Here is a 244450-nt window from a genome sequence, read left to right as displayed (position 1 = left end):
CCCTGGGCTGGGGGTCCTGGGTTCTATAAGAAAGCAGGCTGAGCAAGCCATGGAGAGCAAGACAGTAGCAGCACCTTCCTTGGCCTCTGCATCAGCTCCTGCCTCCTGGTTGCTGTCCAGTCCGAGTTCCTTCAATGACTACACTGTGAAAGTGTAAGCCAAACACCTGTTCCTCCACCTCTGGTAACGGTGTTTCATCACAGCGATACCCAACTAATGAGGACAATTAGATCGCTCCACACCATACAGTCTGATGGACATCAGTGAGGTGGAGCTGTCTCTACACACAGTCTGATGGACATCAGTGAGGTGGAGCTGTCTCCACACCATACAGTCTGATGGACATCAGTGAGGTGGAGCTGTCTCTCTCTACACCACACAGTCTGATGGACATCAGTGAGGTGGAGCTGTCTCTCTTTACACCACACAGTCTGATGGACATCAGTGAGGTGGAGCTGTCTCCACACCATACAGTCTGATGGACATCAGTGAGGTGGAGCTGTCTCCACACCATACAGTCTGATGGACATCAGTGAGGTGGAGCTGTCTCCACACCATACAGTCTGATGGACATCAGTGAGGTGGAGCTGTCTCTCTCTACACCACACAGTCTGATGGACATCAGTGAGGTGGAGCTGTCTCTCTTTACACCACACAGTCTGATGGACATCAGTGAGGTGGAGCTGTCTCCACACCATACAGTCTGATGGACATCAGTGAGGTGGAGCTGTCTCCACACCACACAGTCTGATGGACATCAGTGAGGTGGAGCTGTCTCCACACCACACAGTCTGATGGACATCAGTGAGGTGGAGCTGTCTCTACACCACACAGTCTGATGGACATCAGTGAGGTGGAGCTGTCTCCACACCATACAGTCTGATGGACATCAGTGAGGTGGAGCTGTCTCTACACCACACAGTCTGATGGACATCAGTGAGGTGGAGCTGTCTCCACACCATACAGTCTGATGGACATCAGTGAGGTGGAGCTGTCTCTACATCATACAGTCTGATGGACATCAGTGAGGTGGGTGCTGAGGGAAGATGGGGATCAGTTGGGAAGCGCGGCCTACCCGGGAGCTTGGCTCCTGTCATCTCTGAGGACTGCTCTCGCATGGCTGCCACAGTTTGCTGTGCTCAGTGTTATAAATGTCGCTGATCTTTCCATTGTTTCCATCTGATGAAGTAGAGCTGGGTGTGGTACAGGCCTGTCCTCCCACTGGGAAATGGAGGCCAGGGGATTCCTGTTCAAGACTAGTCTGGGGCCTGGGTAGATGGCTCAGCCATTAAGAGCACTGACTGCTCCTCCAGGGGACCCAGGTTCAATTACCAACACCCATATGGCAGCTCACAACTGTCTGCGACTCCAGAATCCAGAACCCTCACATAGACATACAGACAGACAAAACAAATAAAATAAAATTAATTAAAGATAAAGCCTAGTATGGAGTACACAGATATACCCCATCCATGATGGTGGAGGGAGAAGATGAACAAGAGAAGGAGGAGGGTGAAGAGGCCTCAGGACACTGAGAGGTCTCTTAGCACTTGAATTGCTAAGACAGGAGGATTGCCAGGAGTTTAAGACTCATGTGGCCGACAGAAGAAGTCTAAAAATAGAAAACCAGAAAAAACTTTAAGCATAGATGGATGGGGTAGGAGAGATGGCTCAAAAGATCCCGGTCCAGTTCCCAGCTCCCAAATATTGTCTCAAAAACCAACTGGTGCCAGGCGGTGGTGGCACACGGCTTTAATCCCAGCACTCAGGAGGCAGAGGCAGGTGGATCTCTGTGAGTTTGAGGCCAACCTGTTCCACAAGAGTTAGTTACAGGACAGGCCAAAGCTTGTCTCGAAAAAAAAAAAAATTTGGCAGGCACCAGGCACACAAGTGGTACAGACAGACAGGCAGACAAAGCACTCATACACACAAAGTAAAAACCTCACAGTAATTTTTAAAGCAGAAAGGAGCTGGGCAGTGGTGTCACACGTCTTCAATCTGAGCACTTGGGAGGCGGAGGCAGGAGGATCTCTGTGAGTTCGAGGCCAGCCTGGTCTTCAGAGTAAGTTCCAGGACAGGATCCAAAAGCTACAGAGAAACCCTGTCTTCAAAAACCAAATAAATAGCCGGGCGGTGGTGGCGTACGCCTTTAATCCCAGCACTCAGGAGGCAGAGGCAGGCGGATATCTGGGAGTTCGAGGCCAGCCTGGTCTACAAGAGCTAGTTCCAGGACAGGCTCCAAAACCACAGAGAAACCCTGTCTCGAAAAAACAAAAAAAAACAAATAAATGAATGAATGAAAAACAAACCTGCCCCTTTCCTATCCCAGTTTGCTCTGCTTTGGCACAGTCACTTCTAGTGCTGACAGAGCAGGGAGGAACGGTTTGACCTGGAAGGAACTGCCCAGTCATTATTCTCAGGAAGACTCCTTAACAAAGCAAACTCTTCCCCTCCTGGGTCCCCAGTCCTCTCCTCTCTGCTCTGGGACAGCAAGTTCAGCCAGACTGCACATTTAACACCAGCGGATTCTGTGTGCTGGGTGCCAGCTATGCCTGGGTCACAGCGCTGCCTTTCCCTTCCCGATCCTGGCAGAGGTGGAAGTGGGTCAGACTGGAGTTTAGGGGCAGAGCCATCATCTGGTTGGTGGGCAGGAGGGAAGTTCCTGGGTGGTCGCTTGGCCGACCTGCATTGAGAGCTCACAGAGTGACCTTCACACCGCTGCCCTCCTAGTCTAAGTGGTCAGTGAGTGGAGAGGCTGACTCGGGGAAGGTTGGTGTCAAGAAGGCAGGAGTTGGAAGAAATGTGCCCTGGCCTTTCAGCTCCTGCCTTCTTCTCCCTCATCCTAATCTCTGACGTGTTCTTAAAAAAAAGATGTGAGGGACAGGCTCCAAAGCCACAGAGAAACCCTGTCTCGAAAAAACCAAAAAAAAAAAAAAAAAAAAAAAAAAAAGATGTGAGAAGCTGTGTGGGTCCCTGACAGGCGGGTGCTGCAGTTACCCGGGATTATAAATAGTTTCTGGCACAATGCGGGGAATATGCGTCTTATCTTGGTTGTGCAGGTGGGGACCAGGGCAGTTTGTGGCAGTCACTCCTCTTTGAAAAGTCCAGGCCCGTGTTTTAGGTGTGCCTCACTTTACTCCCAAGGTCCTCTCTGTCTTAACCCTTTCCCTCAAAACCTGTGTCTGACTAGGGGCTGGAGAGATGATGGCTCCCTGGTAAGAGCTGGAAGTGCTGTCCTAGGGGACTTGCGTTTGGTTCCCAGGACCCAAGTTTAGAAACTTACAACCGCCTGGAACTCCAGCTCCAGGGGATCCAGTGCCCTTTTCTGTCCTCCAGGCTCCTGCACTGATGTACACATACACTTCATTAAATATAAATCTGAAAAACTCCTCAACTTTGCATCATAATGAAATGACTTCTGTCTTCTCTTTGTGGTCCTAGACAAAGCCTACGCCTTTCTCCCACTAGACAAGCATGCCAGAGGGGAAGCTGTCCAGTGCTTTGGTTCTGGAGCAGGGTCTCACTGCCTAGCCCTGGCTGGCCTAGAACTTGTTTTATAGACCAGGCTGCTTCAAACCTGTGGCAGTGTGACAATCCCTCCGTCCCTCCGTGCTGGGATTACAGATATAAACCACAGCACCTGCCTTATCCCAGTTTTAACTAATTTAATTACTTCCATGGTGCCTGAAATGGTCCCCAGCTTTGTGGGGCCCTCACCAAGAATGCGTGAGTAGCTGAACCTGAGTGTGTGGACCTACCAATCAAAGAGGGAAAACTGCAGAGCACACACTGTGACAGCTATTGGGGCATTAGCCAGCCAGTCTTGAGGCCACCACACTGTGAAACAGATTTCTGTTTGGTCTGAGTTTTGGGGGTGTTTATTTCCTGAGACAGGGTGTAGTGTATTCTAGCTGTCTTCAGGTTCACTGTCTCCACGGATAAACTCAACCTTCTGGTCCTTCTGCCTCTCCCTCCCCACTGATGGTATCACAGTTGTGTGATGCTGGCCCTGGTTTCCATGGTAGCAGATTTAACCCTGGGCTTTGTGCACAATGAGAAGCACAGAGCTGAACTCAGCCCAGCACCCACCCGTGCATTTGCTGTTTCGAGGCAGGGTTTCTTCAGATGGCCCAGGTCATGGTCTCAGAGCATCCTTCTCCTCGGCCTGTCCCACTCTGGAGTTACAGAGCTCCATCACACAGCCTGAAGTAGATACTGTTAACTCTCTTTTAGAGGTGGTCATATAGAGACCTGGGTGATTTAATAGAATACAAGCACTTCATTGTTAAAACAAACAAGGAAACAAAACAAACAAAAATTAAAATGAAACCAAAAAGCACCCTTGACCAAGAGGTAGACTCCAGACCAAACTGAGGTCTTTCCCTGTCCAGAGTGTTCTTCCACTTGCTGGAACTCTGCAGAGGTTTACAGCCACCAAGGCCTTTGCAATCCCCCTAAGAATGGCTGCCTCAGCAGGATGGTGTCTGTCACAGGGCCTCTGAGAAGCTGAGGCAGGAGGACCCCTGTGAGCTCCAGCCAGCTGGGACTAAGTGGTGAGACTCTCAGCAATACAGCAAAAGGAGCAGAAGAAAGGCACCTGGGGGTTCACGACCCTTGCTCTGACGGCTTCCTCGCTTCCTCTGACGGCTTCCTGGCTTCCTCGCTTCCTCTGACGGCTTCCTGGCTTCCTCGCTTCCTCGCATCTGCTCAAAACCATAGCATCTGATAAAAATGAGGACAGGGCCGCTCTGAGAAACTGTTAGGAGAAGAGAGGAAGAAAGATGCTGGAGTCTCCTGCTGAGGAAGGTTCTCCCCTCTCCAGTGTCCTCGGTGTCCTCTCCTACCCCTGGTGCTCCCCACCCCTTAAAAGTCCTTTATAGCCTCCCAGCCTCAGAACCCTGAACTCTGTTATTTCCAAATATGGACCTCAATAAAAACCCAATTCCAGAATGAACCAAGGTCCTCTCGGAGTGTGTGTGTGTGTGTGTGTGTGTGTGTGTGTGTGGCAGGGGAGGCGGGTGGGGGTAAGAGATGCTAATAATTAGATCCAGATGTCTTGGATTCTAAGCATGGATTCTACCAGCAGCTTGGGGTTCTTGGGGTTCTCCTGCCCAGCAATTAAACCTATCACTGTACTCCTGCCTCTGAAGCCAGGCTAAAAGGACAGACAAAATGTCAAACATGTTCGTGTGGAGAAATAGATGTGGCCCGGGTGTGGTGGCCATTCGGGTTAGTCCTAGCACTGTGTGGGTGAGACAGGGGACCATTCTGAGCTCAAGGTTATCGTTGCAGGCCTCTGGGGTGTGGGGAATAGCAAGGTCTCTGGGAGCTATGAGGCAGCTAGCAGGGACTCCTAGAGGAATCCCCAGCCAGAGCTGCAGAGTAGTGGAAAAACCCTGAAAGTTTAACTGGTTTAACCAGATCGGGGTAGTGATTCACTAGAACTGAATTTATTTCATTAGCCCTGACTGGAACAAGCTGCAGTCTGCCAAGGACAAAGGGGATCTATGCATCTTCAAAACATCGGCTGAGATCAGCAAACTACAGCACAAACAATTAGATGCCCTTGGATTCCAGGAAGAGATGTCTTGATATGGACTTGTGTGCACACACACGCTAGCACACACAAAGATGCCAGTGGAGCTGTGTTCCAAAGCAGGGCTCCCTCCAGAAACTGGAGCCTGCAATTTACACTCAGGAACCTATGGGGGGCCTGGAATTCCAGTACTTGGGGGTCAAAACTGGAGGATGGATGCTTAAGGCCAGGCTTGACTACTACACAGGAATCCAAGAACATGCTGGGCTACATAGACCTTATCAAAAAAGAAAATTAAAAAGAGGAAAGAAGCCCAAAAAAAATATATATAGTCACTCCCTGCCATAGACTGTTACCTCAGAACTGAGGCTCAATGAATCCTCTTTTTTTCTTTTTTTTTTTTTTTGAGACAGGTTCTAATGTGGCCCTGGCTGGCTGCGAACTATCGATCCTCCGGCCCAAGCATGGGCCACCATACCCAGCAGCCTCATACTGTAGTTTCTGGTCTCTAACTGGGGGTCTTTACCCCTTACGCGAGAGGAGGAACTGGGAAGGGAGCAGAGAAGATGATCATTGACGACTAAATGTTTTTGTACTCAAAACAGGACATAGATGAGGCACTGAACCTTGCGGTCCAGGACAAAAAGCTCAGAGGTCAATCAGTAGGCGGGTCCCAACACCTCTGCCTTAGGGTCTCACCCAGTACGTGGGTTTAAATGCACTGTGAGGTGCGACGCTGTCACAGGACAGAACACCCCATCTCTCCATCTAAACACAGGACTGGAGAGAGGCAGCAGGCACAGACAGGAGAACCAAAGAACTCTAAGTTAACCCTGACCTTACTATTGCCATCAGAGCCAGAAACTGAGCAGAAAGAAAGGTGCCTGGCAAAGAGATACGCGAAGGAGAAGCCAAGCTGGCACTCTCTGCTTTCCTTAAAATGTTTTCAGACAGGGTCTCCCTCTACAACCTAGACTGGCATTAGACTCCCTGCTGTCCTCCTGCCTCAGCCTCTCAAGTGAGGAGATGACTGGTGTGAGCCACCACACCCTGCCAATTTCGATGGAAAGTTTTATTTCTTACTAATGCCAGGCTCCAGCTTGAGGCAAAGGGAGTGGCTGCGTCCTGGCAGGGTCCACACTGCCCTGCCCTCCCGCTGGGACACTTTCCTTATTCGGGTCACAGATCCTCTTAACGTGAGAACCAAAGGTTTACACACAGACATCCCTTTGTAAACACTGAAGAATCCCTATGGCGATCTACTGCTGACTTGTACGTTAACCGTGATGTAAACACAGAAAGAAAAAAAAAAACCCTATAGTTCGTGACCTCTTCTCTTTCCCCTTTTAAACCTAAGATGGGAAAAAACAGAGGAACGATCATTTCTCAGGACGCCCGCAGGCTGTCACTCGAGCCTGGACCCAATCACAATCATTTTGGCTAAGCGTTATCCCGCCTCCTTTGAGAAACTTTCTGTGCCCCCGTCCTGTAGAAATGGTTTGCAGACCTTAAACCACCTCGATGATCTGAGTCTCATACGCCTCTCACCGCCCAGCACCTCCAGAGGTTGACCCTTGTCTGCTTCACTTGCCCACAGGGACCGCTACCGTGCGTCCCCATGGCAACAGGGGCACCAAGCACCTCCCGCCGCCCTACCCAGGAATCCGGCCTCTCCAGCGAACCCCAGAAGGGTCTGGAGAGTTCTGGACAGGGGCGGCACCCTCCTCAGCGATTACTCAGAGGAGGCGGGGAGGCTCCACCAGACGCGAAACTGCTGGAAGATTCCGGTCCCCACGGCAGCTTCCGGCTCGCTGATTGGCCCAGGGGACAGCGGGCGGGGCCGGAGGACGCCGCATAAAGGCGCAGGGCGGCGCGCAGGGCTCCAGACGCCGCCTGCGGTGCAGAAGGAATCTCAGTTTCCCTCGCAGCAGCCGAGAGAAGCGAAAGTGCGCGTTCCCGACCTTCCGGACCCCCGGCCAGGACCAGCCTTTCCCGGAGCTTCCCCGCCGCAGAGCAGAGCAGAGCAGAGCGCAGCCTCGCAGGAGCTGAGCGCAGAGCCCCGGCAGCAGAGAGAGCGAGCGGGAGCGAGCGAGCGAGAGAGCCATGGCCAAGAACACGGCGATCGGCATCGACCTGGGCACCACCTACTCGTGCGTGGGCGTGTTCCAGCACGGCAAGGTGGAGATCATCGCCAACGACCAGGGCAACCGCACGACCCCCAGCTACGTGGCCTTCACCGACACCGAGCGGCTCATCGGCGACGCGGCCAAGAACCAGGTGGCGCTGAACCCGCAGAACACCGTGTTCGACGCGAAGCGGCTGATCGGCCGCAAGTTCGGCGACGCGGTGGTGCAGTCGGACATGAAGCACTGGCCCTTCCAGGTGGTGAACGACGGCGGCAAGCCCAAGGTGCAGGTGAGCTACAAGGGCGAGAGCCGGGCCTTCTACCCCGAGGAGATCTCGTCGATGGTGCTGACGAAGATGAAGGAGATCGCCGAGGCGTACCTGGGCCACCCGGTGACCAACGCGGTGATCACGGTGCCCGCCTACTTCAACGACTCGCAGCGGCAGGCCACCAAGGACGCGGGCGTGATCGCGGGTCTGAACGTGCTGCGCATCATCAACGAGCCCACGGCGGCCGCCATCGCCTACGGGCTGGACCGGTCGGGCAAGGGCGAGCGCAACGTGCTCATCTTCGACCTGGGGGGCGGCACGTTCGACGTGTCCATCCTGACGATCGACGACGGCATCTTCGAGGTGAAGGCCACGGCGGGCGACACGCACCTGGGCGGGGAGGACTTCGACAACCGGCTGGTGAGCCACTTCGTGGAGGAGTTCAAGAGGAAGCACAAGAAGGACATCAGCCAGAACAAGCGCGCCGTGCGGCGGCTGCGCACGGCCTGCGAGCGCGCCAAGAGGACCCTGTCGTCCAGCACGCAGGCCAGCCTGGAGATCGACTCGCTGTTCGAGGGCATCGACTTCTACACGTCCATCACGCGGGCGCGCTTCGAGGAGCTGTGCTCGGACCTGTTCCGCGGCACGCTGGAGCCCGTGGAGAAGGCCCTGCGCGACGCCAAGCTGGACAAGGCGCAGATCCACGACCTGGTGCTGGTGGGCGGCTCGACGCGCATCCCCAAGGTGCAGAAGCTGCTGCAGGACTTCTTCAACGGGCGCGACCTGAACAAGAGCATCAACCCGGACGAGGCGGTGGCCTACGGGGCGGCGGTGCAGGCGGCCATCCTGATGGGGGACAAGTCTGAGAACGTGCAGGACCTGCTGCTGCTGGACGTGGCGCCGCTGTCGCTGGGCCTGGAGACGGCGGGCGGCGTGATGACGGCGCTCATCAAGCGCAACTCCACCATCCCCACCAAGCAGACGCAGACCTTCACCACCTACTCAGACAACCAGCCCGGGGTGCTGATCCAGGTGTACGAGGGCGAGAGGGCCATGACGCGCGACAACAACCTGCTGGGGCGCTTCGAGCTCAGCGGCATCCCGCCGGCGCCCCGGGGCGTGCCGCAGATCGAGGTGACCTTCGACATCGACGCCAACGGCATCCTGAACGTCACGGCCACCGACAAGAGCACGGGCAAGGCCAACAAGATCACCATCACCAACGACAAGGGCCGGCTGAGCAAGGAGGAGATCGAGCGCATGGTGCAGGAGGCCGAGAGGTACAAGGCCGAGGACGACGTGCAGCGCGAGCGGGTGGCGGCCAAGAACGCGCTCGAGTCCTACGCCTTCAACATGAAGAGCGCCGTGGAGGACGAGGGCCTCAAGGGCAAGCTCAGCGAGGCGGACAAGAGGAAGGTGCTGGACAAGTGCCAGGAGGTCATCTCCTGGCTGGACGCCAACACGCTGGCCGACAAGGAGGAGTTCGTGCACAAGCGGGAGGAGCTGGAGAGGGTGTGCAGCCCCATCATCAGCGGGCTGTACCAGGGCGCGGGGGCTCCCGGGGCTGGGGGCTTCGGGGCCCAGGCGCCCAAGGGAGGCTCCGGGTCGGGGCCCACCATCGAGGAGGTGGATTAGAGGCCCCTCCTTGCTCTCTCCGGAGTCCTCTGGGAAGTGGACTGATCGCGCTAGAGGACTGCCATTGCACTGTCTGTCGGGGTTGGTCCTTCCCTCCTGGGTTCGTTCTAAAGTTCCAGCCTTTTAGAGGGTAATTGAGTTGACTGTTAAACTTTATACGTTTATGTTCTTTATATCCACAGTAACATTGCCAGTTTGTCTGTCTACAGTATTTTTTTTTTAAACAGAGTAAAGGGATTTTGTGTTCTTAGACCTAATGATGTGTGAAATTTAAAGTATTAGTTGCTGCCCAGGTACCCATGACAGTCTCAGTGTCTGGTCCCAGTCCAGAGCAGCTAAAGTTGACAGTGTCTTCTATTTCCCTCAGTCATCCCCGAGACAGACTGGCTTTCATCACCTTTTTTGCACTGTGTATTTCTAACTTTAGTCTTCCACGCTAAAACTTTAATTATCTGCTTGTCCTTATTATCGTTTTGTGGTATAATCCATAGTTCTTTGTATTTAATCCACGTACTGTATGGATGGCATTTTCCTGCCACCGGAGAATCAACACTGCCCCCCCTGTGGAGAGTCTTTTCTTTCCAACACTACAAAGAAAAAAAAAACTTACAATGTAAATATTCTAAATAAACTGTTACAACTATGTTTTGTCCTTGTGTCTGTTGGGAGGGATGAGGACTTCTGGGTTTATGCAGGTTCCCTGGTTTTGCGTTGACCAGAGCAGGGACTGGGGAATTTTGTTCGAGTTTAAGTGTGGGCTTTCTATGTGTTAGGCAGAAGATCTTAGCGGCAGGTGCTCACTTTGATGACACTGTGGATCATTTACGGGAAAAGTAGGAGTGGGGCTGGATATAGTTTGGGGCTCCGTGGAGAGGGTATCAGGGGCTCTGATGGCTCTGAACTCTCCCCCACCTCCCCGGGACTGAATCTAGAGCTGTGTTTCTCAACAACCATGACCCCTTTGGGGGTCGTAGGTCCCTTTCACGGGGTCACTAAGACCGTTGGAAAGCAGATTCTTGCATGATGATTCATACCAGCAAAGTCACAGTTATGCATAGCAACCAAAATAATTTTACAGTTGGAGGGAGTCACCTAACATGAGAACTGTGTTAAAGGGTCACAGCGTCGGGAAGGGTGAGGACCCCTGCCCTAGAGCATCCTACGTGCTAGCCACGCCTTCCTCACCGAGCTCAGAGCCCCCTGTAACATCTCCTGTGTTCTTTGAGACAGAGTCTCACCATGCAGTCCTGCCCCGCTCAGACTCTGAGAGCCATCTTCTTTTTTCCCACCTGACTCTTTATTGCTTTTCAAGATCTTGCACAGAGCTGCCCCGGCAATGGCTACACTCAGACTTCCTCCAGCTCAGCCTGACCTTTTCAGTCCCCATCTCCAAACCCCTTCGCTGAGATTGGACACTTTTGCCACCAGGCACCAGGTCTGGCTATCTTTTTCTTTGTGGGCAGGAGGGGGTTCGTGTGTGTGTGTGTGTGTGTGTGTGTGTGTGTGTGTGCGTGCGTGAGAGAGAGAGAGAGAGAGAGAGAGAGAGAGAGAGAGAGAGAGAGAGAGATGGCCTTTCTATGTAGCCCTGGCTGTGCTGGAACGTGCTATGCTGGGATCACAACACACACTCTCACGCCCACTCTCCATCTGCCCTCTTCCTTCCAAGCAGTAAACCTGGTGAAATAATGGACCATTTACCTAGCTTGTCCAAGGCCTGAATAAACAGGCAGAAAATAGGGGGGAAATAGCAGAAAAAGCCCTTTTCTCCGTCCTGTTGGTGTAATGACATCCTCTTCGGATTGCTGGGGTCTAGCTCAATGACAGAATGCTGGCTTAGCGTGGAGGCCCTAAAACAATCCCCAGCTCCAGCGAGAATAAATCACTTAGCTGGGCCGGGGCCACCTTCATTTCCAGCATATTCTTACACAGCAGGTGTCAGGCCGCCCTGCGGTAAAGAAGCCAGCAGCAAGAGTTTAATGACCAGAAACTAATTCTTGAGTTCAGGCTGATTATGTTCATGAACTGCTCATTAGAGATCCAGTTTATTGCTAAGCCACACCAGACAGAAGTCATGTCTAGCCGGAACTTGTACTCAGTGTAGAACTGAAAGCAGCTTCTTCCTATAGCCTCCCCGGTGGAAACTGGGCCTCTAGGAACTGAGAAGCTTATCAAATAAATAATTACTGTAGGATTCTTAGATTTTAAAAGGTTTATATTATGTTACAAAACAGGATCTCTGCGTAGCCCTGACTGGCCTCGAATTCACAGAAATCTGCCTGCCTCTGTCTCCCAAGTGCTGGGATCAGAGGCCAGTGCCACCACCCCAACCTCACAAGAGAGTTTTGATGGAAGGTTACAGCTTCAAGGGAGGGAGGGCGGATGGAATAACTGAAAAAAGTACAGAGAAAATCCATTTCTTGTATGCCCAGTGACATTTCAAACTTCATTTATAATATTGTTTCTGAGTTAGCGTCTTAGACCACCCTTTAGCTCCATAAAGGGCACAGCCCGGCCCTCCAACTTGCATTTATTTATTTGTTTGTTTGTTTATCTATCAAGACAGGGTTTCTCTGTGTAGCCCTGGCTGTCCCGGAACCCCTATTGTAGACCAGGCTGGCCTTGAACTCAGAGATTTGCTGCCTCTGCCTCCTGAATGCTGGGATTAAAATTGTATACCGCTACCTCCCAGCTAAAATGTATTTTTAGAAACAAAGCCAGAGATGCTTAAAGTGGCTCACACATATGATTCCAGTATTAGGAAGTGAATGCAGAAGTGTTGAGTGCAGAACTGCAGTCTCAGAAAAATGACAAAGGGGGCTGGAGAGAGGCCTCGGAGGTTAGGAGCACTTACTGCTCTTCAGCAGGTCCTGGCTCAGTGCCCAGCACCCACAGCAAGTGCCTCCCAGCTTCCTGTAACTCCAGTTCCAAAGCATCCAAAGCACTGTGACTGGCCTCAGCAGGCACTTGCACACATGTGGTGTGCACATACATAAATAAAATTAATCTCTTTGTTTATGTTTTTCGAGACAGGGTTTCTCTGTGTAACAGCCCTGGCTGCCCTGGAACCTGCTTTGTAGACCAGGCTGACCTAGAATTCAGAGATCCATCTGCTTCTGCCTCAGAGTGCTGGAACTAAAGGCATGCACCACCAAGCCCGGCCATAATACTAATTTTTAAAATAATTTTTAAAACTGACAAAGATGTCTGAGTTGGTAGTGGGTCACGCCTGTAATTCTAAGCATGGTTGGACCCCATCTTGGACTGTCTAGTTAGGTACAAATGTGCCGGGGATACGGTGGGGGTGTAGGGGAGAAAAGTTTACTACCCAATAAAGCTTTATTTTATTTTATTTTTTTTATAAAAAAGATGGAGAGCAGAAGCTGAGATGCAAATTCAGATCGTTCTGGCTGGTGGAGGTGACCTGAGTCCCCTAGGTAGCCTGGATCAGAACAGAATCACCGCAGCCATACACACCTCCAGGCGGTCAGAGAGCGCACACACCCAGCCGGCTCTCCGGGGTCTTTACCCCACCTTGGGCGTCTAGGCCGCTCGCCTGCCTCCATTTTTGTTTTCCTTTTCTTTGGCAATTTAGCAGAAGTCACAAGTCATGCATGACTCTCCACCCAGAAGAGTGAGCGACATAATTCCGCTTCGTTCCCTCCGCATTAGTCAGCGCGCGCCCGGGTCAGGCATATCCGAAGACGACTACGAGCGTCAGGACCCCGGGCCGGCGCGGCTATAAAAGCGCGCGGGCGGGCGGCGGCGGGTCTCTTTGTGCTCGGCTTTGTGTGTGCATCGTTCTTTGTCCCTTGCTTTGCTACCTTTGCGGAGGTCGTACAGCAGGTACCCCCGGGTCCCGTGGGGAGGGCTCCGCGGCGTGGGGCTGGGCAGGATGACCCACATTTACAGACTAGAGTTTCTGATGTCTCCGTGACGCCACCCTTGGAACTGACCCAGCCCGGGAGGAGGGACGCGGGCCGCAGTCTCTCGGGCCTGTGCTCACACTGTTCTCTCTCCCCAGGTCTCCGATCCGCGCCGGCGGGACCCAGGGCCACGATGGTGAGCGGATGGTGCGATCGCTGGGCGGGATGTGGAGGGGCTGGTCCCGGGGGAGCGACGGTAATGATGACCTCTGGTGATTCTGAGTGTCCCGCTGACGCCATCACCGCAGCGCTCTGACCGCCCCTGGCCGGCGTCTGCTGTAGCTGGGGTTCGAACTTCCGTGGCCTGGAGTTCTTAACGGTTTGTTTCTGTCTTGCTTCCTGTTAGGGGATTGAGGACACCCGCTGGCCACTTTCTCCTGAGGGAAGGTTAGTATTGGGCGACAGAAGGACCTTAGGTTAAGGTTATCTCAGACGGTTTTCTTAGCAAGGCGTCATGACCATTAGCGTTTGTTTTCTAAAATTTGCTGTATCTCTGGCTTTGCTCCCTCTGCGGAGGTCGTGCAGCAGGTACCCCCTGGTCCCGTGGGCAGGGCTCCGTGCACGTTTGTCTATGAAGTGGTCAGGGTCCCTGTACTGGAGTTACAGCTGTAAGCTGCCATGTGGGTACTGGGAGTTTAATCCGGGTCCTGGAAGAGCAGCCCGTGCTCTTAACTGCTGACCCATAGGCGTGCCACCATTCCCAGCTTTAACCTAATTCCAAACCTATAGTGGCTGGAGTTGAAGCCATGAGCCACGACCCTCATTTTATTGAATTTTTTCTGCATATGGGTGCTTTGTTGCATTGTAGCTCAGACATTTCCTTAGACCATTCAGGTTGCAAGGAGTTCGTTTTTTGAGGGGTTTTTTTATGGTGTTTAGCTGTGGTTGTCCCACCTTTTTGTAGTTTTTAGCAGTTATGGTCCAGTAACTTGGTGGTTTTGGGTTTCTTCTATGGCCCCAAAGCCTGAGAATACGAACATGGCCAACCACAACCGGTCTTACTCTCAGACTAACAACCCTTGGGCTTCTGTTGTATTTTTACTGATTCAGGTCTCCCAAACTGGGAATGATGATTTCACAGACTAGAGTCTCTGACGCTGGTCCTGATGTCAACTATAAATCTGACTCTTGGGGAACCTGAATCCTTATTTTGGGTGCACTATTTCCCTTCCTTAGGATGGAATCCAGTGTCGTCCCAAATGCTCTGCTTGTCATTGACTGTCCTATTTTCGCCTCTAGACTGAGTTCTGAAGACTACACAGAGGCCTGGTTCCCTCATCTAGATTATGAACTGACCTGAGAACCAAGCCTAAAGTGGAATCTATAAGTGGTCCAGCATGGCGTGATTGTGCCTGCCCGGTCATGCTAGTGTCTGAGAGCGAGTCCTTTCTCCTTACTGTGGCGGTGAGTGTTCTAGTTAACCTTCTGTTGCTGTGATTAAGAACTGGGTCGTGACTAAGGGCAGCTTGGGGGAGCAGTTTAAAGGGTTTGACTTGGTCTGTGGAGGAATGCTGCCTGCTGCCTTTTCCATTACCTCATTTCCGTGAGACCTGGAACCACTGGGCTCCCAACAGACTTGCTGATCTGTCCCCGGGGCTTGTAAAGTTGCTGCTCGGTCCTTCCGCTTTCTGTGGTAGCCTTGTTGGACTAGCCTGAGCTTTCTGAGGATGTTTGAGTCCACGTGTTCCTTTTCTGAAATTTCAGGATTTGCTGCTACAGAGGCTGACATGCATGGATCCTGAGAATTGTTTACTGTGTCAGCAGCTGTCGGTGCTGAAACCACATCAGCTAAACATGGTGGCATCTGTCTGTTTACCCAGAGTGGAGCAGCGTTTCGCTTGAAGAGTTTGGGCAATGTAATGAAAGCTTGTCTCCCTGAAATGTTTACATGCTGTCTTATCTTGGCTTTCTCTGAAAGTCTAATAAAATACTTGAACACTGAAGTGATTGCTGTCTGTGTGGAAGGGATTGCTGGAAGGTCCCAGTAGTCACAGCTGTGGTGTGGTGGTATTTGTGTACCTGTCATAAGCATCAAACACACAAAGAGCTCAGGTCCTCCAGAACTGTCATTTTAGTGCTTGGGAGCCCTTGAGCTTATGATTTGGTTCTTACTGAGCCACATACTGGGTGCTGTGTACTCTTTGCAGCAGTCCAGAGATAACTCCAAAATGACTGATGGGGGGAGTTTATAAAGTTGTGATGGCAAGGGGCTGGAGAGATGGCTCAGTGGTTAAGAGCATTGCCTGCTCTTCCAAAGGTCCTGAGTTCAATTCCCGGCAACCACATGGTGGCTCACAACCATCTGTAATGAAGTCTGGTGCCCTCTTCTGGCCTGCAGACATACACACAGAATATTGTATACATAATAAATATTAAAAAAAAAGTTGTGATGGCAAGCATGGGGCCTGTATGATGGTTAATGGCTGAACTGCCATTAACAGTTTTAGCCCAAGGTCTGGTCTTGATCTCAACTGCCTGCTATAAACAAGGGTAGCTGTAAGTGCTAAAGCTTCTCCTAAGTGCAGGGATTACAGAATACAGCATCAAATCCTTTACATATGCTGGGCAGTGGTGCTCCACTCCATGCCTCTCTGTACTCAGGAGGGAGAGAGGCAGGTTGACCCCTAGTTGAGTACATAGTTGAGGCCAGCACAGGATACAAGTTAACCTTTTTAAAAATATATTCTATGTGCATTGGTGCTCTACGTGTTCTTATGTGAAGGGTCTTGCGGTTAGAGACAACTCTGAGCAGCTATGCGGGTGCTGGCAATGGAACCCCACATCCTCTAGAAGAGAGCAGCCAGTGCTCTACCACTGAGCCATCGGGCCGTGTACTTCTGACCCAGAGAGGATTCTTGGGAGGTCTCATTCTTCCCTGAATTATAGGCAATTAGTGGTCTCTGGGGAAACCAGACCAGACCTTTTTTTTTTTTTTTTTTTTGGTTTTTCGAGACAGGGTTTCTCTGTGGTTCTGGAGCCTGTCCTGGAACTAGCTCTTGTAGACCAGGCTGGTCTCTCGAACTCACAGAGATCCACCTGCCTCTGCCTCCCAAGTGCTGGGATTAAAGGCGTGCGCCACCACCTCCCGGCCAGACCAGTCTTTAATTTTAAATAAATTTCAAATTTATGTCTGGATGTTTTGTGTCGTTAATGTCCTCCATTCTGACTTCTGAGGGGGCCAGGTACACACGTGCATGTGCCTGCAGACAAAACACTTAAATTTTAAGCAGGCTCCTTAGGCACAGGTGATTGTAGAGAAGGGAAGCTGAGTTCCCTCCCTAACAGGAAAGTTGTTTTTTCCAACCTCCATTTTCCCTAATCAATTGATTGGCTTTTTCCCTTTGAAGTTGCCCCATCTCTAACTGGCAAGATGAGGGAGCAGGAGAAGGAATGGTTTGAACATAAGCATAGCACAGTGACCCAGTTCAGCTGGGAAGGCAGTTCATGGCCAGCACCCTCCACAAGTGCGCACACACAAAAACTTAAAACCATTCAACTTTAAAAGACTCTTACAGCACTCGGGAGGCAGAGACAGGTGGATCTCTGAGTTTGAGGCACAGTCTGAGGTACAGTCTGAGGTTTTTGTCTTGAAAAACAAAAGCAAATATTTTTAGGTGTTTAGACGATTTGCAGGCCCTGTGGGTCACATGCATGCAATTCCCACAGTGGTCAGCAGAGGGAGTCAGATCACTTGTTCCTGTAATTATAGACTGCAGTAGTGGGTATTAAACCTGGGTCATCTGGAAGAACAGTGCTTTCTTGCTAGCTTGGTTTGTTTGTTGAAACAGAGCCTCACTCTGTGGTCTGACTGGCCTGGAATGCATTATGAGTTCAGGACTGTTCTTGAATTCACAGAGATGGGCCTGTCTTTGCCTCTAAAGGTGTCAAACTGGACTCTGCCAAAACTTTGAACGTTTTACTCTGACGGGTCTGTATTTCACATAATCTCTCATAGTACTTGATTGGAGTTACAATATCTTGGGAACAGGATGACTAAGATTCTGGAGGTAAACTGGGCACGGTGGCACACGCCTTTAATCCCAACACTCAAGAGTGGAGGCAAAGTGGATCTCTGAGTTGGAGACCAGCCTGGTCTACAGAGTGAGGTTCAGATCAGCCAGGAACACTGTTACACAGAGAAATCCTGTCTCAAAAAAACAAAACAAAACAAAAAGATTCTGGAGGTAGAGGCTGGCCAGATGGTTCATCTGGTTAAGAGCATTGGCTGCTCTTTTTTTGTTGTTGTTTTGTTTTTCAAGACAGGGTTTATCTGGAGCTTTGGAGCCTGTCCTGGAACTACCTCTTGTAGTCCAGGCTGGCCTTGAACTCACAGGGCTGCATTGGCTGCCCAGGTTTGGGTCCCAGCACACCGGATGACTTGGTCATCTTTAACTCCAGTTCCAAGGGATCCAGCACCTTCTAACCTCTGTGGCACCAAACACACGATGCACAGACACACGTGCAGGCAAAACACTCATACAAATAAAATAAACTGTAAGCGAGTGGTTGTGCTCACGCCTTTACTCCCAGCACTCGGGAGGCAGAGGCAGGCGGGTCTCTGTGAGTTCACGGCCAGTCTGGTCTACAGAGCGAGTTTCAGGACAGCCAGAACTACACAGAGAAACTCTGTCTCCAAAAGGCAAAAATAAACAAACAAATTTTAAAAGTAGAAAAAGGAATGATTCTAAAGGCATTCAGAATACTTTTAAGATTTTATTTATTTACTAAGTATACAGTATTCTGCCAGAAGAGGGCACCAGATCCCATTATAGATGGTTGTGAATCACCATGTGATTGCTGGGAATTGAACTCAGGACCTCTGGAAGAGCAGCCAGTGCTCTTAACCTCTGAGCCATCTCTCCAGCCCCCAGAATACTTTTCCAGCAAATGCAAGGTTTGATCCTCAGCTCCAGGGGTTTGGGGAGGCGTGGGTAGGAAAGACAGAATACCTTTGAATACTTTTCTTTTTTTTGAGACAGTGTTTCTCTGTGTAATAGTCCTGACTGTTCTGGAAATTGCTCTGTATACCAGAGTGGCCTCAAACTCACAGAGATCCACCTGCCTCTGTGCCCCGAGTGCTGGGATTAAAGGCGTGCGCTACCACAGCTCTCCCAGAAGTTAAGTAAAGTTAACTTTGACCGCTTAGTCACTCTTACAGTCCCCTATGTGGGGGAAGGAGAGCGCCTCTCATTCTCACAGAGAAGTTAACAATATGTAACGTTCCTTTTATATACAATGCTCCTCAAAAGGCTTAGCACATGACTGTACTCGGTGTGAATGACCACAGTCTTCCCAGACAGTCACAAAGCCTATTCAGTTCCTCACCCGCCCTTCCCTAACCCTTGGCATCTCTTCCTAAATGGCCAACCATCCTTGTAAATGAGCAACCATTCATTTATCCAAAGGTCTCTTCTGCGTTCCTGTCCCTTCCTTCCACGATCTAAACTGTCCCCACCCTGGGGTGTCAGACCTCCTTTCTGGTGCCAGTCAGGCTCGAGGCGTAAGATTGAAACACTGTCAGGGTGACAGCAGCCACGTGGGGCTTGGGATGTAGCTCAGGTGGAACTGAGCTTGCCTTGGCTGTTCGCAGGGCATGCCTCTCACCTCAACACTAGGGAGGTGCAGGTGGGAAGGTCAGAAACTCAAGGTCACCTTCATCTGTACAACTAGTTCTGAGCTCTAAGATCTTGTCAATAAACAAACAGCCTGGCGTAGTGGTGCCCACCTTTGATCCCTCGCTGGGAGGCAGAGGCAGGCAGCTCTATAAATTCAAGGTCACCCTGATCTATGTAGTGAGTCCCTACACACGGCTGGAGCTACATAGTGACATCCTATCTCAAAACACAAATAACTGTAGTGATATTTTATTTGTATTTTAATAAATAAAGCTTTCCTGAAGATCAGAGAGTGAAACAGTCCTACTGGTCAGCCTTGCAGACCAGGCAGTGGCGACACACACCTTTAATCCCCGTAGCCACACTAGTTTGCCATAGAAACCGGTGGTGGTGATACACACCTTTAATCCCAAAACTAGAGAGGGTTATAAAACGGGAGGAGACAGATTTCAATCTCAGTCTCATTCTGAGATTCCTGGAGGTAGGATCGCCATTCCAGTGGGCGTCTGCTCTGCTTCTCTGACCTTCAAGTTGAACCCCAATATCTATCTCTGGGTTTTTATTAATCATGCTACAGACAAGTCTCCAAAGCCTTAAAAATGCAGACCACTTCTGCTAAATTGAGATAATCATCCAATCATGTCCATTCTCAAAACCCACAACTTCCTGTTATGAGGAAGAGATTTAAAAAGACGTCCGTGCCAAAACACTATCTTCATCTCCCCGGGAGCCTTTATCCACACACCGGAAGTGGGGCAATCACAGAAACTACCATGCTTCCATACCGCCATCCCTCAAAGGCAATCTGCGGGAACCCAGGCAGACACAGAGCCTTCCCAGGCCTCCACTCCGGAGGTCTCACACGGTTGTGAGCCACCATGCCTGGCCTGGGTGTTAATTGCCCTTACATACAGCTAAAATCTTAGACGTTATTAATGATACTGTTTTTTACATGCTGACCTCAAGCGTGCCCGATGCTCATTCTCCTGTAATAGAAGCTGGTGTAGGACAGGCTGACTCCCTAAGCACAGATATGGGACTCTGGCTGCCTGGAGCAAAAGAACCGTCAGCCAGCTCTCAGCCAGATCACCCTCTGCCAGCACCACAGGGCTTTTAGAGACCCTGAAGGCATGTCCCCAGCCAGGGCTGTTTGAAGTAGTTTGTACCATGATTTTAAAGTGATTTTGTGTGTGTGGGTGTTTTGGCTGTATCATGTCTGGCACTGTGTTTGTCTCTAGGGCCTGAAGAAGCGAGAGGAGGGTATAGATCCTCTGGACCTGGAGTTCCAGATGGCTGTGAACTGCCTGGGTGCTGGGAATCCAAGCGAGGACCCTTGGAAGAGCAGTCTGTGTTCTTACCCACTAAGCCTGACAACCTGAGTTTGTTTCCTGGGACCCTTGTGGTGGAAGGAGAGAACTGACTCCCAAAAGTTGTTCTCTGACCATCACATGTTCACATGAGCGCACACACATATACACAGACTAGATACATAGGGTTAAAAATAAAAAGAAGGCCGGGCGGTGGTGGCGCACGCCTTTAATCCCAGCACTCGGGAGGCGGAGGCAGGCGGATCTCTGTGAGTTCGAGGCCAGCCTGGTCTACAAGAGCTAGTTCCAGGACAGGAACCAAAAAGCTACGGAGAAACCCTGTCTCGAAAAATCAAAAAAAAATAATAATAATAAAATAAAATAAAAAGAAGACAGCAGAGAGACAGTAGAGACACCATGGAGGGAAGAAGTAGCTGGAGGAGTAAGACAGTAGAGAAGCTGTGGAGGGAAGAAGTAGCTGGAGGAGGAAGACGATAGGATGTGGAGAACTGAGACTGGAGCCAGCAAAGAGACACTCCAGACCTGGTGGCCGTAGAGTTCCAAAGCACTGTCAAGTGCTCCGACACCCCAGGACAAGGGCTGAACCACGGACTCCAGTCGGGCTCTGAGGATAACTAGCCCTGCTGAGAACTGAGGAATCTGTGACAAGACTCACGGTTTCTACAGAGGCTCAAGGACTGTGGCACTAGAGGGCGCCGCCCACTGCTCCTCCTGCCGTTGGTCTAGCCCCTGGAGAGCTTGACCAGTCAGGATTTCCATCTGTGTGGAGCAGAAGGGCCGGATCCAGCTGCTCCGTAGCAGCACCGGGGAACAAGCCTTCTGTAATCATCAGCGACCCCTAGATAAAGTGCGTGAGAACAGACATCGCAGCAGAGCCCAGAGAAGCTGAGGTGGAGCTCAAGAAGACCCCCAGGGCGGGCGGTGGTGGAGCACACCTTTAATCCCAGCACTCGGGAGGCAGAGTCAGGTGGATCTCTGTGAGTTCGAGGCCAGCCTGGTCTACAAGAGCTAGTTCCAGGACAGGAACCAAAAGCTACGGAGAAACCCTGTCTCGAAAAATAAAAAAATAAAATAAAATATATAAAAAAAAAGAAGACCCCCCAATAAGAATTCCCTTTAGAGGCCCATGTAGTTTTAGTCTGAACCTGATTTAAAATTCCCAAAAAGATGAACAGCATAAAACTGATTAGAAGGGGCTATACGATGCCGGGTCCCACAGGGAGGATGATCGCAAGATCTAAAGAGCGTGGTCGCCAACTTGACTGCATCCGGAAGTAGCGGAAATGCAAGTGCCTTTCCAGTTTCCAACACCTACTACAGTCGCTGACCGGAAGCGTGCGTGGACTAGTCCTCACTCTCAGGAGGCAGATGCATTGGATTATCCTGATCACGGATTGTGAGAGGGAGTGGATTTGGCGGCTGCATATAATGATATAACTTTTTTTTTCCAGGCAGTGATGGCTACTCCTTTAATCCCAGCTCTCAGGAGGCAGAGGCAGGTGGATCTCTGAGTTCAAGGTCAGCCTGGTGTACTGAGTGAGTTCCAAGACAGTCAAGGACTGTACAGAGAAATCCTGTCTCAAAAAAGGAAAAAAAAATTGGCAATTTGTGGGACGTGATGATGCTGGTTGGTCGCTCCTGACACCTCCGGGTAGACTGACACAGGAGAAGAAGGGGCCAGATGGAGTTAGCCAGCTGACAGACACCCGTGTTTTCTTTCCCGCATCCTTTATCGGGTTATGTAAAGTCAACTAAGAGAATACCAGTGGCCATCGCATTTAAGTTGTCCCTGAAGGGACATTGCTCCCTATTCTAAAATTTGTAATGTATTTGTGGTTGTACAATGGATAGCTATGCTAGGTATAACTGTGACCTGCTTAAATATATAATGCAGGGGGCTGGAGAGATGACTCAGCGGTTAAGAGCATTGCGTGCTCTTCCAGAGGACCCGAGTTTGATTCCCAGCAACCACATGGTGGCTCACAACCATCTGCAATGAGGTCTGGTGCCCTCTTCTAGCCTGCAGGCATACATGCAAACAAGATATTGTATCCATAATAAATAAATAATTTTTTTAAAAAAAATATATATAATGTATTTGCAATCGTACCTGGGACAGTTATTATGTTAGGCTAGGCTGGTTACTGTTTTCATTTGGAAATTAAGCATGACATAAGGACTTATGGTTTTGTGCCAATTTAACGAGGGATGGACTTGTGATGGCTATTCTTGGTTGCCAACTTGACTACATTTGGAATTAACTAACACCCAAGTAGCTAGGTACACCTTTGAGGGATTCTTTCTTTCTTTCTTTCTTTCTTTCTTTCTTTCTTTCTTTCTTTCTTCTTTCTTTCTTTGTTGGTTTTTCAAGACAGGGTTTCTCTGTGTAACGGTCCTAGCTGTCCTAGAACTCACTTTGTAGACCAGGTTGTCCTTGAACTTCCAAGTGCTGGGGTTAAAGGCATGCACCATCACCACCTGGCTATAGTAATATGATATTAACTGCCTCAGACTCTTTTGGGGGACTCGCCACCAAGCTCCCCAAAGAATAACGCACAGAGTCTTATTCTTGTTTAAGAACATCCAGTCTTAGCCGGGCGGTGGTGGCGCACGCCTTTAATCCCAGCACTTGGGAGGCAGAGGCAGGCAGATCTCTGTGAGTTCGAGACCAGCCTGGTCTACAAGAGCTAGTTCCAGGACAGGCTCCAAAACCACAGAGAAACCCTGTCTCGAAAAACCAAAAAAAAAAAAAAAAAAAAAGAAATCCAGTCTTGCCGGGTGGTGGTGGCACACGCCTTTAATCCCAGCACTCAGGAGGAAGAGGCAGGCGGATCTCTGTGAGTTCTAGGCCAGCCTGTTCTACAAGAGCTAGTTCCAGGACAGGCTCCAAAAAAGCTACAGAGAGGGGCTGGAGAGATGGCTCAGAGGTTAAGAGCACTGACTGCTCTTCCAGAGGTCCTGAGTTCAATTCCCAGCAACCACATGGTGGCTCAGAGCCATCTATAATGAGATCTGGTGCCCTATTCTGACCTGCAGACATACATGGAAGGAATGTTGTATACATAATAAATAAATAAATCTTAAAAAAAAAAAGAACATCCAGTCTTAGCTTGGCTTGTTTCTTGTCCTTTTCTTAATTTATATAATCCTGTCTACCCTTGACCTCTGTGTTTTTCCCGTTCTCTTATTTCTTTAAATCTTACTCTAACTCGATAGATTGTTGTATAACTGGATGACTGGCCCCTGCCCCTGATGTCCTCCTCCTTCTCGGGCTACTGCTCCTCCGAACACCTTCTCCCACTTTTCTCCTTCTATCCATTCTCTCTGCCTGCCAGCCCCGCCTCTCCTTTCTCCTGCCTCACTACTGGCCATTCAGATCTTTATTAGACCATCAGGTGTTCGAGGCAGGCAAAGAATCACAGCTTCACAGAGTTAAACAAATGCAGAATAAACAGTCACACACCTTAACATAATAGCTCCAACACCTGTCACTTGTTTGTTTTGGCCTGGACTTCCATCTGGGAGGACTGCTGGCCTCAAGTTCTTGATCTGCTTCCACAGTGCTGGGATTCCAGGCATTTGCACCGTGCCCTGCTTAGAAACACAGCTTTGGTTGGTGATTCTCAAAGGGCTGAGCGAAAGCAAAAGCTAAGACGCCCACAGGGATGCCTCACTTGGAGCTCCAGTGGGCTGCTCTCTTGGCGAACCACTGTTCTTAGCTGAACAGAGCGCAGCACACAGGGGAGCCCTGTCTCTTCATCTACCTCAAAAACTGCTGGCCCTGTAGGATTTTCCATGGTTCAGCGATGGCCCCCACAAACATGGGTGTATGGGCAGCACTGACTGGACTCACTGGTTTATAGAAATGGGGGGCATGGGGGTGCTGAAGAGTTGGTAACTAAGAGCACTGGCTGCTCTTCCAGAGGACCCAGATTTGATGCCCAGCACCCACGTGGTGGCTCACCACTGTCTGCGACTTAAAAAGGAAAAGTGGCAGGGAGATGTGGGGGGATGGTTGGGTCAGGGAGTAGATATGATCAAAATATATTGTATACATGCATGAAATTCTCAAAGAATAAATGCAAAATATTATTGTTCGGTTGGAACCTCCAGCTCGACCTTGCACAATCTGGAGAGCCCCATTCCTGTCTCTCTCTCCAAATCCTGCCTACTCAGACTCTCCAGACAAAGGGAAGGCACCAAAAGCCCAGTTCCGATTCTGGGTGGCTACTGCGCTTCCTCCCCTGAAGTTGTCAACTGCCCAAGTCCCGCCTGAACGCCCAGCTTTTGATCACACTTGGGCACAAACCCAGCTTGTGACAGACACATCATCACCCCGTGCCTACAAGCTCTATAACCTCCCTGGTTTAGTTTGGGCGTGTGACTTTTCCAGCCTCTATCTCTGAGACTGGAGAACCCACCCGGGAGTTGTTTTACTCAAGTAAACCTGTTGTTATAATTTTTCAGTTTAGCTTGGCTGAGAAACTATAATGGGGGGAAGGAACAGAAAACCTATTAATTATATTTAAAATAAATATACAGCCGGGCGGTGGTGGCGCACGCCTTTAATCCCAGCACTCGGGAGGCAGAGGCAGGCGGATCTCTGTGAGTTCGAGACCAGCCTGGTCTACAAGAGCTAGTTCCAGGACAGGCTCCAAAACCACAGAGAAACCCTGTCTCGAAAAACCAAAAACCAAAAAAAAAAATAAAATAAAATAAATATACAATGAACAGGTAACTGGAAGGCCACAATAGTGACCTGAAAAGGAAATCACCCTTAAAAAGCAAAAGAAGTTTCTCAACCTGAAGGACCTTAGGGCCGTGCCAACTGCCAACAACAAGGCTTGCTGGGAGCTATTCCAGCCTCTCAGGTCTAATACTGTCATCCTAACAGGCACCGGCTGTGTCTTAGCGCTGCCCAAGGACACGGGCAGCGTCTCTCAGGACAAGGACACGGGCAGCGTCTCTCGTCTCTCAGGACTATCTTTAGCCATTGTTGTGGTTTTCAGTTTTGAGGAAAGTTCTCGTGTGGCCCAGGCTCATCTCCAACTGGCCAGTGAGGTGTCCCCTGCCTCCCACAGGGCTGTTTTCTTCATTGTTGTTTTATTTCCAAAGAACCAGGAAACAAGTTCTCCCAAGGGTAAAGTACCCGCTGACGCTTGATGTGTTAGGTGTCATTGTCCTTGGTCAGGTGACCTCAAGTGGAAATGATCACCTTCTAGAATCTCTATTGCCTCTCATTAAACCAATAAACTCTAAAAATACACCAAGGATGACGTCTGCCAACACTCTCCAGTTAACCCCTAGCAGGTAAACAGACCCGTCAGGGTCAGGGACCTCCTAAGGGCCTTGTGATGGTAGGACGTCTTCCAGGACCATACAGGGAGCCCCTGTGGCTCCCCTGGTTTGGCTTTTTCTGAGAGAACTGAACAACTTCTATTAAAAGGTTTTAAACGTGTTTTGCATGTTGAGGTTGGAACGCAGGGCCTGGAGCAGGGGTGTGCTCCTGACTACACTCCGCAGCCTAGCCTTTTTTAGGACGAGCAGCACGAAGAGCCAGGCCTGCAGGCACGTGACTGTCCACCCCGCTGCCGCATGCAACTGTCCACCCAGCTGTTCAAGAGGCCTGCAGTGTTGCAAGGCCAGCCTGGGCTACCGAGTGTGATCAAAGTCCTGGCTCAAGAAAAGAAACAGGGACTGGAGATAAAGCACACGCGGTAATACAGTGCTCACCTTGCAGGAGGGCCCGATCTAATCTTCAGAACAGGGTGGGGGTTCCCTGGGGGTGGGGGGATCGAACCAGGAATTTTGGGCCAGACTCTGCTCTATAGGGAGTTTGAGGTCTGAGGACAGGTTTTAGATTTAGATCTTATCTCAAGGAGGGAGTGAGGGAGAGAGAGAGACAGAGAGAGAGAGAGACAGAGAGAGACAGAGAGAGAGAGACAGAGAGAGAGAGAGACAGAGAGAGAGACAGAGAGAGAAACTGAGAGACAGAGAGAAAACCACTGACCCCTCCCCAGACCAATCTCTACCACCTCCGGCTCTTGGCTCTCTTCCCTGCTGAGCCTTCTATCCAGCCATGGCCCCTCCTTTTTTGCCCATCCCACTTTGGCATACCAGGCCCAGGACATTTCTCTTCATCCCTATGACCAGACACCGTGCTGGAACCCAGAAGTGCTGAGCTGCCCGCTCCGAGTCTCCTTCAGCAGTGTCAGGGGAGCTGGTGCGGTAGCCATGGCACCATGCCCTCAGAGACCAGTGTTTGCTCCTGGAGAGTCCCTGCTGCCCACTGCTTTCCACGGGGCCTCCAATTGCTCGGGCTGCTCCATCTCCAGCGGCATCTGCCTGCCTGCTTCCTGGAGGCCAAACTGCCGCAGAGCGACCTGTCCAGGCCGCACGTTTGCGCAGAGTTCTTGCAGTCGACCCAGCCGACCGAACTAAGGCTGGAGCTCTGTCGCACCACGGAGTCTTGACGCACAGATCCCGGAAATGTGATTTCTAGCCTCACAGAAGCACGTTTAGCCTTTTCCGTTACACCCAGAACAAAGACGGAGACCAGTTCACCCACTGAAGATCAGTGGCAGAGGGCCTGACGAGCCTGTCTGCTGCCTCCAGTTCCTTTCCCAGCACATCAAAGAAAAGGAAATGAAAAACCCAGACGCGCGGCGTGCCAACCACGTGTGCTTGGTTGCCCGTGTTTTCTGTTCTTTTCTTTTTTTAAATTTACTCCTTTGTGTCTGTGACTGTTTTACCTGCTTGTCTGTAGGTGTGCCAATGAATGCCTGGTACCTGCGGAGGCCAGAAGAGGGTGTTGACTCCCTTCTGGAGTTGGGGGTTGAGAGCCATCATGTGGTTGCTGGGAACCTGGGTCCTCTGCAGGAGCAGTAGGTACTCTTAACGGGGCTGAGTCATTTCTCCAGGCCCTTTGGAATCACTGCGTTAAAACACTGTCTGGGGGCTGGAGGTTTGTAGGCACCAGAGGCCAGAGTTCACCTTCCAGGACCCTTGGTGGCGTGGAAACCAGTGAAACCGTGTGAAAAGGGGTGCTGGATCCGAATCCAGGGTTTTAGGTGTGTATGATAAACATTTTACCTGCAGGGACTGTCCCCGCTAAGAAATGTATTTAAAATGTTTTTTTAGATTTATTTATGCATGTGACTGCTTTGCCTAATGTATGTATGTATACCACATGCGTGCGTGGGACCTGAGGAAGTCAGAAGGCATCGGATCCCCTGGACCTGGAGTTACAGCCAGGTAAACTGAAGGCGCTGGCACTCAAACCTTGGTGCTCTGGAAGAGCAGCGAGTGCCCTTAGCTGCTGAGCCACCTCTCCAGGATACACAGTCTGATACTGTTGCGGCATCCGCCCCTAATCCCAGTATTCTAGAGGCAGAGGCAGGAGGTTCACCACAAGTTCAAGGCCTGACTCATCTCCATAGTGACGCTGTCCCCTAAAATAAACAATCCTGGGCTAGGTGTGCTGTGTGGCTCAGTGAGTGGGTACAGTGCTCACCCAGCCTGCCTGAGACCCCAGGTTCCCTTCTAAGCACCGGTGGTGGGCATGGGAGGGGCCTGGTACTGCCGAGGTGTATGGTGGGGAAGGGTTTGGTGTATGCCGGCTCCAGAGCCTGTCCCAGGGAGGAGGGGGAGGGGTCTTCAAGCGCCATCTACTGGAGCTCAGGCAGGGCAGGGTCTCTGGCTCTGCAGGAGGTAGGGGACAGGTCCACTGCCCATGACTGCTTGTCACTTCTACTTCACCAGGTGCTCTCTCTCTCTCCTCTCTCTCTCTCTCTCTCTCTCTCTCTCTCTCTCTCTCTCTCTCTCTCTCTCTCTCTCTCTCTCTCGTGTGTGTTTTAAGTTTGACCATTCTGCCTGCCTATCTTTCTATTAAGGGTCTTGTTAGGTATCTCACTGTCAATCATTTTTCCTCAGACCCTCCCCCTCGCTTCTGCAGGCCAGCGGATGGGCCTGTCTGCCCCATGGGGCAACAGTGTGGTTTACTGACTGGGGCAATGAACGAGTTCCATCAATGGACTCTGGGAACTGCTCATTCCAGGGAGAGAGCCCTCACCCTGGAGTTCCTGCACCAACCACGCACCAGGGAACAAACAGCACAGAGGAGGGCAGCCTCTCCCTGTTTTTCTTAAAGTCTTATTATTTTTAGCTTTTAGTTTTATGTGTGTGAGTGTTTTGCCTGCATGTATGCTTATGTCTGGTGCCCACAGAGGTCAGAAGAGGGCATGAGATCCCTGGAACTGAAGCCACAGATGGCTGTGGCCCCCATGTGGGTGCTGGGGGTTAAACCCAGATCCTCTGCAACAGCAACAAGGGCTGTTACCTGCTGAGCCATCTTTGCAGCCCGGGAAAGCTCTTTTTCACTGAAGAACTGCAGGTAATAAATGAGGAAAAAAACGTAAAAAAATAAACAGCCGGGCGGTGGTGGCGCACGCCTTTAATCCCAGCACTTGGGAGGAAGAGGCAGGTGGATCTCTGTGAGTTCGAGGCCAGCCTGGTCTACAAGAGCTAGTTCCAGGACAGAAACCAAAAGCTACGGAGAAACCCTGTCTCGAAAATCCAAATAAATAAATAAATAAATAAAATAAACAAATAAATATCACACACTGGGTGGTGGTGGTGCATGCCTTTAATCTGCGTGGATCTTTCTGAGTTCAAGGCCAGCTCTGGTCTACAGAGCAAGTTCCAGAACAGGCTCCAAAGCTACAGAGAAACCCTGTCTCAACCACTCCCTCCGCCAAAAAAAAAAAAAAAGAAAGAAAGAAAAAATAAATGTAAATCAGAAAATAATAAATAAATAAATAGCAGTCAGGAATAGGTTTTCCTGGGTCCTGAGTTTTGCTTGTTTTAAGTTATTTTTATGTGTATGAGTTTTTCTCCTGCATGAATGTCTCTGTATCATGTTTGTGCCCGAAGCCTGTGGAGGCCAGAGGGTGTCAGGTGCCTGGACCTGGAATTACAGGTGGCTGTGAGCTACTCCGTGGGTGCTGGGAGTTAGGCCAGCATCCTCTGCAAGAGTAGCCTGCGCTCATAACCGTAAGCCATCTCTTCGCCTGTTTGTGCTTTGAGAAAGGGTCTTGCTTATATAGACTGGACGAACCTTGCTATGAGACCAGGCTGCTCTTGGACTTGCAGCCATCCTCCTGCCTCTGCCTCCAGAGTGCTGAGATTATACTACCATTCCTGGCTTACAGTTCTGATTTGATCAGACCTAAGATATTTTTTTTTGTTTTGTTTTTTCGAGACAGGGTTTCTCTGTGGTTTTGGAGCCTGTCCTGGAACTAGCTCTTGTAGACCAGGCTGGTCTCGAACTCACAGAGATCTGCCTGCCTCTGCCTCCCAAGTGCTGGGATTAAAGGCGTGCGCCACCACCGCCCGGCGACCTAAGATATTTTTGAGATATTTGATTAAACTTGAATATTGGTTAGATAGTAGATACCACTGTTAGTACTTCTCTGACCAATGACATCAAAATATTAATTTTTTTGTTTTAAAGATTCCTTTAAAAGGAACTGAGGCAGGCTGGAAGATGGCTCAGAGGTTAAGACCATTGCCTGCTCTTCCAGAGGTCCTGAGTAATTCCCAGCAACCACGTGGTGGCTCACAACCATCTGTGATGAGATCTGGTGCTCTCTACTAACACGTACGCATACAAGCAAACAGAACACTGTATATACAATAAACAAATCTTTTTTTTTTAATATTTATTTATTTATTATGAATACAATATTCTGTCTGTGTGCATGTCTGCAGGCCAGAAGAGGGCACCAGACCTCCTTACAGATGGTTGTGAGCCACCATGTGGTTGCCGGGAATTGAACTCAGGACCTTTGGAAGAGCAGGCAATGCTCTTAACCACTGAGCCATCTCTCCAGCCCCTAAACAAATCTTTGAAAAACAAAAAAAGGAACAGAGGATGGACCTGAAGTGTTTGAGACATCGCGCATTCCAAGTCAGCCTGGGTTACAGTGTGAGGCCTTGATTTAAAACACACGCCTTTAATCCCAGCACTCGGGAAGCAGAGGCAGGCAGATCTCTGTGAATTCGAAGCCAGCTTGGTCTACAAATCAAGTTCCAGGATAGCCGGGGCTACACAGAGGAACCCTGTTTAAAAACTCAAAACAAAACAAACCAACAAACCAGGAAAAAAACAAAAAACAAAACTGGATGTCGGCCTGTCTTGGTGGGGTGTACCAACAGTCCTAGTTCTGGAGCAGGAGGATTTCAGGGACTGGAGATTGGCTGGGCAATAGTGAGACCCACCCTAAAACAACCAAAACTAACCTAAACTGAATGTTGAACACAGGCTAACCATTTTTCTTTCTTTTTTTTTTTTTTTTTTTGGATTTTTCAAGACAGGGTTTCTTCATAGCTTTTGGTTCCCGTCCTGGAACTAGCTCTGTAGACCAGGCTGGTCTCGAACTCACAGAGATCCGCCTGCCTCTGCCTCCCGAGTGCTGGGATTAAAGGCGTGCGCCACCACCGCCCGGCTCCATTTTTCTTTTTGTGTTTTGGAAATGTCTGTTAGGCAGCTGTGGCGGCACACTTCTGGTATCCCGGTCCTTGGGGGACCTAGCAGGAGGGTGTTGAGTTGGAGGCCAGCCTGGGCTTTGTAGTGAGTTCAATCCACTTTGAGATTCATAACAGGATTTTGCTAAAAACAAAGTGATTAAAAGATGACTTGTCTACAGCTTTTAGACAATGCGAGCATGTGTTTGTGTGTGCGCCAGTGTGTGTGAGCACGCGCTCACATGTGTGCTCACTGAAGTGTGTGTGAGCACGCGCTCATATGTGTGCTCACTGAAGTGTGTGTGTGAGCACGTGCTCACATGTGCACAACTGAGGCCTCCTGCGTGCTTTAGTGCTTACCCCTGGGCTGTGTCAGAAGCCCTGGACACACATCTGGATAAAACACACAGAACTGTGCCCTTGTGCAGTGGGCTACACTTTACCACACAGAACTGTTATCTTAACGTTTCTCAGAGCAGCTACCGACAGAGAAACGACCCTCTAACTGCAAATGACCAGCATTCCTCTGTCCCTAATATGTTTAAATTCTTTTTTTTTTTGGTTTTTCGAGACAGGGTTTCTCTGTGGTTTTGGAGCCTGTCCCGGAACTAGCTCTTGTAGACCAGGCTGGTCTCGAACTCACAGAGATCCGCCTGCCTCTGCCTCCCAAGTGCTGGGATTAAAGGCATGTGCCACCACCACCCGGCTTATGTCTAAATTCTTTTTTTTTTTTTTAAATATTTATTTATTTATTACGTATACAATATTCTGTCTGTGTATATGCCTGCAGGCCAGAAGAGGGCACCAGACCCCATTACAGATGGTTGTGAGCCACCATGTGGTTGCTGGGAATTGAACTCAGGACCTTTGGAAGAACAGGCAATGCTCTTAACCTCTGAGCCATCTCTCCAGCCCATGTCTAAATTCTTAAAAGCAGAGATTGCGAGGTGGCTCAGCTGGCAAGGCTCTTGCTGCCAACCCTAACAAGCTGAGTTTAATCCCTGGGACCCACAGGAGAGAACCATTTCCAGCTAGCTGTTCTCTTACCTCTGCGGTACAGCGGAACACGCACTCCTTCCTCTCGACAAACAGGGCACCCCTCACCTTCCTCTCGACAAACACGGGCGCCCCTCACCCATTGAACCCAGGGTCCTAAGCATTCTAAGCATAGGCAGTAGCTTTACCACTGAGCTACGCATCCAGCCCAGAAGTGCGGGGTTACACCTGGTATCTGCGTGAGGGTGACGGCGCTAATTTCTCACAGGCTGGGCTGACACGGCCTTCCACCCGGCTTCACACACCTGTTCCCTATTTCATATCCCTCCCTATTTTAGAAATATAAAATATTCTAAGCTGGGTGGAGGTGGTGCAGGCCTTTAATCCCAGCTCTTGGGAGGCAGAGGTAAGAGAATCTCAGAGTTCCAGAACAGCCAGGGCTATACTGAGAAAAAAAGACAAATATAAATAAAAGTACATAAAAACAAAATAAATAAGTGAAACTCATAGTCGTTTCATGGGAAACATGGGATTTGATTGACGGGTCCCTGTCCTAACCTCACTCCGGTTTCACCAGTGTCCGTGAGGCAGTCCAGAAGGTGCGACAGACAGAACCATAGACTCCAGAAACGCTTTATCTCCTTCATTAAAAATTTTAAGTTACAAATATTTTGATTTATAAATAATCAAGGTTGTGTGTGTGCGCCTACCCCTTACTCTGAAAGGCCATTTTCCCCGGGTTCTTCCTGGAATCCTCTTTAAGTCCAAACCCCAGGAGGACGCTGGCCTTCCCAGTTCCCGGGGTTCATATTCGGTCATCACTCCAGGGACACCCCCGCGCCCATGCTGTCCCTGCCTTGTCCTGAGAGAGCGCATGGGGCTGTCCCTAGCACTCTGGAAAGTGCTCCTGGTGCTGGAGGGACTTCCTGCCTGGGGGAGAGGAAGCTGAGCCGTTATGTCATAACCCGGTGACTTCCCTGTCAAAGAGAAGTTGCTTCTGCAAAAGGCTCGAGTTCGGTGGAAGAGCTGTGTTTCAGGCCCCCTCTGCAGAGCCCGGGAGGGAGAGCCAGCCGTGAGGTCGGAGTCCAGGACTTCGCTCCCTGAGGCGCAGGGATCAGAGCGTCCCGTAGATGCTGACTTTGACCATGGAGATGCTCTCCGTGTACCGGTTCAGGCCTTTCTCGTACAGAACGAACAGCTGCGGGGGCTGCTGCTCTCTGTCCGTGCTGTTTTCCAGCGTTGTCAGGGAGGAGTAGCCGCTGGGCCCTGGCCACACCTGGACTCTCTCCTTCTGCCAGGACGTACCATTGCTGAAGCTCCAGCGCAGGGTCAGGTTCACTCCTAGGCGCGCGATAGGCAGAGGAGGGGGTTGGGTCTGCCCTGTCCAGGCCCTGGCTAGGCATGGTGCCCCCACCCACCCCACCCCCAGGTACTCACGGAACTCGGGATGGGCTGGATTGGAGAAGAAGACAATGCCTGAGCTGGTGGCTACTGCTCCTGCTGCCACCACTGGGTCCACCAGCTCGGGGTCGAAGGTCACATCCCGGGGCCGGAGGGTATCACAGGCATCATAGCTGCGGAGCACAATCCTGCAGCGGCAGTGGTAGTTGTTCTGGTTCCGGGCATTGATGATGACGGAGCCGTCTGGAAGCTCGTAGGGCTAAGGGGAGAGGACAGGGTCGCTAAGCCGGGGAGGCTGAGGAAGCCAGAGCTGGGTCTTTGGGTGCAACAGCATTCTGGGTGAAGGTGTGGGCAAGCGAGTTCCCACCGACTCCTGACCTGGCATTCGTCGGGGTTGAAATCGTGCTCGTGTTTGGGCTGGCCGAAGGGGATGCCGCTCACTCCTGTCCCGTAGTGCCAGGAGGCACCGTGATCATCACTGAGGAGGCAGAAGACGCCATCTCGCTCCAGTGTCCCATGTCCACACACGATGAGCCGGCCCTTGTGGGGCTCCCGCTGTTTCTGTGAGAGAGGATGGCGTTGTGGGGCGCAGGCGGGCAGAGAGGGCACCTCTCAAGCCGAGGACACTCCTGGGTCCTTGCTGTTCTCCCAGACACTGCCCGCATGAAGAAGCTTTTGTGTGTGTGTGTGCGTGTGTGTGTGTGTGCCAGGCCTGTAATCCCCGCTACTCAGGAGGTACAGTGACTTTAAGGCCAGCCTGGGGAACTTGGTGAGGTCCTCTCTCAAAAATAAAAACTATAATAAGGCTGGGGGCTCAGCTCAGTCAGTGGTAAAGTTCTTGCCTAGCCTGAGCAAGGCCCTAGGTTAATAACACCCATTAGAAAAAGAAAGGAAGAAATGAAAAAGAAAATTAGTCACCATCTCAGCCCAGGCTGGCCTCCCTCCCACTCACTAGGTAGCCAAGGCTGACCCTCAACTGGGTTTCTCTGTGTAGCCACAACTGTATTAGAATTCCCTCCACAGACCAGGCTGGCCTTGAACTCAGAGATCTGCCAGCATTCAGTACTCTTATTATTCCTTTTTTTTTTTTTTTTTTTTTTTTTTTGGAGACTGTCTCTCTATACAAAGCAATGGGTTTCACAGTGGCATTCTGTACATATATACTGTGGGGGCCAGCCATGATAAGCTAAGTATGGGCAGATCACCCAAAGGAAGTTCTTAACTTCCAACCATTATCACCTGCCAGAGGAGCTTTAATGGAGGCCTGAGACTCAGTAGTTTACCCGAAGCAATACCTGGTTGCAGAAAGAACCACAAACTAAGATTACCTAGCACCACCCAAAAACAGGCCATCCAAAAGAAATGCCTAACGTTTGTTCCAACCACTGTAGATAGGACCTTCTGCCAGCACACTCACCAGGACACCCCTAGACAAATGTCAGCCAATCAAGGGTCCTAAACCTCAGAGACCCCTCACCCCCACCTTTACTACTATAAAACCCTATCCTAATTGAGCTCGGGGCTCTCCATTTATTCCAATACATTGGACATGCGGAGAGACCGAGTTTGCAAATTTGATTAAAATAAAGGCTCTTTGCTTTTGCATATGGGACTTGGTCTCCTTGTTGGCTTTTGCGGGGACTTAAAGGATTTGGGCTTAACACATACATACTGCTTGGTACTTCCCACTCAAGAAAGAAAAAAATCTAATTTACAGGATCTTGTCCTCTTCACCTATCCCCAGGATAGAAACCTGAATGCCAGAGCCTGGTCCAGGGGCAAACATCTCGGTGCCAATATCCTCGGAGAGGTTCCGGGGTGGGCTCCATGAAATGCCGTCATCCTTACTCCATACCAGCATGGTGGAGGCCACCTGGCAGTTGACCTTGTGGGCGCAGAGGGTGTAGATAAGGAACACCACTCCTGTGTGCACATCGTTGACCACGGCCCCCAGGTTCAGCCCATCCGAGGTCTCCCCGTCGTCTACAATGAAGGCTGTAGAGGACCATGTGCTACCTGCGGGAAGACAAGAGCAGACTGAAATTGTACCCTTTCCCGGGACCGTACGGTGGCACCGGGACCCTGTTTCTTCTTCCTCTGACATTTCCTGCTCATTCCACCTAGCGACATAATTCTCATTCCCAGTGAGAATTAGGAGACCACCCTTAGGTGGTCTCAGTTAGTTCCCCGGACACTTTCCCCCTCGGGATTCCCTAACTCCTTAGGGAACTCAGGCCTCAAAGTTCTACTCTGGGCGGTTGGATTGGTGAAGGGAACCCCCTACTCTCTATGTCGGTCACCCACCCAACCCCCTCACCCCCGGGCACCTTTGTACCCTGGTCCGTGGACCTCCTCATGGCGATGAACTTGGCCCCCTCGTCGGACGCAGACTTTTTCCTGGCTTCGGCGAAGGCGAGCAGCGTGCCCCGAGGGGTGGCTGTGATTAGCGGTATGCGGAAAGTGTCCACCGAGCCGATCTGCTTCCCGCTCACCCACAGCAGCTGCTCCATGGTCACCAGCGGCTGCACCTGTGTGGAAGGAAGGACACCTTAATGCAGACGAGCTAGACGAGGCTTCAAGACCGGTAAGGAGCGCCTCCAGCTAGGGTAATGGGGAGCCTGGGCAGGGCTGAGGGGTGTCCCGCAACCAGAGAAGGCAGTCGGGAGGAGGGTATGGGCGGAAGCCGAAGGTCCCTGAGCGGGGAGAAGGAGCCCTCGGGGATGGGCGAGGATGGGGGCGGGAGTGCCGCTCGGAGAGGTGGCCGAGCCGGGGGACAGCGGCCACCTCTGCAGGTGCAGCAGGGCTCACCAGACTGAAGTCATCTTCCACCCTGGCCTCGGACCCCGCCACCGCCACCAGCAGCAGGAAGATCGCTGCGAGCACCTGACCCCGACGGCGCGCCCAGCAGCTCGGCGGTGCCCGGGGTCTGCTCGGCTGTGCCCCCACCATTGCTTCCCGATGCCTGTCCCCGAACTGGTCACCGGCGGCGAGCCGTCAGCTGACCCCGACCCTTTAAATGCGCACACGTCACTCCGGCCCCGCCCCTCGTGGCCGCGGCCCGCGCTGCCGCGACTCCCGTTGGTCCTTCCAGCTGTCCGACATCAGCATGTGACCCAGGAGGCGGGCTCAGTCTGCGTGAGCTTTTTGATTGGCTCTGATACCCGGAACGCGACGAAGGGGCGAGGCTTGTTGTGCAGAAACCGGCGGGGAGGAAGGCTCTAACCCCTTGTAGAAGGACTAGAAAGCACATGGGGACAGTGTGACTCCGTTGGTAGAGTTCCTTCCTAGTCTAGGAAGCCGTCGGTTTAATCCCTGCCACCACCTAAATCAGGTATGGTGGTGCACACCTTATATATAAAATTTAAGAGTCACGTGGGGTTGCAGAGTTGGTTCAGTGTAAAAAGCATTTGCTGTACGCTTTTCAGAACCCATTCTGAAACCCGTGCTCTGGAGGCAGAGACGGAAGATCACGTAGGCAAAAATGGTTAGCTGAATCTTTTTTTTTTTTAAAGACAGGGTTTCTTTGTGTAAGCCTGACTGTCCGGGAACTTGCTCTGTAGACCAGCCTGGCCCTGAACTCACTGAGATCCGCCTGCCTCTGCCTCCCCGGTGCTGAGATTAAAGGTGTGCGCCACCACGTCCAGTTCATTTTATTTATTCTAAGATTGCTTATGTGTGTCAGGCAGTGTTAGCACACACTTTTAAACCTAGCACTCGGGAGGTAGAGGCAGGTGGATCTACGCGGAGAAACCCTATCTCAAAAAAATCTGAAAATAAATAAATGAAAAACAAATAAAAAGAAGCAATCGCCTGGATTGTTGGTGACAGATCCCTTATTTGAACAGCCCCCTCCCCCACCTCTTCTTGTGAATCAAGGTCTTGCCCAGCTCCTCCTGGCCTTGAGTTCACTCTGGAGTCAAGAATAACCTGGAGGGGCTGGAGAGATGGCTCAGTGGTTAAGAGCATTGCCTGCTCTTCCAAAGGTCCTGAGTTCAATTCCCAGCAACCACATGGTGGCTCACAACCATCTGTAATAAGGTCTGGTGCCCTCTTCTGGCCTGCAGGAATACATGTAGACAAAATATTGTATACATAATAAATAAATAAATATAAAAAAAAAAAGAATAACCTGGAGCTCCTCCTGCCTCCACCTCCTGAGTACGGGATTCCACGCGTGATTCCAGGCCATGTTTATGCTGGAGACAGAATCTGGGGTGCTTACATGTTAGGCAGCCGCCCTATCCGAAGGACACCCCAGTCTCCTACCCTCGGGTCCTGAACACATTTTCTTTTACTTGCTATAGAACCATGTAACAGTAATTTGGACTTTAATAAAAGAGAAATGAGTTTGAACTAAAAATAAAACCATACTTATCAAGAATATAAAATATTAATCTTTAATAAAATTTGTTTACTATAAAATTGTGATTCTTAAGGCGTATCTGGCTGGGCTTCTGTACAGGAGGGTTGCTGTCCTGGGTTACGACGCCACCTCTCACTTCTTCCTCTTCTTGCCCCCAGCAGGGACCTCATTCTTCTTGCCCAGAATCTTCATAAGTGCCATGGGCATGTAGTAAGGCCGCTCCTGGGAACCATCGTTTCTTTCCAGATCCTCCACTGAGTAGCAGAGTAGATCAATTAGAACAGACCCTGATAAGTGGAACCCTGTTGCACCCCAGAAATAATCTGGGCTGCGTAGATCCAACAGCCTGGTCTCCTGTCCAAGCCACTTAGTTCTTTACTCGCTGAGATCCGCCTGCCTCTGCCTCCCGAGTGCTGGGATTAAAGCTGTGCACCGTCACTGCCCGGCTATATTGGCAGTTCTATATAACCTGTTTCCTCATGTAAAGAGTATAAATGATTGTATGTTTTATAGGATGACAACAGGATAAAGAAAAATTGCATGTCAGTTCGTCATGGTGGCTTTCATTTCATCCTAATATTTAGGAGGTGGATACAGGAGGACTTAGAACACAGGGCCAGCCTGAGCTACACAGCAGAACACAGGGCCAGCCTGAGCTACACAGCATAACTCTTGTCTGGGGAATGGTTGTGTATCTCCATGGTTCTAGCACTCAGGAGGCAGAGGCCAGAAGACTGGAGTTGATCCAGCCTGGTTTATAGAGCAAGCTGGAACCAACCAAGAATACATGTAAGTAAATAAGATTTAACCAAGAAACAAAAGCATAAAGCAACAACAAAATCCTGTTAATTGCTCAGTGCGTGGCTGGGGGAATAGCACCGTGGTGAGGCATTCCCGCTTTGCAGGCACAAGGCCTGGTGGCATCATCACTGGAACAAAAAGGTACCACAATGCCCAGCACTTGGGGGCTGAGGTAGAAGGCTCATGAGTTTGAGCCAGCCTTAGCTGTACAGTTAGTTCTGGGTCAACCTGTGCTACATAGTGTGATCCTGTCCCGCCTCCCTGCATGTCCCCCTCCCCCCCGCAAAAATAAACCCAACTAACTAACTAACTAAATAAATAAATAAATAAAAGAAAGAAAGAAGAACACCCCCCCCACACACACACACACTATGACTCCCTTCTGGGAAATGTTCTGCGGTTAACATCTTCCTATGTTTCCTAACCAGGCCTCTGTCTGAGAAGGGTCCCCTCTAAGAATGTCCAGGGTTTGTTCCCTTCTTCCCTCCCCAAACTTCTAGCCTCAGAATGTCTGAAGATGCTCCCTCCAGCTGCTTTAGTTTACAAAGCTACAGACAACCTGCAAGAGAAGCCTGCAGAGTCAGGAGTCAGGGTGGGGGTCACTCACGGAAGCAGAGGAAGAGCGTGTCTACACACATGCCAAACACGCTGAAGAAGCCACTGGCGATGACATAGGCTCCCATGATGGAGGTCTGCAGGAAACAAGACTCATTGGGACCCCACTAGGCGCATCTGGGGACTTGGGTGTAGCAGAGGGAGATGTCACTCACCATGATGGGCAGCCAATAATAGTTGAGGTGGGGGTTCTCAAAGTCTTTCCCCAGCCCCTTGATACGACCAGAGAAAAAGAAGAAAGACAGGACACCTGCGTGGACAAGGTTCCCAGGGTCAGGGCCGCTCCTCTGCAGACACCCCTTTCTGCACATATTCCAGGGGCCCCCAACTCTGCAGACCCCAATGGTAATGGTGGCCCTTACCGACACCTCCGACCACCAGCAGCTTCCCAAAGAAGAGCAGCAGATCTGTGACTTTATCCAGGACAACTACCCTGCAGTGGGAGGCAGGGCGGGGGTGAGGTCCTGGCGGGGCTGGGAACAGTGATGGGGATGGCAGAGCCCTGGACCAAGCGTGAGACCCTTCTAGGCAGCGTCTGCCCGTGAGGCCAGCTTAAGGATGGGCGATCTGGGTAAGGGACCCCATGGCGGCCTGACCTGACAACGTTCCTCATGAGCAGCTTGAAGGCGTTTTTGGCTGAGACACAGAAATTCTTCCCATAGATGGCGATCTGGGAGGAGCAGGAAAGGTCAGAGCCACACCCCTGGTGAGCCTGGCCCCCTCCCCCGCCCCCGTGTTGGTGGAGCCCGGGCAGGCAGAGGGGTACAGAGCAAGAGGCTCCTTGAGGCCGTGCTCACCATGATGTAGGCGTTGCGGTTGAGAAACTTAATAAACTTCTCCAGGCACCAGAGGCAGCACTTGAAGCAGCAGATGATGCACCGGGCCACAGGATTTTGGGATCCTAGGGACAAAGGAAGCCTAAGCTCAGCTGCTGGCTCTCCAGGAGCTAAACCCGCCCATCACTGGTCACCATTCACCTCTTAGCTTGTGGTCAATGTATTCCAGGATGACCCGGGCTATCTGCACAAGGGTCAGGATGAGGGCTCCAAACGCCAGCGACCCAGTGTGGTAACTGCAGAGATTGTGTAGGTGAGATGAGACACCCCGGTACCTCCCCGTATCCCTAGGGCTGATGCTTCCCTAGGGGGCTGCCGCTGGCTCACCGGAGGGTGCGGATGAAGGCTGAGCTCAAGGGGAAGGTAGGGATGTCTTTAGGCTTATGAAAGGCCCAGTAGAAGGAGGCAAAGGCCCCAGCAAGGACGCACTGGCCCAGGGCCAGTACCCAGTTAACCGTCCAGAAGAGCCCCAACACTCCATAGATTTGCAGGTTGAAGAGAGAGCGCTGGGCTAGGCCTGTCGTCGAGTAGCCCTGGAAGGCGCACGTGAGCCCCGGGCACGAGGAGAAATTCCCAGTTGAGGCCTGGAAGTGACAGGGAGGACACAGCAGGGTCAGACCCTGGAGTGGCAGGCAGATCCTTAACCTTCCCTCCAGGCTCAGAGCAGCTCAGACTTTCCCTGGCGTGACTAACCAGCTTCCTGGTTTCCAGGTCGACCCAGAAGCTGTCTAGAAGGCCTGGGGCAAGTGTGGGGGGGATTTTATGGTTTCCACCTGCTCTGCGGCTTTCCCAGAGACCTGTTTTAGAGAAGCCTCTGCAGCTGCCGTCAAGACACTGCGGGCATTTAACGGCATTAAGTAATTTTGTTGGCTATAACAACAAAACAGTGTCTGTGTGTGTGTGTGGTGTGTGTGTGTGCGTGCGTGTGCATGTTTTGCCGGGATTGAACACTGATCCTCACCCATTTTACAACTTCCCCCCAGTAGCTGAGCTTCACACCCAGCTTTATTAGACTTCCTTTTTCTTCTTTTTTCCTTTCTTCCTATTTTTAGCGTAGAAGCTGGAACTTCAGGAACAAACGACAGTTTTTTATCAGTGACCTAATCCTCAGGCTCTGCTTTTTAAGTCATCTGTTGAGGGACTGGAGACGCGTATCAGCTGGTAGCCAGCTTGCCTAGCGTGTGCAAAGACCGCAGAAGCCCCTGCACGGTTGGGCATGCTTGTCGTCACAGCCCGTGGGAGGTAGAGACTGGAGGATCAGTTTAAGGTCACCCTCTCCCACGTAGCAAGATCCAGACCAGCCTGGACTACTTAAGATCTTGTCTATAAACAGATAAACAAAGGAACAAATGCTCTTTGAGATCCACCTTAGCACACTTGTGTGTAAAGAGACATGATAGTCAGAATCTGTATTCAAACTACCTGAGCTGCATAATTTTAGTCCTGCAATCCCAACATTTAAGGAAGCTAGGGCAAGGAGATCGCGATGAATTTGAGGTCAGCATGGGCTACAGAGTAAATTTCAGTCTAGCTGAGAGAGAGAGAGAGAGAGAGAGAGAGAGAGAGAGAGAGAGAGAGAGAGAGAGGGAAAGAATGGGGTGGTGGTGGCAAATGCCTTTAATCCCAGCACTTGGAGGCAGAGACAGGTAGATCTCCGTTTTCGAGGCCAGCCTGGTCTACAAAGTGAATTCCAGAATAGCAGGGCTACATAGAGAAACCCCGTATCAAAAGAAAGAGATAGAAAGAGAGAGAGAGGAAGGAAGCTATGCCATGCCTCAGTGGCTGAGAGCCCTTGCTGTTCTGCAAGAGGACCAGGGTTCCATTCCCAGCACCTACATGGTGGCTCATGACTGTCTGCAACTCTGGTTCCAGGGGACCCAAGGCCTCTTCTGGTCTCTTTGGACAGCAAGTACAATGTGGTGAATAAACTATACATGCAGGCCAGACACTCATGTGCATGAAATAAGAAAGAAATAACAGAATAGGATAGAAAAATTATAAAGAGAGAGAGAGAGAAAACATTCCTTAACTACCTAAAAGTTGAGGGTGGGGGCAGCTTAGGGAATGTAGTTCATGCATGAGGCCCTGGGTTCAAACAGTAGCATTGCAAAAAGGAGGAGGAGGGTCCTCAGGAAGCAGGGTCTGGCCACACGATTCACCAACATCCTGTTACTTCTGCATATGTTTGGAAATATCCATAATAACAGATAAAAATGAATAATTAAAACTAAACAAATCCAGAAAATATGACTTTAAACGCTTCACGGTGTCTGAGTGTGAGTTTGAAATAAAGCTGGGCACAGTGGTGCACACCTTTAATGCCAACACTTGGGAGGCAGAGGCAGGTGGATCCGTTTGAGGCCAGTCTGGTTTATGCATTGAGTTCCAGGCCAGGCAGGGCTCTATGGTGAGACCCTGATTCAAAAAAAGAAAAAGAAAGAAAGCAAAACCCTTCTCTCAACAGTTCACTGTGGGCCTGTGGCTGCCTTCACTGTTGGAGGGTGAATGTTGCAAAGGAAAACTGGGTCCCTCTGGGCATGGAACATGGTAGGTCTTTTCTATATCCGAATGAGCCTCCTCTCACTTTTGTGTGTAGGGGTTGTTTTTGAGGAAGGGTCTCCTTCTGTCACCCAGGCTGGTCCTGAACTGGAAATCCCCACTCTTAACCTCCAGGAAGCTGGCATTAGAGGTGTGTTCCTGTGGGTGTTGTGTGGCTTTTTGTTATGCTTATTTTTGTTTTGTAGAGACCACCTAGCCTCGTGTAGCTCAGGCTGGCTGCAGACTAGCCGTGTAACAGAGACTGCTGTAGAACTCCTGATCCTGGGCCTCCACCTCTCAGGGGCTGGGAAGACAGGCCTCCCAAGGTCCTCCAGGCATCGCTCGCTTGGGTGGACCTGAGCCACTGTCTGGGGCTCTGTTCCCAGGACACGCAGCTGTGGTCTGTCAGTGGGCAGGCATTGTATGCAGCGCCAGACGTACCCAATGGCGTCAAAACTCTTAAGCCACCCACGAGATGGCAATTAGGATCAGCTCCCATTTACAGAGCAGTGGGTGGAGACCCAGGAGGAAGAAATATTTAACGGCTTCGGTGGCCGAGAAAGGTCCTGCTTGCTAGTCAGCCCCCCACCTTCACTCAGAGGTCCTGTCCGCACTTCACTTCCTACAAAGTGGGCAGCTCAGCTACAGAACCAAGGGAGGTTCCGTCCACGGACTGTCCTTGCCCTCTCAAGTACTTCTGCATCAGAGGAAATCTGGGCTGACTGACCCCCAAGATCCCTTCAGCACCCACCCTGCTCCCTCTCACCATGGGGTCACAGGACTTGTTCACAGGCACGTTCTGACAGTCAGATGCGTTGGAGTCGGACACCCGATAGACGTACTGGGGTTGCCCGGATGTGGCCAGGTACCCAGAGATGAGTCAAGGAGAGCATGATGCTGGCTGTCAATCACAGGCCACACCTACATAGCTCCCCCTGGGACTGGAGCAGTCCACACACAGGGACACACACAGCACACACACAGGCATTCAACCCCTGCTCACCCTTGCAGCTCAGTCCCCTCACACCGCACACGGGACTCGCCCCACCCCAGAGCTGGGGAGGGGGGGCGTACAAAGGATACAGAGCAATCAGGGCCCAGTAGCTGATGCAAATGACCAGGAGGACGAAGGTGACCAGGGGGTAGAACATAGTGGACACCATCTGGCCCACAGCCCTGTAGGAAGACAAGAGCAGCCCACTGGGGCCTCAGCCCTGCGCAGGCTCTCCCAGGCCTGACCCTGGCTGCACTCCTCTGGCCTATTTGTTTCTCCAGGCCAGAAACGGAGAACTATGGCTTTTGTGTCCGCATCCCCAGCACCCGGTTCTGGGCGGGGTACACAGTGGATTCTTGCTGGGTGAACCCAATAAGGCTCACGGGACCCTTAGAGGAACCCGGAGTCACAGAAGATGCCTGGAAAGCCCAGGGAGTATAAGAGAAGAGAACCACCAAAAGATGCTGGCCCCTGCAGTCTACTTGGCAATGTCTCCTTCTCCTACCTCGACTCCTGCCGCCTCACCCAGCAAGCACCTCAGCTCCCACCTAGGCACTTAGTCAACGCAGACGCATTCAGTCCTCACAATGCCCTTGCAAGGTTTAGTCCGCTGTGACAACCGTCTTACAAAGAGGGAGGCTGGGTGTGGTGGCGATTCTTCCAATCCCAGCGTCCAGGAGGCTGAGACAGCAGGGTGGCCAGGAGTTTGAAGCCAGTCTGCGCTATACTGCAAGACACAGCCTCAAAGGAGCAGCAGGGGTAGGGGTGACACAGGAGGGATGTGGCTTGCCTGACACAGGAGACCCTGAGTTAGACCCCCGCATAAAGGAGGCCTGGCGATCCATGCCCACCCATAACCCTAACGTTCTGGAGGTAGGTGCAGGAGGATGTGTTCAAGGTCATCTTCAACTATACAGTAAGCCTGTGCCACCCAAGATGAGCATGACCACCACCAGCACCGCATCGCAGGCAGGGAGATCAGGAGTTCAAGGACAGCCTCAGCTACATAGCTGATCAGACACTAGTCTGGGCTACATGAGCTCCCGTCTCAAAACAACCAACCAACAATGACAACAACAAAATCCTTTGGGCAGCAGAGATGGCTCTGAAGTTAAGAGCACTGGTTGCTCTCCCAGAGGACTTGGGCTCACAACTGTCTGTAACTCCTGTTCCAGAGGATCCAAAGCCTCTGGCCTCCCACAGCACCAGACATGCATGGTGCACAGACATGCATGCTGGCAAAACACCATACATAAAACAAAAATAAGCCAATCTTAATACCACCACCACCACCACCACCCTGCCGCCACCACCACCACCCCGCCATCAAACAGCAACAGAGCAGAGCAGACAGGGAAACTGAGGCCCTGAGAGTCTGAAACTCAGCAGTGCTGCTGCTCACTGAGCAACACTACCTTTCTCCTCCAGGGTTCCTATTACCCCATCCAGGCCGGCATCCCTGCCCGATGTCCCCTCTCCCCCGGGGCAGGCCCTGACCTGCTGGCCTCCTTCAGCAGAGCGCAGGCGATGCGGATCCGCTGGCGCAGGAAGATGAGCAGCAGCAGCAAGATGCCCTCAAGGACAGCCAGGATAATTACTGCGGGGACAGCAGGTGGTGGTCCCCCCAGTCAGGGCTAGGGTCACCCAACCAGGACAACCCTCGGCAGCCAGCGGAGGGAGGGGACTCACGAGCAGCCAGCCAGGTCTCCTGCACGCTCTGGTAGGCGCTGAGGTCGGTGGTGAAGCCCAGCTGGGAGATGGAGGCACCGTTGTCCCGCAGCACCCGGTACTGCTGCCAGCAGTGGTAGATGCCGTAGGCCAGCACCGCTAGCACCCCCACAATCAGCAGTAGCACCAGGGGCGCTGCCACCAGGCGCAGGAGCAGGATAAAGAGTAGACTAAGCACCAGCGCCACAGCCAGGGCCCTGCGGGGGAGGAGGATAAGTGAGGGTTGCCTCCCAAGCCCTTCAGAGTCCCCCAATTTCCTTTCCTTGTACCCTCAATCATACAATGAATGTATGATTCATTTTCGGATACAAGTCCTGCCTGGCTCACGGTCTATCCTGAGCTAGCTCCCCCTCTGATCACAGCCTTGGCCTCACACATAGACCTTGTAAGGAAAGAGGATCAGGGAAGGCAGCAGGAAGGAGAAAGGGGCTGGATCCCCGGGAAGCTATGGACTCACAAGAGAATCCATTTCCAGGACTGAGCAAAATCTTCAAAGATCTTCACAGAGATGTCCCGGGCATTGATGTGATCAAGGAGGCCACTGTTTGGAGAAGGGTGGAGTCAGGTGGGGCGAGGGTAAGAGGGGACAGGGGGCTGACGGAGAGGAAAATATCTACCTGATTCCATCAGAGACACTGGTGTTATTGATCCCTGGGTATTCGGGTAAGCTAACGTTGGGGAACGGAAAACAACGTCCCAGAGCTAGAAGAGAGAACAGGGGCTGCTGGGTGGGCGTCTGCCTGACCCTCCCATCCCAGAGCACTGTCATGAGAGGCAGCGGCGATGGACGGGCGGGATCTGCTGGTATTTCAGGGCCGGGGTGCTGCAGCCTGTATTCCCTCCCTGCCATCGGTCAGACGTCCTTGCGCCCCGTCACCTGGATCCCTGCGTGGGCCAGGACAGTCATGGCCTCCTCATTGCACAGCACCCATGATTGGTCCCTCAGCTGTCATGGCCCTGGGCCAGGCTTCCGGCCCGGGATTCTGCACACATTCCGCTTCAGAACCTCCCTGCTCTCTCTCAGCTCAGCCCCTGCCCCATCTCTGTCTCTGGATCTCCAGCCGGGCCTGTTAGTTTGGTTTATCACTTACATCCTGGTGCTGAGGAAACAAGGCCCAGAAAGGTCGAGTAACCCGCCCGAGTTCCATCTGCTGGAAGTGCTCAAGTTTAAATCCAGATCTGTCTGGTTTGGAGCAGCCCTTGGGTGCCCTTCCCACTGTGCTTGCCTGGACGTTTTGTCTTTTCTCAACTAAAGTTAAAAAACATTTTCTACTAAAATAGATAAAGAAATAAAAGAAAAGGCAGCTGGACACGGTGGTGTCTCCCTGTTATCTCAGCATGGGGACAGGCTGAGGCAGGAAGGCAGCCGGGAGCCTGTTGGACCACAAAATAAGATCCTGTCTCTAATAAACCAAACCAGTCACACATGTTGGGAAGAGGTGTACAGGGAAGAAAGGCCAATGTGATTGACCTTCCCAGCCCCATCCATTTGTAACATTTGGATAGATGTCTCAGGTTGTTTAATTCCCTTCAGATTTATTCATCCATGTACATTTAATTAAAAAAAAACTTTTTTCGATTTATCTGTTTTGCTTGATTTTTGAGGCAGGGTTCACTATGTAGCATTTGCTGTCCTGAAACTCACTGTGTGAATCAGGCTGGCATTGAATCCATGGCGATCCTCCTGCCTCTGCTTCCTGTGCCCTGGGACTACAGATATACACCACCAGACTGAGCATATTTTATTTTATGTGTATGAATGCTTTGCCTGTGTGTGTGTGTGTGTGTGTGTGTGTGCCTGCGAGGGCCAGAAGAGGGTGTCGGGGCCCCTGGATGGTGTCGGATAGTTTCCAGTCACTCACTATGTGGGTCCTGGGAACCCATATATAAGCAGCAGGCACACTTAACTGCTGAGCAATCTCTCCCGCCCACCATGGACGTTCTCACGAGACCCTCAAGCAGTTGTTTCTTGTTATTGCTGCTCTATCCTGTTTTTGCAGTGCCGAGAATCCAGGAATCCAGGGCATTGCACAAGCTAGGAAGTTGCTCTGCACACCGCTCATCCAAAACCACGATTACGTCTGTTTATTGTGTGCAAATGCGTTTGGGTTGTGCAAGGCCTGTGGTGGTCAGAGGTCTAGCTCAGGAGTCCAGTCTCGCCTTCTCCCACATGGGTCCTGGGGCTCGAACTCAGGTTGGCAGACTTGGGGCAAACACTTTGTGCGCCAAGTCATCTCATCGGCCCTGCTTTACTGTTGGTCTGAGAGGACCTTGCTATGTGCCCCAGGCTGGCCTTCAAGGTCTCCTGCCTCTGTGTCCCTGTTGGAAGCTTAGGCGTGCACCATCTAGTTGGCCTAGGGCTCCTCTGACCTCTGACCTCTCCACCTAGAATGCTGCTTGAGCAGGGAGTGGTTGGTGTCTATCATCCCTGAACATCTGTCCCGGCCTCTGGTACATAGTTGCACGGCGGACGCCAGCAATCTAACTACACGGTCCTGAGGCCGGGAATGGCGGCCTGCTGCTCACTCTTGAGCCCCCATGACGTGCTGAGGGCCTTTCTCCTGGGTCTGCTTCCTTCATTTGAGAAATGGAAATATTGGATGGGTGATGCCTGAGGGGTGATGTGCACGGTTCTCACCTGGAGTAGAAGGAAGAAGGAAGCGGGGACAGAGTTCCTCCTTCAGGCTGTCCTCCACTGTCTGGGGATAGATGGGGAGAACAGACAGATGCACAGATATTGAAGTTGCGGCTCCCACCATCACTACCACCTTCACCATTATTACCATCACCATCACCACCACCATTATCATCACCACCACCATCACCACCACCACCACCATCATCACCACCATCACCACCATCATCATCACCACCACCACCATTATCACCATCATCATCACCACCACCATCACCAACATCATCATCATTACCATCAACACCATCACCATCACCACCATCATCACCACCATCACCACCACCTCCACTACCACCACCATCACCACCATTGCTACCACCACCACCTCTGCCAACAACTTCTGCTACCTCAAGGCTCAGACTGACCCATCCCTCCTTGGAGCCCAACTTCCCCCCCACTCCTCCACTCCCCGTCCTCTCCAGCAACAGCGATGGCATAGGGACCAGCATTTACCATATTTGGGGGTACTCCTGGTAGACAAAAGTTCTTGTATTCCTTATAGACTTTATCGACTGTCTCTGAGTACTGGTTCACAGGCACAGTCCACGGGGTCTCCGGGCAGGAGGAGACGCACACCTGTGGGCAGAGAACAGGCTAAGAGGCTGGTACCCAGGGCCTGGGGCGCAGGTGGGGCTCATAGAGGGCCTGGCTTCTGACCTGGGGTGTGGGGCACTGGAGGCCGTTCTGGGAGATGGAGATGACATTGGCGCTTACAGCACAGCTGAGGATGTTGAAGTAAAACACGTAGGGCTTATCCCTGCAGGAAGAGAGGCCGTGCATGCGTAAGGGCCTGGACAGGCGTGGGGCGCCATTCTCTTAGCACTCGACACCCAGTTCCTGGCCCAGCTCCTCTGGGGACATAAGGAGACCCAGAAGACCACCCAGGTAATTGATTCACCGTACGATAGCCAATGTGTGGCTGAGAGTATCGATTCTGGAGCACAGCCCCTCGTAAGGCAGCTTTATGACCCTGAGCGAGGGCTCAAGTCTGCCTTAGATGAAATGACAGTATCACCCTCGGGAGGCTTAGCAGTTTGGATGTGAACCACCCGCCCGCCTGCCGGAGCGTTGTAATGGTGACAAGAGTGTTAGTTAGCAGCTTGTTATTTCCTGCATACCTTCTGGAAGGGTGCTGCTGGTCAGTGCAGGAAGTCAGAGCTCAGAGAGGCTGAGTAAGATGTTCAAGGCCACACGACCCAAACTTATCCCGGTTGGGGACTCGGACAGCGACATCTGAACTCTAAAATCCTGCACTGAAGCTGGCTCTGCATTGTCCCAGTCCTGGGGAGGCTGAGCAGAGAGAGCTTCCCGTGTGGGCTGGCGGGCTTGGGCTGGGGACGCAGAGCCGTCTAGTACGTGGTGTGTTCCGCCCCCCCATGCTGCTCCCGCCCCCACACGCCGCTGCCCTCCCCCTGGTACTCACTTGTTCTCCCCCACGCCGCAGTAGGCCCCCGTGGAGTTTCTGGGGTACAGCACTTGCCGAGGGTCTCCATACACCCAGGCTGGAGGCAGGAACACACAACACGGTCACAGAAAGACAGAGACTTGGGGGTAGGAGCTATGGGGGTGCTCTCTCCCTGGGTCAGTGTCCTTCGCCCTAGGTTCCTGGAAACTTACCCACAAGCCCGACCGCGATGTAACCCAGGATGAAGAGCAGGAAGAGCACACAGCAGATGATGTCTGTACAGCTCCTGGGGAAGGGACAGATGTCTGAGCTGGGGAGTGTAGGGGTGCCGGTGTGGGGCTCAGGTATGGGGCATAATCCGGGGGGTGATGGGTTAGAGGATTGGGGAATGCTAGAAAGAATGGCATCCCCCCCTTTTTTTTTTTCCAAGATGGTTTCTGTGTGTAGCCCTGGCTATCCTAGAACTCTCTCTGTAGACCAGGCTGGTCTCAAACTCAGAGAGATTCTCCAGCCTCCGACTCCTGATTTCTGGGATTAATGACATGTGCCACCACCACCTGGCAAGATTGGCATTCTTTATCTATTTTAAGAAAACTTTTCTTTTCTTGGTTTTTCGAGACAGGATTTTTCTGTAGCTTTGGAGCCTGTCCTGGAACTAGCTCTGTAGTCTAGGCTGCCTCGAACTCACAGAGATCCGCCTGCCTCTGCCTCCTGAGTGCTTGGATTAAAGGCGTGCGCCACCACCGCCTGACTAACAAAGCTTTTCTTAGGATAAGAACTCTTCTGCTGACGCTGGGCGGTGGTGGCACACGCCTTTAATCCCAGCACTTCGGAGGCAGAGGCAGGTGGATGATCTCTGTGAGTTTGAGGCCAGCCTGGTCTACAAAAGCTACTGCCAGGACAGGCTCCAAAGCCACAGAGAAACCCTGTCTCGAAAAACCAAATAATAATAATAATTCTGCTGAAATATAGCACAGCTAATTACAAGCTCATGCACACACACACACACATACGCGCTTGCACACAGAGAGAGACAAGAGATGGAAAGATAGCACACTCATAAATTTTATCTGGGTGAGTTTTCCCCAAATGCATACACACCTGAGTAGCTGGCACCTAAGTCAAGAAATCGAATGACCCCAGCACCCAGAGCCCCCTCAAATCCCTCCAAACACACAAATGCCTCAGTGGATCAGGCTCCTGCAGACAGAATCCTCCCTGCACCCCTGGGGGAAGGCGCCCACAGCTCACCTGTTTTTGATGGGGCCTCGAAAGGAGGGGTCATATTTGGCTGATTTCCCTGAGGGTGGGGAGAGTGAGAATGAGGCACTGGAGGGCTCTCTCCCCACATCCTGTCCCTTCCAGACATCCCTTAGTCCCAGGAGAGCCTGCCTGTTTGACTAGCATCGAGAGGACACTAGGGAGCTGGATTCCCAGCATCCTGGCCAGCGGCAGGATGGTTGCCTGCTGTGGCTCCTACCCTAGCAACAGGTGGGAAGTGGGGCCTTTATTTTAGACAGTACTGGATGTTGAATCTATTGCTCCCAACGTGCAAGGCAAGCAAAGCACCGTCACTGAGCTAAAACCACGGCCATTTGGTTTTTATCTTCACTCTGTATTTCAGACAGGACCTTGCTGAGTTCTCCAAGCTGACCTTGAACTTGCCATTCTACTGCTTTAGCCTCCTGATCAGTTGGGAGTGAGCTTCTGACTCTCTCAAGGCCCTCCTTCTGCTGACCCTCCCAGTGGCACTCAGGGCCCATCCTATCTCTGCTCTAACCCCTTCCCGGTCCTCTCTGGACCATCCAGGTTGGAGCCCCTGAGGGGACCAAGTCACTCATCTCTGCTCTCTCAGCCCTCTGGCCCAAGGATGTGACAGAGAAAAGCCTAGTCACAGGTGGGAAGCCCTGCAGGGCACAGGGAGGAAGCAGGAACTCTGCAGACCCTCCACTGGGCTACACAGCTCCGGGTAGGCAGCCAGGTTGACATCTGAGCCGGCCTTTGGGGTTGTGGCCACTTCTTGTTCCTGGTCCTCCCTGAGTACACAGGGGAGGGGGTGGGGCCGGGCTGCCAGGGTCCTGGTGGACACTGAAGAAGAGCCTGAGGACTGGGCTAGTCTGGGGCAGGGTGGAATCTGCTTTCTTGGGTGTTCTGGACTCTGCTCCACTCAGGCCTAGGGATCCAGGGTCAATGATTGACCCAAAGCTGCTCCAGGAAGTTTTCTGTGCAGTGCTCTGGCCTTTATGTGGTATCCCAGGGGACAAGCCCCACCTAGAGGAGGCCCAACCCTCAGAATGAGTTCCCCTGTAGGCGCTGAAAATCCTCTCAGGTAAGGAAACCCTCAGCCCTCCTTCCTCAGCTCTTGCTCCTCAGGACTTGGGGAAAGACTTCCAGCCCTTTTTTCCTTTGTTCTGGGAACAGGCCCCTGCTTCCTCTCTCCTCAGGCCTCACCTTCCACAGCACCCTGCCCCTATTCCTTAAAGTGCCCCAGACAGACCCCCTTCTTTTTCTTCGCAACAGAGACCTTAAGGCAGGCATCAGCCCTTTCTCCACCAGTCCGTAGACCCCCACTTTTCACAGGGCCTGTAGCAGGCAGACCCCAGCAGCTCAGGGTACCACTCCCTACTTCTCACAAGGACGCCTTTAGTCCACGGTACCAGCCCCTGCTCCTCAGAGCTCTAGCAGGCAGACTCCAGCAGCTGAGGGTACCAGTTCACAGGAATCCTAGTAGGCTGACCCCAGAATTTTGGGGTCCCAGCCCTCTAATCCTTACAAGAACTTTCAGAGGGCCTGGCTCCCTAACTGTTCACACAGACCCCAGCATGTCAGAGTCCCGGCCACCGACTCTTCACAGGGTGTGGGTTGAGAGACCCCAGCACCTTTGCTCTTCAGAGATACAAAATCTAAAGTGGAGTTCCCCAGCTCACAAGAGTCCTAGCTTGCCGGAGCCCCAGCCTCCACCCTTGTAGGCTCTGAGCACAGGACGCTGCTGGACCCTGAGTTCTGTCCTGAGCAGAAGCTTCAGAACCCCAACCTGCCTCCTAACCATGCGGGCTTTGTTTTCCAGGGCCCTGCCCTCAGGGACTTAGAGCTCATGCCAGAACCTCTAGCCTCTCCGCCCCCTGCAACCCCCACCCCTCACCCCCCAGAGCCAGGCCCAACACCTGCACACACAGACCTCACTTCAGTACGCAGGACCTTTGCTGTGGCCCAGGCAGAGACCATCCTCCCGGGCAGGGCTGTCTCTTTCCGTGAACAGACCCAGGTAGTTCCTCTGCTTAGAACCCACCTCGGCCACCTCTCTCCAGAGCCCGGACCTCTAGTCACAGCCTTACCGTAAGCCTCGTTCTCCCTCTGCTCTCCCCCCATGGCTCAGTCTCCGGAGTGATTGGAGCCAGGGAGACCTGGCCGTTCACCTGCCGCCTGCCCCGCCCTCCAGACGTCATAGCTCCACCCCCCGCCTTGTGGTCCCCGACACACTCGAGTTCCTTCTTCTGATTTCAGATCTGCCCAGCCACCGGGATACTGGGTCTCGGGAGCTGCCTGCCCGGCGCGCCTGGAAGAACCTGGCATGCTTTGATAAGAAAACACTGCACAGTTTCTCAAAGTGCTCCAGCTGCGGCGCACCCAGACCTCAGGGTTGTGATCTGCCTCGGTCCCCCACAGCCCTTCTCTCCCATCAGGTGGCAGCCAGCAACTTGTTTTCTACCCACCACAATCCTCTTCGTCCTGAAACAATCACCAGGCAATTTATTACCAAACCCAACATTTATTGAGAACACAGAAAATCAGTTGGCAGAGGCCCAACTTCAATTCAGCGAACTGAGGCCTGGCTCAGCGGAGTGTGGCCGGCCCTGACGTCACTCCCAGTGAGAAACCAGCTCTGGGAGGGGGGGTGTCGACCTTCCAGGCCTGACTGGGGTCTCTGATGGAGGAATGTCTGAAGGGCAGTGCCCCAGCCTGGATTGTAAGAGTCCTCAGGTGTTTATGGGGGGCAAGGAGCTGAGTTCAGGCAGCAGTTCCGGGTGGGGGTCCAGCCGAGCCAGGCGACTCTGTTCCAGGGCAATGGCCTCCGCCGAGTGCTTGCACTTCTCGGAGCCACACTGGCAGGTGAAATACTTGCTCTTGATGTCCCAGAACCGGTCGCCATAGTCAAACCTGGCGGAGGGATACAGGGCCTCTCAGCATCCAGACACCTCAGAACCCATCGCAAAGAATGCCGGGGGCGGGGGCCCTATCTCTAGGAAGGATCGATTTCCTTCTACCCAAAAACTCCTCCAGATGGACTCCAGGTCCGCCACGCTACCCCACAATATCATAAATGCAGGCTTCTGGCCTCCCAGCCCTCAACCACAATATCCTGAGGCTGTGTACGGGAGGCAAGATGGAGTCCAGGGCTCCCAAGTACTTGGCCTTTCAGCTAAACTCTGCAACTGCCCCCCCCCCCGACCCCCTTCTGGGTTTTTGAGCTAGAGTTTCTCTATACGGGCCTGGCTGTCCAGGAACTCTCTACATGGACCAGCTAGTCTTGAACTCAGATAGATCCCTCTACCCTTGCTTCCTAAGAAGTGGAATTAAAACCACATGCTACCATATCTAGCCCCTCTAAGATTTCTGAGACCAGGGTCTTACTAAATTACCTAGGCTGGCCTTGAACTGGAAGTTACCTCTGCTTCAACCTCTTGGTGCGGGCATGATAGATGTCACACCAAGACAGGCTGGGCCTTTTCCTTTCCTTTTCTTTTTTTTTTTTTTGGTTTTTCGAGACAGGGTTTCTCTGTGGTTTTGGAGCCTGTCCTGGAACTAGCTCTTGTAGACCAGGCTGGTCTCGAACTCACAGAGATCCGCCTGCCTCTGCCTCCCGAGTGCTGGGATTAAAGGCAGGGTCTGTAACCCAGACTCTGTAATCCTCCTGCCTCAGATGCCTGAGTGCTGTGATTAGGAGTGTATGCTACCACTCCTGTCTTGTACCGTTTTAACAAGCCCTCTGGTCTCTGAACGCCAGGTGCCCTCAACCCTCAGGCCCCAGGATTTCTGGGGGCACCTCACCCCAGCTCCTCCCCAGTCCGGATGTCTCTGGAACTGAAGAAGGCAATGCGTGGAAACCTCAAGTCTTGGTGCAGCATGAAGACCCGGACAGGGATGATGTTGGGGTCACACAGGTGGTTGATGAAGCGACTGATGTTGCCATAGTAACGGGCATCAATGCAGTAAACCTCTCCATCCTGGGGGTAGACAGTGCTCTTAATACCCATCTCTACTCACCTGCGTGGCAAGCCCTGCAGCGACACCCAGTCCCTCTACCCAGGTTTCTGCTGGCTGGCGCCCCAGCTGGCTCCGGAAGCCAACCTGTGGGAGCAGAGGACAGGACACGGGTGCTGCCTGCCCACCTTGTTGTCCAAATCGAAGAGGTAAGAGTCGTCTTCTCTCACGTCGGCCTCGGCATCAGAGATCAGCTCTCCAACATACCTATTGGACAGAAACTACGGTTCTGAATCTGAGCAGGGCTCCAGGCCCCCTCTCTCTCCAATCCCAACCCCTGTAATCCTCTTCCGCTTCTCAGCTGCCATCACGGAGAGCCACCAGGTCACTTAGAGCCTAGGGAGCAGACACTGGCTGGGCCAGCCTAAGAGGGATAAAGGACATAGTCCAGCCACCAGGGGTCCCAGTGTAGAGCTGGGACAGCAGGTGGGGCTCTGTGAGGAACAGACCCATGGCGGGAAGTGATGGGGTTGGCTGTGGTCTGGGGTTATCCATGCTGGCTGGGTGGAAAGGCGCCAGACTTGGACACAGGGAAGTGTGTGCGCCACAACCATCCCACAGGTGGTGGGCCGTACGCAGCTGACTCAGCCGTGAGGATGCCCCACGGGGTGGGGGGAGCAGGGTGACTGAGACACCCGGTGGGAGGCAGGAGCCAGGAGGGCAAGGGCAGTGAGCAGATGGTGGGAAAGCTGCTTGTTTGAGCAGTTGAGAGAATATGAAGAAAAGAAACTGGGTGGTCCTCAGATGGTGAAGACGCTTCTCTGCTGTGCCGACCACAGGAGGGAGACCTTGGTGAGTCTAACGGCCAAAGGGAGGAAGTGGACAGGAGGTAGCTAGTCTCCAGTTTACAGGTAAGAAAAATAAGGCTGGAGGAGGTTAAATCACACGGCCAAGGACACACCACGGAGCACAGCTCAGACCCAGGTCTGACTGCCGCTGGCAGAGAACAGGCAAAGTGTGTGAGTGACATGAAACGGTGACAAGGTCTGGGGTTCAGGACGCAGCTTTGTCCTCTGTTGGGCAGGAGTCAGCAGAGGTCCCCACAGTGAACTTACTCGCAGATGAAGGTGCCCTGGGGAATGGTCTGCAAGGCACGGACCCCCCAGCCCATCTTGGCTGTACGGTAGAGCTGCAGGCGCACCCTAGAGGTGGAGAGGGAGTCATTCTGAGTGTGGGACACCTGGAGGGGCCCCGGGGGATGGGAGGCGGAGGTGAGGCAGGGTGCCGGGGCGGGCGCCTCACTTGATGCCGCTCTGCACCACGCGGTTCTTGCAGCTTCTCCAGCAGGAGCATGCCTGGTTACACTCAAAGATCAGGGGGGGTTCGATCTTGTTAAACTCCTGAAGCAGCCGCCCGTCCTGGGGTGCGGAGGGAGGGGACAGTGGTTTCTCTGTGGGGCCCGTCTCAGCTGCCCGGGACCCAGAGGACTCCACAGGAAACTCCACTCTGACCCCAGCCCAGGGCAGGGGAGGAAGAGCACAGAAAGTATGCAGGCTAAGGTCAGAGACCAGGAAGTGTGCAGGCAGGCGGGCAGTAGTCACAGTCCATTTGCATTCCCGGAGCAGAGGCCCGCGTCGTTCCTGGCAGGTCTCAGAACTTCCTGCCACACCCTGTGTCTCTTCCCCAACAGAGCAGGGTCCTGGGTCCAGGCTCCTCTGTGGGAGCGGCCAGACTTGGCCAGGCGAGGGCCAGGCGAGGGCACTCACCTTGTCATACCAGCAGCGGATGCTGAGCTGGCCACACAGACAGTTGGAGCTCGAGCAATCGTCCACACACGTGCAGTGCTGGGTGGGGCAGAATCAGTGTGAGTGGGGTTTACCCTGCTCCCTGCGGCCAATGCTTTCTCCCCCTCAGCCATGGGTCCATGTTTCACGACAGTGGAGGGTGATGGTCCCAAGGTGAAATTGGGTGGTCCCTTTTAGTCCCTGCTCCCTCAGTCAGGGGGCCCCTGATGGACACCTGCCCCGTGCAATGCTGCTTAGTGTTACTGTAGGCACGCGGGGCGGGGCCCTGCCTCACCTGCAGGTGAGTGATGTTCCGGTCGATGTTCATGGTTGACGTCTCGCAGTTCTCGGAGATGTACTTATAGTCCTCGGGGCAGGGCTCCCCATCTACCCCATTGACGCAGGGGATGGGCACATTCTCGTAGCCTCTAGCTACATCCCTGCAGGCGGGGCAGATAAGGCTAAGAGACGGCCAGAGTATTTCTGAGGGGCAGTGCTGGGGTTCCTCAGACATAAAGAAGAAGGGTGCCCAACAGGATAGGCACCAGCTGGTGTGGTGGCACCTTTAATCCCAGCACTCTGGAGGCAGAGGCAGGCGGGTCTCTGTGAGTTCAAGGCCAGCCTGGTCTAGAGCAAGTTCTAGGACAGGCTGGAGCCTAGAGAAACTGTCTCAAAAAAATCAAACAAAAAACAAAACCAAAATGATAGGTCCCAAGGAAAACAGTAATTTTAGAATAATAAGCGATAACTTGACCAAGTGCTAGCACGCCGGCCTCAAACATGGAGTTAGCCTGCCTGAGCCTCCTGAGCACCATCCTGCTGTTATTAGGTGTGCACCACCACACTCAGCCTGCACACGGCACACCTGCTGTGAGTAGGTGTGCACCATCACACCCAGCCTGCATAGGGCACGCCTGCTGTGAGTAGGTGTGTCACCACACCCAGCCTGCACAGGGCACGCCTGTGTCACAAGCTTAAGCATCTGTTCATCTGGAAAAAAAGTTTCTTTAATTGTTAAAAAGCTTGTTTTATATGTATTAATATTGCACCTGCATATAAGTATGTGTACCGTGTGCAAGCCTGGTGACCACAAAGGTCAGAAGATGGCACGGATCCTCTGGAACTGGAGTTACAGATGGTTCCAGTCACCATATGGGTGCTGGAAACGGAACTCAGGTCCTCTACAAGAGCAGCCAGTGCTCTTAACCGCTTAGCTACCACTCTAGTCCTTCTTTTCTTTTTTTTTTTGGAGACAGGAGTCTCATATGTAGGTAGCCCTGGCTATCCTAGAACTCAGAGACCCATCTGCCTCTGTCTTCCAAGTACTGCCATTAAAGGTTACCAGTCCTTTCTGGGTGTAGTGGCTCACACCTTTTAGCCCCAGTGCTTTGAGGCAGAAGCAGACGGATCTCTGAGTTTGAGGCCATTCTGGTCTACAGAGCGAGTCCCAGCACAGCTACACAGGGCCACACAGTGAGTCTTAAAGGTTCCCACTGTAGCGTCCTTCCACCTACTTTTTTGGAGTTGGGGTCTCAGTATGCAGTTCTGGAACTCAGAGATCAGCTGCCTCTACCTCTCAAGTGGTGGGATTGAAGGCGTGCACCACACCTGGCTTGAAACTTTTAGTTTAAACCTTATTGTGTGTGTGCGTGGGGGTGGGTGGGCATACACGCGATACAGCTTACATGTGACGCTCAGAGCACAGCCTTCAGGAGGTGGTTCTCTCCCACAGTGGGTTCCGGGCTTGAACTCAGCTATCTACACAGCAAGCGCTGTCGGCAGCTGAGCCACCTCAGACTGGTCGTGGCTGGGGCTTTTTTTCTTTTCCTTTCTCTTAAGCATGAATCTCATGCTACAAAGGCTGCTCTCCAACCTCCAGGCTTAAAAGGTAGGATCTTCCTGCCTCGGTGTGAGAACAGGAGGGGCTACAGGTCATACCCTGCTACCCTATGAAAATCTTGGGTTTTTTTTGTTTGTCTGTCTTTTCCACGACAGGGTTTCTCTGTAGCCCTGGCTGTCCTAGAACTAACTCTACAGATCAGGCTGGCCTTCAACTCAAAGATCCAGTTGCCTCTGCCTCCTGAGTGCTGGGATTAAAGGTGTGTGCCACCACTGCCTGGTTTGAAATTCTTAACTTGGATGTCTGGCCTCAAACTCAATCCTCCTGCCTCAGCCACCTCCAGGGTTTGGAACACATGTCTTCTCTCTCGAATTTACCTTTTCCCTGTTTCTTTCTTTCTCTCTCTAAGTTAAGGTGGCCCTCACTGGCCTGGAACTCAGAATATAGACACAAACCAGGCTGGCCTCAGATTCACAAAGACCTGAGTGCTGGGATGAAAGGTGTGAGCTGTGTGAGTGCCATGCTGTAGGTCTCTAAGTCACGGGGTAACTTGGAGGAGCTGGTTTCCCCATCTATCACGTGGGTCCAGGGACTGAAGTCGGTTTGTTAGGGTTGGCAGCAGGCTCCCTCCTCCTGAGGGTCTCACTGACAGAGCCCTTTATTGCCATCTGCCCTCTGGCAAGAGAGTTCTAGCAATTCCTGGGACTTCCTGGGCCTTGGAAGGGTGCTGGGACTGGGACAATGAGAGGCGGTGGTCGGTGGAGGCTGGCGGTGGCCGTCACAGATGCCAGGGCCACACTCACCGGCAGATGATCTTCTCGGTGCGGACAGCTCGGTTCCCTACCCCGAGTCGAAGCTTGCGATTGAGCTGCAGTGCGAACCACACATCAGAGCGCTCCGGGGTCAGGTCCCACGCTGTGTCCCCTTCCTTGTTCCGGAGCTCGGGGTTGGCTCCACGAGATAGGAACAACCTGAGGAATGGCAGAAAGACCACGCCTGGGTCAGAAACTGGGCAGCGGGCGTGGGTGCCAGGGGCTGGGGAAGCTGGGCTTACAGAACACAGTCGTGGTAGCTCTCCCTGGCAGCAATGTGCAGGGGCGTGTCCCCATGGTAGTTGACAGCATGAAGGTCACACCGGGCGTTCAGGAGGACCTCGGCAATGGCGGCACTGCCCGTGAAGGAGGCCCAGTGTAAGCAGATGTTCTCCTCCTGTGGGGCAAGGGGCGGAGACAATGCTGCGCCATCCGAATCCCTGCACCTCGGTCCCACAGCACCCGCCACCAGCTCTCTCAGCGCCCCAGAGTCCCTCACATTGTCAGTGAGGGTGACATCGGCACCACGGGTCAGCAGCATCCGGATCACGTCGATGTGCTTGTGCTCGGCTGCCCAGATGATGGGCGTCCAGCCCCCACTGTCCTGAGGGAGGGGAGGAAGACAGGAATGAGGGCCTGGCCTTGCTGGCTAGAAGACATGAACTCAGGAGGGAGCACTTCCTTGGGGACAGCCAAAGGCAGGAGATGGGGTAGCGCAGAAGCGCGCTCTCCCACACATTCACAGGGACGCTCACTCAACACTTTCAGGGATAAGGGGGGAACTCAGAGTTTCATGAAGCAAAGACAGGAGAAGGAAACCAATACAGACAATGGGAGGCAGTAGGAGGGGGTCAGCAGTCAGATGGGGGAGGAGGGAGAGAGTCAGCAGTCAGATAAAGGAGGAAGAGGGAGAGGGTCAGCAGTCAGATGGAGGAAGAAGAGGGAGAGGGTCAGCAGTCAGATGGAGGAGGGAGGGGTCAGCAGTCAGATGGAGGAGGGAGGGGTCAGCAGTCAGATGGAGGAGGGAGGGGTCAGCAGTCAGATGGAGGAGGAGGGAGGTGGTCAGCATTCAGATGGAGGAGGAGGAGGAGGAGGAGGGAGGGGGTCAGCAGTCAGATGGAGGAGGAGGAGGGAAGGATCAGCAGTCAGAGGGAGGAGGACGAAGGAGGGATCAGCAGTCAGATGGAGGAGGGAGGGGTCAGCAGTCAGATGGAGGAAGAGGGAGGGGTCAGCAGTCAGATGGAGGAGTTAGCAGTCAGATGGAGGAGGAAAGAGGGGTCAGCATTCAGATGGAGGAGGAAGAGGAGGGAAGGGGTCAGCATTCAGATGGAGGAGGAGGAGGAGGGAGGGGGTCAGCATTCAGATGGAGGAGGAGGAGGGAGGGGTCAGCAGTCAGAGGGAGGAGGAGGAAGGAGGGATCAGCAGTCAGATGGAGGGCAGCCAGGCTGCTGACCTGGGCGTTGACGTCCACCTGCCCTGTGCTCAGCAGCAGGCTGACCATCTCCAAGTTCCCAATTTTGGCTGCGTGGTGGAGACAGGTGGAGCCATCCTCTTCCTGAGGGAGACAAGAGCCAGTGAGCCCTCAGGCGGGCACCCACACCAGTCTTCCCTCTCCCTCCACCGGCTGCCCTCCAGCCCTGCTACCTTGCTGTAGACGCAGCCCCCCAGCTGCACCATGTACCGCGCCACCTCCAGGTGGTTGTTCACCACGGCCTCCATCAGCGGGGTGCGCTGCTGCTTGTCCACGGCATTGATGTTGGCTCCTGCCTGCGGAGAGGGCATGAAGGCTGGCACCAGGGAGGGGTGCTGGGGAGGGGAAGATGGCTGGACAGGGCAGGGGGCACGATGACTCACCTGCAGCAGCACATGACAGATCTCCACGGACCCCTTCTGCGCAGCTGCATGCAGGGGCGTGCGCTTGCTCTGCTGGTCGCTCTGGAAGTTGGGGTCCAGGTTGTCAACTGCAGGGAGAGGGGACGATGGTAAGAGAAGGGGTGAGGTGGTACTGCCTCCAGGAGCCGATGGTAAGAGAAGGGGTGAGGCGGTGCTGCCTCCAGGAGATGAGGGTAAGAGGCAGCTTCCAGGATCAGGACTGCCCCCGCACTGGAGGAGGCACTCAGCCTCCCTACGGAAAAGCCTACGGGAGCTATGCACACAACCACCCAACAGTGCTCCGCACCACGTGGCTTCCCGAGGACTCACGCAGCATGAGGATGACCTTCTGCAGTTCTCCCTGCTTCACCGACAGGTACAGCTGCCGCGGGTGGAAACGAAGCTTCTTCCGCCTGCCGGGGGGTGGTGGGGGAGAAGGTGGGCTGTTCAGACATGAGCACCCGCTTCTCTGACCCCGTGCTGACTGACACCCTGGAACAGCACCGACTCACCTCTCTGACTCCTGGATGACCAAGGCCTTCTCCAGGGCTTCCCGGCCTGGCCCTGGGGGCAGACCCACAGCCGAGAGGCAGCCCCCGTTAGGCAGGGTTAGCGAAGGCCCCGAGCTGTCGATGGTGTCGGTCAGGGGGTCACAGGGTGGGCGCCGGGGCTCTCCGTGCCCTCGCATTCGGGCACTGTGGGAGAAGGTTCTAAGGTCTGGGGGCAGGGCAGATGGAATGGGAGACGGGGCAGGAGGGCGAGGGAGGGAGGCCAATACCTGGGTTGGGAGGTATCTGCTCGCCCTGGGGCATCCTGTGCCAGGGGCAGCGGGGCAGGAGCTGCAGTGCCGGCTGGAGGGGTTCCCCCATCGCCCCGGGGAATGGTCACCTCCTGGGCCTCTGAAGCATCCTCTCCACAGTGGGGGCAGAAGACCATTCCGTTGAGCTGGGACACACAGGCCTTATGGAAGCGGTGGGTTACTCGGAAGTCAGGGTGGCATTCCAGGAAGGTACCCTGGGGAACAGGGAGAAGGCAGTGAGTCTCTGAGCTCTCTTCCCATCAGGCCGCCCGCCCACCCCAGTGGTCACTCACTGCTGTGCAGAAGTAGCCACAGCCTGGGCAGCAATGGTGCTTGACCATTCGGGCTCGATGGGCCTCACAGAGTACCATCAGGGCCACTCGGCTAGACGGCCGCATAGTCTCCCGCTTGAGGATGGCAGCGTTGCAGCCCGACAGCTGCGGGGGAAGGGGGGGGAGGGCATCACAATGAGCCAGGGCCAGAGCTGGCTCTCCTCAGGCCTGCTGCCCCCCCAGCCAGCACCCCAGCCCACCTCTCCGTCCACACTTTCGGTGGCCATGCACTTGTGCCCTGCTCTCTCACTGATGCGGTCGATCTTGGGCGCCTCCATGCGGCAGCTGCAGAGGGGCAGCTCCTCGAACCCGCGCTCTGTCTCCAGGGAAGACGTGTCATTGGACACCCCTTGGACAGGAAGAAATGGAGGTGATGAAGGCCTGGCCCCTCACCCACCAGAAGGGTTCCCTCCTTCCCACCCAGCCGCCCCTTCACATTCTAGAACCCTAAAGCCTGGAATGGATACCCCAGCTCTGGAAGGATTTCCCTCCACCCCCGTGGGCACCCCTAGTGGCTCCCCGCCCCGGCAGTTGGCAATTAATTACCAGCGTGGTTGGGGGAGAGGGTCCCCTCGCTGGGCAGCTCCAGGGACCCCAGAGGGACCTCCATGTACTCACTGGGCCCTGAGGAGCTCACACCATTCACTCCTGACACAGAGACAGAGAGAGTGAGAGTGGGGGCTCATGGGGCCTGGGCACGTACGCACATGCGGTGGACACGGTGAGCATGCATGAGCATCCGGAGGAGAGAAAGAGCGGAGGAGCCCTCTCACCTCTTGGCTCCTTGGCCCTCGGAGGCTCTCGTTTCCGCCTTTTCCTCGACGGCTTCACCCAGGGGCTGTCTTTTCGCCATTTCTTCTTGGCCTTGCGCCGGCCACTAGAGCCACTCTGTGGAAGAGGAAGACTTGGGAGTCTACTCCAGCTCCCAACAGCTCTCTGCTCCTCCAGGGAGGCCAGTCTCCGCTCTCACCCTGTCTGACTGATTGCCTGATTCCTCATCTTCCTCCTCTTCCTCCTCCTCCTCCTCCTCTTCCTCCTCCTCTTCTTCCTCTTCTTCTTCCTCCTCCTCCTCTTCACTCAATTGTTCAGCTAGAGCTTCAACTTCAGACTGAAAAAGAGAGAAACCAGGCTGGGAGAACAGCAAACTGCAGCTATCTCCGTGGAGAGCAAGACACAGAGAATCCTAAGGCACCATCACCACCACCGCACGGCCGGGTAAGGTTGTTGGAGGTGGTGGATGTGGGCAGGAGGCAGATCGGGTTGGATAAAGACAGGTACATAACACTTCACGGCAGTGAAAAGGGCCGGTTTTGTGAAACACACAAATAGACATGACAACCCACGGCGACAAAACTGCGACCTAAAAAGCTAACGAGTTGTTCTCTAACAAAGGGGTCAGGCTGCCATCACCAGGAACCACAGGCCTATTGGCAATGTTTTCTTTTAGTTTCTTTGGAGACAGGGTCTCACTGGGTAGTCCTGATTGCCCTGGAACTCAGAGATCCAACCACCGTTGCCTCTGGAGTATGTCAACATTTAAGAGTAAGAGAAATGACCAAACGTCACATACATCGAATGACAAGTGATGGCAAAGAGCGCGCTGGCACCCACTTCTAAATTTTCTAGTCAAAAAAACCAAAAAAGCAAAAAAAAAAAAAAAAGAACAGAAGAAAGCTCCAGACACAGCAGCATATGCCTGTGGGAAACAGAGTCAGGAAGACCAGAAGCTCAGGGGCTCAGCAGTTAAGAGCACTGTTGCTCTGGCCAAGGACCTGGGTTCAGTTCCAGTACCCAACCGGTGGCTCACAACTGTGACTCTGGTCCCAGGGCATCCAAAGCTCTTCCAACTTCAAGGGCATCAGTCATGCACATGGCACAACATGCAGGGAAAACACTTGTATACGTTAAAACAACAAAACCCCCAGAGGCGAAGAATTATCCCTGGCTACACAGCAAGTTTGAGTCCAGCCTGGGGTACGCGAGATTGCACCCTGAGACAAACAGCGTTGAGGAACTTGAGGGAATCAGCGTCTAGAACTATGAACAGCTTAATCATTCACAAGCAGAAAGGTCAAAGGCATTCGGCCCCCACTGAGCCAGGTGAAGTCCTGTAAAACTGACTTGCTTCCACCAGGTAATTGCTGAGAAAAATGGTTTTATAAGTGTCAACAAGCTCCTGTCATCCTAGCACTGGGGATAGGGTGGGGCCGCAGACAGGAGAAACTAAGTTCAAGGCCAGCCTAAGACACAAACTGAAACCTTCTCAACTGCCCCCATGGGGGGGGGAGCACCCCTTTAATCCCAGCACTCCAAACAGAGGCAGAAAAAGACAGAAGGACCTCTGGTCATTTTGAGGCCAAATAGGGGTACATACTGGGACCCTGTCTCAAAATGAAGGATAGGAGGCTGAATTCAAGGCCAGTCCTGGTCTCCCTAGCAAAGAACCTGATATCCAATCACCTAAAAAGCAACCTAGAGCTTGCTCACCCTGTGAAGCCCCAAGATGAATCCCAAATTTGGCAAAACTAAAACATAGGCCTGTTTAGAGCTGCCAAGAGGGGTCTCGTCTACACGAGCGTGACACTGAGACTTGCTTGCCGAGTTGTGTGTACGAGGGGGCAGCGGCTGTGTGCTGGGGTCCACTGCAGCCGGGCTCACCACTCCCTTCCGTGTCAGTGGAAAGTTTCCACAGCAAAGTGGCAAATAAATAAAAAAACGAACACAAAGCCAGGAGGTAGCGGCAGATGCAGGGGAATCTTTGAGTTCAGGGCCAGCCTGGTCTATACAGTGAGTTCCAGGACAGCCAGGGCTACACAGAGAAACACGTCCTGAAAAACCAAAGAGCTAGAAAAAAAGTAAAAGAGGAAGCGGAGATACTTCAGTGGGTAAAGAGACTGCAGCTCTGGTGTCCGATCCGAGCTGGATCCCGAGACTTCAGAGAGAAAAGCCAAATGTTCCCACCTTGGCAACATAGACCCCTAACTTCAACCTCAAACACTGGGGACATAATCTAAAACCGGAGACCCACATACTAAGAGAGATAAAATCAAGCCGGGTGTGGTGGCGCACGCCTTTAATCCCAACACTCAAGGAGGCAGAGGCGAACAGATCTCCGAGAGTTCAAGGGCAGCCTGGTCTACAGAGTTGAGTTTCAGAGATACAGAGAAACCCTGTCTCTAAAAAAAAACCAAAGGGGGAAAAAAGAGAGAGAGAAAAAAAATCCCCAGGGCCTACATGGAGCAGAGAACCACGCCCCTCAGGATGTCCTCTTCCGTCCCAACACTGAGGAGGCAGAGGCAGGCAGACTGCTAGAGATGGACGGTAGCTGGGTTTCCAGGCCAGCAGGGGCTACATGGTGAGACCCTGTCAAACAAACAAAACCAACCAAAACAAAAAGCACCACCAAAAGGATAAATAAGTAAGCCGAAAGGAAACAAAAGAGAGCCTCCACGGTACAGGGAGGTCGTGATGGACAGAGGGGTAGAGCTGGGATGGGGGGGGGGATGCAAGAAATGGCTGCAGACCGGACGGACAGGAGGCGGAGGAAGCCGCAGAGCCAGCCGGGCCAGCACACCTTGCTGTCTGAATCCACTCGCTCATCCACGGAGTAGGAGTCATAGAAGAGGGTGAAGTCGTCACCCACCACTGTCTCCCACTCCTCCAGTGGCCTGGGCTCTCCTTTCTCCAGGGTTACATCTCCTGAGCCCCGGGCAAAGTCCTCTGACTAGAAAAAGATTACAAAGTCTGAGGCTGCTGGCCCTGGTCCCCCCGACGCCCACCCCACCCCCAGGTCTTCCTCTCTAGCTTACCAGGCTGCCAGAGTTCAGTTTCCTTCTTTTGGCCACATCTGGAAAGATAGAAAAGCGAGGACAGAACTTGTAATCCCTGGGACAGAATACTGCAAGCCACAGGGAGTGTGTACAGAGAGGTGTAGGGGTGACTAACCTGGGGTCACCTTCCCCAGAGAGTGCATGTCGTCACTCATGCGGAAATGTTGTACTTCAGGGGGCCGCTTCTCAGGGACGGGGGGCTGGAGCAGGAAGGACAACTTTCAGTCAGATTATTACTCACCCTTAAAAAGGAAACCTGGGGCCGGGTGGTGGTGGTGCACGCCTTTAATCCCAGCACTTGGGAGACAGAGGCAGCGGATCTCTGTGAGTTCGAGGCCAGCCTGGTCTACAAGAGCTAGTTCCAGGACAGGCTCCAAAAAAGAACACCTGAGGGCCTGGTGTGGTGGTTTGCGGTTGCACCTTCAGCCCCAGCACTTTGGGAGGCAGAGGCACTCTGGGAATTCCAGGCCAACATGGCCTACCTTGCAAGTTCCAGGCCAGTCAGAGCCTCAAGAACAAACAAAACACCAAACTACAACAAAATGGAAAGAAATGTGGACACACACAAACTGGAGAAAACTTGAGGACACTATGCTAATACAATAAGCGCTGCACACCGTTCTGCCTCCATCTGCCTGGAGCTCAGGGAGAGTCGCCCGTGTGGCGGGCCTACCTCAACTATGCCACCTGAAGCCAGCAAGACTGTTCAGCAGCTAGTGGTGCCGACCGCCAAGCCTGGTGGACTGAATCCAATCCTTGAGACCCCAGATGGTGAGAAGGGAGAAATGACTCCCAAAGTTTCCTTTTTTTCTTTGTTGTTTGATTTTTTTTTTTTTTTAAAAAGACAGGGCGTCACATGTCACTGGGTAGCTGGCCCTAGCTGCCCTGGACCTCACTGTGTGGATCAGATTGTCCAAAAACTCACTGAGATCCTCCTGATTCTACCTCCCAAATGCTGGGATTAAAAGTATGTATGACCGCTGCCTGCTAAAATTATTAATGAAAAAAATCAGTAGGTTGATATAGGAAGAAAATGTGAACAGAAACCCAGAGGTCTCCAACGTGGAGCCAAAATATTATTTTTTATTTATTTTCACGTTTCTGTGAGTTTCAGCGCTCCCAGTGTGCAGGAGCCTTTGAAGGCTAGAAGGCAGCATTCGAGCCCCTGATGCTGAAGTTACAAGTGGCTGTGCGCTGCCAGGTGACGCTGGGATCTGAGCCAGAGTCCTCGGCAAGAACAGTTCTGGTGCTCTCAACCACTGGGCAGCTCTCCAGCGGCAGAGCAACAACACCAAAAACAAAAAGAAATAAGTAAAGACGACACTATGGCTCAGTGGGCAGGGGGGCTTGATGAGCAAACCCTATAGCTTCAGGCTGATTCCTGGGTCCCATGGAAAAGTCAAGAGACCAGGCTCCACAGAGATGCCCTCTGTCCCCCACCCCCCCTACCACGCACATACGTGAAAGCTGTGTCTACACCTAAACAATCTTAAGGACTACTGACGTAGTACTCACGTTAACTAATCACCTACAGTGGACCTAAACTACAAAGAAGATGCGTGTACGTCATATGCAAATATCGAGATCAACTTGGCCTCTTCCCCGACTGCGCTCATAATTTTATATGAGGGGCCCCGAGCAAACATGGACTTCCCGTACCAGAGAACAATGACACCCTGATGAGGTCATTGCTTTCTCAGAAACAGAAGACTGGGTGGGAGAGGTGGCTCAGGGGTTAAGCGCACTTGCTGTTCTTGTGGAAGACCTGGGTTCAGTTCCTAGCAACCACACGTGGCTCACAATGGCTTCAGACTCCAGCTCCAGGGAATCCACTGCCCTTTTCTAGCCTTGGAGGGCACCAGGCACACAAGGCAGGTAAAATACCCACATACATAAAAATAACGTAGTTTAAAAAAAATTACAACAAAACACCTGGGTGGGGTGGTTCGGGGCTAAACCTTGCTATCACAGCAAGTCCAGGCAGCCTATGTTACATGAGACCACCTCAAAGGCAAAAATAAAATAAAATAATAAATAAAAGCAGGTTGGGGGCATACACCCGCAGCCCCAGACTTGGGAGGCAGAGCAAGCTGGGTATGTGAGTTAAAGGCCAGTTTGATCTCTACAGTAAGTGCAAGGCCAGCCAGGGCAATACAGTTGAGATCCTGTTATACTTTTACACTTAAATACACACACATATATATAAAAATAAACAACCACCTCCAACAACAAAAAAAAACTTCCAAAACAACAACAAAGCAAGACCCAACCTAGGGTACACAAACCACACCTAGACAGGAGGAGCCCTTTAAACCTTGGTAGTTCGATTCTGGGCTCTGGCCACTCCCACTGTCAGACGTGTGGCCTACCCAGGGGAGGGGTCCCAGTAAAAACTTCAGGCCGTGTAAGAGTGGTCTCAAAGACTGGGAAAAGCTCCCCAAGGACTTATCAGAGGTAGAAGGGAGGGAAGGCTGAGCCTGCAGAGTTTTGGCAAGAGTAATTAGGACAATAACTATATAATTAACTGTACATCTGTCAGTCTCCTCTCCGGCCGCCCCTCCCCCAAGAACACAAACTCCAGGAAGCCAGCAATTACTCCGGTCACAGATGAAGCCCAGCCCAACATCTGACACTTGGTAGCCTATTGGTAAATTCGAAAAAAAAATCTGAATACAGGAGGCCCAAGGCTAAATCCCGGAAGGAGACGGAAAAAAAAAAGCCCAACAACAAAAACAAAGCCAAAAAAAGCCCATCCAGAGATTCCCCATTCTCTCCACCCAACCTCCAAAATCTCACCTGTCCGTTGCCAGGCTTGGACATGGTTTTCCGGGCTCGGTGCACTTTGGGCTGCCCCTCCTGGCCGGCGGTTGTTGCCGGAGGGGGTTCAGGCCCAGCAGCTGCAGTTCCCTGTGCCCCGGGCATGCTCAACAGCCTCATGGCCAAACTCTGGACCGAGGGGGGCGACTTTCCGGCCCCAGTCATTGACATTTTAGCCCGACTGGGACAGGCACCCCCCTTGCTGGGGGAAGAGGGGAATGACTTTGTGGCGTGGCCTAGAAGAGAGGCAGGCAGGCAGGGGGTGCAGGGTAAGCAAGCGGGCAGAAGGTCCTTTTCCACCCCCCTTTCCCTCTCGCCCCAGCCGCTCACCCAGCAGGACACGGCCCCCATCTCCCTCCAGGCTCTCGGGTTCATCCCCGATGAGTGGCGTGGCCCCCACTGGGGTGTCAACCCCCTCATCGCCGACGGTGACAGTGACAGAGGCCGGAGAGGGGGGGCCTGCAGGCTCCAGGGAGTCGGGGTCGGCCTTGGGAAGGGTCTCCTCGCTATGAGGGGTGTCCCCCAAAGAGCCATGCACTGTCGGGGGGTAGGTGGGGAGAAAAGGAAAAGTTCAGGGCCCGAGGCTCCAGGATCCCGTGTTGGGGGTGGGGAGGGTGGCGGTCCGGCTGGGCCTGCTCCGGCTGCACTCACCTCTCTCGGACGTCCCTCTGGGCTCCTTCTCCAGCAGCAGCGCCCCCATCTCAGCGGGGGCCTCCCCCTGGGAGGGGAGACAAGGAACCGGAGGGCCCGTCAGCCCGGCAGGCAGCTGCGGGGCCCAGGACGCCTGGGCCCGGGGCAGCGAGAGCAGGCTCCGGGGCCTACCTCGCCCTCGGTGGGCGCCCCCCCGACCGCGGCCGCGGCCGCCCGTGGGGGTCGCACGCCCCCGGCCCCGGGCCCGCATCAGCCCCCTCCCTCTCGGCAGACCCCGCATCTCTGGGGCCGGCAGCAGAGGAGGGGGAGGGGGCGGGGCCTCCGCGCCCCGGCCCCGCCCCCTCCTCCCGGCTGCACGCGCCGCTCCCCCTTTGTCCCCCAGGCCGCGGGGACCCCGGCCACCAACCCCTGCAACGCCCGCTGCGCCCCAGCCTGGCGGACGGCCCCTCGCGCCCCTCGCGCGTGCTCCCGGGGTCGCGGCGCCCACCGCCCACGCAGGGGCCGCGGACGGCGGCACGCGCGACTCGGCGCCCACTCCCCCCACCTCCCACCCCCTGGTCCCCTCATCCGCCCCCGGTGTTGGGCCCCCTGTCTGCTGCAAGTTCGGCTCGGGCCCCCCGGCCCCGTTGCACCCCCGGAGCATTGCACGAGTGCGCGCTTCCCCCGGGCGCGCGCGCGGGCATGCACCCGCCTCTCCCCCTCCCCTTCCGCACCTCGGCGGCCGCCGCCGCAGCAGCTCCCGCCGCCGCCGCCATCGCCGCTTGCGCGGGGGGCCGAGCCGGCGCGCGGCCGCCCCGGGTCACGTGGACAAGGAGGGAGGGCGACAAGACGCCTTAAAGGAGCCGCTGCGGGCCTTTTGGCCATTTTTGCCCCCCGGAGTGGCCTCGGAGGTCCAGAACTAGGGGCTGCAGGGCAGAGGGCCTTCATTCCTAGGCTCAGCTCTGCGGGGAAGAAGGGCGAGGCGCGTCTGGGCTGTGGCTTCCCTGTCCCCGCCCGGTTTTGCTAACACGTGAAGCCTGAGCCTCTGCAGCTGCTGCGTGTGTAGCTTTCTGGTTCTGAGCCACCCGACTGGAGGCTGCGCCTAGTGCACGAGAAGGGGCGACAGACTCGTGGAAGGCACCCTTCCTTCTGGATCAGCGTCCTGAAAGGCGAGGGCCAAATGTCGTGTGTGTGCCAGGCGAGTTACGCCACGACGTGCACGAGATGCCAACTGAAGGCAGCTGCCTCAAGGGTGACTATGGTCTGTGGACAGTAACCATTTCTGCCAAACGTTTTGCAGCCGGGGGTCATGGTCCAGCCGACAGTTTAGGAGAGAACGGTACACACATTAAAGTGCACGCCCCTGACAACACTGATCAGGGCAGCATCCCCTCAGGCATTACGTCCTGGCCAAAGCCTGAAAATACCTGTCCGGCTTCACAGACATTACTGGACAGGTAGGTAGTTGTTATTGGGCCCGAGGCCAATTCAAAGTCTTATGGGAACTGTAGTTCTCTTTGGAGAAGAACTTTTCAGAGCTTTCTGGGAATTGTAGTCTTCTAGGCATTCGAAGCTAAGTTTAGCCGATTTTTCAGCTTTCCTTAAAACACGAACTTTCTGCCACAGACAGACGTGTTCAGACACTGATGTCTGCCTGCCATCTCAGTGGGTACACTGGCACCTGTGGTTCATGCCTGGCACTGGTACCAAACCACACAGAGGTTATGCCCTCACTAGGTGTTAAGGCTGCCCAACTGGAGGAGGGCGTGTTCCTGACCAGAGCTCACTGGCATGTCCCTACTCCCCGCCTGAGGCTGGTCTCCTTTTGGCACGGGGCTGCAGTCGTTAGCTCTGGGAGAGGCTGTCTATGGTGGGTAGTCATACACATGCAGTTGCCAGAACATAAAGAAAAAAAGTTTTGTTTTTTATTTTATGGAAAAACAAAGAAAAACTAAAACCCCGAACTCCAGAAAAAATCCTAAAAAATACGTTTTCTTAAAAAATACTGTATGTCTCTACTCCTCTCCCTCCCCCCATCAGCCTTCCTCCTGTCCTTTTTCCTAAGTGCCCTGCCCCCCCGCCCCTCCACTAGTCACTGTCCTTGCTATTGTATCCCCTCATCTCATTTCCTACCCAGGTTGCCCACCCTCTTCTCTTACCTGGCACATAGATTTTCTTTCATTTCCGGAGTCCCACTTCCCCAGCATGCAAGAACCGCTTCCCCGTCCTTTTCTGGGACTTCATACCTGTTTCCCCTACCAATCCCGTCTCCCTGTGCTCTATTCTAATCAGGAGCAAGAAAAGTGCATCCTGCCAATCCCCCCACAATTCCCGCCCCCACCCCACCTCAAGAAACGTTAGAATCTCCCCCCTGGGCAGCTTTAGCCAGGAAAGAGCTGTTCTCCAAACTTTCCACCTTTGCTTTTTTTTTCTCCCTCCACACTGTGCACCTCTACCAATGAGAAATCTTTCTTTGGGACCCCATATTCCCTCAGCCTTGTCAACCCTGTCTCCGGCTCCATCTGTTTCTTCTGCTCTTTGAGGCAAGGTCTTCTCTCCAATCCTTCTCTCTCAAGATGTATGCCTGCCCCAGAACCCCGCCCCCCAATTCTCCTGAGCCCAGGAACCCCCAGCCTCCTGGCCCTTCAGCGGATGAGGACGTTGATCTCCGCCACGCCAGCCTCCAGCACGTTCTCGGCTGTGGTTTTGCCATGTTGCTCCTTGAGATGCCGCCGGATGGCTGGCTTGTGGGCGAAGCGCACGTCACAGTAGGAGCATCGATAGGGCCGCGCTCCCGAGTGCAGGTTGAGGTGATCGTGCAGCGTGGACTTCTGTGTGAAGCACTTGCCGCAGATGCCACACGAGTGTGACTTGACACCGCGGTGCACGTTCATGTGGCGGTTGAGGTTGCTGCTGTGGTTGAACTGCTTGCCGCACCGCGGGCACATGAAAATGAAATGTTGCGCACGCATGTGGAAGACCAGCTTCTCCACGCCCTGGAACACTTCCGGGCACTTGGTGCATTTGATGTTCTTTAAGGGGTTTCCACTTGAGAAGCCCCCAGGCAGGGGTCCCCGGCTGCCCCCTGCCCCCAGACTGCCCCCCGCCCCCCGGGCAGCCATGGCCACTGCTGCTGCTTCCACTAGGCCCGAGGTGGCCCCCACACTGGCCCGGCCTCCTGGGATCAACAACAGGCCTTCCCCTTCGGCGTCCTCTGACAGGCTATAGCAGGCCTTCACCACACCTTGCGGTGGGGCTACAGTGTTGGGGGCCACGCTACTCTGGGCCAGCTCCCCGAGGTGGCTGCTCACAGAGGCCCCGATGCCCAGACCCGCTGCTAGGCCTCCAGGGGGTTTGAGCCGGTGTGCCACTTCGAGGGCGGACTCCACCTTGACAATGCAGATGTCAGAAACATCCTCATCCTCGTCCTCGTCCTCGTCTTCCGCCTTCAGCTCTAGGTCCTCATCCAGCGGAAACTCCAGCTTCACGGGTCTTAGGAGCGGAGGGGGTAGAGGAGGTGGGGGCGGGGGTTTCGGGGCTGGCTTTGGGGTCCTGGCTGGAGGGAGGAGGGACTTGGTGGCACTGACGGTGCTTACGAGGCTAGCCTCGCTGACCCCATCCTCTTTGAGGCCTATTTTGGGCTCAATGAACTGGCTGAGAGCGTTCCGGCATTTCTCCACCACGTGCTCCATCTGCAGGTAGGAGGCAGCCGTCAGGTAGTTGACGATGTCCCTGACTGCGAACTCCAGGGCGCCCGTGTAGCAAGAGAGGAGCAGGTCCGCCACAATGCGTGCACTGTGCATCAGCGAGACCTGCAGCTCCGAGCTGGGGTTCAGCAAGAACTGGTCCCGGAGGAACGGTGAGCAGGCGGCCAAGATGACCTTGTGGCCACGGAATTTGAGGCTGTCGGCCACGATGGTCACATCGCAGAACCGCTCCTCCGCACGGAGTTGGTTCATGTTCCGCAACGTAGCGGCCTCGTGGCCAGGCAGCTGGAAACGCAAGACTTCCACCCCAGAGGCCATTGTGGCGGGAGTGGACTGCCCTGGGTGGGAAGGAAACCGGTCAGAGACAAAGGTCTCTGGCTGTCGGAAGCCGAGGCTCCAGACCCCTCATCCCCACCTCCCCAGGCTTGGCGCGCCTCCCTCAGTTTCCCTAATTCCGAGGAGGCGCGGTCCCTCCGAGGAGGGAGGCGTGGTTCCCGGGGGCGGGGCAGCGGCGTCCACACCCCCCAGTCCCGCGGCCCGCGCGCCCATGGGAGAATGGAGAAAGGGGTGGGTGGGGGTAAGGAACCCGAGGATTGCCACTCTGGGGTGGCCCCCAGTTGTAGGCTCTCCTCACCGGCCTCGCCTCTAGCCCGGGCCGCGCGCTGCTGTGAGTCCCCCCTTTTCACGTCCTCCCGCCGTCCGGACAGGTCGTGCACGCCCCCCTCCCACGCGCAGATTCTCCGTGGCACGCCCCCCCCTCCAGACTCACGACCCTGGGTGCACGCGCCTCTCACCTGGCCCGGTTCCGCGTGCTGATTTTCCCCCCTGGTCCCCCACCCCCCCGGGGCCGGCGGCGCCCCCCACACTCGGGCAGGGCCTGGGCAGCGCGCAGGCGCGGGGGTGCACGGGGCGCGCGCGCGGGCCGGCTCCGCGTGGGCGGGAGGGGGAGGGGCGGGGGCAGCTCGTGCCGAGTGTTCCAAGGCCCCGCGCAGCGCAGCGTCCGCGAGGACTCGGGGAGGAGGAAGAGGGGAGGGAATTAAAGGAGCAGGATTCCCTCTCCCCGACCCCCCTTTCCTCCCCGGCACCCCCACGCGGTTAAAGGGCTGGACAGTCGTGCCTCCCCTTTGGCCAGGATTATTTGTCCGCCAGAGCGGAAATACGCTCCACACCACCCCCCTTCCACGCTCCCCCTCCTCTCTGCCTTTGGGGCCCGCGGCCCATCTGCGCGTGCGTGCCAGGGCCCGCGCGCTCGGGCCCGCCCCGGCTCCCGGAGCACCCCCCGCGCCCCTGCGCGCCCCCGCTCGCCCCGCCCGCCCCGCGTCCCCCCAGCGCGCGCGCTCCCCTGGAGCTGCGCAATCTGCGCGGCCACCTGCTCTAGAGCAAGGCGTTGCTGCCGCCCAGCTGTGCCGAGTCGGCACCTCCCAGGGCCTCGGACCTGCTAGTGGCCTACGGATCCATGGATCGCGGCTGCCCACGGGTGCATCCTCCGCTGAATGTGGGCACAGTTCCTAGGCCGCGCTTCCAGACATTTCCAAGTCTTTTGAAGCTAGTGTCTGCCGCAGTCCTCCTGATCTAGAAGCTAATTTCGCTTTCCACACAGCCAGATGAACCAGCCATCCCTGCTTGCCCCGCTTCAGAACAGTTACTTAAACGCACACTCAACCTCCCTTCTGTTTCATCCACTCTAACTTCTTGCCAAGGCCAAGCTCTCACTCGTGCTGTGGGAGATTGGTGCACTTCACCTCCACTGTGTAATTAACCCTGTACTAATTCTGCAAATGACGCTGTTATTTATACTGGTGCCGGTGTGCCATTTTTACGGTTTCCCTGCACCACCCCTTCTGATCCACAGCCTCTCCTCCAGAGAGGGGCTCCCCGGACCTCAACTACTTCTCTACTCTGCACCTGGCTTTCCTTGTCACTTCCATAACTTCAGTGTGAGTACGACTTTACTGATACCTGTCTTAAAAGCTAACCACCCCGTGAGGGCTGGGGCTTCTGGGCACCCCAAATACCCACAGTGGCTTTCCAAACTACCAAGGTTCCTCCAGGAAGACGCCGCTGCTTGTTTATTACACCACCCAGGAAACTTCTCGACTCCGAGGACGCTAAACTGCTTGAAACTTAAAGTGTCCAGTATCTGCCCCCTTCCCAAGACTAACTTCTTGATTACAGGAATTACATTATGGACTGTGTTTTGCAAATAAAAGTCAGGCAATAAATGACTGGCTGTTGAAGTCATTCTCTGTCAGCTGGACCAGCATCCGCCCATACAAAGTTCATTCAGAGACTTAACTGAATACCCAAACCCAAGGGATGCTGTTTCCCGAGAAGGGTGGAGAGTAGTGAGCCGTGCGTTAGCCTCTGGTTCTCCTTTTAAATTTCTCCGACTTTTGCGCCCTCACCCAACTCACTCTGTAGTTGGGTCGGGTGGATTTAAGGGACAGCGTCTGCTTTTGTGTATGGTACTCCTTGTTTAAGGCCATAGTCACTGTCTACCGCACAAGAGAGCGCTTTCAGGCAAATTATTTAATTCTCTGAATCCTGGTGTCTCTCTTTGACCTAAAGGCCCTGAAGCTCACCAGGCTGGTAGAAGGTTCTAGGGAGCCTGACACACACTGGATACAATAGATCTAAGGCGACACCCTTTCTCTTTGCTGTCATGGGAAATAGACTGTGCAGATTTCTTTTTTCTTTTTTTCTTTGTTTGTTTTTTCATGTTTGTTTCTCTGTGCAGCCCTGGCTGTCCTGGAACTCACTCTGTACCAGGCTGGCCTCAAACTCACAGATCCGCCTGCCTCTGCCTCCCAAGTGCTGGGATTAAAGGCGTGCACCACCACCACCTGGCAAGATGATACTTTTAAAAGAATTTTAATTTAAAATTTCTGTTTTTCTATCTCATCTTTTCTTTTTCTCCTTACCAAACTGGAGAGATGGTTCAGCTGTCAAGAGCACTTGTTCTTGCAGAGGCCCCTAGTGCAGTTCCCAGAACCCACATGGCGGCTCACAACCATTAGTAACTCCAGTTCCAGAGGATCTAACACCCTCTTCTGACCTCTGCAGGCTTCAGGCACTCGCGTGTGGATGGAAACACACACACACACAGAGAACACTCATACACGTAAAATAAATCTTAAGATTAAAAAGGAAGCCGGGCGGTGGTGGCGCACGCCTTTAATCCCAGCACTTGGGAGGCAGAGGCAGGCGGATCTCTGTGAGTTCGAGACCAGCCTGGTCTACAAGAGCTAGTTCCAGGACAGGCTCCAAAACCACAGAGAAACCCTGTCTCGAAAAACCAAAAAAAAAAAAAAAAAAAAAAAAAAAAAAAAAAAAAAAAAAAGATTAAAAAGGAAGAGTTCATTCCAGGACAGGCCCCACAAAGCTACAGAGAAACCCTGTCTCGAAAAATCCAAAAAATAAAATAAAATAAAATAAAATAAAAAGGAAGAGTTCATATTTCACTGAGCAGTAATAGGAAAAACTGTCAAATTAAGAAGGGTGTTCATGACACCTGCCTTTAATCCCAGCACTCAGAAGGCAAAGGCAGGCAAATCTCTGAGTTCAAGTCCAGTCTGGTCTACAGAGCGAGTTCAAGGGTAGCCAGGAATACACAGAGAAACCCTGTCTTGAAATTGCCCCCCCCCTAAAAAAAAATAGAACGAGAGTTTAGAGGTGGGCACGATGGCATACGCCTTTAATTCCAGTGCTTGGGAGAGGCAGATCTCTGTGAGTTCAAGATCAGCTGGTCTACTAGTGAGTTCTGGAGCAGGCAGGGCTCTGTCCCAAAACAAACATACAAAAAGAAGGAAAGTCTAGGGACTGGAATAGCTCAGTGATGGGAAGGGTTGGTATTCCTTTCTTAGCGCCCGGGTCCAGCGCCCTCTTCTGGCCTCTTTGGGTACCTGTACTCACATGCACATTCTGAGAGTCTGTAAAGTTTGTTTTCCGAGTCAGGTTTTCTCCACGTGGTCCTGGCTGTCCTGGAATAAACTATGTAGACCAGATCCTCCCGCCTCTGCCTCCTGAGTGCTGGGATCAAAAGCGAGAGGATACTGAGGATACTAGAAGATGGCTCGGGGAGGAAGAGCGATTGCTGAGAACCAACCTCCTGAAAGTCGACTTCCACTCTCCTGCCATGATGCGGGTAGCCCCCCAAAACACACACACAGTAGCAATGACAAGTGTTTTGACTGGCTAGATGGATCAACAGTTAAACAGTCAAATGTTAAGGACACTTGCTATTCTTTGTTAGGTGGCATACCAAAGTGGATGGGGAAAGCCCACGAGGCCTCAACCCTACACAAAGAACGAGCAACCAAGGAATGCTGGGAGCAGGAGAACCAGCAGGAGAAACCAGGTCATCCAGGGCGATATAGAGAGACCTCGTCTCAAAAACAAAAACAAAGCAACAAAAAGTTTACATCGGACCGAGGATGCAGCTCAGTTGATAGAGCACTGGCCTAGCGCTAGGAAGTCCTGGGTCCTGTCCCAACGTCACATACCTCAGGCGTGATGGTGCATGCCTGTAACCCCAGCACTCAAGGCTACATAGAGAATCTGAAGCCATCCTGGGCTATGAGAAACCTCATATCATTCAAACACCAGAGGCAGAAAACCTGGAGATTTACGCAACTCTCCCCCCTCAGCCTGTTTTCCAGCCCCGGTTCTCCCCGAGGTTTCCAGAGAAATTCTGCTCATATACAGGGCATATGTGAGGCTGGGGTAGAACTCAGACATACACACTGCCCAGCATGTACAAAGTCTGTGCCAGATCCCCAGCATCACGACACCATTGCCAACGACAGCCGATACCCACAGCAAACTAAGGAAGAGTGAGGAGCAGGTCCGGCTTCTGTCTCCCACACGGTCCCTTTTCTCCGTTTACAAATGGCAGCAGCCACTTGTGCTATGACGTCATCTGTTGTCCGTATTCTGTCTGTCTGCACAGATGAGCCTCAGGGGCTGAGAAGCCATGTGATAGTCCATTGTCCACATGCTTGTGTGTTGGTCCTCTGAAATTGGACCCAGACTCGGTACAGTACCCTTCACATCTATAGGAGAACGCGTGGGTCTTCACCCTCTCACGTCTATAGGATAACGCGTGGGTGCTCACCCTCTCACGTCTATAGGAGAACGTGTGGGTCTTCACCCTCTCACGTCTATAGGAGAACGTGTGGGTCTTCACCCTCTCGCGTCTATAGGAGAACACGTGGGTCTTCACCCTTTCACGTCTATAGAATAACATGTGGGTCTTCTCCTTTTCTGGACTGAAGTACTAAGTGTTAAGTGTTTTTCTTTGGCTGACAAACCTCTCCACCAATGCAATAATCCAAATCAAACCAGATCAAACCAAATTAGAAAAAAACCCAGGTTTAATTCATGACAGCACTCCCGGGTGACCCCCTCCCCCCAGGGAAAACACGGAGAGGGAAACAGAGAACCACGGAAAACTGGGAGACCATGTGTTCATTCTGCAGGGGCAGTTTAAATAGCCCATGGGAGTTGTCTTGACCCGCCCTGGGGAGGGGTCACCATTTGGTAGGCTTTCTCGGAGGTGGAGTTTGAACTGAGGCAACTCCCAGGGGAGGGGGCTTATGCCAGGAGCTGGGGGGAAGCCCCCAGCCAAACACTAAGTAGCTTAAGCTGCTCTTAAATCTGCAATTCTCTCACCTCAGCCTCCTGAACGCTGGGATTCTAGGCGTGTGCCCCCATAGCTGGCTGACTCTCTCCCTCTGGGTGCTAATTGTGTTCTCAATGCGTTTCCCACAGGCCCCAGGCGTGACACTGACGAACTGTTAACTAATGTGCCAAGCCAAGCCTGCACATCCTGGCCATCTTAAGCCAAAAATTCCCTCCACCGCGCTGCCCCACGGGGCTGGAGCAGACCCTTATATGTGCCCTGAAGGAAAGCAAGCGTGGATGTCTGTCCCCTCTTTCTGGAGACTCTACCTTCTCAGCCCTGGCAGGGGTGAAGCGGTGGGGGAGCAAGGACAGGAGCTCCAGAGCAGTTTCTGGGGAGAGGGGAGGAGAGTAGTCCATGTTTGGGACAGTATGCCATTGAAAACGTAGAGCAGATGCCGGGTCCCCCTCACCGAAGCAAAATCCAGAGCAGAGCTTGTGGTAAGGCAGGGTGTGGGGCAGCTGCAACATTTAACCTTTCCCAGCCGGTGCCTGGTCACCACCCTGTCACCATGTCCCTCTCCATGCGGAGAAGAGCCCCTCCAGCCCTCGGCACGTGGAGCTCCCTGGGAGAACGGATGTGGATGTGCAGGTGGGCACTCTCGGGCTTCACTGTTGTCTGACGTGGATGTGACTCCTCATAGCAGGTCAAGGACAGATGTGGGAGACCCAGGAGCCCCCTTCTCAGCTTCCTGTTTACCCCTTAAGAAGCCAGCACAGTGGACAATGTCAGAAGGCTCAGTGTGGAGCCTAGCATCTGGGTTTACAAGGCAGCCTCTGGGGAGGGTGCAAAGCTTCCTCAAGGCGGCAGTAGTCCTAGCACTGGGAAGGTGGGCAGGAGGGTCAGGAATTCAAGGCCATACTCAACTATGCAGCAAATTTAAGAGCAGCGCTAGAAAATGGGGGGCTGGGGGCTGGAGAGATGGCTCAGTGGTTAAGAGCATTGCCTGCTCTTCCAAAGGTCCTGAGTTCAATTCCCAGCAACCACATGGTGGCTCACAACCATCTGTAAAGAGGTCTGGCGCCCTCTTCTGGCCTTCAGGCGTACACACAGACAGAATATTGTATAAATAATAAATAAATATAAAAAAAAAAAGAAAATGGGGGGCTGGAGAGAGGACTAGGTTGGTAAAATGCTTGCAAGTGTAGGACGCCTTAGAATCCACGTTAAGAATAATCTCACTGCCGTCCGAAGCAGAGACGGGAAGGTCCCTTGTGAGCTAGTCCAGTTTATTTGGCAAAGTTCTGGGCTAGTGAGAGACCACATCTCAAACAAAAGGTGGAAGGGGCCTGAGGAGTCACATTTACGATTGTCCTCTGACCTGCAGAGATACAAACACATGTGCACATGCTATACACACACATACTCCCATATGCACACACTCACACATGCACACACACTCACACATGCACACACTCACACATGCACACACACATGCACAGCTCACGCATGCACACACTCACACATGTACACACACGTGCACACACACATACACGAAACAGAAAAAATAGAAAGCAATGATCCTTTTGTTGCTGATTTGACAGATTTCTTGGGAGGTGGGAGGGTGCTCATCTTGACTTTGTGTAATTGCAGAAACAGTAACTATAAGCTTATGACGGACAGGAGGCTAATACGTTGCCTTAAATTCTCCATGTCTGGGCAGGGCATAATGGCACACATCTTTAATCTTGGGAGGCGGAGATGGGGGATCTCTGTGAGTTCAATACCAGCCTGGTCTACAGAGCGAGTTCCAAGACAGCCAGAGCTACATAGTAAAACTCTGCCTTGAAAGGAATAAACTAATTTCCCATGACTGGATGTCCTGCGTTTGTAGCTTTCACCCTTAGGAGACAGAGGCAAGAGGACCAGAAGTTCACGGCCAGTTTCAGTTACTCAGCAAATTCTAAGTCAGTCTGGATTCTCAGAGGGGAAAATATATCTAAATATATTGTATGAAGAAAGTTTTTTTCCCAGTAAAAAGGTGTATCTCAAATTAGAAAATACTATCATTCTTTTGACTACCTAACCCCCAATTTTTTTTTTAACAAGTTGGGAATTTTATCTGTTGGATGTTCAAAAAAATCTTCTAAGCATTCTTCTCAATTTTGCAAGTAACTGCTTGTTTTTTTTTTTCAACCCTGTTTTCAGGGAAAGACCCATATGCCATATTCCAAGAATCTCCCCATATGCCAAGAAGCTCTGAAAAGATTAGTTTCGATTCCTCAGAAGCCGTCTTAGCAGGACCCACCCGACCAGGGAAGCAGATCCCTGGGGCCAACTCCAAAGGAAGTGAGGCAGCATAAATAAAATGTTTTGTACAGGGTTTGTGGGTTTGTGTGCTTAACACGATCCACACAAGACTAGGTGTGCTTTAGTGTGTGTGTGTGTGTGTGTATGTGTGTGTGTGTGGTGTGTGTGGTGTGTGTGTGTGGTATGTGTGTGGTATGGTTTGTGTGTGGTGTATGTGTGTGTGCGGTGTGTGTGGTATGTGTATGTGTGTGTGTGGTGTGTGTGTATGTGTGTGTGTGGTGTGTGTGTATGTATGTGTGTATGTGTGTGTGGTGTGTGTGTGTATGTGTGTGTGGTGTGTGTGTATGTATGTGTGTGTGGTGTGTGTGTGTATGTGTGTGTATGTGTGTGTGGTGTGTGTGTGGTGTGTGTGGTGTGTGTGTATGTATGTGTGTGTGTGGTATCGTGTGTGTGGTATGGTGTGTGTGGTTTGTGTGTGTGTGGTGTATTTGTGTGTGTATGTATGTATGTGTGTGGTATGGTGTGTGTGTATGTGTGTGTGTGGTTTGTGTGTGTGTGGTGTATTTGTGTGTGTGTGGTGTGTGTATGGTATGTGTGTGGTGTGTGTGTGTATGTATGTGTGTGTGTGGTGTGTGTATGGTATGTGTGTGTGGTGTGTGTGTGTGTGTATTAGGTGTGTACCCACTTAGGAGCAATGTCCACAATCTATTGACTGTGATGTCCTGGAATGAAGGAGCAAGGCAAAGGTTCTGCCCCCAAAGCTGAATCCCTAGTCTCTGTTGTGGCCTCTCCTTTTCTTTTTCTCCCCTTGACCATGCCCTCGCCACTCCCTGCCTTTTGATTCTCTGGCAGCCTGCTCAGCCAGTGGTGGTTTCGGGGAAGTCAGATGACCTTTTCTCTCCCCTGGCTCTCGGTTCTCCTGTCCCGACAGCATGGCCTCTCTGCTGACTCTTCTTTGCCTGCTGTGGCTGTGCCCAGGTAGGAGGCAGGGAACGAGGTTACTGGGGCCCTGTGGGCGTGGCAGGTGCTGCTGGGTCCAGAGACAGCCACTTCTTGCCCCTCTTTCATCTGGGCTGCTTTTCCTTTTCCACACCCACAGGCCTGGCCGCTGTCTCCTGTCCTCAGAATGTCAATATCTCTGGTGGTACTTTCACCCTCAGCCATGGCTGGGCCCCTGGGAGCCTCCTCACCTACTCCTGTCCGCTGGGCAGCTACCCAGTCCCAGCCTGGAGAAGATGCCAGAGCAACGGGCAGTGGCAGACCCCAAGATCGGGCACGCCGCCCTTCACCCAGCGATCCTCTCGGTTTGTTAGAGCAGTCTGCAAACGTGAGTCTGTCTGGGGTTCCTGGGGACTGGCGAGAGAGAGGGGGGCTTTCAAAATACCGGAAAACACGGGTTGTTGAGACTCTCATCTTTAATTTGAGCCCTCGGGAGGCAGAGGGAGGACGGGAGGCAGAGGCAGGTGGATCTCTGTGAGTCTGAGGCCAACCTGGTCTACATGGTGTGTTCTAGGCCAGCCAGGGTTGTGAAATGAGACCCTGTCTCCAAAAAACAAACAGTTCACCCAAACAAAGACCCCCCAGAAAACCACAGAAACCAACCAAACGAGCAAACCCAGAAAAAGCCCACTGTCCTTAGTAAGGACAAACTTTTTCGGGTAAAATCAACTGTAGGATTACTGGCCATTATAAATGAATGCTGAGTGTCTTAGTCCTTGGTGAGAGACTGGGGGACCAAAGACCTTGAGGGGGGCATTTATTTATCAGTCAGTTAGAATGAACTGTTTTAAGTCGACAGTAGTCAAACAACTGCCTAAAACTGCAATCTATTTTTTGGGTTTTCTTTGGTGTTGCAAACGGTAATGAGGGATTTACTATGCTTGATCAGCACGCCTATTGAGTTAATTTCCCCAGCTGTTTTTTGATTAGTCAATTTTGTGTTGAGCCTGCCAACTCTGTCTGCTTTGGTTTCAAAGGTGAGCTTTGAACTCACTGAGGCTGAACTTAAGCTCTTGCTTCCCAAGCCCACCTCTCCATGCTGGCTGGACAGGCGTGAGCTACCATGTTTGGCTTTGGGGGTTTTTTGAGACAGAATGTCATTTTGTAGCCCAGGCTAGACCCAACCTTGAAGTAATTGATTTACCAGCCTCTGCCTTCCAAGTGCTGGCATTATAGGTATGCACCCCCAACTTTCTGATTTTGGGGGGGGCGGTGGTTCTGAGACGCAGTTTCTCGATGTAGCTGGCCTCGAACTCAGAACTCAGAGATTTACCTGCCTCTGCCTCAAACTCACCATATATAGCCTAGTGGGACCTGAGCTTCAGTGGCCCAAGTCCTGAGATTTATGGGCTGCACTGCCCCAAATTCTTCCCATGTTTTCAGGACAGTTGCCAGTCTCGGGTTCTAACAGAAGACCCCTCCCCAACACCTAGCTTCCAGCTCTTCTCTCTCCCTCCAGCGGTTCGCTGTCCAGCGCCGACTTCCTTTGAGAATGGCATATACACCCCTCGGCTGGGGTCCCACCCTGTGGGTGGCAACCTGAGCTTCCAGTGTGAGGATGGCTTCACATTGCGGGGCTCACCTGTGCGGTACTGTCGCCCCAATGGCATGTGGGATGGAGAGACAGCTGTATGTGATGATGGGGGTAAGTGCTCTTACTGTTGGACTGCATGGGGGTGGGGTGGGGTCGGGCTGCAGCCTCAGAAGCTTTGTATTAAAAGGATGCAATTGGTGTGTGAGACTGGGGATGGGATCCAGGATTTCGGGAATGCCAGGCAAGCCCTCTACCAGAGAGCTGTATTCCAAACTCCATAGTAGGAAAATTTAAAAATATGTATTTATTCAGCAGCACATGCCTTTAATCCAAGCACTCTGGAGGCAGAGGCAGGTGGATCTCTGAGTTTGAGACCAGCCTGGTCTACATAGAGCCACCATTACACACGGTTATGAGCCACCATGTGGTTGCTGGGTATTGAACTCACGTCCTCTGGAAGAACAGTCAGTGCTCTTAACCGCTGAGCCATCTCTCCAGACCCCATCACATTTTCCTTTGTTCAGTACTTTAGTTTTGAGAGTTATGAATGTTGTCACGAGAGTACATGCTTCTCTCTTTTTAAAATTGTACAGTATTCCGTTATATGACTGTATTGTAAAGTATTATTCATGCCCTGTTAAGTATTTGAGTGGTGTCTGTTTGGGGCTACGAAGACTGAGGTTTGGGAACTGTCTCTCACAGACTTCATCCTCTGGAGTGATAAGCTGGCAGACTCAGCTTTATGCAGGGTTCCCTCAGTGGACACTCCAGCTGTTTAAACAGAGTTCTGGTTGTTCCACATCCTCTCAGAGTTGAGGGTCAGGCCTGGAGGGCTCCAGGGGCGGCTGAGGGCTAGGTAAGGTCTCCACCACACTCTAGTCTGAAGCTTCTGGTGTCTAAAGGAGGACATGGTGTGAAGGACAAGGCGGTGAGCTGCAGACATTGCCAGATCCTTACCTGTTGTTCTATTGCAGCTGGCCACTGCCCCAACCCGGGCATCTCAGTGGGCACAGTGCGGACAGGCTCACGCTTTGACCTTGGGGACAAGGTCAGATACCGCTGTTCCTCCTTAAATCTGGTGCTGACTGGCTCTGCGGAGCGGGAGTGTCAGAGCGACGGGGTGTGGAGCGGGACAGAACCGATCTGCCGGCGTGAGTACCCTCCGTGTTCTCCGGTGTTCTCCTGGGACTCCGCACCCAGGTCTGGTCCTGGCTGACCTCCTGCGGCTCTTCCCACAGAGCTGTACTCTTATGACTTCCCCGAGGATGTGGTCTCTGCCCTAGGCACCTCCTTCACCAGCCTGCTTGGAGCCACCAATCCCATCCAAAAGAGGACAGGTGAGTGAGTACTGGAGAGGGGACCTGGATGGAGCAGGAGAGGGGTAGTTTACCTGGATGCTGGGAGCTGAGTGACCCTGTTGTCTCACAGTGTCGAGGTGGGCATCTGAGCCAGGGTCGGGTAGGGCTGGGCAACTGAGCCGGGGGTGAGGTGGACGACTGAGCTGGGGGTGGGCTGGGTGACTGAGCCAGGGGTGGAGTTGGTGTCTGAGCGCAGGGTGGGTGGGCATCTAAACACTTTGTTTCCTGTTTTATTTAGAAAATCTGGGCCGTAGAATCCAAATCCAGCGCTCAGGACACCTGAACCTTTATTTACTGCTTGATGCTTCTCAGAGTGTGTCCAAAGAAGACTTTGAGATCTTCAAGGAGAGTGCCTCCCTCATGGTGGACAGGGTGAGGAATCCAGACCTGTGGGCAGTCCTTCCTTCCCAGCCCTTGCTCAGAGTCCCAGAACCACGAGTTGAGTGTATATGATCATATCTTTATTCCATAAATGTGTTGGGACACCTACTATGTCTGAAGCACGGGGCTGGGTGCCCGGAGGCACCACACAGGAGCAAAGTTCAGCTCTGGCGTTTCAGGGATCCGTCATCCATAGCTCCGGTCTCCAGAGAGATAACCTACGGGGCACTTCTGTTAAATGATCATTATTTTTATTAAGTCAATAAATTTTCTTTCTTTCTTTCTTTCTTTCTTTCTTTCTTTCTTTCTTTCTTTCTTTCTTTCCCTTTTTCTTTCTTTCATTTCTCGAGACAGAGTTTCTCTGTGTAGCTGCCGTGGCTGTCCTGAAACTCACTCTGTGAGATCCTCCTGCCTCTGCTTCCCAAGAACTGGAATTAAAGGTGTGTGCCCCCACTGCCTGATTAAACCAATAATTTCAAAAATTGAAGTCATATTTATACTATTAAGCCAATAATTTCTTTTTTTAAAAAATTGTTTTTATTCAGCAATATCTTTTTCTCTACTCCCCTCCCTACCTCTCTCTCCCCTTCTACCCTCTCCCATGATCTCCATAGTCCCAATTTACTCAGGAGATCTTGTCTTTTTCTACTTCCCATGAAGATTAGATCAATGTATGTCTCTCTTAGATCTTCATTGTTGTCTAAGTTCTCTGGGATTGTGAATTATAGGCTGGTTTTTCCTTGCTTTATGTCTAAAAGCCATTTATGAGTGATTACATATGATATTTGTCTTTCTGGATCTGGGTTACCTCACTCAATATGATGTTTTCTAGATCCATCCATTTGCCTGCAAATTTCAAGATGTCATTATTTTTTTTCTGCTGTGTAGTACTCCATTGTGTAAATGTACAACTTTTTCCTTATTCATTCTTCGGTTGAGGGGCATTTAGGTTGTTTCCAGGTTCTGGCTATGACAACACTGCTATGAACATGGTTGAGCACATGTCCTTGTGGCACGATTGAGCATCCTTTGGATATATACCCAAAAGTGGTATTACTGGGTCATGAGGAAGGTTGTTTCCTAATTTTCTGAGAAATTGCCACACTGACATCCAAAGGGGCTGTACCAGTTTGCACTCCCACCAGCAATGCAGAAGTGTTCCCTTTTCCCCACAACCTCTCCAGCATAAGTTGTCATTAGTGTTTTTGGTTTTTTCGAGACAAGGTTTTTCTGTAGCTTTGGTGCCTGTCTTGGAACTAGCTCTTGTAGACCAGGCTGGCCTTGAACTCATGGAGATCCACATGCCTCTGCCTCCCGAGTGCTAGGATTAAAGGTGTGCACCACCACCACCACTGCCCAACTCATCAGTGTTTTTGATCTTGGCCATTCTTAACAGGTGTAAGATGGGATCTCTGAATTGCTTTGATTTGCATTTCTCTGATGGCTAAGGATGTTGAATATTTCCTCAGTATCTTTCAGCCATTTTAGATTCATCTGTTGAGAGTTCTCTGTTTAGGAAAGTACCCTATTTTTTTTATAGGATTATTTGTTCTTTTAATGAACAATTGAGTTCTTTGTATATTTTGGCGATCAGCCCTGTGTCCTATGTGGGATTTGTGAAGATCTTTTCCCATTCTGTAGACTGTCATTTTGTCTTATTGACTGTATCCTTTGCTTTCCAGAAGCTTTTCAGTTTCAGGAGGTCCCATTTATTGTTTCTCTCAGTGTCTGTGCTCCTGCAGTTATATTTAGAAAGTGGTCTCCTGTGCCAATGAGTTCAAGTGTACTTCCCACTTTCTCTTCTAAAGGTTCAGTGTGACTGGCTTTATGTTGAGGTCTTTGATCCATTTGGACTTGAGTTTTGTGCATGGTGATAGATATGGATCTATTTTCATTCTTCTACATGTTGATATCCAGTTATGCCAGCACCATTTGTTAAATATGCTTTCTTTTTTCCATTTGATTTTTTTTTTTGCTTCTTTCTTTGTCAAAAATCAGGTGTTCATAGTGTGTGGATTAATATCCAGTTTTCCATTTGGTTTCATTGGTATTCTTGTCTGATTTTATGCTAATATCAGTTTGTTTTCAGTACTATATAAGCCAATAATTTCATACCCCAAGACAGATATGGTAGAGACAGGATGTTAGGAGCTCAAGGCCAGCCTCGGACAGCATGGGACCAACAAACGACTAGGAAAATAGCTCATGGGTAAAGGCACCTGTTGCACAAATCTCATTGCAGATCTCTGGAATCCGAATAGAAAAAATTTGTCAGATGCCATAGAGGTATTTGTAATCCCAGGCGGATGGAGAGCAGGGCAGAACTGCTGGACACTGGTTGCTTCCCTGGAGTTCTCAGCACAGAGCAGACAGACTTGTCAGAGGCTGACTCCAACAAGATGTGTGGTGCGCGCGCGTGCACACACAAACACGCATGCACGTACACATGTATGCGTGTGTGCACACACATATACACACACGAGGAGGGCAGCACCAACAAGAACCATGTCCTGGAACAAACACACTATGTAGACGAGGCTGGCTTCAGACTCACAGAGATCAGCCTGCCTCTCCCCACCATACCCGGCCCAATACTTTTGTTTGTTTGTTTTTTGAGACAGGGTTTCTCTGTAGCTTTAGTGCCTGTCCTAGCACTTGCTCTGTAGACAAGCTGACCTCAAGTTCACAAAGATCTACCTCCTGCCTCTGCCTCTCGAGTGCTGGGATTAAGTGTGTGTGCCGCCACCACCACCTGGCTGACCTTGAATTTTGATCCTTTTGCCTTGCCGTGGATTTGTCTCTATTCCCAGCTCCATCTTATTTTATTTTTATTTATTTATTTTGATTTTTTTAAAAATATTTATTTATTATGTATACAATATTCTGTCTGTGTGCATGTCTGCAGGCCAGAAGAGGGCACCAGACCTCTTTACAGATGGTCCAGACCTCTTTACAGATGGTTGTGAGCCACCATGTGGTTGCCGGGAATTGAACTCAGGACCTTTGGAAGAGCAGGCAATGCTCTTAACCACTGAGCCATCTCTCCAGCCCTATTTATTTTGATTGTTTTCGAGACAGGGTTTCTCCATAGCTCTTTTGTTTCCTGTCCTGGAACTAGCTCTTCTAGACCAGGCTGGCCTCGAACTCACAGAGATCTGCCTGCCTCTGCCTCCCGAGTGCTGGGATTAAAGGCATGCACCACTACCGCCCAGCTTATTTTATTTTTATTATTTTTAATTTTTATTTACGTGTGTGTGTATTTGTGACTGTGTGAGTGAATGCCATGTGTGTGTATGTGTGCATGTGCGTGCATGTGTGTGTATGTGTGTATGTACGCACGTCCTGGGAGGACAGACACAGGCACTGGATACCTTAGAGCTGAAATTACAGGCATTTGTTAAATTACAGGCATCTGTGAGCCATCCAGCCGTGTTCTGGGATTGGAACTTAGGTAGAACAGCAAATGCTCTTAGCTCTGCCCCCATCTGCATTTAAACAGGATCTGTGTGTGTTCTGAGGACTGTTTTAGACCTTCAAATGAGTAACTCTGGTCCGCCCTACACTCTCCTCAGTGGTATGGTTCAGGCTGAAGCAGCACAGCTCAGTTTAACTGTGAGATGGGCATGCTCGTCACGGACCACCACTGGGCTGATGTGTGGGTGAAATGAGGAGGGGTCTGCTAGGAGCACATACTTGGTGTGCGCCGTCCCCTGAGTTTCTCACCAAGGGTCTCGCCGGTCAGCCGAGCGCAAGCTCTTGGTGTCTCTGGGACCTGCTCTTGTCTGGTTTCGCCTCACCTGCCCCATACCACTTCTCTCCTGCCCTCTACAGATCTTCAGCTTTGAGATCAAGGTCAGCGTTGCTATCATCACCTTTGCTTCCGAGCCCAAGACCATCATGTCCATCCTGAATGAGAAATCCCAGGATGGGGTAGAGGTGATCAGCAGTCTGGACAAAGTCTGCTATAAAGGTTTGGTCGTCATCTGCAGGAGGAGGTCATCTGGTGGGGGAGGTCATCTTGTGGGGGAGGTCATCTTGTGGGGAGGTCATCTGGTGGGGGAGGTCATCTGGTGGGGAGGTCATTTGCTGGGGGAGGTCATCTGGTGGGGAGGTCATCTGGTGGGGAGGTCATCTGGTGGGGGAGGTCATCTGGTGGGGAGGTCATCTGGTGGGGAGGTCATCTGGTGAGGAGGTGGGGTGGTAGAGGATGGACCGAGCAGAGCAACTGCTGAGACCCCAGAGGGGAGGGGCCTGAAGGTGTTGCTCATATCCCAGGTCATCCTTGGCTACCTATGGAAACTGAGGCCAGCCTGGGCTACATGAAACCCTTCATCAAGGAGAGAGGGACAGCAGGGAGGGAGGAAGGGGAGGAGACAGGGAGGGAGAGAAAGAGAAAGAGTGAGAGAGATATTAAGTACTCTTTTCTTCTTCTTCTTCTTCTTCTTCTTCTTCTTCTTCTTCTTCTTCTTCTTCTTCTTCTTCTTCTTCTTCTTCTTCTTCTTCTTCTTCTTCTTTCTTCCTTCTCCTCCTTCTTCCTTCTCCTTCTCCTCCTCCTCCTCTTCTTCTTCTTTTGAGACAGGGTTTCTCTATGTAACAGTTCTAGCTGTCCTGGAACTCACTTTGTAGACCAGGCTGGCCTCAAACTCGCAAATAACTGCCTGTCTCTGCCTCCCGAGTGCTGGGATTAAAGGCATGTGCCACCACCACCCAGCACATTTCTTCATTCTTCGGGCACTTGGGTCCAAGGGTAACGATAGGATTCCAGTTTCTACACCTCAGAGCTTTTATTACCCGCCCGCATACCGTGTAAAACTACGCATACCGTGTCGGGGTGCCGCCAGACAGCTGCACCACAAGCTCTTTCCGTTTGTATTTAATTAAGTAATTTTTGAGACAAAGTCTCAGTGTGTAGTGCTGGCTGACCTGGAACTTGTTCTGTAGACCAGGCTGGCCTCAAACTCACAGAGATCCTCTTGCCTCTGCCTTCTGAGTGCTAGGGTTACAGACTTGCACCATCATATCTGATTCTGCAGTGAACATTCTAAGGTGGATATACAAGGTATCCGAGCTTATCAGACACACTGACTCCTTGCATTTCTGGCTCTCTCACACACAGAGATGCCCAGTCCCAGTCAGGTAGAGGGTTTTTGTCGTTTTTGTTTTCAAGAGATTTTTTTTCTGGCACATTTCCAGATCATGAAAACGCCTCTGGGACTAACATTCTCAAGGCTCTGAACAGCGTCTACCTCATGATGAATAACATGATCGCCCGCTTCAACCTGGCGACCTCTGCCTGGCATGAGATCCGCCACGCCATTATCCTGCTGACAGACGGTGGGTGTCTCCCTCGCTGCTAGAGGTCGGCAACAATGGGCAGCATCAGGACAGGCTCTGAGGTCTTGTGTTCTGGTTATCTTTCTGCCACTGGGGGACTCACGTGGTCTTTTTGTTTGTTTAGCTTTGAGACAGGGTTCTCTGGGTAGCCCTAGCTGGTCTGGAACTCACTATGTAGACCTCACCAGCCTCAAACTCACAGAGATTCACCTGCCTCTGTCTTGTCTTCCAAGTTCTGGGATGAAAGATGTATACACCCATGCCTTACTTACTTAATTTTATTTTGTTTAAGACTCTGGCTCTTACTCTGTAGCCCAGGCTGACCTCGAAATCCTGGTCTTCTTGCTTCAGCCTGCCTGCAAGAGTGGCTGGAATTACAAGTATGTGCCACAACACCTATCCCATAAACACACACACACACACACACACACACACATTTTCATTATCCACTCACCTGTTGGTGAGCAACAAGGCTGATTCCAATTGTCTGCTCTAGTGAATTAGGCAGCAACAGTCATGAGGGCGCAGACATCCCTCCCGAAGGATGTGCAGTTCTCCGGGTACACATGCCCGGGAGTGAAACAGCTGGGGCATGCGGTAGCTCTGTTCTGAATGTTTCTGAAAAATGTCTGGCATGATGTCCACACCGCTGTACGTAACTTTGCATCTTGGCTGGCAGTTAGAGGGCTCCTCTCTCTATATCCTTTCCAGACTGGTTGTGAGGTTGGCTGGTGTCAGCCGTTCTGACTGGGTGGAATGGTTGTCTCAATGTAGTTTTAATTTGCATTTCCTTGATGAGTAAGGGCACCGAACACGTTTAAAAATAGTTATGGGCCTTTGTGTTTCTTTTTTTTGAAAACTGTCTATTCAGTTCTTTTGCTCATTTATTGATTGGGAGTTTTATTTTTATTTATTTATTTATTTTTGGTTTTTTGAGACAGGCTTTGTTCTGTAGCTTTGGAGCTTGTCCTGGAACTAGCTCTTGTAGACCAGGCTGGCCTCGAACTCACAGAGATCTGCCTGCCTCTGCCTTCTGAGTGCTGGGATTAAAGGCCTGCGCCACCACCACCCGGTGGGAGTTTTATTTTCTTAGCACCTAGTTTCTCCAATTCTTTCTAAAACTTGTCTGCAGTTCCTTTGGTAAAGGCTGCCCCCACTCACGTTCTGTTCTCTGCTGTTTCCTTTGCTTTACAGAAACGGTTTGTCTTCATGTGTTTATTTGGTTTTGCCTGCATGTATTATGTATGTATGTATGTACATTATATGTGAGTCTAGAGTTCTTGGAGGTCAGAATAGGGCACTGGATCCCCTGGAAATGGAGTTCTAGATGGTTGTGAGCCACCATGTGGGTGCTGGGAACTGAACCCAGGTCCTCTGCAAGAGCAACAAGTAGTCTGAGCCACCGAGCCATCTCTCCAGCCCCAAACGGTGTGTTTTAAAATGGCTGAATGTTCCCCGTGTTCCCAGAGCTGTGAGAAATTCTGCATTCAATCCCTTCTCTGTCTAGGAAAGTCCAACATGGGTGGCTCTCCCAAGCCAGCAGTTGATAACATCAGAAGTATCCTGGACATCGGCCAGAACAGGAACGACTATCTGGGTAAGGCTCTGCCCCATCCAAGCTACTAGTAGGGTGGGGTGGGCTCTTCTGCCGGGGGTTCCGGTGAGAATGAGCACTGGCTCTGAGCCATAAGGGTTTCCGGGTAGTTCTGTGTGGCAGTGGCTGAGTATCACATGGAGGACCTGGGTACCAAACTGGCTATGGTCCCTACTCCGGTTCCATCTCCAGAGGGCTGGACTGTGGGCTGCTGCTTCTTCTGTCCTGAGTGGTGCTGTCGGCACCGGAGCCGCTTCTGCGGGTGGGAAGGGGAAGAAGGTGCCGATGAAAGTGTGGTCTGGTGCAGAGAATGCTCAGCATTGTCCGCCGTAGTGCCATTACCATCTCATGTTTCAGGAAACTTTGCAGGAAGAAGGGCCTAGGTTCCCGGTAGGGACTGTCCCCTCCCATGCCCCTTCAGCAGGAGACACTTAGGTGAGGCGTTGGCAGGCTGCTAAGGAACAAATGACTTCTCAGGTTCAGGGTGACCACAAAGTACTGATCTATGACAGAAAACAATTGCATTTTTTTTGGGGGGACAGGGTCTTGCTATGTAGAGGCCCGGTGGCTGCAGGTGTCCTTGGCTTGTAGCCACAAGACCCCAACTTCCAACTCTGTCTTCACCCCGTTTTCTGTCCTGTTTTCACAGTGTCCAGCGAGCTATGTTTGGGTCCAAATTTCCTATGTATTTATTATCTTGTGCCTACAAAGCAAGCACTCTGCCACTGAACTATTCCCCAGCCCTCTGTCTACTCCTAGTATAAATATATTTATCTCTGTCTCTGTAGATGTGTGTCTGTGTGAACGGATGCCGCATGCGTGTGCGTGCCCTTGCTGCTCCTGGAGCTGGAGCTACAGGCCGTGGGTGCTGGGAACACACTCAGGCCTTCTGGAAGAGCAGCAAGCATTCTTGACGGCTGAGCCATCTCTCCAGCCCTCTTTTGTTTTATTTTTGGGACAAGCCTGGGCTGGCCTCTAACTCACTAAGTAACTGAGGCTGGTTTTGAACTCCTGATCTTCCTGCTTCCACCTCCTGAGTGCTGGTAATACCAGGCCTGTTTCCCCAGTGGTGGTACACACCTTTGATCCCAGCACTTGAGAGGCAGAGGCAGGAGGATCTATGAGTTTGAGGCCAGCCTGGTCTACAGAGCGAGTTCCGGGACAGCCAGGGCTATACAGAGAAACCCTGTCTCAACACCGCCCCCCCCACAAAAAAAAACCTTGTTTCTAATGCAGGTCACATTCACAATGGAACCTGAACACATTCTTCTAGGACACACAATTCTACCCCCTGTAGGCAATACACAGAGTAAACAAGGCAGTTGTTCAGCCTGCTAGTGATAGGTACCCAGTGCCATTAAGTGAAGCCGAATGGGTAGGGCGTGCCAGGGTCTGGGGCATCGCAAACTTAGAAGACCTCACTGAAGAGCCATGTGGACCGCTGGGGCAGAGGCCTGAGCAGGGTGTGCTTGTGGGTTTGAGGGCCTTCTCAGAGGCTGTGAGGGTTGGGGTCCAGGGATGGAGGCAGGAGGAGAGGAAGACAGGCAGGGATGGAGGAGGCAGAGTCTGTCTAATTCAGGTCTTTGTTGTCTCGGGGAGTTCAGGTACCTGCCTCACGTCTTGGGTGGGCTCTCGGCCACAGGCTCTCGTGACTTCCTTCCTTCCCCTCAGACATCTATGCTATTGGGGTGGGCAACCTGGACGTGGACTGGAAAGAACTGAACGAGCTGGCGTCCAAGAAGGATGGCGAGAGGCATGCCTTCATCCTGCAGGACGCAAAGGCCGTGCAGCAGGTCTTTGAGCACATGCTGGGTACGTGCTGGGTACATGCTGGCCGCAGAGAGCGGAGTGGGGAGTCAGCCGGGGGCTCGGGGTGCCAGCCTGGACCCGTACCCGTCAACCACCTCCTTCCCCGCCTTCGCCCACAGATGTCTCCAAGCTGACGGACACCATCTGTGGGGTGGGGAACATGTCTGTCAATGCCTCTAACCAGGAGAGGACACCTTGGCATGTCACCTTTAAGGTATCGGGAAGGAGGGGCAGGGCTTGGATCCCAGAGGTGAAAACAGCCAGAAACAGCCAACCCAGACTGTTGTCTATTCCCTGTAGCCCAAGAGCAAGGAGACTTGCCGGGGGTCCCTCATCTCTGACCAGTGGGTACTGACAGCAGCTCACTGCTTCCATGGTACCCAGATGGAGGACCGGCACCTGTGGAGGGTCACCGTGGGTAAGTCAGGGGCTGCAGCCGGCCCGTCACCACCTGTTCACGTCAATCTTTGGTCTCTTCTGGTTCACCCTAATCCACCGCTGTCCCCAGGGGATCCCACCTCTCCTTATGGCAAAGAATTCCTCGTGGAGAAGGCGCTGATTGCCCCAGGGTTTGACGTCCATGCAAAGCAGAGCCAGGGCATCTCTGAGTTCTACGCTGATGATATTGCCCTGCTGAAGCTGACCCAGAAAGTGAAAATGTCCACCCATGCCAGGTGCCTGAGCCCGGGTTGGGAGGGCAGCCTACAGAGGACAGCGTTCTGGAAAGTACCAGAGGGGATACTGAGGGTGGGCCTGTGTGACGGTCACCTTTCTCCCCAGGCCGATCTGCCTTCCTTGCACTGTGGAGGCCAACATGGCTCTTCGGAGATCCCAAGGGGGCACCTGCAGAGAGCATGGTGAGCTGGGGACAGAACTTGGCTGTGCTGGCAGGGCCTGGGCTGCAGTCCTTACCTCAGGCTGGATGCAGGGGCTCTGGGTAAGGAAGCCTGTGCTGACACTGCCTCCTCCCCGCCGTCAGAGACTGAACTTCTGCAGCAGCAGAAGGTTCCTGCACATTTTGTGGCTTTGAATGGGAACAAACTGAACATCAACCTCAGGACAGGACCAGAGGTGAGAGCTCAGAAGGGATCCTGCGGGGGCAACTCCAGAATGTCCAGCCCTGCCTGGAGTCTCCCCTTCTCCAGGGCCTTGCTGCTCTGCTTAAAGTCTCCTGGCATTCTTCTCTCCTACTCCTCATATTGCAGCGGACAAACTGTATCAAGGCCGTCTCCGAAAACAAAAACGCCTTCCCCAGCTTGACGGACGCCAGTGAGGTGGTGACAGACCAGTTCCTGTGCAGTGGGATGGAGCAGGATGACAGTCCCTGCAAAGGTGAGAAAGCCCTCCCTGCACTCCCAGGGAGATGTTACCGTCACATCTGCCCTGGGTGACACTGTCTCTTGTCCCTTCTTTCCCTGCAGGAGAATCTGGGGGCGCGGTTTTCCTTGAGCGGAGATACAGATTTTTCCAGGTGGGGAGTGGGGCTTGGAGGGGGCTGGCTGCCAGGCAGGGTGTGAGTCCTTGCAGGGTCGGGTGGGAGCCCTTTGAGGAACAGAAGGGTTGAGTCTTGGAGTAGGGCTGGCACTGTCCAACCCTGGGTCTCTTCCTCCAGGTGGGCCTGGTGAGCTGGGGTCTTTACGACCCTTGTCAAGGTTCCTCCAACAAAAACTCGCGCAGGAAGCCCCCCCAGGGTGTGAAGCCCAGAGACTTCCACATCAATCTCTTCCGCCTGCAGCCCTGGCTGCGTCAGCACCTGGATGGAGTCCTCAACTTTTTGCCCCTTTAACATAGTCCCCAAGTCCTTTACTGTTCTGACCCCTCTGCCACAACCTCTGAGTGTCCTCACTCCTGGGTACATAAACCCTGGGCCCCAGGAGCCCAGAGACAGTGGCAAAAGGTGGGGAATCCCCAGGGTTGTACTGGGACCCCTGTCCAGCGGCCTTGCCCTGCCTGTGTGCAAACCTTCCTTAGAGTGCATGGATTGCGCTTCTCACTCTCACACGGAATTTCCCAGTTATGAAATTAATAAAAACAGTGATTTCCACATCGACCTGTCGTATGTCTTGGGGGTGGGGAGGCCAGGGAGGTTCCAGGAAGGTCAGAGACCCTGCTGAACAAACAGCGGCTGGACTCTGCCCCATCACAGTCCCTGGGAAGCTGGCCTCTAAGGGGGTGGTCTGGGCCTGCTGGGAGGGTCTGGGGGCTAAGGGCTCAGCAAGGGAAGTCCTGGCACCTGGTCAATAAAGAAATGGGGCTGGGATAGTTTCTCTTTCCTCAGTTGGCAGCTCAGCAGGGGCCCTCCTTCTTGAATGTTCCAGGAAAGCAATGTCTGTGTGGGCAGGCTGGCCAAATGCAGGTGCCAGAGCAGATTGCATAAAAGGGCCAGCGGGAATGGGTGTAGCCAGGCTTAGCGCTGCAGTTTCAGTTTGGACAGCGAACCAAGTCGACACCCAGAGTGAACTGGAGAGGGCTTTTAGCCGCGGGCCTCTCTTTCGCTCTCCATGATGATGGGGTATAGCCTGAGTCCTCAGACCTGCCTGGTTCTCTTGGTCTTAGGCCTCTCCTCCGGAGGTAAGCAAAGGACACCCTTTCCTCATTCTGTCCCCAGCATCTGTCCTTGGTCTCCTGGGGCCAGGCTTCACCGCCTTTCTCCTCAGGTGTGAGCACAACTCCAGTGCTCGCAGGCCGGCCCCAGGTCCCCTGCTCTCTGGAAGGAGTAGAGATCAAAGGTGGCTCCTTCCAGCTTCTCCAAGGTGGCCAGGCCCTGGAGTACCTGTGTCCCGCGGGCTTCTACCCATATCCTGTACAGACCCGGACCTGCAGATCCTCAGGCTCCTGGAGCACCCTACAGACCCGAGACCAGAAGATTGTCAAGAGGGCAGAATGCAGAGGTTGGAGGTTTGGGAGTGTGAGCAGTGGGTGGCAGGGACAGAGCTGCGGGCTGAGCAGTGGGCACGCCTCGGGGGTGCATGTGTGTCAGGCAGCCCTGGCAGTGGAAACAGTACTTAGAAACCCGAGCCGGGATTCTAGGAATGCAGCTCACTCGGTAGAGAGCTGGCCTAGCCCGGACAAAGCAGCCCTACACGAAACGGTGACAGTGCAGGCCTGTAAGCCTAGCATTCAGGAGGCAGGGGCAGGAGAGTCAGAAGTTCCAAGTCATGTTCAGCTTCATAGTGAGTTTGAAGTCAGCCTGGGCTCCATGAGACCTTGTCTCAAAACAAAACAATCCCAAAACACAAGAGAGGGGCATCAGGTTGAGGGCACTGGGCAGTATGTTTCTCAGGGACATGAGGGACCCAGAAACAGCCCTTGGTGACGTTTACCTGTCTTCCCTAAAGCAATACGCTGCCCACGGCCACAGGACTTTGAAAATGGGGAGTACTGGCCCCGGGCCCCCTACTACAACCTGAGTGACCAGATTTCTTTTCAATGCTATGATGGTTACACTCTCCGGGGCTCTGCTAACCGCACCTGCCAAGTGAATGGCCGGTGGGATGGACAAACAGCAATCTGTGATGATGGAGGTGAGAAGCAGGTCGCCCCTGGCTTTACCCTCTCCCTGAGGTTTCACCCTGGGAACGTATGGGCACTCCAACTGTCCTCATGTCTCTGCAGCGGGATACTGTCCCAACCCGGGTATTCCCATTGGCACAAGGAAGGTGGGCAGCCAGTACCGCCTTGAAGACACTGTTACATATCACTGCAGCCGGGGACTTGTCCTGCGTGGCTCCCAGCAGCGAAAATGTCAGGAAGGTGGCTCGTGGAGTGGGACAGAGCCTTCCTGCCAAGGTGAATCTTGACCTGCTCCCTGGGTCAGCTCCTCCCTGGTGTCTCCACCTTAGGACACTGTTTTCTCACCGCCTTACCTTAGTTCCTTCTCGCTTTCCAAACCTTGGTCAGTCTTCTACACTCTAAGGCCCTCCGTTCTGAAATCCAGCACCCTGTCTGCGTGTCCTCCACACTTCAGACACTTGATCTACTCTTTGACCGTCCCTAGACTCTTTCATGTACGACACCCCTCAAGAGGTGGCCGAAGCCTTCCTAGCCTCCTTGACGGAGACCATAGAAGGAGTCGATGCCGAAGACGGGCATAGTCCAGGTTTGAGGACAAGGAGGGAGGTTGGGCGGGAACCTGGGGAAGGGTGGCTAACCTGCCAGGGACTGTGCATGCCGGAAGCTGAGTCTCTGATGGTGCCCAGGGGAACACCAGAAGAGGAAGATTGTCCTGGACCCCTCGGGCTCCATGAATATCTACCTGGTGCTGGATGGATCGGACAGCATCGGGGCCAGCAACTTCACAGGGGCCAAGCGGTGTCTCACGAACTTGATTGAGAAGGTAGAACAGTTTTCCCTCCCTTTGAAATGAGGGGGCCTTGTCTGGACCTCACTGCCCTTTCAAGACTGGTCCCTGGGTCTCAGGTCCTCAGGAACCGCAGCCCTTGGGCCCCACTCCTGTCCTCCTTGCCTCCACAGGAGTGCAGAGTCCTCCATGACACTGTTAACACAGTGACCTCTTGCTCACCCGCAGGTGGCCAGTTATGGGGTGAGGCCAAGGTATGGTCTAGTGACCTATGCCACAGTCCCCAAAGTCTTGGTCAGGGTGTCCGACGAAAGGAGCAGCGACGCTGACTGGGTCACGGAGAAGCTCAACCAAATCAGTTATGAAGGTCAGAGGTTAGGGAAGGGGAAACTGGGAGGTGCATAGTGGGGTTGCCGTGGTCTGAGGCTGGGGCTCTTCATTTAGAAGTTTACCAAGTGTTCTTGGGCAATGGAGATTGCTGGGAGGGTCTGGAGAGCCAAGGGCAAGTGGGTGAGGAACCAAAAGTTAAAGATTGGGTGGGCTTGGTGGTGCAGGCCTTTAATCCCAACATTCAAAAGGCAGGTGGGTCTTTGTGAGTTCAAGGCCAACATGGTCTACTTGGCAAAGCAAAAGTTAAAGTATGTGGGATCTCAGTTGTCACAGACTGGCGGGGCTCAAGGGCTGCTTGGGAGATCAGACAGGGGAATGACCCCTTTCCTCTCTAGACCACAAGCTGAAGTCAGGGACCAACACCAAGAGGGCTCTCCAGGCTGTCTACAGTATGATGAGCTGGGCGGAGGACGTCCCGCCGGAAGGCTGGAATCGAACCCGCCATGTCATCATCATTATGACTGATGGTGAGACCTCTCTCCTGCCCTCCCATCCTCTCATCTCCTGTGCCAGTGTCTCGTCCTCATGTCCACTCTCATGGGACCCATGTCTCCCACAGGCTTGTACAACATGGGCGGAGACCCTGTCACCGTCATCGAGGAAATCCGAAACCTGCTGGACATTGGCAGGGATCGCAAAAATCCCCGGGAAGACTATTTGGGTGAGTGACCCACCTGGGACGCAGCACTCTTGCCCGAGGGCTGGACCCCCATCCTTTTTCTCTCCTTAGATGTTTATGTGTTTGGGGTTGGGCCTCTGGTGGACTCCGTGAACATCAATGCCTTGGCTTCCAAGAAGAACAACGAGCAGCACGTGTTCAGAGTCAAGGATATGGAGGACCTGGAGGACGTTTTCTACAAGATGATTGGTAGGAAGACGCAAGGGAACGCAGGGGCAAGTTGTCTGCAGGCCAAGGTTGCCGACTTCCCTCTCCACCCTAGGGTCTATTCTGATTTCCTGACATTCTTCACTTCCTGATCTCACAATCACAGAACTCGGAGAGTTCATTTCATAGGTGTGGAAACTGAGAGGTCAAGACAGGCTCAGGGGACAGGATGTCAGCACCAAGGCTGGGCTAAAAGTGCCTAATCCTCCGATAGCCTGGTCTTAAGCTTCTCTCACTACATCACAGGGCTTCCTAGTCTAACACAGGGAACCCCTCCCCTCTTCCTCCTTGTGGGCCGTTGCTCTCTACAGACAGGCAGGGACCTGACAGAGACGGCTGCCATGACTTGAGCCTTCATCACTCTTTCTCTGCTAGATGAAACCAAATCCCTGGGTCTCTGTGGCATGGCATGGGAGCACAAGGACGGCACGGACCACCACAAGCAGCCGTGGCAGGCCAAGATCTCAGTCACTGTGAGTATTCCCGCAGAGGGGACTTGTGGGAGGGGAAATGAAATGTCCACACTAGCCAGGTCTGCAACCGCAGCTGTTCAGGAAGCTGAGGCAGGGCAGAGATTCACAGCCTGCTAGGGCTACAGCGAGTTCAAGGTCAGTGCCAAGAACTTATGAAACTGTCTGAAAATGGAAAGGAAGCTGGGTGAGGAGCGCGAGCGGGGTGGGGGGATCCCCAGCAGCTGGAAGCGGAAGCAGAACTACCTTGAGTTTGAGGTCAGCCAGGGCTATGCAGCAGGACCCTGTCTGAGAGAGAAGCAGGGCGACAGGGTGCTGACGCAGCACTGATGAAGCCAGCATCCGTACCATGCACCAAGGCTGTCACGGCATTGTTCTTCCCCAGCGTCCGCTGAAAGGCCATGAGAACTGCATGGGGGCTGTGGTGTCTGAGTACTTTGTGCTGACGGCAGCACACTGCTTCACGGTGGACGACCAGAAGCACTCCATCAAGGTCAATGTGGGTAAGGATGCAGTGGATTCTCATCTCCTGTCCCCTCCTGAGTACACCCTTCCCTTACACCCTAAGGTCGGGGAAAGCAGAACTCAAATAATATGGGGCAAGAGCCAGGAGGCTGCTTACGTAAACAATACCCATTTTCCTCCTCTCAGGAGGGAAGAGGCAGGACCTGGAGATCGAAGAGGTCCTATTTCACCCCAACTACAACATCAATGAGAAAAAGGCAAAAGGAATCCCTGAGTTCTATGACTACGATGTAGCCCTTGTCAAGCTCAAGACCAAGCTCAAGTATGGCCAGACTCTCAGGTGAGTGGGCCTGGGCCCTGAGGAACCAGGGAAGGTGGGCTGGAGGTACAGGGAACACGGCAGGCTGTCTGCTGCCCCTGACTGTCCCCGTCTCCTGAACAGGCCCATCTGTCTCCCTTGCACGGAGGGAGCCACCCGAGCCTTACGGCTTCCTCAGACGGCCACTTGCAAGCAGCACAGTAAGGCTTGGTCTGGGAGGGGACAAGGATGAGACCCAAGACAAAGGGGTCACAAGGGGGAGTTACAGCCGAATGGTGGTGGTGCACACCTTTAATCCCAGCACTTGGGAGGTAGAGGCAGGCAGAGCTCTGTGAGTTCGAGGCCAGCCTGGTCACAAGAGCTAGTTCCAGGACAGGCTCCAAAGCCACAGAGAAACTGTCTGACCCCCCCCCCCCCAAAAGAAAGAGAGTTCTGAGTAGCACTATGCTCAGCTGAAGGCCGAGCACCTAAGAGGGGCCCAAGGGACATCTGCTGGGCGAGAAGTGAGGGGGACGGGCATGACCCTATCGCTTGTCCAGAGGAGGAACTGCTCCCCGTGAAGGATGTCAAAGCTCTGTTCGTGTCTGAAGAGGGGAGGAGACTGTCTCGGAAGGAGGTCTACATCAAGAATGGGGACAAAGTGAGAAGGGGCCCCTGGGGAGGCCGCCTCAGCCTGCTCCTTCCCGAGCCAGCTCTGCCCATCACACCTTCTCCCTATAGAAAGACAGCTGTGAGAGAGATGCTCTGAAGGCCCCCGGCTATGGATCAGTCAAGGATGTGTCTGAGGTGGTCACCCCCAGGTTCCTCTGCACTGGAGGGGTGAATCCCTATGCTGACCCCAATACTTGCAAAGGTGAGGTGGCTCTCTGGCTGTGCTGCAAGCCCCCGAGGCCCGGCAGTCTCCCCTATAGCACCTCTCTTCCACAGGAGATTCTGGGGGTCCTCTCATTGTTCACAAGAGGAGCCGCTTCATTCAAGTGAGTGTCCGCTTTCTAGTCTGTGGGGGAGATGCCCGGGGCAGCACGAGCCGTGGAAAGGAAAGCGTGATGCACGCGGCTGGTCACGGTGGCAGAGCAGGGCTCGCTCCGACCTCATCTGACGCTGTGCTCTGAAGCGGCCAGGGCAAGCCAAGTGTGGTCTGTGTGCACCAAGGAGCCCAGTACAAGCCGGGCTCCTAGTGCCCTTCTTTAGGCCAGCTAGGATGCTCTCTGGGATTGTGAAGTGTCAAGTGACCCATGCACCCGTCATCTACACAGGTCGGTGTGATCAGCTGGGGAGTAGTGGATGTCTGCAAAGGCCAGCGGCGGCAACAGCTGGTACCTGCTCATGCCCGGGACTTCCACATCAATCTCTTCCAGGTGCTGCCCTGGCTCAAGGAGAAACTCAAAGATGAGGATTTGGGTTTTCTATGAAGGGCTCCCTGCGGGGCGGGGGGGACTAAATTAAAGCAGCTGCAATCAAGACTGTGTTCCACGTCTTTTTGGGGGTAAGGGAGCAGGGGATGTGCACTGGTCATCTTGCTACAAAGTAACATTAACACTGACAGCCACTTCTGAAGGTTTAACCCCATCCCAAGTACTGAAAAACTAGAGGCTGAAGGAGGTGAATGAGCTTCTGCCCCAGGATTTTACTGAGACCAGCTTGGGGGCATATGAGGCACAAGGAATCCAGCTTCGTGTCCTAGAAGCCATCCACAAAGGTTTCCTACAGATCGTCACTGTACACAATCTGGGTCCTCTTGTCCCGGTGGCAGCCCTTAGGGCTGTTCTGGACGGCTGGGGAGGGGGAAAGTGACAGTTAAGGTCTGAGGCAGCTCACAGGCTAGGCCTGAGGTTCCAGTCCTCCTGTCTCTGCCCGGCCTCGGCCTACAGTGTCTATGCTGCCCTCTGGTGGCCAGAGTCTCCCGCTGGCTTAGAAAATCCAGACCCTTATCACGGTGAGCCACGCGGATGATGAAATCATGAAGCCCACGGAAACTAAAGATGAGAGCATCTCTGCGGCCTTGCTGGTATACTGGCCGGTCTGCTCCTTCCTGGTGTCTACAGGGCTTTTACTCTGAAAATCTGCTCAGGCAGAGTGGGCAGTCCACTTTGAGGAAGCCCACAGGCCACGCCAGGCTTCGTAGGAGGCCTCAGAGCCCAAGTGCTCAGCTTCTCTCTCCACACTCTACCCAAGGACTTCACCCTACATCTGTGGGGCCAGAGGCAGCCCCCTCTCTGGTCCTGTACCCTGCCTCCTTCTCAGAGCCCGGGTCCATGGCCCAGGGCTTCTGGGGCTGCTCTCAGCATGGACCCTTTTCATGGTTCCTTTGCTGCAGCTGCCTATTCAGCCTGGCGAGCCAGGATTGCTGGAGATGTGCTCGGCACAAACAGAGCCCAGCTTCCTAATGTATCTGATTCCCCAAACCAGTCCTGGGTCACCTTTTTCTCCAAAATTCCATCTCTGATGGTTTCGGATACACATTTCTGAGCCTAGCCTTCTGCTTGAGGTCCAGTTCCACAGTCAAGTTCACACACTGCTCCAGCTCGGAGGGACAGCCTGACTCCTGCTCTCCTCCCTGAGCCAGTCACTGCTGGGGACCTTGTGCTGTTTCTCTCCTCCCGTCCCCTCTGACAGACAGCCTGGCAGCTCTCCATCAGTTGCCTACACACAAATCCTGATTTTGGGCCCTCTGTGGAGGGACCCACAGTGGTGTGCTGTAGGGAGAGGTGAGGGAAGAGCCCTGTCCTTACCAAGGGAACCCCAGACAGACTTGCCAGTAGCAGCGTCCAGCATGGGCTGTTTGCGGGCTATGTTGACTTTGAGCTGCACGGATTCCACCTGGGTTCCATTGAGCTGTGGGACGCAGGGAGGGGCAGAGGGTGGGTATTCCAGGGACCAGGGACGTAGGGGAGGGGCAGAGGGTGGGTATTCCAGGGAGGGAGGGCAGAGGGTGGGTATTCCAGGGAGCCAGGGACATAGGGGAGGGACAGAGGGTAGGTATTCCAGGGACCAGGGACGTAGGGGAGGGACAGAGGGTGGGTATTCCAGGGAGCCAGGGACATAGGGGAGGGACAGAGGGTGGGTATTCCAGGGAGCCAGGCGCTGCACCCCGGGGACCAGACAAGGGTCTGAGGATGAAGGTTCTCAATCAGGAGAGAAGGATGAGCCTGAGGGGGGCAGGAGGATAGGGGAGGGGTCTGACAAGTCCCCACCTCAGCCACGGCTTGATCCGCAGACTCCATCTTCTCATAGGTGACGAAGGCACAGCTGGGGTGAGAAAAGAGGGGTCAGTGGAGGTCCATGGACCCAGTGTCCCCATGCAGCACCCGCCCCCAGGATGCTCATCCTTACTTTCTGGGTGGATCCATGGAGAGATCGATGATGTTTCCAAAGGGAGAGAAGGCCCCTCGGAGGAGGGTGGGCGTCATGTCCTCTCCATACACATACAGAGTGTTCCCCTTCCGAGGGGCCCTCCTTTCGGGGAACGAGTCTGACCCTATGGGTCAGGAATCATGGTCACTACTGAGTCCCCATCACCCTCCATTTAGCAGGACCCCCTCACCCTGGCCAAGAGCACTCACTGCGGAAAGGGCCCTCTCGCTCCCTGTCTCGCTCCCGGTCTCTGTCTCGCTCCCGGTCTTTATCTTTGTCTCGATCTCTGTCGCGGTCTCTGTCTTTGTCTCTGTCACGGTCTCTGTCTCGATCCCGATCTCTGTCGCGGTCTTTGTCCCGGTCCCTATCTCGGCTCCTCTCATGACTTCGGTCCCGGCTGCGGCTTCGGGGAGGGGAGGCTGAGGAGCGGGCACCACTGTGTTCTTCATAGCTCCAGTCAAAGCCTCGAGGTGGGCCATCAGCAGCCCCGGGGCCCTCTGCTTCTTCTCCATCTGGTCCCAGCTCCCGCAGCCGATCACTAGAAGACACAAAGCTGGGGAGAGGCAGATGGTGAGGACCAAAGGAGCTCCATCCTCTTATGGACCTCCGTCTACAGCTGGCTCCTTCCAGTAACTCCACCCTCTGACCCCACACCAAATGGTGTTCTAACAACTCCGGCCACTGACCCCACACCAAATGGTGGTCTAACAACTCCAGCCACTGACCCCACACCAAATGGTGGTCTCTCTAACGACTCCACCCTCTGACCCCACACCAAATGGTGGTCTCTCTAACAACTCCACCCTCTGACCCCACATCAAATGGTGTTCTAACAACTCCGGCCACTGACCCCACACCAAATGGTGGTCTCTCTAACCTTTCATACAGAGATTTCCTCTGGGGACGTCTGGATGACTGAGGAAAAAAAGACAGAACAATTAAGAAGATTCCCAGGTGCTGGAAAACCTGTGCCTTCTGTAGTTAACCCTGGCCCCACAGAAACCATTACCTCCTGCAGGTCCTCGTCAGCGGATACGCTCCTCTGGAACGGCTGGAAAGTGGGGACAGGCCCCTTCTCAGGGTCCTGGGGAGGGGGAGACACGGCATTAGTGCAGACCAGGAGAGCTAGGTCCTCTTTTGCTCCCGTCACACTTCCTGCTGATGATGTGCTGGTCTCTATCTGTTTATCAAGACTGAGTTTCTGTGCGGCCCTGGCTGTCCTGGAACTCACTCTGTAAAGCAGGCTGGTCTCAAACTCAGAGCTCGGCTTGTTTCTTCCAAGTGCTGGGATTAAAGCGTGCATCACCATGCCTGGCTGATGTGCTGTTTTTAAGGAAGTGTTTGGTTTACCCAAACCTCCCCTCAACCCAGGAAGCACAAATGTGGAAAACAGAAAAGCAGGAGTCACCTTATGTGATAGATAAGAAACCTAATGCTCGGGGCTGGAGAGCTGGCTCAGTGGTTAAGAGCATTGCCTGCTCTTCCAAAGGTCCTAGTTCAATTCCCAGCAACCACATGGTGGCTCACAACCATCTGTAAAGAGGTCTGGCGCCCTCTTCTGGCCTTCAGTCATACAGACAGAATATTGTATACATAATCAATATTTAAAAAAAAAAAAAAAAAAAAAAGAAACCTAATGTTCCCGCAGTAAATGGTGGCGTGCCCCTCTAGCCCTGGCTACTTGTGAGGCTGAGGCCAGCGCATCACTGATTCTGGGGAACAGTAAGAAAGGAGTAAAAAAGACTAAAAGAGGCTGGAAGTAGGAAAACACCCTAAACCTCAGGACGGCACAACTTGCTCGTATCTAACATACATGACTTCCTGTAAAGCTATCTCCCTTCTAGCTTGGAGGGATCTCGCTGATGTCAAGGGTGCTCACCTTTAACTTGCCCTCGAGGGTCCGAGAACGTTTGAAGCCTGAGTTCTTGGTTTCAGCCTTGATGGCACTGATGGCTCCCGACTTCACCAGCTGCTTGGCCTGTTCTGTTGCTGTGGCAGTGTCCACCACAGGCTGCTCCGATAGCGCTGGGGGTCGGAGGGAGGGAGGGAGGCATTATGCCGGCTGTGGGGGGCAGCCCCACGCTGCCCCCCCCAACTCTCCATCTCCATCACTTACAGCGTTTGACGCCACCCTGGCTCGCCGTGCCGCTGCTACTTTGCTTCTTCAGGGCCAGCAAGGCTTTTTTCTGGGAAGGAGAAAGATTAATGCGGAGAGGCTTGTCAGCCAAGGTGCTGGCCTCGTGTGTGCATCATTCCGGGGAGAGCACATGTGGTGCCCTTGTCCTGGAGTGGCACTGGTCCCTACATCATCATGACGCCAGCAATATCTAACCTAACCAAACCACAGTGTCCAAAGCCCCTCTAGTTTCACGTTCTGGAAGTTGAAAAACAAAAACAAAACAAAAACCTAAGCCCTGTGTCTGGAGAGATGGCTCAACAGTTAAGAGCACTGACTGCTCTTCAAGAGGACCCAGGTTCAATTCCCAGCACCCATGTGACCGCTTCCAACTGTAACTCCAATTCCTATACCCTCACACAGACATACACGTGGGCAAAACACCAACATACGTAAAATAGAAACAAACCTAAGCCCTACGATATCAGCTGCAGAGAAGCCCTGAATGTCTTCCGTGAGGATTTGACCCACCTTTCTTCTGCATATTTCACGAAGCTGTACAAAACTGAAGTGCCTAGTTCCTACCCTTGAGAAACGCACAATCCAGGCAATATAACGACTAGACTCCCAGCGAAGAATAATCAATTACTAATCAAACGCAGCTGAACGCACACAAAGAGTCTCAGATGCTTACGCGGCTATCAAACTGGGACCTGGGTGGGATTTACCCAACACAGACAGAAGAGATTTTAGACAAAGAAAGCAAGGTGGTACAAATACAAAGAAAAGGTTGTGGGATGCAGGTTTTTAGAGTGAGTAATTCTGTCTTTTTCGAAAGGGATGCTGGGCTGAGATGTCAGGGCTTTGTTCTATACACGATGGGAAACCTTGAAAAGTTTTCAGGGGAACAATGGTGCCCCCAAGAGAGCCAAGCAAACCCTGTTCTGACGGGTCTCGTCGGAAGGAGTCACTAGAGAGATCACTAAGAAGGATGGACCAAGATAATCAGGGTGCCCCTGCAGTTCCAGCTCCTCAGAGAAGCTGAGGCAGGAAGACCACACGGACCCAGGAGTTCAAGACCAACCTAGGCCGTGTACTGAGATCCTGCTTCGAAGAAAAAAAATAGACAAAGTGGGAGGGTGGAAGGGACAGAACATGGGCAGACGCGACAGCACGGAAGCCAGAAGTGAGCTGGGTGCGGGGTGAACAGAGAATGGTGGTTCAGGCAGAGCTGTTCCCGCCTACCCAAAGCTACACAGTTTCAATCCAGTGAGGCCCTGTCTGAAGAGGGGATAAAAGGCCAGAGAGATTTTAAGGCCTATGACGCTTAGGAGGTCCTATCTAAAAGCAAGGAGAGGGGAGTAGATCAGACAGGATGGTGAATTTAGCTTGGCCGAATGATGGTTCAAAACGCACTGCATGGAACTGGGAATCCTAATGTGACCACCTCCAGCTCTTGGGTGGTACTCAAACCACAGGAAGGATGACCGGTCCATGGGGGACCGAACAGGAAAGGCTTGACAAAGCTGGAGAAGCTACACAGGCGTGTGCTCCAGGTATGAGCCAGGAGAAGGGGCGCCCCATCGCCTCTCACTCACCCAGGTGTCCGAGTCTGCAGAAGGCTGCGCCGCCGCCCTACTCCCTTACCTTCTTCTTGAGCTTGTTGAATTTCTTCTGCAGCGCCTCTTCCTCTTCGCTCAGCCCGGGAGGTATCACCAACATGTCGGCTCCTGGTGCAAGGGCAGAACCCAAGACATCATTCTCTACCGTCACCACTCAAAATGCACACGTCGTCCAACTTCTGTCCATCCTGTATTTACCCCGACCTCCAGGCCCGCCTACTCCAGCCTCTGGCCTTGCCCTAACCCCTTGTTTCCACGAGGCTGCTGTCCAACCTCCTGTCCAAGGTCCAGACACCAGAGCCTTGGGGTACCTCAGCCCGGAGAAGGGAAAGCACTCCCTGCGACGCCAAGGCGATGGCTCCCGACCCCCATGCCCAATGGGGTTAGGTCAGCCAACCTCGGGGTCCGGTGGGCAGAGAAGGCGGCTGGGCCCGCGCAGCGCTATCTGGTCGACCAGAGGAGGAGGAGGAAGAACCGGGGGCCGCGCAGGGAAGGCGCGAAGGATGTGAGACGAAGCCCTCACCTGAGGGGGCGGCGCCCGGGCCCGCGGTCTCCGGCGCCGCGCGCGGGCTCGCGGCGATGACGTAAAGGGGCGGGACACGCGGTAACCAAGGCGGCGAGGCGCAGCGACTTCCGCCCGGCCTTGCCCTGCTCCGAGCGGGGCTTCGGAGCCGCGCTCGCCCACGCTCCGGGCGGGGAGTGGTGGAGGGAGGGGGCGTGTCGGGAAAAAAACCCTCAATTTCCGCCCATCTCGGGGCGGGGCCAACTCCGTGGTTCCTCTGCGTTTCCGGGCTGCGAGGCAGCTGTCGCGGCTTCAGGATGCTGGACACAGAGAGACTCGGTGAGGGGAGGGTATGGGAGGGGAGGGGAGCGGAGTTGCAGCTGGGAATGACTTTTGACCTCTAACCTGTGACCTTTCCCCCGTAGTGCTGCCTCCCCCCGATCCCTTGAAGCTGCCCCTTGGAGCTCTGGAAGTGGGCTGCACTGGGCACTGGGAGCTGCTGAACGTGCCTGGGGCTCCACAGAGCACTGTGAGTGAGTTTTGACTCTCATCTTTGACCCGGGAGGCCAAAAGTGACTCCTCTCCAGGACCTCACCTTCCTGTGACTGGACACTGTCAGCTGGGCCCCTAGCCGATGCTGGACAGACCCCAGCCTCCAGGAGCTCCGGTGGGACACTAGCTCTGATTTTCCTCCTTGGAAGTTTCTTCTTTCAGCACGCTTCCAGGCACTTCAGCTTCTGAATATGAAGCCGGGTGTGGCTCACGCCTTTAATTCCAGCACTTGGGAGGCGGAGGCAGGCAGATCTCTTTAGTTGGAGGCCAGCTTGGTCTGTAAGAGCTAGTTCGAGGACAGGCTCCAAAGCTACAGAGAAACCTTGTTGGAGGCCAGTTTGGTCTACCTATCAAGTTCCAGGCCAGCCAGGGCCTCATAGTGAGACTTCATCTCCAAAAAAAAAAGAAGAAAAATGAAGACCTGGGGATGGCTTAGCCCAGAGGTTCTTAACCCCTTGGGTGGGCATATCATATGTCCTGAATCTCAAATATTTACAATTCATAACAGGGCTGGGCGGTGGTGGCGCATGCCTTCAATCCCAGCACTCCACTCGGGAAGCAGAGGCAGGTGGATCTCTGTTAGTTGGAGGCCAGCCTGGTCTATAAGAGCTAGGCTCCAAAGCTACAGAGAAACCTTGTCTTGAGAAAAACCAGAACAAACAATCCATAGCGGTAACAGAACCCCACTTAGGAAGCAGCAGCAGTAGTACTGCAGGGTTGGGAACCACCGGCTCGGTCGATAACGTGCTCGCCACGCGTGCCTGATGAGATGCGTGTAAAGGAGGGAGAGAGCCAGCCCCAGAGTCGTCCTCTGGCTGCCACGTGCTGTAGCGTGTGTGTGCCCATACCCACACGTTACACAGTCACATGCTATTACTACTACAGAGTCATTCTGAATGCAGATTCTCAGCTGAGTGGGTAGCCAAGTTGGTATAGTGTTTGCCTGGCGTACACAGACCTGGGTGACACTCATGTGTGGCATTGCATGCTTGTCACCCCCTAATTCTAGGTCATGTTTATATATATATGAAAATACATGATGTATGTGATATATCAAGTTGGATGCAAACCTGGGGTACACGAAACCCTATCTTAAGATAGGAATGCAAATGGCTGTGTCTGGCCTCCATGCGTCCGAAATCCATAGTTTGCTTTAGTCAGTGTCTCAGGTACCTCAGCTGCAGGTGGGTTTTGCTTAGCCTTCGGGCTTTGCTCATCCGATCGCCTCGGCTTCTGCTGGAGACATCCACCATGGGATCTAAACACAAACCCCCGTCTCCTCTTCTGTCTGTACTTTATCTGTTCCTAATAGTTCTCACCTCGCCCTTGTCCCAGCTACCCCACGGCCTCCCTCCCTGTGCCCCTGACCTCCAGCAGGAAGCGGAGCAGCTGTTCCTCTCGTCTCCCGCCTGGCTTCCTCTGCATGGTGTGGAACACTCAGCTAGGTGAGGAGTCTGCAGGGCCCAGCTAGGGGGTGGACCACCCAAAGGGAGCAGATACGGCAAGGAAGCTGACTCTCCAGTTCCTTTCCTTTCCTCCAGAAAATGGCAGAGGAAGAGGGATCCCTGGTCTCTTTTGGCTGCTCTGGGGGCTCCTGTCCCATCCGACCTCCAGGCCCAGAGACACCCAACCACAGGCCAGATACTGGGCTACAAGGAGGTGAGAGGTCAGAGACCACAAGAGACAGAGCTGGGAGAACAGGTCGGAGCAGACCGGGTCTCACCGGGACTCCAACCTCTTGTCTCAGGTCCTGCTGGAGAACACAAACCTGTCGGCCACAACCTCCTTGTCCCTTCGCCGGCCTCCAGGGCCAGCCCCCCAGTCACTATGGGGCAACCCAACACAGTACCCTTTCTGGCCTGGTAAGTTGTACATGGAGGGGGTAAAAGCGAGTGTCTTTGTGTCTAGGGAACGGGTCCCTGCTGATGCCGAACCCCATGTTTCCCCAGGTGGGATGGACGAGCCCACCATGACAGATTTAAGCACTCGGGAGGAAGCTGAGGAGGAGATAGACTTTGAGAAAGGTGAAGTGGTCGTGTCTGAGGAGGGCCCAGCACGCTGCTGCTAGCCGTCCTGTACATGCATGAACTATGGGAAAGGGGAAAAACTGTTCTCTCTAGTTCCCCTGAAAAAAGTGGCCACAGCTGCTGTGCACACGGCAGAGCGCTGTGACTGTCATGTGACAGAACAGTTGGGCGGCGGCCGATGCGTGGTGGCTGACACTGTCCCTCTGGTCCTCAGATCTTCTCACTGTCCCACCTGGCTTCAAGAAAGGCGTGGATTTTGCCCCCAAGGGTGAGTGTGAGGAGGATTTGTAGGGATGCCCTGCTCCCGCCGCCGGCGTGCAAATCTGACAGGTTGCTGTTGCTCCTCAGATCACCAAGCTCCTGTGCCAGGTTTGCTCAGCCTCAGCCGCTTGCTGGAGCCCCTAGATCTGAGTGGAGGCGATGAGGACGAGGGTGAGCCAGCAGGAGGCCCCGGAGGGGGCACTGCCTCCGCCTCTCCGTGCAGCGCTCCCCTGGGCCGAGCAAGCAGCTTGGAGGACCTCGTGTTGAAGGTTGGTGGTTACCGGTGATGGAGGCACGTGAGATGGGGCCTGACTGCAGCAGGGGTGGGTTCGAGGGTAAGAGTGAGCTATCTGGGGATGAGTGGTAGTCAGGAGCGCTCTGGCTGTATGTTTATCACTCCTGCCCGACATTTCCAGGAAGCATCCACAATTGCATCCCCCCTGGAACCTCCCAAACCTGCATCCCAGGAACAGTGGGCCATACCTGTGAATGTCACCTCCCCTGTAGGTGATTTTTACCGTCTCATTCCTCAGCCTGCCTTCCAGGTACTGCACTCAGGTCTTACTTCACCTCTTGGTAGCCCCGACCCTGGCCTTGTCCCTCAGCCCAGCCTTGTCCCCTCTTCACCAGCACCCATATACGGTCCCAGCCCTGCACTGGCCTTCTCTTTGCCCCGGATGCCTGTGGGCAGGTAGAGGGACCCTGTCATACAGCCCTGCCCGTTTTCTCTCACGCAGTGGGCGTTTGAGCCAGATGTGTTTCAGAAGCAGGCCATCCTGCACTTGGAGCAGCACGACTCTGTCTTTGTTGCGGCTCACACATCCGCCGGCAAGACAGTGGTGGCTGAATACGCCATTGCCCTGGCCCAGAAACACATGACCCGGTACACGTGGCTCCTCAGCCTGCCCTCCTTCTGCATCCTTTCCGAACCTCCCCTCTACCTTATCCCTTAGATAGGAGGTTCAGGAGAGGGGCCGGGATGGGGTTCAGAGAGAAATGAAAATGTCTAGGAGAGAAAGAGAAATGGGGCAGATGATGACCTGGGCTAGCTTAGGAAGGGCTGGTGTCATGAAGGAGGGCTGGAGGGCTGTCGGTGAGGGGGGCACTCCAGTGGGCAGGAGGGCTGTCAGTGTGAGGGGGGAGCTCCGGTAGGCAGGGGGGTGCCCTAGCTGTGGGTCTGTGAGGAAAGAGCCTCTGACTGCCTGCCCTGTCTCCAGTACCATTTACACGTCTCCTATCAAAGCCCTGAGCAACCAGAAGTTTCGGGATTTCCGGAACACATTTGGGGACGTGGGGCTGCTCACAGGGGACGTGCAACTGCACCCAGAGGCATCCTGCCTTATCATGACCACAGAGATCCTTCGGTGAGAGGGGTCTGCCAGGTGGGTTTGGGGGTGAGCACCCCTGCAGAAGCAGGGTAGACAGCTGCTGACGAGTCAGCCTGGCGCTGCTTCTCCCCAGCTCCATGCTGTACAGTGGCTCAGACGTCATCCGGGACTTGGAGTGGGTCATCTTTGATGAAGTCCACTATATCAACGATGCTGAGGTGCGTGGTGGGTGGGTCTCATCACAGAGCCTCATCCCACATACCCTGAGGACCTTTCTGTCTCTGCTCCCTGACTGACCTGTCTCCTCTGCTGACGTGTGCAGCGTGGGGTCGTGTGGGAGGAGGTGCTCATCATGCTCCCTGACCACGTCTCCATCATCCTTCTGAGTGCCACCGTCCCCAACGCCCTGGAGTTTGCCGACTGGATTGGGTGAGATGTGTGGCCTGGGTGCTTGACTGGAAAGTCTGCGCTCTATGCGCTAGACCTCAGTTTGCGAGCTTTGGGAAAGGGGCTGGAGGTTGAGGATACTCACGCAGAGACAGACCGACACACAGACCTTTTAACACTGATACCAAAGCCCCCCTTTATTAACGCCATGTAGACTTAAATACCCTGCCGTCAATGGCCAACAGGTGAAAATCCCATCCTCTCATCCTCTAAGCTAGGCACAGCTTCTAGTAACTTCAATTAGAAGGCTCTAGACAGGGAAGAGCAGCTGAAGGCCAGGACTCATTAGTCCCAACAGAAAAGGACCGCGGCGTTCCTTGGTTGGGGTGCTCAGGCCACTGCAGCGAGGAGGGGGTCAGACTATGGAGCCGGGAAATAGCTGCACCTGAGTGGCTGCCGAACCCCACCCCCAGCCTGAGGTTGGGGCCCCAGAACATTTTTGCATGCTGAGATGGGATGATGGGAGCCATCTGTCTGGACAGGCATACTCCATGGTCCTAAGAGGCTGGGACAGGGCAGAGGTTGACCTTGAAGCAGTGGAGTCAAAGTGGAGATGAAGTTGTGGGTTCCTCCCACGCCTCTCTGACCTGCCCTCTCCCCTCTCCAGGAGGCTAAAGCGGCGGCAGATCTATGTGATTAGCACGGTTGCCCGTCCTGTCCCCCTGGAACACTATCTCTTCACAGGAAACAGCCCCAAGACGCAGGGGGAGCTCTTCCTGCTGCTGGACTCCCGAGGGGCCTTCCACACCAAGGGGTAAGTCCAGGGCTGGGTGTCATGGCCGGGCCTGTGCTGGGCCTCACGCCCTCGCTCTGTGCTCAGGTACTATGCTGCAGTGGAGGCCAAGAAGGAGAGGATGAGCAAGCATGCCCAGACCTTTGGGGCCAAACAGCCCACGCACCAGGGGGGGCCTGCACAGGTGAGGGCTGGCAGCGGTCAGCCCCGGTCCCTGCTGGGAGGGGTGGACTTGGGGTCTGCATCCTGCTCTACATAAGCCTACTTAACCATGACTCTCACTCCTACCTCCACATAACCTCAGGTCCGAGGGGTGTACCTGTCCTTGCTGGCTTCCCTCCGGGCCCGGGCTCAGCTGCCTGTGGTCGTGTTCACCTTTTCCCGAGGCCGCTGTGACGAGCAGGCTTCAGGCCTCACCTCTCTGGATCTCACTACAAGCTCGGAGAAGAGCGAGATCCACCTCTTCCTGCAGCGCTGCCTTGCACGGCTCCGAGGCTCTGACCGACAGCTACCCCAGGTGCGTCCCTCTAGATACGGGTGGGGGTGTGGTGGTCCGAGACCTGCCCCTGCCAAGGGGGCCTCCTACACCTTCTCTGACCTGCTCCCCTCCCCGCTGCAGGTCCTGCACATGTCAGAGCTCCTTCGCCGGGGCCTGGGTGTGCACCACAGTGGCATCCTGCCCATCCTTAAGGAGATTGTGGAGATGCTGTTCAGCCGAGGGCTGGTCAAGGTGAGCAGGGGGTGAGAGGGCCAAGACCTAGGCAGGACAGTGCAGTGGTTAAGAACCTGGGCCCTGGGTTTGAATTCCAGCTTCAGAACCCTAGTGACCTCTAGGTTTCTCACCTTAACCCTAAATGGGAATGTACAGGAGGCAGCTCAGGTGGTCCTGGGAGACCTCTACAGCGGGGGAGCGTAGGAAAAGTCACCAGTTAGACGCAAACCGGAATGCTCTCAGGAAACACAGCTAACGGTACAGTCAGGACGGCTGCACTCAGGAAGTTCGCTAACTGCGTATGTGGCCAGAGATGTGGGCTCTTGCCAGTCTGCCAGTGTTTGGTATCCAAGCGCTGTCGGTTTTCTGCCTTGGCACTATTTAAGCAGATTTAATATAGTATACCTTTTGGCACTAAGGGCCATTCTTGGGTATTTATTACAGAGAAACTCGGCCTGGTCTGTGAGGGAACATATGCGTTGCTTTGTTCTCCTGTCCTGCTTATGATGACAGGGTCAGATCTCAAGCCTATATCCTGGGAGATCAGGGAGAATGCCTTCCATTGGGACAGTGGCTCGGTAAATGTAGGGGTGTTCCCCCAGAGAAGAATCACTACCTCAGTCACAAGCAGTGACTGCTAAGACAAGAACACGGATGGACGTGGAAAGTAGACAACACTCAGATGTATAGCTGTGTTTGTGTGAGCTATTATACAAGCACAAAGCCAAATAGTCTGCGATAGCGTTCACACAAAAAGATTCAGCTGGGGATGGAGGTGGGCTGTGGACGCTAAAGAACCAGGTAGCTGACTAAGCAGAGTGAGGGAAAATGCCTGCGCTGTGGGTCTCCTAAGACGAGGCTCCACGGTGGGGTGAGCTCTGCCTGAGCTGGGCATAGACAGGACCTTTGTGCTGACCCATTCTCCCCTTCTGCCCCAGGTTCTGTTTGCCACTGAGACCTTTGCCATGGGAGTAAACATGCCAGCGAGGACCGTGGTGTTTGACTCTATGCGCAAACACGATGGCTCCACCTTCCGGGACCTGCTGCCTGGGGAGTATGTACAGATGGCCGGCCGGGCGGGCCGGAGGGGCCTGGACCCCACGGGCACAGTCATCCTGCTCTGTAAGGACCGAGTGCCTGAGATGGCAGATCTCCACCGCATGATGATGGTGGGTAGAGCGGAGGAGGCCGGGCTGGGCGTAGCTGCGGCACCAGATCCCTTAGCCCAACTCTCCTCTCTTCTGATGAGTTCATTCTCCTGGGAGCAGTCAGAAGTGAGCAAGTCTAGCCTTAATCCCTGCACAGGGAGGCAGAGGCAGGCAGATCTCTGAGTTTGAGGCCAGCTTGGTCTACAGAGCGAGTTCCAGGACAGCCAGGGCTACACAGAGAAACTCTGTCTCGAAAAACCTAAAATAAAAAATTGAGCAAGTCCCAAGGGATGTCACTTCCTCTTGCTTTCCTGCGACTGTGGGTATGGCTCCCAGTGGGGGCCTTTGGGAGTCCAGGTCTTTCGTTTTGTTCCCTGAGGTGAGCAGGGGGTTGGTTTGAGGTCTCCTAGCTGCAGAGCTGGTACCAGAATATGGCCAGGGCACGCAGGTCCCACTTCTCACTGACTCTCTGGCTCCAGGGGAAGCCGTCCCAGCTTCAGTCCCAGTTCCGCCTCACGTACACTATGATCCTCAACCTGCTGCGGGTGGACGCCCTCAGGGTGGAGGACATGATGAAGAGGAGCTTCTCAGAGTTTCCATCCCGCAAGGACAGCAAGGTGAGGAGGTTAGGGTGGCCAGCACAGCAAGCAGGTCAGAGCCGGCCAGGAGAGGTGGGTGGGCCAGTGGGGTGGGGTAGAAGAGCAGGCTGGGCTTTCAGATTGGATACAGCCCCCCTCCCCTTTATACTCAGGCCCATGAGGAGGCTCTGGCTGAACTCACCAAGAGGCTGGGGGCCTTGGAGGAACCTGACGTGACTGGCCAACTGGCTGACCTGCCTGAGTATTACAGCTGGGGGGAGGAGCTGACAGAGACCCGCAACATGATCCAGGTGAGGAAGTGGAGGTGTTGGGGAGATGATAGGAGGGACAGTGGCTGACACTGCTTCTGGATTTAGCCCCAGAGCCCTGCTCTCACATCTCCCATGTCCCTTGTGCCTGTCTTGCTCTCCAGCGACGCATCATGGAGTCTGTGAACGGGCTGAAATCTCTCTCCACGGGAAGGGTGGTAGTTGTGAAGAACGAGGAGCATCACAATGCGTTAGGCGTGATCCTGCAGGTGAGGACAAGGGGGGGGTCCTCACCCCCATGGAGTGGGAGGCTCAGGCACGTTAGGACTCTGGTGTGCTCATTTCCGCTCATCATCATTTTATGCCTGTCCTTGTGCCTGGTCCCCAAGACCCCTGTCCAGGGTGGGCATACCATGTCCACATTTGTTGTGCCTGCCTCCTCTAGGTCTCCTCAAACACCAGCAGAGTGTTTACAACGTTGGTCTTGTGTGATAAGCCTGTTGTGTCTGAGAGCCCAGGGGACAAGGGGCCAATCACTCCAGATGTGCCCTACCCAGACGACCTTGTGGGCTTCAAGCTGTTCCTGCCTGAAGGTGAGCTCCTTGTGGTGGTGTGAACAGGATGCCTGGGCCATGGCGTAGTCTGACCTGACTCGCTTTCCAGGGCCCTGTGAGCACACCGTGGCCAAGCTCCAGCCAGGAGATGTGGCTGCCATCTCCACCAAAGTGCTCCGGGTGAACGGGGAGAAGATCTCTGAGGACTTCAGCAAGAGGCAGCAACCAAAATTCAGGTCAGAGACTTGGGGAACCTTTTCCAGGGAGGGGCACGCACCAGTGGGTGTGTACGTACAAAGGGACCGTGCAATGGGGAGCCGAGGGGTGTCCTCAGTAAGAGGGGCTCCTGTGGCAAAGACGCCTCTTGGTCCAGATCACAAACCTGCTCCCCCTTCAGGAAGGACCCTCCCCTTGCAGCTGTGACCACTGCAGTTCAGGAGCTGCTGCGTCTGGCTCAGGCCCATCCATCAGGGCCCCCGACCCTTGACCCTGTCAACGACCTGCAGCTCAAGGATGTGTCAGTGGTGGAAGGTGGGCTCCGGGCCCGGAAGCTGGAGGAGCTGATCCGGGGGGCTCAGTGTGTGCACAGCCCCCGGTTCCCTGCCCAGGTAGCAAGCCGAGGCAGCTTTTCCTCCCTGGTCCCTATGGTCTGGGTACTTCTCCCTCAACCCTGTGCATCCCCACTGAGGGCTGAGGAGCTAATGGTCTCTGCTGTGGCTTTCTTTAGTACCTGAAGCTGCGGGAGCGAAGGCAGATTCAGAAGGAAATGGAGAGGCTGAGCTTCCTACTGTCTGACCAGTCGCTGCTGCTGCTCCCCGAGTACCACCAGCGCGTAGAGGTGAAAGAGCAGGGCGGGGCGTGAGGTGGGGGAAGCCTGGAGGGCAGTCAGGCTCTGTAGCCCTCGCCTCTCCTGCAGGTGCTCCGGACCCTGGGCTATGTGGATGAGGTGGGCACAGTGAAGCTGGCAGGCCGAGTGGCCTGCGCCATGAGCAGCCATGAGCTGCTCCTCACAGAGCTCATGTTTGACAATGCGCTGAGCGCCCTGCGACCAGAGGAGATTGCAGCTCTGCTCTCCGGCCTGGTCTGCCAGAGCCCCGGTGACCCTGGGGATCAGCTCCCAAGCACCCTCAAACAGGTGGGGGCCATCACCCCCCTCTTGGCTTGTGCATCCCTAACCGCACTCCCCCTACCCAGTCCCCGTAGGTGTCTCCCAAGGTGGGCATAGCCTCTTCCAGATCAGGGGCCTTGACCTCTCCTTACTATCTGCAGGGGGTGGAGCGTGTCAAAGCTGTGGCTAAGCGGATTGGTGAGGTTCAGGTGGCCTGTGGCCTGAACCAGACAGTGGAAGAATTTGTGGGAGAGCTGAATTTTGGGCTGGTTGAAGTTGTGTATGAGTGGGCTCGGGGTATGGTAAGTACCTGGGTTTGGCAGGTGGCTGGCTAGGGAAGGTTGTCCAGGCCTGGCACATTTAGCCTTCACTCTGCTCTCCCCATAGCCCTTCTCCGAGTTGGCCGGGCTCTCAGGGACCCCAGAAGGCTTAGTGGTCCGCTGCATCCAGCGCCTGGCTGAGATGTGTCGCTCGCTTCGAGGAGCAGCCCGTTTGGTAGGGGAGCCCGTGCTGGGCGCCAAGATGGAGACGGCAGCCACCTTGCTGCGGCGGGACATTGTCTTCGCAGCCAGCCTCTACACCCAGTAAAGGGTGTGCTGGGCAAAAGCGAGTAATAAAACAGCAAACGAGAATGCCTGGAGTATTGGGCGGGGATGGCTGTACTCAGACACAGCAAGATACCTGCTTAGAAACCTGCTTTTATTATGTGCACGGAGTCCAGACTGGTGTGTCCCCTGAGGCATCAGTCCTTGGGGGAGGGAGTCTTTGAGAGTGCCGGGAGGTCTTGAGTCATGGCTTCCACATACCATGTGGGCAGGAAGGCATAGGGTGCATCCCGATGGACAGACACAGTGACTGGGCCACCAGGTTCCCAGGAGAAGAGGTGAACAAGCCTGGAGGAAGATGGAGGTGTGGGGTGAAGCCAGAGACCGAGCCGAGATCCAGAGGTGGTGCACAAACCTCAAGTCCTTACCTGGGGTCATCCTGGACAACTGTGCTCTGGGCAAAACTAAGGAAGGCGGCACAGAAGTTCATGCACACAGAGGGACTCCAGCCATCCCGGTCATTCTGGAGGAGGCACAAGAGGCAGAGGACAGTGGGGGTAGGAGAGGAAGGCAGATGGCAAGGGACACTGGACCTAAGGTGGCAGCCGTGACGCCCTGCCTTACCCTGACATTTTCAAACATCTCCATGGTAGGAAAGGTCTTTAAGGAACAGACGAAACCTTCTGGGTTCCTGAAGCCGGCGACAACATGTGGGACCCCTGGGAGGAACGACTGAGCCCACCACTTCAGAAGTTTGTGTCTGACAGGAGAGGCAAAGGGTCAGCAGGACCCTCCCCCTCACCCCTGGGCTCCCTCTCCATCCCAGGCCCTCCTGGCCACCGGCCTGAACCTGTAGAAGCTCCTCCACTGGCCAGGGCTGTGCATCTCCTTGGAGGTCTTGAGCTCCACATAGCAGGCGGGGGGCTGTGTGGATGGGGCTTGGGGGTTCATGCAGTCTACCTCCCCGGAGAAGAGCAGAGGGTGGCTTCCCAGGCGGCTGCGTAGCACAGAGCAGAAGGCCACGTTGGTGTTAACCTCCCCGGAGGGGTCTGGGGAGCCTCCAGGTTTGTCTGTGCAAGGAGAGAAGCAGCAGCAGCAGGGGAAGGGGCTCTCGACCTCTGAGGGAGGGGAGGGGCCGCACACCAGGGATAGCTCTCACCTGCACACATGTACTGCTCAAATTTGTAGCCCATGTACATGAGCTCTCGCAGGAGGGGCGGCCTGGCTAGCCTCTGAGCCCGAGCAGCCGGGGTCTCCACCTCACTTAGGTACAGTGTCCCTTGGAACCGCGAGGCTGCCAGCTGCCAGCCTTCCTGCCGCTCATACGGCGTGGTCAGCAATTTTGTCAGGTGTCCTCGCCATGTTACTGTGGCCCCTGCCAGCCAGCCCGGACCCCTGAGAGGGAAGAGTTTGGAGCTAGTGGTCTGACTGAAGCCTTGGCTCAGGTGAGCTACAGTCTCTGCTAAAGACCGTCTGGCTCTCCTCACTTCAGGAGCTAAAAGCGGGTCTGCAGATGAGCTTGCGCGCAGGGCTTCGCTCACCCCTCCAGCTGGTGTCGGTGTTCCAGAAGCCAGCGCAGCAAATGGTCCAGCCTCTCCTGGACTTCCTCATCCCGGGGCTGGTATCTATCAGGATACCCATCTCTGAGGTCAAAGTCGGGGCCTGGACCGTTGATAGGGGGCGGGCTGTAGTAGCGCAGGGCTCGGGCATCTCCATGGTACTGGCGCTGGGCGTCCAGGGAGAAGCAGCCCAGTTCGGAAGGGCGCCGGTAGAAGGGGAAGGGGCCAGAGTACAGAGCAGGCTCCGTGCGCAGTGAGGACAGTGGACGCGGGAGCTTGTTCCAAGGCTCCGCCACCTCTGTTTTCTCCGCTTTTCTCTTGGTTCCTCTGGGCTCCATGAGCTCCTGAGAGGACAGAGTTTGCACTTTAGAGCTGATGAGGACAGAGTGAGCCCAGCGCCGTGCAGCGCCTGCCCCTCCTTATTCCTGCCCCTCCTTATTACCTGTCCACGGCCACCCAGATGCGGCGAGCTTAAGAAGTCTAGGCTTAGTCGGGCAGTGGTGGTTTAATTCAGCACCCGGGAGGCAGAGGCAGGGGGATCTCTGTGAGTTCGAGGCCAGCCTGGTCTACAGAGCGAGTTCCAGGACAACCAGGGCTGCAGAGAGAAACCCTGTCTCGTAAAAAACAAAACAACAAAAAGTAGTTCGGGCTTAGAGCAAAGAGCTGGTTACCTCAAAGCTCCCAGCCCTGGCTTCCACTTTCTCTACGCTCTGCCGCCGGGGCAGCCCATCAGAAGCCCTCCGGAGAGGCTGCAAAAGTGTCGTGGCCGCGTCTGATGACGCAGTCATCACCCTCAGGCAGGGAAGGGCGACGGCGCGGCCGACGGCGACACCTGAAGCCGGTCCCAGGTGGACGCCCGCGCGCCCCAAGGGAGCGAGCGCTGCCGCCCGGAGCCAATCGGCAGCGGCGCGGGCGCCGGAAGTGAGGCTGGCTCTGCCCCTCCCGGACGCGTCCGAGGCGCTGTTGTCATCGCCCCGCGCCGGAAGACTCCGTTTCCGGTCGCGCTTTCCCGGAAGCGGCGAGTCCGGGCTATGAGTCGCAAGAGACAGCTCCTGGCTTCTGAGGCCTTTGGAGTGAAGCGGCGTCGGGCGCCGGGGCCCGGGAGAGCGGATCCTCTGAGGGCGGGCGCAGGTAACCATGGCAACCCGGGCGCGGCGGGCCCGAGGGTCCCGGCCCTCGGAGGAGGACCCAGGGTAGGTAACCGTGGCGACCCGGCGGCGGGGCGGCGGCCCGGCCCTCGGCGTCCGACCTGATCCCGCGCTCCCCGGCAGGGTCCGCGCGCGAGGCGGTGGAGGAGCTGGCGCGGCTGTTCCCCCGGGGGCTGTTCGAGGACGCGCTGCCGCCCATCGCGCTGAGGAGCCAGGTGTACAGCCTCGTGCCGGACCGGACGGTGGCCGACCTGCAGCTGGTGAGGAGCGCCCGGGAGACCGTCGGTGGCCCCCGCCCCGTCCCGCCCTGTCACTCCGACCCTCGCCAGCCCCTCAGGCAGACGTCAGCTCACACAGCCTCTCCGTGCTGTTTCGGGGTCACTAGCGAAGGCCTAGGTGGGAGAGCTGAGTCTCGTGTCAACTCCCCGATTTCCCAGGCGATGGACTTGGGAAGTGGGTTAGTGGATCGAGGAGGGGAGCGCTGAGCGGCCGGCTGAGCTGGAGGCGGTAGATCCGTGTACTTGACCGTTGGCTATGACGGCTGCAGATCCTTCTGGGCCTCTGAACACCAGGCAAAGTCATGAGGCGGAGTGAGACCCCTAAGGAGGCTAGACAGGTGCTGTATCCTGGTAACCAAGTTCAAGAAGGTGATGAAAGCCGGGCTGCCCCTCGTCAGACAGAAACAGGAGGTACGGGGTGCACAGCGTTTAAGGTTTGTGAAGGCCTGCTTCACAAGATCCTGGGGATAAGGCGTAAGGATCACAGTCACCTCCCGGTTAAATCCGGCGGGCAAGTCTCAGTGTCCGTGTTACCAGAACTCCTCACAGACCACCGAGTCAAAGGTCTTAGCACCGTGAAAGCCGCTCACAAAGAGGCAGCAGTGGGGCTGGAGAGATGGCTCAGAGGTTAAGAGCATTGCCTGCTCTTCCAAAGGTTCTGAGTTCAATTCCCAGCAACCACATGGTGGCTCACAACCATCTGTAATGGGGGTCCGGTGCCCTCTTCTGGCCTGCAGGCATACACACAGACAGAATATTGTATACTTAATAAATAAATAAATATTTAAAAACAAAACAAAACAAAACAAAAAACAAAGAGGCAGCAGTGCGGGGCAATGCATCCGCGCCTTCTGACCGGCACTTCTCAGCTTCTGTCACAGATTCCCCTGGTTTAGCTCTGCCCTTACATGGCTCTGGAGATTCTGACCCCTGAGAAAAGGTCATAGACTCAATCCAAGTATATTTAAGAGATGTTTTGATTACTGCTAGCAGGACAGCAATCTTGGGCCATTCGAAGGGGGAGCAAGGGAAGGGGTTTTTTATTTTTTAAGATTTTTTTTTAAATATAAGGAGTATCATTTTTTTTTAATTTATTTATTATGTGTACAACATTCTGCTTCCCACACACCAGAAGAGGGCGCCAGATCTCATTACAGATGGTTGTGAGCCATCATGTGGTTGCTGGGAATTGAACTCAGGACCTCTGGAAGAGCAGTCAGTGCTCTTAACCTCTGAGCCATCTCTCCAGCCCTTTTTTTTTTTTTTTTAAGATTTATTTATTTATTATGTATACAACATTCTGCCTCGATGTATGTCTGCACGCCAAAGGAGGGCTCCAGATCCCAGTACAGATGGTTGTGAGCCGCCATGTGGTTGCTGGGAATTGAACTCAGGACCTTTAGAAGAGCAGCCAGTGCTCTTAACCTCTGAGCCATCTCTCCAGCCCCGAGGGGAAGGGTTTTTACAAAGGTGAAACCACAAGGAGCTGTTCTGCCAAGATAGTCCTAGACTGTCTGCCTAAGTAGGGGACAGAAGCCAAAAAGCAGTCAGTCATAACAAGTAGGCGGTCCCGGCTGTACATTTCCTGAGTCAGGGCCACCGAGAATTTTTCCTCCAGGCATGCAGACAAACAGCTAGTAGATACTAATACAGAGGCCGAGCTTAAAATGGAGCTCCTTTATCCAGCACAACATTCATAAGTTATTTAGGGCCAGTGAGGTGGCCGGGTGGGTAAAGGGTGCGCCCAGCTGGACGCCAGGGTTCGATTTCTGGCACCCATGTGGTGGAGACCCGTTCCGACAGCTGTCCCCTGACTCCTCATGCAGGCCACAGCATTGGCGTCCTTCCCCATAACAAATAATTTTTTTTTATTTTTTGCAAAAAAAAAAAACTATAAGACTTGCACGAGAGAAATGCAAACATGTTCACACGTTTTGTTTTATAGCCTGACTGCCTTACACCCGAGACCTCCTGTTCCAGCCTCTCTAGTGGTGGGATGACAGGAGCCCACCATGACACTTAAAACTTTTGTTTTTGAGTTCTTTGGGGCCCGGTTTCCTGTAGTTCAGCTGGTCTGGAACTCACTGAGGTGACCTTGAACTCTGATCCTCTTACCTCTACCTCCTAAGTGCTGGGGTTACTGGTGTGCACCACCATCTGAGGCCTGGCGCCCATCCCTGATACAAAGATGTTACTCCTGTAGTCCCCAGCTGGACAGAGTAGAGAACACGGCCAGCTCCCTCCATCGTCTTTTTCCCACGTGACCACTACTTTGACTGTCCCTTTTGACTTTCCTCATACTATATGTGTGTGTATTCATCAAGAACAGCTGATTTCATGCCTTTTTTACCTTGACAGTGAGATCATACTGTGAGTCTTACGGTCTGGTCTATCATGTTGCTCTAAGAACACGCCAGAGGCCATTTAGTCTATGTTAGAAACGGCAGAATTAATTTCTTACAGCTGTGAAGGTGGAGGTCCAAGATGATGGCTTCAGCTGGCGCAGTCTCTGCTGGGGGTTGACTCTCCCTGTGTCTAAGATTGTGTCCTTGCTGTTCCTCAGTGGCAGAAGAGAGAAGAGCACTGGGCAACTCTTCAGAGCCTTTATCATAAGGGTTTTGGTTCTTGACAGTGTGGCTCTCTCTCCAGGCACAGTGACCTTACTGTCATTGGTGGTGCTGGGCATGGAGCTCAGAGCCTCACACAGCTGGGCGAGCGAGGATTCTGCCATGTGTTAATTACCCGGTCTCAGTGATCTGAAGAAGCCTACAACACTGTATTCATCCAATTCTTGTTGGTTAGCTGGGTATTTTTGAGATTATTCTAAGTTGTCTGTAACAATAGTTAATCTATTTTCATAAGTTTCCATGTTATGAACCTATTCCAGTTTGTGCATCCTTTTGAAACATGTGTTTTTGATGAGTTACAAATTTCATCTAAGATTCAAATTATATTTTCATCATTGATCCATTGGAAGTGTCTTCCTACCTCATTTGTAACGGTCTGGAGTTAGTAAGATCCGTGCCATATGCTCCAGGCTCATTACTGTGTTCTCACATGACATTGTGGCCAGAGAATTACACAAGATCACGGTGACCCCAGGTATGGCCTCTTCTGCTAAGTGTTATAGATGTGTATTTGGAAGAAAATATCGTTCAATCACTGATCTCTCTCGCTGAGGTTATAATTGAAATACTCTATTTCTTCACTGATGATCTATTTCCTTCTTCTATGAACTTAAGAGAACTGGATTCGTATAATCCTCTGATTTTTTTCATTTACTATTGACTTTTTATTTGTTTGTGTGTGTGTGTGTGTGCGCGCACGCATATATGGAAGTCGGAAGACAGCTAAAGGGACTCTGTTCTCCATGGGGAAGGGAGGGTTAAACTCAGGTCAGCAGGCCTGACAGCAGAGTCACCTCACCAGTCCTGTCACCAGCTCTTAAACATTTTCTCTGCGTCCTCTCTTTGCTTTCTTCTGGAACTCAAATTAAATAGACTTTGAACCCCTGAAGGCACTTCCGTGTTCAGTATTTTTGGCTCTCATATTATTGTATTGAATAGTTTATAATCTCCCTTGGATTAATAATTTGTTTAAAAGTATTTGTTGTCTTTGTTTGTGGTTATGTGCATGTGTGTGTATGTGTGTGTCCACATGAATGCATGTGTGTCCACGTATGTATGCATGTGTGTGTCCACGTATGTATGCATCCTCCGAGGCCAGAAGAGGGCACTGGACTCCTGGAGCCACCAGACATGGTGACTGAACTGGGTGCTCTGCAGCAAGTATTGCGCCAAGTTATATTTGCTCATGAGCTTTGCTCAGATCCACAAACACGCCTCAGCGTTTCCTTTCTGTCAGAGTCTTTGTTCTCACTTTAATATATCTGTCTGGCAGTTTCTACAATTTTCTGAACTTTTTAATGTTTAAGCAATAAAAAAAAATTGTTGTTTTAAGACAAAGTCTCACTTTGTAGCTCTGGCTGGCCTGGAACTTCACTCTGCAGACCAGGCTGACCTCAAACTCACAGATCTGCCTGCCTCTGTCTCCCGGTGCTGGGATTAAAGGTGTGCGCTGCACCCTCATCACTGTTTGATGCGGTGACTGGTAAGGGTGTGGTTTAGAGGATGTTTCTATGGATTGTTTGAGGGACTAGTTGGAAAGGGCTGCTTGATGGTCCACCTGAGTATCTCTCTGCGTGGTAGATGTCCCCATCCTGTCACAGCCCCTGCCCCAGTGCTCAGCTTGTCTTATGTCTTTCTTTCTACTCTCATCTCTGTGGAGACAGAAGGAGCTTCAAGAGCGGGGAGAGATCAAGATCATCCAGCTAGGCTTTGACTTGGATGCTCATGGAATTGTCTTCACTGAAGACTACAGGACTAGAGTACGTGTGCACGTGTACGTGTGTGTGTGTGTGAGTGAGGGGGGGAGACGGGGGGAGAATGTGTGTGTGTATGCGTGTATGTGTGTGAGAGAGACAGAGAGAGAGACAGAGTGTGACAAAGAGGGGGTGGGCAGGGGAGTTGGGCATAGAAACAACAAAAGAAACATTATCCCTAGCCCACAACTCATAAACAGTGTCCAGAGCTCTGGTAAGTAGTAAGATTGGGGGAAGAGACCAGGAGCTATGGGGGAGTAGGGAAAAGGGTCTGAGAAGTAGAAGGACCCCAGAGAGGGAGGAGTCAGGATGAGGTGGATAGAGAACCCTGCTCACAGACATCAATTCTGCTTCCAGGTCCTGAAGGCCTGTGATGGCCGACCGTGTGCTGCAGCAGTGCAGAAGTTCCTGGCCTCAGTACTCCCAGCCTGTGGGGACCTTAGTTTACAACAGGACCAGATGACGCAGACTTATGGCTTCAGGGACTCGGAAATCACGTGAGCCGTTATGGGGTCAATAGATCAGGAGAGTGAGAGGCTTGCCAGACACAGGAGGCCTAGCAGGAGCCATGCCTAACAGTGCTCTCTATGAGATCACAGGACGGTAGAGGCTGCAGTGTCCCTAAAGATCACGTTCACAGGGTCCCCATAGAGAAAAGGGAAAAGTACTAATCAAGGTCTTGGTATGGAAGGTGCCTAAACTCACTGTGTGTGAGGTCTCTGGTCTCCCCTGAGAAGTATCAGGCTGAGTGGGGGCGTTCTTATGTTATGTGTACCCTGAGACGACCCTCACTCAGGCGCATCTCAGGGCTGTGTCAGTGAAGCCTCCTAAGGGAGCTGTTCTACCAGCAGTCATCAGAGGGCCGGGCCTGCTGTGCAGGCTCCAGGGCCATACGCTGAGCACAGCAGGTGTCTGCACCCCGTGCTGAAAGGGACGGAGGCAAGTGGGTATCCTACAGCAAGGTGTGGCCATACCAGCGAGTCCCAGGTTCAGGGAGAGACCCTGTCTCAAAAAACAAGTCAGAAGCCGGGCGGTGGTGGCGCACGCCTTTAATCCCAGCACTCGGGAGGCAGAGGCAGGCGGATCTCTGTGAGTTCGAGGCCAGCCTGGTCTACAAGAGCTAGTTCCAGGACAGGAACCAAAAAGCTACAGAGAAACCCTGTCTCAAAAAATCCAAAAAAATAAAAAATAAAATTACTTTAGCCGGGCGGTGGTGGCGCACGCCTTTAATCCCAGCACTTGGGAGGCAGAGGCAGGCGGATCTCTGTGAGTTCAAGACCAGCCTGGTCTACAGAGCTAGTTCCAGGACAGGCTCCAAAACCACAGAGAAACCCTGTCTCGAAAAACCAAAAAAAAAAAAAAAAAAAAAAAAAAACAAAAAAACAAGTCAGTCCCAGCATTTAGTGGGCAGAAGCAGGTGGATGTCTGAGTTTGATGCCAGCCTGTCATGGTGAGTGCTAGGGGAGCCAGGGCGACAGAGAGAGAAAGACCCTGTCTCAAAAATAAAAGGTGGAATGGGGCTGGAGAGGTGACTCAGTGGTTAAAAGCACTGACTGCTCTCCCAGAGATCCAGAATTCGATTCCCAGCTCCCACAAAATGACTCCCAGCTGTCTGTAACTCCAGTCTCGGGATGCAGTGCCCTCTCTGGCCTCCACAAGCACTGCGTGCATGTGGTGTACAGATAGACATGTTGTCAAAACATCCATACACATACAATAGAAATGTCTTTTTAAGAAAGTTGAGAGTGATTGTACATACTTAATGTAAACCTGTGGCCTCTATATGCTTGTGTGTACTTGTGTACTTACATGCCTGCATGCACACACACATACATGTACACATACAAGCAAGGTTATAGAGGAAAAACAAACAGAAGGACACTCAGGCAGGGATGGTGGATCCTGCCTTGGGTTGTCTGTGTTTCTGGACACTTGGAGTCTGCACATCAACAGTTGGGGAACAGGGATGCCCTGGCTGCACTGACCTGGCCTCCCCCCACCTGCAGGCACCTGGTGAACGCTGGAGTCCTCACTGTCCGAGATGCTGGGAGCTGGTGGCTGGCTGTGCCTGGAGCGGGGAGATTCATCAAGTGCTTTGTGAAAGGTGTGCTGCCTAAAGACAAGTCCTCAGTGCCTCAAGAACACCTGGGGGTCTTTAGGTCTCCATGTCGGACTCACCTCCTTTTCCTGGGCCACCTCTCCTCCAGGGCGCCAGGCTGTACTCAGCATGGTGCGGAAGGCCAAATACCGGGAACTTCTCCTGTCGGAGCTGCTGGGCCGCAGGCCCCCTTCGGCAGTGCGGCTCGGCCTTGCCTACCATGTGCATGACGTCATTGGGGCCCAGCTAGTGGACTGGTGAGTCTAGTCCTGCATCTCAGGAAAAGCGCAGTGCTCGGGTGGGGTGTCCCAAGTTATGCGTCATTCACTAGTGAAGCTCAGTGTGCTTCTTTTCGGAGACGCAGGAGCACACTGTGGGCCAAGACAGATGACTCCAGTCTTGTCTTTCTCTTACACAGTGTCCCCACCAGTTCTGGAACCCTCCTTCGCCTTCCGGATACGTGAGGAGTCAACTCTTGGATTCTGTAACTCACTGAGTGACATTCCTGGCAGCGCTGCCCCGGGTGGCTGGATGGTGCCAGGCTCTGATGCGGCAGTGGTCCCACCTGACTGCACTGCACTGCACCTCTGTGCTTCTGTGGTGTGGAGCCAGGGCCCTACCAAGGGGACAGGAAGGTGGAGGGAGCAGAAAACTGGCCTCCGCTCCGGGTCAGCTAGAAATTGCCAAATAAAATACTTGTGCCTGTCTCCTTCCTGTCGGTTGTTTACTGTGATGTGCGCAGGTGTCTGTGGGTATGGTAAAGCCACGATTAGGGCTGAGAATTTTGTCGTAGTTCAGAGAGAGAACAAGGATTACTCAGGCCATTTTCCCTGTGTGGCTAGGTGTAGGCTATTTTCTGAACGGAAGCATTCGGTTAGAGCCTGCGCCAAGCAGAAGACTGCAGTTCAGTGTGCTGAATGTAGGAGGCAGGGGGCTCTGAAGCCATTCCTGATTTGTAGGAACTACAGCAGTCCTGTCCATGTGCCATGCTGGAGCTGTGCAAACACACATGGGCTAACACATGTGCATGAACACAGTTAAGGGCGGTGCCTGGTACTGGGAATAACAAGCACAAAATTCATTTCGGGGCCAAGATTTCTTCAGAGACCCTGATGTTTGGGCTGCTTCCCCAGCACTGGGCCTAGGGCCAGTTGCGTTTCTTGGCCATCACGTGGTTTCCCGGCTCATCTGGGCGAGAGGAGGAGCAAGGTCCAGAGTCAAACTGCCCCAAGCCTAGGTTGCCCAGAAGGGAGCAGACCTCTGACCAGACAGGTCTGACCTCCCTGGACCCTGCAGCCATGCGGCTCCTGTGGGGACTGCTCTGGGTGCTGAGCGTTGTTGCCTTGTCTTTGCAGAAGCCCAGGTCCTGGGGCCAGACACTGGGCTTGTGGGGGCGGGTTAGGGGGAGTGGGGTGGTGGGCTTAGGCCGGGTCTGAAGTACCTCTACTGTTCTCCCAGGTTGCTCCTCTTCTCCCCTTCCGTGGTGAATTTGGGGGTCCCTCTGTCAGTGGGCTTGCAGCTCCAGGATGCCCCTCCAGGACAGCAAGTAAAAGGATCAGTGTTCCTGAGAAACCAAAACGGTCGCATCTGCACCCCAAAGAAGGATTTTGTGCTCAGTTCAGGAAATGGTTTTGTGCTTCTCAGCCTCGAGGTAACCAGTGCCCACACCTCTGCCGTTATCTTAGGCCGCCCTGTGTACCCTATGCCTGTTTGCTTAGTCACAGACAGGAGCTTGCTATGTAACAGCCTGGCTTTGAACTCCCAGCAATCCTCCTGCCTCGGCCTCCCGAGTGCTGCGATCCACCAGGTTCTTCTGTTGCCTTTTATTTTTGGTTTGGAAACAGGCTTTCACAGTATAGCCTGGATTGCGAGTGGTCGCTCAGCAGTCCTCCTCTGGCCGCCCGAGTGCTGGGGTTACTGCCACACGCCATTATGGCTGGCCCGCCCACTGGTCTTAGTGTCCCTGTCTTGGGCTCTGAGTCCCTTTCATCTTGGACAGTCTCTCCCCCCTACTCCTGGCAGGTCCCACTGCCTGATGTGAGCAACTGTGGCCTCTTTGAGCTACGCAGAGCCCCCCACGTCCAGCTGGTGGCTCAGTCTTCGTGGCTAAAGAGCTCCCTGTCCAAAGCCACAGACACACAGGGCGTCAACCTACTGTTCTCTTCTCGCCGCGGGCACATCTTCGTGCAGACTGACCAGCCTGTTTATAACCCTGGCCAGCGGGGTGAGCCTCCTGCCTCAGGGCCTCTGCTTTCCTCTCCCAGGGTGCTCAGAGCCTGCGCTTGGTGTCCTCTGTGTGAGGTGACCCCACGGACGGCACCACCCCAGAGGACTGCTTAGGGTTTAGTCCCCAGCGTCTCCTGGGGTCCCTGTCCCTCTGCGCAGGGGCTCTTACCTCTCATCATCCACTCTTAGTTCGTTACCGGGTTTTTGCACTGGATCAAAAGATGCGCCCATCCACTGACACCCTCACAGTCATGGTGGAGGTGAGTGCCTGACCTCTGACCTTCCTCACCCTGTGCACTGGTGTGATCTCCCACCTGACCACACTGACCCCACCCCCCACTCCCCCGCAGAACTCTAATGGCCTCCGTGTTCGGAAGAAGGAGGTGTTTGCTCCTACGTCCATCTTCCAGGATGACTTTGTGATCCCAGACATCTCCGAGTGAGCTGCCCCACCTCAGGCCACCCACCCCTCTGTCGACACGTCCCTCTGACATAGGGGGTCATGTTCCAGATGCTCTGGCCCTGTGCCCCCCATGCCTCTTCTGGAGGATGAAGGCCATGGGCTGTCTGTGGGTAGCTGAAGTCTCTCCCTTGTCCACTGTCAGGCCGGGGACCTGGACGATCTCAGCGAGGTTCTCAGACAGCCTGCAGTCCAATAGCAGTGCCCGCTTTGAGGTGAAGAAATACAGTAAGTGCTGAAGTGTGGGTGGGGAGGGGAGGGGAGGGGAGGCAAGGCAGCCCTGTGGGGAGGGAGCTGTGGAGGACCCTTTGTCTAGTACCTGGTCACTCATCTCTTTACCCTCATTCAGTTCTTCCCAACTTTGAAGTGAAGATCACCCCACAGAAGCCGTATATCCTGTCAGTGCCCGGCTATATGGATGAAATACAATTAGACATCCAGGCCAGGTAACCGCCACCCTCTCGTCCCACACCCAGGAATCGTCCTACAGGGCCCAGCTCTCCTTCCTTCCTTCCTTCCTTCCTTCCTTCCTTCCTTCCTTCCTTCCTTCCTTCCTTCCTTCCTCCCTCCCTCCCTCCCTCCCTCCCTCCCTCCCTTCCTTCTTCTTTAGTTTTGTTTTTGAGACCTTATCTTTCCCTCCCTGTGTACCCACCTAATAGACCAGGCTGGCCTTGAACTCACAGCAGTCCATCTGACTCTGCCTCTGGAGTCCTGGGATTAAAGATGTGCATGTGTGTGTCTACGAGTGCAGGGGCATGTGTGTGTGTACATGTATGTGGAGGTAAGGGACAACCTCGGGGCATTGTTAGGATCTCTGTCCATCTCCTTCGAGAGACACAGTCTCTTATTGACATGGAACTCACTTAATTAGGCTAGATAGACTGTCCAGACAATCCCAAATCCCCCTGCCTCCACCTTCCCACTGCTGGATTTACAAGTGGATGCTGTCTCACCTGGTGATTTACATGGATTCAGGTGTTGAATTCAGGTCTTGGTGCTGGCGTGGTAATCACCTGGCCTGCTGAGGTATTTCCCCAGCTCTCAGCTCTCCAAATCTCCCATGGGAACAGGTATATCTACGGGAAGCCTGTGCAGGGTGTGGCATACACGCGCTTTGCACTCATGGATGAGGATGGGAAGAGGACTTTCCTTCGGGGCCTGGAGACCCAGGCCAAGGTAGGGGTGTGGTGAAGAGGGCACTGAACCTGGAGACCCACACCAGGAAGGGGGTGGGTGAGGAGGGACTGAACCTGTAGGCCCAGACCAAGGCAGGGGTGTGGTGAGGAGGGCACTGAACAGAAGAGGGATCCTCACTTACATGCTGTGGTCTTTGTTTAGTTGGTGGAAGGCCAGAGTCAAGTTTCCATCTCAAAGGACCAGCTCCAGGCTGCCCTGGGTAAAGTCAGTGTTGGAACTGCAGACCTGGAGGGGCTGCGCCTCTATGCCGCGGCAGCCGTCATCGAGTCTCCAGGTGGGTGGCTTTCTTCTGCTGCCACCCTAGACACGGAGGGCACAGTGATACTGTCGGTGCAGCCCGGCAGCCGTGGTGGTGCAACAGTGATACTGTCAGTGCAGCCCGGCAGCCGTGGTGGTGCAGCATTGATACTGTCGGTGCAGCCCTGCAGCCGTGGTGGTGCAGCAGTGATACTGTCGGTGCAGCCCTGCAGCCGTGGTGGTGCAGCATTGATACTGTCGGTGCAGCCCTGCAGCCGTGGTGGTGCAGCAGTGATATTGTCAGTGCAGCCCGGCAGCCGTGGTGGTGCAGCATTGATACTGTCAGTGCAGCCCGGCAGCAGTGGTGGTGCAGCATTGATACTGTCGGTGCAGCCCTGCAGCCGTGGTGGTGCAGCAGTGATACTGTCAGTGCAGCCCGGCAGCCGTGGTGGTGCAGGCCTTTGACCCCAGCACTTGGGAGGAAGAAAGGGGCAGGTGGATCTCTGAGTTCCAGCCCAGCCTGGTCTCCATAGGGAGTGCAGGACAGGCAGGGTTATACAGACACCCTATTTAAAAAACCTAACTAAATAAATAATATAAAATAAATGCCAGTTACACCATTGGCCCAGCTCCTCATCCTCAGTACAGCCCTGATGTCTGCCTGCTCATCTCAGACACACAGCCAAGAGCAACGACCCCAAAACTGCCTCTCTCTGGGCCTGTCTGTCCCCAGTTGTACCTTCCATCTGTCCACTCACGCACCCGACAGACATGTTACACACATGTAGGGAGGGAAGGATGCTTGAGCCATTTCCTGACTCCTGTCTCTTTCCTGGGTTCCTTCCTCCCCCTCTCTGCCCCCTCTCTGCCCTATAGGGGGGGAGATGGAGGAGGCAGAGCTCACATCCTGGCGCTTTGTGTCATCTGCCTTCTCCTTGGACCTCAGCAACACCAAGCAGCACCTTGTGCCGGGAGCCCACTTCGTGCTGCAGGTTCTTCTCTGAAGGGCGGGAGCGGAGGGGCGCACGCGTGGGCCGCACAGTCCTGAGGGTGGCCTTTTTCTCACCCATGTCCCTCCAGGCCGTGGTCCGAGAGATGTCAGGCTCCACAGCCTCTGATGTTCCTGTCAAAGTTTCTGCCACGTTGTCCTCTGGCTCTGGCTCAAGAGTCCTCGACTTAGAGCAGAGCACCAACGGGATCGGCCAAGTCAGCCTTCCCATCCCCGTCCCACCAGGCACCACAGAACTGCGGCTCTTGGTAGTGCTTCTCTGAGCCCTGGGGACGGGCACGCGGGAAGGGAGGGCTCAAGAGTCGTTTTCTGAGTGCTTCTGCTCGAGTCTGGGGGGAGCGGTGGCGTATCTGCGTCCTGTCATAGACCCCGGCCTTCCCTGCCCTTCTGTCCAGGTGTCTGCGGGCTCCGTCTATCCGGCCCTAGCCAGGCTCACAGTGAAAGGCCCGCCTCCAGGAAGCTCTGGCTTTCTGTCCATTGAGCCCCAAGACCTTCGACCCCCTCGTGTGGGGGACAACTTCATCCTGAACCTGCGAACTGTGGGCATTGAGGGGCCTACCTTCTCTCATTACTACTACATGGTGTGTGGGACTCGGGGTATAGGAGTGTTGGCTGTAGGGCAGAGGCCTCTGCAGGCCTGGGCACAGGTTCAGGACAGGGTAGGGTCTACACCAAGCAGAAGATCACTCACTGCTCCTCCTTGGCTCAGATCCTCTCCCGGGGCCAGATCGTGATCATGAACCGGGAGCCCAGGAGGACCCTGACCTCCGTCTCCGTGCTGGTGGACCATCGCCTGGCCCCTTCCTTCTACTTTGTGGCCTACTTCTACCACCAAGGACTCCCAGTGGCCAACTCCCTGCTCATTCATGTGCAGCCTGGGGACTGTGAGGGCCAGGTGACTGGGGCTGCACAGGCGGTCTCTGTCTCTGTCTGAGTGTGTGTGCTAGTGAGGGGGGCTCGTGCGGTGCGTGCGTATCTCTGTCTCTGAGTGTGTGTGTGTGTGTGTTAGTGAGGCGGGCTCGTGCGTGTGTATATCTCGTCTCTCTGAGTGTGTGTGTGTTAGTGAGGCGGGCTCGTGCGTGCGTATATCTCGTCTCTGTGTGTGTGTGTTAGTGAGGCGGGCTCGTGCGTGCGTATGTCTCGTCTCTGTGTGTGTGTGTTAGTGAGGCGGGCTCGTGCGTGTGTATTCTCGTCTCTCTGAGTGTGTGTGTGTGTGCGTGTGTTAGTGACGTGGGCTCGTACGTGTGTATATCTCGTCTCTCTGAGTGTGTGTGTGTTAGTGAGGCGGGCTCATGCGTGCGTATATCTCGTATGTTGCATGGGCACGCATGCACGAGTTTGCATGTGCTTGTGGAGATTGGGAGACATTTTGGATTGCTCTTCTGCCTTATTCATGGAGGCAGCTCCCGTCAATGTCTCCCGGTGCTCACTGAGAAGCCTTCTCTTGCTAACTGCCGTGCTCTGGGAATCCCCCCACTCCACCTTTCCAGGCTGGAGTTACAGGAGTTTAAGATTCCAGTCGTCATGACTGAATGGCACACACTTTTAGCCTCTGGTCCACGTCCCTAGCCTGCTCTGTCCCGCTGACTGCCCTGTACTTCCTATTTCGGCCAGCTGGAACTGAACGTGGATGGTGCCAAGGAGTATCGCACTGGAGACAGCATGAAGCTGCAGATTAAGACAGACCCCCAAGCCCTGGTGGCCCTGGGCGCCGTGGACACGGCTCTGTATGCTGTGGGTGGCAAGACTCACAAACCCCTCGACATGGGCAAGGTTTGTCAAGCTCTCTCCATTTCCTGTGAGCCTAAGCTCCACTCACCCAGACGCCACAGGCCCCTCTTGGCCCTGCCTTGGAGCCTGGAGGTTGGCCCCTTCCTCTCTTACCCTTGGTCTCCATTCTAACTCCATGGCTCATCTTTCTTCAAGCCCTGCCCTAATACCCTCAGTGGAGTGGCAGGCGTGCCCCTCAGCCACTCCTGTGTCCCAGCATCTCTTCCTTACCCTGCCAGGTCTTTGAAGTGATGAACAGCTACAACCTTGGCTGTGGTCCTGGAGGTGGGGACAATGCCCTTGAGGTGTTCCAGGCTGCTGGTCTGGCCTTTTCTGATGGAGATCAACTAAGTCAAGTCCGGGAGGGTAAGATTGGAGCCAGGGGGACCAGGCAAGGGAGGAAAGGCTGGGGTGGTGTAGGAATGGGGCAAGGGATCTCAACAGCCGGGAGGCAGAGGAAGGCGGATCTCTCTCTGTGAGTCCCTGGCCTGCCTGGTCTACAGAGTGAGTCCAGGACAGCCAGGACTACACAGAGAAACCCTGTCTCAAAAGGCTAAAACAAAAAGAGAGGGAATGGAAACAGAAAGCAGAGCTAATATTACTAAAAACCCAAAAGAATGGAGCATTGGGCCGGGCGGTGGTGGCACACGCCTTTAATCCCAGCACTCGGGAGGCAGAGGCAGGTGAATCTCTGTGAGTTCGAGACCAGCCTGGTCTACAAGAGCTAGTTCCAGGACAGGCTCCAAAACCACAGAGAAACCCTGTCTCGAAAAACCAAAAAAAAAAAAAGAATGGCGCACTGGGAGCAGCCACAGGAGGGAGGCCGACTGCAGGATTCATGGTGAAAAGGCCTGGCCGCGGACAGGGAAGGAGGCTGACCCAGCTCCTCACTGCTTGGCCGCTGTCCTCTTGCTCTCTGCCAGGCCTGAGCTGTCCCAAGGAGAAGAAAAGCCGGCAAAAGAGAAGCGTGGACTTCCAGAAGGCTGTCAGTGAAAAGTGTGAGTTGTGGGAGCCACCAGGGTGGGGTCTGCCTCTCTGTCCTCTGCAGCCTCGCAGCCAGCTGTGGCATTGAGGGCTGGGAAGCCAAGGGCTGCAGGTGGAGGCTGGATGGGACAGTCCATCGGCCTCCTGACGGTTCTCCGGGCACATCCTGGTGTCTCCAGGGGACGGTGGGGCTGAGGTTCAGGTCCTGCACCTGCCCAGCCTCCCCTGGCCTACCAGTGGGCCAGTATGCTTCCCCAGAGGCCAGGCGCTGCTGCCAGGACGGGCTGACAAGGTTGCCCATGGTGCGCACCTGTGAGCAGCGGGCAGCCCGGGTGCGGCCGGCCAGCTGCCGGGAGCCCTTCTTGTCCTGTTGCCTGTTTGCTGAGGTCCTGCGCAAGAACCAGACCAGAAGCCAGGCGGGCTTTGCCCGAGGTGAGCAGCCAGGTGAAGCTAGGGAACAGTAGTGGTGCCTGAGAGGGCCAAACCTGCCCTCACTCCTGTGCCCCTCCCCCAGCCCAGGAGGTGCTGCAGGAGGAAGACCTGATTGATGAAGATGACGTCCTGGTGCGCAGCTACTTCCCGGAGAACTGGCTCTGGAGAGTGGAGCCCGTGGATCGCTCCAAACTGTGAGGGCCTGGGCTGCTGACCTGGCCTCCGGGCTGGTTCTGGGGACAGTCCCGTGCGGTGACATGTCTTCTCTGAATTTCCACTACAGGCTGACACTGCTGCTCCCTGACTCTCTGACCACATGGGAGATTCATGGCGTGAGCCTGTCCAGAAGCAAAGGTGAGGTAACCCTGCCCACACCTCAGGCTGCTCCCTTCCCTTCCCCTTGACTCTGCTTCTTCCTCTGCTCCCACCAAGGGGTGGATCCCATGCACCTGGGAAGATCTCCCCCTGGTGTGCATCTATCCTGAGAGCTGTCAAAGCCGAGGGCAGAGCGGAGTCATTGCCAGACCCTGCCTTCCTGTGCCCTGAGGTCCTCATGTCCCTGCACCTCTGCCCCGCCTCCTTTCCCCATCCACAGGCCTGTGCGTAGCCACACCAACCCGTGTCCGCGTGTTCCAAGAATTCCACCTGCATCTGCGCCTGCCCACCTCTGTCCGCCGCTTTGAGCAGCTCGAGTTGCGGCCCGTTCTCTACAACTATCTGGATACTGACGTGACTGTGAGATCCATGGGAGCCTGTGCACTCGGGCTGGGGTGAAGGGCGGGTGCTACCAGGGACAGGGCAGGCGGCAGTGTTGACTGGATTAGGACTCTGGCCAGCCCTGTTTCCTGTCCTCAGGTGAGTGTCCATGTGTCCCCAGTCGAAGGACTGTGCATGGCTGGTGGTGGAGGGCTGGCTCAGCAGGTGTCGGTGCCCGCAGGCTCTGCCCGGCCTGTGGCCTTCTCTGTGGTACCCACGGCTGCTGCCTCTGTGTCCCTGAAAGTGGTGGCTCGAGGGTCTATTGAGGTTTTCGTGGGAGATGCTGTCTCTAAGATTCTGCAGATCGAAGTAAGTGACCGCCCCCAATCTAGGCCCTGGTTCCCGGCTGTGTTCTTTAGCATCCGCTGGCCAGACCAGAGCTCAGCGCCCAAACCTAGTGCACAGCTAACCCGCCCGCCACTGCGATTGTGACTCAGCTCTGTCTCTGAAATTTTATGTTTACTACTTTTCAGACAGAGACTAGATATGTAGCCCAGGCTAGCCTCAGACTCATTCTAGATATGATATGTAGCTCAAGCTGGCCTTGAACTTACAGTAATCCTCAGCCTTTGCCTTCCCGATTGCTGGGCTCGCAGGCAGGCACGGTCACAGCCAGCTGTTTCCCACGTTTTTCATCTACGTCATTTACTGTTTGCGGTGCTGGGACTTAAACCTAGGACTCTGCATGGTAGACCTGTGAGCCGGAGGACCAGGGTTCCCATCCATGAAGTTAGCTCTAAGTCCCAGGGTGTCTGCCCCAGGAGGGGCTCGTGTACCCCTGGCTGATCCCTGCCTCCATATTTTTGACTGAGACAGAAGGAAGGGGCCATCCACAGAGAAGAGATGGTCTACGAACTCAACCCCCTGGGTGAGTGGCTCCTACCCCAGCTGCCAGTTCCATGGGGCAGTTAAGGGGCACAGGGGCCGACCGCCAGCTCCTCTCATCTCCCTAGATAACCGAGCCCGGACTTTGGAAATTCCCGGCAGCTCTGATCCCAACATCATCCCTGATGGGGATTTCAGCAGCTTCGTCAGGGTTACAGGTCAGAGTCTGGTCCTCTCCCATGAGCACTTGCGTGTGCCTGAAACGTGTAGGCTGCTGTGTTTCCCTGTGAGGCTGGGTCCCCACAGTCTCATCCACACCTTCTCTTCCTTCAAAGCCTCTGAACCCTTGGACACTTTGGGCTCTGAAGGCGCCTTGTCCCCAGGAGGCGTGGCCTCCCTTCTGAGACTTCCCCGGGGCTGTGCAGAACAAACCATGATCTATTTGGCTCCTACTCTGACTGCTTCCCGCTACCTGGACAAGACAGAGCAGTGGAGCAAACTTCCCCCTGAGACCAAGGACCATGCTGTGGATCTCATCCAGAAAGGTTCTGTGTTCAGTAAAAGTCAGAGTCACAGGCAGGGAGGGCATGATGGGCAGCTGGGAGCCTAGAGAAAAAGCTAGGGGTGGTCGCTGGGTGCACAGCCTGGGCACAGACAGCGGGAGAGTGGGCATGTCACCTCACAGCCAGCTCTCCCTTCCAGGGCACATGCGTATCCAGCAGTTCCGGAAGAAAGATGGCTCCTTTGGGGCTTGGTTGCACAGGGACAGCAGCACCTGGTGAGGCTGGGCCTTGTGTTCAGGGCTTCAGGAGAACAAGAGACCACAAACCAGGTCACCAGAAGGTCTAGCCTTGTCTCCAGCCATCCCTTCCTTCCTTTAGGCTCACGGCCTTTGTGCTGAAGATCCTGAGTTTGGCGCAGGAGCAGGTGGGCGACGCCCCAGAGAAGCTGCAGGAGACAGCTGCCTGGCTGTTGTCCCAGCAGTTGGGTGATGGCTCCTTCCACGACCCATGTCCAGTCATTCACAGAGACATGCAGGTGTGAGCATGCAAGAGTCCCTGGGATAGCAGCAGTAAGACTGTCTGCGTCCCTCACCACTCTGGCCTGACACCCTCATTCTCTCCTTACCAGGGGGGCTTGGTGGGTCATGATGAGAATGTGGCCCTCACCGCCTTCGTGGTCATTGCCCTTCACCATGGACTGACCGTCTTCCAGGATGGGAGAGACCAGCAGCTGAAGGACAGAGTGGTAAGGAAGTCAACACGCTGTCCCTTCGTGGTCCCAGCTGTCCTGTCTGGGAGCCGGGCACACCGGCTCAGGCCTCTGCTTTCTTCTAGGAAGCCTCCATCTCCAAGGCAAATGAGTTCTTGGGGCAGAAGGCCAGTGCTGGGCTCCTGGGCGCCCACGCAGCGGCCATCACAGCCTATGCCCTGACACTGACCAAGGCCTCCGAGGACCTGAGGAATGTTGCCCACAACAGCCTGATGGCCATGGCTGAGGAAGCCAATGGTGAGGGCAAGGGCGGCCTGGCAGAATGCCTGGGACCCTTGGGACTGCCCTGCAGAGACAGACTGAAAATTAGTGGCCTATTAGGGCTGAGGCGTGGAACAGGGGCGACCAGCAGGGGGCGCGAGAGAGCCGGCTTGCTCAGCTGCAAATGCAGTTTCTCTGTTCAACATGCCCTTTCCTTGCCTTCCCTTGCCTTTTATTCCCTTCTAGGAAACCTCTACTGGGGCTTTGTCCCTGGCTCTCAGAACGATGTTGTGTTGCCCACCCCGGCTCCTCGTAGCCCATCGGAACCTGTGCCCCGGGCCCCAGCCCTGTGGATCGAAACCACAGCCTATGGCCTTTTACATCTGCTGCTGAGGGAGGGCAAGGGAGAAATGGCGGACAAGGCCGCATCCTGGCTCACCCACCAGGGCAGCTTCGAAGGGGGATTCCGCAGTACCCAGGTAGGGGCAGCCATAGGGCTCTGGGTAGGTGGTCCCGAGATCACGTGCCTGACTCCTAGCCTAATCTCCTTAGGACACAGTAGTCACTCTGGACGCCCTGTCTGCATACTGGATCACTTCCCACACCGCAGAGGAGAGGGTCCTCAATGTGACTCTCAGTTCCCTGGGCCGCAATGGGTTCAAGTCTCACGCGCTGCAACTGAACAACCACCAGGTCAAGGGCCTGGAGGAGGAGCTGAAGGTGAACCCACACCCTCCCTGACAGGGCTGCTGTGGGGTTTGGGCCAGGTCTGAAGCATGGTCCATCCACCCCCATGTGCGGTCATGATGGTCCAGCTCTCTCCTGAGGGTGTTGTGGGAAGACTGACTTTTCTCCTGGCTGCGTGATTAAACCTCAGGGATCTTCCCTCACCCATAAAACAGCATGTGTGCGGAGCCCACACAAGGGTCCAGGACAGCGTTCCTCCACCTTCCTAACACTGTGGCCTTTTAATACGGTTCCTCATGCCGTGACCTCCAACCATATGAAACCATATGATCCATTGCTACTTCCTAACTGTCATTTTGCTAGTGCTATCAATCCTACTGTAAATATGTATGGTGTCTGATGGTCTGAGGTGATCCCTGGGAAACGGTTGTTCAGCCCCCAAAGGGGTCGGGCCCCACAGGTTGAGAACCGCTGTCCTGGGAGGCTGGGGAGGGCTGCTTCAGCAAAGGAGGAGCCTTCTGGACAGGGAGTGGGGGGATGCGCTGCTTTGAGGGACCCATCCTGTGGCCTCTGACCTGCTTTTCTCTCCCTCCTGGAAGTTCTCCCTGGGCAGCAAGATCACCGTGGAGGTCAGAGGGAACAGCAAAGGCACCCTGAAGGTGAGGCCAGCAGGGCAGGGCGGCCTGGGCCTTAGGGAGACCTTGTGGGCGGAGCTCCATGCTGGCTGCTGTCCTTCCCTGAGCCTTCCTCTTGCCTCTGGACCATGTTTCTGGGTCTCTGCTGTTTCCTTCGCCTGCACATCCTGGCTCTCCTGTCCCTTGTCCTCAGCATCCAGACCCAGGTCCCATGCCCCTTTCCTTCCGTCTGTCTCATCTGCTGCTGGGACCCCTTTATTCTCTGAGGCTCGCTGTCCGCTAGAGCTGCCACAGCCTCCCTCCGCTGGCCCGGGTGACCCTTGCTGTGCTCTCAGGCTGCCCCTCTGGTCACTGCCCAGCACAGCAGGTAGACTGGCAGCCCGGGAACGTGTGCCACTTCCCAGAGTGAGTGGATACCCCTGATGGTGCAGAGGTTGGGGGCAGAGTCAGGAGGACCAGTAGCTCAAGGTCCTCTCTGCTTGATAATGAACTCGAGGCCAGCTTGTGTAAGGTCTGAGAATTGCAAAGGAAGACCCCAGACTCCAATAGTATGAAAGACAGAACCTTTATTCCAGCATGTGGGTCTCCATTGTTCAAAATTGTGACCCAAGAAGAAAGACACAACCCCTTTTAAGCTCCGCTAGGGGAAGTCTAGGAACAGTTAGGTCATCTCAGACACAATAGGTCAAGCAGGCTGCAGCCACGTTAGTACTTTTTATTTGAATGTGGTTATAGTTTTACCATTTTGGGGCGTACTTGGTCATGGCGGGGTATGCTTTAGGGAGAGTACAGGACCTGTCCTTTACTTTCTTTTTTTTTAGATTTATTTATTAAGCATACAATGTCCTGCTGGCATGGAAGGCACCAGGTCTTATTACAGATGGTTGTGAGCCACCATGTGGTTGCTGGGAATTGAACTCAGGACCTCTGGAAGAACAGCCAGTGCTCTTAACCTCTGAGCCATCTCTCCGCCCAGAGAGCACAGGACCTGTCCTGTTCTTTACTGCTCTGAGGTCCTGCGTGAGGTGGCTCAGGCTGCGACCTGCTACCTCCCCGTCCTTGTAGGACGCAAACTCAGGCAGTGATAAATCGGGAAAATTCAGACCTTTCTCTTAACCTCGTTAGACCCTTAAAAAACAATCCAGATTTGCCTTCCAGCCGTCTCCTTACAGAGCTGGGCTCTGCCCGCTGTCATCCCCACAGGCCTCCTCTGCATTCTGTCCTGTGTTGTCTTCAAGGGGCTTGGAGGAGCCACTGCAGGGCATCCTGTTGTGGCCTCTGCCCCCTTCTGCAGGCTGGGCTAGGGTGGCCTCCTCACTGCTCTGACATCTTGGCCAGGGCCTCATTTAGGTTCTTCATTGGGGTTGGGTGGGGGACGGGATATCTGGGGTTGGCTTGGGGAAAGGGAAAAGTGGGGGGGCTTAGGTCCCTCTGCCCAGGACCCTCTAAGTCTTTGTCGTGTGTGTCCCATGTTCTCTTCCCATCTCTGGCTGAGCCAGGTCCTCCGTACCTACAATGTCCTGAACCTGAAGAACACGACCTGTCAGGACCTGCAGATGGAAGTGACAGTCACAGGCTATGTGGAATATACCCGTGAGTGTGGGTCGGGGGTCCTAAGCCCTGCAGGGCAGTCACAGCTGTGTGGAATACACCTGTGTGTGGGTCGGAGGTCCTGAGCCCTGCAGGACAGTCACAGGCTATGGGAAATACACCCGTGTGTGGGTCAGGGTGTCCTGAGCCCTGCAGGGCAGTCACAGATGTGGGAAATACACCCGTGTGTGGGCTGGGGGTCCTGCGCCCTCAGGGCTGACACGCTGAGACCCCTCACCACGCACTGCACAGGGGAAGCCTACGAGGACTATGAAGACTACGAGGAGGAGATGCCAGCTGCGGACGATCCGAGTGCCCACTCTCAGCCTGTGACGCCCCTGCAGCTGTTTGAGGGTCGAAGGAGCCGCCGGAGAAGGGAGGCTCCCAAGGTGGCAGAGGAGCAGGAGTCCAGAGTGCAGTACACTGTGTGCATCTGGTGGGTGCTGCCTGCTTCCTGCATATGCAGTGGGGGTGGGGGGAGGACGGTGGCAGGTGTGCCCAGTGTGTGGTTCAGGTGGAGCCTGCACAGCTGCCCCTCCTCCCTGTAGGCGCAAGGGCAAGGTGGGGTTGTCTGGCATGGCGATCGCAGACATCACCCTCCTGAGTGGATTCCACGCACTGAGGGCCGACCTGGAGAAGGTACGGTCAGCCCCCACAGTTACCCTCTGTCCTGGGGAGCCCTGCTCCATCTCTGTAGTACCCCGGGTGCTGAGCCCCGTCAGTGCCATGCCCTGTGACTGTCCCCCTCCTCTGCAGCTGACGTCCCTCTCTGACCGGTACGTGAGTCACTTTGAGACCGATGGGCCCCATGTCCTGCTGTACTTCGACTCGGTGAGTGTGGAGAGGCACACAGGAAGCAGCTGGGTCTCCGTCCTGCCTTGCCAGGGTCGGATGGTGTGGGCACCTGGTGAGGAAAGAGGTGGGGACATGGTTTGGAGGCAGAGAGCCTTGGAGAGCTCACCTGTCCTGCCTCACCTCAATGCCAGGATGGGCCTGTGAGTTCAGCTTGGCAGTCATCAGCCTTCAAGGGTTTATGGGGAGCCAGGGAGAGATGGAGGCCACCGTGCACACTGGTGCGGGAGCAGGGCTCCCCACGCCTGTGTTCCTTGGGAAGTAGAGGTGCCAGGTGAGACAACGTGGGTTGGGAAGCTAACCCGCATGGAGGGTCTCACAGGGAATGTGTGCCTATAGTGAGACTCTGCAGAGGGTTCGGGCACCAAAGACTGGGACAAGGGCACCATGGTGGCAGTGAAGTCATCAGAGGCCTTGGGGACCGAGTTTTCGAGTCTAATGTCAGGAAGATGACAGAACATGAGGGATGGGTGCTGGGGATAAGGTCACGGTGACCAAGCAGAAGCAAGGCAGGCAGCGGCCTGGCCCTGAGCAGCCTTCTTCCTTGTGCCAGGTCCCGACCACCCGGGAGTGTGTGGGCTTTGGAGCCCTGCAGGAGGTGGCCGTGGGGCTGGTGCAGCCGGCCAGTGCTGTCCTGTATGACTACTACAGCCCCGGTGAGCACTTGGGATGCTCTGGCATGCAGGATCAGGGGCCCTGACCCCTCACAGGGGTACCACGGTGTGGGGAGACCCTGGCTCCTGAGATGCCGAGACAGAGAGGAGAGACCATCACTCCTGGCTGCTCTTCTCTAGACCACAAGTGCTCTGTGTTTTATGCTGCACCGAGTAAGAGCAAGCTCCTGTCCACCTTGTGCTCTGCCGATGTCTGCCAGTGTGCCGAGGGTGAGATGAGGCCTGGGGGCAGGGGCTGGGAAATGGGGGCGCCCAGCTGGTCTCACCTGACATTTGCCCTCAGGGAAGTGCCCTAAGCAGCGCCGCTCTCTGGAGCGAGGGGAGCAGGACAAGGATGGCTACAGGATGAAGTTTGCCTGCTATTACCCCCGAGTGGAGTATGGTTAGTGCCCCTCGGCCTCCATCCTGCTTGGCACCAGCACCTTGGTCTCCCCAGGTTGCCTGCTTTTCCCCAAGCCAACCTGTGGCCTCTTTGTGTCACCGCAACTTCCCTTCCTTTTCCCTTCTCGTCCCAGGCTTCCAGGTTAAGGTTCTCCGAGAAGATGGCAGAGCTGCCTTCCGCCTCTTTGAGACCCTGATCACCCAAGTCTTGCATTTCAGTAGGGAGGAGAGGCGGGTGGACTGGGGAGTCATGGAGGCTGAGATCTGGGTGTGGGACCTCTTAGAATTGGGAAAACCCCAAACTGGGAATAATTCGAATGCGAACCCCCATCCTCTCACTTCCCATCTCCTGGTCTCTGGGAACCTGGACTTCCATCAGGAGCAGAGAGGGTTAAATGGCAGGATCTCCACAGAGCCCTGCCCAGGGCTCCTGGCCTTCCTTTCTCTGATGTCTTCTGTCTGATTCCCGCAGGCAAGGATGCCAAGGCTTCTGTAGGTCAGACCCGCAACTTCCTGGTCCGGGCCTCTTGCCGCCTCCGCCTGGAGCCTAACAAAGAATACTTGATCATGGGTCTGGACGGGGCCACCAGTGACCTCAAGGGAGAGTGAGTCATCTGGCCCTGCCATCCCCTGCTCCCCATGTCTGGGACCTTCCTTTGGGCTCCTAGTTCTGCCCCTCCAAAGCCAGGTGTCTCCTGTGCCCGTCCTGAGCCTCCCTGTGTCCTCTGCAGCCCTCAGTACTTGCTGGACTCCAACAGCTGGATCGAGGAGATGCCCTCGGAGCGCCTGTGCCGGAGCACCCGCCAGCGGGCAGCCTGCGCGCAGCTCCATGACTTTCTGCGGGAGTACAGCACCCAGGGGTGCCAGGTGTGAGGTGCAGGCTCTGCACCCGAGCTCAGCCCGGGACTTAGCGTGAATAAAGGCTTTTGACCGCAAAGTGTCCCTGTGTGTCTGTCTGTAGGTGTGGCAGCCCACCCCCATCCAGGTTTTGTGGGCCTTGCTTAGTTTGTATAATTGTGGACTCTGAGTCTCGGGATCTTTTGTGCCTGATCCCTCCTTGAGGCCTCTCTAGAATTCAGTCCATCTTGGGGTCCACTAGCCAGTGCTCCAAGTGCCCTATGGCTGGGAGTCACAGTCACTGCCCCCTTAGCGACACCTCTCATCTTTAGATCACACACTGCATCCTCTTGCGTATATTTGGAGTTCTGAGGTTTGTTAGCTTGAACTGTGTTGTAGCTTGTTGACCTCGTTGAGGTCCTAAATGTAGGAGGCAGGGGGCTCTGAAGCCATTCCTGATTTGTAGGAACTACAGCAGTCCTGTCCATGTGCCATGCTGGAGCTGTGCAAACACACATGGGCTAACACATGTGCATGAACACAGTTAAGGGCGGTGCCTGGTACTGGGAATAACAAGCACAAAATTCATTTCGGGGCCAAGATTTCTTCAGAGACCCTGATGTTTGGGCTGCTTCCCCAGCACTGGGCCTAGGGCCAGTTGCGTTTCTTGGCCATCACGTGGTTTCCCGGCTCATCTGGGCGAGAGGAGGAGCAAGGTCCAGAGTCAAACTGCCCCAAGCCTAGGTTGCCCAGAAGGGAGCAGACCTCTGACCAGACAGGTCTGACCTCCCTGGACCCTGCAGCCATGCGGCTCCTGTGGGGACTGCTCTGGGTGCTGAGCGTTGTTGCCTTGTCTTTGCAGAAGCCCAGGTCCTGGGGCCAGACACTGGGCTTGTGGGGGCGGGTTAGGGGGAGTGGGGTGGTGGGCTTAGGCCGGGTCTGAAGTACCTCTACTGTTCTCCCAGGTTGCTCCTCTTCTCCCCTTCCGTGGTGAATTTGGGGGTCCCTCTGTCAGTGGGCTTGCAGCTCCAGGATGCCCCTCCAGGACAGCAAGTAAAAGGATCAGTGTTCCTGAGAAACCAAAACGGTCGCATCTGCACCCCAAAGAAGGATTTTGTGCTCAGTTCAGGAAATGGTTTTGTGCTTCTCAGCCTCGAGGTAACCAGTGCCCACACCTCTGCCGTTATCTTAGGCCGCCCTGTGTACCCTATGCCTGTTTGCTTAGTCACAGACAGGAGCTTGCTATGTAACAGCCTGGCTTTGAACTCCCAGCAATCCTCCTGCCTCGGCCTCCCGAGTGCTGCGATCCACCAGGTTCTTCTGTTGCCTTTTATTTTTGGTTTGGAAACAGGCTTTCACAGTATAGCCTGGATTGCGAGTGGTCGCTCAGCAGTCCTCCTCTGGCCGCCCGAGTGCTGGGGTTACTGCCACACGCCATTATGGCTGGCCCGCCCACTGGTCTTAGTGTCCCTGTCTTGGGCTCTGAGTCCCTTTCATCTTGGACAGTCTCTCCCCCCTACTCCTGGCAGGTCCCACTGCCTGATGTGAGCAACTGTGGCCTCTTTGAGCTACGCAGAGCCCCCCACGTCCAGCTGGTGGCTCAGTCTTCATGGCTAAAGAGCTCCCTGTCCAAAGCCACAGACACACAGGGCGTCAACCTACTGTTCTCTTCTCGCCGCGGGCACATCTTCGTGCAGACTGACCAGCCTGTTTATAACCCTGGCCAGCGGGGTGAGCCTCCTGCCTCAGGGCCTCTGCTTTCCTCTCCCAGGGTGCTCAGAGCCTGCGCTTGGTGTCCTCTGTGTGAGGTGACCCCACGGACGGCACCACCCCAGAGGACTGCTTAGGGTTTAGTCCCCAGCGTCTCCTGGGGTCCCTGTCCCTCTGCGCAGGGGCTCTTACCTCTCATCATCCACTCTTAGTTCGTTACCGGGTTTTTGCACTGGATCAAAAGATGCGCCCATCCACTGACACCCTCACAGTCATGGTGGAGGTGAGTGCCTGACCTCTGACCTTCCTCACCCTGTGCACTGGTGTGATCTCCCACCTGACCACACTGACCCCACCCCCCACTCCCCCGCAGAACTCTAATGGCCTCCGTGTTCGGAAGAAGGAGGTGTTTGCTCCTACGTCCATCTTCCAGGATGACTTTGTGATCCCAGACATCTCCGAGTGAGCTGCCCCACCTCAGGCCACCCACCCCTCTGTCGACACGTCCCTCTGACATAGGGGGTCATGTTCCAGATGCTCTGGCCCTGTGCCCCCCATGCCTCTTCTGGAGGATGCAGGCCATGGGCTGTCTGTGGGTAGCTGAAGTCTCTCCCTTGTCCACTGTCAGGCCGGGGACCTGGACGATCTCAGCGAGGTTCTCAGACAGCCTGCAGTCCAATAGCAGTGCCCGCTTTGAGGTGAAGAAATACAGTAAGTGCTGAAGTGTGGGTGGGGAGGGGAGGGGAGGGGAGGCAAGGCAGCCCTGTGGGGAGGGAGCTGTGGAGGACCCTTTGTCTAGTACCTGGTCACTCATCTCTTTACCCTCATTCAGTTCTTCCCAACTTTGAAGTGAAGATCACCCCACAGAAGCCGTATATCCTGTCAGTGCCCGGCTATATGGATGAAATACAATTAGACATCCAGGCCAGGTAACCGCCACCCTCTCGTCCCACACCCAGGAATCGCCCTACAGGGCCCAGCTCTCCTTCCTTCCTTCCTTCCTTCCTTCCTTCCTTCCTTCCTTCCTTCCTTCCTTCCTTCCTCCCTCCCTCCCTCCCTCCCTCCCTTCCTTCTTCTTTAGTTTTGTTTTTGAGACCTTATCTTTCCCTCCCTGTGTACCCACCTAATAGACCAGGCTGGCCTTGAACTCACAGCGGTCCATCTGACTCTGCCTCTGGAGTCCTGGGATTAAAGATGTGCATGTGTGTGTCTACGAGTGCAGGGGCATGTGTGTGTGTACATGTATGTGGAGGTAAGGGACAACCTCGGGGCATTGTTAGGATCTCTGTCCATCTCCTTCGAGAGACACAGTCTCTTATTGACATGGAACTCACTTAATTAGGCTAGATAGACTGTCCAGACAATCCCAAATCCCCCTGCCTCCACCTTCCCACTGCTGGATTTACAAGTGGATGCTGTCTCACCTGGTGATTTACATGGATTCAGGTGTTGAATTCAGGTCTTGGTGCTGGCGTGGTAATCACCTGGCCTGCTGAGGTATTTCCCCAGCTCTCAGCTCTCCAAATCTCCCATGGGAACAGGTATATCTACGGGAAGCCTGTGCAGGGTGTGGCATACACGCGCTTTGCACTCATGGATGAGGATGGGAAGAGGACTTTCCTTCGGGGCCTGGAGACCCAGGCCAAGGTAGGGGTGTGGTGAAGAGGGCACTGAACCTGGAGACCCACACCAGGAAGGGGGTGGGTGAGGAGGGACTGAACCTGTAGGCCCAGACCAAGGCAGGGGTGTGGTGAGGAGGGCACTGAACAGAAGAGGGATCCTCACTTACATGCTGTGGTCTTTGTTTAGTTGGTGGAAGGCCAGAGTCAAGTTTCCATCTCAAAGGACCAGCTCCAGGCTGCCCTGGGTAAAGTCAGTGTTGGAACTGCAGACCTGGAGGGGCTGCGCCTCTATGCCGCGGCAGCCGTCATCGAGTCTCCAGGTGGGTGGCTTTCTTCTGCTGCCACCCTAGACACGGAGGGCACAGTGATACTGTCAGTGCAGCCCGGCAGCCGTGGTGGTGCAACAGTGATACTGTCAGTGCAGCCCGGCAGCCGTGGTGGTGCAGCATTGATACTGTCGGTGCAGCCCTGCAGCCGTGGTGGTGCAGCAGTGATACTGTCGGTGCAGCCCTGCAGCCGTGGTGGTGCAGCATTGATACTGTCGGTGCAGCCCTGCAGCCGTGGTGGTGCAGCAGTGATATTGTCAGTGCAGCCCGGCAGCCGTGGTGGTGCAGCATTGATACTGTCAGTGCAGCCCGGCAGCAGTGGTGGTGCAGCATTGATACTGTCGGTGCAGCCCTGCAGCCGTGGTGGTGCAGCAGTGATACTGTCAGTGCAGCCCGGCAGCCGTGGTGGTGCAGGCCTTTGACCCCAGCACTTGGGAGGAAGAAAGGGGCAGGTGGATCTCTGAGTTCCAGCCCAGCCTGGTCTCCATAGGGAGTGCAGGACAGGCAGGGTTATACAGACACCCTATTTAAAAAACCTAACTAAATAAATAATATAAAATAAATGCCAGTTACACCATTGGCCCAGCTCCTCATCCTCAGTACAGCCCTGATGTCTGCCTGCTCATCTCAGACACACAGCCAAGAGCAACGACCCCAAAACTGCCTCTCTCTGGGCCTGTCTGTCCCCAGTTGTACCTTCCATCTGTCCACTCACGCACCCGACAGACATGTTACACACATGTAGGGAGGGAAGGATGCTTGAGCCATTTCCTGACTCCTGTCTCTTTCCTGGGTTCCTTCCTCCCCCTCTCTGCCCCCTCTCTGCCCTATAGGGGGGGAGATGGAGGAGGCAGAGCTCACATCCTGGCGCTTTGTGTCATCTGCCTTCTCCTTGGACCTCAGCAACACCAAGCAGCACCTTGTGCCGGGAGCCCACTTCGTGCTGCAGGTTCTTCTCTGAAGGGCGGGAGCGGAGGGGCGCACGCGTGGGCCGCACAGTCCTGAGGGTGGCCTTTTTCTCACCCATGTCCCTCCAGGCCGTGGTCCGAGAGATGTCAGGCTCCACAGCCTCTGATGTTCCTGTCAAAGTTTCTGCCACGTTGTCCTCTGGCTCTGGCTCAAGAGTCCTCGACTTAGAGCAGAGCACCAACGGGATCGGCCAAGTCAGCCTTCCCATCCCCGTCCCACCAGGCACCACAGAACTGCGGCTCTTGGTAGTGCTTCTCTGAGCCCTGGGGACGGGCACGCGGGAAGGGAGGGCTCAAGAGTCGTTTTCTGAGTGCTTCTGCTCGAGTCTGGGGGGAGCGGTGGCGTATCTGCGTCCTGTCATAGACCCCGGCCTTCCCTGCCCTTCTGTCCAGGTGTCTGCGGGCTCCGTCTATCCGGCCCTAGCCAGGCTCACAGTGAAAGGCCCGCCTCCAGGAAGCTCTGGCTTTCTGTCCATTGAGCCCCAAGACCTTCGACCCCCTCGTGTGGGGGACAACTTCATCCTGAACCTGCGAACTGTGGGCATTGAGGGGCCTACCTTCTCTCATTACTACTACATGGTGTGTGGGACTCGGGGTATAGGAGTGTTGGCTGTAGGGCAGAGGCCTCTGCAGGCCTGGGCACAGGTTCAGGACAGGGTAGGGTCTACACCAAGCAGAAGATCACTCACTGCTCCTCCTTGGCTCAGATCCTCTCCCGGGGCCAGATCGTGATCATGAACCGGGAGCCCAGGAGGACCCTGACCTCCGTCTCCGTGCTGGTGGACCATCGCCTGGCCCCTTCCTTCTACTTTGTGGCCTACTTCTACCACCAAGGACTCCCAGTGGCCAACTCCCTGCTCATTCATGTGCAGCCTGGGGACTGTGAGGGCCAGGTGACTGGGGCTGCACAGGCGGTCTCTGTCTCTGTCTGAGTGTGTGTGCTAGTGAGGGGGGCTCGTGCGGTGCGTGCGTATCTCTGTCTCTGAGTGTGTGTGTGTGTTAGTGAGGCGGGCTCGTGCGTGTGTATATCTCGTCTCTCTGAGTGTGTGTGTGTGTTAGTGAGGCGGGCTCGTGCGTGCGTATGTCTCGTCTCTGTGTGTGTGTGTTAGTGAGGCGGGCTCGTGCGTGTGTATTCTCGTCTCTCTGAGTGTGTGTGTGTGTGTGCGTGTGTTAGTGACGTGGGCTCGTACGTGTGTATATCTCGTCTCTCTGAGTGTGTGTGTGTTAGTGAGGCGGGCTCATGCGTGCGTATATCTCGTATGTTGCATGGGCACGCATGCACGAGTTTGCATGTGCTAGTGGAGATTGGGAGACATTTTGGATTGCTCTTCTGCCTTATTCATGGAGGCAGCTCCCGTCAATGTCTCCCGGTACTCACTGAGAAGCCTTCTCTTGCTAACTGCCGTGCTCTGGGAATCCCCCCACTCCACCTTTCCAGGCTGGAGTTACAGGAGTTTAAGATTCCAGTCGTCATGACTGAATGGCACACACTTTTAGCCTCTGGTCCACGTCCCTAGCCTGCTCTGTCCCGCTGACTGCCCTGTACTTCCTATTTCGGCCAGCTGGAACTGAACGTGGATGGTGCCAAGGAGTATCGCACTGGAGACAGCATGAAGCTGCAGATTAAGACAGACCCCCAAGCCCTGGTGGCCCTGGGCGCCGTGGACACGGCTCTGTATGCTGTGGGTGGCAAGACTCACAAACCCCTCGACATGGGCAAGGTTTGTCAAGCTCTCTCCATTTCCTGTGAGCCTAAGCTCCACTCACCCAGACGCCACAGGCCCCTCTTGGCCCTGCCTTGGAGCCTGGAGGTTGGCCCCTTCCTCTCTTACCCTTGGTCTCCATTCTAACTCCATGGCTCATCTTTCTTCAAGCCCTGCCCTAATACCCTCAGTGGAGTGGCAGGCGTGCCCCTCAGCCACTCCTGTGTCCCAGCATCTCTTCCTTACCCTGCCAGGTCTTTGAAGTGATGAACAGCTACAACCTTGGCTGTGGTCCTGGAGGTGGGGACAATGCCCTTGAGGTGTTCCAGGCTGCTGGTCTGGCCTTTTCTGATGGAGATCAACTAAGTCAAGTCCGGGAGGGTAAGATTGGAGCCAGGGGGACCAGGCAAGGGAGGAAAGGCTGGGGTGGTGTAGGAATGGGGCAAGGGATCTCAACAGCCGGGAGGCAGAGGAAGGCGGATCTCTCTCTGTGAGTCCCTGGCCTGCCTGGTCTACAGAGTGAGTCCAGGACAGCCAGGACTACACAGAGAAACCCTGTCTCAAAAGGCTAAAACAAAAAGAGAGGGAATGGAAACAGAAAGCAGAGCTAATATTACTAAAAACCCAAAAGAATGGAGCATTGGGCCGGGCGGTGGTGGCACACGCCTTTAATCCCAGCACTCGGGAGGCAGAGGCAGGTGAATCTCTGTGAGTTCGAGACCAGCCTGGTCTACAAGAGCTAGTTCCAGGACAGGCTCCAAAACCACAGAGAAACCCTGTCTCGAAAAACCAAAAAAAAAAAAAGAATGGCGCACTGGGAGCAGCCACAGGAGGGAGGCCGACTGCAGGATTCATGGTGAAAAGGCCTGGCCGCGGACAGGGAAGGAGGCTGACCCAGCTCCTCACTGCTTGGCCGCTGTCCTCTTGCTCTCTGCCAGGCCTGAGCTGTCCCAAGGAGAAGAAAAGCCGGCAAAAGAGAAGCGTGGACTTCCAGAAGGCTGTCAGTGAAAAGTGTGAGTTGTGGGAGCCACCAGGGTGGGGTCTGCCTCTCTGTCCTCTGCAGCCTCGCAGCCAGCTGTGGCATTGAGGGCTGGGAAGCCAAGGGCTGCAGGTGGAGGCTGGATGGGACAGTCCATCGGCCTCCTGACGGTTCTCCGGGCACATCCTGGTGTCTCCAGGGGACGGTGGGGCTGAGGTTCAGGTCCTGCACCTGCCCAGCCTCCCCTGGCCTACCAGTGGGCCAGTATGCTTCCCCAGAGGCCAGGCGCTGCTGCCAGGACGGGCTGACAAGGTTGCCCATGGTGCGCACCTGTGAGCAGCGGGCAGCCCGGGTGCGGCCGGCCAGCTGCCGGGAGCCCTTCTTGTCCTGTTGCCTGTTTGCTGAGGTCCTGCGCAAGAACCAGACCAGAAGCCAGGCGGGCTTTGCCCGAGGTGAGCAGCCAGGTGAAGCTAGGGAACAGTAGTGGTGCCTGAGAGGGCCAAACCTGCCCTCACTCCTGTGCCCCTCCCCCAGCCCAGGAGGTGCTGCAGGAGGAAGACCTGATTGATGAAGATGACGTCCTGGTGCGCAGCTACTTCCCGGAGAACTGGCTCTGGAGAGTGGAGCCCGTGGATCGCTCCAAACTGTGAGGGCCTGGGCTGCTGACCTGGCCTCCGGGCTGGTTCTGGGGACAGTCCCGTGCGGTGACATGTCTTCTCTGAATTTCCACTACAGGCTGACACTGCTGCTCCCTGACTCTCTGACCACATGGGAGATTCATGGCGTGAGCCTGTCCAGAAGCAAAGGTGAGGTAACCCTGCCCACACCTCAGGCTGCTCCCTTCCCTTCCCCTTGACTCTGCTTCTTCCTCTGCTCCCACCAAGGGGTGGATCCCATGCACCTGGGAAGATCTCCCCCTGGTGTGCATCTATCCTGAGAGCTGTCAAAGCCGAGGGCAGAGCGGAGTCATTGCCAGACCCTGCCTTCCTGTGCCCTGAGGTCCTCATGTCCCTGCACCTCTGCCCCGCCTCCTTTCCCCATCCACAGGCCTGTGCGTAGCCACACCAACCCGTGTCCGCGTGTTCCAAGAATTCCACCTGCATCTGCGCCTGCCCACCTCTGTCCGCCGCTTTGAGCAGCTCGAGTTGCGGCCCGTTCTCTACAACTATCTGGATACTGACGTGACTGTGAGATCCATGGGAGCCTGTGCACTCGGGCTGGGGTGAAGGGCGGGTGCTACCAGGGACAGGGCAGGCGGCAGTGTTGACTGGATTAGGACTCTGGCCAGCCCTGTTTCCTGTCCTCAGGTGAGTGTCCATGTGTCCCCAGTCGAAGGACTGTGCATGGCTGGTGGTGGAGGGCTGGCTCAGCAGGTGTCGGTGCCCGCAGGCTCTGCCCGGCCTGTGGCCTTCTCTGTGGTACCCACGGCTGCTGCCTCTGTGTCCCTGAAAGTGGTGGCTCGAGGGTCTATTGAGGATTTCGTGGGAGATGCTGTCTCTAAGATTCTGCAGATCGAAGTAAGTGACTGCCCCAATCTAGGCCCTGGTTCCCGGCTGTGTTCTTTAGCATCCGCTGGCCAGACCAGAGCTCAGCGCCCAAACCTAGTGCACAGCTAACCAGCCCGCCACTGCGATTGTGACTCAGCTCTATATCTGAAATTTTTTTTTTTTTTTTTTTTTTTTTTGGTTTTTTCGAGACAGGGTTTCTCTGTGGTTTTGGAGCCTGTCCTGGAACTAGCTCTTGTAGACCAGGCTGGTCTCGAACTCACAGAGATCCGCCTGCCTCTGCCTCCCAAGTGCTGGGATTAAAGGCGTGCGCCACCACCACCCGGCTGTCTCTGAAATTTTATGTTTACTACTTTTCAGACAGAGGCTAGATATGTAGCCCAGGCTAGCCTCAGACTCATTCTAGATATGATGTGTAGCCCAAGCTGGCCTTGAACTTACAGTAATCCTCAGCCTTTGCCTTCCCGATTGCTGGGCTCGCAGGCAGGCACGGTCACAGCCAGCTGTTTCCCACGTTTTTCCTCTATGTCATTTACTGTTTGCGGTGCTGGGACTTAAACCTAGGACTCTGCATGGTAAACCCATGAGCCGGAGGACCAGGGTTCCCATCCATGAAGTTAGCTCTAAGTCCCAGGGTGTCTGCCCCAGGAGGGGCTCGTGTACTCCTGGCTGATCCCTGCCTCCATATTTTTGACTGAGACAGAAGGAAGGGGCCATCCACAGAGAAGAGATGGTCTACGAACTCAACCCCCTGGGTGAGTGGCTCCTACCCCAGCTGCCAGTTCCATGGGGCAGTTAAGGGGCACAGGGGCCAACCGCCAGCTCCTCTCATCTCCCTAGATAACCGAGCCCGGACTTTGGAAATTCCCGGCAGCTCTGATCCCAACATCATCCCTGATGGGGATTTCAGCAGCTTCGTCAGGGTTACAGGTCAGAGTCTGGTCCTTTCCCATGAGCACTTGCGTGTGCCTGAAACATGTAGTCTGCTGTGTTTCCCTGTGAGGCTGGGTCCCCACAGTCTCATCCTCACCTTCTCTTCCTTCACAGCCTCTGAACCCTTGGACACTTTGGGCTCTGAAGGCGCCTTGTCCCCAGGAGGCGTGGCCTCCCTTCTGAAACTTCCTTCGGGCTGTGGGGAACAAACCATGACCCTTTTGGCCCCTACTCTGGCTGCTTCTCGCTACCTGGACAAGACAGAGCAGTGGAGCAAACTTCCCCCTGAGACCAAGGACCATGCTGTGGATCTCATCCAGAAAGGTTCTGTGTTCAGTAAAAGTCAGAGTCACAGGCAGGGAGGGCATGATGGGCAGCTGGGAGCCTAGAGAAAAAGCTAGGGGTAGTCGCTGGGTGCACAGCCTGGGCACAGACAGCGGGAGAGTGGGCATGTCACCTCACAGCCAGCTCTCCCTTCCAGGGCACATGCGTATCCAGCAGTTCCGGAAGAAAGATGGCTCCTTTGGGGCTTGGTTGCACAGGGACAGCAGCACCTGGTGAGGATGGGCCTGTGTTCAGGGCTTCAGGAGAACAAGAGACCACAAACCAGGTCACCAGAGGGTCTAGCCTTGTCTCCAGCCATCCCTTGCTTCCTTTAGGCTCACGGCCTTTGTGCTGAAGATCCTGAGTTTGGCGCAGGAGCAGGTGGGCGACGCCCCAGAGAAGCTGCAGGAGACAGCTGCCTGGCTGTTGTCCCAGCAGTTGGGTGATGGCTCCTTCCATGACCCATGTCCAGTTATGGATAGAAGCATGCAGGTGTGAGCATGCAAGAGTCCCTGGGATAGCAGCAGTAAGACTGTCTGCGTCCCTCACCACTCTGGCCTGACACCCTCATTCTCTCCTTACCAGGGGGGCTTGGTGGGTCATGATGAGAATGTGGCCCTCACCGCCTTCGTGGTCATTGCCCTTCACCATGGACTGACCGTCTTCCAGGATGGGAGAGACCAGCAGCTGAAGGACAGAGTGGTAAGGAAGTCAACACGCTGTCCCTTCGTGGTCCCAGCTGTCCTGTCTGGGAGCCGGGCACACCGGCTCAGGCCTCTGCTTTCTTCTAGGAAGCCTCCATCTCCAAGGCAAATGAGTTCTTGGGGCAGAAGGCCAGTGCTGGGCTCCTGGGCGCCCACGCAGCGGCCATCACAGCCTATGCCCTGACACTGACCAAGGCCTCCGAGGACCTGAGGAATGTTGCCCACAACAGCCTGATGGCCATGGCTGAGGAAGCCAATGGTGAGGGCAAGGGCGGCCTGGCAGAATGCCTGGGACCCTTGGGACTGCCCTGCAGAGACAGACTGAAAATTAGTGGCCTATTAGGGCTGAGGCGTGGAACAGGGGCGACCAGCAGGGGGCGCGAGAGAGCCGGCTTGCTCAGCTGCAAATGCAGTTTCTCTGTTCAACATGCCCTTTCCTTGCCTTCCCTTGCCTTTTATTCCCTTCTAGGAAACCTCTACTGGGGCTTTGTCCCTGGCTCTCAGAACGATGTTGTGTTGCCCACCCCGGCTCCTCGTAGCCCATCGGAACCTGTGCCCCGGGCCCCAGCCCTGTGGATCGAAACCACAGCCTATGGCCTTTTACATCTGCTGCTGAGGGAGGGCAAGGGAGAAATGGCGGACAAGGCCGCATCCTGGCTCACCCACCAGGGCAGCTTCGAAGGGGGATTCCGCAGTACCCAGGTAGGGGCAGCCATAGGGCTCTGGGTAGGTGGTCCCGAGATCACGTGCCTGACTCCTAGCCTAATCTCCTTAGGACACAGTAGTCACTCTGGACGCCCTGTCTGCATACTGGATCACTTCCCACACCGCAGAGGAGAGGGTCCTCAATGTGACTCTCAGTTCCCTGGGCCGCAATGGGTTCAAGTCTCACGCGCTGCAACTGAACAACCACCAGGTCAAGGGCCTGGAGGAGGAGCTGAAGGTGAACCCACACCCTCCCTGACAGGGCTGCTGTGGGGTTTGGGCCAGGTCTGAAGCATGGTCCATCCACCCCCATGTGCGGTCATGATGGTCCAGCTCTCTCCTGAGGGTGTTGTGGGAAGACTGACTTTTCTCCTGGCTGCGTGATTAAACCTCAGGGATCTTCCCTCACCCATAAAACAGCATGTGTGCGGAGCCCACACAAGGGTCCAGGACAGCGTTCCTCCACCTTCCTAACACTGTGGCCTTTTAATACGGTTCCTCATGCCGTGACCTCCAACCATATGAAACCATATGATCCATTGCTACTTCCTAACTGTCATTTTGCTAGTGCTATCAATCCTACTGTAAATATGTATGGTGTCTGATGGTCTGAGGTGATCCCTGGGAAACGGTTGTTCAGCCCCCAAAGGGGTCGGGCCCCACAGGTTGAGAACCGCTGTCCTGGGAGGCTGGGGAGGGCTGCTTCAGCAAAGGAGGAGCCTTCTGGACAGGGAGTGGGGGGATGCGCTGCTTTGAGGGACCCATCCTGTGGCCTCTGACCTGCTTTTCTCTCCCTCCTGGAAGTTCTCCCTGGGCAGCAAGATCACCGTGGAGGTCAGAGGGAACAGCAAAGGCACCCTGAAGGTGAGGCCAGCAGGGCAGGGCGGCCTGGGCCTTAGGGAGACCTTGTGGGCGGAGCTCCATGCTGGCTGCTGTCCTTCCCTGAGCCTTCCTCTTGCCTCTGGACCATGTTTCTGGGTCTCTGCTGTTTCCTTCGCCTGCACATCCTGGCTCTCCTGTCCCTTGTCCTCAGCATCCAGACCCAGGTCCCATGCCCCTTTCCTTCCGTCTGTCTCATCTGCTGCTGGGACCCCTTTATTCTCTGAGGCTCGCTGTCCGCTAGAGCTGCCACAGCCTCCCTCCGCTGGCCCGGGTGACCCTTGCTGTGCTCTCAGGCTGCCCCTCTGGTCACTGCCCAGCACAGCAGGTAGACTGGCAGCCCGGGAACGTGTGCCACTTCCCAGAGTGAGTGGATACCCCTGATGGTGCAGAGGTTGGGGGCAGAGTCAGGAGGACCAGTAGCTCAAGGTCCTCTCTGCTTGATAATGAACTCGAGGCCAGCTTGTGTAAGGTCTGAGAATTGCAAAGGAAGACCCCAGACTCCAATAGTATGAAAGACAGAACCTTTATTCCAGCATGTGGGTCTCCATTGTTCAAAATTGTGACCCAAGAAGAAAGACACAACCCCTTTTAAGCTCCGCTAGGGGAAGTCTAGGAACAGTTAGGTCATCTCAGACACAATAGGTCAAGCAGGCTGCAGCCACGTTAGTACTTTTTATTTGAATGTGGTTATAGTTTTACCATTTTGGGGCGTACTTGGTCATGGCGGGGTATGCTTTAGGGAGAGTACAGGACCTGTCCTTTACTTTCTTTTTTTTTAGATTTATTTATTAAGCATACAATGTCCTGCTGGCATGGAAGGCACCAGGTCTTATTACAGATGGTTGTGAGCCACCATGTGGTTGCTGGGAATTGAACTCAGGACCTCTGGAAGAACAGCCAGTGCTCTTAACCTCTGAGCCATCTCTCCGCCCAGAGAGCACAGGACCTGTCCTGTTCTTTACTGCTCTGAGGTCCTGCGTGAGGTGGCTCAGGCTGCGACCTGCTACCTCCCCGTCCTTGTAGGACGCAAACTCAGGCAGTGATAAATCGGGAAAATTCAGACCTTTCTCTTAACCTCGTTAGACCCTTAAAAAACAATCCAGATTTGCCTTCCAGCCGTCTCCTTACAGAGCTGGGCTCTGCCCGCTGTCATCCCCACAGGCCTCCTCTGCATTCTGTCCTGTGTTGTCTTCAAGGGGCTTGGAGGAGCCACTGCAGGGCATCCTGTTGTGGCCTCTGCCCCCTTCTGCAGGCTGGGCTAGGGTGGCCTCCTCACTGCTCTGACATCTTGGCCAGGGCCTCATTTAGTTCTTCATTGGGGTTGGGTGGGGGACGGGATATCTGGGGTTGGCTTGGGGAAAGGGAAAAGTGGGGGGGCTTAAGTCTCTCTGCCCAGGACCCTCTAGTCTGTGTCGTGTGTGTCCTATGTTCTCTTCCCATCTCTGACTGAGCCAGGTCCTCCGTACCTACAATGTCCTGAACCTGAAGAACACGACCTGTCAGGACCTGCAGATGGAAGTGACAGTCACAGGCTATGTGGAATACACCCGTGAGTGTGGGTCGGGGATCCTGAGCCCTCAGGGCAGTCACAGCTGTGTGGAATACACCTGTGTGTGGGTCGGGGGTTCTGAGCCCTCAGGGCAGTCACAGGCTGTGGGAAATACACCCGGGTGTGGGGTTTGGGGGGTTCTGCGCCCTCAGGGCAGTCACAGCTGTGGGAAATACACCCGTGTGTGGGCTGGGGGTCCTGCGCCCTCAGGGCTGACACGCTGAGACCCCTCACCACGCCCTGCACAGGGGAAGCCTACGAGGACTATGAAGACTACGAGGAGGAGACGCCAGCTGCGGACGATCCGAGTGCCCACTCTCAGCCTGTGACGCCCCTGCAGCTGTTTGAGGGTCGAAGGAGCCGCCGGAGAAGGGAGGCTCCCAAGGTGGCAGAGGAGCAGGAGTCCAGAGTGCAGTACACTGTGTGCATCTGGTGGGTGCTGCCTGCTTCCTGCATATGCAGTGGGGGTGGGGGAGGACGGTGGCGGGTGTGCCCAGTGTGTGGTTCAGGTGGAGCCTGCACAGCTGCCCCTCCTCCCTGTAGGCGCAAGGGCAAGGTGGGGTTGTCTGGCATGGCGATCGCAGACATCACCCTCCTGAGTGGATTCCACGCACTGAGGGCCGACCTGGAGAAGGTACGGTCAGCCCCCACAGTTACCCTCTGTCCTGGGGAGCCCTGCTCCATCTCTGTAGTACCCCGGGTGCTGAGCCCCGTCAGTGCCATGCCCTGTGACTGTCCCCCTCCTCTGCAGCTGACGTCCCTCTCTGACCGGTACGTGAGTCACTTTGAGACCGATGGGCCCCATGTCCTGCTGTACTTTGACTCGGTGAGTGTGGAGAGGCACACAGGAAGCAGCTGGGTCTCCGTCCTGCCTTGCCAGGGTCGGATGGTGTGGGCACCTGGTGAGGAAAGAGGTGGGGACATGGTTTGGAGGCAGAGAGCCTTGGAGAGCTCACCTGTCCTGCCTCACCTCAATGCCAGGATGGGCCTGTGAGTTCAGCTTGGCAGTCATCAGCCTTCAAGGGTTTATGGGGAGCCAGGGAGAGATGGAGGCCACCGTGCACACTGGTGCGGGAGCAGGGCTCCCCACGCCTGTGTTCCTTGGGAAGTAGAGGTGCCAGGTGAGACAACGTGGGTTGGGAAGCTAACCCGCATGGAGGGTCTCACAGGGAATGTGTGCCTATAGTGAGACTCCGCAGAGGGTTCGGGCACCAAAGACTGGGACAAGGGCACCATGGTGGCAGTGAAGTCATCAGAGGCCTTGGGGACCGAGTTTTCGAGTCTAATGTCAGGAAGATGACAGAACATGAGGGATGGGTGCTGGGGATAAGGTCACGGTGACCAAGCAGAAGCAAGGCAGGCAGCGGCCTGGCCCTGAGCAGCCTTCTTCCTTGTGCCAGGTCCCGACCACCCGGGAGTGTGTGGGCTTTGGAGCCCTGCAGGAGGTGGCCGTGGGGCTGGTGCAGCCGGCCAGTGCTGTCCTGTATGACTACTACAGCCCCGGTGAGCACTTGGGATGCTCTGGCATGCAGGATCAGGGGCCCTGACCCCTCACAGGGGTACCACGGTGTGGGGAGACCCTGGCTCCTGAGATGCCGAGACAGAGAGGAGAGACCCTCACTCCTGGCTGCTCTTCTCTAGACCACAAGTGCTCTGTGTTTTATGCTGCACCGAGTAAGAGCAAGCTCCTGTCCACCTTGTGCTCTGCCGATGTCTGCCAGTGTGCCGAGGGTGAGATGAGGCCTGGGGGCAGGGGCTGGGAAATGGGGGTGCCCAGCTGGTCTCACCTGACATTTGCCCTCAGGGAAGTGCCCTAAGCAGCGCCGCTCTCTGGAGCGAGGGGAGCAGGACAAGGATGGCTACAGGATGAAGTTTGCCTGCTATTACCCCCGAGTGGAATATGGTTAGTGCCCCTCGGCCTCCATCCTGCTTGGCACCAGCACCTTGGTCTCCCCGGGTTGCCTGCTTTTCCCCAAGCCAACCTGTGGCCTCTTTGTGTCACCGCAACTTCCCTTCCTTTTCCCTTCTCGTCCCAGGCTTCCAGGTTAAGGTTCTCCGAGAAGATGGCAGAGCTGCCTTCCGCCTCTTTGAGACCCAGATCACCCAAGTCCTGCATTTCAGTAGGGAGGAGAGGCGGGTGGACTGGGGAGTCATGGAGGCTGAGATCTGGGTGTGGGACCTCTTAGAATTGGGAAAACCCCAAACTGGGAATAATTCGAATGCGAACCCCCATCCTCTCACTTCCCATCTCCTGGTCTCTGGGAACCTGGACTTCCATCAGGAGCAGAGAGGGTTAAATGGCAGGATCTCCACAGAGCCCTGCCCAGGGCTCCTGGCCTTCCTTTCTCTGATGTCTTCTGTCTGATTCCCGCAGGCAAGGATGCCAAGGCTTCTGTAGGTCAGACCCGCAACTTCCTGGTCCGGGCCTCTTGCCGCCTCCGCCTGGAGCCTAACAAAGAATACTTGATCATGGGTCTGGACGGGGCCACCAGTGACCTCAAGGGAGAGTGAGTCATCCGGCCCTGCCATCCCCTGCTCCCCATGTCTGGGACCTTCCTTTGGGGACAGAGCCTAGGCTCCTAGTTCTGCCCCTCCAAAGCCAGGTGTCTCCTGTGCCCATCCTGAGCCTCCCTGTGTCCTCTGCAGCCCTCAGTACTTGCTGGACTCCAACAGCTGGATCGAGGAGATGCCCTCGGAGCGCCTGTGCCGGAGCACCCGCCAGCGGGCAGCCTGCGCGCAGCTCCATGACTTCCTGCGGGAGTACAGCACCCAGGGGTGCCAGGTGTGAGGTGCAGGCTCTGCACCCGCGCTCAGCCCGGGACTTAGGCGTGAATAAAGGATTTTGACTGCAATGTGTCCCTGTGTCTGTCTGTAGGTGTGGCAGCCCACCCCCATCCAGGTTTTGTGGGCCTTGCTTAGTTTGTATAATTGTGGACTCTGAGTCTCGGGATCTTTTGTGCCTGATCCCTCCTTGAGGCCTCTCTAGAATTCAGTCCATCTTGGGGTCCACTAGCCAGTGCTCCAAGTGCCCTATGGCTGGGAGTCACAGTCACTGCCCCCTTAGAGACACCTCTCATCTTTAGACCACACACCGCATAGTCTAGCGTATATTTGGAGTTCTGAGGTTTGTTGGCTTGAACTGTGTTGCAGCTTGTTGACCTCGTCAGATTGATTAGGCAATCTTCTGGAGTTGTGCAACAGTCAGGCCTGAAGGTGATCATCTGGGCCCAAGGTTGATTCGTTGTTCCTGGGATACTCAATGTCTCACGGGCGCCAACCCTCCTACCCTGTCTGCCTCACTTCTCCTTCCCAACCTTGGTGGCATCTTTGGTATACTTGGGTGAGCTGGAATCCTACCTTCTGGGCTCAGATGGACCTGTCATTGGATCATTCCACAGGGACCATGACCTGTCTGATGTTGTCTGCCCAGTGATTGGTGCCAGGTCCCCTAGGAGACAGAAATGAGAGCAGGTCATTCCTGTGCCCTGGGAGAGGCGACATCAGGCTTCACTCAATGAGAACAGTACTAGAGCGACGTGGAAGAAGTATTTTCTGTGCTTTTTTGTTTTGTTTTTGAGACAAGTTCTCAAACTTGCCATGAAGTGTGCACATTTGGATGCTGAGGTTATAACACATCATCACACCAGGGATTCTGCCATTGCTGGGAACGGAGCCCAGGACTTCATACGTACCAGGCGAGCACTCTGCCAGCTGAACCTGGATGTTTTCTGACTTTAGGAGACAAGCTTCACACAGCCAACACTGACCTTGAACTCCTGATCCTTGGCTTCCCCGGAATTACAGGAGCACCCCAGCATGCTTGTGGCTAGTCTGTGTTTAGAAGGTGGAGTTGGGCAACCACCAGCATTCCTGGTCACCCCATCAAGTAGAGCCCCTGACGGGGTTGGGGGAGGGAGGACTTTGGAGAAACTCCAGTCTTTCTGGGCATTTCAGAACATCGGATCTCCTACAGCTGTCTCAATTTCTCCCAAACCAGCCACCCTGGTCTGCCTGCCTCCAGGCAGCCTTGCTCTACCTGTGCCTCTAACACAGGAGGCTCAAGGGCAGACCGAGGGGAAGGGCAAACCTTCTTCTGTCTCCCATCCCTGATCTCTGGCTGCCAAGGCCAACAAGGGTCCCTCTTCTCCTTTCCTAGTGGTTCTCTGAGACTCCTTGCGCTTCTATGGTGAGTTTGGTGGTTTATTTACTTATTTAGGTTTTTCAAGATTGGATTTCTCTGTGTAGCTTTGAAGCCTGTCCTGGCACTTGCTCTGTAGACCCAGCTGGCCTCCAACTCACAGAGATCCGCCTGCCTCTGCCTCCTGAGTGCTGGAATTAAAGGCGTGTGCCACCACTGGCCGCCTTGCTTTTTTGGCTTTTTTTGTAAGTCAACTTGAGTTGGTCATTTCATTAGTGTTGTGGCCAGTGGAAGGCAGCAGCTTCCGGTAGTTAAGCTGGCTGAGCACCTGGTTGCCTGCTGGCGCCTGGTTCTGCTTCAGAAGCCTGCACGTGCACAAGTGCCTTGGCCTTGGCCCAAGCACCTTGATTAAAAAACAGGGATAATGGTGTAGCCTTTGAAGCAGGATTGGGAGGGGGCCGTTAGGACAGTGTTGGGTATGCTTTGTTCCAAAGTGGGCGGCCAGGGCCGTGGCTCCTTGTCTCCCAACACTTTTCCGTGTGATGGATAAGGAAAAAGCCTAGAGCCTCTCCGTGTGAGGCAAACACCAACAGAGCCTTGTTCCTTGAGATGGAGTCTTGCTATGTAGCCCAGGCCGACCTCAGGCTCAATCTGCTTGTTTCTGCTCCCTAAATTCAGGCACCGCCACGCCTCACTCTAGATATTTCTGGCAGCAAAAGAGGCCATAGAGTAACGTCACCAGGCAGGCATTGTGGTATATGCCTTCAATCCCAGCATTTGGACATTGGTTACATACTGACTTCAAGACTAGCCAGGGCTACATAGTGAAACCTATCTCAAAAAAAAAAAAAAAAAGTATGGTGTCGTGGTTCATAAGTTTCTCTTTTGGTTTGTTTAGTTTTACACATACACATTAACATAAAATATAATAAATAAATAAATAAATAAACAAGCAAACAAAAAAAAAACCTGTGTGCATGTATGTGCATGCAATTCCCTCTGGCGTCAGAAGAGGGCACTGGAACTCTGAGCTGGTGTTGTGAACAGCCATGTAGGCGCTGGGAACCGAACTCAGGTCTTCCATAAGGGCAACGAGTACTCTTAAACGCTGAACCACCTCTCCAGCCCTGTGGCACAAGTTCTCATTCCAGAGATGGTAGGCAGAAACAGGAGCATCCCTGGGGTTCAGCAGCCAGCCAGCCGAGTGGATTCGGGAGCCCCAGGAAAATGAAAACTCAGGGTCTTTCCATCTGGACACCTGAGGTTGACCTTTGGCCTCCACACACGCACCCCCCTCTGTCCCCACAAACAGCCTCAACCAAGCCAAGAACAGCAAAGAATTGCACAGGGGAGCAGGTGGGGTGGCATGTCTGTCGCCCCAGATGTTTAAGGGCCTGAGGGAGGGTTCAAAGTTTGAGGCCTGCCTGAGCTACATAGTGAATTCAAGGTTCCCTGGGCAACCTGATGAGATCCTGTCTCAAAGTTAATAATAATGGGGGCATAGGACTGTGAACACAGCTGGCAGGGGAGGGCTTACCCAGAATGTATAAGGTCCCGGGTTCAGTCACAAATAAAGTAGTAGCAATAATAACCAATAATAAAATACTTGTAGGGACTAGCGGCAGACCCAAAGGCACATTGGGCGGAGACTCCCACTTCTTTCTTTTCTCCAGGATAAGATAAATTCACACCACTCAGCCGACCCAAGGTGAGGCAGGGTGGACAGGGCCAGGCTCAGGGTGGACCCCTCGGCCCACAGGGCTGACACACAGAAAGGTCAGGGTCCTGCATCTCTTCCTTTCTTCTTGATGGATGGTCTCTTTGATCCGTGAGCTCCAAGGCCGGCGGGATGGTGCCAACTTGAAAACACACTGCTCTGCGCTTGGGACCGCGGCAGGGGACTGGAGGCTAATAACAGACGGCTGGGGCCAAGAGCTATAAAAAGCCTTGTCAGGGACCCTGCACAAGTGTCCCGCCATGGTGTTACCTGGGCTGCTGCTGCTGCTGCTGCTGCTGCTAGCTGGCACTCGCTGGCTGTGGGGCCGGTGGAAGCTCCGGAGCCTCCGCCAGCCTCCTCTCGCCCCGGGGTTCCTGCACTTTCTACAGCCTGACCTTCCCACCTACCTGTTTGACCTCACCCAGAAACTCGGGCCTGTCTACAGGATTCGCATGGGACTGCAAGGTGAGCCAATCTGCTCTCTTCCAGTGACCTTTCCCTCCCAGCTGACACCTGCTGTTTCCCCCAGATGTGGTCGTTCTGAATTCTAATAGGACCATTAAGGAGGCCCTGATCCAAAAATGGGCGGACTTTGCCGGACGACCCCAGATACCATATGGTAAGAGTTGGGGGCACGGGTTTTTTCTTCTTCTTCGCTATGTAGCCCTGGCTGCCCTGAAAATCTCTTTGTAGACTAGGCTAGCCTCAAACTCTCAGAGATACCTGCTGTGGCTGCTGCCCTGGCCTACTTCTTGGATGCGGGGGGGGGGGGGGGGGCAGGTCAGGCCTTTGGCTTCCTTGATTAGTTGGCATTCTCTCTTTCTGCCATCCCTCCTGCAGAAAATCTAGACTTGGACCTGTCGCTAGGGGACTACTCGCTAACGTGGAAGGCCCACAAGAAACTCTCTCGCTCAGCTCTGATGCTGGGCGTGCGAGACTCCATGGAGCCCCTGGTAGAGGAGCTGGCCCAGGAATTCTGCGAGGTGAGGCCGTGCTCCTGTGGCCTGGCCCTCCCGGGGTCAGAGTCCCTGTCCCCCAGTACCCCTCGGTCCCCACAGTCTGTGTAGCCTACCTCTTCTCCACAGCGCATGCGCGCGCAGGCTGGCGCCCCCGTGGCCATCCAGAAGGAGTTCTCTTTGCTCACGTGCAGTGTCATCTGCTACCTCACGTTTGGAGACAAGGTCAAGGCTGCCCTCTTGCCCCTCGAGCCCCTCCCTCAGGCCCTCCTGACCTTTGCTGGTCCCAAACTCAAAGTATGCTCTCCTCTTCCGGCAGGACGACATTTTGGTACGCAAGGTTCACAGCTGTGTGCAGGACTTGCTGCAAGCCTGGAGCCACTGGTCCGTCCAAATCTTGGAAATAATTCCCTTTCTCAGGGTGCGGAAGCGCATCCCAGACTCCCCTGGGTTGGGGCGGGATTAGGGGGTGGCTGGTCTCCATCCAGAAGCTGACTCCCCTGCCTGTCCCAGTTCCTCCCCAATCCGGGCCTCTGGAAGCTGAAGCGGTTCCAGGAGAACAGGGACGATATCGTAAGGGAGCAGCTGAAGCTGCACAAGGTGAGTGCCGGGATACCGCGCGAGCGCTAACCCCCCCCCCCCCAGCCTCAGCCAGTGATGTGCCTGCTACGCCTGCTGGGCAGGCTCCTCAAGCTGGACACTCAGCCTGCTCCTTTCCCTGCCCTCTGCAGGACAGCCTGGTAGCAGGCCAGTGGAAGGATATGATTGACTACATGCTTCAAGGCGTGGAGCAGCAAAGAGAGGGCACGGATGCAGGGCAGCTCCACGAAGGGCACGTGCACATGTCCGTGGTGGACCTCTTCATCGGGGGCACTGAGACCACAGCCACCACGCTCTCCTGGACTGTGGCTTTCCTGCTTCATCACCCTGAGGTGCATTATGGGAGAGAGTGAGGCTCCTTCCGGCCCCTTGGCCCAGTCCTCTGCCTGGCCTGGGCTCTGCTCACGGGGGGCGGGGGCGGGGCTCTAGGCTTAGCTGGGGGGCTGGATGGAGGGGCTGCAGGCTGGGCAGCCCTGAGCCACCCAGGGCAAAGCTTGGTCCCCATATCCAGCCTTATCCCTTCTTCTCAGATCCAGAAGCGACTGCAGGAAGAATTAGACCTCAAGTTGGGCCCCAGTGCGCCCAGCTCCCAGCTCCTGTACAAGAACCGAATGCAGCTGCCTTTGCTCATGGCTACCATAGCTGAGGTGCTGCGCCTGCGGCCCGTGGTGCCCCTGGCCCTGCCCCATCGCACCACTCGGGCTAGCAGGTGACTCCCTGGGCTAAGGGTTGAGTGAGAACCCCCCCCCCCCCCGCCACCCCAGGGTCCCGGACAGCTTCTGACTCTGCCTTCCCTCAGTATCTCTGGCTATGACATCCCCAAGGACACCATCATCATCCCCAACATCCAAGGCGCCAACCTGGACGAGATGGTCTGGGAACTGCCCAGCCAGTTCTGTCCTGGTACGAGGGAGGGGTCGGGCACGGGAGCGGAAGGGTCCCAGGCTCGGTTGGGACGCATTTCCCGAGCTATCTGTTCACGACCCACAGATCGCTTCCTGGAACCCGGCAAGGACCTCAGAACCCTATCCTTCGGCTGTGGGGCCCGTGTGTGCCTGGGAGAGCCGCTGGCGCGACTGGAGCTCTTAGTGGTCCTGGCGCGCCTGCTCCAGGCCTTCACGCTGCTGCCACCACCAGATGGCACCCTGCCCTCCCTGAAGCCCCAGAATTTCACTGGTGTCAATCTCTTGATTCGTCCTTTCCAGGTGCGGCTGCAGCCCAGGAACCTGGTGCCCCAAGACCAGGGCCAGAACCCTTGACAGGATAGGACCAGTACCAGCCTCGTGCCTCAGTTTCTCCTTTATTGCTCCGTTACTAACCTCTCCCCTCCCCCCTGTAAACATGGTGCTGTGAGATCGTGGTAGAGAAGGCCTCCTTGGTGAGCTAGGCAGTAGAGGCATACTGGCTCTTCTCTGGCACGGCCCCTCAGTGCTCAGCAGTCATACTGGGGTATGAGCGAGGTGGGAAAACAGGCTCAGCTGCCCCTGGCGGGGGCCTGGAAGTTTCTAGGTCTCAGCTTCATTTCCGTGAAGGGCACCGAAAACTCGAAGCCCTTCCAGTGGTACCAGCTCACTCCCTGAGGAGAAAGTTGTCGAGGGGCGAGAGTCAAAGCCAGCACTCACCAGTGGCAACTCCTTCATCCCCACCCGGCTCCTGCAGGTGACCCCCGGGGTCCATCCCTCTCCCTCACGTTCCCTGCCGAGCCCTCAGCTGCAAAGGGCTGAGGCTTCATTCTGAGCTGGCGCCTTGTATCCACTAATAAACAGACTTTTTAAGCTTCCTAGGCGAGACTGGTGTTACCGTCCCATTTCCCAGATGCGCCTCTGAGGTGCGAGAAGTTCAGTCATTCACGTGAGAGCCCTCCAACACGAGTGACCCAGAGCCCAGCCTGCGCCTCCACGGCCCCCACCTGGTGGTCCACTGTGCTCCCGTAGAGCCCGTTGAGGTTGGCATAGTGACAGTTCTTGTACCACCACGCCCCCCGATAAGAGACAGCGCAGGAGATGAGCAAGTTGTTGGGGTCCCGATCACGGGCGGAAAAGACGCTGCCGCTGTGGTAGCTCATAGAGTCCCCTGGCAAGGCATGGGAAGGTGTGGTGAGGACCGCCCCCGTGCCCGCCCTCACCCGGTCCCGGGCCCGCCCTCACCTCGTCCCGGGCCCGCCCTCACCTGCGGTGCCATGGTAACCCTCTAGGTGCAGGCGGTAGTTCTCCGTTGCCGAATCCACGCGGAAGAAGTCATACTGGGCGAACACAGCTTCCTTTCCAGCTCGCAGGTCCACACGCATGGAGTAGTCTCCAGCCTGCGTGAGGCTGTGTAGGACCTCATTGCCTGGGGTGGAGTATGCTCCATCAGGGTCCTGGGGTCCACAGGACAGCCATCCCTTCCCGGGTTCCCCAGCCCTATGAGGCACGGACCCAGCCAGAATTCCCTGGAGATGTTTCCAAAACCATGGGCATACTCCTCCCAGTCTCTCCAGAAGTCCGTCTGTCCATCCATGCGGCGCTGGAACACCTGGAGAACAGACAAGGGCAGCATTGGCCTTGGCTCCTGGGCATCGGCCCCTGTGCTACCCAGGTCCCCGGGGCTCTGAACGCAACCCACCAGCCAGCCGCCTCCATCCGTCTCCATGTCACAGAACACATCCAAAGGCCGCTCGCGGTTGCCGTTGAGGAAGATGGTGGTGGTCTTTGAGGTGCTGGGTCCGTTCTGCATTTCCTCCCCACAGTCCCGGGGGAAGGGGACCCGCAGCCCACCTGTGGAGTGGAGATGGGGAGTCTGTCTGTCCCCAAGTCTCAGACCCCAGCCGCCCGCCTACGCTCAGGCCCAGTGTCAGTACCTGTAGTAAAGGAAGTGGACACAGGGGGCGTGAGGCTCTCGCCCCAAACAGCCCGCAGCTGGGCTCTGTAGAAGGTGGAAGGGAAGAGGCGGAGAAGCCGGTGGGAGGTGGTTCCTGCTGGAAGCAGGATTTCCTGGAGACAGACAAGACACAGTCAGCAGAGGGTGAGATGGCCAGAGGGGCACCACCAAATCTAGCTATGGAAAGCAGATGGCCAATGAGGCAGGACTGGGGTACCTGAATCTGTCCTCCAGGGGTGTCAAAGCTGAGCAGGTAGCCTGTGGGTGGGACTTCGGGCTCAGTCCAAGTGAGCAGGGCCGTGCGAGGGGTCACTTCCTTGGCCTCCAAGTCCTGGGGGGGCTTCAGCCCTGGGGACGTAGGAAGAGATGGGTGAGGCCGTATCTGCTGCCTTGACCCTCCCATGACCCCTTCCCCATGCACCCCCGCTCTACCTGTGGTGAAGGTAATGCTGGCTGGCGAGGTGAAGTTCGGGCCTCGGAGACCACGCACGGTGGCCGTATAGTTGGTGTCAGCCGCCAGGTCTGTCAGCGGGTAGTCCACGGCACTGCCGGGTGCTGAGGCCTGCAGGGGTGGGGCTGGGAGTGCGGTGGGCATCAGCTCCTGCCCATCCATGCTGTACCTTGCTCTCCCCACCTCTTCAGAGGAGGTTCAGCCATGCTCACCCCCAGGGGATGCGACCTGGACGTTGTACTCGTCCACAGGTTTGTGGGGTGGTTTCCAGTGCAGAAGGGCGGATCCGTTAGTCAAGTTCAGTGCACGCAGCTGGGTGGGGCCATCGGGAACTGGCAGAAACAGGGGCTCAGAGGCTTCCCTGCCACTGTCCCCACTGTTGACTCTCCCAACTTCACTGCCTCCCCGGGGTTCCTCTGCCCCCTCTTCACCCTGCCAGCCCTCGCTCCTCTCTCTCTCTCTCTGCCTGTCATGGTGCCCCTCTTACCTGTCGTGAGGAAGCCTGTGAGAGGCTCACTCTCCTCGAAGCCACGGACGGAGACCACAGTCACCTCGTAGCGAGTGTCTGAGCTCAAGCCCTGGAGGACCTGGGTCTGGGTCCGGCCGTCCACTACCACACTTTGCGGCTCTCCTATGAACATGGGTGGAGCCCGGGGGTCACCCAGGAGGCCTGAGACCAGCTGGAGAATGGGCGGTGTGCAGGGGTGGGGGCGGGCAGGGGAGGAGGAGAGCTAAGGAGGACTTGACAGGACGGGATCACCTCCATCTGCGAGCTGGTAGGAAATTTTGAAGCTGTCCACCCTGGATGGTGGCGGCACCCAGTTGACTCTGGCTGATGTTTCCCCAATTTCACTGAATTGTAGGTCATGGGGGCTCTCCAGAACTGAAGACAGTAAGGGAGAGGTGTAGTGAGGAGGGCGTGGGTAAGAAGGTTCCTCCCCCTTCTCCCTGAGTGCTCTGGCTTCAGGGAGGTCCACCACGCCTCTCTGGAAGGTTCCCAGGACAGAAGTCTCTCTCTAATGCCTTCAAGTTCTCTGCCTACTCTCCAGTCCTGTCACCTGCTGGGTACTACTCTGCAAAGTCCAATGCCCCCTCTTCGGTGCCCAGCGTGGGTCCTCACCTGGGCTGAGGGTGCGGGCGGTGCCCTGAATGCTGTCCGCCTTGTGCGGCCCACGCAGCCCATACAGAGTGAGGCTGTACAGGGTCCCAGGATGCAGGTCCCGAAGCACAGCTGAGCGCTGCGTCCCCGGCACCATCAACTCTCGCTGCAGCAGAGGACGGAGATGCGGCTCCAGGGTGCTTGGTGAGGGGACCCCAAAGCGTATTAGGAAGGTGTCAAAGGAACCAAGCGGGGCCTCCCAGTTCAGCCGCAGAGAACTAGTGGTCATGTCCGTCACTGACAGCTGGGACAGGCGGGGCCCCGGGTCCCCTGGGGTCTGACCAGCAGGAACTGGACCTGTGGGAAGTGGGTAGGAGAAAAAGGTCTGGAGACACAGATATATGCCAGCCCTAAGGCTTGGAGCACTTCACGTCTGCACCCTTCCCTATTGGTCAGAAGAGTTGGGCTCTTGAGTCAGGTTGGTTCAGTGACCGACTGGGAAGAGAAGGGGCAGTGTAGGGTAGACCTCGACCCTTCCTGGGCGCCTTCCTCATGCCTTCCCTGTGGCAGCCGCTTCTGGATGCCACCTTCCACCCTTCCTAGCCCCCAGACTAGGAAGTTGCAGGCCGGCCCACCTGTGGTACCCTCTGCAGAGACAGGCCCATGGCGCATCTCTTCACGGAGGCCATAGAGGAAGAACTTGTAGGAGGTGCTGGGCTCCAGGCCTGAGATGAGGACCTTGTCCTGGTGTCCATCAACAAGCAGGGCATGGGGCTGTCCCTCTGTGTCCTGGTACTGGATCACAAAGGAGTCAAAGGGGCCACGGGCCACACCCCAGGAGAGGCGCAGGGAATCTGGGGTTGCCTCCGTCACTCTCAGCATCCCCAGGCGGGGAGCTTCAGGGGCTTCAGTGGGGCTTGGGGTTGACATGTCCTCTTCTGGGGCTGCATGGGAGAAACCAGGGTAGGATCTTCACAGGGTGCTGGGCGCCTGCCCTGCCCATTCTGTCCCCTTCAAAGGAAGGGTTTGAGGCTGGCCTGGGATGAAGACACTTCACAGTGCAGGCAGGTAGCCCAAGCGAGGAGAGGGAGGGAGCAGACATCTTCTAGAACCTTCCAGTTCTTGAATTTGTTTTACCCCTGCTTTGGCGGTACCTCCTGACACCCAGGAGGGCCTCTCTGAGCCCAGCCCCAGGATCTCCAGCCTGGGAAGCTACTGTGCCTGTTGGTCCCTCCTCAGCTGCTTGCTGTTTCGGGACCAGAGACTCCCTGCCCGTTTCCAGTGCCTGGCGCATCAACCCCCTCAGCAGTGGCCCCTCAGGCTCTGCCCTGGCCCTGCCCTTAGCGCCTGTGCTCAGTGCTTCTGAGAGCGGCTGAGGGTGGCACCACCGGCTGGGGTGGCTGGTGTACGTGCCTGGCAAGTCACACTCGTGCCCTTGGCCTGGCCAATCTGACGTGGGTGTCAGTGGCCTCTGCCCATTGGATTTCCCAGTGATTTTCCATTTGAGACACATCCCTGGCTCCCGAGAACGGGGCGGGGTGTGTGTGTGTGTGTGTGTGTGCACGCGCGCACACCTAGGCAGCACGGGGATAGAGCCGTTCTAACAGGGTAGTGGGGAGCAGCAGGTGGTAGGGATGACTGGGGTAGGGAGGGCAGGGAGCCCGCAAGGTCTTTTCTTGCTGCCTGACCCAGCTCCTGTTCTCTCAAATGACTGATCAGCCCCAGGGGTGGGCACAGGTTCTCCCTTCTCTGTCTCTGGACAGGCCCCTGCCCTTCCCACCCATCCTCTCTGGCCAATCTCTTTGTCGTCAGACTCCTCAGGCCTGTGGTCAGGCAGGGCAGCTCACCTGTCACTCCAAGGGTAGAGACAGGCCCCAGGCGCTTTCCTCCAGCCAGCCCATAGAGCAGAAACTTGTACTTCCGGCGTGGCTGCAGACCCTCTATGGTGACCTTGTTCTGGTCTGCAGCCACAACCACTGTCTGGGGCTGCCCATCCCTGTCTCTGTACTGGACCAGGAAGGAGTCAAATGGGCCCTGGGCCACTGTCCACGAGAGGTGCAGAGAGTCAGAGGTCTCTCCTGTCACTGTCAGTTCACCGAGGCGGGGCTGCGGTGTCTTCTCCAGGGGAGCTGAGGGAGAATGGGATGATTCAGGTTGGCATCTCCAGCCTTGGAGACTCTGGATGTGTGGCCTCAGGGACAGACACCTGAGGACGCCAGGCCTGCGTGGTCCTGCTGTGGCGGAGTGAGGGAGAGCCGCCTTGTCTCTGGAGGCACTGCCCAGCCCTTTCCTGCCTGGCGCCCGCTTGCTGTGGTCAGGTCACAGAGGGTCACAGTGAGAGAGGGCTAGCAGTGGGCACAGACTGGTCTTCATTTCCTCTGGGCAGGGCTGTGGCCAGAACTGAGGCCCCTGGGGGCATCTGAGTGCCAGAGAGATACTCTCGAGTGGGGAGAGCTCCCCTCAGCCTGGGGCTGCCCCCCATCTCCTACACAGTCCAGAATTAATATCCCGGGACCAGGTGGGGCAGAGAGACGACCTGCCCATGTGAGGGTGGCAGCTGACAAGCCTGTAGAATGAAGGTTTGGGGAAGAACTATGGTATCTGGGGCTCCAGCCCCTGATGTCTGCCTGGGGTGACTGACTCACGGACCTGGGAGTGGGGTAAGGGTCATGGACCCACTCCACCCCTTCCTTGGGGGCTGACTCATGGGCACAAAAACACCAGATTTTTCCATCATCTTCTGCAGCCTGGCCTTCCCGTCTCATAGCTCAGGGTTGGGAGGAAGAGGACATGGGTGTCAGCTACCGGTTGCCGGCACAGTGGGGAGTGGGCCACTGGTTGCCGGCACAGTGGGAAGGCCGTGGTGCAGATGAGGTGGCTCAACCATGTCGTGGCTGCCCAAGACTGGATTTGGGTTTGAACCCCGGTTAACCAAGCCTAAAAGCTCCTTCTCCTTGACAGTCATCAGGGAAGGAAGGAGACGGTGAGTATAAAAGGCTCAGACTGTGCCCAGTCCAAGGCAGGACTGGCCTGGCCTTTCTGTAAAGGCCTTTCCTCTTAGGCTGAGGACAGGACAAGTCTCTGGAAGGCCCTGGGGATGGGAGCTGTGCCAGAGTGGGAGGCAGGGCCCGGGCTCACCTGTGGTGCCCTCCCCTCCACAGAGGCGGGGTTGGGGTCGGGCTCACCTGTGGTGCCCTCCCCTCCGCAGAGGCGGGGCTGGGACTCACCTGTGGTGCCCTCCACAGAGGCGGGGCCCAGCCGTTTGCGGCCTGCTAGGCCATAGAGCAGAAACTTGTATTTCCTATTGGGCTCCAGGCCGGGGATAGTGACCTCATGCTGGTCTGCTGCCACCGGCACCACCTGGAGCTGCCCTCCCCTGTCCTTGTACTGGACTAGGAAGGAGTCGAACTCGCCCTCGGGGACAGTCCAGGAGAGACCCACGGAGTTCTGGGTCACGTCTGTCATCGTCAGCTCCCCAAGACGAGGAAGGAGCTTTGTGTCTGCGGATGGAGAGGAGAGGAAGCCACTTAGACTGTGTAGTGTACATACCGCAGCGCAGGGGACAGGGACTGGGGTGGGGGCAGCTGGGGCCCTGCTCTTGGTGGTCAGAGGGGGCGATCGGGCCGCGCTCGGGATAAAAGAGCCTCCAGGAAAGGAGGCAAGTGTGCCCGCCCAGTGATGAGGGAGAAGGACCGAGTGAAGGTCTGAATTTGGGTGGACCTCACAAAGAAATGGGTCACCAAACTCCAAGGTCTGGAATGTGGGGCACAGAAACATGAAATTCCAACAGTCGCCACAAGGGGGCAAAGGGTGCTGGGGGTTGCAGGGTCCGCAGTGTTGGGCCCTCACTCACCAGTTTTTGCATCTACGGAAACAGGGCCATGGCGCTTTCCACCCTGGAGTCCAAAGAGGAGAAACTTGTACTTGCGGGCTGGGTCCAAACCTGAGATGGTGACCTCACTCAGGTCTCTGCTCACGGGTACTGTCTGGGGCTGCCCCTGGGCATCCTTGTACTGGACGAGAAAGGAGTCGAAGGGGCCCTGGGCCACAGTCCAAGACAGGCGCACAGTACTGGAAGTCACATCTGCCACAGCCAGATCCCCCAGGCGGAGCTCTAGGGGGGGCTCTGTGGGCAGGGGCGCTGCAACAGAGCAGAGGAGGCTAAGGGGTACAGGCAGAACCCGCTGAGGGGACCAGGCTGCCCCCAGGCTGAAGAACAGCTTCTACCCCCTGACCCCAGCCATAGGCAACGGCAGCTGCAGGCAGCTCACACCCAGGAGCCCCTGAACCGCCTATGGCTGGCACAGTGGCTCTCAACCTGTAGGTCGCGATCCCTTTAGCAACCATTTATCTCTAAAAATATTTACATTATGACTCATAACAGTAGCAAAATTAGCTGGGTGGTGATGGCACACCTTTAATTGGGAGGACGCAGAGGAATGCAGATCTCTGTGAGTTTGAGGCCAGCCTGGTCTACAGAGAGAGTTTCAGGACAGCCAGGGTTACACAGTGAAACCCTGTCTTTTTTTTTTTTTTTTTTTTGGTTTTTCGAGGCAGGGTTTCTCTGTAGCTTTGGTGCCTGTCCCGGAACTAGCTCTTGTAGACCAGGCTGGCCTCGAACTCAGAGATCCGCCTGCCTCTGCCTCCCAAGTGCTGGGATTAAAGGCGTGCGCCACCACGCCCGGCTGAAACCCTGTCTTGAAAGGCCAAAATATAAAACAAAATAAGTAGCAAAATTACAGTTGTGAAGTAGTAATGAAAATAATTTCATGATTGGGGTCACCACAACATGAGGAACTGTATCGAAAGGTTGTAGTACAGACTGGAGAGATGGCTCAGTGGTTAAGAGCACTGGCTACTCTTCCAGAGGTCCTGAGTTCAATTCCCAACATCCACATGGTGGCTCATAGCCATCTGTAGTGGGATAGGTGGCCTCTTCTAGTGTGCAGGCATATATGTAAGCAAAGTACTTTTTTTTTTTTTTTTTTTTTGGTTTTCTTGAGATAGGGTTTCTCTGTAGTTTTGGAACCTGACCTAGAACTCGCTCTGTAGACCAGACTGGTCTCAAACTCACAGAGATCCACCTGCCTCTGCCTCCCGAGTGCTGGGATTAAAGGTGTGCGCCAATACGGCCTGGCCATAAATAAACGTTTAAAAAACAAATAAAAGGTCACAACACCAGGAAGGTTGAGAACCTCTGATTTAGCAGACGCCATTGTGATTGTTCCCCCCCTGCTGGAGCTGCCACTGTGTTAAAAAATGCTTGTAAAACCCCACAGTCCAAAGCTGGGCGGTGGTGGCACACGCCTTTAATCCCAGCACTCGGGAGGCAGAGGCAGGCGGATCTCTGTGAGTTCAAGGCCAGCCTGGTCTGCAAGAGCTAGTTCCAGGACAGGAACCAAAAAAGGTACGGAGAAACCCTGTCTCAAAAAATCAAAAAAACAAAACAAAACAAAATAAAACAAAACAAAACAAAAAAACCAAAAAAACCCACAGTCCAGCTGGAGGTGATTCAGACCCAAGTATCCCAGATCCGGAGCCTGTTGTGAAACACCAAATACCCAGAGAGGGAGCCAAGGTGGGAGGAATGAGTGGGGTTCTGGAGCCGGGGAAGGAGGGACCGCGAGGACAGCTCCGAGGACGGCTGCGCGACCCTCCCTGCATTCTAGGTGAGGGAGTCAGAAGCTCAGTGAAGCCCCAGAGACAGCTGGGAAGAAAGGGGGAGCAGAGGGCAGGGCGGAGAAGAGAGGAGCCGTGGAAGGCAAGAGCAAACACAGACCCCAGCCACACTCACCCGTCACGCCCACAGTGGACACGGGGCCCACACGCTGACCATCATGGAGTCCATACAGGTTCATCTTGTACTTGCGCCCAGGCTCCAGGTCTCTCACGATGGCCTCCCTCTCCTGGCCCCCAACACGCACCACCTGGGGCCGCCCATCACTGTCCTTGTACTGGACAGTGAAGGAGTCAAAGTCTCCCTGGGGGACGGTCCAGGAGAGGCTCAGGGAGTCTGGGGACGATGCTGTGATAGTCAGGTCTCCCAGGAGCGGCTCCTCAGGGGGCTCTGGGGCCTCTGTGCTGGGCTCTGTGGGGCTGGGGGTCTCTTCCTCTGCAGCTGAGAAGGAACAGACAGGTGAGCAGGGTCCCCACAGGTGCCCTCAAGTGAGGACAGAGTAGCCACAGTTACCAAGGTGGTTCTGAGGTCGGCTCAGAGAAGCCCACCTTGGGGCTTTGGGGTCCTGATCAGCTGACAGATGGACATCGTGCCCAAGCTCCTGGGTCAGCTGAGGGGACCTAGACACCAGCACAGCAAAGCTGTCTGTGACCCTGCTGCCCAGGGAGACTGGCCAGCCCAGAAGAAGGCACACAAAGGCAGACCTTAGCGTTAGCAACGCAGGTCTGTGGGGCTGAGCAGATCTGGGGTGCTAGCAGCACCCAGACACCGATCCCTACCCAGCTGTCACCAAATAGTTTGAGTGTCCCCCTCCCAGTGGGTCCCACCTTGAGTCTCCCATGTCCACTCACCTGTCACCCCGACAACAGACACGGGGCCCACACGCTGGCCACTGTGGATGCCATACAGGTTCATCTTGTACTTGTGGTCTGGCTCCAGGCCGGGGATGGTGACCTGGTCCTCGTGCCCTGGCACCCGCACCACCTTGGGCTGCCCATCCCCGTTCTTGTACTGGATCACGAATTGGTCAAACTGTCCTTCGGGGACTGCCCAGGAGAGGCTCAGGGAGTCAGGAGTGGCGTCTGTCACGGTCAGCTCTCCTAGACGTGGCTTCTTAGGAGGAGGCTCAGGAGTTGTGGTGGGCACCAGCTGTGTGGTCGTAACTTCCTCCTCTGGAGCTGAACACACAAACACACAAATTCAGGTCTTCTCTGTGCTCAGTTAAAATATAAAGAAACATTTATTAAAAACAAAGTTCTCAGCCACAGTTTGACCACCGCTTGCCTTTTCTGTTCTTTCTACACCGCCATTCCTAGCATCCCGCCCAGACACCTGCCAACACCCATGTGACTGCTCCCCTCTCTTTTGAACATGCTCCACAGAGCCACTGCCCTGGGCCTCCCTGCCCTGGCTCTCCTTGCTGTCTGCTTCCTCCCTCGCTGGACTCAGATCTTTACCCCAGCCAGGTCTGGAAACCTCCTCCCTGAGGCTGCGTCCCAGCTGCTACTGAGCTCAGTGCACTCCAGACTCTCGCTGTGTCCCTCTTGGGTGCCTCACACTCCCCCACCCACCTCTTCTATCATAGAACCTGGGCCACCATCTCCTCTCTCTTGGGTGTTGACCCCGGTCTGACCTCCCTGCCTTCAGGCTCACTTCACCTCTCCCCGCTAAGAAGTTGTGCTTCATGAGGAGGCCAGGCTTTGAACGAGGACTTCCAACGGCAGCAAGGAACTAGACGCCCAGTCCTGTGTGGAATCCCGGGCTTCTGAGCGGCCCCCGCCTCTCCATCAACCTTTCAAGACCACCCTGCATTCCAGAGGACATCTCACAAAATCTCTGTTCCTCGCGGACCAACCTCTTTCTAGCCTTCTGTTCTTTACACAGCGGGGACATTGACCTATAACTGTTCTCTCTGCCCTGTCACCAAGCCAACGCTTGTTTGACCTCAGGTTTCAGTGGCCTTATGAGAATTGGTTTAGATGTCCCCTCAGGTACTGTTCTGGCCCCTAGGGGTCCCATGTTCTGGGCCCTTGGCAGAACTTAGGCCTTCTGCCTGTCACCCTGACTGTGAAGTCCATGCTAACACTGCTGGTTTTTCAAAGCCTCAGCCTGACGGAGACCAGCAGCTCAGACTCCTGTGGTCTGTCAGGCTCTGTCAGCTCAGAGCAGTCCTAGAACAGCTCTGTCTTATGTAATCACACCAAACATAGACAGTGGCACAGAACACAGACACCAGACAAGGCCACCTGGTACCAGGATGGCAAGCTTGGAATCCTATGCCCACAAAGACACGCTCGACCATTTGCTACAAAACAACCAAACAGCCCTCGTCCAGGTAGTGAGTGATTTCTGCCTCTTCCTCTGGCTTCGTGGGCCCGCAAAACACCTTCCCCAGACAGAGCTCAGCAAACTCACGAGTGATGGAGGCTCTACGGGCAGCATCGATCAGAGCTGAACTCCCCTTGCTAAGGCTTCTGTACCCCCAACTAAATTTGCAGCTGCTCTCTAACCCCAGAGTCCCCCATAGCCCAGCACCCCCAAGTGTTGACCCATAGTTCATTCCAGGTGAGCCTTGGGGAGGTTGGCTCCCCAGCTGACAGCCCCACAGTCCCCAGATCAGGGAACGGAGGCATGTGAATGAGAGTTTACAATGGAAGGAAGGGAGGAAAGAAGGAAGAAGGAGGGAGGAAGGGGGGATTGAAGTTAGGAAGGAAGAGGGAAGAAAGAAGGAAGGAAGGAAGGAAGGAAGGAAGGAAGGAAGGAAGGAAGGAAGGAAGGAAGGAAGGAAGGAGAGAAAAAAAGGAAAAAGGGCTTGAAGTGGTTTGTACATATGCAGACTCCATTCTGTATTCCCGTCCACTTCTCCGGGCCAGAGAACTTCACAGGGCTAGAGCCGCTCTGTGAGGAGCGCTGCTAGCACATCCCAGAGAAGGGCTGACAACTCTGCTGTGGGCTTTGCTGCTCCGGGCTGATCCATGAACCAGCAGCATTTTTCCCAGGATCTCCTTAGAAACAGGCTCTGGCCAGGCCATGCTGGTGCACGCCTTTAATGCCAGCACTTGGGAGGCAGAGGCAGATGGATCTCTGTGAGTTCAAGGCCAGCCTAGTCTACAAGAGCTAGTTCCAGGACAGCTACGATTGTTACACAGAGAGACCTCGTCTTGAAAAGACAACCAACAAAAAAGAAGCAGGCTCTGGATACATTGCTGGGTCTGAAGATGATTGGGGAGATGTTGGACATGCCAGGCAGCTTTGGTGCACAGTACAGGTGTTTCCATGATGATGGCTGGAAAAGGAGTGGTGTGGGGCTGGTTTTCCCCCAGAGGCACAGCTAACACTCACCTGTCACGCCCACGGTGGACACGGGGCCCACACGCTGACCATCATGGAGTCCATACAGGTTCATCTTGTATTTGCGCCCAGGCTCCAGGTCTCTCACGATGGCCTCCCTCTCCTGGCCCCCAACACGCACCACCTGGGGCCGCCCATCACTGTCCTTGTACTGGACAGTGAAGGAGTCAAAGTCTCCCTGGGGGACGGTCCAGGAGAGGCTCAGGGAGTCTGGGGATGATGCTGTGACAGTCAGGTCTCCCAGGAGCGGCTCCTCAGGGGGCTCTGGGGCCTCTGTGCTGGGCTCTGTGGGGCTGGGGGTCTCTTCCTCTGCAGCTGAGAAGGGGACAGACAGGTGAGCAGGGTGTCCGCAGGTGTCCTTGGTTCTTGAGGAGGAGCTATGGCTACCAGGGAGGTCCCAATGCCAGTTCAAAGGCAACCCCCTTGGGGCCTAATGGCCCTGGTCAGCTGACAGCTCGCCAACATGCCCAAGCTCCTGGGTCAGCTGAGGGGACCTGGACACCAGCACAGCAAAGGTCTTAATGTCCCCACCCCCTGCACAGGGGAGATACGCCAGCTCCAGGGAGAGGCACATAGGCCATAGCCCCGGCCACAGAAGGTCTGGGGTATTAGCCAGTCCCAGGCCACTGACCCCCACCCAGAGCAGATGGTCTCTCTCCTAGTGAATCCTAGGCTCCCATGTCTACTCACCTGTCACCCCGACAACAGACACGGGGCCCACACGCTGGCCACTGTGGATGCCATACAGGTTCATCTTGTACTTGTGGTCTGGCTCCAGGCCGGGGATGGTGACCTGGTCCTCGTGCCCTGGCACCCGCACCACCTTGGGCTGCCCATCCCCGTTCTTGTACTGGATCACGAATTGGTCAAACTGTCCTTCGGGGACTGTCCAGGAGAGGCTCAGGGAGTCAGGGGTGGTGTCTGTCACAGTCAGCTCGCCCAGGATGGATTTCTTAGGGGTTGTGGTTGGCACCGGCTGTGTGGTCATGGTCTCCTCCTCTGGATCTGGACACACACACAGAGGGACAGGCTATGTCTTCCCTGTCCTCAGTATCCATACAAAGGGGCTTTTATAAATAGGAAGCTCCGAAGACTTCTGGCGGAAGTGACACTGGCCGCAGAGATCACTATGTGTCTTCTCCGTGCCTTCTGCACTGCCATTCCTGGCACCCCGCCTAGGTTTTCCCCCCTCTATCCACCACACGACTTCTCCCCTTCCTCTACCCTCTACCATGTGTGGGCAGGCCCCACAAAGCCACTGCCCTGGCCTTCCCTGCGCTGGATCCCTTTGTCATTTCCTTCCTCACCGGCTTCAGGACTTTGCTCAGAACAGGCTTGGAACACGGCGCTAGACACCTGACCCGCCCCCTCACAGATGCCCTCATTTGGGATGAGTTGTTGGAGGTCTCTGGCTGGAGACAGCTGACACTCAGCTCCCCAGTGTCCAGGTCAGGGTTTGGGATGAGTTGTTGGAGGTCTCTGGCTGGAGACAGCTGACACTCAGCTCCCCAGTGTCCAGGACGGGGGACAGGGTTCTTTGTGGAAGGAATGAGTTGATGCATGGGAATAAAGTTGAAAATTGCAACAATAAACAAATAAATAAAAATGAAATGAATAAAGTTGGTTTTTAGGTGCATGGTGGGAATGCTAGCCTCCTCGCTGTTCCCTCGTGGGTGGATGCACCCTGCACAGACAGAGCCTCTGTGAGGAGCCAGAGGCAGTCACGGGCTCAGCAACAAGTTCCGAGGCTGTGCCTCGGCTGTGGGGTTTTTACCACCAGCACGGTTCTCGGGGTCCTGTGAGGGACAGAATAATAGGTTCTGGAGGCACGGCTGGGTCTGGTCTGGTTGGTAGGTGGCTGTTTCCTCTCGTCTAAGGCATGTCCTCAAGTCTCTCTCAGGAAGTTCCTGAAGCTTAGAAGGCTTACAAGGCCTCAGCATGGCCACAGAAGCATGAATGTAGAGAGGAGAGATTCTCAGCAGGCATACGCTGAGCAGGAGCTCAGGAGAGCACCGTGAGCTGTAACCGTGCTGGAGTTGGGTTTGCGCAGTGCGGCTGCCTCTGAGCTATCCACACTCCTGCAAAGATCTCCACGTTCCCGCAAGTGACCCAGGTGAACACATTACAGAGCTAGATGTGGCTGGGGTTGTTGCTTGGCATGAATAGATAGATGTTCAGGTCTCCTCAAGAAAGTCAGCCAACATGATTGGCATTGGGATATGAACTAACAGAAGCAAAGGCAAGCTAGGGAGGAGAGGGGACATGACCATGGCAACAGATACTGAGGCCAGCATCTAGGGTCTGTAGGGTGACCTGGATACGGCCACCTCTTTCATGTGCTATGGGACGGTGAGCCTTCTTGCTGCAACGATGGCTTCATGCTCCCTGCTATAGGAGATTGCATATGCAATCCAAGCCAGGCCACCTGAGAATGTCCAAGTGAGGATCTTGGGGTGTCCATTTTCCTAAACTGGATATGGTTGATGAGTGGGTTATACTACACAAATATAAGAATGTCTCCAAAACAGCAAATGGACTAGAGGGTGCATTCCAGTCCCTAAGAGTAGCATGGAGAGACGAGATGACAAGCAAGCTATGGTGGCCACTGTGTGGCCTTTGCTGTGGGCAAAGAATTTAAACAGAAACTCAGCTACCTTCTTAGAAAGAACTTGCCCACATGAGAGAGGAATTGCAGCGGTGGAGGGTCATAGGGATGCGATCTGCTCATTGGCCTCTGGGTTGGGGAAGGGGAAGTAGAGACAAGAAGATGAGACGGGGTATCTGCTCGCTGTGTCCTAGAGCTGGCAGGTTGCAAGGTAAAGAGAGTGCAGGTTAAACACACTTTAAAAAGCCCGTCCTAGGATCAAACTATTGGAACCCTTGGTAACTGGGTAACTAAGGGGGAGGGAGGGATGGAAGACTTTATGTCTGGCCAGGAGGAAAAGAGGAGCAAATCCAGGATTCAGATGTAGACAGGGCGTGAGTAACAACTGAGTACGGAAATCTGCGCTGTTCAGGGCACACGCGGTATCTGAGCAGCGTGGACCGGGAAAGGCTTTTAAGCTGAAAATAACGAAGGAGCCTCCCACAGCCTTGCTTGTGCAGCTGTGAAATAGAGGCAGATGGGATTAATCTGAGAGGAGATGGAGAAACTGTCATAACAGCCCATTCCTCTTCGAGACAAAGACTGCATAACCCAAGGCAAAATGGGGAAGATCAATCCCTGGTGAAATGGCCCATATGAGCCACTGGGGACACTTAGTCCCATAAATATAAGGGCTTAAAGACCACAGAGGGGAGAAGGTGTGGGTGGAGGGAACTGGGAATGAGTAGATGCCCAGTTCATGAAATCAGACAAAATCATACTCCCAGGAATGCTAAGAAAGAGATCTGTAGCCAGATGTGATGTTATGTGCCTTTGTCTTCAATCCTGGTGCTGGAGAAGCAGACGCAGGTGGATCCCTGTGAGTCTGAGGCTAGTCTGGTCTATATAGCAAGTTCATGACCAGCCAGAGCTACACAGTGCTTCAGCGACTTGCTGGGACCGGGGTGGGATATGACCTTCATGGCCCAGAATCTCTGGGAGCTCAGAATGACTCTGAATGGTATGTAAACTCTTTATAAAATGCAGAAGCAATTGAGAGGGGGTGAGAGGAAGGAAAGGCAGATTAAAGGATTTGGCCCGGTCACTCAAAGGGAAACGTGACAAGATTAGCGTACAGACAGTTCCCACAAGGAAATGAGCCGAACGCCAAATGCTGTGGTAGCAGCTTTCTGATAGGCTCTACAGCCCAAGCAACAGCTCCCAGAAGACAGAAATCATAGGACAATGCAGATTCCAAAGGTTAAATTTGGGGCTGGAGAGATGACTTAGTGGTTAAGAGCACTGGCTGCTCTTCCAGAGGTCCTGCGCTCAATTCCCAGCCACCACAAGGTGACTCACAGCCATCTGTAATGGGGTCAGGCTCCTTCTGGTGCGCATGAAGACAGAACACTCAGATGTAACATACATGAATGAACAAAAGGTTGAACTTGACCTAGGGGAGGACAATTATCACCTCCAGAGCGTGCATGCACTTTTCTCCCTGCGAGAAAGTATGGATCCATGTGAGGGACAGAGATTAAAGGCCACATGATGGCTGGGAGCCTGTCGGAACTGGAGACCCAGCTCCAGTGGCAGGCGCGGTAGGTTAGAGTGCATGGGCCTAGCCGGGTCCTTCAGGACCATCCAGGGCAAAGAGATACACAGTGTTCGTAAAGAAACAGCAGCATCCTGTGTGAGGAGGAGGATGGTTCGTGGAAAGCATCTCTATTATGGGAGGCTAACAGGACAATGCACACTCCGTCTATGCCCTGTATTCAATTCCCTCTCTCGGGACAACAGCTGATGGAGACAATGGGATCTTTGTGTGCCGTCCTGAGCGTTGGCGATGTTTCTTTACTGGTAGCACCTTTGCTCTGGACCCCAAGGCCAGTTCTGCGTTCATTTGGAATGGCTAACCACAGATCTTCAGAGCACCCCAGGGCTGTCTTCATAGCCCTACATTTTGTCATGGGATGGGTCTGGGACCCTGCATTGTTATTCTGTCCACCTCTGGGAAAGCATTTGATGACAGAGATGGCATCATGCTAATCTCTGAATATTTTAAGTATCTGTAAAATCATCTGAAGAACAGGAAGGAATGAATTAAAGAGCCTAAAGGAAGGTGCCCTCCATGAATGGGAGGGGGCACTGCCAGAGCTATAAGGTTGTGTAAGGGTCTGATGTGAGGAGTGGGCTGATTCTATGAGTTCTTCAGGCTAAGGAGGCCCCTGAGACCCCACAAAACATAAAGCTATAGAAAACGCTGTTGGTTGCAACACTAAACTCACTGGTGAATCCCTATTGCGGAAGACCCTGCACACTTGCTGCACGCTGCACACTTGCTGCAGAACATGGAGAAATCAGACTGAGACTCCATTGGAAGCTCCCTTCTTTTGGCTGGCATTTGTATTCCTGACAGGCACCATGCAGGCTGATGTGGGAAATCCTTACCAACAGTCCTGCTTGTCTACAAACCCCGAATACTAGAGAACCATCAATGCAGGCAAGATGAGACCCCTGTAACAATGTGTCACAAGCATTATGGGCACAATAATTAGACTTAAAGTCTGCTTCCCGGGAGGGAACTCACGTCTTGTGCTGTAAGCCAGGGCGAAAGCCTGGGGCTGGAGAAGACATAGGCTCTGATGAGGAGGCAACAACTGCTGCTTTATTAGATGGATATGATACACCTGTCGGATTCCCTTCTAAACATCCGTGTCTGCATCCGTGGATTGTGGCTGCTACCAACACCAATTAATCATGCAAGGAAACTTATTCCTTGCAGTTAGAGGTATACCGTATACCATGAGGTCTCATAACTGGTGAAATTACTGTCCCTAGACAGTGGCTATGTCGTCATGGTCCAATACTCAGCAAAAGAAGAATGAAAATAACGAAGCATTTCTATCCTCTACTCCCAAGGCTCAGGGAACACTGCAGAAAGCAGAAAAATCTAAAAGCCAGAGGAAGGAACACAGCATTGTGCTGCTGTTTCTCGAGACCTGAAGCATTCCCTATTGAAGAAAAGCTCAGTAGAACTCAGGAAGTGGCCAGGTATGGTGTTGTGTGCCTTTAATTCCAGCTCTGGAGAGGCAAAGGCAGACAGATCTCTGTGAGTTCCAGGTCAACCCGGTCTACAGAGTGAATCACAAGACAGCATAGCATGGCTATATACAGAGGCCCTGTTTCAAAAACAAAACACCTGGGAAGCAATGGGAGCTTAAAAGGCTCAGGAAGCAACTCACAAGTCTCAGGAAGCTCCTGAAACTTACAAAGTTCACAATGTCTGTCCCAACATTAGCTAAACATTAGCAGCTCCTTGCAGGAGAGCTAGAGAAGGCTCCAAAAATAGATCTTTCCTGAGCCATTGTCCACATTGAGGTCAGCTTTTATGTAATACATCTGCATTTGAGTCACCCATGTTTCTGCAAGTAAACCTTCACCCATATTCTTATAAGTAACTCTATCGAACTCATGATTCAGTATGCCAGACTTGTGTGGAATACCTTGCTTGTTGCTAGTGTCCTATGTAGACTGAGCAGCCTTTAATATATATGATATCTATATCTATATCTATCTATATATATATCAACCTCCAGAAAAGTGAGGTGCTCACACACTCACACAGCCTTGCTACTTTGAGAACAAGAGTTACCACAAAGATGGCAGAAGGAGGAATGAGAATGAGTCAACCCGCACAGACCCATCTGACATTCACTCACCCGTCATGCCCACGGTGGACACAGGGCCCACACGCTGGCCATCATGGAGTCCATACAGGTTCATCTTGTATTTGCGCCCAGGCTCCAGGTCTCTCACGATGGCCTCCCTCTCCTGGCCCCCAACACGCACCACCTGGGGCCGCCCATCACTGTCCTTGTACTGCACAGTGAAGGAGTCAAAGTCTCCCTGGGGGACGGTCCAGGAGAGGCTCAGGGAGTCTGGGGACGATGCTGTGACAGTCAGGTCTCCCAGGAGCGGCTCCTCAGGGGGCTCTGGGGCCTCTGTGCTGGGCTCTGTGGGGCTGGGGGTCTCTTCCTCTGCAGCTGAGAAGGGGACAGACAGGTGAGCAGGGTCCTAGCAGGTGTCCTTTGCTCTTGGAGAGGAGGTATGGCTACCAGGAGGTCCCAATGCCAGTTTAGAGATAGCCCCCTCTTGGAGTCCGGTGTCCCTGGTTGACTGATAGCTGGCCAACACGCCCAAGCTCCTGGGTCAGCTGAGGGGACCTGGACACCAGCACATCAAAGATCTTGGTGGCCCTGTCACGAGGAAGATCCACCAACCCCAGGGGAAGACAGACAGGCTGCCACAGTCTTACTCACAGCCAGCCTGTGGTACTGAGTAGTTCTTGGCCATTGATTTCCCAGTTACTAGTCACCAAAGAACAGTAGGTTCCACTTCCTGATGGGTCCCACCCTGGTCTCCCACAGTCCACTTACCTGTCACCCCGACAACAGACACGGGGCCCACACGCTGGCCACTGTGGATGCCATACAGGTTCATCTTGTACTTGTGGTCTGGCTCCAGGCCGGGGATGGTGACCTGGTCCTCGTGCCCTGGCACCCGTACCACCTTGGGCTGCCCATCCCCGTTCTTGTACTGGATCACGAATTGGTCAAACTGTCCTTCGGGGACTGTCCAGGAGAGGCTCAGGGAGTCAGGGGTGGCGTCTGTCACAGTCAGCTCGCCCAGGATGGGTTTCTTAGGGGTTGTGGTTGGCACCGGCTGTGTGGTCATGGTCTCCTCCTCTGGATCTGGACACACACACAGGAACAGTTAGGTCTTCTCTGTCCTTACTTTCTGAGTAAAGGACGATTTATAAAAGCAAAGCCTAGCTGGGTGTGGTGGCACACACCTTAAACCTAGTGCTGGGTAGAAGCAGGTGAATCTCTGTGAGTTCAAGGCCAGCCTGGTCTGCCAGGGCTACGAAGTGAGACCTTGTCTCAAAACATAATAATGACGATTTAAAAAGTAATAATAAAAATTGAAAAAAATGAGTTTTTAAAAAAATAGCAAACACACTGGCCTCAGTGGCTCCCCCATACCTTTCCGCCCTTTCCACGCTGCCACCCCGAGCACCCCACCTCAACTGTCCCTCTCCTTCCAGCTGCTAACACCACTGACCTCGTCCCTCCCTCCGCATCAGCTTTTTCATGGCCGCATGGCCACTACTCGGAGCCTCTCTGAGACTGCTCTCCTTGTAATCTCCCTCACTAGGCTCTGATCTCTGTCCCCAGTCTGACCGTGGACCTGCCTCAACCCAGCTGCCTCCAGACTCAGAGTGTCCCAGACTTTTGTTAGAGCCTTCCTAGCCGCCTCAGCCACCGGCCCGGAACCCGGGGATGGGCTACCATCTCCCACGACCCAGCCCTCCCCTCCTTACGCCCTCCTTGTCTTGCTCAGCCTTGCAGCCCAGCTGTGCATAGACCCATCTTTTGACCCAAATGCCAGCATTCTACACAGAACCAGACTTCCTGAGCTGCCCCCAGTGTATCCTAAGACCGCCTGAGGACATCTCATGAAATCCTTTGGTTTCCTCTGGACCATACTTTTTCTAGCCTGCTGGTCTCTGCGCTAGGTCGGATTTACTCTTCCTAAAGCTGCTCCCAAACTCGTGCCTCTTAGGCTTCAGGTCTGGGAGGTTCCCTGTGAGCAGGCTGGCTTAGGTGTCCTCTGTTAGGTCCCACCTGTCCCCAGGCTTCTCCACCAAGCTCATGTTTGTTTGGCTGTGAACCAACCCATCATTCAGGAGCCCATCAATTTCCCAGGCTTAAGGTTCCCCATTGATGCAGTCTGCACCTGCACTTTGTTGATACACTGGAGGTGTGTACAGTTAAGACCGCATCCCAGCATCCTCTCACTGTTTCCATGGTGACGGAGCCTCTGTGAGGACTCATGGAGGCAGGAAGACTGCTGGACCACACATTCCCATGGAGCGCCAACTCCTTGGCTGTGAGGAGCCGTGCTGGCCCTCAGATACCTAGCCATGAAATGACGGTCCCTAGGGTGGTTGGGGCAGGAGGAGGTGGACCCGTAAGAGGTGTGGCCTGGTGGAAGCCCTGGAAGAGGCAGTGAGGCTGGGCGCTCCCCCTTTCCTCTGGCCTGCTGTGATGTGCTAGTCTATAACACTATAACAGGCTCTGAAGGAACAGGGCAGCCCACCAAAAACCGAGCCAAAGCAAAACTTTTATCAGTTGGTTATATCAGGTTCTTTTTGCTTTCGAGACAGGGTTTCTCTCTGTAGCTTTGGAGCCTGTCCCTGGAACTCGCTCTCCCTCTGCCTGCCAGCGCCGCAGCTGCCTGGCTATACCAGGTTCTTATCACCAGAGTGAAGCTAATGCTGTATCTCGATAAGAATGCAGGCTAGAAGACCCAGGATGGCCCTACTGTACCCCGACCTGTGCTGAGGGAAGTCCCTGATGGTTAAGAGCAGAGGCTTCCACGAAGTTGGTTGCAAGGGGACAATTTCTGAATCCAGGTCAATGTACCCAGGATGGACACGGTCCAACCCCCACAGTACTTCTGTCCCCCAGCATCTACCACCTGGGTCACCCATCCGAGGCTCAGGGAGTCTGGGGAGGACCTTGCGGTCACTGGATCCCTCTGAAGTAGCCTCTGGGGTTTCTGGAGCTTCCGGGCAGGGATCTCTTTCTCAGAGTCCTCTGACCTGAGAGAAGACTTGGGACCATGCAGATGTTAAGGACATCCAGCAGATAAACTTCCTCAAGCAGAAACCTGGGCTCATGTGGCCTCACAGTGGCCCTCTGGTCACCACAGACTGGAGGGCCCCGCTGTCCTGTCTTAGTCAGGCTGCCCTGCCACACACCTTCAGGATGCAACTAGGCCGTGCGTGTCAGGAGCCAAAATACTGCTCATTTCCTTTGCCCCAATAATCCCATTTCTGGGCACTTATCCTAAGAAAATTATTAAGAGCAGGAAAAAGTTACAGCATGGAAGAATTTATAATGAGATTATTCATGACAGCAAAATGTGTCAGGACTCAAACGACCCGTAACAGATGATCAGTTTTGTTACAGGGCTTTCACCAGAGAGCATCGGATAACCATTAAAATGATGATTAATGCGGTCACAAGGTAAATGACTACCACCAACTGGCGCTCAGAAAAGCAGGGGCCTGCTGCATGGGAGCACTCAGACGCTGCATGGGAGCACTCAGACGCTGCATGGGAACATTCAGACGCCGCATGGGAGCACCCGATGCTGCATGAGAGAACTCAGATGCTGCATGCAGAAAGCAGAGGGGGGCACTTACGCCATTGGTTTTTGGATTGGTTTTGTTTGGGGGGTACTTACACCGTTGGCTTTTGGTTTGGTTTCATTAGGGGAGCAGTTAAACCATTGGCTTTGGGTTTGGTTTTGCTGGTGGTGGGGGTGCTAGACATGGAAGCCACCAGGGCTTCACATAGGATGGTCAAGAGCTCACAGTTACTAATGGCGGCTGTTGGGTCAAAGCCAGACCGAGCTTTTGTTCTCTAGTTTTCCAGCTTTGCTCGTGGCTGCCACGTTCTTCACACCACAAAAAATGCAGGCTTGAGAAGGAGTCATTGACTCGGAACATTGATGGGTGATGGGAGATGGGAAGGGGCAGTGATGCAGATGGAGAGGGAGGGCAAGGACATGGGGACCGGGGATAAGCCGGCCGCCCTCTCTACTTGCCGTGAGCTGAGAATTGCCCTTATGAGGAGTGACAGGAGGTAAAGAGACAGGAAACAGCCATGGGTGAGGATCGGCAGCTTACCCCAGGCTGCAAACTCTCAGTGGCTCCCCAGTTCTTCCCACACCCCACAACCCTGCAGCCTACAGGACACACGTACAGAAACGAGACCTGTCAAGTCAGGGAGACTGTGAGATATTGATCGCTCCACCTAGATGGCCACCAGGGCACAGGAGACTCACAAGCTGGCCCCTCTGTGGCTGAGTGGCTTAACCCACCCCTCACAGTGTCCCCAAGGATGGGGCCTGAGTGCACCTGTGATTTACCTGTCCCCTTGCTGCTTAGGGACTCGCAGATTTAATTTTCTCATAATTAGAAACGAACAGCGTTGCCAGGGTGACAGGGGAGACAGATGGAGTGCTAAGGGAGAGAGGCTGCATTTTTCTGCTTTTCTGTGATTATAAAAGGAATGCGTGGAGGGAGGGAAAGAAATGCTTGCCGTGTTGGAACATTCACACAATGCAGAACAGATTAAAACAGGAAAAAAAAACAAGGCAACCCAGCAATGTGCAGAACGCCGCATTCCGTCTCTCAAGGCACACCGCCGTGGGCGCCGTGGGCTGCCCCTCATCCTGCTCCCCTGCCTTGCTGGTTATTGTCAACTGGTTGTGATTAGCACCTACGGAATCTTTGGGCTCTGCTGCCCCCTTTTCTCTCCCTCATCTTGGATTTTATTTTTTGAGGGAGGGAAGATTATTCTGACCCACACTTTGGGGGAGTGTTGGTCCATTGGGGAGGGGGTGTGGTGGGACAGCCACATCATGGTGATCAGGAAAGAGGGAAGCAGAATCCAGGAAGGGTCCAAGAAAATGCCCCCAGTTAACTACTTCCTCCACCAAGCGCCCATTCCTACCTCTCACCAGTGCCCAACTGTGCCACACAGCCCTTGTCCATCATGGAACTCAAGTGTGTGTGTGTGTGTCTGTGTCTGTGTGTGTGTGTGTGTGCGCCTGAGAACACGTGTGGCTGTTGCTCCACAGGCATGAACCACTTATTTGGCACAGTCTTTCGCTGGCCACCAGTTTGTCTCAGCTGACTGGCCAGAGAACCCTGGGGAGCTTCCTGCCTTTACCCCGCCAGCTCCGCCATTAAGAGCCTGTACAGCCCTGTCTAGCTCTTTTCCGTGAGTCCTGGGAATCAGACTCGGGTCCTCTGCCTTCACATCAAGGACTTAACTCAGCCTAGAGCTGTGTGTCATTGTTTATTATGATGGGATCTCCCTCTGTAGTCCAGGCTGCTTTTGACATCACAGATCTCTGTGAGTTTGAGGTCAGCCTGGTCCAGGACAGCAAGGGCTATACAGAAAAACACTGTCTCAAACCGTTTTTTATTTTTATCTTTAATCATGTGTTGTGCCTGTCTGTCTCTCTCCTCCTTCAGTGTGTGTGTGTGTGTGTGTGTGTGTGCATATGAAGCCAGAACCATCAGATCCTCCTGGGACTGGAATTACAAGCAGTTGTGAGCTGCCTGACATAGGTGCTGGGACACCAACCGGGTTTCCTTAACTTCTGAGCCACGTGTGTGGTCCCCACGCTAAAGTATCGCCAGGGTACAAATGCTGTTTATGCCATGTAGTCACCCCTAGCTAGGACGCTGTTGAGTTGTTTATCTGTGTATGAGTGTGAATGTGGCTTAAACAAAGACCCCTGCAGCTGAGAAAGAAACCGGGAAAACACTAGAAGGTGGTTTGCTGTGTGAGTCGTTTCCCCTGTTGGAACCACAACAGAGTGAGGAAAGACTGTGAACAAGGCCAAGGCTGTGCAGGAAGAACATGGAAGGAAACCAAATCTTAGCCTTCTGGGATTGGGAAGAGAAGGGGGCCACATAGCCCTGGAAGGAGACACGCCCCGAAAACCCCAGTTCATACTCACCGGTCACGCCCACGGTGGACACGGGGCCCACACGCTGACCATCATGGAGTCCATACAGGTTCATCTTGTACTTGCGCCCAGGCTCCAGGTCTCTCACGATGGCCTCCCTCTCCTGGCCCCCAACACGCACCACCTGGGGCCGCCCATCACTGTCCTTGTACTGGACAGTGAAGGAGTCAAAGTCTCCCTGGGGGACGGTCCAGGAGAGGCTCAGGGAGTCTGGGGACGATGCTGTGACAGTCAGGTCTCCCAGGAGCGGCTCTTCAGGGGGCTCTGGGGCCTCTGTGCTGGGCTCTGTGGGGCTGGTGGTCTCTTCCTCTGCAGCTGAGAAGGGGACAGACAGGTGAGCAGGGTCCCCACAGGTGCCCTCAAGTGAGGACAGAGTAGCCACAGTTACCAAGGTGGTTCTGAGGTCGGCTCAGAGAAGCCCACCTTGGGGCTTTGGGGTCCTGATCAGCTGACAGATGGACATCATGCCCAAGCTCCTGGGTCAGCTGAGGGGACCTAGACACCAGCACAGCAAAGCTGTCTGTGACCCTGCTGCCCAGGGAGACTGGCCAGCCCAGAAGAAGGCACACAAAGGCAGACCTTAGCGTTAGCAACGCAGGTCTGTGGGGCTGAGCAGATCTGGGGTGCTAGCAGCACCCAGCCACCGATCCCTACCCAGCTGTCACCAAATAGTTTGAGTGTCCCCCTCCCAGTGGGTCCCACCTTGAGTCTCCAATGTCCACTCACCTGTCACCCCGACAACAGACACGGGGCCCACACGCTGGCCACTGTGGATGCCATACAGGTTCATCTTGTACTTGTGGTCTGGCTCCAGGCCGGGGATGGTGACCTGGTCCTCGTGCCCTGGCACCCGCACCACCTTGGGCTGCCCATCTCCGTTCCTGTACTGGATCAGGAAGTGGTCGAACTGTCCTTCGGGGACTGTCCAGGAGAGGCTCAGGGAGTCAGGGGTGGCGTCTGTCACGGTCAGCTCGCCCAGGCTGGGCTTCAGGGAAGAGGCCTCAGTAGGTTCTTCAATAGAGTCTGCGGACAACAGAAAACAGAAGCTTTGTATTTCTGGAAGGAGTTCCCAAGTCTCAAGTCTCTGGCGTGTGAGTCAGAAGGAGGCTGTATGTAGGCCTGATCATGCTCTCTTCCCTGTTTGTAACCTCCTCCTTCTCTTCCTTCATCCTCATCCTAATTGGGAAGTCCTCCTACTCCCCCTCCTCTCCCTCTTCCTCCCCCTCTTCCTCCCTCATCCTAACCAGGCAGCCCTGCCCCAGATTGCATTTGACCTGAGGCATAGGAGGTCAGGGACAGGTTAGAGGCTGAGGAGTTTTGGGGTCCTGAGTCTCTGCTGTAGGAGACAGTGAGGGCTCTACTTGCCTAAGACGTAAAAGACTTTACCCACACTCACCTGTCATGCCCACGGTGGACACGGGACCCACACGCTGACCATCATGGAGTCCATACAGGTTCATCTTGTATTTACGCCCAGGCTCCAGGTCTCTCACGATGGCCTCCCTCTCCTGGCCCCCAACACGCACCACCTGGGGCCGCCCATCACTGTCCTTGTACTGGACAGTGAAGGAGTCAAAGTCTCCCTGGGGGACGGTCCAGGAGAGGCTCAGGGAGTCTGGGGACGATGCTGTGACAGTCAGGTCTCCCAGGAGCGGCTCCTCAGGGGGCTCTGGGGCCTCTGTGCTGGGCTCTGTGGGGCTGGGGGTCTCTTCCTCTGCAGCTGAGAAGGAGACAGACAGGTGAGCAGGGTGTCCGCAGGTGCCCTCAAGTGAGGACAGAGTAGCCACAGTTACCAAGGTGGTTCTGAGGTCGGCTCAGAGAAATCCTCCATTTGGGGCCTGGAGTCCCTCCCCGGTCAGCTGACAGTTGACCAACATGCTCAAGCTTTTAGAGTGACCTGCTGTAACCTGAGTGGCTACCAGCATAGCAAAGGCTTCTTTGGAACCCCTAGCCCAGGGAGACGAGCAGCCAGAGGAGGTACAGACTATAGCCTCGGCTGTAGCCTTGATACTGACCAGTTCTGGGCCACCAATCGGTCTCAGCCCACCTAACCTGGGGGTCACCTCTCAATGAGTCCCACCCTGAGGCTCCCATGTCCACTCACCTGTCAGCCCGACAACAGACACGGGGCCCACACGCTGGCCACTGTGGATGCCATACAGGTTCATCTTGTACTTGTGGTCTGGCTCCAGGCCGGGGATGGTGACCTGGTCCTCGTGCCCTGGCACCCGTACCACCTTGGGCTGCCCATCCCCGTTCTTGTACTGGATCAGGAAGTGGTCAAACTGTCCTTCGGGGACTGTCCAGGAGAGGCTCAGGGAGTCAGGGGTGGCGTCTGTCACGGTCAGCTCGCCCAGGTGTGGCTTAGGCTCGGGAGTCACGGTGGGTGGTTCTGTGGGCTCCTCCTCCCACGGCACTGGACACGGAGAGAGGGAGATGACCACGGGCACTTTTCTCTCTCTGGATCTTTGCAGCTGTTTAGGTCAGACCCAGTCTCTCCCTTACCTGTCCGGGCCTCAGTTTGAGCAGGGCCCACACGATGCCCGTCGCGGAAACCATACAGGGTCACCAGGTATCTGTGGTCAGATTCCAGACCAGTAAGGGTGATGTCACTCTGGTCACCTTCTGTATTGACCACTTTGAGTTGCCCATCTCTGTCAGCGTACTGAACCTCGAAGGAGTTAAATTCCCCTTCCATCACCACCCAGGAGAGATGCAGGCTGTGAGGCGTGGCCTCCTCCACTCTCAGCTCTCCAAAGCGGGGTACAACTGCCGGAGCTGAAGTCATGGGGACCTCTGTCCAAGCTTCTGTTGTTTCTTTGGGGCCTGGATCAGAGAGATGGGAGAGCAGGTGACTGCTGTGTTGCTGGACTCATAGGTTGAAGCAGGGGGGAGGAGACGTTTGGGGAAGGAGGGAGTGGGAGGGAGGAAGGCAGAAGAAGGAGGGTTAGCAGAAGCATTTGACGTGCCAAACGCCAAGTAGAAGATTCTGCATTTTGCAAGAGTCTAAAATAAGGTGCAGAGAGGCCAACCCCAGAGGACAGGAAGCATCCCAGTGGCTGCCAGGGCCTGGGGAACCAAGTGCAAAGAGGACCTTAAAATCTGGCAGGAGTGAAGCCTCCCTAAGGGGACCTTGTATCCCTCCCGTGGGCCATCAGACCATCCTGCCCCAAGTTAAATTGCCCAAGAATCCCATGCTGAGAGAAGGAAAAGGTTAAGGCTCCAGCCAGCAGGAGGGGGAACATGTCTCCTGGAAGGAGATGTCACCCAACAGTGACAGCTCGTCAGCCTGCCATGCGGGAGACTGGAACTGATGGGTGGGGCCAGCTTTTGACTGGGCCTGCTTAGCTATAGATACACCTCTGACTCTCCATTTAAACCTAATGTCAAGACCCCAAAGATGGATTTGAGGGAACACTGGACCTCTTTGCTTCTCTTCCCAACGTGGTCACGTTGGATAAAACTTTCTTTCTGCTTTTTTGTATGACTTGTCTGTTTGCTTGGCCAGTGGAGGGCAGGTGGTCAGGCCCCAAACAGATTGGGGACACAGGGGTGAGGGGAGTGTTTTGCACTTACCAGTCATAGCGATGACAGAAAGGGGACCCACACGCTTGCCTTCTCGGAGGCCATAGAGAAGCAGCTTGTACCTGCGGCCTGGGTCTAGACCAGAGACCCTGACCTCCCGATGGCTGCCCTCCACGGGCACCACCTGGGACTGCCCGTCCCTGTCTTTGTACTGGACAACAAAGGAGTCAAACTGGCCCTCGGAGACTGTCCAGGAGAGGTCCACGGAGTCTTGGGTCACACTAGTCACCTGCAGTTCGTCCCCTAGGCGAGGTTTTGAGGGGAACTTTACTCCAGTGTGGTCCACGGTATTCATGGGCTCTGGGATGGAGACAGAGGCAAGAAATAGTTCAGATGATCGTGGGCTGTGACCTTGATGGGCAGGGCAGGGAGAGGAGGGGTTGCTGCCATAAGCTGGCCTGCTGCTCTGGGCCCTGCCAGGAAGACTCACCTGTGGTGCCCTCTGTGGAGAGGGGGCCAAAGCGCTTCTTTCCCTGAAGCCCATAGAGGAGGAATCTGTACTTGCGGCCTGCATCCAGGCCTGGGATGGTGGTTGTGCGTTCTTGGCCCGGTACCGGTAGCAACCGAGGCCCACCCTTGTCCTTGAACTGGACCACGAAAGAGTCAAAGTGGCCCTCGGGGACTGTCCAAGACAGGCGCAGGGAATCCGTCGTGGGGTCCGTCACCCACAGCTCCCCAAGGCGTGGAAGGGCCCCTGGGCTGGTGGCTAACACAGAGAAAGTTTCTTGTATTTATTTTTTCCAGAACGATTCTTGACCACCTCCCCCAGGGCTGGAAAATTCCAGAGTGGCCCAGTGGTTAATATCTCCCCATCCACTTTCACTACCCTCTCATCCACTCCCCCACCTAGCCAGAGCCTCCCCCACCTGACCCTTCTGTCTTGAGTCACCCCCGTATGGACATCCTAACTTCCCTGTTCATTTTCTCCTTCTCTATGACTATGGTCTTTCTATCCCTTAGAGACTCCCCTTTCTGCAGGGCACAGCTTACCCAGAAACCCCAGCTGAGTGACCTGACTGGCCCCCTGGGGAATTCCTAGGGGTGAGAGGCTCTCTGTTGGGGACAGACAAGTGGGGGTGGTGGGGTGCAATGGGGGTTCAGTGTGGCCCAACCTCCCATTTGACTCACAACACCCACACTTCACAGGGCTCAGAGGCGGTGTGGGGCTTGCTCCGTTACATGCTGTGGGGATTTGTGTTGGGAGTGACACACAAGAAAACTCAAACAGAGAAGGGATCCCGTGACTGCCAGAGGAGGCATCCAACTTGGGAAGGCGCTGGCCCGCCGCCCTCCTGGACAGCAAAGCCACTGACGGAATTGTTATTCCGAGAGACTTCTGGCAACGGGGAGCCCCAAGGGCCAGAAGATGGCCTGGACCAAACCCCAAGAAATGGTCCAGCTGGGTAGGGTTTCTCTGGTTCCCATTTTCCCAGGCTCTGAGAAGTCAAGGGAGGAAGGTGAACCTCTCTACCAGAAGTGGAGGTGTGGACAGAGGGATGGGAGCCAGGTAAGAGCCAGGGAGACAAGCCAAACTCAGACTGTGACAGTGGCACCCGGCTGAGGAGGACAGGAGAGGCTCCTGGCCACCTTTACCCCTCTCAAGAGGCCCCAGACCCTCACCTTCTAGAGCAGCAGAGCAAATGAAGGAAAGAGAGGATTTGAGAACCTACCCTGTTGGGTCCCGGCCTGATTTGGACTGGGCTGGGTAAACGGGAAGGTAGCTAGCTAGCAGGAAGTTCAGACACTTCGGGGAAGCAGAGTACCATGCAGTAGTCACCTGTCTTCGCCTCCACAGAGACCTGACTGTGCCGTCTCCCATCTTGGACCCCAAAGAGCAGGAACTTGTACTTGCGGGAGGGCTCCAGGCCTGGGATGGTGACCTCCCGTCGGTCGGCTGCCACAGGCACCACTTGGGGCTGGCCATCCCTGTCCTTGTACTGAACCACGAAGGAGTCGAATTCACCCTCAGGGACAGTCCACACGAGGCCCACAGACTCGGGGGTCACATCTGTCACTGCCAGCTCCCCCAAGAGTGACTCCAGCTTGGCGGTCTCAGTGGCTGGAGCTGGGGCTGGTGGGAGGATGTCTAGGATGAGAAGCAAAGCTTGGCTGAGCTCCTGGGAAGAGACGGGGCTAACGGTGACATGGGAAAGAGCTTCCTCTTTATCTTTGGTGGTCAATAACAGCCTGGTCTGCCACCACCAAGATGGTGTCAGGTGTGCTCGTGACTCTCACCAACAGAAAGGCACCTTTCGCGTGGCCTTAGAGTCATCCAGGGGCATCAAAGCACTGTTTGCCCTCTGAGTGAGCTGACAGAGAGGCCCAGGCACTGCCAGGTCATAAGTCAGAGAGTACAGTGTTTTGATAATGGCACATTGATTGGTCGATATCCATAAGATGGTTCCATGGACGCCAAACCCGGGGATACTCAGGCCCCTCACAGAGGGTGGCAGTCTCTGCACATCCTGAAAACTTTGAATCACCTCCAAATAGTTTGCTGCGTCTCAAGCAATGTAACTGCTATACAAATGGTTGGCAACTATCTGGTTTATAAACCCATTTAATACAAACATACGTGTGTGCATGTGTTCACGCGTGTGCAAATGAGCATGCAAGTGCATGTGTGTGTTCATATGAGTGCAGGTGAGTATGCACATGGTGTGAGTGTAGGTGAACATGCATGTATGTGTGCATGCATGTTTACGTGCATGCAGGTGAGCACATGTGTATGTACACGGAGAGGTCTTTTGGGCTGTTTGTCAGTAGCCGTCTGCCTCAATTTCTTCTGATACACAGACCCTCCCTGGATCCTAAGCTTGCCAACTATGCAAGGCTGGCTGGCCATTGAGCCCCAGAGACTCTCCTGTCTGTGCCTCTGCAATGCGGGGATTGCAAGCCTTCTCCACCATGCCCAGCATCTCCCATGGGTTCTGGGGATCTGAACTCGGGTGTTCACGCTTGTGCAACTGCCCACTGACCTGTCTCCACAGGCCTGAGGAGGAGCATGTTTTAGATTTTTTTTCCTGGGTCTGGTGAAATGGCTCAGTGAGTAAAGGCCTTTGCCTGGTGACCTAACTTCAATCCTTAGGACCCACACGGTAGATGGAAAAAATTGACTCCCATCAAGTTGTTCTTCGGCCTTCATCATGCTGTGATAAATGAGTCTACACGTGTTCGCACATGCTCACACACACACATGTAAAAAGTTACATATTTTTGTGTGTCTATTCTGTCTGCAGCTGCATGTGAAACCTCTGAAGATATGGGATGCGGATTATATCTGCGTCGTTAGTGTCCTTCATGATCATATGAATTCTGTTTTCTAGATTTTAATGCCATGTACTGAGAGAGGATAGGAGTTCCTCCAGAAGCCATGGTCCGTGAGTCACAGTGAGCTTATGTCCGGGAGTAATAAGAGGAAGCAGGAGCTGGGAGTTCAGGGAGGCGTGTCTTCCCCAGGAGTGATGTTGGAGTGGGCCAGAAGAGAATGTGACTTGGACAGACACCCAGGACCTTCGAGAAGTTCTGAGATTGTGTGTGTGTGCTTGACCTCAGTGAAGAAGGGCAGAGATTGGGGAGGCAGCGGCTGTGTTCAAGTCACAGGGGGCGGGGGCTGTGTTCAAATCACAGGGGGCGGGGGCTGTGTTCAAGTCACTCTAGGGTTGTCAAGAGGCAGGAAGAAAAAGTGAAACAGCTGTGCAAAGGGAGGAGTCGAGGGAGGGCAGAGAGGGGAGGAACAGAGGGATGGAGGCCAGAGAGGAGGCAGGGTCAGGCTTGGAGTGCAGATAAGGAAACCACTGGGTGTGGGAAGGTCCCAGCCTTAGGCAGAAGCCAACGGTTTGGGGGATTTGGGGATGGACTCGTCACTGTGAGCCTGAGAGAGGCTAAGGGATGGCAGTCCCAGGCAGGGCTGGGTACCGCCTGGCTCCCTCCCTCACCTGTCATTGCCAACACAGAGAGGGGGCCCACACGGCGTCTGCCATGGAGCCCGTAGAAGTTCATCTTGTATTTTCTTGCAGGATCCAAGTCGAGGATGGTGACCTCGCGCTGGTCAGCAGCTACAGGCACCTCCTGGGGCTGCCCGTCCCTGTCCTTGTACTGGACCATGAAGGAGTCGAACTGTCCATCAGGGACCATCCATGAGAGGCTCACAGAATTGGGGGTCACACCCGTCACTGTCAACTCCTCCAGACGGGGCTCAAGCGGGGGCTCGATGGCTGGAGAGGGCTCTTCTGGTTGTGAGTCTGAGACAGAAATGGTGGAGCCTGCTAGAAAAAGTTCCTAAGAGTGCCGTACACAAGACTGCACCAATCGGCAGCACTCCTGTCCAGAAGCTTCACCAGCAATCTGGTGGCTCTGGCACCAGCAATCTGGTGGCTCTGGCACCGGCGATCCTGCTCAGCCGGCACAGGCACTTTTGAGCAAGCCTGGTAACCTAAGATCCATGGAGAGGTGTAAGGAGAGAGCCAGATTCACAGAGCTGTCCCCTGATCTCTGTACATGCACCGTGACACACGTACCACATACAACAGCAACAACACGCACACACAGATGGCTTCACCGAATCCTTGCCAGCTGTCTGTCACGAAGCTGGTGACAGCCCTGGTCCTGGGTGTCTTGTCGTGTCTAGATACTATGACCGTTCAGCAGCTAGACAGTCCCTGGCCATGGGTCATGGGACTCAGGAGTAAGAGGGAACAGAGCCAGACCCCAGCCACACTTACCCGTCACACCCACGGTGGACATGGGGCCCACACGCTGGCCATCATGGAGTCCATACAGGTTCATCTTGTATTTGCGCCCAGGCTCCAGGTCTCTCACGATGGCCTCCCTCTCCTGGCCCCCAACACGCACCACCTGGGGCCGCCCATCACTGTCCTTGTACTGGACAGTGAAGGAGTCAAAGTCTCCCTGGGGGACGGTCCAGGAGAGGCTCAGGGAGTCTGGGGACGATGCTGTGACAGTCAGGTTTCCCAGGAGCGGCTCCTCAGGGGGCTCTGGGGCCTCTGTGCTGGGCTCTGTGGGGCTGGGGGTCTCTTCCTCTGCAGCTGAGAAGGGGACAGACAGGTGAGCAGCGTGTCCGCAGGTGTCCTTGGTTCTTGAGGAGGAGCTATGGCTACCAGGGAAGTCCCAATGCCAGTTCAAAGGCAACCCCCTTGGGGCCTGATGGCCCTGGTCATCTGACAGCTGGCCAACACGCCCAAGCTCCTGGGTCAGCTGAGGGGACCTGGACACCAGCACAGCAAAGGTCTTAATGTCCCCACCCCCTGTACAGGGGAGATACGCCAGCTCCAGGGAGAGGCACATAGGCCATAGCCCCGGCCACAGAAGGTCTGGGGTATTAGCCAGTCCCAGGCCACTGACCCCCACCCAGAGCAGATGGTCTCTCTCCTAGTGAATCCTAGGCTCCCATGTCCACTCACCTGTCACTCCGATGACAGACACGGGGCCCACACGCTGGCCACTATGGATGCCATACAGGTTCATCTTGTACTTGTGGTCTGGCTCCAGGCCGGGGATGGTGACCTGGTCCTCGTGCCCTGGCACCCGCACCACCTTGGGCTGCCCATCCCCGTTCCTGTATTGGATCAGGAAGTGGTCGAACTGTCCTTCGGGGACTGTCCAGGAGAGGCTCAGGGAGTCAGGGGTGGTGTCTGTCACGGACAGCTCTCCTAGACGCGGCTTCTTGAGGGGCTCTGGGGCCTCTGTGCTGGGCTCTGGGGGGCTGGGGGGCTGACCCACAATGTGTGGTGGGGCTGAGGAAAGAGAGCAGGCACTTAACAGTGATGGCCAGTCAGCAGGGCACCAAAGCGCATCGCGGCCTTGGTATCCAACACCCAGTCCCTGAGGCGACCTTCTGAAGCTGCCTGCTGCCTCCCTACACCAGACCCCACCATTTCTAAGGAATGCTTTGCTGAGGTAAGGTCACTACCTAGAATGCAGGGAAGGTGGCATCAGGTAGGCGGGCCTGGGGAGAGTCCTGCTCCTTCCTAGGTGGCGCTGGATGTACAACTCCCTGGGCACCACCCAGGGTCCCCACCTACTGTTCCCTGCAGTGGGTTTCTGAGACCCTGGGGTTCTATGAAGAACAGGAGCAGGATGGGGAGGGAGCAGACAAGAGACAAACAGTGGCTGTGGTGTTATGTGGGGAGGTCAGGAACAAAAGGGGGGTGCTGGGGAGGCAGGGGTGGCTCGGCTTCCGCAGAACTGGCACACAGGTGTTCTGAGCTGGAGTCAGCTGTACTTTAGATAAGGTCTTACAGTGCAGCCCAGCCTGACCTGGGATTCAGCAAATCTCTTGCCTCAGCCACTTGGCGGAATGGAAGCCGGAAGCAGCGAGATTAAGTGACTGGCCCAAGGCCCTATGGGCACTGACTTATGAAGTCAGTATTGAAGGACGGGCAGCGGCCTCCAAAGACCATTCTCCCTAGCAGTGTATCACCAGCGGACGTGGAGGAACAGGTGGAGGCTAAAAAGACTCCTTTCCGTGTGGAAAGAGGCTGTAGCAACATGGCCCCCTGGCCCCCTGGCCCTGCCACCCCTGCACAGAGCAACCATGTGGTGAGGGTGCCGGAGCCGAGGGCAGGAGCCCAGCAGTGATAGCCAGGGACTGAGTCAGGACTGAAGGCGTCCAGGAGAAGCAGCTGCAAACTGTGGCTGAAGTAGAAGGGCCTGGAGGAGAGGGTCTGGCTGTTTGGAATGGGGAAAGTGAACTCGGAAAGCAGTGTGAGGAGCCAGAGCCTGGGCAAGGAGTCCTGGGATGGACATTGGGACAGAAGAGCGGCTGGGAGGAAGGAGGCAGAGGTCTCAGCAGGAGGACTGCAGAAATGGAAGGGGGGGGGGCAGCCCTACCTGGGGCATGGGGCCAGTAGTGTGGGTTCTGACTCACCCGTTTTGGCCACCACAGACACGGGCCCCACACGCTGCCTGCCACGAAGCCCGTAGAGGTTCATCTTATACTTCCTGTTGGACTCCAGGCCAGGGACAGTGACCTCATTCTCATCCCCCGCGACGGGCACAGTCTGAGGCTGCCCCTGGGCATCCTTGTATTGGATCACAAAGGAGTCGAAGGGACCCTGGGCCACCGTCCAGGACAGATGCAGGGAGTCCGGGGTCACGCCAGTCACCGTCAGTTCCCCCAGGAGGGGCTGCTCAGAGGACTCCTCTTTCCTGTCTGGGGCTGTAAGCAAAAATAATGAGCCATGTATGAGACACAGCCTGGGATGGGGGTTGAGATTTGGACTGTACGCACTCTAAACACCCGACCCTGGGAAGCTGGGCACAGCCAGCGTATGACACAGCTCCTGGGCTTAAGGGAGCACCCTGAATGGGATGGAAGGGGCCTAGCAGTGCAGGGAAAGCTGGCTGCCCCTTAGCCTGGGAACAGGGCCAGGGTGTTGGGATCAGCCATTTTGCTGGGAGGCTCAGCTGCTTCCTGGCTGAGGGAGAGCAGGCAGAGATCAAGAAGAGGACACACAAGCGCTTAGGTGGCAGCCACTCACCGGTAGTGCCATCAGCAGTGAGGGGCCCATACCGCTTCTTGTTGGCAATCCCAAACAGAGTGAATCTGTACTTGTGATTGGGCTCCAGTGGGGAGATCACCGCTGACCGCTCAGGCCCCTCCACTGGCACCACAAGGGGCCGTCCTTCCTTGTCTCTGTACTGGACCATGAAGGAGTCAAACTGGCCCCCAGGAACAGTCCAAGAGAGGTGCAGGGAATCCGGGGTGGGGTCTGTTACCCACAACTCTCCCAGGCGGGGTGGAGATCCTGGGTCGGGGTCACTCTGAGGCACTGGGAAGGGGGAGTAGAGACAGGAGAGTCATGGGAGGAAGGCAGTCCTGGGCAGGATGCTCCCTGTGCAAAGACGCATGACTGGGGAGGGAGCCAGCGGGGCCTGCCGAGCTGCGAGCTCTGCCGAGGCCCTGGACCAGATTGCAGGAAGGAGCGACACCTTCTAAACAGCCTAATGCACCATACTCCCAGCCAAGGGGAAGAGGCTCCGGAAGGGAGGGGGAACACAGCCAGCATTTCACATCTGTGTGGCCAGGGAAATCTCCTTAGGCAGCCTCCATACTTCCAACTTAGCTTTTAGTTTCTGCTTCAGGAGAGGACACCCGTGGGTGCACCCACCCACCTGCTGCGGTCTGCCACGCCCCTGTCCCTGCCTGTATCCGCTTTCTGAACCAATCTATCTCTTTCTTTGCACTCTGTTGCCAGAGGATTTCAAAAATGTCTGTATCCATCGCCTCCAATCCAGCTCTGCCCTCCATCGGGCAGCTCCTGGTGACCTGGCCATTGCTAAGTCCTGTGGACACTGGAGAACCCTAACTCATTCCTGTGGACCCTGACTGGCTGCCCCCTCCTCCCAGCATCTGGGACACTATCCTGGTGCTTCTCCACCTCTGCTCCCTTGCTCCCCACAGCTACCAGGTCACAGTTGAGGTTCCTCCAATCACGGTCAGGCAACCCTTTGTACCTCAGTGGTGCCGCTTAAGGCTGCCAAAAGGACCTATGGTCGTTCAAGAATGCCCTGAGCTCGCTGGCTCCAGAGACACACGGAAGGTATTTTTCTGAATGTCTGTCCTGTACTGTTCCCCTCCTGCTGCCGCCTGGGGGACAGAAGTGGCTGAACCGGGGACCTGGCCTCCAGGCTCTCCTCTCACACCCAGTCCCACTGCCCCCGTTCCAGACCAGCATCAGCCATCAGTCACCAGCTGCTGACTGATTCCCTGTCATGCCCCAGGAGCAGACACTGCTGTTTCTAATGTAGCCCTTCACTTCACTCTCATCCAGTGGCCTTCATGGGTCCCTCAGGGCTCCCAAATGAGGTCTAAGCCATCCCGCACAGCCCGCAGAACCCCAGGACTAAGTCTTCAGCACCCCACGTCCTGCTCTCCAGCCAGAAGAGTGCTGTGGGTTCTCTGGGAGACCACCCCCTCTGCTGCCCCTACTTCTTCACCTCTGCTGCTCCTACCTCCTCACCTCTGCTGCCCCCAGGGCTTTCCCTTCAGGGTGTAACACAGCACAGGCTGCTATGGGCCCCACACCATCTCCCTGGACCCTAAAGCTTTGGGACAAACTGCTTCGGCACGACAAAGTGAAGGGCAGGGGAGCCTGCTGTCACTCACAGATCTTGGCTTCGGCCACCAAAGGGCCATGCCTCTTCTTGCCGACGAGTCCATATAGAACAAATCTGTACTTGCGCCCCGGTTCCAAGGATGTAACGGGTGCTGAGCGCTGGGGTCCCTCCACAGGTATCACCTGGGGCCCATCTTTGTCCTTGTACTGGATCAAAAAGGACTCGAACTCCCCCTCTGGGACAGTCCAGTGCAGGAGCAGGGAGTCAGAAGTCAGGTCTGTCACCGTCAGCTCACCCAGGCGCGGTAGGACCGATGGCTTCCCAGGCTGCTCCTCAGTCCTGTCTGGCATTTGGGACAAAGACAAAGCAATGCTGGACCAACCGCTCCCCTTCACCCTGTCTCCCGCCCTCTGCTCTGCCTCACTCACCTCATCCTGGATGCCTCTATCCCTGACCCTCCTGAGAAAGATACATTTTCTCTAAGTCCCCTCTTGATGGCCCCACCTCTGTACCCTAAAACTTTAAGGAGAGCTTTGTGTCCCCTATGGCATTACCTGTGAGTTTCTAGCCTTCCCACTGGTGCTTCAGAGCAGTCTTCAGGCTCCCCAAACCCTGAGCTGCTCTCTCCCTTGCTCCCCTCTCTCCTAATTGTCAGCTTGTTCTAGAACTGAACCAGGAGACCACTCTAGTCTCACAGGGAAACCCGGGGGTGTGAGGGCCAGGGGTCCAGACCTTGTCCTTCCCACCCATCTCTGAAGTTGTGATGGCAGTAGAACCCCCTGAACACAACACACACACAGAGACACACACACAATACCACAGACACACAGACACACAGACACACAGAGACACACACACACAATACCACAGACACACAGAGACACACACAGACATACAGACACACACACAGACACACAGACACACACATACACAGAAGACTTTATCCCCAGAAAAACTGTCCAGTTCAACCGCAGGTGCTGTCCCCAGGGGAAGGTACAGCTGAGGGGCAGTGCTGGAGCGGAGTTCCATCTACCTTGAACTCTGTGACCCCGGGGCAGAGCAGAGGAGCAACCAGGAAGTGAGGCGTATTGGAGCAGGGTCGCCTCCTGGATGGGTCACCAACCACCTCTGACTTTCCTCCTAGCTGCCTTCCCTGTGAACTCTTTCTCTCCCTTCTGCTTTCTCTTATCCTCCATTAGACCTGCCCTTCACCGGCCCCTGAAATCCTCTCCTACCTCTAGAGCCTTGAGATGCCCCAGCTCCTCCCCCAGATTCAGGACACTGCTCTGAGCACAGTCCAGAATGTACCCATAATGCCTTGGTAGGTGATGGGAACAGAGGGCTTGCCCCCAGGGGTGATCCCATGGAGGAACAGCTTGTAAGGGGCTCCGGGAGGGGGCGGGGGCACCAGAGCCTGGTGGGCGTCTCCTGGTAGCAGTTCTTCATACGCCCAGGGCCCCTCGGCCACCTGCACACGCAGCTGGAAGTGGGCAAAGGTGTCGGGCTGGGCAGTCCAGGTCACACGGAGGCGCCCTGCCTTGTCTCTGCCCAGCACCTTCAACTCTCCCAGCGGGTGATGCTCCATGATCAGGATAGGGGCCTGGGCCCCTTGGGTCGTAGAGGGGCCTGAGGGAGGAGGCTCATCAGTAGCCTCCAAGAGGCCAGAGGGTAAGGACCCTGGGAAGGGGCAGAGCGGGTGAGAAAAACAGGAGAGTCGGGTATGAGAGAAGAAAGGGACCCTTTCGTCCCCAGGTATCCCCTCAGCCTCTGAGCTAGGCGGCTCCCCTCCCCTCCCCAGCTGCTCCCCAGCCCTGTCTGGGTTCTTCCCACACTTGGCCAAGTCCTCCAGATTCCCCCATGGTGCTTATCTGGAGCAGCCAGGCCTGGCTCAGGGCAGGCAATGACACACAACCTGCCGTCCCTCCCTGCCCAGGAGCCTCCCACACCGGTGGTGTCTGCCTTCCATTAGTGTTGCAGTGAGAAGCCTGGAAGAAAGGAGGGCGCAGTGATGTTAGGAAGAAAAGGGGTGGTGGGCAGAAAGGGAAAAGAGAGGGTGTGAGGGTGGACGTCCAGTTCCGGTGGCGTCTGGGCCCTATGGAAGAAGAAGAGGCCCACCCCGACCCTGCAGCCGCAAAGCCCCCTGTCCCCGGGTCAGGCATCAGTCCTGTGGGAGAGACCAGCTGGAGGGGAGCCGCGCCTGGGAAAGCCGTCCAGGAAGCCGTGGTTTCACCCCCACACACACCGCCATCCATGCACGCCACGCGCGTGCCCGATGGCTCTCAAGGCCACCCTCAAGCACTTCTGCAGCCCTGCAGGGTCAAATCCAAACTGTGGGAAATAACCACAGACCACAGGCTTCAGGCGCCCTCACCGCAGTGAGTCAAAGTGGGAATCTCCGGTTTCAGTCCCACCCACTGAAAAAAACTGCCGGGCAAATCTCTGCTAACACCCAAGTCTTCCGCAGCTTGCCTTGGAGGTGTCCAAGCTGCAGGTCAGCTGTGAGTGCCGCCCTACACAAGGCTATAAACTTGCCCAAAGCATTATGGATGGTGGTTTGTTTGTTTGTTTTTTCAATAAAAGAAAAAAGAAACTTCAAGTGCAAGATACGAACTTTGCACACATCGCGTCACCATGTCAAGATGCCGATTTTCCCCGGCAAGAACAGGCATTGCGGAAGAGCTTGGGAGCCCAGGTGCAAGCCAGGCAACCCCACAAACCAGGTCTCTTTGGCTTTAGTAACCCTCAGGAGAATGCCAGGACCCTGGGATGGGGTTTTTGGGACACTGGAGGGACACTGTTTTCTGTGGCAGTGTCCTCCAGCCTGGCCAGGTAGGCTAGGAGGTCAAAGGGCGTGGTGGGGGCCTAGGCCTAAGCAGTGAGATAGTGGGAGGAGGGAGTGGCCGCAACCTCGGAGGCAGGTGACGCTGGACAGGGGGTGGGCAGTCCAGGGCCCCAGCCCACACTACCTGTGGTGGTGATGAAGGCGTAGGACTTGGAAGTCTGTCCTGCCCGCACCCCATGGACCTCCACGTGGTAAGTAGTGCCAGGCCTGAGGTTGGGTAAGCGAACAGTGCGTTCTGAGCCATCCACAGTCAGCTCCCCGCTGGGGCCCTTGGCGGGTGGCAGTGGTCGCCAGCGCAATACCACACGCTCGAACTGGCCCCGGAGCCCGTCGAGGGACACGATCAAGGCGCCGTCGGCTGCACTGCCCAGCACCTCGGGCTTCGGGTGACGCGCTGTAGTCACCAGGTGCGCATCATCGGACGCTGGGTTCACATCTCCCTGGTTCGATTCCCGGTTCCTGGTGCTTTGGGAGGGACTAGTGGTGGAGTGGGGGTGACGGGGCTTGGGTGCCGGGGCACCCGCTGTCTGGTGGCGCTTCAGGAACTCATGGATGTGGCGCGCCACCGACGTGTAAGTCTGGTTGGCGCGCAGTGGGTAGCCGTGGGCACGCAGGTGACGCTCCAGGTCCTGTACTGTGCCGCGGAAGCGGCCCAATTCAGCCGTCAGGTTACCCCACGGCCGTCGGGGAGGTTGGGGCAGGCTCGGCCGGGGATGCCACTCCTTCGCAAGCCCCTCTGTGGGCTGCAAGGGCCAAGAGGGCCGCGGAGGCTGGGGACGGGGGCTGGGGGGCGGGTTTGGGGGGTGCACCTCCGGGTAACCGTAGTGGCCTGGTGCTGCCGAGTGAGAAAGGGGGAGGGGACATCAGGTCAGTGTCAGCTTTCCCCACCGCACGCTCCTCCTCCGCTCCTCCTCGCCTCCACGGATCCCGCTAACCCACCAAGGACGAGGCCTCTTCCCTGAGGCCCAGCCCCACCTAGAAAGAGAAATTAAGTGTCCCCGATCCCCACCCATTCCTTTGCCCTCCAAGCCTGCCACTGTTGGTGCCCTAGAAGGAAAAAAAGCCAGCAGGCGGGGCGTGTATCTGGAGGAGAGAACGGGAAAGGGGGAAGGAAATGTGAGCGACTCGGAGGGTGCAGCCTTGTCCCAGAAAAATGAACGATCCGTCTGGGCGCCTGTTAAGAGACCTTGAGGGTTGGTGGAAAACCACGCTACAAGACCCAACCCCAGGTAATCCCAGTCCCAAAGTCAGCAGGACCTGTTTCGCTCTAGTCTCCCGAGATCAAATTGTCCACTGCCTATGTGCCTAGGTTAGAATAAAAGCCACCCGGCCCTGAAGGGCTCACAGCAGCATCTGCACACTGCTTCCCTCCCAGGGTCAGTTCCTCCTGCAGTCTAACCAGCAAGCTTCCTATAGGACTCCAGGCACCGGGAGCCTTTAGAACAGAGCAGGGCTTAGCAGGGGTGCTGGGATTGCCACAGCCCTCTGTGACCCTCCAGCCTGGGTCCTCAAGGAGAGGGCTCCCAGCCTTAGAAACTGGGCTCTTCCCTAACACCCGGAATGCCGTACCTGTGTTTGCCCTGATAGAAGCCGGGTAGCTGACTGCACGGCCTCGTTCTGCGGTGACAGTCACCACGTACTCCACGCCTGGCATCAGGTCGGTTAGCTGAGTCCTGTCTGCCTCAGGGGGAACTTCTAGACGCACCCTTTGGTTGCCGGCACTGACGTAGGACACCACAAATCGGTCCACCTCAGCCTGGGGACGCAGCCAGCTGAGATCCAGAGTGGTCGGAGTCACAGCTACCACTCGGAGGTCCTGAGGACCATCGATCACTAGCAGGGTTAGACAGAAGATGCCTCAGAAGTGAACCTGCTTGCTTCTGCTCCGGTGCAGCCCCAGCCCAAGCAGATTCCCAGCTGCCTGCCAAATCCAGATGTCTTGCCCCCACAGCCCCAGCTCTCACTGGTAGTGATGGTCTTAGAGGCAGGAGGACCCCAGCTGGTCCCTCGTAGAGCACGGACGGTGACCTGGTAGTCCTGACCAGGGGCCAGTCCTCTCTGGTCATAGGCTGAGGCAGAGCTGGGCACCCGAGCTGTGAATGGTGGACTTGCCCCCTCAGTCTGCAAGAGAGTACCAGACACATCAGAGTGGAGCTCTCTTCCTCGCTCCCTGTCTCTTCTTCTTCTTTTTTTTTTTAAGGTTTATTTATTATGTATACAGTGTTCTGTCTGCATGTATGCCTGCAGGCCAGAAAAGGGCACCAAATCTCATTGCAGATGGTTGTGAGCCATATGTGGGTGCTGGAAATTGAACTCAGGTTCTCTGGAAGAATAGCCAGTGCTCTTAACCTCTGAGTCATCTCTCCAGCCCCCAGTCTCTTCTTTTTAACAATCCCAAATGGCGTCGACATAAAGCTGTTGGGACTTGGTCCCACTCAGGCTGGGGAGCATGGATGGAAACCTCCCTCTGGCCAGCGACTTTTCTCTGTGGTTTGTGTCTATCCGTTCATTTAACCATCCACGAAAAGGGTTCTATCAATCCTACTTGACAAATGAGGAAACCGGGCTCAGAAAGCCCATGTCCTGATAGGGTACACACCAGGAGAGCAGGAAGGTTGGAGAGGTGGCTTACTGTTCCCGCATAGGATCTAAATCCAGTTCTCAGCACCCACACGGGGCAGCTCACAACCACTGTAACTCTAGCTCCAAGGGATCCAATACCTCTGACCGCCTCAGGCCCTGCATTCATGTGCACACACACACACAGACACATAAGTAAGCATAAAATCATGTTCTTAAGAAACCCCAGCTAGCCAGGCGGTGGTGGCGCACGCCTTTAATCCCAGCACTTGGGAGGCAGAGGCAGGCGGATCTCTGTGAGTTCAAGACCAGCCTGGTCTACAAGAGCTAGTTCCAGGACAGGCTCCAAAGTCACAGAGAAACCCTGTCTCGAAAAACCAAAAAAAAAAAAAAAAAAAAAAAAAGAAGAAACCCCAGCTGATCAAGACCTGGTGGCGCACACCTTTAATCCCAGCTGAGCAAGACCTGGTGGCGCACACCTTTAATCCCAGTTGGGAAGCAGAGGCAGATGGATCTCTGAGTTTGAGGTCACTTCAGAGTGAGTTCCAGGACAGCCAGGGCTGCACAGAGAAACTCTGTCTCAAAAATTAAACAATAAAGATAGAAAGAAGGGAAACCGAGGCAGAAGAAAGAGCACGGCAGTCGAAAGCACTTGCTGCTTTTGCAGAAGACCAGAGCTGAGTTCCCAGCACCCACATGAGGTGCCTCACAAATGCCCATAACTCTAGTGCCAGAGGGTCTGAGGCCCTCTTCTGGCCTCCCTGAGCACCTGCACACATACATGTGCACACACATACATGTGCACACACACACATGTGTATACACATACATGCACATCAACAAAATACATCCTTTTTGTTTTGTTTTGCTTTTGAGACAAGGCTTCTCTGTGTATCCCTGGCTGTCCTAGAACTCACTCTGTAGACCAGACCGGCCTTGAACTCACAGAGATCCACCTGCCTCTGCCTCCCGAGTGCTGGGATTAAAAGCATGTGCCACCACTGCCTGACAATAAATCTTTAAAAATTCAAGAAAGCCGAGATGCTTGAGTGCAGGTGGTGTGTCCCCTGGCTACCCTCTCACGCACAATCCCTGCTCATCTGCCTGACCCAGGATTCCCTCTGGCTCCCCTGGCGACCCCAGCTACCCACACACATTCTTTCAGAACAAAGCGGAGTGGGGATGTTCCCGTACCCCCTCTGCTTTCCCCAATCTGCTTAGCTGGCTCTGGGGGCAGTGCTGCCTGTGCGTGACCCGGTGCCCCGTTAGACATTTTCTTGTCTCTTCGGCAACCTTACACACCCACTAAAGGAAGGCTCAGTGTTCTGATAGCACATTTCCTCAATGCTGCCATCATGCTATGTGTTGGAGACTCAAAAAATAAGACACCATCCCTGTCCTGAGGTTGGGTAGAACCTAGTAGCCAAATGCAGCTCTCTCTCCCCAATCTCTATGTGTGGTAAATACCCACAAGGATAAAATCTTCTCCTTTAAGTGTGTGTTTAAGGTCATGAGATTACATAGGGTGGCCCTGTGGGCTCCTAGATCGTCTCTGTTGGTGGGGGGGCTGACATGTGTGAGCATCCTAACAGCCCTACACTGTGCGGAGCTGCCTCGCCAGGACAGCCGCCGGGGACACTCTGTACCGCTCTGCTATGTTGGCCATGATAGGGACACCTCCATGCAGCCAAATGGGGTTGGAAAATTTGAAAGGTACTGTCCTAAACCAGAAAAGCATAGTAAATACCAAAGTAAAAAACCAGATGAGCGGCCACGTGGGGATTTTCGGGTGAGGGATGAACCAGGGCTCTGTCACTATTTTCTGGGTCCCCTGGGTATGGAGAATCCTGCCCTGTTCCTACAGTTCCAATTCTGAGGGGCCTTGGGTGGCCTTCACGCACATGTGTGACATCCTCACACCTCCCAGGACCTGCCTACCCATAGTCCACCTCCACCCTGTCTCTCCTTCTAGTATACACCCAAAGTCTAGATCTTTCATCAAAGCAAACCCATCCTGAATTCTTTCTTTGGATCAACCTATTTCTTGGTCCCTCCCTGGAAGTCCCCATGCCAGCCTCACCCACACTGCCCAGCCCCATCCCGCAGCTCTGAGGCAGGCTCTGGCCAAGCGTTGGCGGCTGGCACTGCTTCCTGGCAAAACTTGGCTCCGCTGATTGTTCGTGGTGACTGCTTAACTTGATTCTCAGTATCAGCCGCGAGGGTCCCACAAGGAAAGCCTCGCTTGGATGACCCCCAGAAAGGACCTAGCTCCCTTCTCCCCTTTCACTCCACGTCTTCCGAGGTTCAGGTCTGTCGCAGTGAGCACCTGACACAGCTGTCTCCAGGCACCCAAAGGGCTCTGGTTAGCATTCAGGCTCCTTGGGTCGCACACCCCTCCCGTCTTGAAGAAGAAAGGGGACAGTCCTGAGACTTGAGGCCATGAGCATGGACTAGAACATTTGTCCCAGTGAGTTCTTGGCACCTCTACACTTCCACACCTCTCCCTCAGAACCTGAGGTGGAGGCAGCAACTCATGGGGCAGCATTTCAGCCAGCTCCCTGGTGACACCGACACCCAGGTCCTGGAACATTGAACACACTTTGAGAGCCACTGATCACAGTGACAGTCCCCATACACAGGAGGGGAGGGAGAGCACGTGCTTGACTGGGAATAGCAGTTGGGTTCAGAGAGAGAAGTGTTTCAGGGAGCTGCCAGGAACAGTCTGCGAGGAAGATGGAGGGGTGCCAGTGAACTGCAGAATAGGGTTCACGTCAGCTGATGGCCAGAGCATGGCCAGGGCAAAAGGTTCAAGCCCAAGAGTCACCACAAGAAAAGCAAATACAGCCGGGCGGTGGTGCGCACGCGTTAATCCCAGCACTCGGGAGGCAGAGGCAGGTGGATCTCTGTGAGTTCGAGGCCAGCCTGGTCTACAAGAGCTAGTTCCAGGACAGGAACCAAAAGCTACGGAGAAACCCTGTCTCAAAAAACCAAAAAAAAAAAAAAAAAAAAAAAAAAAGAAAGAAAGAAAAGAAAAGCAAATACAGCAGGTCTGAGGCTGAGTGGACCACGCGTCTGGTTAGGACCGGTTTAAGGGACCTCCTTCACTTAAGGACCTGGAAGGGTCCCACGCCCAGAGCAGAGATGAAGGACTGAGAGTCAGGCCTGATGTAGACCAGCTTATGCCACCCTGCTCAGAGAGAGCAAAGGCTAAGCAAAAGCCGCACCCCTTGACAACACCCGAAATGGGCTGTGTGTGTTAGGAGCAGGAGACAACATTGCCTGAAGCCCTCTCTTATCTTGACTGTTTATTTTATTTCTCCCTACCCTAAAGGTTCATAGGAAAATTCCTCCTAAAGTCCCACCCTCCAGATTAGAGCTATGTAAATACTGTACGTGCACGCCGGAGTGGGAGAGACACTTCGTAAAATGTTAGCACGGTTGTTTTACTGTTAGGCGGCCAACTATCGTTTTTCCTCTTCTCTACTTGCCAAATTCTTGTCTCCTGATTAAATTATTTTTATATAAAAAATTCAGAGAGAAGAAGGGGGGCTATCTTGGTTGTCAGAAGGGAGGGGACTCTCCTGGTTGTCAGAGAAGGGGGGCTCTCTTGGTTGTCAGAGAGGAGGAGGGGGGCTACAGCTGCAGGAGACCTTCCTGTGGGACCTGCCCTGGGGTGAGGCTGACAGCCAACGCTTGCCACCTCTCTCTTCCCCATTGCCTTCTAAGGCTGTAGGACCAGGGAGTAAGCTTGTCTAGAGCCCCCCCCCCCAGACTGATGGACACAAGTGCGGCCTTGCCCAGCCTCTGTGGGGTGGTGTGGGAAAGGCCAGATGGCTGAGAAGTGTAAGTGTCCCTGTACCCCGAGCCCAAGTCGCAGTCCCCAAGGAGGGGCCGCGGGCTTTGTCCTTGCTGTGCTCCCAAATGTTTTACGAACGTGCTGGAGGCAGAGAAAGAATGCTTGAAGTTCTGATGACAGGAGCTGGGAAAACAAACTCTCATGGACTCAGAATTATTGCCACGGCCCAGACAGCTTGGCCTAAACCAATAAAGATAACATTGAGCAGAGCCTAAGGCAAGCCTATATATAGACTGACGGGTAGGCAGAGAAGGCTGCCCTCGTCTTTCCTTCCTTTCTGCTTGGCTTGTCTATAATTTCTTTCTCTTTTTCCTCCCTCCTCCCCCCTCCCTCCCTCCCCACTCCCCCTCTCTCCCTTCCTCCCCCTCCCTCCCTGTTTTTGTTTTATTTTCTAGATAGATTTCTTTCTGTAGCCTTGCCTGTCTTGAAATTTAGCTTTGAAGACCAGATTGACCTCAAACTCACAGAGATCCACCTGCCTCTGCCTCCCAGGTACTGAGGTTTAAGGCATGCGCCACCACCACCTGGAGTGTTTATGGACGCTGTCTGAAGGTTTTTCTCTGGGCCTCAGTGAGAGTTGCAATAAAAAGATACTTAAAGAAACACCATCAGAAACCACCTCACAGTTTGTATGGCTGCGGGTTAGTATGTAGCAACTCTGAGAAAACGTCAGTGGGTGCAGAGTTGGCAGTGTGTCTCCCCATTGGGAAGCTTGTACAAGAAGGCAGGAGGTACAGAAAATTGAAGAATCTGAAAACAGCATTGGCGGAGGACAGAAGAGGCTGAGGGCTGCCTCCGAATGAGGTGACAGCTGGGCCCAGGACTCAGGAAGACCACATGTACCCCAGATGCTGGTGCCCAAGGGCAAATGGGGCCGACTTGGAATCAGCAACAAAGACTAACAGTAAGGGCCCTCTGTGCACCGAGCAGCCGGAAGTAGGGATCTATCTCACCATTAGCATCCTAGTTGCCCTGGGCCAATGTTGAGGCATCGACTGGTGCCAGGCTGGGGCAGGGTAGGAGGCATTTAGAGCAGACTTGGACACCAGCCACCTAGAGTCTCAGGAGTGTGACTTCTTGCATCCATGTGAGCCCTCCCGCTCCCTCTTCTGCTGCCCAACCGGCCTCCCCCTTGCTTCCCCTCACCGTGGGGATAAACTGGATTTCATAGGCATCCACAGGACCAGGAGCCCGGGTCCACTCTGTCCGGACCGTCGTCTCCTCCAGGAGATGCATCCTCATGTTCTGGATGGCTGGCACCTCTGCCCAGAGTGGAATAGAGAAACTGCTTAGCCTGGGGCAGAGCCATGGCTCCCCAGTCACTCGAGCCCACACAGGGAGGCACATCTTAGGTTCACACTGCCCAAACTCAGGTTGGGAACACTGGAAAAGGCCCAAAAAGGGCCTCAGCGTCCCTCAATTCCCCCCATGTTCTGGACATAAAAAACTCCTTAAAAGCCGGGCGGTGGTGGCGCATGCCTTTAATCCCAGCACTTGGGAGGCAGAGGCAGGTGGATCTCTGTGAGTTCGAGACCAGCCTGGTCTACAAGAGCTAGTTCCAGGACAGGCTCCAAAGCCACAGGGAAACCCTGTCTCGAAAAACCAAAAAAAAAAAAAAAAAAAAAAACTCCTTAAAGACAACCCTCTGTCCAGAGAGCTAAAGGTCAGACTTCCCACTGGTGTGTGCTTATGGTTCCACTACCCCGGTGAACGAGGTCCTTCTGGCTGATACCCCCCCCTACACACACACACAATCTACAAGGAACAAGTCCTTCCATTCTTCCTCTAGGCCCCTAAGCCTCAGGCTTCTGCTGCCAGGATCCCTGTACCCGCTCCACTGTATGGGAGAAGGCACCAGGCTCACCTTCCCCACAGTCGTCCCCAGCATAGCCTTCTTGACAGACGCATCTGCCCTGGAGACACTCTCCCCTGCCGCGACAGTCACCTGGGCATGTCTGGATGGCACAGTCTGGGCCTCTGAAGCCCTCGACACACACACATTGGCCTGCACGGCACAGTTCCCGTGGGCCACAGCCCCCGGGGCAGGCGCTGGCAGGAGGCTCTTCTTGCCCACAGTCCTCACCACTGTAGCCGGCGTAGCACAGGCACACTCCCTGCACACAGCGCCCACGGCCACGACAATCAGCTGGGCAGGTGCGAGTGGCGCAGGCCGGGCCGGTGTAGCCTGGGTCGCACACACAGCGCCCATTCTCACAGCGGCCGCGCCGGTGGCAGTCGGCCGGGCAGGTACGGATGCTGCAGTCTTCGCCCGCGTAGCCCGCGTGGCACACGCACAAGCCATCCTGGCACACGCCCTGCTGGCTGCAGTCGCGCGGGCACCGTCTCACGCCACAGTCCTCGCCCGTGTAGCGATCATCGCACACGCAGAACCCGTCCAGGCACCGGCCGCGGCCCCTGCAGCCGCCGGGACAGCTGCGTGTGCTGCAGTCGTCACCAGAGTAGCCTACGTCGCACACGCACACACCGTCCTCGCAGTGGCCATGTCCGCGGCAGTCCCCAGGGCACCGACGGCTCCCGCAGTCCTCGCCAGTGAAGCCCACATTGCACACGCAGCGGCCCTCCACGCAGCGCCCGCGCCCGCGACAGTCACCAGGGCAGGCGCGCGTGCCGCAGTCCCGGCCTGTGTATCCGGGCCAACACACGCAGCGGCCGTTCTCGCAGCTTCCCCGGCCGCGACAGTCCCCGGGGCAGCTGCGCACCCCGCAGTCCTCGCCGCTGTAGCCCGCATGGCACACGCACACGCCATCCTCGCAGCGCCCTCGGCCCCTGCAGTCCCTCGGGCAGGCGCGCGCGCTGCAGTCCGCCCCTGTATACCCTGGCCAGCACACGCAGCGGCCGTCCTCGCAGTGGCCCCTTTGGTTGCAGTCCCCGGGGCAGCTCCGCACACCGCAGTCGTCGCCGCTGTAGCCCGCGTCACAGATGCATTCCCCGTCCTCGCAGCGGCCACGGCCATGGCAGTCACGCGGGCACGTCCGTGTGCTGCAGTCTTTGCCTGAGTACCCGGGCCAGCACACGCAGCGACCGTCCACGCAGCGCCCTCCCTCGCCGCAGTCCCACGGGCAGGTCCGCACGCCGCAGTCTTCACCGCTGTAGCCGGGGTCGCACACGCAGCGGCCGTCCTCACAGCGGCCCCTCTGGCTGCAGCCCCGAGGGCAGTTTCGCACCCCACAGTCCTCACCAGAGTAGCCGGGGTTGCAAACGCAGCGTCCGTTCTCGCATCGACCCTTCTGGTTGCAGTCCCGGGGACAGCTTCGCACCCCACAGTCCTCCCCAGAGTAGCCGGGGTCACACACGCATCGCCCTTCCTCGCAGCGTCCTCTCTGGTTGCAGTTGCGAGGGCAGGAACGCTGGCTGCAGTCGGGGCCCGAGAAGCCAGCGCGACACACACACACACCCTGCACGCAGCGCCCGCGCCCCTGGCAATCTCCGGGGCAAGAGGGCCAGCCACAACTGGGGCCGCTGTAGCCGGGGAAGCACACGCAGCGGCCTCGGACGCAGCGACCCTGATCGTTGCAGTCGTCCGGACAGGTCTTGGAGGCTGAGGGCGGGGACGAGGTGGGCGTCTTAACGTCGGTGGGATCTGAGCAGGTGGGTCCACCCCAGCCAGGCTCGCAGGAGCAGGCGCAGCGGCTCAGGTCGAAGACACCGTGGAGGCTGCAGAGGCTGCGCACGTCGGTCTGGCCTGGTGCGGGAAGGAGAAGGGAGACCCAGCTCGTATTAGCAGATGGCCACTAGTTTCAGAAGGCCATTTTAGCTCCTAGTTGCGTAGCGTATATGCCCTCTTGGGAGTGTTTGGGTCGACTCTCCACGTTATAACCTTCGCTGCACACGTCACCCCTAAGGAGCAGGAAGTGGCACATATTCTCCTTCGTACCAAGATCCTTAATGTCACCCTAGGCACCTCTCCCATCCCCCTTCCTCTGTGCCCCGCCCCCATCAGGGCTCACCCGTGCCAGCCTGCGCAGTCATGGGACAGCACCCTCCTGAGCAGTGTTCCTTGAGCCCCTTCACCAGCTCCTCCAGGATCTCCAGCCGGACCTTCAGGGCCTGCACCTCAGAAGCAGGCACCGGGGGTTCAGTGCCCGGGGGACAGCCACAGCCAGCCGAAGTGGGCAGGTTAATGCGGTGGGTGAATACCACCTGCTTCTCCCCTCCTTCCACAGTGTGCTCATACAGCTGAGAAGAAGGGCCCCCAGGCTGGGGAGGGGGCCGTGGGGCCGGGAGGGTCACATTGGACCGAGGAGAGAAAGGGCCTGCTCCAGCTCTGCCCAGCAACACCAGGAGGGCGAGAACAGTCGTTAGGGCACATCGAGCTGGCATCATTCAGGAAGCTGAAGAGAGAGAGGGTAAGTGTGAGAACTGACTCAGCTTGGAGGCAGTCACCAGCGCATCAGCAGAGCCCGACTAGTAACAAACTCAGCTCTGGTGATGAGAATCTGAGCCTCAAGGGTAGCCTCTCTGGGCAGATCTGGTCCGTGACTTTCTAAGTCATTTAGCCACCCTGTCTTCCCTGTTTAACGGGTTTCTGTTTGTTCCACAAGCTGGCCTCGGGTCTTCTGTATGTTCCTCTGTCTAGAACGCTCTTTCCTTGGCCCCACAGCTGGCCTCTTACAGTTGTGCCTTTAACGAGCATAACTCTGACCATCCTTATGTTGGGCAGAACAGCTTGTCCCTCCCCCCATCACGACGGCCTGCTTCCCACTCCTCACCCTCACAGTAGCATTTAGTGTGGCCTAGATATCTGTGTGGGTTTTTCTTTTTTTTTTTAAGCTTTCTTTTATTTATTATTTATTTATTATGTATACAACATTCTGCCTCAATGTATGCCCACACGCCAGAGGAGGGCACCAGATCTCAGTACAGATGGTTGTGAGCCACCATGTGGTTGCTGGGAATTGAACTCAGGACCTCTGGAAGAACAGTCAGTGCTCTTAACCTCTAAGCCATCTCTCCAGCCCCGATTTGTGTTTTGTTTGTAACCTGTCTCCCACCACTAAAAGGGAGGTCCATGAGAACAGAGACCTCACCTGTCCTGGCTTGGCTGCATGTATTTGGCAGGAAAACTGGTCGGATAAAAACTTCAGCCCAGCTGGGCGGTGGTGGCGCACGCCTTTAATCCCAGCACTTGGGAGGCAGAGGCAGGCGGATCTCTGTGAGTTCGAGGCCAGCCTGGTCTACAAGAGCTAGTTCCAGTACAGGCTCCAAAAGCTACGGAGAAACCCTGTCTCGAAAAAAAAAACTTCAGTCCACACACCTGTGCCAAGGGAGGCAGATGAGGCCAAGGCCTCCCGAAGCACCTGGAGCCAGCCCCCTAGTGCCCACTGTCTGACAGACAGGCACAGGTGGGGGGCTTCTTCAGCTCCTTGCTTTCCTCTTCTTTCTCTTCCTCTTTCTCTTCCTCCCCTCTTTGCCCTCCCCCTCCTTTTTCAACGCAGGTCTCCTGTAGCTCAGGCTGGCCTCAAATTTACTGTGTAGCCAAGGATGGTCTGAACACTTGCTCCTCCTGTCTGTGCCAGCGTGAGCAGCAGACGCTACTCTGCTTGGCTCCCCCTCGAGTTATAGTCCTTCGCTCTCCACTAAATCCTTCCCGTTGGCCTTTAAAAAGAAATACGTTTATTTGTTTGTTTATGATGGGGAGCTGGGCACACCACAGAATGCCTGTGGAGGTCAAAGAACGAATTTTGGGCACCCCTAGGATCTCACTTGTTCCTCAGGCTTGGCAGGCAGCACCTTTACCCACTAAGCCATTGCTCCAGCCAGCCTACTAATTTGGTTTGTTTTTTTTTTTTTTTTTGGTTTTTCGAGACAGGGTTTCTCTGTGGTTTTGGAGCCTGTCCTGGAACTAGCTCTGTAGACCGGGCTGACCTCGAACTCACAGAGATCCGCCTGCCTCTGCCTCCCAAGTGCTGGGATTAAAGGCGTGCGCCACCACCGCCCGGCCAGCCTACTAATTTGTTTGTTACATTTTGTGTTGTTGTTGTTGTTTTTTTTGGATTTTTTTTTAAATATTTATTTATTATGTGTACAGTATTCTACTTGCAGCACCAGAAGAGGGCCCCAGATCTCACTACAGATGGTTGGGGGTCCCCATGTGGTTGCTGGGAATTGAACTCAGGACCTTTAGAAGAGCAGTCAGTGCTCTTAACCTCTGAGCCATCTCTCCAGCCCTTTTTTTGGATTTTTTGAGACAGGGTTTCTCTGCAGCTTTTTTTTGGTTCGTGTCCTGGAACTAGCTCTTGTAGACCAGGCTGGCCTCAAACTCACAGAGATCCACATGCTTGTCTCTCGAGTGCTAGAATTAAAGGTGTGTACTACCACGCCAGCTCATCTTTTAATTTTTTTTATTCTTCTCTCATACATTACATTCCAATGGTAGCTCCCCTCCCCCCACTCCTCCCAGTTCCCTCCTCACCACCTCCCCCCTGCCCCAGAGCCATCCCTCCTCCATTGTCCTTCAGAAAAGAACAGGTCTCCTAGGGATATCAGTTGAACACAACATAACAAGTTGCAATATGACTAAACCCTCATATCAAGGCTGGACAAGGCAACCCAGTAGGAGGAAAAAAAGTCTCAAAAGTATTGCCTCTTAATTTTTTTTAATGAGCTCAAATATCTCCAATTTAATATCTTCCTCAGAACTGTCAAATATCAAGATTTCCAAAAATGCCAGGGAGCACAGGTGGAGTAGGACTCCGGAAAAGACCCATGTGCTTGTGGTCATTGATGAATAACTAAGATACTATGGCAATTAAAAAGAGAAAGGGTGGGGCTGGAGAGGTGGGTGGGGCTGGAGAGGTGGGTGGGGCTGGAGAGATGGGTGGGGCTGGAGAGATGGGTGGGGCTGGAGAAATAGGTGGGGCTTAAGAGCACTTATCACTCTTGCAGAGTACCTGGGCTGGGTTCAGTTCCCAGCACCCACATGGTGGCTCACAACCCTCTCTAACTCTAGTTCTAGGGGGTCTGATGCCCTCTTCTGGCCTCTACAGGCACTGCACACAACTGGTTCACAGACAAGCAGGCAAAACACTTGTACACACGAAGATAAATAATAACTAAATCAAATAAATAAATAATGTTGCATCAGTTACAGAACCATACAGGGAAAACAGGAAGAATTGGTCCCCACCTTATATCCAAATATAGAAACCGCTGTGGCAGGGATCACAGTCCTAAATACAAGAGGGAAAGCAAAGATTCCCATAGCAACGTAGAAGAAAACATGGGAAGAGACCTTTATGATTGGAGTAAGTGAAAATTGCTTAAGTGAGGCACACAAAACCTAACCACAGAAGAATGAAGACAGTGGGCCTTGCTGGAAGTGATAACTTCACTCCCTGACTTGTGTCCTCTGTGCTGAGAATGGAGCATGCTGGGCAGAGGCTCCACCACGGACTTGTGTGTCTCGCTCAAGAATTGAAAACATCTGGTCATCAAATGACATCAGTAAGGAAATAAGACAATTCACAGACTGGGAGAAACGTGTGGGGCAAACATGAAGGCGAGGGCAAGAGCGAGAGCGAGAGCGAGAGAGAGAGAGAGAGAGGGAGAGAGAGGGAGAGGGAGAAAGAGGGAGAGGGAGAGAGAGAGAGAGAGAGAGAGAAGGCGCTACGGCGCACGCCTGTAAGCGCAGCGCTGAGGAGACGGGGCAGTGTGGAACTCTGGCCTCCACATGTGTGTGCACGCACACAAACATACACGTGTGTATAACATTTAAGAGTGTGTGCAGAGAATCTGAATTAAGTTCCCAGCATCTGTGTTGGGCAGCTCACAACCGCCTGTAACTCCAGCTCTAGGGGTCAGATGCTTTCTTCTGAACTCTGGGCAGCTGCACTCACGTGCACACAACACACACTCACACACAACTGAAAACTAAATCTAAAATTTTAACTACAAATAAACCTGGGTCTTCTGTAAGAGCAGTCATTGTAACCAGGTGGTGGTGGCGCACGCCTTTAACCTGAGCACTCGGGAGGCATAAACAGGTGGATCTCTGTGAGTTTGAGTTCAACCTGGTCTACAGAGCAAATTCTAGTACAGGCTCCAGCCTGGTCTACAGAGCAAACTTGCTAGAACTCTAGGATAGGCTCCAAAGCTACAGAGAGAAACCCTGTCTCAAAAAAACATAACAAGCAAAAAAAAAAAAAAAGAAAGAAAGAAAGAAAGAAAAGAAAAAAGCAACCATCGTTTCTAACCACTGAGTGTCTTTTGGTTTTGTTCTGTTTCTTTTCCTAAACTGTTGTCATTTTGATAAAGGATCCCAAACATCTGATCCTCTTGCCTCAGTCTCTCAAATTTTGGGATGACAGGCACACACCACCACACACCACTGGCTGTTAAAGGCTTTGTTTACATTAACTGAAAAGCAACTGAACTGGATAAATGACAGGAGAGGGAGGGACAGAACAGAATATCATGCAACAAGAAAACCTTCCTCTGTCTTCGCTACATGTGACATGAATGAATTTCATGCATGTGCCAAGCAGACGCAGAAAGACAATGCCCTAAGTGATATTATTTATGGGAGGCCTATGAACAGGCGGAGCTAAACTGTGCTCTTAGGAGACAGGACGTGATTACACTTGGGGCTACTACAGACTGGAGGAGGCACGGGGCGATTCCTGGGACGTCCTGTACCTTCATCTGCACTGGGCTAAACAGATGTATGTACAGCTCACTGAACTCTACACGTAGGACCTGTGTGTCAGTGACTGAGAATTATACCCTGTGATTAAAAACAAATCCTTGCCCCACATCGCAGGTCTCCAGCCACCACACTAAACTACATTTTCCAGCTGTTTCCCTATTCCGCACGCACGCCTCAGTCCACTCCAACCGGCTTCCCCACCGTAGTCATGATCTCTAACCAATGCCCCCTGTGGTCTCCCACCAAATCTAAGGGATGTCTGTCTTCATCTTCCTCAACAGCTCTCAAAATCAATGATAAAGCTGGGGGGGGGGAGGGGAGAGGCACACACCTTTAATCCCAGCACTCAGGAGGCAAAGACAGGCGGTTCTCTGTGAGTTAGGGGCCAGCCTGGTCTACAAGAGCTAGTTCCAGGACAGGTTTCAAAGCTACAGAGAAACCCTGTCTTGAAAACAACAACAACAACAAAAATCAATTTAAGTTAGCCGCGTCTTCCATTTTGAAGCACTGTAATGTCCAATATTCCACCCATGGCTCCTTCCACCGTGGGGAGCCGGGAATTGAACTCAGGTCATCTGGCTTGGCAGCAGGCATCTTGACCCACTGAGTCACCTCACCATACACCCCCCACTGTTCTTCATTCCGTACTTTAGTCTCCCTGCTCCTCACTAAACCTCTGTATCCACAGTCGCCCCTCTGTGGAGCAGGCTTGCTCCTCACTCCAGGCTTCAGGTATCCACCCCACGTCACCCAGAGAGGCTGAGGCCCCATCATGATATCCATGCAGTTCTTGTTTGTACTGTTAATGATGGTTTGTGAGCTTGTATAAAAAGGACTCTCAAGCTCGAGATGACAGAGGGTGCTACCATTTCTCTTTGATTTACTGGTTGCTCTGTCCTTGCATTCAGCACAGCCAATGTGCTCAGTAAACATTTATTGACTTTAATAATGACAGTAAAATTCAGTGTAAGCCCAGGACGAGCTCTAAGGCTGGAGTGAAGAACAGGACCAAGGTCAGGGCTAGGACCACGGACAGTGTCTGGGCCTGGAAGTCTAGTAGCAACAGTAGCTGTGCTGAAGAGTCAACAACCAGGCGGGGAGGACTGGACGGCACAAGCATTTTGGAAAACAGGTAGAACATAACTATGCAATAAAACTGAACAAATACAGAGCTGCTGAGCCCACAGTGACCCCCAGGAACACAACAACACGGCAGAACCTGACACCACAGCCCCGAGGGGGAACCACAAAATACAACAATGTGTTAGAACCAGACACAACAGCCCCAGGGGAACCACCAAATACAACAACACAGCAGAACCTGACACAGCAGCCCCGAGGGGAACAACCAAAATACAACAACATCTTAGAAACAGACACAACAGCCCCAGGGGAACCACCAAATACAACAACATGTTAGAACCAGAGACAACAGCCCCGAGGGGAACCACCAAAGCATCTATCAGCTCTTATTGAATTAACTGTGGCTTATTCACACTGTGGAATAAAAATTCATGAGGACTTAGAGGCCAGCCTGCTCTCCAAGAACTAGTTCCTAGACAGCTAGAACTGTTACACAGAGAAACCCTGTCTTGAAAAATAAAAACAAACAAAAAACAAAAACAAAAACAAAGACAAACAAACAAAGAAAAACCAAAACAAAGTGGGATCCTGTGGATGGCCAGAGAAGAAAGGTGCTGGGAATCTCTAAGGAAGTCTGAGTGGGCGTGGTGGGCCACACCTGAGACCCCAGCACTTGGGAGGTGGAGGCAGGCGGTTCTCTGTGAGCTGCAGACAGAAGTGGGTAGGAGAAAGTCTTATTTTTCACATTTTATTACAACTGTCCATTTCGCGTGTGGACCTGACACGTCACAGTGGCAATGGAGGCCTGGTCCTGGAAGGACAACTTCCGGGAGCCCCTTCTCTCCATTCACCACAGGGGCTCCAGGAACTGAACTCACATCATCGGGTCTGGCAGCAAGAGCCTTTACCTGCGGAGCATCTTGCTGGCCCTTGAAGAGGTTTGTGTACTCATCCACCTACATTTCTATTAGTTTTTATTGTGCTAGGATCAAACCCGGAGTTTTGCATTTCTAGGCAAATGTTCCGCCTCTGAGCACTTCCTGTGGAAACGGAAAAACCAAAACTGAGGGGGTCAGGTTTGGATCAGGAGGGGGTAGGGTTTGAATCAGGAGGGGGTAGGGTTTGGACTCAGGGTTCCTCGTTTCTTCATCCGGGTCTTTATCTGGATGTGGTTGTGGGCTCCCTACAAGTGGAGAGACAATTTGAGAAGAAAGAACGAGGCAGGAGAGACGGCTTGGTGAGCAGGGAGCAGGACGAGGCAGGGTGGGCTCGAACTGCCGAGAAAGTTGAGCGATGCTGGCAGGTGCCCAGCGTCTAGAGCAGAGAGGCCAGGAGAGCAGGGCAGCCTGAGCACTGGGAATGTTGGCGGCCAGGAAGGAAGGGCTGTAACACCTCTCTCCCAACAGACACATTTCCTAGCTTCAGGACCGCCAGACGCAACGCTCCCTGACTGGTATGGAGAGACAGAAAGGGGCTGCTCCGTTGGTGGGGTGCCCACCTAGCACAGCTCTAAGTTTGATCCCCAAAATCACATAAACCAGGTGTGGCGGCCCATGTCTGAAATCTCAGCACTTGGGAGGTCGAGGCAGAAGGACAAACAGGCCAGGGCCAGCCTCAGCTACATAGAAAATTTAAGAATAGCCTAGGTTCTGTAAGACCCCATCTCAAGGAGTAAAACAAAACAAAGAGACAGGAGAGCCAGGGGGAGGCTCTTTCCATGGGAAGTGCCTGCTCCTGGCAGAAGGCCGTGAGGCAGGGCTGCCCTTCCTTGACAGCAAAGCCCTTGGTGGGAGGGGGCTCTGGCCTGCCTGTCACTCTGTGCCGAGACAGAAAATCACCCCTGTGCCAACTGTGGGGTGCATGTGCGCGGGCACACACACACACACATGCGGCATAGGCAAATACAATCACCCCTGCGCCAACCGTGGGGTGCACACACACAAATACGCGGCATAGGCAAATACAACCCTTGCATTTGTCTGCAGACACAGATACGCGTGCACCTGTACATGAACCCTCATATCAACACAAATAACGCAGCATTTTTCCGATGTGTGAGCCCCTCAGGGTTGCTGCATACCTGGCCCCTGGGGGATGCCTAAGAAAGTGGATTACACTGGTGGAGAGGGAGTTGGAGAACTGAGCTGTAGTGGGAACAGCACAAGCGGCTGCTCTCCAAGTGGGGGCGGAGGGTATATACTTCCCGCTTGCTTCTTCGCACCCCTAGGCCCTCTAGTCGACCAGTCTCTTCATGCAACTGGATCCTACTTCACACTCACATAGGTGATGCGGGGAGAGGGTCTCTGCAGCAGGAAAATGTACAGAAACCCCATTGGCTTCTCCAGAAAGGCTACTGATTTGGTCTGGAAGAGAGGTGTGACCCTCAGAGACCATGCCCCGCAGGTCCTTTCCCAGGCCCTCCCCTCCCCCTCCTGTCACCATGTGAGCTCTCCTGTTTCCCCTCCCAACGCTTGGAAAATTCTGACCCTTCTCTTGGCACTGAGCAAGCAGAGATTTGGGTGTTTCTTGTGTCTCCCTCTCTGACTCTCTGAAATATGTTGGGGGGCCGGCCGCACCCTCTGCATCCTACTATACTTGGCAGGGTGGGGGCGTCTTCCCAAACTGTGACTCAGTACCCTTGGTATTCAGTGTGTGGCCAACTTTGACACTTTATTCACTGGGGACCATTGGTCCTCCTGGGTGGGAAAGGGACAGACTTCCATGAGGGTCTGGTTCCACTCCAATGTCACATCAACTCCCCCTGCCAGCCCCACTCCCAGCGAAGTCCAGCAGGGAGAGGTGAAAGCGGAACTCTGGACATGAGAAAACAGGGAGTCTCAGATACTGCTGAGACAGGTTGAAAAGAGGGTGCCAGTAAGAAGGAGCTGGGGATCCAGGTACCTCTTGTTTGGGGAGGAAGCAGATGGGCCATGGAAATAGAAAAATCAAGAGAAAGGATTTCAGACCCCCAGTGGGAAAGGTCAGGGGGAAAGTGAGAGACAGGAAGATGGGTTCTGGTTCTTGCACCAATGGCCAGGGCTTGAGCGGAAGAAAGTGTGACTAATGGAGGTGCTGGGTCTCCAGGGGTTGGAGGTAGCCAGGGACAGCAGGAGGGAGGGGCTGAGATCCCGGAAACAGGGGCGGGGCCGCAACAGCTGCTGTTTCCTAGTTGCTTCCCAGTAGTTCCCCTCAGTTCCACTTCCAGTTGTTTCTAAGCCATTAAATTCTTTCCAGGCGAGATAAGAGGCCCCGCCCGCCCCACCCGAGGCCTGTCACGTGTATTCGGGAGTGGGTGGGAAGACTCAGGCACACAGAAGCAGGGAGCCTGGAAGGGGGACCGAATGAAGACACAGCCCTGTGCCCTGTGGGGACATCACTCAGCCTCTGCAGGCTCGCTGAACCGTGAGTCATGGGTGCAGAGAACTCGCCAAGAACAAGTTACGGGATCGTCTCTGCAAGCTCTGAGCCCTTCCCATGCCCACGAGTCCTCTCTGTCCCATTTCAGCACTTCCGAAAGCCCTGCACCTCCCCAGACCTTGTTCTCAGCCCCTGTTACTCTGGGCGCGGTTACTTGAAGAATCCCCATTCTGCACAGCTTCCTCTGCCCCATCCCGACACCAGGCTCAGCAACTCCAGCTCCAGCATTCAAAACCTACAGTGCTTTCTTTCCTCCCAGTGTGCAGCTGGACAGCTCAGCCCAGCCTGGTCCTCCTTGCTGCCCCTGCCTCCTGGTCAACTGTACCCTCCTGACTCCGGGAGTCCCACAGTTCCCAGGCCCTCTCAGGTACCGGCATCCCCTCCAAACCTTGGTGCATGCAACACACACCGCATTCTGCCTTAGTCTCCTGAACACCCCTCCAGAGTCTGCCTGCATTTTCTCTGAGCGGAGCAGAAAGCCCCTGTCCTGGCAGGCACTCCTGCAACTCTTGCGACTGTGGAGCAGCTCAGAGGGAAACCCTTCACTGCTCACCACTCCTCTGGTCTTCCCAGAGCTCTGTTACTTACCTGGGGAGTGTGGTGGCTTGTGGTGGCTGCTACACCTCTGAACCTGCTCAGTCCCGACCCCAATAAAGGAAGTGTCTCAGGCAGGGTAAGCAGCCCTCAGCAGCCCTGGACCCTGGGGACCCTTCCCTTGTCCCTTGCAGCAGAGCCAGTACCAGGTCTGTGGACCTCACAGCGGTGACAGAAAAGCAGGGAGCCCGCAATGAGCAGGGGGAGGAGAAGGGGAGGGCCAGCATGAGGTCAGGGAGGGGAGCGGAGATAGGGCAGGTCTTCCTATCCCTCCAGCCCCTCCCACCAGCCCCCTCCCTGTCCAGGACCCAGAGTCATCTCCCCTGTACCCTCATCTCAACCCCTCTGTCCCTTATTTTACCCCTATGCCCTTCCCTACTTCACTTTTAACCTTCTCCCCACCGCAGTTTCTGAGCAACCTGGCATTCTACCTGGCATTCGTTCTCCGTTATTCTCTCCCCCTTTGGCCCCTTCCTTTAGCCCATTTCTCCTCTCTGCCAGCACCATTCCTCATGGTCTCCATCCCTACCGCCAAGCCCCCTTCCCCTCCTTCTTAGCTGCTGCTATGAGCTGGATCTCACCCCATTTGTTGCTCAGAACCCCTTTATTTATCCCTAAACTCCCCTTTGGTTGTGCTGTGCAGGGAGCAGAGGTGGGGATGAGAGGCAACCGCACATACTCAAGCTTGAACCTCTCCAATGTAAGATCATTCCTGGGGCTCCTGACTGCACCCCTCACTCCCTCCTTCCTGTAATCCCCCCCCCTCCTGCTTCCTCTGCTGACTTGGACTTGAGCAGCCTTTGCTGCCCATTCTGCCCAGCCCCTCTCTGATTCCCAGCTTGGCATCTCTGCCCTGTTTTCACTGCCCCAACTCAGCAAATTCCTAGAGGAATAGCAAGTGAGACTTGGGCACCGGCTGGGCAAAGGCTTGGCTGAACACCAGGACATCCGATTTGGGAAAGCAGTAGTAGGGGCGTGTGGAGATTAAGAAGGAATGGTAGAAGATCGAGAGGTTGGTATAGGGGCGAGCAAGCAGCCAGAGCCGGCAACTGACAGGTGGTGTTTAGCCAAAGGCTGCCCCAACAAGGTGCTGATGGAGATTTTCCCCAGAGGAGTATCTAAGGGAACCCCCCACCCCTCGCCCCAGGTTCTATGCTGAGGACAGAGCTGTCTCTACTCCACTGCAACTTTATCATTAAGGCTCACACACACCTCAGCCAGGTCAGGTGATGGCGAGGGGACTTGAAGGGGTCCACATGTATCTGGTGTCGCATGCAGGCTGTGGCACAAGTGTCTGCATCACGAGTCACACCTCCAGTCACAGGTATGCCTGAGAGGAAGCAGGTTGGCACAGTATGTGCCTGTGGCCACTGCCACCAGCCCCATGTGGCCGAGAGCAGCAGTACACATGAGCTCCCTCACGGGTGGACCCATGTGTCCCTGGGTGTGTGTGTTTTTCTCCTGGCTTTGATGGGAAGATGAAGTCAGTCTGTGGGACAGAGCTGGGCTTAGCTTCCTTCCTCTGCCTTGGCCAGAGTCCCCCAGAGCCACGAGTAGGTGATGGTCCTCAGGTCTCCCAGGGAAGTGGGGGGCAGCAGATGAAAAGATGAAGGGGTCTTCAAATTGTGTTATGGAGAGAACAGGTGGCAGTTGAGCTCTTAATAGCACTGAATTTTGGAGTTAAGCGCAAGCAAAGGCCCATCTATGTCTTCCCTAGGTCCTGCTCCACACCTCTATTATTTGGGAAGTAGGGTCCCCATAAGTACAGTTGACCATGTAGGTGGCCAGGGGCCAGGAGACGATGGCTTGGGGGCTGGATGCTGGCGTCTTGGCACAGGAAGGCAGGGCTCCAGTTTATGAGCTTCCAGGGTATCTGGGGAAGGACTGGAGGCAGATACAGCTGCAGGTTTGAAATCCTGGTTGTCTAGAACCACTTCCTCCTGGATCCCAGGCCCCTGGGAAGTCTGTTGTTTCGCAGTTAGGAGTGAAGGTCAACTCTGAACCCCGGGGACTGGGGGAGAGAGCCAGGGAAGCCAAGAGCCAGAGCGGGAATGGCTCCAATAAGGGGTCCTGCGGGGCCCGCAAGGTCATGGTGCTGTCTAGAACAGGCATGTGTTAGCTGTTCCCAGGATCCTGAGTCCAGGGGTCGTTGGCTCTGAGCCCCGTGTCCTTGAATGACCCTCAAAGTCAGAGAAGGGGAGAGAGAGAGAACAAGAAGACAAGGGTGAGTGAGGGCAGAGCCTGAAGGCACAAAGAGGCCAGAGGTGACCCGAGGAAGTGTCCCAGAGAGGCAAGGGCAGGAAACAACCTGGCTTCTGTACACAGCAGCTGAGCACAGGGCGGGCTTCCCTGCATCCTTCATGGCTTGAGAGAGAGGACTCGTGGGTGCTGATCAGCTCTGCTAGGAATGGAGTCAGAGCCCACCCTCTCCCTCACCCCAGCAGCTCTGGAGAGCAGTGAGACTGACGATGGCAACGAATCAAATGGCTTCTTCAAGGTTCTGAGAAGGAATGGTGAAGAACTTGGACTTTTATTGTTTTTTTTAAATTTATTTTTATTTTATATACCTTGGTGTTTTGCCATGGGCGTCAGGTTCCCAGCACCTGAAGTTACAGACAGGTGTGAGCTGCCATGTGGGTGCTGGGAGTTGAACCTGGGTCCTCTGGAAGAGCAAACAGTGCTCTTAACCACTGAGCTATCTCTACAGCCCCAAACTTGGACTTTTGAAAGGTCTTCTTTTGCCCTCTTACTATGCAGACTCAGTGAGAAGAAACTGCCTGGGATGGGGGTGGTCACCATGCACGGTGGAGAGCTGAGTGGTTCAGGGCGAGGACAGGCAACCCGGTAAGAGAAGAGCTCCAGAGGTTGGGAGAAGTACAAAGCCAGGGAGCAAGGGTCTGGAGCCTTCTCCCTGCCTGGAGACACGGGTGTGGAGAGACGACGGGAGGGAGGACATTGCTATCTCGTGACAAAAGAAAGTCACACAATTGTTTTGCTCTGCTCTGGAGCGGGTGGGCGCCTGTATTTACCAGAGGGACTGAGGTCGCTGTGGCAACCACACATCTGGGCCCCGGGATCCAGATGTGCTGTATCCAGAAGCCATAGCAGAATGATGAGGCAAACACTAGGCTCCCCAGTCCTGGCCCCTGCAACCAGGGCTTCACTTCACCGAGCTTGGAGTGAAGAGCAGAGAGGAAGGAAAGCATGGAGAGAGAAAAGAAGTGCCGGGATGGAGACGGGACAAGGAGTGCTGACCGCCTAGGAGAGGACACAAAAGGGGGCAGCTGGACAGGGCCAACAGTGGTGATGTGAAGACCATGGGGCAAGACAAGGAGGCAGAGGAACTGAGGAAAATGAGGCGGGCTAAGGAGTCAAACAGAACACTTGAGTGGGGCAGAGGAGGAAGGCAGGCATGGGAGAAAGAGATGGCAGGGACGGGATGACAGACAGGGATGAAGACTGCGAAGAAGGACCGACTAGCAAAGAGTAGAACAGGAAGCTGTGAGCCTTCGACATCAAAGTCCTGCTTAGGTCCAGAGCGACAGCGGTAAAGTGGCATTGGAGAGCCCAGGTGGGCAGAAGGAAGCTCACGCTGGCCTGCAGGGCGGCAGCTGCGCCCATTCCCACCTGCTGTCCTGCAACCCAATCTCCCACTCTCCTGGGCCTCCCAGGGTGAGTCTGAGGGCCCCAGTCTCCCACCACTCGCGAGGTCTCGGGTGGAGCACTCCAGGCTTGGAGCATCTTCCCACCCAGGAGCAAGCAGCAGACCCAGGACCGAGGCAGTGCCTACCCCAGCACAAGTGCCAGGTTCCGCAGCACCCCCTTGAAAAGCAGAGAGGCGGGTCACAGCTCACAAAGGGCCATCAGCTAATTCAAAGCCCATGAAGGGGCCCAGGACCATGCTCAAGGGATCCTGGAACAGGAAGTGGCTGTGGACCAGGGTTGCCCTCTGGAGGGAGGAAAGGCTGAGTTCCTGGGAGCCCTAGTTCCAGGTTTCCATAGTTCCCCGGTCTGTTTTCACTCCAAACACAGTAGGGGTGGGTAAAAGGAGCAGGGAGAGCCTGGCTGGACACGTGAGGCTCTTCCTCCCTCCTTCAGGGCTAGGCTTATAGCCAGGCAGCCCCTGTCCAGTCATCTGGGCCTGGAGCCCAGGTCCAGCTCACACCCTCCAGCTGACCCAGGCCACTCCTGTAGGGTCAGGCCAAGGCACTGCCGGGTGGGAGCAACTGCAGGGGACCCGGCAGCCAGGCAGACTGGCCCTCACCCGATCCCTTCCTTCCACTCAGAGCACACAGCCTTTCCGCCTACCCACTCCTGTCTTCTCCATCTGGACCCTCCCTCAGGTCTGTCTCCCTCAGTTCAGGGCCAAGAGGATGTCCCATGACATGCCCCCTTCTCCCTACCAGGCCCCTCCACTGTGATCCCGCCTTCCTGGGCTCCAGGCCCTCTGGCCCCCACGCCTGTTGTTTGTGCGGACAGCTCATCCTGGAAAGCAGGGGGGACTGTGGTAGAACAAGGACTGGAGCTGCTGTGCGCCCCGAAGGGCGTGGGGCCCCCTGTCTTTCCTGTTTACTCAGACACATTCCGGTGATCTGTGTATCGGCTGTCACGCCAACGCCACAGACATCATCGCTAGACACAGACATACCCTCGGAGTTGCGGGGTGGGGCAGGGGATGACATGAGGTCTGACTCCACCCCACTCCGCCACCAGTGACCTCTGTGCACAATTCTTTGATGCTGGTCCTACAGGAGTCGCATGCTGGGAAGGCAGTCACCATTCTTTAACTCCCTCTGAGTTTTATTTAATAATAATAAAAAAGATACACACACACGCAAACCGACTCCCATCACCCAAGAACATCCCTTGTCCCACCTGGGGACCAAAGTCCCATGTCTACTCCTGAATTGGAAAACGAAAGAACAAAGAGGCTAAGGCAGCTACCCAGCCCTAAACTGAACCTTAGGCAGTGCCCTCGGGGAAAGAGGGGGACTGGGGGTTTGCAGGAACGAGAGGAGCCCTATATTCTGAAGAGGTGAAGAGAGGTGAACCACCCGCCCTCCTCCCATTAAGTGCTTACTCCCCACACCCTGCTCTCCCTTACCAACTGCCCCAAGTCCCGGGATCAGGTTCTAAGCCAGTGTGAGCTGCAGAGGTCAGGGGTGGTTGAGGTAGAGGGGCTGGTGGGAGGCCTGACTGGCTGCAGAAGCTGGTAAAGGGCCACCTGTGGTATTGCCTGGGGTTGGGGACGGCTGCTTTCGGAGCGAGGGGGGCACCGTGGAGGTCTTGATGTGAATCACCCTGGTGTCCATGACCTCACACTCGATCTGCATCATCTCCTCATAGTCCCCTGGGGGGCTCCGGCCTGAAACAGTCTCTGTGGAAGGGGAGGCAACCGGTGGTGGATGGGGTGAGATGGGGAGGGGTTAGGAGGTTATGAGGAAAAGGAAGGCAGAGAGGCAGGGCCATGGGCGAGGATGGAGTAGGAAAATAAATGACAATGGAAGTGAGGGTCACACAGGAGAAGATTCAGAGAGGAAAGATGAGGAAGTGAGAACGCAGCAGGCTTCCACCCCCCGCTCGCCTCCTACGGGTGCAGCTCTTGGTCTGGCTGAGACGGTCTCATTATGCAACCCAGACTCACCCCATACTCCCACCTTCCACTCCTGACACCTCAATGCTAAGATTTCAGGCACACAACTCTGCATTTTATTCTCTCCTCGGTTCCTAACCTCTCTCCACCTCTGAGCCTCTGGACAGCCCCTAATCTCACCTTCTCCCTTAGCTCCCCCTGCTGGATCTCTGCAAAAACTTCCTCAGATTTCGGAACCCTCCCCATAGCCAGAGGGAAGAATTACCATTGGGAGCCATGGCTGGCATCACCAGGGACATCTTGGGCCTGGAAGTCTTATTGTGGCTGATGGCTGGGAGCAGCAGGTGGTCCTAGGAGCAGAAGGAGCATGCTGGGTGGCCGAAGAAGACACAGGGACAGGTCCCACTAAGATTATGATGGGGACACACTGCCAGGGTGACAGGTGATGGACAGGAGGGAGCAGGAGGGAGGGGAGCTCACCCTTCGGAAGGAGACAACATAGAAGGTGTCCTCCCGCCGGTCGATCGCATCTAGAAACTCGGGCTGCGAGCGGCCTGGGTGACGGTAGAGCTGCAGCTGGCCCACAGGGTCCCTAGGCAGGTGAGGACAGGCTTAGGAGGCCCGTGGAGAGGAAAGAAACAAAGGCCTTGCTGGGAGGACAGACTCCCGCTGGGGACAATGTTAGTGACATCTCCTGGAGCTCTTTCTAGTGACTTCACTTAGTAAACAGGTAACCAATGCTCACCTCTCAGGAGGTCCGGGAGGCTGGGTGGGGACTGGTTTCACTGGAGGTGACCTCCTCCGTAGCTGAGACTTCTGGAAGGAGAAGTAGCTAAAGATTTGAAGAGGGTAAAGGGAGGAGGGAGAGAGACAGGCGGTCCCTGGAAGCTGGCGCCATCTCACACCCACTCCTCCACGGGCCCCACAACGCCCTGAAATCCCCAGGGCACTTAGCTCTTGTCTTCGTCTTGCCTTCCATGACCCAGAACCAAGGGCTCCTACCTGTCTCTCCTGGACCCTCTGAGGTATCTTCCGTCGGCCTCTCTGGTGACGCTGGACCCAGCCGCTCAGCTCATCAGCAAGCCTAGGGAGACAGGCCATTAACTCTAAAGCAGGCACCATAAAGGATAGCAGGGTTATGTGAGGGGCTTCCAAGGGCAGACTACACACCTCAGGGACTCGGTCCGGTTGAAGTGGCGGCAGTCAGAGGCGAGGAAGAGCTGGTCCAGGTCCCTCAGTAGTAGCTCCTTGGCCCCGCCAGGGAAGGCTGTCAGATTCCTGAAGGAAAGCAGAGGAGGTAGTGGTCAGAGACTGCCTGGTACAGGGCGCCAGCAAGGTGCCTGGATGACAGCAATTTTGGCTCTGTGCCGTGCGAAGGCAGATTTTACGGAGACTAGCTCTCATCCCTAACAGAGAGGGCTCTTTGCTTCTCACCTGAAGCTGGGCCTGCCTGCAGGGCTAGGCTGCCGTTCCTCGGGGCCCTCGGCAGTTTCCTGGAGGGGTTCAACACCATTAGCCAGCCCTTGTTCGGAGAACTCCAGCAGGTGTCTCTGGAGGCGAGGTTCCTCCCTGGTCATCCGAGGAGGCATGGGAGCTGGAGGTGGCTCACTGATGCTGTGGGGAGGGAGGCAGACGGTGAAGCATTCTGGCTTCTCGGTGTCTTTAGTAAGAGCCAGGACTCTGCAGTCAGGCTGGCGCAGGTGTCACTGGCCCCACAAGAGTGAGGCCCCGGCCATGAGACGGGAGCGGAAGGATTGCCCGCCTCACAGGTCCAGGAGAGAGGAAAAGGAGAGTGAGCATTCTAATGCCCAGAACCAAGAGAGCTTGGAAGTCACTAGGGTGGGTGCGTGTTGGGGCAAGGGGAGCCCGTAAGTCACTGTGGGTTCAGGGGTCAAACAGGCCCTCATGCTCACATGCTAAGCAACTGAGGCCTCCGCCCCCCTGAGCCATCTGCGGGGGAACAGGCAAACAGGCAGAGGTTGACGGGCACACTGTCAGGGCTAAGGGTGCCCCAAATGTTGCACCAGTGAAGACCGCGGCCCAGGCCCACACTGCTCACAACAGGGCAGCTGCCTCACCTCACGGGTCCAAAGCTGAAGGCGATGAAGAGAAGGAAGACCATGATACAGACAGCTTTCCTGTTCCCAGACCCCAGCTTGAGCTCACTGTTCTGCAGGGCAGACACGGAGGGGGCGGGGTTACCGAGGGCCTGCCATTCCCACCCTTCTCTCCCCAAGGGCAGCACAGGCCAACCTCTGCCAGCAGGGCCTCCAGCCGCCGCCGGAGGGCAGCATTCTCCCTGCGCAGCTGCTGGTTGTCTGCCAGCACAGCCTGCAGCCTGGCCTCCAGCCCCTGCAGATACTCCTTCTTCTTCCGGCGGGACTGGCAGGCCGACTCTCTGTTCTTGATCATTCGCTGCTGCCGCTTCAGCAGCTTTGCCTGGCACCAGTGAGGTCAGAGATGAGTTGGAGTCCACGCCCCCAACACCAGGGACCCATTGCCCAAAGCACAAATGGCTACTCTCCTGCCGTCCTGACCTACAATCTACTGCCACATTCCCCCAGGTCCTCGGATGGGGGACAAGGGAGACTGTAGGACCAGCATCCTTGCCAGGCCTTTTTTTGGGTTTTCCTTCTTTCCGATCTTGTTCCCAGCCTAACATTAACTGGGCTGTAGTTAAGAACAGATGGCCTGCCTTTCCCCCGGGAAACTGCCTATGCCCCGCACCCACAACCAAGTGGGATGCCCCGATTTGACTTCGGTCCACTGCCTCCTCCTGCTGTAAAAGCACACCTACAGGTCTCTGCCCTCCATCCCGTGTGGTAACTCCCTCTGCCACACTGCTGTTTCCACGATAGACTTCTTTCTTCCTCCCATTCAACAGTCTCTCCACCCTCCTCAACACTTACATCCACTTCGGGTGGGCAGGAGTTCCCAGGCATCGGAGCTGGAACAATGCTCTTCCTCTCGGAGCGTGGGACTGCGGGGGCTGGCCCTTCAGGCTGGACGCGAATAGCACCTTGGATGAGGACGACTGGGGACACTGGAAAAGGAAGCAGAGGCAAGTCAGAGTGGAGACAGTGTCCGGTGTTCCACCTCACACCCAAGCACCAAAGGGCCGGGGACGTCAGTGGCAGTGAGCTCCCTGCCAGCCCCTTCTCCGTCTTCCACACCTGAGGGCTGCTGGACGAGGGGCTGCAGAAGGACAGTAGTGCTGGGAGGCCCAGCTCTGGGGGGCACCTGAACTGTGGTTAGCACCACAGGTTTAGGCTGCAGTGGAGGCTTCCGAGTGGCTGGCGCTTTCCCTGTAGGAAGATGAGAGGAAGGAGGTAATTACAGCTCTATCAGGCCTCTCACCAGGGACCCCGGGTCAGGAGCTCTCTTTACCTGAGGAACTATCAGGGGATGGACCCATGCTGATCTGCACAGCTCCAAGCGAAGGGGCGGGAACATCCCACAGGAGGCACCCAGGAGGGGACGGGGACTCTGTCTTCACTTCCAGAACCTCCTCTCCTATAAAAGCCTACGCAGGGCAGTCCAGAGACATTAGTTGGGAGTGGGGGTCAAGAGGAAGCGTCTCACACCCCCGGAGGAGGGCTGGGGCTGCAGAAGAGAGGAGACTGTGTGCACCTGGCTGGGAGAGTCTGCGGAGAGCAGGGAGGCCTCGGAGTTGACAGAAGAAGGAGAGGTGGGTTCTACCTTGGTCTGGATATCTGTGGGGGGCAGGAGACACAGGAGCTGCTATCCGGGGCTGGAGAGACGCTCAGGGGTAGAGAGAATCTGTTGCTCTTGCAGAGAGCCATTCCCAGAGTCCACGTGGTGGCTGACAACTGGGGGATCTGATGCCCTCTCCTGCCCTCTGGGGCACTGGGCACACACGATGCATATGCAGGCAAAATGCTCAGACACAGAAAATAAATCTTAAAAAAGAAGAAGAGCTGGTTGCCAGATAACTACTGAAGGGCCATTCTCCCTTCCCTGGACTCGGGACCTAGCCCAGGCTCTCTGCCTTCAGGGTGTGAACCAGATGTGAACATTCAGCACCGTGCCCACCTGCCTGCCGCCACGCTTCCCACCGTGCTGATCAGGGACTAAGCAAGCCCCACAGAGAGGCTCGATCGTGGTCTGCATAGCAATGAGACAGTAACTGGGACAGGGTGCGTGCGCTGGGGTGGGTGAGCAGCACACACACGCAAATGCACATTAACGAACAGGCCACAAGAAAGGAGAAAAGCAAACATGGTGCTGAGCTCCCCGAGGCTACTGCCTCGCTTTGTCTCTGAAGTTCTCTTGCCCAGTTTCCCTTCTCGAGGCCATCATCCGCTTTCCCGTTGCATTCCTGTCCCTGTCCACACAGGTGCACACATCCTACCCTGACAGAGCCAAGTGCCTGTTCTTCTGCTTGACATATGTCTACAAGCCATGTTTGTGACTGGAACTCCTGAAGGCCAGAAGAAGCCTTGGGTCCCCGGGACTGGGGTTACAGACAGTTGTGAGCTGCCCTGTGGGTGCTGGGAACTGAACCTGGGTCATCTGGAAGAGCAGCCAGTGCTCTTAACCACTGAGCCATCTCTTTAGTCCCATTCCCCCCTCCCCAGTGGCAGTTTTTGTTTTATTTTTTGCTTTTTGAGACAGGGTTTCTCTGTGTAGCCCTGGCTGTCCTGGAATTCACTCTGTAGACCAGGCTGGCCTCAAATTCAGAGATCTGCCCACCTCTGCCTCCTTAGTGCTGGGATTAAAGGTGTGCCCCTCCACCTGGCCCCCAGTGGCACAGTGACAGGCTGATTACCTGAGGGGTCATCGGAGGCGGAACCCACAGTGATCTGGACTGTTTCAAACGGGGATGCTGGATCATCCCCCAGCAGGCAGAGTGGGGGTGCTAAGGACTCCGTCTTCACGTTCAACACCTCCCCTACTCCAGGAACCTGTGAGAGCTAGGGTGGGGCAGGGAGGCAGGAAGACAGAGGGAAGAACGCTAGAGAGGCTCTGAGAGCCAGCATGAGAGCAAAAGCCTCAGCTCAGAAACCACCGGTTATCTGTGCTGTGGCCTCAACAGCCCTGAGATTCTACCAAACCACCAGTTATCCCAAAAGTCCTGAGATTCTACCAAACCACCAGTTATCTGTGCTGTGGCCTCATCAGCTCTGAGATTCTATCCAGGCTCCTGGCTCTCTGTTCTTCTATTTCCTTCTGGGGAAAGTCAACAAACTCTCCAGACTGCCACTATCACGTTACCGTGGACACTGGGTAAGAACAGTGTTACCAGCCCCACTACTGCCATCCTCTGCATGTTCGATAGGCCCCACCTCCTTCCACACCACCAGAGTGGACGTTCAGCACGAGGTGTCATGACTCGCTTCGTGACTCACAGAACACAGATAGAACCTCGGCACCTAGAAGTGAAGCGAACGGAGCGGAATTCCTGCCACAGAGAACCACGGGGGACTCTCTCACCTGGCCGGAGGGCTCCGTGGAAAGACGCGAAGACTCTGAGCTGAGGGAGGAGGACGAGCAGGGAGAGGACGGCTCAGACTTCACCTCAAGATCTGGAAGGCAAAGAGTTGGGAGACAACCAGGAAGGACCGGAAACACAGCTCAGGGTCAGATGCCCAGCTCGTACGCACAAAGCCAACACTGTGAAAATAAGTAAACCTGAGCAGGGTGGAGGGTGGGGGGGTGAGGACGGACAGCACGCACACTGGGGCTGGAGAGCGGGTGCAGACACCTGTGTGGACTGTATGCACACAACGACAGGGACCTGTGTGGACTGTATGCAAACAACGACACGGGAATTACGATTTCTGGGATGCAGCGGGAAGGGCCTCTTACCTGGGAAGATAGGTAGAGGGTCCCAGGGGGGCTCAGGGGGGCTGACATCCATCCCCACATCCAGAGAGCTGCTGTCGAACTAAGCGATGGGGCACAGTCGAAGGCGGGAAAGTGAGAAAGTGTGAAACCAAAAGAGGAACAACACACCTTGCAAATTAAGGAGCCCATTGTGTTACCCCCCCCCCCCGCATTTTGCAAAAATACTTGTATTCCTCTCTCTTTGCATTTCTCCTAACAATATCTAACAAATGATTCTCTCGCCTCTGTAAATACGCTTACAGCTGCTGATCTTTTATCTCTCCCCTAGAAAAGGACCTTAGAAGTCCAGAAGGGGCTGCTCTCAAAAATGCCGACTTAGAGCGGGCTGGCTAGTCCGCGTGCACCTCTGAAAAAAGGCTTGCTCCAGTTGGACAATGTCGAAACTGGACTTTCTCTTTGCAATGTTCGGGTCTAACAAAAGCAGGGTGAGCTCTGGCTTGGAGATGACTCCGAGTTTGGGGTGCCCCTCCCACCACCAAGGGTTACAGGAGAATCGACGAGGTAGCAGTACCGGGACATCCTGCTCCAGGCAGCGGAATAACTGTGTCTGCTCCTCGGCCACTTCATCCAGGCCGCTGTACAAGGTGCTGTCTGCGAGGAGGCCCGCGCGAGTGTCAGCCCCGGCTCCATTCCCCATTGGCTCGGCAGGACCAGACCCACCGCCCGCCCACTCGCTGAGCCACACACCCCAGGCACCCAGCCCCTGTCCCCCGACCCCGGGGCAGCCCCGCGCTCCCTCCCGCGGGAGGCCACGGCCATCCCTCCTCCCGCACCCCGGGAAGACAAGAGCCCCGCTGCGCCTGCCGCAGACGCTGGGCTCGGCGTCCGCCCAGCCTTCCTCGCCCACCCTCTGCGGCCTTCCCGCGCGCCTCGGGCCCCGTGCCGGCCGCAGCCCGCTCCCTCTCCCCGGGCCTCACTCCGCGCACCCCAGTCCTCCGGGCTCAGCAGGTTGTCGGTGAAGAAGCGCGTCGGGTCGGCGATCTCGCTGAGGAGCATCAGCTCCGCCATCTTCCCCCCACCCCCCACCATGAGCCGGCTCTCGGGCCCGCCCCTCCCTGGCCTCCGGCCAATCAGTGGGCTCGCTGGAGGAAGCCGGGCATCCCGGAAGTCTCACTGACCAGTCAGAGGCTTGGATGCTGAGCACATGACACGAAGGAGCAGTGACTTGTACACTTGGGCCAATGGGAACGTGGCAGCGGCCAGCCGCTCCTCACATCCAGGCGGAACTGCGCACGCGCCGTAGAGGCCCCAGAGATCAGCCTTGTGGGAAATGTAGTTCTTAGCACTTTAAAGTTCCGACATCTGGGCTGGAACTATGGTTCAGCGGTTTTCCGCAGACATCTGCACCCACGTGTTGCCCATAAACGCATGAAAGCACAAGTGCACATAGTGAATGAATCAATCAACAAAGGTCCAGCATCCAGGATTGGCGGTGGGGATGCATGCCTTTAATCCCTGACAGAAGCAGGCGGATTTCTGAGTGCGAAGCCAAACTGGTCTATAAAGTGAGTTCCAGGAAAGGCAGGGCTACACAGACAAACCCTGTCTCAAAAAAAGGGGTGGGGTGCTTTCTGCTCTTACAAGCACCTGAATTCCATTCCCAGCACCCACACCAGGCGGCTCACAGCTATCTGTAACTCCAGCTCTGGGGAATGCAGCTCCCTCTGACCTCCGCAGACACACGGAGGCATACATACACATAATAAATATACAAATCTTCAGAGATGGCTAAGCCACCACACCCCCGAGTGGCTCACGGACACCGTTGCTAACTCTCCATAGGGGAGAATAGGGTATGAACTGAAACCCCTTTGGGACCCTTAAAAAATCCCGCAACACAGAACACAATTCACAGACTCCTGTCTCTTTTAAAGTTGAACTTTTTAATCAGCTGAACATCTTGCGCAGACCCCGAGCCAGCCCTGCGTCCTGTTTCTTTCCCTGAATGACCACTCTCCCCAGTTCCTCCTGGGCTGCACGGTTTTGGGGGTCTGCCGCTAGCACTTTCTTGAGATCAGCGGTTGCTTTCTCCAAGTTCCCAAGAGCAGCCTGAGCCACCCCTCTTCGGTATAAGGCTTTTAAATGGCCCGGCTCCCGCTCCAGCACTCGGTCACAGCTCTGGGCCGCCAACTGGGGCTGCCCTAACAGCAACTGACAGGCAGCCAGGTTGGAATAAAGGATTGTTTGTTCTGGGGGTCCGGGTGGGGGTAAGGTCAGCAGCAGTCGGAGAGCCCGACCGTAGCATCGGGCAGCCCCTTGAGGGTTTCCAGCTCGAAACAGTTCTGTACCCCTTGCGTGCTCTTCCTTGGCCAGGGCCTTCTTCTCCATAGCATCCAACTCCCAGGAATCCCGACCCTTAGTGAAGGAATCCAGTCTGAGCTTGACAAGGGGTGCAGAGCATCCAGGAAGGCGAATCTCCGCTTCCTCACCTTGACACATGGACTCCAAGCATTTTTCTGTGAGTTCCCCCCAAGTCTTTTCCCTCCATCGCCCAATGCCTATGGTTAGTTCTGTCCAGCCTTCTGGCATCCCAGACCCAAAAGGAAATCCCAAAGCCAACACGCGGCACTGGGAGCCTAATTTGGGTTTGTCTAAGCCATGGCCACGGACTATGATCTTCTTTACAAAACTCCCATCAGGGCAGTACCAGAGATCAGAAGCTTGGAGACGATTTGCCATTGCATTGGTGGAGGCATGACATTTATCAGCGTCGCCTTCAAATCCAGCCACCGGATTTTCAATCTTTTGAGGGTTCTCCACAGTTCGACTGGCAGGATCGGGTTTCACTCCCAGATCCAGGGTTTCAGGGGTGGGGCCCGGGGACTGCTGCCTAAACTGGGTGGCTGCACCTAGGTTTCGCTGGGCGTTCTCTTCCCGCTGCTGCGGTTGAGCGGTGTCCTTCTCTTTCATTGGGCTGAGAGGTGACGGCTCCATTTGACCCCCGATCCCTTCAACAGGAGATAAAGGAACAGTTTTGACTGGAAAATGATGGATCAAGTGTAGTCCATACCTGGAAAACAAAAACAAACAATGCAAACTCCGGGATTCCTAGTTAGGACTCCTGGTCATTCTTCTGAGACCGGGGCACCTAGTCCTAAAAGTTCTTTCTTTTCTTTTTTTCCTTTCCAAAGCTAGAGTCCACCCAGATCCAGTTTACAGCCATAAACCCCGTAACTCCCCACGGTTCGGGTAGCCGTCCCAACTGCCTGCATTCGACTGAATCAAAAACTACCTGAGGGACAACTACCTGAGAGGACAAAAAGCCTGGTCGGGCGGCGCAAGTCACACCTCCTTCCCTGCGTGGGGTCCTGAGGCCTGGTGGAGCGGGGGGCTGCGAGCAGCTGAGCCTGACAAACTGTCCTGGAGCCCACGAGACTGAAAGCAAATCGCCAGCATGACGACCAATCGGGAGGACGGAGAGGCTGCTCTTAGCCCGCCCACTGAGTGACGTCATTTCCCAGCAACCATGAAGCTCCGTACCTTAGCAACCGGGCTAGACCTAAGCAATAGAATTAGGTCAGATCGAATCGAACCAGACAAAGATCTGGCTGACTGGTTTATTCCAAATGTAAAAAAAGGACCAAGACTTTTTGGACTTGGACTGAAGAAGACTAAGTCGGGGTAGAGAGTTTTTGCAAGCATGCGCAAAGGGCTCGAGTACGAGACTCACTAATTGTTTAAAGACCGAGAATTTAGCGGCTTCGGAACCCGCCGTGTTATGCCTAAATTCAGAGACCTTAGCTGAAATCAACTCCTGTCCATTTTGGCTCCTCCTTGACTTTTGCCTCACATCCATCATTGCCCTTCAACCGACCGCCTTGATCTAGCATCTTAGTGTTTGTCAGACTCGAATGTGCATGCCCATCACTTGGGAAAAGACGTCCAATTGCAGACCTGGATTTTCCAAGTCTGAGATGGAGCCTGTGATCCTTAGCTCCTGCTTCCAGCCCAAGAAACGCACCGCCGACGGTATAATCCCTCGGTGACCTCATTCTGAACCAGCTCAGTTTGGCCTATATTGCCTGTGTAGCTGGTATAGCACGCTCCAGGGAGTGGAGCGGTGGAGAACTGGTCTGCTCCCGAAGGAAGGTGACTCAGGCTTGCTTGGCGAACTGCCCGAGCAAGCTGGACCAGCACCATTCTCAGGGAAGGAGAATCCCTAAGCACCTCACTTGGGCGCATGTTCTTGCTGTCCCAGGGGAGGATGCTGGGACTACAGGCATGTGTGTCACTGTGGACCGCACCCAGAGCTTCGTTGATGATGAAGGTGAAAACAAATACGGACAAGCTTTAACACTGATTAGAAAATAAATCAGTCGGTAGTGGCACACTGCTCCTCTAATCCCAGCACTCGGGAGGCAGAGGCAGGCAGATCTCTGTAATTTTGAGGCCAGTCTGGTCTACAGAGCGAATTCTAGGACAGTCTCCCAAGCTTCAGAGAAATCCTGTCTCGAAAAACAAAACAGACAAAAAAAAAAAAAGAATATAAAGAGAATAGTTGTATTAATAAACCCCCTCAGAGATATTAAATAAAAAAATAAACTTAGAGGCTCTGACCCAATTCTTTTTTTTAAGATTTTATTTAATATTTAATTTTTACTTTATGTGCATTGCTGTTTTGCCCGCATTCATATCTGCGTGCGGGTGTTAGATCAGTTGGAACTGTTGTTACAGTTGTGAGCTGACTTGTGGGTGCTGGGAAGTGAACCCTGGTCCTCTGGAAGAGCAACCAGAGCTCTTAACAACCAAGTCTCTCCAGACCCTCTGACCCCATTCTTATTCAAACATAACTTACAAACTGGCTTGCCTAGACAATTTAGGAAGATAAGGAAATAGTTACACCTCTGAATTAGTTGAAATCTAAGTTTCTTTCACTCCTTTGAGTCCTTTGCTCATTGAAAAGTCTCTTCTTAGCCAGACGGTGGTGGCGCACGCCTTTAATCTCAGCACTCAGGGAGGCAGAGGCAGGCAGATCTCTGTGAGTTTGAGGCCAGCCTGGTCTACAGAGTGAGTTCCAGGTCATCTAGAGATACACAGAGAAACCCTGTCTTGAAAAACCAGAAGAGGGAGAGAGGGAGAGGGAGAGAGAGAGAGAGAAACCTTCTCTTACCCGAAGAAGCAAAAGTTTGCTAACCTACTTGAGAAAGTGACCCTGGGCCTCAAGCTGCTCCAGAGTGAAGTTGGTTTGTTTAGGGATAACTGAGACAGCGGACTTACGCAATCACACAGAGAGCTATAACCTGGAGATAACCAGGGTGTCACC

General features: G+C 54.7%; 17 protein-coding genes, 1 long non-coding RNA gene and 2 other non-coding genes across 29 annotated transcripts; 11 read left to right on the top strand and 9 right to left on the bottom strand.

Moving 5' to 3' along the window:
* Positions 1-7385: 7385 nt before the first annotated feature.
* On the top strand, positions 7386-9715 carry LOC130890552 (heat shock 70 kDa protein 1A). Its single transcript, XM_057794584.1, has one exon. The coding sequence runs from the start codon at positions 7640-7642 to the stop codon at positions 9563-9565; it is 1926 nt and encodes a 641-aa protein (XP_057650567.1). The 5' UTR covers positions 7386-7639; the 3' UTR covers positions 9566-9715.
* Positions 9716-13342: 3627 nt separating this feature from the next.
* Positions 13343-15424, top strand: LOC130862144 (uncharacterized). The gene is made up of 5 exons (XR_009055619.1): positions 13343-13408; positions 13587-13624; positions 13835-13875; positions 14728-14892; positions 15193-15424. It is a non-coding gene; the product is annotated as an uncharacterized LOC130862144 (long non-coding RNA).
* On the top strand, positions 13684-13746 carry LOC130862490 (small nucleolar RNA SNORD48). Its single transcript, XR_009055657.1, has one exon. It is a non-coding gene; the product is annotated as a small nucleolar RNA SNORD48 (small nucleolar RNA).
* On the top strand, positions 14551-14616 carry LOC130862489 (small nucleolar RNA SNORD52). Its single transcript, XR_009055656.1, has one exon. It is a non-coding gene; the product is annotated as a small nucleolar RNA SNORD52 (small nucleolar RNA).
* A 17056-nt stretch (positions 15425-32480) lies between the features above and the next one.
* Neu1 (neuraminidase 1) lies at positions 32481-36339 on the bottom strand. The gene is made up of 6 exons (XM_057751272.1): positions 36161-36339; positions 35688-35880; positions 35106-35368; positions 33731-33913; positions 33389-33611; positions 32481-33292 (listed from the first exon to the last, which is right to left on the bottom strand). The coding sequence occupies exons 1-6, from the start codon at positions 36299-36301 to the stop codon at positions 33066-33068; spliced, it is 1230 nt and encodes a 409-aa protein (XP_057607255.1). The 5' UTR covers positions 36302-36339; the 3' UTR covers positions 32481-33065.
* A 1402-nt stretch (positions 36340-37741) lies between these two features.
* On the bottom strand, positions 37742-52699 carry Slc44a4 (solute carrier family 44 member 4). Its single transcript, XM_057751127.1, has 21 exons — positions 52663-52699; positions 50579-50627; positions 49540-49613; positions 49346-49424; positions 48580-48679; positions 48376-48498; positions 47866-47926; positions 45845-45929; positions 45685-45768; positions 45189-45424; positions 44997-45096; positions 43589-43681; positions 43272-43374; positions 40295-40551; positions 40109-40203; positions 39929-40032; positions 39728-39801; positions 39494-39564; positions 39287-39381; positions 39124-39208; positions 37742-37969 (listed from the first exon to the last, which is right to left on the bottom strand). Exons 1-21 carry the CDS (start codon positions 52694-52696, stop codon positions 37848-37850), a joined length of 2124 nt encoding a protein of 707 aa, XP_057607110.1. The 5' UTR covers positions 52697-52699; the 3' UTR covers positions 37742-37847.
* Positions 52700-53088: 389 nt separating this feature from the next.
* Positions 53089-70038, bottom strand: Ehmt2 (euchromatic histone lysine methyltransferase 2). Of its 4 annotated transcripts, XM_057794496.1 has the most exons (28): positions 69980-70038; positions 69267-69333; positions 68946-69152; positions 68595-68851; positions 65914-65998; positions 65778-65815; positions 65543-65692; positions 62939-63076; positions 62742-62856; positions 62515-62616; positions 62169-62317; positions 61930-62073; positions 61616-61851; positions 61350-61532; positions 61168-61250; positions 60820-60926; positions 60610-60732; positions 60419-60520; positions 59465-59569; positions 59208-59362; positions 58957-59124; positions 56609-56753; positions 56296-56373; positions 55832-55947; positions 55645-55731; positions 54718-54796; positions 54377-54552; positions 53089-53485 (listed from the first exon to the last, which is right to left on the bottom strand). In XM_057794496.1, the coding sequence occupies exons 1-28, from the start codon at positions 70019-70021 to the stop codon at positions 53305-53307; spliced, it is 3618 nt and encodes a 1205-aa protein (XP_057650479.1). In that variant the 5' UTR covers positions 70022-70038; the 3' UTR covers positions 53089-53304. The 4 variants fall into 4 exon arrangements, with proteins under 4 accessions (XP_057650479.1, XP_057650480.1, XP_057650477.1 ...); XM_057794497.1 differs by lacking the exon at positions 62515-62616; XM_057794494.1 differs by lacking the exon at positions 69980-70038 and having other exon boundaries at positions 69267-69909.
* A 1568-nt stretch (positions 70039-71606) lies between these two features.
* Zbtb12 (zinc finger and BTB domain containing 12) lies at positions 71607-73766 on the bottom strand. Its single transcript, XM_057794550.1, has 2 exons — positions 73747-73766; positions 71607-73290 (listed from the first exon to the last, which is right to left on the bottom strand). Exon 2 carries the CDS (start codon positions 73268-73270, stop codon positions 71891-71893), a length of 1380 nt encoding a protein of 459 aa, XP_057650533.1. The 5' UTR covers positions 73271-73290; positions 73747-73766; the 3' UTR covers positions 71607-71890.
* Positions 73767-81763: 7997 nt separating this feature from the next.
* C2 (complement C2) lies at positions 81764-95930 on the top strand. Its single transcript, XM_057794549.1, has 18 exons — positions 81764-81860; positions 81982-82209; positions 83341-83526; positions 84390-84566; positions 84654-84752; positions 85012-85145; positions 88986-89124; positions 90348-90488; positions 91996-92085; positions 93754-93894; positions 94011-94105; positions 94192-94309; positions 94400-94565; positions 94672-94748; positions 94871-94962; positions 95097-95223; positions 95313-95362; positions 95504-95930. The coding sequence occupies exons 1-18, from the start codon at positions 81815-81817 to the stop codon at positions 95675-95677; spliced, it is 2280 nt and encodes a 759-aa protein (XP_057650532.1). The 5' UTR covers positions 81764-81814; the 3' UTR covers positions 95678-95930.
* A 256-nt stretch (positions 95931-96186) lies between these two features.
* On the top strand, positions 96187-102196 carry Cfb (complement factor B). Its single transcript, XM_057794548.1, has 18 exons — positions 96187-96462; positions 96549-96782; positions 97230-97415; positions 97507-97680; positions 97889-97990; positions 98091-98227; positions 98420-98558; positions 98917-99048; positions 99141-99242; positions 99312-99449; positions 99843-99940; positions 100323-100440; positions 100589-100742; positions 100845-100921; positions 101261-101361; positions 101442-101574; positions 101649-101698; positions 101978-102196. The coding sequence occupies exons 1-18, from the start codon at positions 96393-96395 to the stop codon at positions 102131-102133; spliced, it is 2301 nt and encodes a 766-aa protein (XP_057650531.1). The 5' UTR covers positions 96187-96392; the 3' UTR covers positions 102134-102196.
* Positions 102172-108387, bottom strand: Nelfe (negative elongation factor complex member E). The gene is made up of 11 exons (XM_057794551.1): positions 108211-108387; positions 107839-107921; positions 106192-106261; positions 105955-106100; positions 105085-105159; positions 104953-104990; positions 104285-104628; positions 104055-104199; positions 103916-103970; positions 103454-103556; positions 102172-102496 (listed from the first exon to the last, which is right to left on the bottom strand). The coding sequence occupies exons 2-11, from the start codon at positions 107911-107913 to the stop codon at positions 102426-102428; spliced, it is 1122 nt and encodes a 373-aa protein (XP_057650534.1). The 5' UTR covers positions 107914-107921; positions 108211-108387; the 3' UTR covers positions 102172-102425.
* A 166-nt stretch (positions 108388-108553) lies between these two features.
* On the top strand, positions 108554-118681 carry Skic2 (SKI2 subunit of superkiller complex). Its single transcript, XM_057794428.1, has 28 exons — positions 108554-108654; positions 108741-108844; positions 110203-110312; positions 110409-110526; positions 110615-110729; positions 110817-110891; positions 111109-111162; positions 111243-111424; positions 111572-111700; positions 111893-112038; positions 112373-112519; positions 112617-112701; positions 112806-112912; positions 113538-113684; positions 113751-113847; positions 113968-114180; positions 114283-114393; positions 115314-115544; positions 116003-116140; positions 116275-116412; positions 116535-116639; positions 116816-116963; positions 117034-117160; positions 117322-117532; positions 117652-117762; positions 117841-118059; positions 118194-118334; positions 118420-118681. Exons 1-28 carry the CDS (start codon positions 108633-108635, stop codon positions 118618-118620), a joined length of 3732 nt encoding a protein of 1243 aa, XP_057650411.1. The 5' UTR covers positions 108554-108632; the 3' UTR covers positions 118621-118681.
* Positions 118682-118712: 31 nt separating this feature from the next.
* Positions 118713-121041, bottom strand: Dxo (decapping exoribonuclease). Of its 3 annotated transcripts, XM_057794430.1 has the most exons (8): positions 120808-121041; positions 120579-120731; positions 120119-120480; positions 119737-119972; positions 119428-119647; positions 119202-119337; positions 119006-119100; positions 118713-118925 (listed from the first exon to the last, which is right to left on the bottom strand). In XM_057794430.1, exons 3-8 carry the CDS (start codon positions 120472-120474, stop codon positions 118775-118777), a joined length of 1194 nt encoding a protein of 397 aa, XP_057650413.1. In that variant the 5' UTR covers positions 120475-120480; positions 120579-120731; positions 120808-121041; the 3' UTR covers positions 118713-118774. The 3 variants fall into 3 exon arrangements, with proteins under 3 accessions (XP_057650413.1, XP_057650412.1, XP_057650414.1); XM_057794429.1 differs by having other exon boundaries at positions 120579-121041; XM_057794431.1 differs by lacking the exons at positions 120579-120731; positions 120808-121041 and having other exon boundaries at positions 119737-119973; positions 120089-120293.
* An 80-nt stretch (positions 121042-121121) lies between these two features.
* Stk19 (serine/threonine kinase 19) lies at positions 121122-128729 on the top strand. The gene is made up of 7 exons (XM_057794432.1): positions 121122-121267; positions 121408-121544; positions 125854-125949; positions 126301-126440; positions 127950-128047; positions 128151-128298; positions 128460-128729. The coding sequence occupies exons 1-7, from the start codon at positions 121168-121170 to the stop codon at positions 128503-128505; spliced, it is 765 nt and encodes a 254-aa protein (XP_057650415.1). The 5' UTR covers positions 121122-121167; the 3' UTR covers positions 128506-128729.
* Positions 128730-129206: 477 nt separating this feature from the next.
* Positions 129207-145179, top strand: LOC130890486 (complement C4). Its single transcript, XM_057794427.1, has 41 exons — positions 129207-129404; positions 129500-129692; positions 130064-130265; positions 130457-130527; positions 130618-130706; positions 130873-130955; positions 131077-131173; positions 131798-131903; positions 132066-132198; positions 133038-133153; positions 133242-133418; positions 133566-133751; positions 133880-134065; positions 134785-134943; positions 135180-135306; positions 135864-135938; positions 136162-136356; positions 136439-136550; positions 136640-136710; positions 136952-137091; positions 137212-137421; positions 137929-137980; positions 138066-138155; positions 138273-138482; positions 138640-138715; positions 138819-138975; positions 139069-139185; positions 139275-139446; positions 139657-139889; positions 139963-140130; positions 140697-140756; positions 142232-142325; positions 142575-142758; positions 142871-142961; positions 143079-143153; positions 143728-143830; positions 143969-144058; positions 144132-144230; positions 144364-144447; positions 144702-144834; positions 144961-145179. The coding sequence occupies exons 1-41, from the start codon at positions 129340-129342 to the stop codon at positions 145100-145102; spliced, it is 5223 nt and encodes a 1740-aa protein (XP_057650410.1). The 5' UTR covers positions 129207-129339; the 3' UTR covers positions 145103-145179.
* A 368-nt stretch (positions 145180-145547) lies between these two features.
* Positions 145548-161832, top strand: LOC130862205 (complement C4-like). The gene is made up of 41 exons (XM_057751692.1): positions 145548-145936; positions 146032-146224; positions 146596-146797; positions 146989-147059; positions 147150-147238; positions 147405-147487; positions 147609-147705; positions 148318-148423; positions 148586-148718; positions 149558-149673; positions 149762-149938; positions 150086-150271; positions 150400-150585; positions 151255-151413; positions 151650-151776; positions 152334-152408; positions 152632-152826; positions 152909-153020; positions 153110-153180; positions 153422-153561; positions 153682-153891; positions 154583-154634; positions 154720-154809; positions 154927-155136; positions 155294-155369; positions 155472-155628; positions 155722-155838; positions 155928-156099; positions 156310-156542; positions 156616-156783; positions 157350-157409; positions 158883-158976; positions 159225-159408; positions 159520-159610; positions 159728-159802; positions 160377-160479; positions 160618-160707; positions 160781-160879; positions 161013-161096; positions 161351-161483; positions 161623-161832. The coding sequence occupies exons 1-41, from the start codon at positions 145872-145874 to the stop codon at positions 161762-161764; spliced, it is 5223 nt and encodes a 1740-aa protein (XP_057607675.1). The 5' UTR covers positions 145548-145871; the 3' UTR covers positions 161765-161832.
* Positions 161833-164957: 3125 nt separating this feature from the next.
* On the top strand, positions 164958-168175 carry LOC130862220 (steroid 21-hydroxylase). Its single transcript, XM_057751722.1, has 10 exons — positions 164958-165296; positions 165361-165456; positions 165672-165814; positions 165917-166012; positions 166107-166208; positions 166301-166387; positions 166519-166719; positions 166918-167096; positions 167187-167290; positions 167378-168175. The coding sequence occupies exons 1-10, from the start codon at positions 165092-165094 to the stop codon at positions 167644-167646; spliced, it is 1482 nt and encodes a 493-aa protein (XP_057607705.1). The 5' UTR covers positions 164958-165091; the 3' UTR covers positions 167647-168175.
* Tnxb (tenascin XB) lies at positions 167853-227845 on the bottom strand. Of its 4 annotated transcripts, XM_057751686.1 has the most exons (44): positions 227721-227845; positions 217936-218319; positions 215832-217670; positions 215114-215229; positions 209496-209652; positions 209101-209364; positions 207656-208366; positions 205998-206366; positions 204739-205032; positions 203111-203401; positions 202498-202788; positions 201032-201364; positions 200333-200656; positions 199547-199852; positions 197386-197694; positions 196039-196314; positions 195600-195908; positions 194529-194849; positions 194128-194439; positions 193420-193743; positions 192750-193046; positions 192015-192338; positions 186848-187162; positions 186131-186454; positions 180515-180829; positions 179816-180139; positions 177325-177651; positions 176591-176914; positions 174650-174937; positions 174024-174296; positions 172644-172925; positions 171432-171740; positions 170818-171153; positions 170458-170580; positions 170185-170328; positions 169910-170029; positions 169679-169822; positions 169464-169594; positions 169227-169359; positions 168992-169143; positions 168805-168901; positions 168557-168718; positions 168297-168460; positions 167853-167963 (listed from the first exon to the last, which is right to left on the bottom strand). In XM_057751686.1, exons 2-44 carry the CDS (start codon positions 218309-218311, stop codon positions 167862-167864), a joined length of 13032 nt encoding a protein of 4343 aa, XP_057607669.1. In that variant the 5' UTR covers positions 218312-218319; positions 227721-227845; the 3' UTR covers positions 167853-167861. The 4 variants fall into 4 exon arrangements, with proteins under 4 accessions (XP_057607669.1, XP_057607670.1, XP_057607672.1 ...); XM_057751687.1 differs by lacking the exon at positions 205998-206366; XM_057751689.1 differs by lacking the exon at positions 207656-208366.
* Positions 227846-232514: 4669 nt separating this feature from the next.
* Atf6b (activating transcription factor 6 beta) lies at positions 232515-240216 on the bottom strand. The gene is made up of 18 exons (XM_057751693.1): positions 240114-240216; positions 239699-239778; positions 239149-239227; positions 238774-238865; positions 238109-238253; positions 236950-237032; positions 236707-236842; positions 236493-236624; positions 236229-236362; positions 235573-235758; positions 235398-235489; positions 234754-234933; positions 234490-234597; positions 234322-234403; positions 234065-234135; positions 233800-233911; positions 233585-233669; positions 232515-233103 (listed from the first exon to the last, which is right to left on the bottom strand). The coding sequence occupies exons 1-18, from the start codon at positions 240214-240216 to the stop codon at positions 232883-232885; spliced, it is 2121 nt and encodes a 706-aa protein (XP_057607676.1). The 3' UTR covers positions 232515-232882.
* Positions 240217-241061: 845 nt separating this feature from the next.
* Positions 241062-242563, bottom strand: Fkbpl (FKBP prolyl isomerase like). 2 transcript variants are annotated; one of them, XM_057751702.1, is made up of 2 exons: positions 242435-242563; positions 241062-242197 (listed from the first exon to the last, which is right to left on the bottom strand). In XM_057751702.1, exon 2 carries the CDS (start codon positions 242119-242121, stop codon positions 241075-241077), a length of 1047 nt encoding a protein of 348 aa, XP_057607685.1. In that variant the 5' UTR covers positions 242122-242197; positions 242435-242563; the 3' UTR covers positions 241062-241074. The 2 variants fall into 2 exon arrangements, with proteins under 2 accessions (XP_057607685.1, XP_057607686.1); XM_057751703.1 differs by having other exon boundaries at positions 242476-242563.
* Between the last annotated feature and the right edge of the window lie 1887 nt (positions 242564-244450).

The sequence above is a fragment of the Chionomys nivalis genome, chromosome 19 (genome assembly GCF_950005125.1).
Source record: "Chionomys nivalis chromosome 19, mChiNiv1.1, whole genome shotgun sequence".
NCBI lineage: Eukaryota > Metazoa > Chordata > Mammalia > Rodentia > Cricetidae > Chionomys > Chionomys nivalis.
Note: the sequence above shows the minus strand (reverse complement) of the source record. Positions and strands in the feature narration are given on the sequence as shown.

What these genes read in the sequence shown, in the direction of transcription:
- Stk19 (XM_057794432.1), top strand. Translation starts at nt 121,168, where the DNA reads ATGAGTCGCAAGAGACAGCTCCTGGCTTCTGAGGCCTTTGGAGTGAAG. An exon ending in TCCTCTGAGGGCGGGCGCAG is followed by an intron (nt 121,268 to 121,407) that starts GTAACCATGGCA and finishes GCTCCCCGGCAG; the next exon opens with GGTCCGCGCGCGAGGCGGTG. An exon ending in GGGGCCCAGCTAGTGGACTG is followed by an intron (nt 128,299 to 128,459) that starts GTGAGTCTAGTC and finishes TCTCTTACACAG; the next exon opens with TGTCCCCACCAGTTCTGGAA.
- Slc44a4 (XM_057751127.1), bottom strand. Translation starts at nt 52,696, where the DNA reads ATGGGGGGAGAGCAGAGGGAGAACGAGGCTTACG. An exon ending in ACCGCAACGCCTACATCATG is followed by an intron (nt 39,802 to 39,928) that starts GTGAGCACGGCC and finishes TGCTCCTCCCAG; the next exon opens with ATCGCCATCTATGGGAAGAA. An exon ending in CTCATGAGGAACGTTGTCAG is followed by an intron (nt 39,565 to 39,727) that starts GTCAGGCCGCCA and finishes CTCCCACTGCAG; the next exon opens with GGTAGTTGTCCTGGATAAAG.
- Ehmt2 (XM_057794494.1), bottom strand. Translation starts at nt 69,909, where the DNA reads ATGCTCCGGGGGTGCAACGGGGCCGGGGGGCCCGAGCCGAACTTGCAG. An exon ending in GAAGGTCATCCTCATGCTGC is followed by an intron (nt 60,927 to 61,167) that starts GTGAGTCCTCGG and finishes CTCTCCCTGCAG; the next exon opens with TTGACAACCTGGACCCCAAC. An exon ending in CAGGGCACCTTCATCTGCGA is followed by an intron (nt 54,797 to 55,644) that starts GTAAGTTCACTG and finishes TCTGTCCAATAG; the next exon opens with GTATGTTGGAGAGCTGATCT.
- Tnxb (XM_057751686.1), bottom strand. Translation starts at nt 218,311, where the DNA reads ATGATGCCAGCTCGATGTGCCCTAACGACTGTTCTCGCCCTCCTGGTG. An exon ending in GTCTGTTGTCGGGGTGACAG is followed by an intron (nt 186,455 to 186,847) that starts GTAAGTGGACTG and finishes TCCCCTTCTCAG; the next exon opens with CTGCAGAGGAAGAGACCCCC. An exon ending in CCCCTGGAGGACAGATTCAG is followed by an intron (nt 169,360 to 169,463) that starts GTACCCCAGTCC and finishes GTCTGTCTCCAG; the next exon opens with GAAATCCTGCTTCCAGCAGG.
- Cfb (XM_057794548.1), top strand. Translation starts at nt 96,393, where the DNA reads ATGATGATGGGGTATAGCCTGAGTCCTCAGACCTGCCTGGTTCTCTTG. An exon ending in CTCCATCAAGGTCAATGTGG is followed by an intron (nt 100,441 to 100,588) that starts GTAAGGATGCAG and finishes TCCTCCTCTCAG; the next exon opens with GAGGGAAGAGGCAGGACCTG. An exon ending in TGACCCCAATACTTGCAAAG is followed by an intron (nt 101,575 to 101,648) that starts GTGAGGTGGCTC and finishes TCTCTTCCACAG; the next exon opens with GAGATTCTGGGGGTCCTCTC.
- Atf6b (XM_057751693.1), bottom strand. Translation starts at nt 240,216, where the DNA reads ATGGTGGGGGGTGGGGGGAAGATGGCGGAGCTGATGCTCCTCAGCGAG. An exon ending in TTCAGCTTTGGACCCGTGAG is followed by an intron (nt 234,934 to 235,397) that starts GTGAGGCAGCTG and finishes CCCTCCCCACAG; the next exon opens with CATCAGTGAGCCACCTCCAG. An exon ending in CCTCCCGGACCTCCTGAGAG is followed by an intron (nt 233,912 to 234,064) that starts GTGAGCATTGGT and finishes TCACCTGCCTAG; the next exon opens with GGACCCTGTGGGCCAGCTGC.
- Dxo (XM_057794429.1), bottom strand. Translation starts at nt 120,474, where the DNA reads ATGGAGCCCAGAGGAACCAAGAGAAAAGCGGAGAAAACAGAGGTGGCG. An exon ending in CAGTGGAGGAGCTTCTACAG is followed by an intron (nt 119,338 to 119,427) that starts GTTCAGGCCGGT and finishes CTCTCCTGTCAG; the next exon opens with ACACAAACTTCTGAAGTGGT. An exon ending in AGATGTTTGAAAATGTCAGG is followed by an intron (nt 119,101 to 119,201) that starts GTAAGGCAGGGC and finishes TGCCTCCTCCAG; the next exon opens with AATGACCGGGATGGCTGGAG.
- Skic2 (XM_057794428.1), top strand. Translation starts at nt 108,633, where the DNA reads ATGCTGGACACAGAGAGACTCG. An exon ending in CAAGCTGTTCCTGCCTGAAG is followed by an intron (nt 116,964 to 117,033) that starts GTGAGCTCCTTG and finishes CTCGCTTTCCAG; the next exon opens with GGCCCTGTGAGCACACCGTG. An exon ending in AGGCAGCAACCAAAATTCAG is followed by an intron (nt 117,161 to 117,321) that starts GTCAGAGACTTG and finishes CTCCCCCTTCAG; the next exon opens with GAAGGACCCTCCCCTTGCAG.
- LOC130862220 (XM_057751722.1), top strand. Translation starts at nt 165,092, where the DNA reads ATGGTGTTACCTGGGCTGCTGCTGCTGCTGCTGCTGCTGCTAGCTGGC. An exon ending in ACCTCACGTTTGGAGACAAG is followed by an intron (nt 166,013 to 166,106) that starts GTCAAGGCTGCC and finishes CTCTTCCGGCAG; the next exon opens with GACGACATTTTGGTACGCAA. An exon ending in GCCCAGCCAGTTCTGTCCTG is followed by an intron (nt 167,291 to 167,377) that starts GTACGAGGGAGG and finishes CACGACCCACAG; the next exon opens with ATCGCTTCCTGGAACCCGGC.
- LOC130890486 (XM_057794427.1), top strand. Translation starts at nt 129,340, where the DNA reads ATGCGGCTCCTGTGGGGACTGCTCTGGGTGCTGAGCGTTGTTGCCTTG. An exon ending in CTAAGATTCTGCAGATCGAA is followed by an intron (nt 137,422 to 137,928) that starts GTAAGTGACCGC and finishes TGACTGAGACAG; the next exon opens with AAGGAAGGGGCCATCCACAG. An exon ending in TGTGGATCTCATCCAGAAAG is followed by an intron (nt 138,483 to 138,639) that starts GTTCTGTGTTCA and finishes TCTCCCTTCCAG; the next exon opens with GGCACATGCGTATCCAGCAG.
- Zbtb12 (XM_057794550.1), bottom strand. Translation starts at nt 73,270, where the DNA reads ATGGCCTCTGGGGTGGAAGTCTTGCGTTTCCAGCTGCCTGGCCACGAG.
- LOC130890552 (XM_057794584.1), top strand. Translation starts at nt 7,640, where the DNA reads ATGGCCAAGAACACGGCGATCGGCATCGACCTGGGCACCACCTACTCG.
- Nelfe (XM_057794551.1), bottom strand. Translation starts at nt 107,913, where the DNA reads ATGTTGGTGATACCTCCCGGGCTGAGCGAAGAGGAAGAGGCGCTGCAG. An exon ending in CCCTCGAGGGCAAGTTAAAG is followed by an intron (nt 105,160 to 105,954) that starts GTGAGCACCCTT and finishes CCCCCTCCCCAG; the next exon opens with GACCCTGAGAAGGGGCCTGT. An exon ending in CGGATCAAGCCGTGGCTGAG is followed by an intron (nt 103,557 to 103,915) that starts GTGGGGACTTGT and finishes TGCGTCCCACAG; the next exon opens with CTCAATGGAACCCAGGTGGA.
- Fkbpl (XM_057751702.1), bottom strand. Translation starts at nt 242,121, where the DNA reads ATGGAGCCGTCACCTCTCAGCCCAATGAAAGAGAAGGACACCGCTCAA.
- LOC130862205 (XM_057751692.1), top strand. Translation starts at nt 145,872, where the DNA reads ATGCGGCTCCTGTGGGGACTGCTCTGGGTGCTGAGCGTTGTTGCCTTG. An exon ending in CTGGGGACTGTGAGGGCCAG is followed by an intron (nt 150,586 to 151,254) that starts GTGACTGGGGCT and finishes TATTTCGGCCAG; the next exon opens with CTGGAACTGAACGTGGATGG. An exon ending in ATCTGGATACTGACGTGACT is followed by an intron (nt 153,562 to 153,681) that starts GTGAGATCCATG and finishes TCCTGTCCTCAG; the next exon opens with GTGAGTGTCCATGTGTCCCC.
- C2 (XM_057794549.1), top strand. Translation starts at nt 81,815, where the DNA reads ATGGCCTCTCTGCTGACTCTTCTTTGCCTGCTGTGGCTGTGCCCAG. An exon ending in GGGCACCTGCAGAGAGCATG is followed by an intron (nt 94,749 to 94,870) that starts GTGAGCTGGGGA and finishes CCCCGCCGTCAG; the next exon opens with AGACTGAACTTCTGCAGCAG. An exon ending in GGATGACAGTCCCTGCAAAG is followed by an intron (nt 95,224 to 95,312) that starts GTGAGAAAGCCC and finishes CTTTCCCTGCAG; the next exon opens with GAGAATCTGGGGGCGCGGTT.
- Neu1 (XM_057751272.1), bottom strand. Translation starts at nt 36,301, where the DNA reads ATGGTGGGGGCACAGCCGAGCAGACCCCGGGCACCGCCGAGCTGCTGG. An exon ending in GACCAGGCTCTGGCATTCAG is followed by an intron (nt 33,914 to 35,105) that starts GTTTCTATCCTG and finishes CCTCTCTCACAG; the next exon opens with AAACAGCGGGAGCCCCACAA. An exon ending in TCCAGCCCATCCCGAGTTCC is followed by an intron (nt 33,293 to 33,388) that starts GTGAGTACCTGG and finishes TCGCGCGCCTAG; the next exon opens with GAGTGAACCTGACCCTGCGC.